The sequence below is a fragment of the Tamandua tetradactyla genome, chromosome 25 (genome assembly GCF_023851605.1).
Source record: "Tamandua tetradactyla isolate mTamTet1 chromosome 25, mTamTet1.pri, whole genome shotgun sequence".
Classification (NCBI taxonomy): Eukaryota; Metazoa; Chordata; class Mammalia; order Pilosa; family Myrmecophagidae; genus Tamandua; species Tamandua tetradactyla.
In genome coordinates this window covers 42,663,407-42,897,564 of record NC_135351.1, presented here as the reverse complement: position 1 = coordinate 42,897,564, position 234,158 = coordinate 42,663,407, and the positions used below count along the sequence as shown (strand labels likewise).

At 47.6% G+C, this 234,158-nt stretch overlaps 1 protein-coding gene and 1 long non-coding RNA gene across 6 annotated transcripts; both read right to left on the bottom strand.

The window, feature by feature from the left end:
- Positions 1-10,390: 10,390 nt before the first annotated feature.
- Positions 10,391-19,435, bottom strand: LOC143668807 (uncharacterized). Its single transcript, XR_013168558.1, has 3 exons — positions 19,386-19,435; positions 18,616-19,197; positions 10,391-18,521 (listed from the first exon to the last, which is right to left on the bottom strand). It is a non-coding gene; the product is annotated as an uncharacterized LOC143668807 (long non-coding RNA).
- Positions 19,436-19,801: 366 nt separating this feature from the next.
- AIG1 (androgen induced 1) lies at positions 19,802-221,974 on the bottom strand. Of its 5 annotated transcripts, XM_077143351.1 has the most exons (6): positions 221,733-221,954; positions 170,397-170,552; positions 130,313-130,414; positions 52,914-53,029; positions 22,918-23,081; positions 19,802-20,055 (listed from the first exon to the last, which is right to left on the bottom strand). In XM_077143351.1, exons 1-6 carry the CDS (start codon positions 221,871-221,873, stop codon positions 20,018-20,020), a joined length of 717 nt encoding a protein of 238 aa, XP_076999466.1. In that variant the 5' UTR covers positions 221,874-221,954; the 3' UTR covers positions 19,802-20,017. The 5 variants fall into 5 exon arrangements, with proteins under 5 accessions (XP_076999466.1, XP_076999465.1, XP_076999467.1 ...); XM_077143350.1 differs by lacking the exon at positions 52,914-53,029 and having other exon boundaries at positions 221,733-221,956; XM_077143352.1 differs by lacking the exons at positions 19,802-20,055; positions 22,918-23,081; positions 52,914-53,029 and adding exons at positions 114,127-114,429; positions 114,518-114,632 and having other exon boundaries at positions 221,733-221,958.
- Positions 221,975-234,158: the final 12,184 nt, after the last annotated feature.

Sequence of the window (234,158 nt, the reverse complement as noted above, 5' to 3'; positions counted from 1 at the left end):
GCGAGGGGCCGTCCTGTGCAGCCTGGACTTGTGCGCCCTCTGTCCATCCTGACGGTCGGGCGGGGCAGGGAGGACGAGTCCACCCCCGGCGCTGTCTCAGGAGGCCTGTGGCGGCTTCTCTTGAGCAAAGGAGGCGCGTGCCGAGTCCCAGGACGGGCTCCTGCTGGGCGAGAAGGAGCCTCCCCAGGTGGACAGCGACAGCAGGTCTCATGTGGCAGCGCTGGTGGCCGAGCGGCCGGAGCAGAGGGGGCAAAGGGAGGGCGCCCCGACAGCACCGGAGACAAGCCCCCCGGGAAGAGGACCACTCGTGGGTTGCCAGGGGCTTCACCAGATGGAGAGCAATCGTAAGGTTCTGATGAAAAGTTCAGGGAAGAATTCGCAATAACTGCATGTTACAAGCGAAGCAAGCAACAATCAAACGAGGCTGTTCTCAGCTCCAGAAAAAAAATGCAAGAAAGTACCTGGAATTAGAGGTCCCGCTGGCTCAGCAGGGCCAGATACTGCTTCTGTCTACATGCAGTAAAGACGGAATATCTACATTAGAAGACGTTAATAAAACTGAGTTAGGAAGATGGGATAGGAAAAGTGTCTGGGGCTGGGGGACGTGTAAAAGGCCCAATTCCTTATTTCCCAGAGTGGGAAGTCAGGAGGAAAAAAGTGGGAATATGGAGAAGTAAAAGGAAACTTGGAGGTGACTTGGGGAGAGGCAGTGGAAGTCACAGCAGTTAGTCACGGGGGCAGGCCCGGGGCGGGGAGGGTGGAGCCTGTGTACGCTGAACTTCAAACATAAAATGAGATGAAGGCATGTGCAGCAGAGATGGTCTAGAAAGAGCAAAGATCACCTCTGAGCAGTTTCACTGCCCCAATGCAGCCGTAAGGAACACTTGGGGATGATTGTCTCTTACGAATATTTTTGCTCCATGTTAAATGATGTATATATATTTTTACATACATATTAAAAGAGAGTTCTGCATTTTGACACTTAGAGGTGTTCTTTTGTGTGATTAAAGCCAATCCCTAATTTTTTTGCCTAGTATTCAGTTTTATAGACATTATAGAATTTAACCATTTTCCTACTGATGGGGATTTAATTTTAAAAACTTATTATCACATTTAACCACTATAATAATATTGTCAGTTCCTTCTCACCATATTCCTCTTTTTCCATAGAACCTTGGAGAGTTGGCATGACGTGGCGGTGCTTAGGCCCCCAGGGAGGCCAAGTCTGGGCACACAGCACAGGGCTTTGAGGATTCCAGGTGCCGAGCTCTTTGCTTAATACGATGCTGCCTTCACACACACACGCACACACAAGGCACATGCACACCGTGCATACATCCATGCACATGTACACACTCATACATAGGTATGCACACCTTGCACAAACCTGCAAAGGTGTGCACACACACATGTGCACATATTCACACATTGAGCTTCCCTGAAAATCACAGCCGCTTTTCTGTGACACTCTTGTCGTTCTCTCTGCTCTTCTTTTTAGCTCTTCGGATGATGCTCCCAAATTCTCCTTCTATTTCTTTCCTCTACTCTTTCCATGGAAATGCTTCGGAAGTTTTTCTCACAATAAACATCTGTTTTGGGAAACCCACAGATGCGCTTTTGACAGCCTGAGCTGTAACCATCTTAGGCTCTGCAGGCAGGAGTGTCTGGTAAAGGTCCCCAGATTTGTTGCAATCATTCAACATATGAATGGATAACCTCTTACTGGGGTTGAGAGAGCCGCAAGCCCCCTAGGGCAATGCAGTTGTAATATAAATTAAGATCTTATGCAATCAAAGGAAAAAAGAAAAATACAGCCACTGACCTGGGATGTTCATAATTCATAACCATCAGACTTTTAAACAGGTTTTCCATTACCATATTCTCAGTTCATTGTTTTTTGTCCCCCTCTCTCCTCCCCCCAAAAACAAAACCGGCCTGTTCCCCGGATCCTATGATGAATGTGGACGCAGCCCACTCTCTCTTTGGAGAAGCACGTGCCGTTGTTTAAGCAGCTGACAATAATTACAGACATCCTTAGCATTTAAGGAGTGTTTGCTTTTATGCTTAAAGCACATGTTCATGTTTCCAGTGTAAAAACAAATTCCAATGACGAGAAAAAGGAGAGAGAAATTTGAACCTCCAAAGTCTTCCTTCTCCAGTTCTGGCTGGTGTAGATGTGACAGGCAGATTCACCTTCCTGAAATTAGTATTTCATTCTGGAGAGAAAGGAAGTCGCTCAGCCTTAGGGCCTCTTTAGAAGGAAGAGCTCGGCTTGGCTGACGTGCGATGTGAGCTCTGTACACTTCAGCTCTGTACGCTTCCTAGGGCATCACCTGTGATCAACAGGTGTGCTCACATGCAGAGATCGGTTGTGGTGCTTCCATTTCCCAGGCTCACAGATTTAAAATATCTTGACAGTGACAATCAAGGTTGCAAGAAGCTGAGGGGATTTTTTTGGAGTTATTGTTTTTAGGTCCTGGAATCTACTTTCTTGAAAGTTTTCAAAAACATGATCAAGGCTCATCTTTCCACAGTGTTTCTGTCTGGAGCAGAGAAATAGAAGTAAATGGACTCTCAGAACTCCTTTAATGTACTAGAAGTTCTTCCAGAGAATGAAGCAATAAAAAGAAAAAAAAGGAAAAAAAAAAGAGACATGAAAGGTATCCAAATTGGAAAGGAAGAAGTAAAACAATCTCTATTTTCAGACAACATAAGGGTCACACTCAGATATTTGTACACCAAAGTTTATAGCAGCATTATTCCACTAGCCGTTATATATTAGCCAAAAGCTGGAAACAACCCAAGTGTCCATCAACAAATGAATGGATAAGCACAGCGGAGGCTATGCCTGCAGGGCCAGCTCCCCGCGCCTGTGCTCCTCAGAAGAGGGCCTCTCTTCGCCCCGTCGGCCCCCAGAGAGTGCTGAGGCTGCGGGGTTAATTCCAGGACCCAGGCAGGGGCAGAGCCGTCCTGTCCTAGGCGGCGCCCAGGCCCTCACGCAGCCCGGTTTGTGCTCCCTGCTCACTTTGATGTGTTTCCTGCAGAACAGAGTCCTTTAGTCTTCCTTAGCTCCAGGCAGGCAAACCTGGGCATTTGTCCCCAAAGCAGTGACACCGATACCTGATCCTTCCTGCCTGGCCTCGTCCCTGCACCCTGACAGTCGCCCCTTTCTCTAAATGCAGGGCCCAGGCTGGGGGACGGACAGAATCGAGGGAAGGCTGGGACATCTGGGGTCACCCAGGGTTTGGGGACCTCTGGAGATGTATCAGTTAGGGTTCTCTAGAGAAACAGAATCAACAGGAAATATTCGTAAATATAAAATTTATAAAAGTTCTCACATAACCGTGGAAACAGTACAAAATCCGCAGGGCAGGCTGCGAAGCCAGTGATTCCAATGGAGGGTCTGGACGAACTCCACAGGAGAGGCTCGCCAGCTGAAGCAGGAAGAGAGACTGTTTCTTCTGAATCCTCCTTAAAAGGCTTCCCGTGATTAGATTGAGCATCACTCATTAAAGAAGACACTCCCCTTGGCCAATTACAAATGGAATCAGCTGTGGATGCAGCTGACGTGACCATGATTTAATTCTATGAACTGTCCTCATCGCAACAGACAGGCTGGCACTTGCCCAACCAGACAAACAGGTACCAGCACTTGACCAAGTTGACACAGGAACCTGACCATGACAGGGGACAATCAATATGCTTAGTCTCCATGGGAGGTGGGAGTAAGCACTTTCCTTTCCCCGCCCTGCACAGTGGGAAGCACCCAGGACACTGTCCGTGTGTTTCTACGTGCCCCCCACTGTGCTCCAAATGGGGGGACCCAGGTCCCCGTCCCGGGGCCCGCTCGTGGTCCAGGCCCCTGGCTTCTCTGGGTTCCGGGGACCAAGTGTCTCAGCAGGAGGCGCAGCCACCGCTCCTGGTTTGGGGCGTGAAACCCGTCGGCTCAAGAAAGGGGTTGGGGAGCTGCGGCCGGAAATGGAGGTGGGGGGTGCTGAGAAAGGAGAGGGCCCCGCAGGCAAGGGCGAGCTGGCCTCCATCTGGGCCATTCCGAACAATTTCCCTATTGTCTTTTCAAACGCAGTATTGATACACACTGAAGAAACACGTCCCAGGCCATTTCCACGCCTTTACAATCAGGGCTTGAGAAGGCCCCACAGGCGCCATCCCAGGCTGGGGGCCAGAAAGGAGGGGCTTGGCTTTGCCCTGGGGCGGGGTTGGTCATTTCCCGGTCACCGCTTCAATCAGGAGGTGCTGCAGGGTAAAGCGATTCCGCTTCGGGAAGCGGGCAGCGCCCCGTGTCTCGGACAAATGCACTGCTGCTGTGGCAGTCACAGCCCCCGATCACGGCTGTGCTGCTCCTCCCAGGCCAGCCCTGCTGGAGGTCCCCCCCCCGCCAGCCCACAGAACCTGCCTCCCACCGAGCTCAGGGCAGCAACGTGCTCACAGGGGTCTTAGGTCACGGTTTGGCGAGCACAGGTTCACACAGAAGCCCAGGGTATGACCTGTCCTGCCCAGCAAGGGCTTTTTTCCCCACTAAATTTTTTTATTTACAAGTGGAGACCAAGTGAATACACCAGCAAAGTTTTTTAAAAAAAGAAGGTGGTTATGCCAGCTTGTTGGGCAAGAATTAGGGTGATGCAGTTTAGACCAAAAGACAAAAGTAGATTGAAAGTGAAAGGATGGCAAAAGATGCTGTATGCAAGCCGTAACCAAAGAAAGGAGTAGCTGTACTGTTATCAGACAAATAGACTTCAAGTGCAGAGACACCATAAGAGTCAAAGAAGGACACTATATATTAGTAAAAGAAGTAACAATCATAAATATCTATTTCCTGATCAAGGAGCTCCAAAGTACTTGAGACAGACATTGACAAACCTGAAGGGAGCCAAAGACGTTTCAGCTATAATAGTAGGAAACTTCGATACATGACTCTCCTCTATAGACAGAACAACCTGACAGAGGATCAACAAGGAAATAGAGAAGTTAAACAACTTGATAAATGAATTAGACCTAACAGACATATATCAGTCAATACACCCCCGAACACCAGAATATACATTTTTCTCTAGTGCTCATGGAACATTTTCCAGGATAGATCATATTTTGGGGCACAAAACAGGTCTTTGTAAATTTAGAAACACTGAAATTATTCAAAGCACCTCCTCTGATCACAATGGAATGAAGTTGGAAATCAATAACCAACAAAGAACAAGAGCATTCACAAATATATGGAGATTAAGTGACACTGTTAAACAAAGAGCAGGTCAAAGAAGAAATTGCTAGAGAAATTGGTAGCTATTTGGAGATGAATGAAGATGAGAATACAACATTTCAGAACTTATGGGATGCAGCAAAGGCTGTACTGAGAGGGAAATGTATTGCCCTAAATGCCTATATTAAAAAAGAAGAAAGAGCAAAAAATCACCTGGAGGAACTTGAGAAAGAACAACAAACTAACCCCAAGGCAAACAGAAGAGAAATGAAACGTATTTGGAAGTCATGAGTCTGTGTGGCATATGGTAAACCGGTGCCCTGGTTGGCAATAGTGCCAGCTGGGCCCCAATCCAGAGCCGATGGTCTCGAAACTAAAAGAATTTAGAGACGAGAGGGCCAGTAGGTATAAGTAGTAAAGTTGATTAAAAGAGAAGTTGATTAAAAGGAGAGAGTACACATTAGAGAGGTTAACGTGGGCGGCCCAAGGGAGGGACTCCCTGAGTGGAGTGAGCCAGCTTGTTTTATAGGAAACTTTTACCTGTGGCAGGTTTCCATCGGACCCTTTGACCTTAGGTGTCTTCTTTGTTCGAGGAAGAGACAGCTATTAGAACGCAGGGTTTGCTGTCACAAACCTAAAATCTGTCTTTGAACAAATGGTTAACAATCTTTATGACACCATTCTTCCTATCATTAGCTAAGAGTTTGCTTTGGGCCCAGAATCTTACAGGCTTTTATGGTTTGAGGCAGATTCAACGGTTTTGGGAGGTTTGGGGGCTTTAGGGAAATTTTTTGCCCTAAGAAGTTTGCAGCTCTGTATTAGTTCCTTTGGAGCTAGGTAAGAAACAAGGGGCTTGGAGTTGTCTGTTAACTCTTTTACAGCTGAATAGGGAACCAAGGACTCACAGCTGTCCTGTTCTATCCTGCTTAAGTAGCATTTAGGGCAGTGGGGGGAGCAGCGGAGTTTCTGTGTCCATGTCTTCCTACGTAAGCCCAGAACCGTCTCTTCAGCTTTTGGCATTCAAATGCATCACTCCAGCTGGCTTCCTATGTCCCATCCCCAGCAAACGTGGCTCCACTACCAGAGCCTGTCTGCACCAAAGCAGCACAGCCCTTGCCTCTGTGGTCCCCTGATGCCATTTATCGGACGCTCATTACATGATCACTCAAGATGCTGCATCATCCATCTGCCACCCGGAGAAATGGTTTCTGTTGGGACCCAGTGAAGGTTATTAAAACACGCAGAAACGTGGGAATGATACTGTGTTCTCTGGCCGTGTTAAATTTACTGTCTGTAATTTAAGGCATCAGTGTAAAATTCTCCAGGTAGAAATTGCTGCACTCCTAGAAGATGATTCTGTTCAGTGTTGACTGCACTTCTGCCTGCCCCGCACTGAGCAGGAAGGACAGGGAAGGCCCTCAGGCAGAGCAAGGAGAGCAAGTAATGACCATTTCTCACCTTGCAGTACTTAAGAGCATCCTGGGAGGGCACGTCCACACCAACCAGGGGCAAGAGGGAGCATCCATCACAAGCGCAGCTGGGGCTGCAGGCAGTGGTCTCTAAAGCCCCAGAAGTGCAGACGCGAGCAGCTCCAGTGGATCACTGACATGGAGCTCCTGGGAAGGGGTGGGTGCACGACCTGGGAGCTAGAGAGGGGAGGGCACAGGTGAAGGGTTCCCGCCACTGTGAACAAAAGATGCCTGCTTCCCTAAGGGCCCAGGGGCAGCGCCGCTGTTGGAACGTAGGTGGCTGAGCAGGTCCAAAGATGCAGCTCAAACCCCAGGGTTGACAATGACCTCTTGGGCATCCAAAATCCTGAACTTGTCCTGGATCTGACGCAAGTGAGCCTCACTCACACTCACCATGGCAGAGCCATCCCAGATGCTGAAACTTTCATGATTCCCCAGAGCGATCTTCTGCCAGTTGGAGGGTGCAATCTGCTTGCTTAATCTCCTTCCTGGATCTGGAAGCTGGCCATGGCATCCTGAGATGGCCCCAAAACAGGGCGATGAGCTCCTGGGAACATCTGGTTGACCTCACATGCCAGTGGAGGGTCAGAGAGGGAGGGTCAGGGACCAGAGAGGGAGGGTCAGGGACCCCAGAGCTCAAGGGGTCCCTGTCCAGCTCCGGGCACCCATCCAGATGGCACTGCTGGTATTAGGGGGGACTTTAAAAATCTTGAAGCAGGTGCCCCAAAGTACAGAGCTGCCTGAAGCGTAAGGACCCAGGGCAGATGCCTGGCTTACCTGGGTCTAAGGATGGGCCTAAATAACAGGGGGATGTTGGCCCCGTAGAGTGAGTTGGGAAGCAATCCCCCTCGTCTACCCCTGCAAGTGTTTGTGCAGGACTGGTTGTGTTTCTGCTTTAACACTTTGTAGAATTAACCAGTGACACCACCTGAGCTGGAATTTTTCTTTGTGGGAAGGTTTTAAATTAGGAATTAAATTTCTTCAGTTTATATAGAGCTATTCAGCTTTTTTATTTCCTCTTGAGACCATTTTGGTAATTTTTGTTTTCAAAGAATTTGTTCATTTAAATATTTGAAATTATTGATTCAAAGTTGTTCAAAGTGTTTTCTTATTATCCTTTTAATGTCTGTAGGATCTCTAGGGATGTGTCCTCTTTTATTTCACATATTGGTATTTGCCTTCTTTTTCCCCATGATCAATTTATCTAGAAATTAATTAATTTTATTGCTATTTTCAAAGGCCCAGCCTTGTGTTTCACTGATTTTTGCTATTGTTAGTCCGTGTTCTGTTTCATTGATTTCTACTCCTATCCTTGCTATTTCTTTCCTTCTTTGACTTTGGGCTAATCTTAATTTCTTTTTTCAGCTTCTTAATGTAGAATATTAGGGTATTGATTTTAGATCTTCTTTTCTAAAATAAACATCTTTATAGCTTTAGCTGTAATTTTCTTTCTAAGCATTGCTTTAGCTTCAGCAACCTAATTTTGATATATTGAAATTTCAATTTCAGGTAGTTCAATCTAGTTCTATTGTAGTTGAAAAATATATTTTGTATGAGTTCAATCCTTTTAAGTATTTTTGAAACTTGTGTTAAAGCTCAGTGTATGGTCTGTCTTGATGTAAGCCCCATGTACACTTAAAGAGAATGTGTAGACTGCAGCTGTTTCGGTGGAGCAGTCTACAAAAGTTAATCATGTCAGGTTGGTTGATGGCGTTACTCAAGTTTTCTATATACTTACTGATGTTTGTCTAATTGTTCTATCAATTATTGAGAGGGGAATGTTGAAATACTTGACTATAATTATGGATTTGTTTACTTTCCTTTCAAATCTATCAGTTTTTGCTGTGTACACTTTGAAGCTCTGTGATGAGGTGTATATACATTTAGGATTGCTTTATTTTCTTGATGAATTGATCCATTTATCATTATTCCATGTTCCTTTTCATTCAAAAATGATTGTTTTAATGTTCTTGCATGCTCATTCCATTTCATTGTCAAGTCTGGGTCTGTTTCTCTTGACCGCCTTTTCTCCTGATTTTGGGTCACGTTCTCCAGCTTCTTTGCATATCTAAGACTTTGATAAGATGCCTTGCATGTCCAATTTTCTGTCTTGAGTGCTAGAGATTTTTTGTCTTTCTTGGGAGTTTTGTGCTTTGTCCTGGGAGGCAGTTAAATTACTGAGGATAGGTTAGTGATTTTGTGGCTTGTTTTAAAGCTTTTTTGCGTGGGTCTGGAGTGGCTTGCCCTTGAGCACTCTAGCCCTGCTAGCAGAGCTGACTCTTCTGAGGTCTGCTGTGGACTCTCGAGCATCGCCGGGCCAGTGGAACGTGAAAGGTTCCTGCCTGAGGTGAGCTGGGGGGAGCGCTGAGCTCCTTAGTGGCTGTTCTTTTCCCAAACTTGCAGAGTTTCATCCTATTTATGTGCATGTCGATATTTAGGACTGGGGACCCTGTGTGGATTTCTGAAGCCCTTTACCTCCATCGCTCCCTCCTGCCCAGCAGTCTGCCACCTCCCCCGCCCCCCTGAGCCCCAGCCTGTCTGGGGTCTCTGTCTGGGGAGGGCTCAGGAGGGGGCCCCTGGGTAGAAAGCCCAGCCAGCTCGGACTCAAAGCCTCCTTCCTCTCCTCGGGGTACCAGCGTTGAGCCCACTGGCATAGTTCAACAATATGTCTGAAAACCGTTGCTTTTTCATATGTTTTATCCATTTTTTCTAGTTGTGTACTGTGGGAAGGTAATTCTGGACCCTGTTATTTCTTTGTGGCAGGAAGCAGAAATTCCCGCCACAATTTGCCTTCAACTTTGCCTTGATGCTCTGCTCTGGGTGTAAAACAAAGCTGCAGATTGCTGGACGCGCGTGCAAACGGCAAACTGTTTATCTCAGAATCCCTCCCGTCAGCACCGGGACCTCTAGTGCTTAGAGAACTTTCTCTACTGTAGTTTCAGTAGGAACTTGAAACCAACATTAACCTCCGGAAGAAAAGCTTAACCGGTGCCAATTTATGATCTCAGGTTGAGCCAGTTTAAATGGAAAACTTACTTCTTACGGGTACAATGTTAAAAATTGGGGATCTCTCCTTGGAAAACCATTTCTCATATAGAAATTCCAAAAATGAATGATAGGCATATGTGGAAGTGAATATAAAAAGGCAGTGATAGGGAGGTGTGGGCATCTGTGCTTCCCTGGAGCTGCCATCAGGTGTCTGTTTAGAATAAACCCTCTAAGTGCTCGCCCTTCTGAGCTCAGAGGGCTGCCTGCCTGGTCTGCACCCCCAGGAGTCTTCGCTAACAGGAGCGTCCCGTGGGACCACTGCTTAAACCCCACTGGTCTCTACTGCCTAAATGCTGGAGAACGGCCAGGATTTAGGCCTTTGACAATTCCCCCCCCCCTTCCCTTGGGATAGAGGCTGGGGGGCGGGGGGAGAGGGCAGGGAAATTTGCATTTGCTCTGTCCTCTTTTGGTGAAATCTGTGTTGCCCAAGACCTCCCTGGGGGTGGGGGTTGTGTGCCGAGTTGGTAGCGCGTTGGGTGCTGCAGTGGAGGGGTCCGGGAAAGAGCCCTGGGCACCCGCATCCCACCCTTGGCCCTCAGTGGCCCATGAGTGCAGCTGTGGGCGTGGCTGAGCCTCCAGAGCCCGGGACCTGGATGGAGCGCTGGTTGCCGTGGAGATGGGGCTGAGCCCTCGGGCGTCCCCTGCGCGGCTTCCTGATTGCTGACAGCCAGGCATCACTCAAGCCAGGGCAGCCTTTGATGCTGGCCAGTGGATGTGGGGCAGTGACGGGCACGGAGGGACCTCCATTGCCAGAGGAGCCAGGTTATCTACTTGTCCAGGCCCACAGGGAGAGGGGGAGAGGGGGCCGTGAATCAGGCTTCCCTATTCACTCTGGATGTCAAACATCCCAGGAATGGATTAAATATTAACCCGAATGGGATGAAGAAATGCCACGTCAGGCCCAGGCGGGGTGCAGGGTTCAGGGCTCTGCGCATTTTGTGCTGTTTGAAAATGAATAAATTTCATTCTTGCACATGTTTATGCTGAAGCTGCTTGGTCAACCTTGTGACATATGCTTGTGCAAGCATGTAGAACCTCATACAACAGGAAATGATAAGTTTTTATCTTGTGTCTGGCTTTATATGCTTGCAAAACTCCCTGGAGGGAATTGTACTGCACGGGCTGTTTTGACTGAGGCTTTGAAAATATATGTAGCTTCAAGAAAGCTTGGACGAAAGAGGCCTCCCTCTCTTCCTGGCAAATGCCCCGATAGCAAGCATAGCCATTTGTCATTGCTCCAAACCCTTAAAATTATACTCAAAATTAGGGTCATGTGTTTCAAAATTTTTCATTTCTCAGTTGATGAGCAGGCGTGAAAACACCCAAATATCTCTGAATAGCAAATGCTGTTTCCATGGGGACTTCTTCAGTGATCCTTTTTACTTCCATTTCCATAAATCAGATGAGTTTACAATGACTTTGCCTGGCTTCTCGGCATTGAATAATTGGTTTGGCTTAATGAGGTACAAAAGTGTTGGCCACTCAATTGTTAAAAAGTAATAAATATGAGCTTTTTTATATTACCATGTGATTATTTCTAAGTGAAGGCAGTTCAAGAGAGGTCCACATAAATATGTAAAAATGCTTAATGACACCATCTGTCTTACTTTCCTCTTGTGGCTGTAAAATATTACTGGAAGCTTAGTTGGTTAAATCACTAAGTTCAAGCCAAGCAATACAAATGTATCATCTCACAGTTCTGGAAATCAGAGTCCTAAAATCAAGGCCTTGTCAGGCTGCTTCCTCCTGGGGGCTGCAGGAGAGAATCTGTCTCCTGGTCTCTTCTAGCTTCTAGGGGCCGCCTGTGTTCCTTGGCTTGTAGCCTCTTCCTGGCACCATTCTGACCTCTGGTTCTATTGTCCCATCTCCTCTGACTCTGGCCCTCCTGCCTCCCTCCTCTAAGGACCGCTGCGATTGCATTGGGCCCACCAAAGTAACACAGGATGATCACCCATCTCTTAATCACATCTGCAAAGTCCCTTTTGTCTTGTGCCAACTTGGTCAGGTTGTGGTGTCCAGTTGTTGGGTCATCAAGCACTGGCCTGGTTGTTACTGTGAGGTTATCTTGTGGGTTGAAATCATCAGTCAGTTGATCGCATCTATGATTACATGTACAATCAACAAGGGAGACTGCCTTTGAAAGTGAGAAATGTCTTACCCAGCCTAAAAGGGAGAACTGAGTATTTCAGCAGTTAAAAGGGAGAATTCCCATCTCTATTTGAGCCAGCCTGCTTCTCCTGGGGAACAACCCAACAAAACCATCAGAGTTCCCAGCTTGCAACATGCCCTATGGAATTTGGACTTGCTAATTCTCATGGTCATTGAGCCAATTCCTCTAACACGTCTCATCATATTTACATAATACATCTAGCCTGTTGTTTCTGTTTCTCTGGTGAACCCTAATTAATACATCATGGAAGATGAGATGTTAACAGGTTTTGAGGGGTAGGATGTGGACATCTTTGGGGGTCATTGTCTCCTGTCCACCACATATTCAGTCTGAACTATGCACCCCAAAAGTTCATTCCAGTCCAGGCTTTCTGCACATGGCCCTCATTTCTTGGTGCCTCCGTGTTCCATCCTCAGTGAGACCACCAATTTCTGGGCCACCTTCTTGTTACTCAGTCTTCCTTTCTTCCTCAAGTCAGTCTAGACTCCAGGATCCAGCCCTCCAGTTATTCCCTTGCATATACGCTTGACTCTCCCTTGTTGGCCCTCCTCCTCTAAACCAATGTCGCAGTGTGTCTGACCTGCCTAGCATGCAGGGAGGACCATTGCCTCCTCCGTCCTCTGGGAGGAGCCCCCACAAGGGCCCTGGCTATCCCCTCCAACCTCTCCTGGGTCTCACTGTGGCCCTGAATGCCTTTTCTGTCTCCAGTCCCCACCAGTGGTTCCAGGGCTCTGTGCAAACTCCAACTCTGTCCTCTGGCTTCTTACTCTCTGCAGGTGATTTTTGAGGGGAAATTCACAGCTATCACAGCTGTCACAATGTCCCTGAGCCTTATCCTTTGTCCCACAAGGTCCTTGGACATGCATCCCTTTCTCCTTCTCCCCTGTGTTAGTGGGAGAGGTCTTCCCTCCAATTCTGGCAAGCCCAGAATTGTCACCCACCAGGTATGTCGGTGTCCCCTCTTTGCCTTGGTTCTGGAAAGCAAAGTTCACAATGGACATGGCTTTCTGTAGCTGCTGTCTCTGTGTCTTCACCATTCACTACCTCCTCAGTCCACTGGGGTCTAGATTCTGTCCCTACAAATCCAGGGAAGCAGCCGTAGATCCCTGTACTGAAAAATCCCAACTCATCATCCAGACCCACCTCAGCCAGGTCTTCTTCCAGGTTTTCTGTCTAAGGAGATGGTGGGTCATTGTTTGAACGCATTCTCAATGGTGTTCTCTCCACTACCACAGAGCATACCAGCCACTGGACCTGTAGATCCAATATCATCAACAAATATGCTTTATGCATTCTAGTGTACATGCTAATGTATATTTGTTGGCTTTTATTAAAGGAATTTATTAAGTTATAAGTTTACAATTCTAAGGCCATACAAATGTCCAAACTAAGGCATCCAGAGAAAGATGTCTTGACACAAGAAAGGCTGATCTGGTAAGGCATGTGACTGGTGTCTGTGGGTTTTTGGCTTCTAATTTCAACAGCTTCCTTGGGGGCATTTTCTTTCTGTATCTCCAAATGTCTCTGTGTTTGATCTGAGCTTTTTCCAAAATGGAAAGGACTCTTAAAGGACCCCAGTAAGTGGATTAAGACTCACCTTCAATGGGCAGAGACACATCTCTATGGAAACCTAATCAAAAGGTCCCGCCCACAGTTGGGTGGGTCACATCTCCATGGAAACAACTTAATAAAAAAGATACCACCCTACAATATTGAATCAGAATTAAAGAATATGGCTTTTTTGGACATGCTAATAGTTTATATAAATATATATATAAACATATATATATATATATATATACTTGTTCTCACATCTTCTCTATTATAGGAACAGCTGTTCCCCCAAACTTTCTTACCTTTCTTTTATAGCTTTTTGCTACATTTAATTATTTATGCCATCTGTTTGTGTGTGTATTTGTGGTTTAATAGGGGAGTCTAGCCTTTTCTCTTTATAAATAGTTATTTATTTGTAGTAGCACCACTTATTGAAAAATTTGTCATACCCTTATTGATTCAAAATGCTGTCTTTGTTATTTCCTAGGCCTTTTCCTGGTCTCGCTACCTAGTTCACTGCTTTTTCTAATATTTTGCTTTGATAATGTGTTTTAAAAGCAAAAAATATGCTTTAATTATTTGTCCTTTGCAAAATTTTCTCAGTTGTTTTTAATCTATTTGTTCCTCAGTTAAATTAAACACATACCTTTGGCAACTGTAGATTGGGATCATTTTAAACGTAAGTTCTATGGAGGAAGGACTTTCCACCATGATAGTTGAAACTCCATGAGCCAGGGAGTCAACATGGAGACTCCACTAGCTGTGTTCTCTATTGGATTCCCTTATGCTTTCAGGAATTTAGCATATAAACATAGGGTGGGGTCTTCATGAGATGACTTGGGACTGAATTGTTAAAATCACAATCTTTTTTTTTGTAAATTTTAAGTGTACTTTTGCCCATCTTCTTTTTGACCTTTCACAATGACTTCACATTGTGTGTGTGTTTTGCAATGTGCAGGATACTGTTACTTGGGTTTTCCTTTGTGATCTAATGTGAAAATCGGTTCCTTTTAATATGTGAATTAAGCCCATCTATATTTATTGATATAATATATATGTTTGACTGGAGTTCTTTCATATTTTTTAATATGTGTTGTGTTTCCTATATAATCACATTTATTAACTGAAATTTTCTCCTTTAGGTTGTAATTTTTAATACTTTAAGATGATATAAGTTTATACACACTTATTGACTATGAAATTATATACTTTTAATTTCTGTAAATGAATTAAGTCTTAGGAACAACCTAGAAATGTCTCTTCTTTTAGATGGGGGCTGGGCCTTTCGAAGTAGTCAACAGGAGCCATCAGGCTACTTAGGAAGAGGTTGTAGACAAGAAAAAAGAAAGAGAGAAAGAATGTATGGGCATGTGTGAGTGTGGGATTCTGCCTTGGGTGCATGAATGTGAACATGTGCATGTGTGTAAGAGAATGTATGTGTGTGTGTGTGTGTGAGAGAGAGAGGGATTTCTAGTGTTTCTCACATTACATTACAATGAAAAGTTAATAGTTTGTATAGTAAATGTTTTTTATTCCTTGTTGATCTATATTAATATGACAATTGACACCCATATTTTATATGAAGTTACATTTTCTAATTTAAAAACTTCCTATTGTCTACTTTAAGAATAATATGGGAGAGCATGATGGCAGAGTAGAGTGGTGTGGAATTTAGTTCATTCTCTAGAGCTGCTAGTAAATAGCCGGCAACTATCTGGAACAACTGTTTGGGGCGACTCACATGACCAGACACACATCGTACACCAGTCTGGAACGGGTGGAGTGGCTGAGATCGTAGAGCAGAACTGTAAGTTGCCCAAGCTGTGGAGGCTGGTGCCCCTCCCCCCCTGGTGCAGCAGTCTATCTTGGAGTCATTTTCCCATGGGAAGGAGAAGCAGTCTCTCGTAGGAGCAAGGGAAGGTAGTTCAACTAAGCTCTCACTGTGGTTTTAATTAACAAATTCAGACTGCTGAAATACAAGCTAAAATTGGAGCAAGCGCAAAAGGAAACTGGAGGTTTCTCCCCAGCAGACAGGAGGTTGGGCTGATGGAAAAAAAAGAGAGGTTTTTGGAGTTAGCTGAGCTCAGATTACTGGAAAAGAGATGAGCCAAAAGAAAAGAGGCACATAGAGCCAGGTACCAACTCCAGTTCTTGATTGGCAAACCCTGGGGCTGGGGTCCAGCTCTGAAATGGGACCATTTCTTGTTTTCTTTGTTTTCTCTTTTCTTTTTCTGTCTTTCTTTTTTTTTCTTCACTTTTTAGCTGCCCATTAAATAAAGCTAGAGGCATTTTCAGGTTTCAGCACTGTCCCAGGCAAGGGCAGAATTAAGGTACATCAGAGAGACAAAGTAACTAGTCAGATGAAGGAGATAATTCCCTAAAGGGTTCCTCTTCCCCCAAGACAAGGTGCTACTCTGGGCCCAGCTCAAGTTGTGGCACTCATTCAGAGAATTCAGGCCCAGGGGCTGGAAAACAGAAACAGCTTAGGTTCCCCTTCTGCCTTAGCCTCTATCTCAGCCACACTACTGGCAGGGACAGGGTCTGCTGAGAATTAAAGGCACCAATTATGCTGGTGGGGAGTCGTGGGCTGACAAGAACCACTCACTGGGTAGGATAAGAAAAGCACAGAGTCTAGTGCTCCACAGGAAAGTCAGACAACCTGCTAGCTCTCATGCTCAGGGAAACTTGATACAGATTACACCCTCCTCCTGAGACCTGGGCCTGCCTGGTCTGGGAAAATATGAATGGGGCCAATCCTATCCAGGAGGGCTAGAACCAGAAAAGCAGGAAATGAAAAATTCTGATCAGTTAAACAGAAGCTATGCTAGAGGTCTAAAATAATTTGAACTGAATGTCAAAGACCAGATAAAGTACAAAGCCAACCCACAAAATCCCTAGGAAAAAGAGAGAAAATAACCTCCAGAATAAACTAATCAAGGAAATCAGATGCCAAGACACTAGCAAAAAATCACAAGTCATACTAGGAAGAACAAGGATATGATCCAGTGAAAGGAACAAGCTAACACTTCAAATGAAACACAGGAGTTGGAACAACTAATTAAAGATGTTCAAACAAATCTTCTAAATCAAGTTAAAAACCAGGTCAAAAAGTTGAAGGGAGATATGGCAAAAGAGATTAATGATATTAAGAAGACATTGGATGACCATAAAGAACTCAAAAGCTTGAAAAAAATGGCAGGACTTATGGGACTGAAAGGCACAATAGAAGAGATGAAAAACATAATGGCGACCTGAAGCAGCAGATCTGAAGAAGCAGAAGGAAGGATTAGTGAATTAGAAGACAGCACATCTGAAATCCTACACACTAAAGACAGATAGGGAAAGAATGGAAAAATATGAGCAGGGTCTCAAAGAACTGAATGACAACGTGAAGTGCATGAATATATGTGTTATAGATGTCCCAGAAGGAGAAGAGAAGTGAAAAGGGGCAGAAAGAATAAAGGAGGAAATAATCACTGAAAATTCCAACTCTGAAAGACAAAATTACAGATCCAAGAAGCACAGCAAATCCCAAATAAAATATATCTTAACAGAGCTATACCAAGACATTAACAAATCAGATTCTCAAATATCGAAGTCAAAGAGGAAATTTTTAAAACAGCAAGAGAAAAGCAATCCACCACATACAAGGGAAGCTTCATAAGACTATGTGTAGATTTCTCAGCAGAAACCACTGAGATGAGGTGGTGGTGGTATGATATATTTCAGCATTAAGAACTACCTATTTAATAAGCCAAGCTCTCAGTCTTGGGACTTTCTCTCATGAAATTTCTTCCTGAACAGGAGAATCTAAGCCTACTTATAATCATGCTTAAGAGTCACCCTTTGACAATTTTTTTTGCTGCACAGATGTGACCTTTCTCTTTAAGCCAGCTCTGCAAATAAACTCTCTACCTGCCCCTATGAGCGCTATGAATCCCAGAGGTGTGAGTCTCCCTGGCAAAGTGGGACATAACTCCCAGGCATGTGCCTGGCCTTGGCACCATAGTTATGAAAAAGCCTTCCTGACCAAAAGGGGGCAAACAAATGAAGTAAAGTAAAGTTTCAGAGGCGAAAATATTTCAAATAAACACAAAAGGTCATTCTGGAGGTTATTCTTATGTATCATATAGATATCCCTTTTTAGTTTTTATTGTATTAAAATAGCTAGGAGGAAATAGTTGAAACTGTTGAACTGTAATCCAGTAGCCTTGATTCTTGGTGATGAGTGCATGACCACATAGCTTTTACGGCGTGACTGTGTGATTATGAAAACCTTGTGACTGTCACTCTGTTTATCAAATGTATGCGCAGATGAGTAAGAAAATAAAGACAATAAATAAATAAATCCTAGGTGGGGATAAGGGGCATGGGATGTTTTGGGTATTCTTTGTCTTTTACTTTTTTTTCTTTTTTTGGAGTAATGAAAATGTTCTAATGTTGAGTGTGGTGATGAATGCAGCACTACGTGATGATGCTGTGAACCACTGGTTGAATGTTTTAGCTGATTATATGGTATGTGAATATATCTCAATACAATCGCATTCAAAATAATTATGGTCTTAATAGAAATAATGGATTAGATAAAATAGACTTAAATAAGATAGATTTAATATATTAACTTAAATCTATTAAAGACTTAATAGCTTAGCTTTTAAAAAATTATTCCTTATGGACTTATCATAAAGAAACATAAGTTTTAAACCAGAAAACTATAGGAAAGAATCAGGTCCAGAAAACCCATCTCCAGCAGGTAACAGAAACCGAACAAGAGCCGAGAGACCAGTGTCATTGGGATTTGGAGATGCACCAGGCCGGGTCTGATTGGGGTTCTACTGGTCTTCACTGGAGTTCCAGTTGGCATCTGGGAGAGGTCTCGTGGGGCTGAGCCAGGAGAGGCACGTGCCTGCAGGGCTTGGCCAGCGGGATGTCCTTATGCCCAACGGTGCCTGCCAGAGGCCCTGGGGCCATCCCAGCCCCAGGATGTCAGGCTCGTCTCTTCCCCCTGCAGGGCCACCCGCACGACCACCCACACGGTCACCCGCATGGTCACTCACATGGCCACCTGCATGGTCACTCACATGGCCACCCGCATGGTCACTCACATGGTCACCCGCATGGTCACTCACATGGCCACTTGCATGGTCACTCACATGCACCTGCATGGTCACTCACATGGCCACCTGCATGGTCACTCACATGCACCTGCATGGTCACTCACATGGCCACCTGCATGGTCACTCACATGCACCTGCATGGTCACTCACATGGCCACCTGCATGGTCACTCACATGGTCACCCGCATGGTCACTCACATGCACCTGCATGGTCACTCACATGGCCACCTGCATGGTCACTCACATGGTCACCCGCATGGTCACTCACATGGCCACCCGCATGGTCACTCACATGGCCACTTGCATGGTCACTCACATGCACCTGCATGGTCACTCACATGGCCACCTGCATGGTCACTCACATGCACCTGCATGGTCACTCACATGGTCACCCGCATGGTCACTCACATGGTCACCTGCACGACCACCCACACGGTCACCCGCATGGTCACTCGCATGCACCTGCATGGTCACTCACATGGCCACCCGCATGGTCACTCACATGGCCACTTGCATGGTCACTCACATGCACCTGCATGGTCACTCACATGGCCACCTGCATGGTCACTCACATGCACCTGCATGGTCACTCACATGGCCACCTGCATGGTCACTCACATGCACCTGCATGGTCACTCACATGGTCACCCGCATGGTCACTCACATGGTCACCTGCATGGTCACTCACATGCACCTGCATGGTCACTCACATGGCCACCTGCATGGTCACTCACATGGCCACCCGCATGGTCACTCACATGGCCACCTGCATGGTCACTCACATGCACCTGCATGGTCACTCACATGGCCACCTGCATGGTCACTCACATGGTCACCTGCACGACCACCCACACGGTCACCCGCACGACCACCCACACGGTCACCCGCATGGTCACTCACATGCACCTGCATGGTCACTCACATGGTCACCCGCATGGTCACTCACATGGTCACCTGCACGACCACCCACACGGTCACCCGCATGGTCACTCGCATGCACCTGCATGGTCACTCACATGCACCTGCATGGCTGTGGCCCAGGCCTGTCCTTCCTCTGCCCCACGGTCAGCATGGTTCCGAACAAGAAACACACTTACATTTCATTCTTCCTTGATTAACTGGAGCTACAACTCCCTTGTAGAAATAAAAACCAAAGACTAAGTTTAGCTTGAAAATAAAGGAAAAAGAAAAAAGATGCTACTGCCAATAACGAAGCTGGAAAGAATGCTTTGGAACATAGGCAGGTGAGTTATTTGGACAGTTGTTCTGTGCTTTACATGTATATATTATCGTCAATATATATAAATGAAAGCATGTCCCTCTTCGGGCAGGGCATGGAGGTTAAAACCCCTGCCTCCTATAAGGCCTCCTCTGCGCCCTGCTGAGGCCAGGGGTCCTGCTCCTCCTTGGCGCCCCGCCCAGGTCTTCCCACTAGACGCAGTTCTCATTCCAGCTTCGGCTTCTCCTTCTCCTCTTGCATACCTGGAAACACAGGCAAAGCACTCCGTTTAAGCATCGGCAACGGAGCTGGGTGCCAAAGCTGCTTGACAGCCTGACCTCCCACTGCGCCCCGCGCCTGTTGCCCACGGCTGGGTGGGCTTGGCAGCAACGGGGGCCTCCGAGAGGTGGAGGCAGAGGGCAGGGGTATTCACAGAACCAGAGAGGGGAAAACCAGACAACTGAAAATGTTTGCAAGAAATGGAAGTTCATTTCCCTCCCCAAAGCAGAAGGAAGCAGTAGCAATGCCGGGTGAGAGACCCTCGGTGGCAGGTGGGGAGAGATGCTGAAAGACCCAAGATAGATCCAGGCGGGCCCACGGGCTGCGCTTGGATGTGGCCTGGGGGGGCGGGGGGGCTGAGAGCTGGTGGGCAGTAGGGCAGGGGGCCAGGCCCCCACCTTTCTCCCCACTCCTGCTGCCTCCCCAACCCTGAGCATTTGGGTGTTCTCACTTCCGGTCGTACAATGTTTAACGTGAACAAGACTGGTCAGCTCAGAGTCTCTGGAATTGGGATTCAGCGGGGATTTTTCCTAGCTGAAGAACAGAAATCTTTTATTGCATTCCAAGAAACTGAATAAAACCACTGAAGTCACGTCTTTTTAAAAGGGGCACATGCTTAACTGATTTCTGAGCCTGTTCTTAGGGCTCGTTTTCCTGTTTCACTCCACATGGCCCCTTCTAAGCCACTTCCCGAGTGTCTGGTCTCCGCACACGGGCACTGGAAATGACCAGCTGGTCGCCATGCAGGTGGGGCGGGCACTGGGGGCTCATAACCCTTCTGGGGCCCCTTAGTGAAGGGGAGCAGGCAGCACAGACGGAGCAGAGCCTCCTTTTCAGCTCTGGGACGCACCGCGACCTGACACCCACAGAGCCTGGACAAGTGCAGGACATGGGGCCGTTTAAGCCCATTACAGATACAAGGGGTGCTCAGTGCAGGGCTCCATCTTCTTGGGGGACACTCAGGACCTGAGACCATGCACGATGGACTCAGCCCTTCCTGACACACATGCACACACACGTATGCACACACGTGCACACACACACACACACAGAACTCTCCATCCGCAGTCTTGAGCCCTGCAGCCAGCAGAGCCAGCCTGTGCCGTGTCCAGGGAAGGGTCATAGCACCTTCGGAGGCCGACTGCGTCTCCCCAGTTCCTCGGGTCCAGGAGAGGACAGAGTGTGCAGTGCTGCCAGGTCTTAAGGTATTGGACAGGACGCTGGATACCTGGAGTTTTATATGAAACCTCCCAATTTTTGGATGTTGGGTCAAAGCCAGAAACCCATGTAGGCCTGTCTAACCGTTTCTCGGCTAGTGACATTTGGGAGAGGCCATCATTCTGTGACCCCTGGGGTAGATGAGGGGGATGCCTGCTTGGCACCAAACTTCTGCCTCTGGATTTAACCAATGGCTGGGTACAAATGAAATGAATGTCTATTCCTTTTATAATGTTGGTCAACCTCCACTCGGGTTACTTAAGAGAATGACTCAGACAAATTAAATTCCACAGATAGCCCACCATACCTTAGTTCACTATTCATGTTTAACTGTTCATTCAAGGCTGCTAAAAAAGCAGTCTCTATTGTTCCAGGTTGGGTTTTTCCCTCTCCTGGTTTTCAGGTCATCATCTACAGAAATGGCAGGAAAATAGCCAAATAGCTGTGGGAATTAAGCACACAGAGGGGACTCAGGCAGCCTAAGTTCTTCCTAAATTACACAGATTGGACATATTACCATGTATTCAGATACTCCGGCCTTTCTCCCCAGAAACTGAAAAAGGCTCACATTTCACACTCAAAATATTTCTGTGGTTAACTAAATACTTTAAAAGTTAACTAATAGTGGAAACTCACTGTTCTCACTGAACTGAGAGGAAAATCATTAAAAGATTGATTTCTGGTCCCCCAAGGTGTGATGCTTTTTCTAATGAGCATATATTCCAATCAAACCAGCAGCTGAAAAAACGCTCGCATTCCCCTGGGCCACTGCACATGGTGCGTACAACCCCAGCCGGTCGAGGCACAAAGCAGGCTGATCCCTTAAGCATGCAAAGAACGAGCTTTATTTGCCGCTGCAATGGAGCTCCCAGCTCGGTCGGGTCCTCCCGGAGTGGGGGGCAGCGTCCACTGACCGGTGAGGTCTGGGACATGGTGACCGTGGCAACAGAGATGCCCTGAGTCCTCGACCATCTTGCCTTTGCAGGCATTTTCATGTGGGACTCAAATCGCTACACAGCTGTGTGGTGGCTGTTCCACCTTCCAGAGCGAGAGCTTTAGTCTACACACACCCTGGACAGGTTTGCCCCGCTGGGGTAAGTAAGATTATGTGCCCTGCCAAGACGGGGGCTCTGCCATGAACAGAAACAAAAGAGAAATCAAATCAGAGGTTAAGCATATTTCTGAGCAAGGAAGCAGCGCGTTTGCTGCTGACCTGATGGACGCCTCTCTGCAGTGCGTGGCTCTCGCTGGGCGGTGGCCAGGCCGCCAGGTGACGGCTTAGCACGCCGCTCTCAGGGCCACTCCGATGAGACTCTTGGCCACCCTTGATCACTTACCTCTTTATTTCGCCGTTGCGAAGGCAGCCTCTTGTTCATCGTGAGCCCTGCCTGCTTTCCTTTCTGGTCATGCTGCATTTCTCCCTCTCCATCTCACAGCCATGCTTCTTTCCCCTCGGCTCACCGGGGCTGGCCGGCTCTGAGGGGCAGGGCCAGAGCAGGCCATGCGGGGACACCGGCAGCTCTGCGCGGAGCTCCTCGTGAGCCACCCCCGGCAGGGGAATGTGCCCCGTCTCCACGCCCGCCCCGAGGCCCGAATGCTCTTGGCTCGCGTCCCCTGGCCATACTCACTTCTCTGCGTGTCCCAGATGTAGTTGTTCAGAAGCTCCCCCAGCAGGTACAGGAAGTTCATCAACACGGTTGTCCACCCAAAGAAGAGGATCCTGGCCCCGGGGCCGATGTGCTCCAGGAAGGGGTACACCCACATCCCCGTCACGTGGTGCACCCAGCACACCCTGCAGGGAAGGGGGGAAGCGGTCAGCTGCTCGTCCCCCCCGACGCACGGGCGCGCGCTCCGGGCTCTGGTGGGCGGCCTCCCCCGCTGGTTCGGCGCCTCGACAGCAGCTCGGCGGTCGGCCAGCTCGCCCCACCTCACTTTGGCTTTTTACCGATGGGTCCAGAGAGCTCCCGAATGGCCTGGACTCAGATCTCCCTCAGGCCGGCACCCCAGGTCCCCAGGCAGCCTGAGACCGGACCCCTAAACCGCGGTCTTTATTCAGAATTTCCAGCTTTCCCACGACCGCTCTTTATTCGTCCCCGGAGCAGAGCCACATCCTCCCTGCATTGTATCCAGTGGCCCTGCGTCCCTGTCCCGGCTCCTCCAACCAGTGGGTCCCCAGCCTGTCCTTCATGATCCTTGCCAGTCCGGCTCGGGTATCTGGAACCGTGGTCCTTTTAGTGCCCCCTACAACCTCTCCTCAACCTCTTCTTTCCCTGGTGGGAAACGGAGCAGCAGGCAACAGCCCCAAACCAGGCCCAGTGCCCGGGAGAGCGCGGGAATGCTGCCCTCAGGGTGCCCACTGCACTGGCCGGTCTGCCGCCCTGGCTGAGGCCCCCCTTTCCCACTCCCACCTCTGGATCCTACACGGCTTTCTTTTTCTATGCTATATGCTTATATACTTAATTGCAAATATTCCATTTGTGTCCCAGGGACGTTTTGGTTCAATGGGAACAATAGCGTTGATCACCACTGTTCCCCCCGCAACAAAAAATGTTTAGTTAGAACACTTGCTCCATCTGCTTGGCCCTGACCTGACAGCTAACTGCTGTTTTCCAGAACATTCTTGGGTTCATTACTTTATCAAATATTGTCAACTTTGAAGACAAAATAAAATGCAACTTTTTGCACAGGGAATAGAAATTACTTTTCTTAATATTTACGTGTGTTCGGGTCTTTTTTCTTATCACCCGTGGCTTCACAGCTTGTGATAAATGGGATCTTGGGAGGGGGACAAAATATTATTTCTTAATACATAAAGCGTGGGTATAGCTATAGGTACAGAATACACAAACAGACATAAAGCATTCCTGCAGCATTAAAGCTTTGTGGGGGGGCGGCTAGGGGACAGAGCCTCTGCGGGCTCCGGGCAGGCAGGATGCAGCCACAACAGGAGAGTTGAGAAGCATCGCCTGCTGGGAAGAGGAACCCAAAGGCCCATCCAGGCCAACCCGAGTGCCCGTTCCAATTGGAAGATGTCCATCAAAAAACGCGGCCAAGCGCCTCAAGATTTACAAAAACTTCTGAAGTATTTATGAGCATCAGCAGAGATTAAACTGTCAGAACGAAGCTGTGGGTTTGCAACAGCACGTGCTGCGGGTCCATACATTGGTGTAGTTTTAGCCTCCTCATCTTGCCTAACTGGAGGTGGTGGCACCACGAGGGGTTTATCGAGCTCCGTCAGACGTGCAGTGCCCCTCAAATCGAAGCCCAGGGTAATGTGCGGTGCCCCCCAAATCGAAGCCCAGGGTAACGTGTGGTACCCCCCAAATCAAAGCCGAGGAAGCTGTCATTGGCTTTGCTATCAACTTGCACAATTAAAATCAGACTCACTACGGACGTGTCAGTTGCCGTCCACACGGAGTGCTCCTGGCAGGAGGAAGCCTTCTGCAGCCTTGGGGTGTCTGTGCTGGCGGCCACCCCTCCTCAGACACCACCTGCTGAGCCTCGGCTTGGGTGCGCCCATCCACAGGGCAGTGGAGATGCTGCGACAGGCCCGGCCCCACGCCTCTCCACCTGTCGTCGCCACTGGAGCCCCCAAACCTCGATTCCACACCCAGCTGCCCCTGGACGGCCCTTCGTACGTCGAAGGGGCATGTTCAGTCCTGCTCTCCCAGGGTGTCCTCTCACGCCGCCACCCCGTGGGAGCACACGTCTCCCACATCTTCCCTTTCTCCATTAAATGCTTTGAATTCATGCAACCCTCCGGGGACAGGCAGGTGGCAAACGGGTGGGGGTGGTGAGCTTTGATTCTTTTTGTCCTCCCAGCGCATGACCGTCCATTCCTCGATCTAGTAGCTCTGCCTTCCGAGCACACCCAGCCACCTCCTTCTCCCCATTATCCAGGCCCCAGCCACCAGCACAGCTCCACCGCATGCTGCTGAGCCCCCCCAGTGCCTCTGCACTTTGCCCTGCCCCCACCCTATGGTCTGCCACCCACAGGGCAGCCTGAGTGAAGGATGAAGGATGCTGGGTCCTGATGTGATGCTCTCGTCTGCTCTCCACTGGGGTAAAGCCAAAACGCGACATGGGGCTTCCAGCCGTGCAAAGTCCATGGCGCCCCTCACAGAACCACTTCTCCCGGCCCCTCCAGCCTCACCTCAGCCCCTTGCTTCTCACTTTCTCCCACCTGGCACCCATGCAGTTCCTGAGTGGACCCCTTTCTTTCTGCCCCACCCCTTGGGCTAATGAGAAGATCTAATTAAGCTCTAGCCATCCTTTATATCCTGGCTCAACTGTGATACCGTCACCACTGACTCTGGAAAGTTCTCCCTGATCCTCCAGCTCAGATTTTATAGGTGCTAATGAAACCATGGCTCTCTGATATTTAAGCCCTGTTTTATTAGTATCTGTGCTGGTTTGAAAGGCTGTAAGGACCCTAGAAAAGCCATGTTTTAATCAAAATTCCATTTTGTAATGGCAGAATAAACCCTATTCAATACTGTATGTTTAAATCTGTAATTAGATCATCTCCCTGGAGATGTATCCAAATCAAGAGTGGTTGTTGAGCTGGGTTAAGGGAGATATGTCTCCACCCATCTGGGTGGGTCTTGATTGGTTTACCGGAGTGCTATGAAAGAGGAAACATTTTGGAGAGTGAAGGAGATTCGGAGAGAGCAGAGAATGCTGCAGCACCACGAAGCAGAGAGTCCACCAGCCAGCGACCTTTGGAGATAAAGAAGAAAAACACCTCCCAGGGAGCTTCATGAAACAGGAAGCCAGGAGACAAAGTAGTAGATGACGCCATGTTCATCATGTGCCCTTCCAGATGAGAGAGGAACCCTGACTGTTTGACATGTGCCTTCTCACTTGAGAGAGAAGCCCTGATCTTCATTGGCCTTCTTGAACCAAGGTATCTTTCCCTGGATGCCTTTGATTGGACATTTCTATAGACTTGTTTTAATTGGAACATTTTCTCAGCCTTAGAATTGTAAACGAGCAACTTATTAAATTCCCCTCTTTAAAAGCCATTCTGTTTCTGGTATATTGCATTCTGGCAGCTAGCAAACTAGAACAGTATCTAACTTTGAATGGTATCTTTACTTGAAGGTATGTTTCTCTCGCTCTAGAGTATAAGTTCTGTGCAGAGGGACTGTGCCTGTTTTTATTTCTCATTTCATCTTTTGCACTTACCACAATGCCTGCCGCATAGTAAGAGAACAAATGAATGAATGAATGAAGCACTTAAGCTGTGATGGCAAGGATGAGTAGAAATTAGCTGAGCCAAGTTGGGAGGAAAGAACCTTCTAGCCCAAAGGAATAGCATGCTCAATGGCCTGAAGGCAAGGAATTGCTCTCCGGTGGTCGAGAAGAAAATTCTCATCGAGGTCAAGGGAAAGAAGGCACGAGGGTAGGAGGAAATGCAATTATGGGTGGTTTTCTAAGCCATAAGAAGAACTGTAGGCTTTACCCTAGCATGGACAATAGGACATGTGTGAACAAACCTGAGAAGATTGGATGGACCTGAAACCAACTGTATCAGAAATGGTGGTCATCTCTGCAATGTGGACATTAGGAAGAAAAAGCAGTGGCTGGAATTAAGAGAAATTTAGACCCACATCTGCCAAACTGCAGGTCACAAGCAGTGGTCAGCGCTGGAGACAGCTCATATCAGGTCACAGGAGCTGGTTGCTAAATTGGTTGGCAGCTTGAAATCAACCTCGGTGGGAATATTTACACTGGGGCCATTGGCAAAAGCCACACATCAGCACCACCCTCTCCCTGCCCCCTAGGAGAGCCGGTTGTTACACTTTACCAGCAGTGCACTGGTTACAAGCATTAAAAACAAAACAAAGCAAAACGGAATAGAGCAGAATAAAAAATAGAAAATATCAGAATTAATATGAAGGTAAAAGTCATTTTGTGAAACTTGTATTTCAGTTATGCGCATGTGTGACAGGCTGACGGGGCCATGAGTCGTTTCTGAGTTAGGAAATAGACCTAAGAGAATTGAGACGAGGTAAGGATGAATCACGATTCCTAGCTGGATAACCCTGCTTGGAGCATGCTGCCTGGGCGGAGACAGGGGTGCTGGAAGGGAGCTGGTTTGAGGCTGACGAGGGCATTTGGACAAGCTGGGTTTGTGGTGTCTGGGAGATTTCCACGTGGAGAAGTCCCGAAGACCATTTGCTCCCTAGTTTTGGACTGAAGAGAAAGGACTAATGTGGCAATACAGAGTTTGGGTTCATTGGCCAAAAAAAAAAGAAAGAAAAAATGGTGGGAAAATCGGGAGAGGCTGAGTTCACCCTGGAAGAGTCTAGGGCAGGAAGGAAGCCCTAAAAAGATCGAGGTTTAAGGGGTGGCCAGAGAGGGGTATTGATAAAAAGACCAAGAGGGGGGCTTGGTGACATGGCAGAAGGCTTCTGTCTTCCTGTGATGTCTTCAAGCCCAGGACAAGCCATTCAAGGAGAGAGACGACACCCGTTACCACCTTACCTTGAGCATTGAGAATAAGGAGAAAATGGGCGTTCCAGGTCCAAAGTGGGAGCAAGACACTTTTCTGATTCCAAGGGGAGTTGGTTTCATTCAAATCTACTTTGGATGTTGACTGGGTGTGAATGATAAATAGCAAGTGCAGGAAAACTGCCCTTAACCAGCTCGCTGGGCTTATGCTGTGTGGCCGAATTGCATCCTACCCCACAGGCCATGAGCTGCGGGGGACACAGAGCCCTGAGGGGCTGCAGGCAGCAAGGCAGCCCATCGCCCTCTTTTCTGGCTGTCACCCCTATTTATCTTGGATAGACAGCGTCCACCCTACCTCTCCTGGCACCGCGGTTCTTAAGATTATTTTACAGAGGATGTAAAAATTGCTTTACTGCTCCCACGGGGTTAGGGAGCTGGGGATCAGGCGGCGCTGGGGGGACACAGACTCACATGCACAAAGCGCCACTGCCAGGTCCCCTGCACACATGCTGACGGGCGCTGCGAACCTGCTGGACGTGAGCAGCCCCTGGGGCAAATTTTATATTCACCCCATTTGACAGGTGAAGCCATGGGGTGTGGGAGGTGAGGCAGGTGGGGACCTATGCAACCACCCCATGGCCCAGCCCTTGGCCTGCCCAGCAGGCTCCTTGGGTGCTCGGAGACTAGGATGGCAGGGCCGGGAGCAGGGTCTGAGCCAAAGGAGGCCTGGACACGGAGGGCTGAGCATGTGGATTTTTCTTACTGCAAATTGATTATAAAATAATTCATGTGCATGATAGAAAATATGTGACACACAGGAATGTTGCAAGATGCAAAATCCACCACTTTTGGGGACGTTTTAACACGAGAGTCTCTTATCAAAAACAGGGGCCAGGTTTTACAACTTCCCCGGAGGTGGGGTACGGCCGAGGGCTGAAGCACACCCAGCCCTGCTTGGCAGCGTGGTGGGGTGTCGTGGTGAGCACTGGATGCTGGCCCCGGGGTGGTGGGCCTTGGGGGCCCTGGGCAGCCCCCACCTGAGGCTTCTAGAGGATTCTTCAAAGGTAACTTAGTGCAGCATGTGGTTCTGTAGCCTGACCCGGCCCTTCCTTAGACTGAGGACTCCCCGTTCCCGGGCACTGGTGGCCTGAAGGCTGGTTCCTGCTGCAGTTTTGGGAAGCAGAATTTTCCTGGAGTTTCCTGGGATACCAGTATTCATACATTTATTCAGCAGGCATGTATCGAGCCGCTACTCTTCACTGGGGGGGGCGAGCAGGAGTGGGGGTGCTGAGCTGGGCCCTAGAGCAGGACTCCCTCCCACGGGGCTTCGGGTCCCATGGGAGACAGAAGGCCGTGGCATAGGGCCAGCCTGGCTGTGTGTGGCAGTGCCAGAGGACAAAGCGCTAACCCCCAGGCAAAGACCCAGCAGCGGCGCCAACCGGCCACAGAGTTGGAATCGTCTCGAGCTCAGCGATGGACGTGATTGCAGAAATCCAGTTTCCACACACTGACTTCGTACTCTTCATGACAGCCTTTTAAGGCATAATCATTATGTAACATTCATTAAAGTCTTTCCAGTTTACTCAATGGCGCTAACCCAAATTTACCGAACCCGGGTGGTTTGGAGACACGCGGGGCCTGCTTTGCGGGCCTGTGGCCTGGAGCCTTTCGCTGCCCGTGTCTGGAAACTGAACGCTCTTTGGACAAGGGGCCACATGCCTTCTCGGGGTAGTGGGCCCACGGGCGACGTAGCCCGTGCAGTCTGTACAGCTGTACCTCTGCTCTTAGGTCCACTTCCAGTCCATCGCCATGCTCGGCACACCACGTCGGTCTTATCCAACTTCTCTGTGCCTCAGTTTCCCCTTCAATAACACCACCTACATCTTAAAGAGGCAGGCGTTAGGTACCATGCCATGCCGTTCTTAGCACCAGCGATAGAAGTTCGAGAGAAAAACAGCAGAAAAACAAACGAAAACACTTCCCTGCTTATCCTCACGCAGACATACGCGACGTTGTCCGCACATCTCAGGATATTTAGTGCTACAAGGTCTCCCACCCATCCCAGGGTAAACAGGCAAAGTGTGTGCTTCCCTGCGTGAATTCTGTTATGTGCTAAGGAGGGCGTGTGCATTCCTCCTGACCCTAAATCACAGGACTGGACTGTCCCTAAAGGCAGGCCGAGACCCATGCCGAGGCGCTTCCTCTCCCGGGGACCCGGCACGTGCCTCAGCTGGCATCAACAATGTGCTTCCTTGCAGTCCCACTTTCCACCTAGCTTCCTGGTGATGTCCCTTTGGACAACATTCCATTTGAATTTCCTGTAATGAAATTCAGGACTGCTTTTGCTTAACTTTAATCATTTAGACCTTCTCACGCATGTGGGTGCCGAGTCCCCAGTGGCCACGCTGAGCCCGTAGGAGCGTGTGCACTCTGAAGGGGGAGCCCTGCGGTCAGCCAGGGACTGGTGGCAATGGCCCGAGAGGCACAGCTCAGATCCCACATCTGAAAATCATGATTTTCCATATTTTGCAGACATTATCTCCAATGTTTCCCCAGCATTTGTACGTGTGTGTGTTTCTTCCCCCACTAGATTCTTATTTTGGGACAAAAAACAAAGGCCTACTTATACCCTCCCCAATAACTTCTTCCTTGGACCTCCAATCTCCCTCTTATCGCCAACCTTCTTAAATAAATAGCCAACTTTCCAGATGTTTCTTGGGTACTGGCACAAAGTGACAACTCTCCGTGGGACCATTTCTGTATTACTTGTCGCATCTGCCCTCTGTGTGCTGCTTCAGCACTGCTAAGCATTTCTTCTCTTTTGCATTCCACGGATCTGTGCCAGGGCACGGTGTGTGCCATGCGTGGTTGTGGAGGTGCGTGAGGTGGACCAGGACCGGCCCTGGCGCAGGGCACCCGCTGGCAGAAGGCGGCATGAGACGGCACTGTGGCATCTGTCTCTCATGCGAGGGGAGTACGGAAGAGTCAAGGACTAACTTCTCCTCAAGCTGAGTTGTAATGTTGCTCTCAAAAATTTATTTTAATTTATATCCGAGATAAAACCTTCAAACCTGCCCCACCAATGGTAGCCCTGGGTGCCCACCCCATGCCCTGTCCTGGTCCCCAGACAAAGCAATGTTCAACCAAGCTGTTTCTTCTCGTTTTTACATCCTTATTTCTTAATATTATCTGTATGCTGCTGTTTCTTGATTTATCTGTTTTAGGTTGTACAACTTCCTACCAGGTAAGATACAAGTTCAACCTTCTCACAGCCCTTCCCTTCTTTCTTGCCTTCTTCTTATACACTCAGTATAGTTATATTGTACTTGAGGGGAGGCTAACTCAGTACTTCCATTATTATGACTATGTAAACTTTACCCATGCTGGATCAAGTAAATGCCTACTGTTTTGTTTTATTTCTCATGCAAGTTTTTAATTTTTCCTTTAAAGCATCTGCTCTGCCCATTATATACCTGTTGGAGATTGAATCGTGAGCCCTACAAAAGGCAAGTTCAGGTCCCAACAACTGGTCTTATGGCTGAGGACCCATTTGTGAATACGACCTTGATGATGTTATTATTAAAATTGCCCCAACTGAGTGAGCAGGCCTAATCCCATGTGCTGAAGTCCTTGTAATCTACGGAAATTGGATGCAGAAAGAGAAGCCACAGGGAGCAGCCAGAAGCTGGAGATGGGTGTAACCTGGAAGAGAAAGGAGAGGCCGCCATGTGCACTGCCAAGCAATGGAAGAGCTGGCCAGTCAGAAGACACTGACCAGGAGGAAGCGAGCCTTCCAGCCTCCAGAACTGCCTGCCAGTAAGTTCCTCCTGAGAAGCCAACAACGTGCATGTGTTAGCAACCAGGAAACTATGACAATACCTGCTGTTAGTTTATTCCCCATCTCTTCAGTGGCTCTCTCAAACACCTTTGGGTAATTTCCTCAAATGTTCAACCATGTACCACCGTTAGTCTCATCCCTCATTGTTCCAAAGCTCTCGTCATCCCAGCCTGCTGCCTTGGGGCGATGCTTTGCCATGCTTTCCTGCTGTGGCCCCTCTTTGGTGGAGGCCACACTTTCCTGGTGCATATTAATGGCCAAAACTCTCTTACCTGAACCACTCCTTCAGGCAGCTTCCTGGGAAAGGAACAAGGGAGGAACGCTTTCTTTTAATTTCTCACATATCTGAAAATGTCTCTACTGTACTCTCAATGGATAGTTTGGCAGAATATAAAACTCTGGATTGAAAACAATCGCCCCAGTGTTTGGAAGGTATTGTTTCACTCTCTTAGCACGCAAGTTCCTGCTTGGATGCTTAGTTTCGACACATGCTTTTGAATGTGCACTCTCTTATTTCTCTCTGAAAGTTTCTGGGTTCTTTTCTTTGTCTTTTTATAATTTCTTATGCTGGTCAACTGGTACCCTTTCAAGCTGGTCATTCCTGACACGCAGTATTGGATTTTCTAGATTGATTATATATATATATATATATACTAGATTGATTATATATATATATATAAATAATAAATATGTATTATATACATATAAATTTTTGTTCTTTATTTTCTGGGAGATGTCGTCAAACTTATTTTCAAATCTATTAAAATTTTATTTCTTTTATCAATTTTTAAATTTCTTTGCTTTTTCCTTTGTTGCAGCTTGAATTTTTAAAAAATAGAATTTGATTTTAGAAGGACTTCAGATTTATGGAAAGATTGAGATGGTGGTACAGAGTCCCCTTGCTTGCCATAGCCAGTCGCCCCTTCTAGTAGCATCTGACATTCTTGTGGTACATTTGTTATAACTAATGAACCAATATTGATACATTATTAATTAAAGCCCATCTTTTATTCAGAATCTCTTCATTTTCCCCTAATGCACTTTTTTTATCCCGGGATTCTGAACAGAATCCCACGTAACATTTAGTAATCATTTGTGTTTTGGCTCCTCCTGTTCATGTCAGTTTTTCAGACTTTCCTTGAGACGTTCTTGTCAGGTGCTTTTTAGGATGTCTCATGACTGGAATTTGTCTGATATTTTTCTGCATGGTAAGATGGGGTTATGGTTTTTGGGGAGGAAGATCACATTCTACCAAGGGCACATACATCAACCTGATTTATGACTGTTGACATTGACACTGACCTTGATCACTGGCAGAGGTCATGTGTCAGTTTTCTCTACTGTGAAATTACCCTTTTCTTCTTTTCATACTGTCTTCTTCAGAAGGAAGTCTCTAGGGGCAGCCAGAGTCGGGAATTATGCTCCTCTCCTTTGAATGCAAAGAATCTATGTAAATTATTTGGAATTCTTCTGCATGGGAGATGCATATCTTCTTCCCATTTACTAACTTATTCAATCATTTATTTTATATCAGCTTGGACCCAAAGATACGTATTCTATATTTTGTGGTTATAACCCAATACTACCTAATTTTGCTGCTCAAACTGTTCCAGTTTTTCTCACTGGGTGCTCTTTCCGTTGGTTGCCGTGTCCTTTTGACATTCCTCCATCAATGTGTGGTATGTATTTGCATTTTTTTTTAACATTTCCTTACTTTCTGGCAGTACACAATGTTCCAGGGTTCTCCTGCACGTTCTCTGCCTTAGTGCTTGAATCAGCCATTTCTGCAAGGATCCTTTTGTTAGAGGATGGTATTAGAAACCAAGATCTTGGCACAATGTGTGCTCATTACTGCTGGGGTGTCACGTCTTTTAGACCCTCTCAGCTGACAGAGAAAAGAAATATTTGTCTACATACTAACTCATGTTGATATATGCAAGTCTAGAATTATTTCATATGTAACCACCTGCATCTATATTAAGCTAACCATGGGTCCTTACTGATGTTTCCAACTCTAATCCATTATGACATGGGTCATTCCAGCCTTCTCCCTTTGCTTATTTGTAAGTTTCCACTCCAACAGTGAGAATGCTGGCCCCTGCCATCTGCCATATTTTTAATTAATTCTTCAATTCCCATGGATACGTATTACAGTATCAGAATTGTTAACATACACTTATCAACTAGCAGGCAGTGCTTATGTGCAGTGTCTTTTGCTTTTAGTCTTATAGACTCCACTCATTTCCAAGGTTACCTAGGTCAGCACCCCTCCCTGCCCCCAATGCATTAATGCTGTTCCATACATTTGTAATATAATTAACTTCTCTTGTCACCATCTGCATTCCCTCCTGGAATCTGCAACCTCCTAAATGATTTTTTTAAATTGTATATACTAAAGTATACTCTTTATGCTGTTCTATGTGTTTTGAAAAATGCTGCCATTATTTCCTTAGTTTCCCTCCCTTTATTATGATTTTAATCGTGGAAGCATATATACAACATAAGTCTTTCCATCCCAACCCTACCCCGGCATACCATTCAATGGGAATAAACACATTTACAATGTTGCAGTAGCCCCCACCATCCATTACTAGAATATTCCGTTCCCTCAAAACAGAAACCCTACACTCATTTTACATTAACTCCTCATTGCCCCGTCCTCCACCTCTGATAACCTGTACTTGACTTTCTGTCTCTGAGCTTGCATAATCTCTGATATACTTAAATTTGACACCCTAAATCTATAACAATCTCCTTTGATTTGATAGTAACTTAATTTCAACAGCATGCATCAACTATGTCCCTACACTCCTCGGCATCTCATCTTTATGTAGTTCTTGTAACAAATGACATGTTTATGCATTATGAGTCCCAAATCACTGATTTATTATTACATTTGCCTCTTAGATCCTGTCGGAAGTAAAGAGTGGCGTTGCAGACCCAAAATACAAGAGTGTCGGTGTATCTGTTTACCCCTGTCCTTCAGGTGGTGTTTTCCCACTTTTCCATCTGCTTCCTGACTATTAAAATGCGTTGAAATGATTCATGCGCTTGTGCATCTTTCTTGCTGTTTGTGTCCTTGCGGATTAGTGCTCTTCTAATGTCTCTGTAGTCATTTTAGTGGGGGTTAATTAGGAGGAGAGGGAGGGTGAAGGCAGTACACCGCGTTAACAGGAATGAGTTCTTGTATTCACTTGTTGCTAAGGTAGAAGATTCCTAACTGGTTTGTTGCCCCATCTCTCTCCTCTTTAAAATAGAAGGTTAATATTCCTGAGTGACAGCCCTGGAGGGGATATTCCCCTGTCCCAACATTCTAAGTGACTTCATTGTCTACAAATTTAGGTTCACATTTTTTGCCTTAAAGTTTGAAGCCTTCCCTGCTCCTCAACATTACCTCCCAGCACTCTGCCACCGGCACCCTGAGCGATGCCAACAGTCCATGGTCCGCGGGGCGCAGGGCCTCTGCGTGCCCTGCATTCCTTCAGGCCTCCTCTCTGCCACCTGTTTACAAAGCCCCTGCTGAAGGACCTGTACAATGAGGGCCCTGATTCCTCCATGAGCAAGACCCTGTTCTACATTGGGAACTTCAGGCCTCTTCACCCACAGCCCGCCACGCATGTTTCCCACGTGGCACTGTGGCTGCTCTTCTTGGGAGCAGGTGGGGCTGACTCAGCTTTGAGCTGCATTGGCTGGCACAGCTCACAATCATGAGCCCTGTGAGTGTGTGAGCACCCTAGGAACCCATGGGCAAAGGTGAGTCCATAAAAACCTCGTGGAGAATAAGAAGTAGAGTCAAGTTTGCCACCTCGACACTGGTGACTCCACTCAAAATCCAGGACAATTCTAACTTTTTATGCATTAAATGGAAGCAAAAGCCCAGTGGAGCCACTGCTATGTGGAAAAGCAGCTGCACTCAGCACACTCCCGAAACCGCCATGGGCCTTCTCCATCCATGAGGGTGGCCTACTGCTCTGCCAGTTTTGAGAGCAGAGCTGGCATCTAGCAGCCCAGTTCCCCCAATTCGTGCCCATCCGGTGCTGCCCCACCCCTTTGCAAACACCTACACTTTCTTCTTAATATATATTTAAATATGGCAAATCTTTGCATATCCCATGGGTGTTACATCTGATTAGGCTATTAAAAGTGAAAACTCAAACTACAAGGGAAAACCACACACATCCCTGTGGAAATTTCATGAATTAGAGTATCTAATACTAAAAATGGACCAGTTCATAGACATTTTCAGATTTGCTAGCCAAATGAAGGGGGAAAAAGTAAATCAAATCCATAGTTACCACTTTTATTCTTTCCTAAGGAAATGTTAGAAAAGATGTTTAGGCAGGCTGAAGAGAAAACTGACATTAAAGCTTAGCAAATCCTTCTCTTTCTCCGAGTGACTGAATCAGATGGGCTTCCCTGTGGAATGGCTATGAACGAAACCAATGTGCTGTGATGGGCTCAAATAATCAACTCACAGCCCAAAGGGAAGCGACACCGATCAGAATGCATTTATTTGGGGCAGCAAATACAAGGAGCAATCCAGGTGTTGACTAACCGAGAAAATGAGCGGATATACAAACCCAACAAACATCCAAAGCCATTTTCATTCCTCAGTTCTTTGTACCTTAAAAAGTTGTATTGTTTCAGCCACACTTTCCTTGCTTCTCTTATTAATGCACAATTACAAACCTGTCTTTGGTGAGCTTTAGCATTAATGAAACTGTTCTATTCATCGTTTGGTTTTATTTGTCCCCAGAGCAATACTATCTGGCAATTGAAGTTCATCGCTAGACGTAAGGTCATAACATCCAAGGGGCACTAGCCCCGCTGTGGGCAGGTGGGTAAAGGAAAACTTGAGGAGACTTAGTGTCCCACCCAGAGAGTGTGGGCAAAATCAATATTCTGTTTCTTTTCTTTAGGCGATGACAGGGCAAATATTCAGACCCTGACTATGTTGCAAATGAGAATAACAAAGGAGAACTGCTACCATGGAAACTCTCCAGATGGCCTTTGTGGAGGGCTCCTGGCCGCCCAGTGGAGCCTCACATTAGGCATGGAGTCTGTGTGAGGGCGCTGCCGATCACCTTTAATGAATGGTTCAACTCTGCAACCCTCGGCAGCGCCTTCTGGTCCAACCTCATTATCAGATCAGCACAGGGGAACTTGCCTAAGATGTACTTGGAATGCAAAGCAAGAGTCAATTGAAGTCCCTCTCCCAATCTGCCTTTTGTAAAAACAAGCTACAGAGTTAGTTTAAAAGATGCACATTCAGAAATAAATGATTAAAAGCAAACTAGGACATGGGATCCCAGGCAGATACATCTCAATAGATACCTCACTTAATCTGTGTGTGTGTCAGATATTTTTTCCTTTCTGTGGTGCCCGCTGCAAAGGAAAATTCATTCTAAGGCTTACAGAGTTCAACTTTTTAAAATGTGGCTCTAATTTATATGAGTGGATGTTTTAAAGAAGAACTTCTGTGGTCAAGTACAGGCAATATTCCTACTAATATATTGTTAAAAATCCCAAATTTCCATAATTTAATGATTTGGTGGAGGGTGTATAGCTAAGATTTTAATTGAGTTAACAAAAAAGAATTTCAAAGATCCTCTGGTAAAGTGTGTGTGGGATAAAACTAATCATTTTCTTTCATTTGAAAAGCACTTTCACCGTCTCAGATTTTGATTAAGGAGCTTTTTCTAGGGCTAGATTGTCTTTGAAATCCTGGCTGGAATCCTGTTCGTGATTTGCTTCACCTGAACGAATAGACTCCTGCCTTCCTCCAGCTTTGTTCTAGAATGAGGCTCTGACATGTGCGCCACCCTCGAGGCTGGGGCATGGGCAATGGTAGCTGCTTCCCCGCGAGTGAAACGTTGTTTAGGGAGATTTACCAGCCCTTCCTCCCGCTCATCCCTGGATGCTGTACAGGGGTTTACTAGGCTGAGGAGTTTCAAAATAGTTGCTTGGGCCATTTCCTGCCTGTCCTGGGGGTCCCTACTCTGCCATCTGCCAGCAATCCTCTCCCTCACTGACTCTTAAAGGTGTGGAAATTCACGTCGGGGACTGCAGTAGCTGTTGTGCGGCCAAGGCATGCACAGTGCTGCCGTCCAGTGTTCTTGGCATCTTTGACCCTCTCGGATCCATGTTTTGCAAATGTGCATCATTCATTCCCTCATTCATTCATTCCCAATTCCCCGAGTCCCGCTTATGTGCCAGGCACAGTGCCAGGCTTTGGGGACATGCTGCGGAAGGTCAGGACCTCCACAGCCTGGAGCCCCGAGGTGGGGCTGGGGTGATTTTCCAAAGGATGGTGGTCAGTGCCGTGAAGGGGTGGCTAGGGGAGATATGGGAGCAGGGAACGGACATCTAGCCCCGGCCTCGGCAGCTCAGAGGGCTTCCTGGAGGAGGTGACTCTGATCTGAGACCCAAAGACAGACGGGGGTGGGGGTGAGGCCAGAAGAAAAGGGTCCAGGTCAATGGCAGAACACTGGGCAGCCAGAGTTGGAGGGACAGGGTAGGTTCATGGGCTGAACTACAGGCAGCCGAGGAGAGCTGGGGTGTGGAGAGCTGGGGAGAGGCTGTGCTCACCTCTGGAGGGCTGTGTGTGCTCAGGTTACAGGACTCTGCAGCATCATTCATGGTCTCCACCTTCCACTAAGCCTGCTCTGTGCCCTGAAGCCCTTCCGCCCTGTTCACAACTATCCCTCTAACCCAGCACACTGAATATCCGCAAACTGCCATCTCTAACCAAAAGGCAGAAACAACCCAATGTCCGCCAACTGGAGATCAACAAAATGTGGCATATCAGTATGGTGGAAAACTATTCAGGCACAAAAAGAGTGAAACTCTGACATGCCACGATGAGCAGAAGCTTTGGAAACAAGATGCTAAGTGAAAAAAGCCAGACACAAAAGGCTACATATTGTGTGGCTCCATTCACGTGAGCTAGCCGTGGATGCAGGCAGGAAACGTTTGCCAGGGGCTGGGGGGCTACGAGGAAGTGGGGAGAGACTGCATAGCGGCGGGGGCAGGGGCCATAGAGGGCACCTGCGAGAGGCTGCGAAGGTGAGCAGGGTGAGCCTCGGCCCCTTGGCTGGGGCTCTCATAAGCAGAGGACATTTGTGCACGAAAGGTCAACTCTTGGGAAGAGGCAGAAAGGGCCGGATGGTCCTGTCATGGCGCAGAGGCTGAGGGACTGGCGGCCGTCAAAGTGTGGCTGGGACACTACGGGCTTCTTGGGGAGCCGGCCTCCGGTCCCTGATTTTGGACATCCAGCCTCCAGGGTGGAAATGCCAGGAAATGCCGGGTGTGGGAGCCCACCGGCCGGGGTGCCCACTGCAGCAGGCCTGGCAGCGAAGACAAAGAGAATGAGATGCTTTTTGGGGTAACAAAAGTGTTCTGGCAGTAGGTGGTGATAAGGACCATACAACTTTGTCAATGTGCTAAACCACGGAACTGCACACTCTGAAACGCGAATCTAATAGTGTGTGAAGAGATAGCCATGAAGTAAGTTTGTCAGTATCTTGATAATTGTTGAATCTGGGGGAGGGTTATGGGGGTTTATGATATGATTTCTTCCTAAAAGACAACAACAATCCCCCAAATTCCATCTCATCCACCCTCCTCCTTGATTCAGTTCATTTCACGAAGAGAACAGGAAACAAGAGGCAACAGCTGCCCAGGTCCCGTCACCAGACCTCAATGCTTACTTTCATCCTCCCCTCACGTACTCATTTCTACTTTTAACAAATGCTTCCTGCCAAATATTCTGCTGGGAGGTGGGGATGGAGCAACGAGAGACAGCCCTGCCTGGGGACTTCACCATCTGGAAATATTAGGGCCAGGCATTTAGGAGTAATTACAAGTGAGCTATAGGGAAGAAGAAATACAGATCTAAAGTAGCCTGGGCAGGCAGGGAAGTTTCCCTGCAGGAAATGATGCTTAAGGTCAAAATCCCAGGGGGTGGGAGTGAGCCAGTCGAGGAGCCTGGAGGGGAAGTAGAGTGACAGGTGAGGGCAGGACATGTGTGGGGGAAGAAAGGTCAAGTTGCATCAGAGCTGATGTGGCTAGAGGACCAAGGGCGGGTGGGACATGGACAGGAGACAAGGATATACATGTAGGCAGGGGACAGGTCACCTGGGACTTGGAGGTCACTCATGGATTGTAGCAATGACAATCTCTCCAGAAGCCCTCACTGCTTCTCTCCCAGCTCCTTTGCCTGCAGCAAAGGAGAATATTCAGAAGAAACAAGAAGGCATGGTTCTTTCCCTCAACAGCAGCACAGGCCTGAGCAAAGCTGCATCAGGTGGGCACGCTCATACTGTGCTATGCTGTGCTGCCCCCATTATTCAGTGCCCAGGCACCAGGGTGGCAGGGCAGGGATGGTACAGGAGAGTCCTATGGGTGACTGTCCTCGAGCATGTAGGGATTTGGCATCCTTCCTTCTGCAGGGAGATTCCTATTGCTCCAAGGAGCATCATGTTCTCCTCAGCAAAGGCTCCCTGAACCTCAAGGCCTCTTGCCAAGGCTCCTGCCTTTCCACCCGCCCTCCCCCCCCCCCCCACCAGCTGTGCACACTGCTCTACCAGCCACACAGCCTCCATTGCCTCTGGCCACTCACTGTTGGTTTCTCTGAGGATGGCCATTTACAGAGGCCATACCTGCCCCCATGCAATCCAGAGTCTGCACTCAGCTATATGCAATTTGGAAGACTACTCCTGAAGTTGTAAAAATAAAAGCAGTTATGGCTTCACCACCATGGCAGAGAAGGAATCTGTATGTGGTATCAAGAAGCAGTGGTGCTGCCCTGTCCTGGACATTGAGCAAAAGACCTTGCCTGCTGCTTGCCCTTCCCCTCCCCTGCCCTGCCGGAGGAGAGCACCGAGCTCCTGGTTGGCAGGTCACCTTGGCAGTGAGCGGGTTGTGGCTCCAGAAGCTCTTTCCAGCCATCCCTTAAAGGGCAGAACTGTTGGCATTCACAAGGACACTTCTAGTTCACCCAGAAGATGTGGTACTCATGTGGGAGGACCTATTTGCCAGTGCAGTGGGCTCTGCTGGTCTCATGGTACCAGCTGGAGCTGCTGGCTTCACAACCCAGATGGATGAAATAGCCCTGGACCAACCACAGGCAAAATTATGATGATCTCTTTCTGGGTGCAGATACTGTGCTTAGCTTCTCTCCTCACCTTCCAGCTATGTAGGTGAGGAAGCAGGGCTCTGATGAGTGGCCTGTCCACTGAAAACACTTTAAAAGGACTATGGTCAGACTCATTGACTTTCTGTTTGCATTTGTTTAGAAGTGTAATGAAACCCTGGCAATGGGATGCGTCTTCACTTAGACACATCTACCTGTAATATCTTTTTAAAACATGCTATTAAAAAATCACTACGGGATGTCGTTCTTTACTATACATTTTCTGAAATTCAATGCAAACTGTTAGTTTGCAAGCTGCTGGAATGCGATATAGAACTAAAACAGCTTTTAAAAAGGGGAATTTAATAAGTTACAACTTACAGTTCCCAGGAAGCGAAAGCATCCAGATTAAAGCACCAACAAAAGGTTACCATCATTCAAGAAAGGTCAATGGGTCAGGAAGCCCTCTGTCAGCTGGGAAATCACGTGTCTGGCATCTGCTGGTCCCTTACTCCTGGGCTCTGCCACTTCCAGCCTCTGTCCCTGTAGGGGTTCCTCACTTTGCTTCTCTGGGGCTGGCTTTTATCTCTTGGTTTCCCTTGGATCTCTCCAGGTTCTGGTTTGCCTAATCAAGTCCCATCTAGAATAGATGGTGTCACATCTCCATCTAATCAAAAAATCACACCCACAATTGGGCGTATCACATCTCTGTGGAGATAATCTAATTAAAAGTTTCTAAGCTACAGTATTGTATTTTTTTTTTGGGGGGGGGGAGGGTGCATGGTCCAGGAATTGAACCCGGGTCTCCTGCATGGAAGGCGGCCATTCTACCACTGAACCACCCATGCACCCTTGAACCTACAGCATTGAATTAGGATGAAAAGAAATGACTGCCTCCATAAAATTGGATGAAGATTAAAACATGGCTTTTCTGGGGGTACATAATGCTTTCAAATGGGCACATAAACCTTTGGTCTAAAGTTGAGCATGTGTGGTTGGCCACTTGATGTGACAAAGGGACACTCTGAGTTCCATGTTTTAGAGGGACGTGTCTTGGCCTGGTGCAAGACCTCTTTGGCTGATTGATAATTCCTTACAAGCTATTCACTCCTTCAGGGCCTGATCAGAGCTGAACAGAGTGCTGAGGACAATTCCTGGATCTCTCTAGAGGCTGGTGAGAACTTATGAATGAATTGTCACTTCTCCATTGCAGTCTTCCAGCAGGGCTAGAAAGCTAATCCAAGCCTCAAGTCTCCATTTTTTTTTTTGTAATCCAATGTTTTTCCAGCAAAATATCATGAGGCTAAATTACTCACCCTAGCTGCAAACAGTTTGTATTTGTACCTGTAAATTTATGCATTGTTCTAATTTACATAAGATTTTTGTACGTAATTTTCAGCTCTTACAGGTGGATGACTTACACATTTTGTTTTTCTCTTGTCAGGTGAGAATGCCAGTTGTGTAAGAAAAAATGAAAGTGCTATCAAACCCCTCACCACCAGAAAAACAAACTGTTGAAGAGTTTTAAGGAGGAGGCCTGACTTGATCATATCTGCATTTTAAAATAAACTCTCTGGCCAAGAAGAGGAGAAGGGATGGGAGGTGTGTAAGAAAGTGTGTTCAGGTTAGGGTGAGGAGGCTGATTCATTTGCACCTGTGTGAGCAGATAGGGGCTTCAAATAGTGTGGTGGCAGTGCCACAGAAGACCTCGAAGGAGCACGAGAAATCCAGGAGCTAACCTTGGGAAACAATGAGGATGGACAGATGTGATGGTAGGAGGGAGGGAGGGGTCAAGGATGACTTCTGTGCTTATGAACAGAGGGGCTGAGCAAATAATGGCTGAACCATTTACAGAGAAAAGAAGCAGATCTGGAAGAAGGCTGGGAGTGGGGAGAGAAGAGGATGTATTCACTTTGGACACGTTGGTTTGGAGCATTTGTGAGAGGAGATACATTAGGCAGGCAGGTGAATATGCAGGTGTGAAGCTCAAAGAGGCCATTTTGGAATGCGAACTTGGCAGGTACCAGCTTATGGTTGGAACTGACAGCTGTGGTAGTGGACAAGCTCACCCTGGGAAAAAGTGTTAATTAGAGAAAAAGGCAGCTCCGTGACAGACGCTTAACCAACACCAAGCATTAAGGAGTGTGCAGAGGTATGAGGCTCGCTGAGGAGCAGGTGGAGGAGCAGCCAGAGAGAACCCGGCATCATATAAAGTGGGCAAAAAGACAACCAATTGACTGACTGACCAACAAACCAACCAACCAACCAAATAATTAACCAATCAACTAATCAACGAACCAGTTAGTCAACCAATCAATCAACTAATCAATCAACTAAATAATCAGCTAATCAACAAACCAACAAATCAAATAAACACCAGTTCAAAGAAGGATGCTGTAGAGAGAGGAAATACAAGCAATCTTGGCAGGGAGGGTAGGGTGGGACTTAGACGCAGTGATTTGAAGAGCCAGGAAATGACAATGGCTCCAGACACACAGAAGTTGTTTTGTCTCCTTGACCATGGGTTTCTCTCCTTTGCCAAGTTAGCCCCTGGATTTCTCGTGCTCCTTCGAGGTCTTCTGTGGCACTGCCACCACACTATTTGAAGCCCCTATCCGCTCACACAGGTGCAAACGAATCCGCCTCCTCACGTTCCCTGAGCACTTTTCTTACACACCTCCCATCCCTTCTCCAGAATGCCCTTACCCTCTGGGTCTTTGTATGGCTAACTCGTAATCTTCGTCAAAGTGCCAGCTTATACATCCCGTCTCCCGGGAGACCTTTCATAACTTCACAAGTCTGGCTCAGGGAGCTTTCTCCTGGGCTCTCAGAGACCCCCGGACTTGTGTGATAATTGCTCTTTATTTCTCTGTATCCTTCAATGGGCTGTAAGCAAGTTGAGGTTGACACAAAGGCTTCACTCTTTTTTAGCTCCTGCACCTAGCATAATGCTAAGCACAAGGTAAGTACACAATAAATGCTTTCTTTTTTTGAGTGAATTAATGAACTTTTGTTCTGAGTCACATGGATTTAGATCCTTCTGAAAATGGGAGAACTAAAATCATATAATAATAACCAAGTTGGTTTCTCCTTTCACTTTGAAAATTATTTGTGAAATAAGTCTACATAAATGTAGAAAATCAAAGTTTGGTATGGTTATTTCACACCCAGTTTCTCTTGTCATTTCCATTGTATCTCGAAGGGGCATTTTTGAGTGCTTCTACTGACTTGGGGTATGAGCTCAGGGCTAGTGCAGAAAGCTCCTCATCGGAATTGTTTCCCTCATTTTCAGTATGTTTTTATTCTGCGCCCCCCTGGGGGAGCCTGGCACTGATAGAGGCTGCGGGAGACACAGACTTAGTGCCTGGAACTGCTTATTCCTGTCCCTCGCAGGCCGGGGAGCCGGAGATTGCGCTCTGGTCCTCCAAATCCTCGGGTGCTCCCCCACCCCCGACGTCTCCCAGGAGCTCACTCGGGAAAAGGCAGGCGCTGGAATTTTGCTAACAAGCGGCTCTTTCCTCTACCTGAGATGCTTTTATGGCCTGAACTGGGCCGTCTGCCATGCAGAATGTCACTCTGGAGAGTTCATCAGCTTTAGTTGGCAATTCAGATGAATCAGGCTGGTGGGGGAAGAAACAAAGCTGAAATCCAGAACCAGGGAAGGGGATGGCAGGGGGCTTGTAAACGCTCTGCATGGTCACTATTGAGTAAGCGTAAATTCTATACGTATTTACAGATAAATCATATATGTACATTATTTATATGTATATAATTTCAGTTTCTCTTTCCTTGCATTTAAAACTTGTACACTATCACAACTTCTCTTTTTAAACAATCTATTTTAAGGATATTTTCTCATTTTCACTGACATGATAATGTGTTTGGATTAATCCAGAGTCCTGTGGACAAGGAAGTGCTCTTATTTTTTTTACGCTCACGTCAGCTGCTCTTGCTCAGACTCTAGATAGCAAAGAAAGGGGAATTTAGCAAGAACAAAACACTCATATCACTACAACTGTGTTTTAAGCCCTTGACGAAATGAATGGAAGGTTGCAATAGTGTATTTCCGAGACTGAACCAAGCCAGGGGCCCCCCCAGGGAAAGTCACGGCACTGGCGAGGTCTGGAGGCGAGTAGATGAGGAGGTGGCGTGTGAGCAGGGCTGAGATGGGGGGACAGGAGGCAGGAAGGCCACAGCCTCAGAGCTGGCCAAGCTGACTGCTCCTGGCAGGCAGAGAGAAGGTCACTGTGGTCAGTGAGCACCGAGGAACGAGGTGGAGGTGCCGGTAGGGGCAGCAGGAGTCCAGCCAGGCGGCCCCTCACATGCACGGGACGTTGCATCTCTAGCAGCAGTGGGGGGTTAGCCTCCTCTGAGCAAGGGGGTGGCCTGATTTCAGGTGCTTTCAAATGGCCTCTTAGGGGCCCCAGGACAGACGGGCGGGGTGGGGTTGTCCTAAGCAGTTGGGGAGGGGGTGGCTCTTGGGTGGGCGCTGGTAGCCGAGCTGGTGAACGTGGGGTCTCGACGGGGATCCTGGAGGTGCAGGTGGGAAGGTCGGCTTGCTGGGGGGTGAGGGCGGGCTGGGCCGCCTGGCGGATTTCGGGCATGGCCACCTGGGCGGCCGGGCAGCAGGCTGGGGAGGGCACGTTCCAGGCTAGGTTGGCGCTGCTGAGTGACAGGGGCTGCAGGGGGCCCCGGCTGAGCGGGCAGGACCCGGGGCCCCCAGCACTGAGGGTTGGGGGGCGGGAGGAACAGCCCATGAGCCTGCACGGCCCCTCTGGAGACCCGGGGGGATGGAGGGAGGTGGCCATACCTGGAGGGCAGGGGCAGCGCTGGGACCGTGCTGCCGCCCAGGGGTCCACCAGGCCCCACTGCTGACCTCAGCTTCACGGGCACCGGAGGTGGCAGCGGCCCGGAGCGTCGCAGTGACCTGTCCAGGTCGGCACAGCTGTGACGGGAACCCGTTGGGACAGGCGGGGCGGGGGCTTCCCTTCTCAGGAGCGGAAGGAGGAGGCAGGGCCACCACGCTTTGGAAACACCTGGCTGTGGCAGGGACACAGGGGCAAGGGCGGTCCCAGGGGGTCAGTCCTGCCCAGGTGGGGATGGGGGGTGGGTGGGCGCTGGTTGGGAGATCCTGCAGAGGTCGGGGCCGTGCGGGGGGAGTGGGCAGGGGGCAGGGTGGGCTGCTGGCGGGGTTCGGGGGGTCAGGAACCCCTAGACTGACAGAGGCTGCGGCATGGCAGAAGGGCTGCTCGCTGGAGGAAACCCAAGGAGCCGCTGTTGCTTCCAGTCATCTCTTTGCCCTGTGCAGTAAGAGCCCCGGCGCTGGTGGGGAGCAGTGTGGGTAAACTGAGGCAGGGGCCGAAGGGGCTGGCAGAGCGGGCTGGGGGCCTGGAAATGTGGCTCTGCGGCACCGCGGGCTCCGGCAAGAAACTGGGGACTCAGAGACCAGTGGGAAGAGGGGGTCGATGTGGGGAAGGAGGGCCTGGGGGTCTTAACAACACAACACGATTTGGGGGAGGGGAAGGTTGTTAACCAGCTTAGGCGGAATTGAAGATGTCCGAGTGCCCCTGGGACACCTAGATCAGCTCTCGGGAAGGAGGGGACGAAACCTCAAGTCCCGGGACGCGAGATGGGTTACAGACACACACCCCTTACCCCACCCAAGTGGACACCCCCCGGTGCCCAGGGCAGGCTCTCGAGGCAGGTGGGAGGCCAGTAGGGTTCTCCTCCTCCGGAGACGAGAAAGCCCCTGCGCACTCTAGTGAGGTGCTCAGAGAATTACAGACTGGAATAATGGGAAAGAAATGACATTCTCAACTCTCAGGGGAAGAGCAGAGCTGGGAAAATAGCTTAGTAGATGAACTGCAAGGAAGTTTCAGCAATTCTTTAGTGTTCTCAAGAGGTTGCCAGGAGATGCAACCCTACGGTGCAGGAACAAGGCTAAGATAAAATAAAATAGAGAGGGAAGAGCTAGAGGGCGAGGGAGAGAGAGGAGAGGGGAGAGGAGAGGGAAGAGAGAAAGGAGGGAGCGAGAGAAGGGAGAGAGGAGAGAGAAAGACAGAGAGACAGGGAGGGTGTTGGGAGAGAGAAAATGGGCCTTTCTCTAAGAGTCTCGTGAGTCCCTCCGGACGTCTGTGGCAGGAGGAAGGAGGGGCTCGATCGGTTCCTGAGAACCCCACATGCTCATTTAATTCTCACGGCAGCTCAGTGAGGCAGGTACTACTTCTCATGGCAAAAGTGGTCAGCACGAGGCAAGAGGGGATGAGGCACTGGCCGAAAACTCCTAGGAAGAGAGGAGCTGACCTCAGAGGCCTGGCCCTCACCTCCCAGAGCACAGCAGGCTGGGGAGGGGAGAAGGCAGCCGAGAGGGGCTGGGCTTGGGGATCTGGGATCTGGGACTGAGCACCCTTCGTGTGGCAACACAATAAACGCTGTGTGCGGACTCTGGGTGAGTGCCCAGCAGCTCATCCCTACATCTCTCATTCTCACAGTAATGCTGCAGACTGATATTCCCATCTCCTTTATTTTTCCACACGGGAAACCCGAGGCTCAAGGACAGGAGTGACTTGCCCAAGTGTATTAGTTCTCTCTTGCTGCTGTAACAAATATCACAAATGTTGTAGTGAAAACCAACAGAATTTAGGTCTGATGGGGGTCTCACAGGGCTGACATCAAGGTGTGGGCAGCCTACTTCCTTTTGGGGCTGAGGGGAGAACCTGTTCTTCTTGCCCATTCCAGTTTCTGGAAGCACCCACACTCCTTGGTCCCTAAAAGTTACAGTTTAAGCAACAATTGGAAGTAAGCTGGTTTTGGTCCAACAGAGATAATCTATCAGAAATAGACAAGTAATGTAGAATCACCAATCTATAATTGCTACCCACTTTGTAAGACCCCCCCCCTTTAGCATAAGGAACTTAAATGTCACCCAATCATTGTAACCTCCCCTTTAGAAATCCCCCAATTGCTTTATAAGCCAGTGCAGCCTGCTAACCATCTTGACACGCTTTCTTCGATTTGAGATCTCACTGTTTCAATCAACCTGTTCTATTGATGACGAGTTACTATTGGTTCCTTTTGACCCCGCGATTGAACAACGACTGGAGGGGCTGAGTCTGGATTTCATCTTGATCAGGAAATGCTGCCGACTCTACCTTCAACGTGCACACGGAATCCTGCCACATCTCCAGGCCCTGCGGCCGAGCCCCTCCTCTCCCCGGGAGGATGCGGTAAGCTCCGCCTGTGCCCCTAACGACGCCCTCAGCCACTGAGGGATGCTTTTAATCCTGCCCATGGGGTGCCCATGGGGTGTGTCCGTCCTGCCGGTCACCCTGGCCACGCTGCGCCCCCAGGCCTGGAGAGCCGCTGGCCATGCGGGCTCACACTCCTTCCTGCTGGGAGGCCCGGGGGGGGGGGGCGTCGAGGAGGGGGCATCCCTCCACCTCCACGCCCACGGCCCGGCCGGCGGGGCCCCTTCTGCAGACGATTCGGGATGCCATCACAGAGGAAAGGCCGCCTTCTTCCTGGGTCGGAAATCCCACGGTGGACGCATGCGGGGTAGTGGGGTTTGGAATGTGGAATGTACTGGAAACCCTCAGGGCTCCGAGATACCAGGAAACTCCAAGTGTGCCCACTGCGGTGGCTCCGGTCCCCTGGCCGTCCTGGCTGTGAGCGCTCAGTACCTAGCAGGCGTGGCCGCGGGAACTCCAGAGGGTCTGAGTGGGCCCACGGGAGGGTGGCCAGAGGGAAGGCGCCCCCGGCCTGAGGAGGGGGCCCAGGGTGGGCTCCTCTCTGGGGTGGGCCGAGCCATGCACCCCTCGGAAGGCACGTCCGCCGTCCGGGCCTCGCTCCCGGGTGTCCCCCGGCGTGCACGGGCCTCCCCCGTCGTGCGGGGCGGAGGTGTGCGGACAGGCTCCCCTGGACCCCAGCTCCACAAGGCCGGCCTGAACGAGGCTGGGCCTCGCTCTCTAGTACCTGAGCCTTACAAAGAGGAGCCCGAGTTCAGAGCTCAGAGTTCAGAGCTCAGCAGGACCAGACACTTCTGACTCCGGGAGGGAGCCTGGCCTTGTGACACCTTGACCTTAGCCTTCCCGCCTCTGAATGTGAGTCGAAACTCCTGTTTGAGGTCATGCCTGTGTGCTCTGCAGCTAAGACGTTGTCCGCCAGCAGCAGGCCTGCAGGGACGCGGGGGCCTGGGCACGCGGCGGACAGAGGCCACCAGGAGGCTCGACTGGGCTCTGGCGCGCGGACAAGCAGGACGTCCCCTCTCGGAGCACCCCCAGCATCGCCATGCCCAGGACTCTCCAGGGAGAGAGACCCACAGGGTGTGTCCACAGCGAAGGCTGCAAGGCCAGGACTCCAGCGAAGACGACGAATTCCTCAGGAGACGCTGGCTGGTGTGGAACCCGGACCCTCCCTGCTGACATCACGAGTTCTCCCCTTGAGACCTCCCTCACGGCTGAAGGCAGGTCCTTTGTTGACGGCAGATGTCATCGGCCATGGACGCCGTCAACTGACTGATGACTTTAAACCACAAACTAGCCTCACAGCTACACTCAGGCCATGCTTGCTTGACCCACCAGCTGGACACCACGGCCCAGCCAAGCTGACCCATGAAACGAGCCGTCGTCTTCCAGCAACCCAAGTGCTCCATAGTTTTTCTTTCTTCCTTTCATTTTTTACGTAATTTTTTTATTGTAGTAAAATATATTTAACATAAAATTTAACCATTTTTATGCATACAATTCAGTGTCATTGCTCACACTCATAATGTTGAGGTAACATCAAAATTATTTCCCGAATGTTTCAATCCCTCACACAGAAACTATAATTCTCCCCGTTAAACAATAGCTGCCCGTTTCCTCTCCTCCTGGCTTCTGGTAACTTCTAATCTACTTTTTGTCTCTATGAATTTGCTTATTCTAGGTATTTCACATAAGTGAAGTCAGATAATACTTCTCTTTTGTGTCTGGTTTCTTTCACTCAGGATAATATTTTCAAGGCCCATCCACATTGTAGAATGGATTGACTTGATTCTTTTCTCGGGCTGGATGAGTCTCCATTGTATGGCGAGACCACATTCGGCTCCTCCATTCTGCTTCCGACGGACCCTTGGGTTGTTTCTACCTTTTGGCTATTGTGAATAATGCTGCTAAAAACTCGATAGTTCTCTTCTACTTAAACCAAACCAACAGAGGGTTATTTCTCACATTCTTCAGAGTGGTTTTGCTTTTTACAGTTCAGAGTGTGTGCGTTCCAGAGAGGAAGGAAGAGAAGGGACCCACAGCTTTGTGTCGACAGCTCTCAAGGGCTTGGTAAGAAAACCTGACATGCCATCCCTACAGTGGACGAGGAGCTTCTCAGACCTGGTGACAGCAAGTCTAGTAAGTGTCACCGAGCACCAGGCACCGCTCGGTGCTGCGCGTGCAGTGATGGTACTCACGCCGCCCCATGGGAGAAGGGCTAGCGGAGCCCCTGTCCTAGAACCAGGCAAGCTACAGCCAGAAAGATCAAGCAGAGGAGCCCAAAAGCAAACCCAGAGAGGGCTTACCCACCAGGTGTGGGTGCTTCTCATGTACCTTCTCACAACAAAGCAACTCGAAACCCAAACTGCAAACTCACAGTCTTTTCACCCACGGAATTTCGCTTCCACAGTGGCCGGAGCAGGGAGCAGCCACAGGGGCGGGTCGGCAGAGAGTTCTGGCAACACCCAGGGGTGCCGCCTGGTGGCCAAGCACAGAGGTTCCCTGAGCTTCATTTTCTGCTTTAAATGAGCGAGGCCACACCTAGTGCAGGGGTTGCTTTGGGAGCTGAGGCCTTTGTACCCCACAGCATGGTGTGTGGCTGCAGAGAACCCCAGGGAGCCATGGTGTACTGAGCCCTGGCAGTGCTCACTGACTCAGCACAAAGGGCCCCCCGTGCTGCAGCCAGCAGGAGACAGGACTGACCCCACATTTACTAGGGGAATGCCCACCAACGGGGTAACAGTGGATGGGGAAAGGATTCCAGAGCCCACCACAAAGGGCTGGGGATGCTTGTGTCCCAGACACACCAACAAAATGAGAGAGAAGTGCGGTGGGGAGTGGGGCGGGGAGGCCGGTTCCGGAGCTGTCATGGGGGTGAGAGCTCATGGGGCTCCAGGTTGCGAGAAGTCCAGGCACCCCTTGCTTTTTAACCCTTGCTAGCCCAACCTGGGAACAGATCTGGTGCATCGAGGAGGGATACACTGAGCCTGGAGAGCCACGCCAGAGACAAGACTGTGCAGAGTGAGCCCAGGCAGCACCCCTGGGCTGTCAATGCAGCTCAGTCACCCTCCGTGCTGAAAGGGAGACCTTTTCCCCTTATCGCCAGCAAGTGACAAGTGCCGTGCTCTCTACACTCTGGCATGCGATTCTGGCACATCCAGCGGCGACCCTGGGGTTCCACCTCCTGGATGTGGCCCAAGGGTTGAGGAGGGGTCTGGGTGGGATCCTAAGCCAAGATCTCCTCGGTGTCAATTGAAGTCCTGGGACATGATGTGGGGGCGTCGTGGAGCTCGTGGGCGGCACAGCTGGGACGCTGCATGCACTTTTGCAAATCTGTTTCTATGCCATTAAATTATCTGCATCTTGTAGCACCGCAGACCCTTCAGATGATTTAATGGCATAGAAACAGGTTTGCAAAAGTACATGCAGCATCCCTGGGGCAAAGACCTTCCCTTCCCATGGGGAAAAAATATGAGCAGAAAGCAACACGCCTTATCTGGGGGCTGCGGAAACGAGGAGCTGATTGCAATGGGCACTTCCAGCGAGGTTTTAAACATGGAGGCCTCCCTGGAAGAACTGTGCAGCTTTCCTTCCTGACTCTCCTGAGGGAGATCCATCATTTGAAAGCCACGTTCATAGGTATAAGGCACAGAAATTCAGTCTTAAAGACACACACGTGTATAGCCCTGTCATTTGTTTCTTTCCTCTCAGAAAAATTCAATGCTTATGGTTTCAGGTGGAAAAGAAGAATCTAGAAGTGATTAAGGAAACACCCTTAGCCCCTGTCCTTGTGGCCCATCCTCGGTGGGTGGACATGGCCGACTTCTGGGATGGACCTTGCCTCGTGCCTGTTCTTGGGTCCCCCCGGCCTGTGGGTCACCTTGGGGCTGGCACAGAGCATGCCTAGCTGGTGCCAATCCTCCTTCCACTCAGGCCCAGGGCGTGCGTGGCTGCCCGTGTGGGGCTGGGAAGGCTGGTCCTGACCTTGATTTTCATTTCTGGGCAGGCTGGGGCGAGATGCTCCACAGGGCTGGGCCTCCCCGGTGCTTGGGACAGGCCGGCCTGGGTGCAGTGCAGGGCACTGGGAAGGAGGTTATTGAGCCCGAGGCTTAAAGGAGGGGACGGACTCAGGACTCGGGACAAGAGCGCCCCAGAGGCAGACATGTGCTCAGATGGGCTCTTCTGCAGGGGTAATCCATCAAAGAGGGCTTGGAAGAATTAGGGAGATAAAGAAATTCTGAAGAATTAGGGAGATAAAGAAATTCTCTATGTTAAGAGTCTTCATTTTTGAAATGTCAAAACCTGGCAGGAACTGAAATTAAAGTGAAGCAAACTGGTCAGGCAAAAGCTTTTATCAGTTGAATTTGGCCTCTCCTACTTGTGACTTAACAGTGTCCCACCCATAGACTAAAGGCAGATTTTCTGTGGTTTATTTACTCCATTATTTTTTCAAAATAATAGTTCAATACTTTTTGTGCATAATACCTGATTCTGAAATAGATTTTGAGTGGATTTTGGGAAATGTGAATTTTCACTTGTTTCATGCAAAGTTTAAAGCATCCCCTGTGAGAGGACATTTCTTCTGTTTTCATTCTTATGTGCCACAAGTCCTTTTCCCATCAAGGAAAGCAACAACCAAAAACTCAGGCATAAAAGCCCTTAAGCAATAAAACTGGTGTCCAAGAAAAACATTTAGTTTGAAAAGGGGTTGAAAAATGCAGCCTTGGAAGAGGCACTGCTTACACGGGATTGTTCAACAAATTCCTGTTGTGTGAGGTTTGGCATCTACTTTCTAAAAATATAAGCATCTGGGGGAATGGGACAAAGCCCAGGTCTTGGACCCAGCGAGGCACACAGTGGGAATCTGCTAGCAATTACACTCAGCATGAGGTATGTGCCCCAATTTAGCAACGCAGAGTCTAACAGGGTACGAGAACCCAGCTGGCACGCCCTTACCATAATATATAGCCAACGGAGAAGGTGCATATGGCGGCAAGTCCACTGCTCCTGCTGGGATACTGATGGTGTGACGTCCTCATCTCGATTAATATAAAGGGCAAAACCGTTGTGTGCTGGAAGAGAACAGAGAGCAGGTGACTCAGAGTCATGCTGTCGCTCCTCAAATGTTTCTGCTCCAGCAGGAGAGTGAAGGGTGTCAGTTCCTAGGAAAAATGCCCCAGCAAAGAGAAGCATTTGGCTCGCCAAAGAAGCAAAATAGACATGAAAATGTGGAGCACATCCACTGCTCTACTGGCATTTTTCTTCCAGATCTTAATTTTTGAAATTTTATTTTATGTATAACCTTTATTGGATATTTTCCTTTATAGGAAAATACTGGAAAATAAGAAAGGAATATAGATAGACACTATTAGCATTTTGGCCTCTGGGCTTTTTTTTCTTCTCTGTTCATAGTATTTATACGATGGAGATCATTCTGTGCATAATAAAAAAAACATTTATGACATCACTGTAGTACGAGGACTTTCAATTTGCCATTTTTAGAAACCCTTCTACAGTGTCACAAAACCTGCCTACACCTCCAGTTAATGGATTTACTATAATTTATTTAACCAATTCCTGTTTTTGGACATTAATAGTAATGTTTCAAATTTTTCATGTTTTAAAAATGTCATGGCGAATATCTTTGTAGAAAGAAGTTTTTGTCTGAATGTTGAATGCCAAGTTATTTTCTTACAGCAAAGGCCACGGCGATTCTAAGGTACCTGACACAGAATGACAAAGGAGCTTCTAGAAAGGCTGTGCCAGTTTGCACCAGAAGCGTGCAGGCTTAGCTGCGCTGCTAGAAGGCAGAATCTGGAGAAGCTGGGCTGGGCACGCATTTGTATTTTTCTGACTCAGAGGCTACTCTAGGGACCAAGTTCAGAGAGCCAGGAGGGAGAGGAAGTTTTTTCTGTCTAGATGGTAAGAAGAAAGGAAAGTCAAGTTTTTTAACTCCTCAAAGATCTAAATAAGCTTGGTGTCGAAATTTGGTGGAAAGCAAAGACCCTTTTAGGTGCAGGTGGGACAGGTTACATATTTAACCTCTAAATGGAGCATTTCCCAAGAGAACAGAGATGGAGAAGGAAACGCAACAATTTCTGCCTCCTTAACAGCCATGGAAAAAGCTTTTCTTGCTCTTGTACTGTTTGCATATTCAAGAAAAAGGTAGGAAATGGAATGCCTTGATTTTCAAACACTAATAAATACTTTAGTAAAATGGAAACAGGTGGCAGGTAGTCATGGGCAGGTAAAGATAAGTTGGGGATATCATGAGGAACATCCTTGGAATGATTTATTGTTTATACTCATAGAAAAAATAGACAGACAGGATTTTGTAAGAAATATTAAGACAGTGGAAATCCTCTGTCTCAAATATTCCCCCCAAATAACTGTTCTGTTTGCCAATACATTAGTGACTACAACATGGCATTTCAAGAATGTCGGGCAGGTGATTCCACAGTTGGGTAGTTTTCTATTTCTTCATCCTCTGTTTCTCTATTATTATTCTAAAACAGTATGATTAGCTCTGAAGGGAACCACACAAAATGTCCAAGTGTGCTAATGCAGAGATGGTGTGCATTTTAATATCTAATCTCCTGGTTTTCCATTACAATCCAGTCACTTCAGCAGGCTAGAACTATTATTTTGGTTGAGCCTCAAAATAAACAAAAGGTCTTCACTGTTAAAAACCAGTTTTGCTCCCTGTGTTCTCTCATCTGGCCCGGAACCGCTATGAACACTCACGGACAATAAAAGCCGCTGGCAGGAAGGCAGCGCCCTCGGCCATGGGGACAGTTAAAGGCGGCTGGAAGTAGTCTCAGAACGCCGATCCTACTTCCACAGATGCCATTTCAGCCAGACGGGGGCCCACCAAGGATCAAGCTGACCCCCCAGGGGGCTCTGGAAGACTCCTGGGGCCCGGTTCAGTAGACAGGCTCTGCAGCAGCTCCCAGCAGCTCCCCAGCGGCTGCCCAACAGCTCCCAGTGGCTCCCCAGCAGCTCCCCAGCGGCTGCCCAGCAGCTCCCCAGCAGCTCCCCAGTGGCTTCCCAGCAGTTCCCCAGCAGTTCTCCAGCGGCTCCCCAGCAGCTCCCCAGGCGGCTTCCCAGCAGTTCCCCAGCAGTTCTCCAGTGGCTCCCCAGCGGCCCCCCAGCAGCTCCCCAGCGGCTCCCCAGCGGCTCCCCAGCGGCTCCCCAGCAGTTCCCCAGTGGCTCCCCAGCAGCTCCCCAGCAGTTCTCCAGCAGCTCCCCAGCAGCTGAGTGTCGGCTCTACTTATCTCTAAGTATAGTATGAGGTGGAACCTGGACTCCAGCCCCAGGGAGCCGCCCTTCATGGACTGTGCCCATTCTGCCCTGGAAAAGCTCCCAGATGTCGCCCCCCTGCCACCCCAAGCCCTCTGGGGCAGGCTGCCTCTCTGAGGGGCGGGGCTGCCTCCGGAAGATGGGGTCCCAGAAGGGAAGCCCAGGCCCTTCTTGGGCTGTGCACGTTGCAGTTCTGCAGGACTGGGCAGGTGGCTGGAGTGTGTGCTGCCTGCATGGGGATCTGCCCCCGAGCCTGGTACTGTGTGGGGAGATGTGCGCGGCGGCCCCACAGGCTGGACTGCTGCACGTGCCTTCACCTTTGTAGGGTATCTAAGTTCTCCAATGTCCCTGTGGCAATTTTGGATCATACATAAAAGGCTGAAGGATGGCTGCATGAGTGTGCGTGTGTGTGCATGTATTTGTGTGTGGGTGTGAGTGTGCACGTGTGTCAGCATGCACACGCATTCCTGTAGGCACTCAGGCTGCAGGGCAGGGCCAGAGATGCTCCCAGAAATTGTGGGATGCTGGAGGCAGGGCCTCCCTCTGACAGCCCCCCGAGTTTCCAGGGACATCACAGACAGGAGTATCTGGCACAGCTGCTCCAGGGTACAGAATGCTGTATGCTCCAGATTGTCACGTGAATATTTTGTTTACTTTTGTTTTTTTACCCTAAGTCACCCACAGAATAAAAAGGAATGAAGAATGAAATTTTTATTCTGAAACAAAGCAAAAGGGTATTTTCAAGTTGGAAAAGAAATAAAATCCATTCGTTAGCACAACGTGATCGAGAAAGAGCAGTGTGGCACTGGGGAGACCGGTCACTCACACGACAGTGACGGAACACTGGCCGGGCTCAGGCAGCCGTGTTGGGTGGGGTGAATGGGGTGCACGGGGCGCCTGGGACAGCTGCAAATTCAGTCAGTGGGGGCCTCTCTCCTCCCTGAGGGAGGCGGCAATGCTGCCCAGGCAGCTTGGGGGCAAAGCTGCTGCTGACTCTAGAAATCCTAAATTCGGAGCTCTGAAAACCCAACCAACGTGGTATCCTGCAACCAGACTTACGTTATTATTTAACTAACCATCCCACTCAAAATGTGCTGCCGCCCTCACTCTCTGCACGGTAGAGGTCTTAGTGCTGTGAACGACAGGTGATTTCTGGTCCTCACCACTCTAGTTTCTAGAACGTCCCCCTGGAGGGCCACCTCTCCTAAGGGCCGAGGTGCTGGCTCTTGTTTGGCGATGCCTGAACAATACAACAGAGGCCTCTGCAGAAGCGTGCCACCTTTTCGGTGCCTTTCTGGGGTGGGGGGTGGGCTTGGACACCTCGCTGGCCGTCAGGTCAGGCAGAGAGGCCCCAAGCCAGGGCCACCTCCTGTTCAGATGCAGCTTCCAACACTGCTGCAGGGCCCATGCGTCCAGAACCTTCCAGGCACTTGGGAAAGGCTCACATGGGAGGGGGCATGTGAGCTGGGTCTCTGGGGGCAGACCAGGGCTCGCTGAGCAGGAGAAAGAGCAAAGAAAGGGGCTCCTTCCCAAGGCCAGGGGGCAGAGATGCTGGTGACATCACAGCTAGGGGCACCGAGGGCACGGCTAGCTCTCCAGCTGTCCAGTGGGGAAGAATTAGTTGATACGGTGCCTGGGCAGCCGCGAAGCTGTGGAGGGCTTTGTCCGTGGGAAGGAGAGCTCGGGAAGGGCTTCAGGCCTGCAGAGCTGGAGGAACACATTTGGATATTCCTGCCAGACAGGGCAACCCAGATAAGGGTAGGAAGAGCTGGGGGCCAGAGGGCCCCGGGGCCGGGCGGCTCCCGCTCCTAACCCCTTCTCCTCTGTGTAGGGTGTCTGTCCTCTCCATGACCCTTCAGCTCTCCTACAACTTTCCCCTTTCTGTGCTAATTTTCCCCATTACTTTTAAAGGTGAAACAGAGGGAAAAGAAGGAAAGGCAGCCTTCAACTTTGGCAAGCACATACTTGGCAGGGGAGCATGTCCCGTGGCTTCTGTGGCCCATCTCTGCTTTGCTTCCCATTACCTGCCCAGGCGCACACAGGTGGAATGAGTGGTGAGAAGGGCTCCCATTTCCAGAGCCCCCCAGGTCTGCTGCTTTACACCTCACACCTCCCAGCAGGAGGTGGCTCGTCTCACTGTGGCTCTCTCAGTGAGGGAACCAACAGAGGGTCTCACTAAGGTCCTGCAGTGGCCAGAGTGACATCTGGCATCTGCCATGCCCTGACTGATAGACAAGCTGCTTCTCACTCATCCACTCACTCCTTCATTCATTCATGCACTCATTCAACAAATACACATTTTATTATTACTATGGGCTGATCATGGTTTGTGGTAATTAAAATATATCCCAGCACGGGACGGGCCACGGTGGCTCAGTGGCAGAGTTCTCGCCTGCCATGCTGGAGACCTGCGTTCGATTCCCGGTGCCTACCCGTGCCAGATATATATAAATATATCCCAGCATGGAGCAGATCAAGGTCCTCACCCCAAGGGATGGCTATCCGGGGAAGGCACTCCTAATGGGCTAGTACAGACACCGAGTCTCTCACTCTGGGAAGGAGCTAACTGATGAGGGCGGCGGGAGGCCTCTGTGAAATCTCACAGCAAAGCGGTTGCATTCTTCGTGTTGAATAACAAGATACACCAGCGGCGAGATCTCCCACTCCAGCCAAGCTGCCCGATGACTGGCGGCCACGCTGACTGCACCCCGGGAGCTGGGCTAAGCACTGTGCGTGGATTAAAGCCCATCCAAACCTTGCAGTGATCTCTCGGGTACACATCACAATTATCAACTCCATTTTACAGGAGAGACACAAAGGCAGAGAGAAGCGAAGGACAATGCTCAAGGTCACCCACCTGGAAGGAGGAGACTTAGGCTCCGGCCCCGCGGGGGGCTGAGCCCTGACGCCCTCGGGCCTGGGGGTGGCCAGTAGGGCAGCTGGTGTGGGAGGGACAACCCCGGTGGGATTCCAGGGTGGGGGCGAATGACCCGTGTCCAGGTTAGAACGATGCGCATTGGATGCGCCTTGGTGTTCCTGCTGCCCCAAGGTCCTCATGCAGGGGTGGCGGTCCCCGGGCACCGAGGAGAAGGAGCCTTCTCTGTCTGAGACTCTGCGCTCTGTTCTTTCCTTTCCATGCCCTGTGCACCGGCAAAGTCTTCTGAAAGAATTCCTGGGGGTGGAGTGGAGAGTGGGGCAGGGGGTGGGGGACCTGGGATTGCTGGAAGGAGAGGGAAACGGGACACTCAATCCAGGTTTGGACTTCAGTGAAATGGAAATATTTTCTTAAAGAGCCTGCAAAACTGACAAGTTTAGGGAGCAAGTAGAGAAAAAAAGATTCATTGGTGGAACATCCTGAAATTAAAAAAAAATTTGACAATCAAAAAAGCCCTAGGATTTTGAAGTCACTCACGTGCTTCTCAGAGATTACTCTGCACTCGACAAGAGGTTCCCACAGGTGTGTGGCCTCCTCCAGTTTCGGGGCCTCACCGGCTCCCATCAGCCACCCCCTTGGTTCCTTCCCCACCAAGTCCAGGGCCAAGACCCTGCCGGGCAGCCTGTCAGCTTCACCCCCTCACCATCTCGGACCCACAGTGGTCACTGCGGTCCTCCCGCCGGGTCTGGCCTCACCCCGCTGCGTCTGGGCCCCCACTCCCGTCGGGCTGCAGCCCCCCACAGTTTGGACCGTCCCTGCGGGAGCCGCTCACGGCAGCATCGTTTTCTGCTCTGCACGGACCCCTCACTCCCCCTGTGCAGCCAGGTGCCACGTGGGACGGCCCCAGCGCCTGGGCTGCCGGAAGAGCCGCCCTCCCGATTATCCGCGCTGCCGGGACCCCCACACTGCGCTGTGTCAAGGAAGTGTCAAACAAGCAGAGCGTGTTTGGGGGAAGGAAGGCACCCCCGACCCCAGCACGATCCGCTCTGCCCAGCACAGGAAGCTCTGTAGAGTCTGGCTGCCTGGGGACAGCACAGCATGACGTTCCCCTAAGTAAATGCTATTTTCCATCCGCTTTTATGATAAAGTAAACCCTGCCATTTAAGAGGACTAAACATATAAGCAACTAAAAAATGTATATTCCTCTTTAAAGAAGAAAAATGGTAATTTTCCATTAAAGAAAGTGAGGGGGCACTTTTGTCCCACGCCACATCCACATGGGACTAAGTCACGAAACTAAAGTCCATACAGGGCATTGCATGGGAAGTGAAAACACAGCACATTTCCATCGACTGTGACAATTTCACCACAATTCTCTATCATAGCGTCTCAGCAAATTTCGGTGACCCTAAGGGAGCCTTTTCCGAGTCTGCAAGTACAATGCTTCACATGGCTTTAATTTGCCTCGTTTATGATCAAATAAACGCCATTCTGATTGATTGGCAAGAGCTTGCTGGCAGCAATACAAGCAATTATGTTTGACATGGAGACATTATAAAATCTAAAGCCCAGACCTTTAAAGCCTAATTTGAAATGTCAAATTTGACTTATGAGAACCAGTGACAGCCCTGCCTCATGTGAAAAGCATTAGGCTAACGGGGAGCAGAGGCTGGGACCGAGTGTGCAGGGCCGAGGCTGAGCGTGCGGGGCACAGACCAAGCGTGCAGGGCCGAGGCTGAGCATGCACGGCACAGACCAAGCGTGCAGGGCCGAGGCTGAGTGTGCATGGCTGAGACTCAGTGTGCAGGGCTGAGACTGAGCATGCAGGGTACAGGCTGAGTGTGCAGGGCCAAAGCCAAGCGTTTGGGGTACAGGCCGAGCATGCAGGGCTGAGGCCAAGTGTGCAGGGCACAGGCTGAGCATGCAGGGCTGAGGCTGAGGGTGCAGGGCCGAGGCTGAGCGTGCAGGGCACAGACCAAGCGTGCAGGGCTGAGGCTGAGCATGCACGGCTGAGACTGAGCATGCAGGGTACAGGCTGAGTGTGTAGGGCCAAAGCCAAGGGTTTGGGGTACAGGCCAAGCGTGCAGGGCTGAGGCCAAGTGTGCACGGCACAGGCTGAGCATGCAGGGCTGAGGCTGAGGGTGCAGGGCCGAGGCTGAGGGTGGCTACCGACAGACTGTCACGGGTGTTCCAGCAGGGTGGTGAGGGTACCTCAGGGTTGGCTACACTGCAGGTGCCCGGGTGACAGAGCCTTGCCTCCTCCTGGATTCCTGTGCCCTGACCTGGCATCTGCAAACACTCGCATTCGACAGCCTCCTGATTCAGCCTGGTGCTTTCCAAGTGGATTTGGGTTAGCGTGGAGGCCTTTGGAGCATCTGAGTGTAATCGAAAGCAGAGAACCCTGGGGTCTCAGCCTGCAAACAGCATTGCACCAACAAGTGAATGTGAGTGTGTGCACACAGTCAGCCCACAAACACAAATGCACACCCATATACCCATGCACAAAAATCACACACACACCCATGCATACATGGCCATGCATATACACGCACCACCTGCCTGCGAACACGTGCGTACGCCTATGCCGACCTGTGTGCACACACCCATGCAAGCACACACACACACACAAATGCACACATGTAAACACACAAAATGCATGTAAAAACATGCCCATGTGCACACACATAAATACACACCCATGCACAAACACACACCCATACACATGCATGTGGACAAATGTAAACACACACCAATGTGCACAAATACAAATGTACATGCTGGCGGACACACAAGATACATGTAAGCACATACCCATACATGCACATAGATACACGCCCACACAGAAACACACACACTGGAGGCACAAGGCAGGCAAATCTGTCCCCACAAGTTGCAGGGACAGTGAAGGGAGAAAGAGGAAAGGAGCTCGCAGGTCAGAGCTTCCTCTCCCTTTCTTCTAATTTGGCTTTGCAGGCAGAAGGGGCCCACGTCCAGCACTAAGCCATGGGCCATGGGCCATGGGAGAGCCCAGCGTGGCATGGGTGGAGAGGTGGCCATGGCACACCACACCCCGATCCCCTCCAGCCCCTGCTTCGGACACTGCTCCCTGCCCAGTCCAGGTCCTGCATGGGCTGCCCTGAGGGCTGAGGTGGGGCAGGGCCGTGGGGACAGCACAGGCCCTGTTTGCCATGGGGAGGGGAGAGACCGGGACAGGCCCTCCGCCAGCTCCTGGCCCTGCCACGACCTCTGTGTGTGCGGGGAGGCCCCTGGCATTCACAGGGGCGCAGCTTGGAGGGGTGGCTCACAGGCTGGATGTGTGGACACCCTGCTGTCCCCGCGTGGATAGTGTGGTCAGCTCTGGGATGCAGGCCTCTGCAGGGCCAAGGCACCCCCTTAGCATGCGGGGAGCTTCGGCGCCTCTGCCCCCAGGAAGTGACACCGATTCAGGTCACAAGTAACAATGCAGCCTTACAAAGCCCGGTGCCCGTGGGCGCAGGGCTGGGCACACCAACCGCCCCCGCTAGGCTCTCCTTAGAGCCCCTGTTGTATTTTCACCTGCAGACTTCTTTCCTACTTGCCTTGATTTCCCTGACTGCTAAGATCAAGGCCGAGCCTTCCCCATTTTAATATCACCAAAGACACAACAGCCGGGCCAGCTCTGGGGCCGCACGAGGACACTGGCAGTGGGCATGGGGGTGGGGAGGGGCATGGCACTTGGCACTCGCCTCTGCAGGAAACTCGCCTCATGGGCCAAACCTGGCTGCTGGTCCTTCCCTGATCCCACCTTCGTGGACCCCATGTTGCAGGCATCTCAGCTGAGCAGAGACCCCCTCGTTAGGGGAGGCTGAGAACCTGAGGCTGACCCCCGCCTCCCTCCAGGGCCCGAGGCCAGCCTCGCTGGAAGCCACTGGGGAGGGGCCAGGGCGAAGGCAGGCCCACGGGGTGCCGTGAGAGCTTTCAGGCTTGAGGGAGGGGTGTTCAAAGTACAGAATGGGTGAGCTGCAGACAGCACGATCTGGAGGAAACAGGCAGTTCCCAGGACCGGGCTCCGGGTGCAGAGGGAGCTGAGAGTAAAGGACGCGCCGCTGCCCGGGGCAGGCCACGCAGGCAGATCCGAGGAAGTGTGAGCGCGTCAATAAGCATCTGACAAGTTTACGGATGTGGTCACCGACCAGCGAGGGGCTGCAGAATGGGGGTGCCCCGGGGGTTGGGGGAAGACCCCTAAGTCCTCCTGGGACCATGCGGGTGGGCCCGCCCCTGGGAAGCCCCTTGGCTGCCCCTGCTGGAGCACAGGTTTTGGGAATCCTTCAGCTCCTTCAGCGGGAGCTCTGAGGACTAAGAAGGGGTGACAGCCCCCCACTTGCGGACCCACGGCTCTTTCTTAGGGGACGACTCCTCCAGGCCGACACTGGTCCTCGGGCATCCTCGGGCACTTCCGGTCAGCCCAGTGCGGCGATGTCTGCTCAGTGTGTGCAGCAGCCATCCCCTACCGCCTTTTCTCACATGGCCCACATGGCACGACAGCTCAGCGGGCTTCAGGGCTCGGCATCAGGCTGGCGAGCTGCACAGAGGTGGACAGGGGTCTCGGTGAGTGCAGCGTGGGTGCCCAGCATGACTGCGTGGATGAGGCTACGGGCTGGGATGGTGCAGGAGCACTGGGTGCCGCGGCCGTGAGCCCCCCGGTTGTCCTTTGAGGGTCCCAGGGTTGGGGCGGGGGCAGGGGGCTCATCCCTCTAAAGACGCTCCTCCCAAGGAGGGACAATGGGTCCTGCGCCTGCAAACTTAAATTACATCCATGTTCAAGAGGAAAAGGGCTGTAGCTCATTCCTTGGGGGAATGGAAACAATTTATTTTGTTTGTTTCTAATGGAGAGGGCCCGCTCCAAAAGCTGCCTGTGAGGTCTGAGACTCTGGGTTGAGGGCCACAGGGCAGCCGGGGTGGGGGGTGGAGGGCCCCGACCTCCCCAGGTGCAGTGGCCGCCCTGTATCAAGGCTCAGCGGAGGCACAGCTCCTGGATTTGGTTCTGGAATGAAGATTTGGCCAAATATTATATAAAGAGAAATGCTTGCACAACTCTATTATTATAAAAAAAAAAGATGCTTGTTTTGTTTTAAAACGAACACTTTCCCCTGTAGCCCAGACCACAGCTCCAGTATTGCTTTGGGAGGGGGGCAGTGGGCTTTGTGTGTGCTGTTGTCTCTCCTTGATATTTGGAAAAGAAACCCCCAGGCTCCAGTTCGCCTCGCTTTGGCGCTGGAAGACACCAGGGCACAGGCCCTGCGAGGACACACGCGGTGGGGCTCAGAGAGCCCCTCACAGCTTCCAGTGTGGCCTGGGGACAGGATGCATGGGCGCAGCTGCTCACCGGCCGGCGTCCCGGGAAGCACATCTTAAAATATAATTTATTTCCAGAGGGTGGGCCTAGTCTCCTAAGGAGAGCAGCATGCTGTCCCAGCCTCAAGGGCTGCAGGAGTTGAAAAAATAAAAAGGAAAACGCGACCTCCCAGGTTCCCAAGCCTGCCGCAGGACTCCAGCCGTGGACTGCTTCTTTTTGTCCTCGGCAGAACGTGAAACATTTCGGGTCTTGGAAATCCCGCTGGGCTGCTCTTCGGAAACCACGCGGTGCCACCCGGGTTTTCGGCAGGGCACGTGCGCCCTGGCATGGGAAGACCAGCTGTGGTGACAGCCTGGGTCGGTGCCAGCTTCCGACTGGGGCGTCGCAAGGAAACGACACCAAATCTGGTGCTTTGTTTGGGTTCCAGCGGAGCTCTGCCGGGCGACATCTGTTCCCCCGCCTTGGCAGCCTTGGCCGCACTCCTGGGCTGCAGCTCTGGGCGCCACCTGGGGGGCTTCCCGCCAGCGCCGGGCACCAGGACCTGCCCGGGACCAGCTGCCAGTCAGCTCTGCGCAGCGGGGGACAAAGAGAGAACGTGGGGTCTGCAACTGCTTGCTGAGAGCGCCTCATAAAAATGATTTTAAAATGCAATTTGAGTGAACCAGCCCACAAGTTCCTGGATACCAGACAAAACTGAATTATGAAATTAACTTTGAGGGGAGGAAGAGGTGGCAGAGGAAATGAGGGAAGCTTGGAGGTGGTCGGGGCCGGGCACGAGGTAATGGAAGGGGAAGAGAGATGACAGAGTGAGGTCGCGTGGACACGCAGGCGCTTGGCCGAACGGGCAGTGACACACAAACGAAAAGCCATTTCCACACACTGAGTTAGCAAAGTCTTCTTTTAAAATAAGAATCCTTGATTGTGCAAGAGTGATGGGGAAAGAGCACGCCGGGAAAGCGGGAGAAAGAGCATGCGGGAAACTCTGGTTTGGACGCAAATGTGACCTATTCTGGGCAGCCCTAAGCCCTTTCCCGAGACTGGATTTCAACTTCTGGGAATCTGTATTAAAGAAATAAGAATCAGCTTATATAAAAACAACTGAACATGAGATAAAACACACCTTTTCTCTATTTTTCTATAACACCATCTACAAGAGCAAAATAATCTTGATGTACAATGAGGGAATAACTTTCAAGTAAGGATAGATCCTCAGTGGAATATTGTGTAGTTATTAAAATAATAAGAATATATTACCATATCTGAACATCAAAGAACATAATAGAAAACTTAGATCATGTTTCTCATTCATAAAACGGTCTGGAAAAAACACATAAAAATCACATCAAAATGTTTACTGTGAGTTCCCTTGCTTGACAGATCATAGGCGATCTTCTTTCTTCTTTACACGTTTTTACACATTTTGAATGTTCTTTAGTTTTCACATGTTACATTATGAAAAATAATACATTCATAAACATTTTTAAAAGAATGTATTAAAAAATGTGACAGGTAAACATTAAACTAAAGCATTTTCAAGGAAACAAATATGATGAAAGAAGGCAGGAATTTTAGTATAAACTAAGAAGAGACACAGGAGAAATGTCAAATGAGCAAGTTCCTGATACTGGAAATAAAATAGGGCCAAGAGAAAAAGAGGGAAGCCTAAGTAAGTGACAAGAAAGGAAGAAGCCTCAGGTACCAGGATGCGGAAAACAAAGAAAAAGGAAAAGCTATCAGATTCAAGTAGTGTCGCTGAACGCTGCACCACGTCTGCTCCGCGAGGGATCGTCTGAAAGCTCCGGCCACCCTCAGGGCAAGACCCTGCGCGCTTCCAGCCGCAAAGACACCGCACACGGCCCGAGGGAAGATGCTTCTCAAACTTCCCCACCTCCCGAAGGAACAGCCGCCGGGGCCAGCTGGTCCCTGCCCCGGGGTGAACTTCACTGTAAGGTCTGAGGAGGAACCTAGAGGGGATAAGCTTAGAATAGATGGTAATAACGCACACTGAAAACATCTGAGACAGCGGCAGCGATTAGACTGGGGAGGGGACATGAGGCCGCACGCCCGGCTGGGCCTCTGGGACGCTCGGGCAGACACCGTGATGTTCAAAGTCTAAGCTCAGGCACCCGCCAGGTTGCAAGCCTTTTAGAATGCTGAGCCTTCAATTTTTAGCTCTGCCTTGATGGATTCTGGCTGCCTCGATCCTTCGCTAATTCACGGACCAATCCCTCTTATCATTCTAGAAATCTTTAAGGATCTTTGTTTCTTAAAACCCATACATGATGAAGCAGAAGGCTTGTGCGATGCTTGGCAGCCGTTTCCTTCACCCAGAGACCACCGCCGCCCAGGCTTTCCATCGTTTCTCTACCTCTGTTCCCCTCTGGCCCTGCAGTTCTCGCTTCCCAGCTGCCCCCAAGCACAGGCAGGACCGTGAGCCTGTGTCCTTCCCCCACAGCAAATAAATCTTCCCTCCCCCACTTGTGGGTGGAGCCTTCAATCTTCTAGAGGAAAAGAAATACCTTGGAAATGATGTCAGCCTGCTTTAACAGCATGCAGTATTTAATATTCCCTCTGCCATTGTGTTATGTAAGTCCATTTGCCTTCCCCTGGTTCCATTTAGATATGCAAGTGGATTTAATACAAAGACAATTTTGCTCAGCATGTTAATGATTTGTTCTCTTGTGAATTCTTAGCCTGCCTCTGCTATTTATTTCACAGACACTCCACGGCGGGCTGGGGAATTGCTGAGTGCTTCTTAGCAGCGCCTCCAGTGTGCCCTCCACTCCATTTCTCGACGGCAGGATGTGCTAGATATTGCCCCATAACCCACACGTTTCCTGAAAAGATAACCACAGAGAGAAACTGCCCATAAACTAACCACTTGCTCTTCCCAGAGCCCAAGGATCATCTGCCGACATAAATTTAAGGCACCCAAAGCAGGAGGGAAATGAATCTTGGGAAGTTCCTTAAATCTTGGCAAGACTAGAATTGTTTGATTAGCTCGCTGCTCTCACTGGAGGTGACCTTGGGTGCTGGCAGGTCTGAGGACAGTTAGGGTAGTGATCTTGAGGCTGGCAGGTGTAGGACAGGTAGGAGAGTAATCCTGAGGCTGGCAGGTGTGAGGACAGGTAGGAGAGTGACCTTGAGGCTGGCAGGTGTAGGATAGGTAGGAGCGACCTTGGGGCTGGCGAGTGTGAGGACAGGTAGGAGAAGACTTTGGGTGATGGCAGGTGTAGGACAGGTAGGGGAGTGACCTGGGGCTGGCAGGTGTAGGACAGGTAGGAGAGTAATCCTGAGGCTGGCAGGTGTGAGGACAGGTAGGGGAGTGACCTGGGGCTGGCAGGTGTAGGACAGGTAGGGGAGTGACCCTGGGGCTGGCAGGTGTAGGACAGGTAGGGGAGTGACCCTGGGGCTGGCAGGTGTAGGACAGGTAGGGGAGTGACCCTGGGGCTGGCAGGTGTAGGACAGGTAGGGGAGTGACCCTGGGGCTGGCAGGTGTAGGACAGGTAGGGGAGTGACCCTGGGGCTGGCAGGTATAGGACAGGTAGGGGAGTAATCCTGAGGCTGGCAGGTGTGAGGACAGGTAGGGGAGTGACCTGGGGCTGGCAGGTGTGAGGACAGGTAGGGGAGTGACCTGGGGCTGGCAGGCGTAGGACAAGTAGGGAGTGACTTTGGGGTTGGCAGGTGTAGGACAGGTAGGGGAGCACAGGCTTTGGGAACTAAATCTCCATCTTCCGCAGAGACTGTTGTGTGCATGCAGTAATGTGGACTCAGGAAGGGGAAATCCCGGCTGGTGGGACTGACAGCAGGTGGGGCCAGGGGCTGTGACGTATATGTGCATGTCCCACGACCCCGAGCACAGCCCCAGATCCGGGGGCACTTGGGAACGAGGGTCTGTGTGGCTGGTTTAAGGCACAGATTCCAGAGCCTCATGTTGGCTGTGACACAAACTCTCTGCAAGGCCTGGACCAGGTTTCCTCAAGTGTCACAACTTTATTCCTTTGCTGAGCAGTTGAGAATGGAAATGTAAGCGTTAGCAAAGCAAAGCAAAGCAAAAAAACAAACCCAAACCAAGCCAAACCAACAAATGAAGAAAACCCCAAAAAGCAGGCCTGAAGCTCTTTGTAAAAATGTAAATGCTTAGCAACAATAGTTCAAGCACGTACACAGCTTTAGACGCCCCCTGAAAGCCCCGCAAGGTTCTCAAGTGTTCTATCTGTAGTGATCTAGGAAGGTTAATCAGTTTCCTTTTTTTTTTTTTAAGGTTTCCTGAATTCTTTGGGAACATCAGTGAATAAAGATGATTTTTATTTACAAAGTTTTGTTACTTGGAAATACTTGAAATCTCTCTAAGTCGATTTTAGTGCTTCAGATGCTATTGATGATGTCAGGAACAGATGGTGCCAGGAACGGATCTCTGAGGGCACGTGTGGGTGCAGTGGGTGCCCGGGGAACCTGCCAGCTCCCTTTGAAACGATGAACTGGTGTTACAGTTAGGACTCGGGGGCTTCAAAATGATGTTTCTGAAAATAGCCATTCCCCAGAAGTCAGAGGAAGCCTCAAATGAGCGTACTGCACAGCTCTTACTGCAGGTGTTCGGGCCAGATGGAGCCAGAGTTGAAAATGTTCCCCAAACCAGTGATATGACTTAGGGTCTCTGCTCCCCTCAATCATTGCCCTAAAGGGAGGGAAGGGAAGTAACATTGTCGAGCTCTTCCCCAGCCACTGCTGACATTTGAGAAAATGGGAATAAGACAGTTAGCAACCCAAAATGAAACTGAGAACAGAATCAACCCATGACTAGCCCATGGGTGAAGATTTTAAAGAAAAGGAAGGAAAGAAGGAAGGAAGGAGGGAGGGAAAGATTCCATGCTTCTCAGCTTGGGGCCGGCTTTGCCACCTCACGGCAGGTCTGGGGAAAATCCCCGCGGGTGTAACTTAGGCTGTTTTAAACTTCCCCAGGGATAATGTCTCTAGGATGACCTCCCTGCTAGGACAAATCTCCATCCAAGGAGAGGCCACTCCAGCTGCCCTCCCCACTGCATGCAAGTTCCTGAAAGGGGCCGTTTGATGAGAAAAAATTCCCCGAGTCTTGCTGCAAAGCAGCTTTCCTTCGCTTCAGCATTTCCCCACATCTCTGTAACCATCAAGCGCTGCTACTGTGGCTCACTATTATTTTCGTTTATTGCTGTGTCCTCTGCAGACCCAGGGAAGGCAGCAGTGCAGCGCCTGCTTCCAGAAGGCGTTTCCCCTACCCAGAGGGGACGCGGAGAGGCAGGTCGAAGCACTCCCGGTGGCGAGGAGGCAGGGGGGCGTCGCAAAGGGACAGGGCACCTCGGCGCGGTCTCGAGATTGGAACTCGGCTCTCCTGCCGGCCCACAGGCCTCCCTTTGCGCTGCGGCGAGCCGAGGGGCCCGGGGAGCAGCCCGGGAGGTCAGTGAAAACATGCAGGCCAGGCCGCAGCGGGGCGGGGTGGGGTGGCAAGGGGACGGGGGCATCACATTTTTGGCTTCATTTTAAGAATTTGAAAATCATTTGAAATGGTTCCTTGAGTCACACGTCCTGAGAGAGGCTGACGATTTTCAGCGCAGATGCTGCCCACCCCGTGGCACGTCTGCACGGCGCGTGCGGCACGACAGACGTGGACCTGACCGATGTCCGAGAGTGACCTACGTGCGTGGCATGAAGCAGCCCACAGCCTTCGCAGGTACGGGGCGCCACGCTCACCTGGGAGCTGAGGTGAAGCTCCATTAACGGGGGATTTGTCCAGTATCCGCCCTGAAATCTGAGACGTTTCCTCATAGAAACGGAATAAATATGTGGTGGTTCAAGCAGTTTGCTTAGCGTTGTTTGGCTCTGGAGACAATGGGCCTTGCCTGGGTGTGTGCCAGCACTGAAGTGCACGATTCTCCAAGAAAACCGTGCTCTGGCCTGGGCTCCCCGTGAGCAGGGCGGACCACGGCCCTCAGGACCTGTCAGAGCGCGAACCCACCTCGGGCCCGGACCTCAAGGTCCACTCAGGCTCCCAAACAGCCAGGCCGGGGGCAGGCGCCCCTGCCTTCTGCCGCCCCCTGCACGCTGAGCTGGGGCAGGAACCACCCCCCCGCCCCGCACTCCGGGCCTCACCACCCCCTCTACAAGGTGTCTGAAGGTGGGGGGCCTCTCTCCCCTGCTCCCCTCAGAACCAAAGAGCCTGACAAGCAATGCACCCTCAAAGGACAGCTTTTCTGGGCAACCCCTGCCAGCAGAGATCAGGTTTTAAAGGCACACGCTGTAGCGTGGTGGGCATCATTACAGGACACTGGGGACAGCCTCCCAAGGCTAGAGCTGCCCTCAGCCACCTGTGCGGCTGGCTCGTGCCTCAGCCTGCACAAGGGAACACCAGGGGACGGGCCAGGGGCTGGGGAAAGGCCGAGCGCTCTAGGCACAGCTGGCGGGGCTCAAATCCAGGCCCTCCGGCTCCCCGCGGCTGGACCTCGGCAGGGTCCGTGACACGCCCGCGTGCCCAGAGCAGGGCTGCAACCTGCGCTTGCTCGCCCGGTGTCCGCGGCAGGTGCAGGCACCTCGCCTGCCCTCCTGCTTCAGTGTCCTCACCCACAAATTGGAAATCGCTTCCACACTTCCAGCAGGAAGTTGCCAAAAGGACCACAGGCCTTTTTACATCCGGAGCTCTTAGTACAATACCTGGGACAGTGGAAGTTGCTGCTTCCTGAACTTCACACACAAATGTTCACAATTGTTTTTAAATCGAGCTGAAGTGGTGAGGGCTGCAATGGAATGATTCCCAGGACAGGGATGAGAGGTCCCTAACTTGCCAGGCGGCAGCCAGTGCAGCCCGGCTGGACCCCAGCCCCCAGCCTGAGCACGCGCCTCGCGCCTCAGCAGCCTCTGCTCCTGACTGGTGACGCCGCGGAGACCACCGAGGGCGAAGCTTCCCAGCCCCGCCATGGCTACCAGGATTAGAAGAGGATTGCAAGCCCCAAGCAAAGCGCTGAGGGAATGGAAACAGTATCAAGTCTTCAGCATTCTTCCCGGCCATGGAGAAACACTCTAACAACTTGTAGGAAGGGGCTGGATGAACAGCCTTCCTGCAGGGTGGATGGCAAAGAGCTCCCCCGGCCAGGTAGGTTATTTCTTTTTAAAGCAATTATCATTCGGTTTGGCTGTAGCTGTGGGAGGGGCAATATTTATTCTTGATTGGATTTTGTGCTGACACATTAAATGAACAGACATTCTCATTTCCAAATTAGAGTGTATCAAATTCCATCACAGTGTCAATAAAATGAAAGAGGCAGTACATTTAGTGCAGAGCCCCAGGGGGAAATCAAATCACCTTGAAACCTGCACACAAAACCTTCCTGGAAACTGCCTTCGGTTTTTATTTTTTATTACTTTTGTGTAAATAGATGCTATTTTGATGCAGTGTGCTGCTGCACATTCCAAAATGTCTAGGAAAAGAACTGACGACAACCCCTGCCCAGCCGACTATGCCAAACCTCGTATCTCTCCAGGACAACCAGCATCTCTTTGGCTTTCTCCTTTCCAGTCACACTGATGTCAACCTCCTGTCCTTTTCTTCAGTTTCTTAAGAATTTGACTTTATTTTTCATTCTTTCCAGAGAATGTTTTATACTTTTGACAATACCCTATTAGTAGCAATACTTCAAATTGGGCTTATTCCTCAAATTTCATGCAGCTTGTGTGCTAGGGGCCCACTTTTCTCCTAGGGTAATCTTCGGGGAGCCCACCCATGGTGGAGAGCATTCAGGCGCTCTCTCAACCCTGCATGGTCCTACCTCAATTTAACTGGCAGAGGATGGGAAAGGGCTGGCAGATTTAATTGCTTCCAAATACTTATTACAGACAGTTAATCCTTGGCTTCATTCCATTCATATAGATACTTAAAAAAAAAATCCAGACCCTGGCGTATGGCCACATTTACCAGTAAAATAGGTTTATTTATACTTTTCCATTTACCTTGGATGGTTACTGATGATGTCAGAATCTGCTTCGCCAACTGTGGTCTACAAAGGAAAGCGCTTATGATGACAGTGAGTAAGGAAGGCTGCCACGGCTCAACTTTGGATGAGTAAACCCAGAAGCCATTCACTGGCCTTTGAGTGGTAACACCCCATATGAAAAGAAAAGTGTTTAGTCGCAGGTCCTTCGTGACACTAATTCAGGGGTAATGACAGGCAGATTTGGCTGTTCTTCCAACCTGGGACTCAGGTTAACAGCTGAGCATGCTTCTTCATGGAGGATTTACTTCTTGGACAGCGAATGTGACAAGTGTTCCAGGTGGGGAGAAAGGGCTTTTTGGAAACACAGGTGTGTTTATAGAACACTTGTCCCTTGCCTACCTGGAGGCGAACTGATACATATTCTCAAAAGAAAATAGAGAAAGCATCACCAGATTATGTAAAGTATCACAGGAGCCCCCAAGCTGACATTCGGATCCTGGGGCTCCCCCCACTTCCGGGAAGCTTGGTCATGTCACGGGGTACCCTCCCAGTGCCCTGGTCTCGCCGTGGCCTTGGGCTTCAGCCCCGGGGATGGCGCTTCACCCAGAGCAGCTGTCCCAGGCACCGCGCTTTCAGCAGGCTCACCCCCAGGTGCATGCACACGCGCTGTGCTGCCCGTCCCCACGGCCACTGGGGAGCTCTTGCCATCACATCACAGCCCCAAGGGTTCCGCAGACCTCAACTGGGAATTGCTCTATAGGAAGAGCTTCCCAGCTGTTGGGGATGGACTCAGGGCCCCCACAGGAGATGCTTCAGGACCTATGAAGGTGTTATTACTTGAGGTGCCCAGACTGACAGAGGGTGGCCTTCAGCCCACATGTCATGGCTGCCGGTTGCAAAGAAAATGTCTAAACTATGTACCCCAAACCACATGTTCCTGATCTGCATTCCTGTGGGTGTGAACCCACTGAAAACAGCACCTCTGGAAGGTGTCATTTTTAGTTAGGGTTTAGCCCAACTAAATGAGGTTGGGTTCCAACCTGATGACTGGAGTCTGTTATAAACAGAAGACACTTAGACACAGTCAGAGGAAGACATGGGGTGGACCTGCAAGCCGACCCTACCCAGAAGTGAAAGGAGAAGACAACACCATGTGGGGAGAAAGCCAGGGAACTCCCAAAATTGTTGGCCAGTTTACTGACACTGGGAAGAAGCAGGTCTTCTAACCTCTGAAACTGGGAGCCCACAATTTCGTCTTGGTTAAGCCAAATACCAGTCGGTGGTATTTGTCAGTGAAGCCTGGAAACAAGACCCTGAGTTAACCTGGGTTGACTCAAGATTAGATCTTTGCAAGATGGGATTTCATGTGGTCAAAAGACTTGTGGCATTTGGAGGCCAAGATACTTTACCTGTATCTACGGGCTAGGGTTGTAAGCAAGAGTACAATGATGGGGAAGTACTTGACAATTCCAAGAATGCATGGGCTTCCCTGATGTACACATTACTACAGCGCTATTTTCACAATTTCACTTGGCATTCCAAGAATATACTCCTGATGACCCACCTTGGAACTATGGGCTTTTCTTATCTCCTTCCTGAATTGCTTTAGATAAACTGTGACTAAACAGTGACTATGCTAGGTGTAATTATGATTCTGCAGTCAATAAGTTGTCATCATCTATATATGCAACTGCAAATGTTCCCACATAAAGAACAGATTATTAACAGGGACTGAAAGTAGCTAGACTGAGGACTTTTCTGAAAGTATGAAAATGGGCATTTAAACCAGCCCTGGGAACAATGAAAACTCCATCTGGTCCAGTCTCAGGGCCCAGCTTTGCCTGCCAACAAACTTAGATCTAGGATAGAAATAATTTTGGCAGAATCCAGTAGCTCCAGTGGGCCAACTCTTGGGGGCTTCAGCTAGGCTGGGCCCCCTACCAACCTTTTTCCATCTGCAGACCACGTGTCACCTGCTTTATGTGCTATCCCTACTCCCAGCTGAGCTTGGAGCCTGGGGTGGGGGGGCATGTGGGGCTCATAAGATATTACCACCTGTACCAGGTGGAGGTGTTGGCACCTGGTTAACAGGTGGCCAGGTTTCTCTTCCCCACTATAAACAGCTTAGGAAGGGCTTCTGAGTTTAGGTTTATGTGTAGGTGTCTTAGGGCTGAGACTTCTCGGCTGTGTAGTGCCTCAGCCGCAACTGCAGACTTTGTGGTCGGGTGAAGACGGCCTAGAATTTGGGGTCGGACATCACTGCATGTGAATTCTGGGTCTGCAGGCTGTGAGCCTGGGAACCTTAGAACCTCTTGGAAACTTGATCTCTCCTGGTTCCTTGCTTTTGGTTTCACTTTCAGCACCTAATCTCAGAAGTTGGTAAGAAGATGGCAGGCAAATCTGGGGTTTGGGCCTGAAAGAAAAGTTGTCCAAAGTGTCTGGTTTGGGTGAGGGATGTAGGCTGCAGGAAAAAGGGCTCTGGGCATCTCTGAATGGCTCAGACCTGTTCACAAGGCCTGGGGGTTTTGCACAGGGATCTGGGCCAAAGGTCTGTGCTGACCAGGCTCCCTTCCAGCGCTGGGGCAGCAGGCCTGCAGGGCTAAGGGACTCCTGGAGCCTTGTTGAATGTCACTTTAGTGTTTACTTCGTGGCCAGCCCGGGATCACTTCAGGGCTGCCACTTATTTATTTTCTTTAAAGATCCCTTTTCTAACACCTTCTAAGAGTGGAGCCTTTCAAGTGTCAGCCAATATTTGTATAGGAAAAGTCGTAGAAATTGGAGTGACTTCCCCTAAGCTGCAGCCAGTAGGAATGGGTATCATTTCTGTCTGAAGAGTAAGCAGCTACTCATGACCATTCTCGAAAGAGGTCTGCTGGGAGCCCAAGGATGGCTCAGTGTGCTTGGTATGGGGCCATGACACGGGTGAGTCCAGGAATTGAGAAGAAGCATTTGGAAACTTTTTTACGGTTTAACTGTTGAGTCTAATATTACAAAACTGGGCCCTGAATGTTTGTTTTCCCATCCTTTTTCTGGTAATACACTTTTTATTATATTTTACCAAAGTTTTGGTTCATGATAGACTGGCAATTAAAAAAGAAAACACCCTCACCACTGATAATTAGAGGAGCATTTTTTTTCAAGCATTAAGAAAATTCTCCTGGCCGCTGGTCCAGAGTGGGGAGACAGTGATTGGGCAATGTGCCTGTGATTGTTTGATTTCATGATCCCAGAGAGAAAGGGGTGTCTGTGGTTTGTGTGTTTTATGAGAAATACCAGGTTTGTTGAAGAACAAACCAGCATGGGAATCTCAGCTGCTCTCTGGCCATGCTAAGGCCATTGGATTTGCCACTGACAGCATCCTCTGTGCCATCTGACATTTGTGGAACAGGGGGTTGTGGTGTCAGATCTCAATTTCAATCCTGATTCCAACTTGACTGAAGAGATGTGGGCCCCATTAACTTCTCCAAGCTAAAGTTTCTTCATCTGAAGAGCATGACAGTCATACTTCCTTCCTCAGCTTAGTTTGAAGGTTAAGTAGTTAACAGGGATTCAAACACAGGTGGGCTGGCTCTCAAGTCTACAATTCAACCCTTTCATTATACTACATTATACTGTCCTGGGGAGTTTGTTCTCTGCTCACTTTACTCTCTTTGCCCATTTTAGGAGAGCTTAAGTAGTGACTTGGTCCTACCAACCTTCATGGGTTACAGATACCTGTCTATTGGGAGATCTTGTGCCTCTAATTCCCCACCTACAGACATGTTTCACAACTTCAGGAGCCCACCTGATAGGCTTCAATTGACAGTGTGGCCAACACATACATCATCACCAGCAGGCTTCCACCTTCCCTTATTCCATTGCCCATCTGTTCAATACCCACGCTATGGGCATCAACAGGGTGCAGGCCTCATGCGAGGGTGTGTGACCAAGAAGCAAAGACCCACAGCTCAAAGTTAAGAAGTCTCTTGGGTAAGATGGACCCAAAACCATGGATGCAGAAGTGTGGGGATGGGGGAGAAACACGGTTCCATGGAAAGAGAGGCGGGGGACTGAGCACCTGGACTTTTCTCACATCCCTAAGGGGCTGCTGGCCCACTGTCCCCACTGGGGGAGGCCCCCAGCCCCTCAGCAAGCAGCCATACACAAGCATCTGCCACCTCCTTCTCACTGAAGCCACAGCCACAGTGCAGCCCACTAAGGAAAAGAGCATGGGCTCTCTGGGGAGTGAGTTCTTTGGGTCCTGAGGTCTTTGCATTAAGTTTATGCTGGAAAAGATTCTGAGATGCCCTTGGCCTAGATTTCCCTTCTTCTACCTCCCAACTCTGGATGTCTCTTTTCCTCTTTAAGGGCTGAGCAAGTATCATTTCCACTAAACACCCTTTCTGAACCCCACCCATGTCATTCTAAGCAGAACTGGCCAGGTCCTCCTCAATGTTCCAGCTGGGTTCTGTGAGCTCCTCTGCTAGAGCATTCATTGCACTGCAGTTACAGCTGCAAATGCACAGCCATCTGCCATCTCTGCTTGGGAGTGGGCTGTCTTTTTCACAGGGCCTAGGTCAGTGAACCCTGCAACTACAGACAGTTCGCAAGATCCATTGACAATTCGTTCCTACTCATACCAACGCATACCAAAACAAAAGGACATACGGGATTTACAAAAAAACAACACTATTTATCTTAACAGAGGAAAATCAGAACTGGAAGAAGAAGAAAACACAACATGGTCGGACTTCCACATTTCCAGAGTGAGTACATTTACTGCATGCGTGCAGAAAATTCTTTTTGATTATTGCGCTGAAAAAAAAATAGAACCGAAGGATATTGACTGGTTTATACAGTCAGAATGTGGAAAATATACCGAAGACCACATTCATTTATTAATATCATCAGAAATGATTAAGCCATCTCAAGGAAAATGGTTACTAAAACGGTTTGCAACACAATGGAGCTCATACCTATTACAAATGTTAGAGGTTACATTAAGTCCTGCTACACAAACGACAGTAAGGAATATTATGGAAACTAGCGATTGGGTATCTGTCTTAACATATAAAAATGAACAAACCAAAAAAACATATGTAAAGCCAGTTAACTATGGGCAAATAATTGCAACTTACTTTTTGCAAAAAGCACGGAAAAGCGCATCTAAATACGGATTTTATGGTTCGCTTGATTCTGCTTTTATAATTGATAAATTAACCGACCAGGAACGAAAACACGTTGCTGATGAAATACTAAACTCTTTAAAACCAACTGACCAAGTTGATGAAACACAGGCAAAAACCAAAAAACAAAAAACCTTTCAAAATGAAAGGGAACTGAGTATCAAAACAACGATAGATGGTTTAGTATCTGGAAGAATAACTTCTTCCGAACAATGGATGGTCACAGACCCAGATAGTTACATTCACATAATAGCTCAGCCAGCTGGAGAACAATATGCAAAAACAATTCAAGAAATAACAAGTCTAAAGTTAGCTAAAGACTTAAGCGCTTTTGAATTAATACATGAAAAGAAAACTCAAAAATTAACCTCTATCGAACAAACAAAAACATTTAAAATTTTTCAAGACAACAATTACAACCCATACAAATGTATACATGCTATGATGTGTACATTAAACAAACAAATGGGAAAACGAAATACGATTTTACTTCATGGACCAGCAAGCACAGGAAAATCTTTAATAGCACAAAGAATAGCTCAGTTGGTTGGTAATGTTGGCTGTTATAATCCAGCAAACACAAATTTCCCATTCAATGACTGTACAAACAAAAACCTTATATGGGTTGAAGAAGCAGGAAACTTTGGCCAACAAGTTAATCAATTCAAACAAATTATGAGTGGCCAAACAATAAGAATAGACCAGAAAGGTAAAGGAAGTAAAACAATTGAACCAACACCTGTAATTATGACAACAAATGAAGATATTACTTTAGTTAGAATTGGATGTGAAGAACGACCAGAGCATACTCAGCCAATAAAAGATAGATGTATAAACTTATTATTAAAAAAAGAACTACCTGGAGATTTTGGACTAATTGATAAACATGAAATATCTAATATATTTAGTTGGATGGTTGAACGAAACTTTCAACCAACGCTTGCAAGTTATGTGTCAGCATGGGGCAGTGTTCCAAAATGGGAGGAGAAATGGGGATGGCCACGCCTTGAAGACTATAAAAAGACTAACAGGCTATTCTATGAGACAAATGCCTTCAGAGAGGACACCGAATCGGACTCGGAGATCTTGGCTATCCTTGAAGAACTGGATAACGCAGCTAGCAAGGAGAGTCTTCCGACGCTCTCGCTTGGAGATGAATTGCAGCTGTATGATTGATGCCAAACTTGAAGAGGCCTAGAGACGGTAAGTGATTTCACTTACTTTTTACGGGTGGGAACTCAATATACAGAATACTAATTCCATTTTCTACTTAGGCTGGGTTCCGCCTGGATATAACTACCTTGGACCGGGCAACACAGACACATCGAAGGAACCAACAAACCCATCGGACGCTGCCGCAAAAAAACACGACAACACTACGAACAACTTCAACAACAAGGTATAAATCCTTATTTATACTTTAACGACGCTGATATAAACTTTATTAAAGACACTGAAAATGCAGAAAACTGGGGTGGCAAATTTGGACATTATGTTTTTAAAGCAAAATCACATTTAACACCTCATATGACTAAACCATCGCCAACTAAAAAACAACGTTTACTAACAAGCCACTTCCCTGGACTGAAACGACCTCAATTTTCCGGACGTGGAAAAGCACGAAAACAACCACCGAAACACATCTTTGTTAACCTCGCAAGGAAACGCCAGAAAACCGACCATCCTACAAGAGACTCAGTGGACACTAACCAAGTGAGTGATACAAACCAAACTAACTCTGTAACTATGGAAAGCGGGTCTGTTGAAAATGGGGGCGCTACTGGTGGTGGGGGTGGAGCGGGGGGTGTGGGTATTAGCACGGGCGACTTTAACAATACAACAGAATGGAAATATGAAAATGGAACTGTATATATAACATGTAACGCTAGCAGACATATTCATTTAAAAATGTCAGATACCGAGCTCTATACTCTGCAGCAATTAAAAACAACATTTAGCAATCCACGCACAGACCAAGAAGACAACACACATGCTCAGATAACTACGCCGTGGTTTCTGCTTAACGCAAATGCATGGGGGGTTTGGATGAATCCAGCTGATTTTCAGCATGTAACTAACATATGCTCAGAATTAGAAATACTAACACTAGATCAAGAAATTTTTAATGTAACCATTAAAACAGTATCCGAAACGGGAACCGAACCAAAAACAAAACAGTACAACAATGATTTGACAGCAACTATGCAAATAGCAGAAGACACAAACAACATCATGCCGTGGGCTTCAGATGGTGCCACAATGAACACTTTAGGCTTCATTCCATGGGAAACCAACCAACTAACACCATATTCTTACTACTTTGATTGGATCTCCACATTTACGCCAACACAATCCTCTACACCAGCAAAAACAACACTGAGGCTGAACTACATGGAAGGTCAGTTCATTACAATAGAAAACACCATTCCAATTGAAATGCTAAGAACGGGTGATTACTATCCATCCGGAACATACACATTTAGCTGCAAACCAACCAAACTGACCAGACGATGGCAAACAAACAGATCTATTGGTGCACCACCAGGCATACAAAAAGCAACAACAAAAGACCACGATTGCACTCTAACACAAAAAGCAGCGTGGCTCTGCGGTACAAAAAGTAACTACTCTGAGGCAACCAGACAAAGGCCGTTTAATGTTGGTATGGAATATCCAGAATGGACCTTTGTAACAGACATGCATGGACCATCTGTGCATAGCGGACCAACTGGAGCACAATTAAACTCGGTGCCTGGTTCATATAATAATAATCAGAGAGTCACATATGAATATTACCATGGATCAGGTAAACCAGGAGAACAGGAACATTACAATTTAGTGCATGACTATATGGAAAATCAATCTGTTGTTGGTACAGCTAGCTGGAGGCAGCCAGATCTATCAGACACTCCACCAACGAATCCACAAACAGGATGTAATCAGTGCAATACATACACTCCATGGGTTGCATTAGATGATCCAGGTCCACAATATCCATGGGGACCTATTTGGGACAAAAAACCAAACTCGGTACACACACCAGAAATATGATCTCTTGCACCATTTGTCTGTGAAAATAATGCACCAGGTCAAATATTCTGTAAACTTGCTCCAAACTTCACAGATGATTTTGATCCAACAAAAGCTACACACAGTCGAATCATCACATATGGAACATTCTGGTGGAGAGGTACCTTAAAATTTAAAGCGAAATTAAGATCACCAAACCAATGGAACATGGTAAATATGAAATCTATAACAAGTCAGGATACTGCCAAACTTTACATTCCTGACACTGTTGGTACAATGCAAATGCCATTTATAAACGGAAGACATGTCACAGCTGTGTTGTATTAATGTTAACTGCTGAAATAATACATAGTTAGTTGGTATATTGTATGAATGATATCTGTACTTATATATTAATGTAATGGACCAAAAAAATAATAAAATAATTAAAATGAAAACCTGTGTCTCTGATTATTGAAACCAACCTACTATGCTTATGCTTTTAATGGGGCGGGTGGGCGGGAATACTACTATTACTATTAAATAGAGTACTACTACTATTAAATAGAGTGATGCTCTATTTAAGTTCTGAGGGATACACAAGCTGGAGACACTGACAGTCAAAGCCCTGGATTATCGACATGAAGAGAGGGAAGCATACACCCAGTGGAGCTCTTGGCCTTGGGAGTCGGGCAGTGGGGCTGAGATTTAGATTTCACCAGGGCTGGCAGCAGGGTTAGGAGTAAGTGACTTACCCTGTCTGCCCCCATGGCCTGATTTGCAAAAGCAAAAATAGCAGCAATACCTCCTGCAGGAGAAGACAGGCTGCCCAGAGCCTGGCATGTAGCAAGAACTTGACGGCGTGAGCTGCTCAATGTCTGTCAGAACTGTCTGCGTCTTTGGTGGAAATCCAGTTCCTTCCTGCGACATAGGAAAGGGGTGTGACTCCAGCCCACAGTTTCCCGCAGGTTGATTGATGCAAACGTGGCTTGGGTGGGGGCAGGAGGCTTGGTTGGAGCAGCTCATGTTGGTTCCAGTTTGAAGAAGGGAAAAGGAAGCAGATGGCGCAGTGACGCTGAGGCCTGGAGCTGGCCGTGCTCGAGGCTGGATGAACACAGCCCTGTAGCTGCCAGCACCCATCAAGAGTTACCTTGCTCGAAAGAGGGCAGGAGCATGGATGGCGTGGAGCTCCTTAAAGTACAGGGAGCCTTAGCCCCTTTCTGGCAGCTTGGCCAGCACTGGGGCCTGGCCATCCAAGGGCGGGGGGCAAAATATGGTGCCAGGCACTGGGCACCCACAGCGGGGCCCCAGAGATGGAAAGTGTGAAAACGTCCGACTCCCAAGAAGGACACATTCCCAACAGAGGGCGTAAATCAGGCACGTGGGTCCCAGCAGGTGCCTGCACACATGCCGTACAGCCGAGTGGGCCCAGGTGGTCGAAGGGCGCCCACGGGGCAGCAGCCGTCCGTGTTACCCCTGGGTGTGGCGGAAACGTGGAGGCTTCCAGGACTAAACCAGCCAAGAAAGCCTTTCTGGGTGAAACCTTGCACTTCACTCTGGCCTCACAAGAAAGTCCAGTGGACCCGGGAGAAGTTCCTGGGAGGGGCAGTGTGGGGGCCAGGGAGACGCTGAGCAGAAGATGAGGTTATTTCACAGACTCCTTTCTCATGCACACACTCAGCTTCAAATCAGCCAAATCCCGCAGCTGTGTGCATTTCCCACACATTCCTCTGCCTTCAGGCTACAAAGCATGGCCACATGCAAAATGAAGTACAAAAGTGTCTACACAGATCCCAGATTCTTTTCTCCTTCCTCCAATGCAGAAACACATAATCCCGCCCCAGCCTGCGGGCCTGGAATAGATGAGAGGAGATGCTACCTTCTATTTTTAAAATACCTCACATGGACTAAGGATGGAATAAGGTCCTGGCAGCATGCAGTCTGAAGGAGAAACCTGTTAGAAAGCTTTCCATGCACCTCAAACAAACCTTGCCCCCTTCCATGGCAGGTAACTACCTCCTCGCCCTCTTCTGCCACAGAATCTCCTGTGCCCATTCACAGACCACTTGATCTCAGGTCATTTCTTCCAGTTTCCCACTCTGGTTTGGGTTCATGCATCACAGTCTATGCCCCTCTGGCCACATGAGACCACACTTTCAATTAAAGACCTGACACCCCTTGGCAATGCTACATTTTTACCAGAGCCCTGGGATCCGGGAGAACAGACAAAGTTATTCTTTGTGTTCCAGAAAACAGCTCATTGTAAGGACCCCTCTCCCCTGGGACATGCATGGATGAGGCCCACGGAGCTTCTGGAAGGCGTGGAAGGCTCCCCAGCACTGGGAAAAGGCCCATGGGGTGGGTGGTACCTGGAGGATTTCCTTTCTCCTCGGGGACACCTCGGTCCTGCCTCTCGGTGTTCACAACCCTGCTCCAGAATGACTTTTTCTTCTTATGAGCATGCATGTGCTGAAGAGACCATGTAAGGAAGTCTTCTGCTTGGAAAGACTAATTGTCCAGCCCTGGTCTCGTCTCCTCAAGGTGACCTTGTCTCCCACCCACCAAAGCTGGATGGAGGTGGGTGTTGGGGGTCTCGGTAGTTCCCAGAACATCACTGCCTGCCGTTCCAGCACCAGGGACGGATGCCAGGCAGGCAGCCCTTGCAGGCTTCCCAGCAGCAACTAATTTGAAGTAAGGGGGGCTTATTGTTAAAGAAAGAGAGAAAGGAAGATTTCCTAAGACTGCCTGCTGGGTAAACTGAGTCCTTGAGAAACAGTAGCAGCGCCTCCCAGCGGGCACGGGAAATCGAGGCGGTTCCCCAGCTCCTGGCCACGTTAGCCTCTGTCTTTAGCTTGCCAAACCTCAGTCCTTCCCTAATTCCCGGGGCTCTGATGGGCACAAAGTAAATTTACCCCCACGGTCAGGTAATCCCAGGGCTTGCTTTTCAGATTTAAGAAATTTTAGGTTTTCACTGTGGTTTGAAAATTCCAGGTCTGAGATTGGGCTTTGGGGCAGGGCAGAGCCAGCGCTGTGATGCACACCGGGGTGGGAGGTGGTTAGACAGTGGGATCTCCCAGGGCCTGGGGGGTGGGCGGGGGCGAGCCCGAGGGTGCCCGCTCCCCCGTGGGGCAGCGCCTTGCTCTGCCTGACTTGGCGGCCGCTTGTGCCCGTCCCAGTCCGGGGCTCCCAGAGGGGGCGAGGCCAGCAGGCGGTTCTCTCTGCGCACTCCTCCCGCTTCCTCCCGCGCCCCTGCAGGCATGCGTCAGCGTCAGCGTGCTGTGCTGTACCTGGGACCAGAAGCCAACAGGGCTGAAACGGGGCCTGGAGCAAAAGGAGGATGGGACCGCACAGGACCCTTGTGAGCAGAGGCAGTCCTGAGTTAAATGGGGCCCCAGAGCTTGCCCTCTGCCACGACGGTGCAGGGAGGTGAAAGGCTGGTAGCGGTGAGGGTGTGGTGGTGAGGTATGTCCCCTGCCTTTTCAGAGCAGACGCCTGGAATCTAGAGACCATGCCTGGAAGGTTTTGCTCCAAAGGAACTATCTGCCATTTGGGATTTAGGGACAGGAGCCTCTAGGCAGAGAAAGGTCCTAGGATGGAGTTCTCCCTTCGACGTGGGCCTGCATTTATCAGCGGACGTCGTGCGAGCCGGTGTGGCCGAGGGTAGCTCCCCTGGCCCTCGCCGCCCCCAAAGCCCACCTGAGGCGAAGGACGCCCGGGCCATGTCCTCTCGTACGTGATCCGTCTCCCCAGCCCCCTCCTCACCATTAACGTTCCGGGAAAGGTCCAGTAAGAGACACACTCCCCAAATACGAAAACTGAGAGCAGCCACCCACTTGCCGACAGCTTACGGGAAAGAGAGGCGGTGCGCTGAGAAGCCCTCGGCCCCCACCCAGCTCCCCACCCACGCACAATCCTTTGAAACCCCAGCTTGAGCCACATGAAATTTTTCAACGCGTCAAAGGCCCCTGAGCACCTTCATGGTGACATGCAGGCTGCCCTGACCGGGTCCGAGGCCTCACCGGCTGCTCCGGCTGCGTCCCCCACCTCCTGGTGACCGGCCACCTGCGGGCCCCCCATGGCACAGCTCACAGGGTCCTCTGCATTCCCGGTTCCTGCTCTGTCTCCATACAGCAGTCACTGGCCCCAGGTGGCTACTGACTCGAAATGTCGTGAGTCCAAAGTGACACATGCAGGAAATGAAAAACACACATGGGATTCCAAAGACTTAGGACCCAATGTGGAAAGGAAAGTATCTCATTAGTAACGTTAAAGTATTGATTACCTATTACAGTGACAATATTTAGGGTTTGCTCAGTTAAATATACCATTCAAATTCGTTTCTCCTGTTTGGGTTAATGAGGTTTGCATTTGAGGCTCGCATTGCATTGCTATGGGATGTGCTGAGCCATTGTCTGGGCAGCAGGGAGAGACCCCGTCCACTGTGTCCACCAGAAGAGCCCCTCCCCAGCCTGGAAGATCCAGCTCCAGTGTGCACACCTCCTGCGGGAAGCCCTCCTGGCTGAGTCGCTGCTCTTCACACTGTGTGGAGAGGCACCAGTGCAATGCCTTCCTCTCTCTCCGGATGGCGGAATGAGCACCCTGCAGCACGCAGTCCTGCTGCAGTTCCATCACTCCAGGAATGCTCCTTACTAAATGCCATTTCAAACCGGAACCTTCAGTGGATAATCCACTCCTTTATCCCTTAGTGCATTTTTAATGAGCGTGTGTTATGAACTGAGAGATATGAAGATAAAATATGATGATTCCAAATATTTGTATCACTTATAACAGTTTACAAAGGACCATGCTATCCAGTGTCTTCCTTTAAAAACACCTCTGCTGGGTGCTGGACTGTTATTCTGTTTCCTATTTTTTTAGTTGATGAAACGAAGGTCCACGGAACTGAAGTGACTTTCCCAGTCTGCAGCCACGCGATGTGACGGAGCCGAAGGTGGCAGACGTGGAAGCTCATCGCGCACTGATGGAGCAGCAAAACGGTGTGAGCGGCTGAAGCAAAGGTGAACGGGGCACCGGGAGAGAGTGCTGGGCCCACAGTCTCCCCTCTGGGGCCATTTCTCCCGTTTCCCCCGTTCCCTCACCGTCCTCAGGAGCTTCGTGGGCTCTGCCCTGTCCGACAGCAGCCTGCTCTGTGATTTGTGCAGCATTTTCAAAATGGATTTTATTGTTTTTCTTAACATCATGTTAAGCAATAATATTCATGGTTTGAGATACTTAGAATAGTATTCTTATTAATGCATAATATATTAATATACAATAATTAATATATGTCCTTATATGTTATCCTTTTAACACATACGTATTTTTCCTAGTGCACAGCGAGATAAATAAATGAGTAGCAAAGCCGTTTCTGAGCATGCCCTTAAACCACCTCACGTGCCAGCCCACGACGGGGAGCACGGGAGCAGGGATGGTTAAAAGATTTTCAGCAGGTGGTGACAGTCTCAGGTGGACATGTCACCTACTCTGCAGGGACAGGAGGGAAGGCAGGGGATGGGACGAGGCGGAAGTGGGCGGTCAGTCAGGGAGGGGTTTCCTGACCCCCAGGAGGCTCTCGGGTAGGGGCTGTGCAGCTCGTGCCAAGTCGGCAAGGTGCTTCCTCCATTGCAGACCAATCCAGCCCCCGCCGGGTCCAGGCCCGAGATGCACCCTCTTGGTGGGTGACACAGGAGGGCTGGGGCGCAGGCACGGGGCGCTGGTGCTTTTTGAAATGAGCAGGTGGCGTTCTCCACGCCCCGAGGCCAGCCTGCGCAAGACGCACCATGTGGAGGCCGGGAGCCTCGTGTCCACGTGGGAACTGTGGACGAGTGACCGCTGACATGTGCAGGTAGGTTTCCAAGCCTGGCGTGGAAATGGGCATCATATGACACAATAGCCTTTTCCACCTCCCAGCTGCACGCGTGTCTGTGGCAGCGCCGGCGGGGGGGGGGCGAAGAGAACTGGCCATGCTGTCTCCAGGTGCCTCTGCCTCGCTTGTGCTCACCTAGATTGGGGACTGGGGTGAGCTCCCCCTCCCCGGACCAGGCACAGGGGCTTGGTGCTCACCCCACACTCGCCCTATGCATGGCCCCTGTCTGCTCTGCAGGGGACTAGCCCTGGGGAGCCCCCTGAGTAGCCTACAGCTCACCCTGCCTGCTCACCGAGACCGCATCGGGGGCGAAAGCTTCGAGCAGGACAAGTCCAGCTCTAAACAGCTCTGGTGCAAAAAGACAAAACGGACTCTACTCGATTCTTTCTCCAGGGCCCAAAGGGGTCGCAGGAGGTAGTGAGGAAGAAGAAACGGCAAGGAAGCCTGAGCCAGGAGGCAGAGGTAAACAGTAAAACTCAGAATTCGGAGTTTTGCGGAGGGAGAGAAGCCCTGGGGTGGGGTGCACAGACCCACTGAGGATAACTGAGTCACGCCCCATAGACACATTGAGGTCAACCCCAGCCCTGTGGGTGGACGGGATCCTCCTATGCCCAGGCCCTCGGACGCGGGAGGGAAGCCAGAAGAGCAGCAGGAGGGCGAGCCGCAGTGGCGGGGAATGGGCGCAGGCAGGGAGGCCCAGCCCGCTGAGGAACGGGTGCCGCACGCTCCAGCTCCAGGGACCTGGGCAGGCTGCTAACCTCCAGAGCTGGGCGCTGGGGGCTTCCCGTGGCTGAGGCACCCAGCTCTGGGCTGGGTCGGAGTGGCCCCCGGCCAATGAAGATGCCCTCCGGCCCTGTCGGAGTTCTGGGGCCTTGGTCCGCTTTGAACAGAAGGTGCAGTGCAAAGAAGGGCCTTTCCTTGCTCAAAAGGGCTTGGGATCACTGAACAGGAGGAGAGCCAAAGCCAGAGAGGAGCGCAAAGCGGGTGGCAAAGGCAGCAGCGGGAAGGGGAGAGCGGGACACGGCACCTGTTCTCCCAGAGGCTCCGCTGCGCCCACGCCACGGGCTTGGATCCCGGCACCTGCAGATGCTTGCGGGCAAGGCCACCCCATCCCCTCTGGGGTCCGGTCCCTGACGCCGGCCGGGGGACCCTTTGGTTCTTGCATCCAAAGGACGTGGCTAAAGAAACCCTAAAATACCCTGCTAGGTTCTCCACATGGAAAAAACAAATTCCCCAAAGACCCTGCAGCTCTTTTGACCTAAAATGGAAGGACTCGACTTCTGTGTTTTGCAGTGATATTTTGGGCCTTAAAAGCTAGCTTGTATTCTGTTTTTTCTGCATCGTCAAGCCCACCCTCTCCTAGATGAGGGTTTAGAATTTTCTGGGTGCCCAGTGGAGGACCTTACAGACTACCTCTTGCCGCTGCCTCAGGCCGGCCAGACCGCCGCTGCTGTCCCTCTGAGCCCTGCTCCCCGAGGGATGGGGGGCGTTGGCACTCGCCCACGGGGACCCCTCATGGGCATGGTGCATGAGATGTATATACAATCTATTTTTATTTTTAAGGGGTCCTGTCTCTCTGGGCCCTTTGTACCTAGCCAGGTACCTAGGGAAGAGCAGGCAGCAAGTGGATGCTAGTGGACAGACAGACACTGACCGCTGGTCAGGGTCCCCTTTCTGGGGCTGCCTTCTTACCCCGAGAAGCCCAGGAGCCCTGTCCAAGGGTCTTCACCTCCTGGATGGAAACTCACAAAGCCAAGCCCAAGGTCAGCCTCCTTTCCTGAGGACTCAGGCTGCCTGTGCCATCCACAGCCCCGTGTGGGTGGGGGCTGCTGCCCTGTGACTCCATCCCTTGCCAGAGGTCACTGCAGCTAAGCAGTCTTCATAAAATGATGCTGACCTGAGTCCTATGCATTTCAAACTCAGTAAAAGTTAACTGTCAACCTTTTATTTCTAAAAACCCATATTGAGATTCACCGCAGTTAACAGGATTGGCCGAGCAATTATTTAATACAAAGAAAAAGAGCCCTTGGGTTGGAACGTGCAGGACGCCGGGATCTCTTCTGCCTAACGAGAGCTGGACAGCCCAGGAGCAGCTGCGCTGTGCAGTCAGCAAGACCCCGCGACAAGGCAGGGGGCAGAGCCTGCCCCGGCCAGGCAGGGTCGCAGGCAGCGCACCCATCACCAGCACACGGGGGCCTTCCAGCTGCAAAGGGGCTGCCTCCAAAAGGGGCTTTTGAGCAGAATAAAATAATAATAATTTTAAAACGACTTGACAAAACCTGCAATTTAAGCAACGGATTCCTGTTGTGATAGAACTCTTACAAAAATACCCACACATCTTACTGCCCCAAACAAATACACAAAAAGCAATAGTAGGGCCATTTTACCTCAAAGTATATATAAAAGTTTGACTCTAAAATTGGGGTAGGTTCAAGGAAAGAGCAGAAAGGATAAAGGAAAAAGTTATCAAACACACGGAGTTTGGGGAGAGGCAGTTAAGGAGACCAGTTTTTAGCATTTTCCAAAGTCTAAGCAGCAAACAGATGGCTTTTACTACACATATGCGTGAAATGTGCTGCTTTGACCAACTTTTTTTCCTCTTGGTGTCAAATATTCCATTCGTTTTAGACAAATCAGGCTGACAGCATCAACATGAAGATGCAAGGAAGGGGCAGGTAAAGACCCTTTATTCTCACTGACTATATTTTTACTATAAAAATGCAATTTTGCAACCCACCCTACTTTCCCCCACAACATAACACTTTAGCTCTTAAGAATAAAAATAAAGTACTGGTTTTATATACGTCACATAGTACCATACAAAAATGTATCGAGAGTCTCTATCGCTCTCAATTAAATGAACAGTGTTTCAAATTAAAACAAGTTACAGAAAGCCTCTTATTGTAAAAAGAAGATTGCAAGCTACAAAATCAAAGGACACACCAGCCATCAGTCACACTGATGTGAACACGTTCCCCTCATTGCCAGGTGGATTTTTATGTGCCTATATAAAAATGCTTTGTCCACAAACCTTCGCAAGTTTTTCATTATAAAGCAAATGAATAGATTTTCTGCAAGAAGTAATCCGCTGGGAGGCGCACCCACGGTGGGTGGGGTGCGGTGGGCGGGAGACGAAGGACCCAGTGGGGCAAGGACCTGGGGGGTCCCCCTGCCCAAGGGCCATGGAGGGTTTTGGTGATTTCCAAGTGATGCACGATGTTAATTTTCGTAGCCATCTCTTTTCACAAAGTACCATCCAAAGTAGTGTCATTTTCTTTCTTAAAATACACATTTATCATTGTAAATTTATACCTATCTTTTCAAGTAAGTGGCACTTCCTAGAGAGTTTGATTTCCAGAAGTTCTTAAAGGAGCCGAGATCAATGAGGTCCCCGGTCAGCTGTGTTATCTTGGGAACTTGGCTGCCTGGGGCGCGGCCACCCGCTGAGTCTGCGAGCCTTTCCTGGGGTCCTGGCCCCGCAGCGGGAGGCGGAGGGGTAGCCATGCATCCCCCCGCACCTGCGGCCCGCAACCAGGGCCCCGAGCCGAGCGGGGTGGGTCCGGGCGCGCACTGTATGCGGCCAGGAAGACTCGGGGGCACACAGCTTCCTTCCTGCTGGGCACGGGGAGAGGAGGAGGCCACAAGCGGGCACAGAGGGCGAGGTGGGCTTCCCGGGGCGCAGGGGAGACGTGGGGGGGGGGCGTCCAGTGGGCCAGGAGCTTGGCTTGGGCGGGGACAGAGGGTGCAGTTACGCCTGGAAAAAGAGATCGGCGCCCGAGGGGGATTATAGGGGCCGTGCGGGGGGTCCTGACTTCACCAAGGGGCGGTGGGGGCCTTAAAGGGTCTTGGGTGGTTGAGGAGGTGCCGCTTGCCCCGACAGTCGGGCCAGGACGCCCAGGAGGGGGAGGGGAGGCGGGGGCCACTCGGGACCACTTGGGACCACGGCTGCCGTGCAGGTCCGCGGGGAGGGGCGGGGCTGGGGTCTGCTGAGGACTTGCTCTGCTCCTCAAAGAACAAGCGGGTGGGGCGCACCTGCGAGCGGGGACCTCCTGGGGAGGATTAGCCACGGCCCCTTCCTGGCGCACAACCCTTGGGCTGGGGCAACCTCCCTCCCCCACCTTCATGTGTGTTACTCCTCGGCAGCTCTGAGCCAGCCCGACGCCCGGCAGCAGCTGGGGCTTGGGGACGCGCCGATGCCAGGGGCGGAGGGTGTGGCACGTGGCTGCGCCCCCCAGCTGGGCAGGCCCCTTTCCGGGGCCATCGCCGCGGCTGGAGGCCCTGGAGGCCCGCAAGACTCGTTGGCAGAGTCCGGGTGTCCGGCCCGCCGCGGAGCCACCGGGAGAAACGCGGGGAGGCGGCGGCGAGCATGACCCAGCTGCGCGCTCCACCCGTGGCGCTGCCTCCACCGAGTTGCGGGACGCCCCAGCGGCGGCGATGCGGGAACTTGGGGACCCTGCACCTGAACCTCCCGGAGCCTCCCAGGTCAGCAGTGCAGGAGTCCAATCCCCGGGGCCAGCTGACATGGCCAGGAAGGAGATGGCAGAGCAGAGAGCGGCTGCAGGTAACACAGGTGAGTGAAGGGTAGAGGGGCTGGGGTGGGGCGGCCTTGAGGCTTCTCAAGTCTCTCCAGAAATCAGGGGCAATTTTAGATGGAAGCAACAGTCACTGAAATGATATTCCATTAAAAATATACATTTTTTATTGACAAATCTTCACACACATACAATTCATACATGGTGTACAAGCAGTGGCTTACAACATCATCACATAGTTGTGAATTCATCACCATGATCATTTTTAGAACATTTGTGTCACTCCAGAGAAAGAAATAAAAAGAAAAAAATTCATATATCCCATACCCCTTCAATCTACCCAATTTTTTCACCTTTCCTATTATTTTATTTAGTCTATTTTTTTAAAACACAAGCTTTGACTAGAGTAATTGCCAATAATTTAAAATAAATCACAATTCATGTCTTAAAAAGTTACTCTGTCAAAAGTAAGGTGATTTAATTGAAGAGAAAATATCAATAGATTGTAGTCGTATTTTTGTCCACTTACTTCGCTATCCCAGGAGAGACTTTAAATGAGATGAGCGTTTTTAAAAAATGCAATTCATTTTTATCAAAATCGTTAGTGCCATACAAGTGTTTTTACTGTCTTAAAGGAGAGCCACACATAACTCAGGCACAGTGGTGCAGTGATCAAGTGTGTCCACTTAGGAGAGGAGGAAGGAGGGGGGAAAGGGTAAAGAGCATTTCAAAAAATAACACCTGCAATTTACATGAGACCCCCCCCCCCCGAGATTTATCCCTGAGAACTTAAGTTACCCATCTGGCTGCTTCCCACTTTGTATCCAAAGGCAGTAGCTCCTTGCAGCCCTGGTGGACCTCCCGCCAGCAGTTCTAGAACTTTCGCCAGCCTCAGGAGCAGGGGGCATGTGCTACAGTGCAGCCTGCTGGACCCTGCACAGGAGCTTCGGCCTCTCGGCCTGCCCAGGCACCCCACTCTGAGAACCGCTGTGCCCCCATGAGGGGCTGTGCTAGAAACAACTGGCTCCTGTCCTTTCCAGAATTCCCTGGAACACAAACACGCTCCCCACGGCCCTCGGGAAGATGATTTCCCGACCTGGCTTCTCTCTGAGGCCCAGCTCTTTGCCTCATTGTCTGTGTTCTGAATCCAACCGAGTCTAATATTTTGGAAAATGTTACCCTTTTCTGTACCGAGCAAAGTAAATATTTTGTCAGTTGTTAGGGATGAGCCACAGAGTGAGACGTGAGGCTGTGTGCAAATCCAACAGGGAGGCTTGGGGCGGCCGCAGAACCTTTTCCAGAGTGTGATTTGTCGTGCCCTCGGGAGCCCAGCACAGATCCAGCCCCTCTGGCTCTTGGGAAGAGGCTCAATGAACCTTTTCACAGCAGATTTTTTTCCGCACCAACTTTCATTATCCTTGGCAGAGAAGGGAGAAAGGAGAGACGAGATGCGTTTCTGCCCGCAGGTCCCCAGAGTGTTGCACTCATATAAAAGACGTGGTAACGGAAAACTTCAGAATTGGAAGAACCTTTAACATCCCCCATCTTGCCGTGTGACAGGTGAGAGACCCAGGCCCAGGAAAGTCCAGGTCACCTGCACAGGACCCGGCAGGGCTGGAGGGGGCAGGAAGGGGCTCCTACTTCTCCCACCTCAACCTGCCACCCCACGCTGTGTGGATCTTAACGAGCTGGTGAAGGGACCAAAGGAGAAGCCAGACCCCAGCAGGGCACTGGGTGCCCGGCTCTGCCTGCAGATCCTAATCCCGCTGGCTCCGGGAGGTCTGGGGGCTTTGCCTGCGGAGCCGGGGCTCAGGGGTCTTCTCTTCCCTGCCAGGTAGCTCCTAAGTGTGCAGCATCTCCAAGAGACACCTGGGTCTCCAACGGGGTGTGTGGCCGAGGAGGTCTGACTGCGGTCCTCAGTGAGCTGAAGCTGGCATTCCGTGGACAAGTTAGCTGGGGCGGGTGCAGGGGTGCCAGGGGCTCCCATCACTCCTGCATAGGGGAGCGAGCCAGGACCCCCTCGGGACCTGCCTGTGGAAGGCAGACTCAAAGCCCCTGCTGTCTCTTGCTCTGCTCCCATCGTAGAGTGTGCTGATGTGAACCCCAAAACAAAGGTGCCTCTGCACATCCACACCCCCAAACGGAGACTGTTCAGAATGGAGGGGAGCCCTGGTGGCGATGTGCTGGTGATTCTGGAGGGCTGGGGTGCGATGCTGGATGGCTCCGAGGGGGTGACAGTGTGGGGGAGATGGCTGCAAAGGCAGGAAACAGCCAAACGAGGTGTGGCGCCCCAATGGCCCACACCCCTTTCCTCTGTTAGAGGGCACAACCAGCGTGAGGAGTTCACAACAGCACCCGGCCCCCAGAACCTATATGCATGTGGAGTTACCGCATGGTCTCTACTCTCTTAGTGGAGCAGGTCCCTGGACCCTGTAAGAGTTAGGAGCTCCAGGGGTTCAGGCAACAGGGAGCTTCCCAGGAGCAGGTTGCCATCTGCCCAGAGAGCTTGGGCAGCGTGGGCTCACACCTCTCCAAGGACAGAGCTGAAGCCTGCGGCCACAGCGGGTCAGCACGGACGGCTTGCATTGGGCCTTGATTTCCAGGAGCTTGGGGGCTTACCAGATCTCATCACCCTCTACCACAGGCACGCTGGAGGTGGGCCAGTGCAGGGACTGCTCTCCTATGAGGACATATTGCAGACACAAAACCCATCGCTCAATGACAGGGCACCTAGCTGTGGGCTGAGAAGAGGAAGCCATATTCCCCAGGCTGAAACAGCACCAGCAACACCCAAGAAAACACCCACGAGGGGCAGGCTGCAAACCACCCCTTGGGGACATAACTTGAAGGATGTGTAGGGACCCCAGGCAGAGCCAGATGCAGCTCAGATGGTGCTGCCCACCTCTCCCCACCCCAGCAGCTGGAAAGCAGCCCTCCTGCTGCATCCAGGAATGAGAAATCAGCGGCAGCCAGTGGGAGATGCAAGAAGGAGGATTTTGACTGAGAAGAAAGGACTGTCGACAGCCTAGCGGTGTCCAGTCACGAGCGTGCTGCCAGCCGTCGCGTGCACACCAAGATGAGGGGGAGGCTGGGGACACACACAGGTGCACAGTTAGTGGCACTGCGGTTCCGTGGTCTTTGTAATCACCACTGGGTTATCACACCACGAGCTCGACACGGGCATTGCTTAGGGTGAAGACAGCTCTGCGAGGAGAGGCCCAGAGGCACCTTTAGGTCAGACTTGAGCTGGGGCCCGGGCTGAGCTTACGGGCTGCTCAGTGAGCCCCACGCCTCCACTGCTGCATCTGCAGGATGGACATGAGAATAACTTCCTCCCCTGCTCGCGCGCTCGCTCCCCGGATGCCCGGCAGGCTCTGTCCTGGGTGTTGCGGCTCAGGTGTTGGACGCATACTCGGTCTGCTCTGTGGGGGTGTGCGTGTCAGTGGACGCGGAGGGATTCAGAAAAGAAACAATAAGCCGTAATCAGAGCACTGCAAAGTCAGTGAACTAGAACGCCAGGATGTCTTGGGATGGTGGAAGAAGCCTCCTCTCAGGAGGTGGCATCCAGGTGGGAAACTCAGAGGGGAGGTGGGTGTCTTGGAGTCACACTGGCACAGGGAGTGGCCAGCCCTGAGCTGCGTGTTTGGGGGACACGCATGTGCTGTGACCGGAGAAGGACCGACAAGCTCAGGGAGGTCGGGGATGAGGGTTTGGGAGGCAGCCTCAGAAAATGCAGCATGTGAGTCACATTCATACTCAGCGAAGCCCTTGGCACTGTCAGCCTCATGGAGTGGGTGCTAGGAGTCTTCCCCTCTGCATTCTCCGACACCCCAAGATGCCTGGGCTGGCCACAAGGACGGCGGCTCCGCTGAACTACCCCCACCCAGCCTAATCCCAGCATGACACGCTTTGCCCACTGGGGCCACGGGACTTTAGAGCTGGAGAAAGCCTGGCCAGTCCCTTTCATCAACCATCCCATCAACATCGGGGGCATCTGGCCCCCAGCCCCCTCCATCCCCACCATCTTCAACTAGGGAAACACAGTGCCCAGCTCTTTTCTCTCTTACTTTTCATTTAGAAAATGAGTTGTATTGCTAAAAACACTCCAAAGTTTGAAAATCACCAGTCCAGTCCAGCGTGCTCAGACCTACAGGTAAGGAAGCCAGAGCTGCCAGGAAAAGTTAAGGGGCCTCCTCCAGGTCCGTCAGCTCATCCAGGGCTCCCCGGAGGTGGACCCATTTCATCCCCCGAGGTGCTCATACACCCGGCTTTTATATGCACTGGGAAGCCAAAAAATCCCTGTGACTTGCTTTACTTCAATATTCATTTTTTTGCAGCGTTCAGGAACTGAACTCACAATACCTCTGCGATAGGTCTGCACTTACAATCTGATTATAGATGCTGATCCCACGATAAAATACCTCCAAACGACTGGACACCATGACCCGGCCAAGCCGACGCATGATCAACCGGTGCAGTCTAGGGGCGAAGGCTGAGGGAACAGGACAAAGGCAGCAGTTTATGAAACGATTAACAAAGCTGCTCTTCCCTACCAGTGGGGAAACTAGAGCTGAAATTTGGTAAAAGAATCAACTGCAGAAACGGGTTAGAGAGTAGCGGAGGTTGAATGAGATACCAAAAAGGAAGGTTTGCACAATGCAGGGGTGACTGGAGTCCCTCAGGGTGCCCGTTTCTAAGGAGCATTACCTTAGCTACTGGGAGCTGCTGAGTTCTGGGGGAAAACAAACTCTCCCTTAAAACATGAAAAAGTGGACTTAGAAGAAGGCAGAAATCTGCAGAGATTAACCACTCAAGGGCTGGGCAGGGGACATGGGTCAGTAGAGGCCATTCTGTTGCTTACTGTGGCCACCCTCGTCAGTTATCCTGGTTAGAGCTTCCGGGCACTGCTGCAGCTTCTACCTCAGCACTTCTGCTTCACCTGGTACTTCTAAGGTATGGAGACTCTCGGCTTCTTTCCTTAGACCTCATGAAACAACCTCTCTAGCTTCAAACTTTTCTTCTGCAACTTCCTCACCTCTCTCAGCCTTCGTAGAACTGAAGAGAGTTAAGTCTTTGCTCTGGATTAGGTTTGGCTTAAGGGAATGGTGCGGCTGCTTAGTCCTTCTACCCAGACCGCTAAAACTTTCTCCATATCAGTGCTAAAGCTGTTTCACTCTCTGATCAGTCGTGTGTTCACTGGAGTAGTACTTTGAACTTCCTTCAGGAACTTTCCTTTGTATTCGCTAAACTTGGCTAACTGTAAGAAGCTAGCTTTTGGCTTGTCTTAGCTTTCAGAGCTCCTTTCTTACTAAGTTTAATCATCTAGCTTTTGACTTAAAGTGAGAGACCTATAACTTTCCTTCAGCTTGAGCATGTAGTGGCCACTGGGTGGCTAGTAATTGGCCCAATTTTGATTCTTTTGTGTCTGAGCAGAGAGGAAGGCTTCTTCAGGCTGTCTGATGCTGACATCTCACCTGGGGTCCTTGAATCCCTTCCTATCGTTTCTATCCTGCTATGGCAGTGGTGACCCCAAGCCTTGCCCTCGGTGAGCAGGTGACGCCAGGTAAGCACAGGTGTGTTTAACGAGCTGTCTCACCACTGGGTGCCAAGAGCTGTTAGAATCACATTCTGGATATGAAATAGGACTTCCTTTGCCTTCTGTGTCACATAGGGTAATAATCAATATCCAATTCCCACATCCCCCTCATTCTGGAGTCCTACTCCCTGGGATCAATTTCTGCATCATTCATAGTTCTTGATTACAAGCAATAACACTGACTCTCACCACCGTCCGCATAACAACCACAAAGGAATTACTGGAAGATGATCAGGGGCTTATAAAATGTAATAGCTCCTGGAGGATGGGGCTTGTAAAGTGCCAGGAACCCAAGAGCTTGAGAAGTTTGACCATGGACACCAGGCAAAGAGCTTATTAATCAGCTGGCTCAGTTTCCATGTTAGAAAGAAAGGAAAAATCAGTATATAGTATAAAAACTAACATCTTCATTAAATCTTTGCAGTATTGTGCACCGAGCCCAGCACTTGACTTCTGCTTAGGGTCTTACCACTGTAGCTGTGTAACTCGCACAAGTCATTTCACACCTCTGAGCCCTGACAGTGCCATCTGTGACGTGCAGCCACCAGAGTGCGTCTAAGCTGTGGCTCCTTCTATCTAGCTTTAACGTCCCTTGAGCATATCCCCTGCTTGAGCTGCCTGGGGCAGGCACCGGTCAGGAAGCACAGCCCAATAGGGAACTTTCCCCATGCAAACCCCACATAGCCACACCCCTCAGCGGGACTGGCACATGTGGGGAAATCAACTTGCTATCTGTTTCAGTTTGCTAAGGCTGCTGGAATGCAATATTCCAGAAATGACCAGTTTTTACAATGGGGATTTATTAAATTACAATTTTTACAGTTCTAAGGCCATAGCAGTGCCCAGCTCAAGGCCTCAGCAGAGAGATACCTTCCCTGAAGGCAGGCTGCCGGCATCTGGGATGCCTCTGTCCCATGGAGAGGCCCATGGCCGGCATCTGCTCGTCCGTCTCGCCTGGGTTTCGTGGCTGTCAGTTTTTGGCTTCAGTGGCTTCCTCTCAACTTCTCTGGGGCTTTTTCTGTGAGCTTCTCTGAAGTTTACTTCTTAGCTTCTGTCCTATAAGACTCCAGTAAGAGGATTAAGACCCACAGTGGGTCCCATCTCAATTGAAATAACCTGATTTAAAGGGCCCACCTGCAATAGGTCTGCACACGCAGGAATGGATTAAAAGATCAAGGCATTTTCCAGGGCACTTACAGCTTCAAACCACCACCCTACGCTTGGTCTCCGCCATCTTGCTCTGCTTTCGAGGACAAGCTGAACCAGAATGACCTAGAAACCCTTGGAGCATCAGGAACGCTCCCCGCTGAAAAGAATCTTCAAGGCCAGCTCTTGTCTCACATCTAACCATCAACTTGGCTTGTCCAATCTCCCTGAAATGAAGTACACTGAGTGGTGGCATGGTCTGCCGGAGGGCTCGGCGGTGCAGGTCAGACACGTGGCAGCGTGTTCTTCGTTCCACTCTCGTGTTATTCATTCCACCCTCACCAGTCTTGACTTCTGTCCTCCGCTCTCTTGGCCTGGGCACCCAACAACTGATCCACTTATGTTCTGCTGGAATCCTCCAAACAAAACACAGTGGAACTGAGGGAAACCGAGAGAAGCCCTGGATCCAATTCAGCTGGTCTGAATTATTAAAAGAGTTCGGAATCAGGGCTGTCAGGACTTTATATAATTGAAATCAGGCTAAGCTAAGGGAGAAACTGTTTTCCGAATGGAAAAAAAATTTTTAAAGTGAAAGAAGAGGCTCTCTTCCAAATCATAAGGTTTAGTTCACCAAACAAGACACTTGAGTTAGGGCTCGCAGTGGCTGCACACAGCAGAAAGGCTGAAAATAGCCAGGCCTGAGACCAGGGGTCAGCAAACTCAGCTGTGGGCCACGTCCAGCCTGTTACCTGTTTTTGTAATTAAAATTACATCCAAATGCAGTCATTCATTTGCTTATGGATTGTCTATGCTGCTTCTGTGCTATAATAGCAGAGCAGAGTAGTTGTGATGGAGACCCTGTCTCACAAAATCTAAAATATTTACTATCTCAGTCTTTACAGAAACAGTTTGCTGAACCCTGTCATAGGGTATAAATGTGTTCCTCTCTCATGGAAAGAAGTCCCAACTTTTCCACCCAGGGTTAAGTTCAGCAGAGACCTAACTCCTTCTATCTTCAGCCCCAACATTGCCTCATGGTCCACAACGGCTCCTGGGACTCCAGCCATCATATCTAAAATTCAGGCAAGAAAGAGGAAAAGTGGAAGGGCAAGTTCCCCTCCCTGGTAAGTCAGCTGTCCTCAGGCAGCCTTCCTGGAATTTCCACCACACATTTCCACTTATATTTTATTTGTCAGAACTTAGTCATTTGCCATAGCCTGCTGCAAGGGGGCTGGAGCCCCTTGGGTTTTTATCCCTGGTGGCCAGCTAAAAGTAAAGTCATTGATTCTGGAGAAAGGAGAGTGTTGACGCTGGGTTAGGCGAGGAGCCATGTTTGCGACAAAACATTATTTTCTGACATGATGAGTACCAGATCCCTGGGTAACCCAGACCTTTTTCTATCTTGGAGGAAAATTTTTAAGGGATGAAGGATTTGCATTCTGACACTATAAATACTACTTCTTTTGACTTCTGTTTAGTCATCTGGTACATTGCTAGATGGTTATGAAGTGATTGGTCAATTTATTCATTCAACCAAGACTCACCAAACTCCTCCAATGTTCCCAGTACATGGTGAGTGTGTGTGTGTGGGGTCCCTGCTCTCAGAGGGGCCCCAGTTGACCAGGAGGCAGACAGGTAGAAAGATGGTGGCCTCTCAGTGTGAGAAGCGTCCCAGGGAGCCGTGCCCTGGGTGCATGGAGAGCACATAGGAAGGCTGAGCTGGATGCAGCAGAGTCAGCCAGAAGGAGTGCGCAGGTGAGGAAGTGGGGGCGAGGACACTGCAAAGGCAGGAGCAGCAGAGGCGCGGAGGAGAAAGAGAGGGTGTGTGAGCATGCACACCTGTCTGAGCACAGGTGTACGAGGGGAGGGCAGAGGTGAGCTAAATAGGGAGGCCGCTCCTGCCCAGGCCACTGGGGGACTTGGCGTCGGCACTGGGGACCTCTAGGTGGTGGTGAGTGGACCGAGAACATGGTCTAGGGGAGGTGTGATGTCCGTGTTTCATAAAGACCACCTGGACCCGTTCATATGGCCTGGGGTGGGGCTGGCAGGTAGGAAGACGGATGAGAAAGAGTCCCTTTGTCACACTTCACATCTTCTTCAGTTACACTGAGCTAAAACAGCATCTTGCAGTTTTGCACAAGGAGAGCCATTCACCCAACAGTTAATGAGTAAGGAGGCTTGCTGGGCAAACTAATGTGTTACACTCTACAAAATGCTTCCTCTTCTACCATCTCATCTAATCCCTCATTGCTGTTCCCCACCCCATCTCACAGAGGAGGTAATGAAGCTCAGGAGAAATGGCCTGTCCAAAATGTCATAGCCAGTGAGTGACAAATGGGGCGTGCTCTAAGGTTTACTGGTTCCAGCACGGGGCTGTTCCCACTGCACGGTGAGAGCCACAAGCTCTCCAGAACAACCCGAGCCCCGAGCTGCAGCCCATGTAGCATGTCTGCAGGTTTTAGCAGCTACCATCTTGCAGAACTAGACACAGGAAAACGTGAAGGCACTTCCCTCTGCCTTTGATAGCTTGTCTCCTAGGGTATTTTATTAGGCTCTTGGAATTCTCTTAATAAGAAAAATCAAGCATATATTTTATTATTCTTTTGCTTCAGCACGGTGGCAATTATTCAGACACTCAGGAAAGATCTGTGTTTCTTTAGGATTCCAGCCTTCTTCTTGATTATAGTTTGTCTTCCATCATCCATGTGGGGAGCCATAAGAATTCTCAAAATAGACGCGTGTAAGATCTCGAATGGGCTAAACTAAAATAGTTTAATGTTTTCAGTTCTCTTGGACATCTGTCTTCTCTGAAAGACCTTTCCAGACACCTGGTCCTCTGTCTGCCACTCCACGTCTGAGTTAGAAGCTGCCCCTCAGTTATCCTATGCAACCCTCTGTCCACACCTGGAAAACCTGCCCAGTGATTCTTTCTGTCTCTAGGATCTGGCACAGGGATTGGCATTTAATAGCTTGAGATAACTGTTTGGAGATGAATAAAATGGAGGAACAATGTAACAAAACACACAAAGTTATATTTTAAATGAGAATGTGTCAGAATCCTTAGCCCATTAAAGCAGTTACCTTCATCTTTAATTTTACTGCAAAAAAAAAATCAAAATTATTAGGGATAACCTCAGGGCTATGAAATTCAGAGGGGATATTTAGGAGTCCTTTCTGATTTAAGACTTAAGGTCATAATGCTTTTTATTGCAGTGCAGGCTGGTCTATGGGTCCCTTTTCCCCTCTGTGCTCTCGCCTGGGAAGAATGGACTTGGCAGATCGTCTGTTTTTTTGGTGTAAAAGCAGCAAGTCATTCGATTTTCTTGTCGCTGTCTTAGTAGACCAGACATGATGCCCTGCTTGTGCATCTTTAATATTCACCTTGATTTCTGCCTCGGACCGCTCTCCCTGCTGGAACCTCGCAGCCTGAAAAGCTTTAGGTTTGGTTTGCACGGGAGCTAAACGCAAGGCCCTCCGTGAGTGCAGCACCCCCGCTCCACTCTGGGTTTCACTGTGGCCGCAGCACCGAGGCTGCAGCTGGGGCAGCCTCCGTGGGACCCCTGTGCCATCTGGGCACGTGCTCAGGATGGGCCTGGAGACCCTCGCTGCGAGCTGCCTCCGACCCTGCTCACAGCCACACCCTGGCCCGGGCCCCTAAATGAACTGGGACAGCTGCCCCCTTGACTGCACCTGTGCTTCCTTCTCTCCTCTCGCCCTTCTCCACGGGTCACTTGCCGTCCACGTTCCTCTACTCTGGCTGCAGCTGCCAGCGGGGTGCTATGATCTGAGCCAGGAGGGGTGGCGTGGGGCAGAGCCAGGTGGGGGGCCCAGGAAAGCTTCCTGCTGGAGCGTGCTCCTGTCCCAGGGCTTCCCCCACCCCGCACGCACTGTGCACGTCTGAGAAGGTGCCGAGCACAACGGGCTGGATGCATTTGCAAAGCACTTAGGTGGGATTTGAATGATTGGCAGGCCACCCACGGTGCTCAGTCCAGGCAATTCTGCTCTGCAGGGGACATTCGGCAAGCTCTGGGGACATTTTCGTTTGTCACACTGGTGGGAGGTTGTTCCAAGCGGGTGGGGGGCAAAGGTGCCATCGTGGGGACACCAGGCTGGGCACGGCCACACATGCAGGTGCCAGGCTCTGATTGAGGCCAGGGTGTCGGGAGTGACTCCAAGGGGTCTCAACTGAAACCATGCAGTGTGCAGCCTCAGCCTTACAATGCCCTCTTGGTGCAGCCATGCAGGCTCCCTGAGGGACATTCTTAGGTTTGGTGCGGAGTGACAGCTCGGAGAGCTGCCTGGAGGAGGTGGCCCCAGCCCCAGCTGGGCTACAGGCTGGTCTCTCCCTCACCCTCACAGGCCCCATCCCAGCGCAGAGCTTGTTCTCCCCTCCAAGGTCTGGGTGGGAGGTCATGGGGGGTGTTGGGGTGAAGAGAAGGGGCTCCAGCCTGGGCTTACACCCCAGCTCCAGCCCTAACCTGCCCTGAAACCTTAGACAAGTCACGTGAGGGGCACAAAGCCTCCCTCTCCTGTCTATAAAATAGGACTTATCAACCCTTCCCCATAGGCAGAACTAAATAAGTGAAAATGCACAAAGCACTGAATGAATATTTGTTGTTGAGTGAGGCAGCAGGAAGCTAACAAAGACAGGTTTGAAAGTCTGTCTGCCAACCACCAAATGAAGAAGAAAAGCACATAAATCAACTTGGCTTCTACCTCTGGGGAGCACAGACACTTGTGATGTACCATTCGGGGAAAGCTGCGTGCCCACATCTCCAGGCAGTGGGCACCGGAAGGCTGCACAGCGATTTCACTGCACAGTAAACATGAGCTCAGCCTCTCTGCTGTGTCCAATTTTCCCCCTATCTTTACTGCAGTAGGATAATTTCATTTTTATTGTCTTCTGATAGACACTGATTTATGGCACTAGGTGAATCAACGGAAAAGGGACTTGACAGCATTCCGTGACTGTGCAACGCGACCGCTCTCCAATGCAAAAGCCGCTTCTCCCCATGCCTTCACCTGCGTCCACATGCAGAAGGAAGGAGTGCTAACCTGCTTTGCAGCTGACTCTGAAACTCGGTTGGGCACTACCTGGGCTGTCCCCCGCCCCAGGTCCCTAGCCCCTGCTGCCTTTCACCAATACTTGGTTGTTTCCCGCATGCAAATCATGTGGGTCTTGAGTGATTCATACGTGAATGGCATGTTATTCACTGGAGCCCCGACAGGCACTTAGCAGCACCGGTGCCCTGTGTGCAGCTCCCGAACGGGGCACGGCAGTGAAGGGGACTGGCATGGCCCTGCCCTCCCAAGGAGTCATTCTCCAGGACAAAGGGAGCTGGCACAAAACGAAACAGACACATGACCTTAGGCAAAGGACATCAGCAGCAGGCAGGTATCACTTTCCTCTGACTTAAAATAAACCAGTGTACTATCTTAAATTTCATGGTTTGGGCCTGCAATGGGGCTCACCGGGCTAAACATAGGGTGTTGGCAGGACTGGCTCCTCTCTGGAGGCCCTAGAGAAGGACCTGTTTTCCTGCTTCTATAGGCTACCTGTGCCAGGTGGCTCGGGGCCAGCAGAGGAGGCCGGGGCTCTTCTCACACTGCACCACTCTGACCCTCTGCCTCCTCTTCCCCCTTTTAGGGACCTTTGTGATGACACTGTGTCCCTTGGGCTAACCCAGGATGAGCTCCTTATCAGCTGACAGACAAGCTTTCCCCTCCCCTGCCTTGCCTGTAACCTCCCACACTCCAAGCTTTGGGGATGAGGAGGTGGGCTTCAGAAGGGGAGGCACTCCTCTGCTCACCATGGTGACAGGGGCTATATTTTGCGTATCCTGGTCCACAGCGACAGCAGGGATGTGCATTAACCCAATGCTTGGTGAGCGGGCCACAGTTGAACACATTTGTTCCTTGTTTAAGGGTCACGGCAAGAGCCAGACTTTATTATTGGAGAAATGGTGAGGGGTGAGGTGGCTTCTGCCAAACCTGTGGGCTCAGCTATCTGTCCCCATGCAGGACACCAGGGGCCCTGCATGGTGGCATGAGAGGAGAGGCCCACTCTGCATTGCTGTAGCTTCTCCAGCCCCATCACTGGTGGGAGCCCCAGCGGCCTCTCTCCCTGACCCGGCTGTCTGTGGCAGCCTCTCCCTGCTTTTCCCACAGAGCTCTCCCACCTCAATTTCAGTCTGCTGCAGCAATTTTCCTGAATTATAAATGGAGATTTTTTTTCCCCAGTATCCTAAGAGATCATTTTGCAGATAAGGTATCTGATGTTTAGAATAGCTGGGGAAAATACCTAAAATGGCTTGGAGTGGCTTTTTAATGGGTAAAGTGAGAGATCAGAGAGTTGTATGGGGTTGCTTTTATGGAGTAGGAATATGGTGAGGTTAATTTTTAATTTCTGCAGCATTGTTCAAGTTTATGATGCTGCTATTTTGCTGTATGTAACTTAAACATAAAACCTTCCTCTCCATTAAATTACAGCCTCCATTTCTCCAAAACATCTCATAAGAATAAGCCTTGACTGTCTAAGGGGACCGATGACCACTGGCCCATCTGGCTCAGTTCTGTAACATGGCTGCCTGCAGGGCCACTGCCCCTCTCACATCTGTTTCCATCCGGTGGACGCTGCTCCCCACACAAGCGGAGGGGAGGCCGGGGCTTCTGTTCAGACCTCTGCATGAGGTCTGGGGCCAGGAGTCACTGCACTAGATCATTTAATAATGATTTTGCTTGCAATGCAGTAGAAAAAAAAATCTTATTTCCTAGCTAGCTTGTACCTGTGCAATGGAGCATGAACCAGGCCCACCAGAGAAGTTTGGACTCAGTGTCTTAGAGAAAATGGGGAATGCAGAGTGCCGAGCCGCATTTGAGCATTTGAGACGGCCAGCCCTACTCATGTGAAGACAAAAGCTCTGCTGTGCATTCCTTAGCGAGCTTTCCCCACATAACTGTCTGGTCTCATTTCATGTTGAGTCAGGTCTAATTAGCAATTACCCTGCACGCAGACATTTTCACTTCACCATAAAAACAGCCATGGAAATCTTAGACCTAAATGATACTAAGGCACATTTGAAATAGCATAAATCAAAGAGACGGCTCTACTGAAGTTCTGAGCGGGGAGCTTCTGGGGAAAATGAATATGTAAGATGATGTCAGGTTCATGCAGAGGAAAATGAGCCGTGGAAAACTGGGAGCTTAATTCTGTTTCTTCTTGAAATTTTCCTTAAGCCCACCCTAAGGACTAAATATCTGCACAAAGTCACTTATTTTACATTCTACTCCCATTTGAACAGGTAACAAAAACAAGACTTGGGAATTCGGGAGCAGCAGCCTCCATGTGTGGGGCTCAGAGAGTGTGTCTCAGTTTCTCACCCGCCGAGACCCAGACTCACCACAGTCCCGAGACAGGGGTCGAGCTCGGCACAGGGCATCCAAAGCACGTTGGATGGATGTGTGTGTAAATGTGTGTGAGTGCGTGTGTGTCTCTGTTGTTCTAATGGGTATAGGAAATCTAAGTTGAAACCTAGTTCCCCACAGCTGTGCTGTTCATTCAGATACCCGTTTTTGGTGAACATCGCTTCTATGGGGTCTCAGCTTGCTGCCATGGAAGCAAGGACACTAGCAGAAATAACAGCGGGGCAGCCAACCTTCAGGGAGTTTTTTTAATGGAGAGGAAAATTCTAAAACTAAAAATATACATTTTGTTATTTGCAACTATGGGAATACAAACCGCAGAGAAACATGAGGGGCTGGACAGCAGGGACCCGGGAGGGCCGCTCCTCGGTGGTTTTTGTGTAAAGGGCGGTCAAGGGATGGGGTCAAGGTCTTAGGTCCTTGCAACTGGGGTGAGACTTTATTTGGGACACCCCCTTCACACACACACACACACACACACACACAGAGACTCGTGCCCAACCTTAATCGGCAACTATCTTGACGGGCATTCATTTCACAGAGGCCACTGCAAAATGCCCAGACCTAAGAGTCTCCAAATCTTGGAGAAATAACCTTTTCTTTTTCTCATCCCTACATACCCACACCAGTTGCCGTTGAACTTTTGGAGGCGTATTGTCAAGATGAGTGGAGAAGCTCATTTCACTGACTGGCACTGCTAGCAGAGGCCGTGACATGGTTTTCTGCACGCTTGAACCTAAAGCTCTTACGATGCCAGCTGCAAATTATTTACTTGAAAATGCTGACTCATAAAACTTGGTTACAGAACATTTCTCTTGCCATTAAGGAGCTGTCTACTTTTTTGTTTGCTTGTTTGTTTTGTATCTTTTGCTTCCCAGACTAAATGGCTTACACTACAAGAGCAAACACTTGCCTGTGTTCTCTTATAAAACAGATACTGAATGAAAGCAGAAGAGACCAAAGCAGCCCGGAGCCTGGACCAGGTGGCCTGAGTCGCGCCCAGCCCTTGGCAGGCTGGCGGTCACACCTGTGTGGATAGAGTCACTCGCGCTGAACCAAGGACACTTTTATTCTGCTAAATTTTACATCAGTTAATTGATAGAGCAAACTGTTATTCAAGATATCTGTAATGGGGAGACTAGGATAGCTAAAGATTAAAAACTGCCTTGAAAAGGGAATGAAAATGTTGTTGCTTAAAACAGATCCCCAAGGGCTGCTGGGCAGCGTGGCGTTGGCGCCGTGGGTGGACGTCACCCACCAGCTGTTCAGACATGCAGCTCTGGGCCACCATGCCATCTGCCCCTGGGGTCACCTTCGCTGTGTTTGCACCTGGCAGCGCAGCTTGCAAAGGCTGGGATTTAAAAAGGGAAAGGGGAGTCTGGGCAGCACAGTCATGATGCTTGAGTTCTTTAGAAACACAGAGTCGGTAAATGAACAGACAGAGGTGACTCCCAGTGAGTTAGGGAAATGGATTACGGAACCATTACACTGCGTTTTCCTTGCCAAGTCCATCAAAAGTTGGACTCCTGCTCAAGCCCCTTAGCTGTCCATAAATCCCCCATCGTTGATGCTCTTTTTTTTTTTTTGTTCCCTAATCTGTATTTTATTAAAAATTTAGCTCAGGGAACTCTCTGCTGCTGGCTGAAAGAATGTATGCCCACCCTGGGGGTGGTAAGAGCACATTAATGCAGTATTAAATTAATCAGCAGCACCTAGGTACATAGTATTTTAAAAAGAAAACAACCAAAAAATCCACATGTGCTGTTTGGGCAAGTGAGATCTGGACTTGGCAACATATCACACTCCAAATCCAGCTCTCCTGAACCGAAGCCAATACTGCACTTTACAAAAACAGAAAACACTGACTGAGCAAAGGTATCCTACTTTTGCAGCCATCACGAACCGCTGGAATATACAATGTGAAAGGAATGAGACTGTGTCAAAGAGAAACTCTAATTAATGAGCAAGATAACAGAGATACTTCTCAAAAGGCTACAGAAATTCAACATGTGCCCAGGGGCCAGGCCCTGGGGGTGGGACAGCGGAACGGATGCCCTTGGGGGTCCCACTTCCTCTCCCAAGGGGCTGGGAGCATCCCCGGGCTCATCTGCGGAAAGCAGATTCCAGGCTCTGCTCCTGGGGTCTCCTGCACGACTGGTCTGCTCGTCCTGTCAAAGAGGCCATTTCCAAGGGGGCCAGGTCCCTGTCCACTGCCCAGGACAGCCCGGGTTTGTCCTGCAGCAGCAGCTCCACAAGGGGCACTGGGCATCTCACCAGGGGACTTGGACACAAGTTAGTGAGGACATTTTACCAGGACAGACAATTGGAAGCAAATGTGTGTGGGGGAGGGCACGATTTCCCTCCCCTTAGACCCCGCGGAGAACTTGCACCCTCTGAGATGACTCCCTCCATGTCCCCTCTCTTCGCCTCCCGCCCCTTTCCGTGCCCCTGGCTCTCGCTTTGCTTTTGTCTTGGCGCCAGCCGAGGCCTCCACCTTGCTCGGGCCCTCTCTCTACTTCTGCTCTCCCTTTGGACTCCCCACACTGATCAGGACCCTCGCATGCCGATCGCCCCTCTGGGAGGTTAAAGACCACCCAAATTCCTTGCTACCCCTCCCCGGGTTCCCCTTGAGCCCGGGCCTTTGACCTCTTGGCCAGCAGAGGGCAGTGGGTGAGACGTGCTGGCTTCTGAGCACCTGACAATGATGCCCAGTTTTCCTGCAAGACGTCCCTGGGAGCCATGGACTGCCACTGGATGTCCCAAAACCGCCAGGCTGGAGACCACCCAAAGGTGCCCCAGCCAAGGTCCCTGCTGAAAACAGCAAGGCGTGAGAGCCCGCCCACCCAATGCCACGCCAACATGGGGGCAGAGGCGGCAACTACAGAGCCTGGCCGGGCTTCCCGACCTACAAATCCAACCCGGAGCAGAAGTTGTGGGCAGTGTGTTATGCAGCGACAGATACCTGGCAGAGGGCTGTTTTACTTGTAGCTTTCTTTAACCAATTGCTTTCTTCCTGCTTACAAATCTGCTCAGTTCCTCCCAGTATTAAAATACAATTGCCCTTCTGTCCTGCCAAGCCGTCGCGTCCCCTCTGCCTTCCTCAGTGGCGACCATCTCTGGGGCTAGGCCATCAGTTCTCCCTCCCTTCCTTCCCCGCAGCACATGGCAATCTGGCGTTCATAGCCTCCATCCTAAAATGACCAGTTCCCAAGCTGGAAGGGGCCTTCGAGGCCCAAACACCCAGGCCTGGGTCATCTGTCCAACACGCTCAGCAGAACCTGTCCTTAGCGGGGCCACTGGGCCGCCTGGGACACCCGTTCTCTCCGTGCACCTGAGGCTGGGGACAGGCCTTCAGACTCTGCGGGGAATTCTGCCTCTTTCAAGCTCCCCTCCTGGCCCTGGCTCTCTGGCTTCTAATTGTACAGAAAAAGCCAAATCTCTGCCCTTTGTAGCACCTGCAGTAGTCCAGGTAAGAGACGAGTTGGTGGTGATGGCGAAGTGGCGGGACGAGGACACACCTTGGGTTTCTTGCAGTCTAAAGCAACTGGCCCGTCCCAAAGCTGGGGGCGTCTTGAGAGGGTGTGTGGCGCTCTGTCACTCCCCATCTGTCCTGCAGCTTACCTCCGCGAGCTGGAGGAACCGAGGAGAGAGGGGGCAGACCTCCGGGGTGTGAAGTGGCCAAGCAGAGCCTGGGGTCCGAGGTGGGCTCTCACGGGCTGCTGGGCTGAATGTGGGGCGCTGCTTTCTGGGCCTGTGGCCTCGAGCAGCTCCGGGCCCGCAGCCCGCCAGGGCATCTCAGCCACGCCGTGTTTCTCCCGCCTGCCTCCTCCTTTTCCTGGGGTCGTGTCTGCGGGCTAGTCCCTCCCCCGTCCCCTTCCGCCCCCACTGCCTTTGCCCTTGACCCCGGTTCCTTTGCACAGGCCTCAGTGCACAGAGCTCACTGCGAAGCTGCAGCTGAGCCCCCTTGGGCTCCGGGGCCTGCTGACCCCTCGGGGCAGGCTTGGGGATGGGTGGTGACGCTCTCCAGGCTGCTGGGCCTTCAGGCCGCTCATGGCTAAACCCCCCTGAGGCAGGGCATCCCGGGCTGCGGGAGTCACCCAGGCCCGCGGGGTTCACCCAGGCCCCACTCGGGGATTTCACCAGATTTCACAAGGGTTTTCCACCATCGCCACCCTGGGGGAGGGCCCGAGGCTCTGCTCCACGTCCCCTGCTCACGGGGCAAGGGGCCTGCCTGCTTTCCCCACTCACCCACCCCAGTGGACGGAAACCCTCAGGCGGGGCTCCCCATACGCAAAGCAGAACTTGAGGACATTTTTTTAAGTTAGTCTCTCAAACAAACAAAAAACAAAACAAAAAAATCCTGTCTTGCCATTCAAAAGCAAAAACTAACCAGAAAAACATAAATAACAAAACAAGCAAACCAACCCTAACCGTCCTTCAGGAGCTTCATGCCCATTTTAAAGGTCTGCAGCCAAGAACCTGCCTGTGTTCAGCAATTAGCCTCCCCCATGCCAAAGCCTCCGCCCAGAGGTAACGAGGGTTACCAAGGTGGAAAAAGCAACCGGTGAGAATTTACAAAGGAGACATTTACAAATGACAGCACAGGAACGAGGGAAAGCGATTCAGAGGGGTCCCCGTGCACCCTGGTGCAAGCGAGTGCCGGCTCTGCAGGGGTGGGCTGGCCAGGGAGCTCCGCAGCCTCCTGTGCCTCAGTTTCCAGCCCCCAGGCGGCGGGTGTCGAGCGGGCTGGGCGTGGGGACATGGGCCGCCAGCTGCTCTGGTTGTGCCCGCATGGGAGAAGGTGGCGGGGCCATCCTAGGGGTCAGGATCCTCCCGAGGCGGACCCAGAGGCCAGGGCTCCTTCCTCGGAGCGTGTGAGCCCCCCACTCATGGGGGGTAAAAGGTGAGTCTGCTCCGTCTACCTCTCCAGACCTGGTGAGGGGGAAGGAGAGGATGCCCAGTCCCTTGTCGCAGAGGTGCTGGACAGAGCAAAGGGCAGCCTGGTGGAGGGAAGGGCAGGGTCCAGGTGGGAGCCCCCAGGGCTCTCCCAGGTGATTTATGAGGTCCCCTCTACTTACAAGGCCAGGGTACCCCACTCCGAGGGCTTGGCTGTCCAGGGCTAAGCCACCTAATCCATTAAAAATACTGGTTCAGAGCCAATCACAAATGCAAATGCAAAGCTGTCCTGGAGCCAAAATCACACTGCTGCGGGATAAGCAAACCACCAGAAGGCTTTAGTTCTAAGGCCGAGACCCTGTGGGGTTGGCTGGGCCTAAGGGGAGCATTTCACAATGAAGCCGTGTTTGCTTGCTTCCCAGCCAGGTTGTCCAAGGGACCCTTTGCAAACTAAATGGCAACCTGGCTGGCTTGAGCAGAAAGAGAGCTGGGGGGCCCTTCACTGAAGGGCGGCAGGTTTGGGAGGGAGGTGGGGGCCAGACTTTGGGTTTGGGGCATGATAGGTACGAAATGCCTGCAGGTGGAGACGTTAACTGGGCCCAAAGCTCAGACGGATGAGATATGGGCACCCTGCTGGCCCATGCTGGGTGAAGCCCAGGACGGGTGGCGACCCCTCCAGGAGAGAGAGGAGACGAGCCCAGCCCGGGCCCGGGCCGCGGGTGCCAGCGCTCCCCGGGAGAACAGCTGGCGCAGAAACCAGACAAGGAGCAGCCGGAGAAGACCGAGGCCAAGGCGAGGCGTCCCCGAGGACGGGCTGGAGCCCACTCCAGGCGGGCTCAGAGATTCATATCTGGGGGGAGGGCAGCAGGACCCACGGGCCGGGCCCCCGGAAGCCCCGGCAGGCTCGGCTTCAGGAGGGTGTGGACGCGGGAGTGGGTCGGAGTGACGGGAGGGTACAGGCTCTGCAGACAGCCCTTTGGAGAAGCTCGGCCGGAGAGGAGGGCTCGGGGTGAGCGAACGGGGCAGGGGGGCTGTGAGCTCAGTGGGGTGGGGCGGAGAACCTCTCACACCAGTGTCAGCACAGGCATCGCCTTTTCCACAGGCTGCTGTGACATCACGCTGTATGAGACCAGCCTGTACAAAAATCTCTGCCTCCTGCCACAGCTTCCGTGGTCATCCGTGGGCAGCTGCCTGCTCACACCACTCCCAGCCAGGGGACCGGCAGCTCACCTTGGGTCTTCCCAGGAGCCACGATTTCTCCACTCAGGTTCCCTCTACTCCCTGCTTTGAATGGGATGGCCAGTCTCCCAGCTCCTCAGGCTCAAAACTCCATCCCGCTTCCTGCCCCAGCTGTGCAGCCCTGCACTGTCTTGTGAAACCCACCCCTGTACCTCAGGCTGCAGCCAGGGGAACCCTCTCCACCCCTGCACTGACTGTGCCACCCTCGTCAGCTGTCTTTCTCTGACCTGGTTGCACCCAACTGCCCATCACGATCATGATAACACATCCGCCTCTAACATGGCGTCCTGTGCTCACAGCCCTTCCAGCCTCCGGGGCTCGTGAATTAATAGACGATATCACATGCGTCTCCACTCCACGCTTGGCCCACCAACCCACCCCTTCAATCTCGCCACAGCTGGGCCCACATTCTTTGCAGGGGACCCGGCAATCACTGGAGTTTTCCCAATGGCCACATCACCGCGCTTGCAGCTTTAACAAGCTTGGGTGGAGAACATACATATTAACCAACCAACGAAACAGAAAAACCCACTATGGCTCTATCATGCTTTTAATCGAATTTCTAGTTTAATTTCCCCATCGCAATAGAGTGATGACGGTGGCCAACTCTTGTCAATCGCCAGGTGGGGAGTGATTTATGTGCCTTATCCGACTTCCCAGTGTCAGGTCCAGAGGTTGGGCTGTATGATTTCTATCTAAGAGGGAAAGAAAGCAAAACCACACACAAATGCATACAGACACCACTCACTTGCCCTGGAGTGTCACAGTGTGAATCTGAACTTGCTTTTGTCTGGCCCCAAAGTTGCAAGGACACAACTCTCTTGAGAAGTGGTACAGGGACATGGAGAGCTTTCCCACATTAGTGCTCCTTGGCTCCTGAAGTGCACAGCAGTCCCACTGCCCCCCAGGACCCTTGAGCGGGCTGATGCTGATGGCCTGTGTCCCCCAGGACCCCCGTGTGGGCTGGTGGTGATGGCCTGTGTCCCCCAGGATCCCTGTGTGGGCTGGCGGTGATGGCCTGTGTCCCCCAGTATCCCTGTGTGGGCTGGCGGTGATGGCCTGTGTCCCCCAGGACACTTGTGTGGGCTGGCGGTGATGGCCTGTGTCCCCCAGGATCCCCGTGTGGGCTGGCGGTGATGGCCTGTGTCCCCCAGGATCCCTGTGCAGGCTGGCGGTGATGGCCCGTGTCCCCCAGGACCCCTGTGTGGGCTGGCGGTGATGGCCTGTGTCCCCCAGGACACTTGTGTGGGCTGGCGGTGATGGCCTGTGTCCCCAGGATCCCCGTGCAGGCTGGCGGTGATGGCCCGTGTCCCCCAGGATCCCCGTGTGGGCTGGCGGTGATGGCCTGTGTCCCCCAGGACACTTGTGTGGGCTGGCGGTGATGGCCTGTGTCCCCAGGATCCCCGTGCAGGCTGGCAGTGATGGCCTGTGTCCCCCAGGATCCCCGTGCAGGCTGGTGGTGATGGCCTGTGTCCCCCAGGACCCCCGTGCGGGCTGGTAGTGATGGCCTGTGTCCCCCAGGATCCCTGTGCGGGCTGACAGTGATGGCCTGTGTCCCCCAGGATCCCTGTGTGGGCTGGCGGTGATGGCCTGTGTCCCCCAGGATCCCCATGCGGGCTGGCGGTGATGGCCTGTGTCCCCCAGGATCCCTGTACAGGCTGGCGGTGATGGCCTGTGCCCCCAGGATCCCTGTACAGGCTGGCGGTGATGGCCTGTGCCCCCAGGATCTCTGCAGGGGCCGGTGGTGACAGCTCATGCCCAGCAGGTACCTCTCTGGTGGCACTTTCCACACTGACCCTTGGCCAGACCCTGTTCCTGGCTGGTTCCCCACCCCAGCTCTTGCCAACCGCCTCCACCCGTGGGTGCTTCTGCCGCTGAGGCCCAGGGATCCTCACCGGGCCTTCCAGTCCTGCTCTCCACACAGCTGCTTCCCCTGCCCTCCATTCACTCAGAGACAGGCCCACCTACCGGGTCAGCCTACCGTGGCCAGCGCCTCATCTAAATCATGTCCTAAGCCCCACACGGCCAGACACAGCAGGCACCAACCAAAGCTTTGCTTAAATTGACTCTTCAGATGAAAACGAGGTTTTCCAGTTGTATGCATGCAGACTGGAATATTCTCTGGAAGCCCTGTTAAACAGGAGGACAGAAATGAGCCCATGCGCACAGCAAGCTGCACAGCCCATGACTGCTTCTGAGTCCCATCAGCATGCCCGTTGCAAGTGGCAAGGAGAAAGGGTGGCAGTGTGCTTGCGGCCCGGCGTCTCATGTCCCCTCCTGCAGAACGGAAGGGCTGGCTGGGCCAGGGGCAGCTCCTGAGCCTCTGCACTCAGCAGGCCGGGACACCAGGTCCTGGCCAGGGGGATGTGAGCAGAGCGAGATGCGCAGTTTCTCGGTCAGGTCTTGAGTGACAGGGGAGTGTCCATCCCTCCTGACCTGCTTCCGAAAGGCCGAAGTGCAGGCGGGGCCACCAGGGCCCAGGGGCCACCCGAGGAAAGAGCAGGGGCCCAAGGGGACCCACGAAGAATGACCCGGCGACCTCCAGGCCGAGGTCCTGGCATTCTGGAATCTGTCACAACAGCTGTTCTGGCAGCCTGCCGCTCTAGGAGGCAGGAGCAAACTATGTTCGCCCTGTAAGTTGACTAGAAAGAAGTACGCTTCCTGGCATCACGGATTGTAGAAAGCTGATTGCCGATGTCTGCCGCCTTGACCTGCTGGCTTCCCATCCCGGGGCGTGGCAGTCAGTTGGCCTTCCCAAGTGGACGGCGCGGAAGGCCGCGAGAAGCTTAGCCAGCTCTGGGCCTGAGCAAACTTTTGTTTGCTGTCCCCTCACTGTGCAGCATTATTTAAACTACACAACAGTCCTACAGACCTGCAAAGTGGGAACCACAGAGCTCCTCGGCAGATTAATTAGAGGACATACATGAGGTAAGAGCTGTTGGAGAGCCAAACACCGTCCCTGCCCATGGAAGGATCTGGAAAAGGTTAATTCCCGTCCCTTTGGTTACCTGTGCACATAAGTCACAAGGCCTGAAATATCCTAAACACCTGTGTTCGCATTGCCGCCCACCGGGCTGGGGCGGGGGGTGGGGGTGGGGGGCTGGGGCAGGCCAGAGCAAGGCGAGAGGGAGACTGGACGCCAGGAGGGGAAGGGACGGAGCTTAGCTAAGTCTGGTGGCGCTGGCCACAGAGCACACGACCCACGGTAGAGGGTGGCCTGGCTGCCCCACCTCTCCCGCTGGCCTGGGGGTGTGACACCCTTGGACAAACGTCCTCGAAAGGTCCAGGAACAGGGTCTCAGAAACCCTTCTGTGGCACAAGACTCCAAGTTAGTAGAGTTTTACGAAGAATCAGTAAAACAAAACTTCCCGAACCGCCCCATGCGATGTCTGTAAGTAACAATTATTTTTAAGGGTTCTAATGTCAGAAAACCTCAATTATCATAGGGGGGAAGGACAGCTTTTTGGTTCGGGAAACATTTGCACTTTTAAGGGATTCTTAAGAGTCATCGATTTCAAGTTGCCTTTTCCTAAACACTGGAAAGCACCTGTGGCCCTCACGGCCGGTGCCAGCTGGGGAGCTGTGCGGGGACTGCACCAAGGCTGCACCCTGCCACATTCCTCAATAATGATATTTCCAGAAATAAAAGGAATTGTGCATCAATAAAGTAATGGCACTCTGCAGGTAACCATGACGACTGCTGCACATTCAATAATATTCTGTACTCCAGAAGATTTTCTTTTTCTTTATTGCCAATAAAGCAATTTCGGGAAAGTACTGAGACACGCTGACTTCTGTATACATCTGTCTCCTTCTGGGTGCTGCCCCCCGCCCCCATCACCCCGAAAACTGCGCAAGCCCACAGCCCACCCCGCACGCCCCTCTCCACGCTTCTCCAGGGCGAGTCCCATTGCATCTGCTTCTGAAGTTCACATCCCTTTTTGAATTCCCACGGGAAGACTGCTCATCTCTCACCTCACGCCCACGGCAATGCCAGAAGGCTCTGTAGGTTGAACGCAGATTCCAGAAAGAGTTCAAGAAAGAAATACCGGCTGAATCATGCTGCTTTCCATCGGATCAAATCATGCTGTTTGCTGTTTTGGTTTTCTCATTCTTGTTGATTCTGGTCTACTGGCAAATGAGGAGTCACAGATGGAAGGACTACTCGACAGCTTCCCTCCCCCTTCCACAAGGTGCAAAAGAAGTAATTGCCTCTTACCTTTCCCACCTTCTGCTCGGATTTCTCCTCACCCCCCTGTAGTTCAGCACGAGACCCACATGGCCGGGACAGCTCTGGGCAACAGCCCATGAGAGGCAGCGTGGCCACGGGCACCCTGTGGGGAGGGAGTGGGGCTCAGGAGGGGCGAGAGGGGAGGGACAGTCGGCCGACCCCAGCGCTCGTACCTGGCTGCCCTTGCTTCTGCCTCGCCTCAACTGCAAAGGGCCTTGAGCCTGGGGCTTCCTAGCCTCTCGTGCTGCAGGGGGCCCCGTCCTTCCCAGGTGGACAGCTTCTCACCATTTTCCCCTTATCTACACACACCCCATGCCGTCCTGTGGGATGGGCTGCCAGGCCCTTGCCACGCTGACCCATCTCCTTCCTGGACCGAGCTCTCCTTCCGTCCTCCCTCCCGGGCTGTGCTCGCCCTCCCTCCGTCCTCCCTCCTTCCTGGGGCAGCCACGGGCTGGGGGCATGAAACGACGGAGGTTCTGGAGGCGGGAAGCCTGAGACCACACCATGGGCAAGGCTGTGTCCCCTCCGAGAGCTCGAGGGGCCCTCCGGGACTCTCCAGGCCGCTGGGGTTTGCGGCCCTCTTGCTGTCCTCTGTCCCCTGTCTTCTCTCCTGCATCTGGCTGTGCCCCACTCTCACAGGGGCACCACAGCCCTGGAGGGACCACCCACTCCAGTGTGGCCTCCTCTTAGCCCACCACGTCTGCCGAGACCCTGTGTCCACACGAGGTGCCATTCCCAGACCTGGACCTGTCACTGGGGGACACAATTCAACCACAATACCTCCAGAGGAGTAAACCTTCCGAAATGCCAGTCTTACCCCATTTCCCCTTGGGTCCCCAAAGCAGTTTCGGGGACAGTTTTGGGGCCTCCCAGCAAGCTCCCAGATGCCCCCTGAGGTGGCACTGCCCTGTCCTTTGTCAGCAGCCCGTCAGCCTGGGCCGGCTCTGCCCGAATCACCTCTTCCAAAACGCCCACAGCTTCTTGGCTTCCCAGAAGCAAACCTAACTCAGGCTGGCCGGGGCCCTGCGCCCTCCCCACCACACCTCACCTCGCCCCGGCCTGGGCTCCTCTCCAGCTGAGCCCCTTCTTTCGGGCCCCTATGCTCAGCAGGAACAGAAGCTGCGCTCCTCACCACGCGCTGCCCCGAACGCCGGCCCTGGGCGCCCCTCCCTCCTCGGAGCACCGGCCCTGGGCGCCCCTCCCTCCTCGGAGCACCGGCTCTGGGCGCCCCTCCCTCCTCGGAGCACCGGCCCTGGGCGCCCCTCCCTCCTCGGAGCACCGGCCCTGGGCGCCTCTCCCTCCTCGGAGCACCGGCTCTGGGCGCCCCTCCCTCCTCGGAGCTGTGCTTCACGCCTCGGAAGGAGCAAGTCTGCGCCCAGCGCAGGCCCAGGAGGCGAAGGGAAGATCCGCCAGTGCACGGCCTGGGGGGCCATCCGTGCCGCCCCCACCCCTTTGGGCCACCCCTCCTGGTGACCTCGTGCAGCGACCCCTCCAAGGCCATGGAGGAGGGGACCCTGCCCCCGCCTTCTCGGCTGAGTTTGAGTTTGCCCAATGCCAGGGGGCTGCTCGGGGGCTGGGACAGCGCTTTCCCTAGGGACACTGAGGTTCCCGCAGATCGGGGGTCCCCGGGAGTCAGGGCTAGGACAAAGGAAGGCCAAGAGCATTGGGTTTCCTTCTGCATCCCTGAGCCACACGCTTCGAAGTGATCCCCACAGATTGTGGGTTAAAGACCTAAGCACACCCCGGCCCTGCCCGGTGGGGACCCCACAGGGGCCATTTGTGACAGAGCAGGGGTCAGGGTGTGGAGTGGGGTGAGGGGGCAGGGGCACCTCCTTGGGGCATTGCTTCCACCTTCCCTCCCCACCCAGGTTACTGGCCATGCCCCGAGCGGTTACTTCCCTCATCAGCCCTTCCATCCCTTTCTTCCGTCTCTTGCTGAATTACCTGGAAGAAGTTGACTGCACGTGTGTCCTTTGACTTCACTTAATTCTCTGACCCTCAGTGTCTCCCCCGACACATGGGGCTCTCCATGGGGCTGTGACAGGTAGAAAGTATGACAGCCGGTGGCACACGGGGCGGGACAGGCACTGTTGGGATCACTGTCCTTTACTTAGGGGGGACAGACGGGGGAAACGCAAGGGGCCAACCTCTGCTGGGAGGAAGCAGCACCCTATGGGGAGAGGATGCCCTCGAGCCGGCCACCCTCATCACACCAGCTGCCCGCCGCCCCGCCATGAAGGGTCAGCCCTCCCTGCTCAGCCCTGCCCTGTCCTGGAGGACACCTGAGCGCACCAAGCAGCTCAGCTCAGGCAGCGCCATCGTCCCATCACTGCATTCTCGGAGGGGGTCCTGCTTGGACACCTATCTAAAGGGTCTTGGGGGAAATCACGGAGAATGTCTCCATGGGGGTCTGCAGAGCCGACAGCAGGCAGGGCAGACAGTGGGTGGGGGGCCCGAGAGGTGCCCAGGGCAGGGGGTGGCTGAACCTCAGCACCGGGGCCCTCACCTGGGGGCCGTGAGCCCAGCAGCACCCCAGCGAGACCTGGGGTCCACCAGACAGTGTGCCGGGCGGCTTTGGGGGGCCAGGCGGGAAGCAGGCAGGCGGCTGCAGCCCCCATCCGCACCCCAGAGGGCATCACCGCTCCCCGCCCCGGCACCCGACGCCCGCTACCCCGCTCCTCAGGGGCGTCTGCTGCCCCTCCGGCTGCCCCCCGCCCGCACCCCGAGCAGGTAAAGAGCCTTCGGCGATTCTGCGATTGATCAGATTGCATTTATGCTCTTTAGCTCAAGACGTTTTCAGCAGCAGAGTCTACTATTCATCATTGCAAATGCACACCATTTCAGCTTCCAAACAGAAGGCGGCAAGCGCATGAGCCAGCCTCGACAATTAATCACCATGTCTGAAACAATGTTTCTCTGGGAAATTATGTTTTCGTTGCCAAACAACTGGCTCATTAATGAACTACTGAAACCCGAAGCCATTTGTGCTTCCAGGGCTTTCTACAGCACTCCAATCAGAGGCTACAGAAGTTTTCCTTTATAATGCCATTAAGTCAGGAACAATGTAATCTGAAGTAAAATCTTCTGGTGCTTTCCTGTCTGCCTCCCTCCCTCCTGTCCTGCCTTCCTGCCTTCCTTTCTCCTTCCTTTCTTCCTCCTCTTCCCTCCCAACCCCTTCTTTCCCCTCCCCATGTTTCCCAAATGCAGTTTTTAAAAACTCCCCTGTATTCCAAATTGCATTGGCAGAAGGAGCTCCAAAAAAGCATTAAGCCTGTGCCTCACCTCATAATCCTGCTTATAGGATTTATGGGAAAGAAATGAGGTCCAAGAAAATAAAATAAAACTTAAAAAATCCTACCGACAAGTAAAAATCCTTCCTGTAGGAAATGAAGTTGCATAAAAGATTTATATTTTATTTCATAGAACTCAGAGGAAACCCATATCCCCCGTTAACTGCCATCTCTAATTAGTTACAGACCATTTAACCCCACAAATATTTCCAAGGATCAGTGATAATCGACACACGTATTATGCCCTTAATCTCCTAAAATATGTTAAGATTAATTCATTTTTCCTAGAGTCTTGGGCTGGTGCCAGCACTTCTTCCTGCGGAGACCGAGGTGGAGAAGTAGCTGCAGCCGGCCCACCAGGGCCAGCCCGGCCCTCTGCACTTGTCCCTTCTCCCGGCCACATCCTCCGCTCACCTTCCAGTAACTCCTTTCACGGAAACCAGAAGAAGCCTGGGGGGGCAATGAATTCAGGGTTCTCAGACCTGGCCGAGCCACGTGAGGGGCTTTGCTGAAATACAGGGGGTGAGAGGGTTCCAGCAGACGGGATTCACCAAAGCTCTCAGCAGGAAGCCGAGCCAAGCAGGGGGGCCCAGCCTTGGTCCACGTCCATGGGAAGGAGAGAGAAAAGCATCTTACAGGCCTCTGCGATGGAGCTGGGCTTTTAAGGAAAAGAGAGGTTTTCAAGGGGGGGCACGTTTCTTCGGACCACGCATGCTCTGGAGGGCGCAGGAAGGGTTTGAGAGCTGCTTTGCAACGACGAGCACGGAAGCCCAGAGGCCACGTCCCATCATGTCAGGGGAAGGCTCTGGGCTGTACCCCAGGCTCCCTGTGGAACCGAGTGGAGCTGGGCTGGGCTACAGAAGGAATGCTTTCCTAAGGAAACGTTAGAATTTATTCACACACATGTAAATAATCTCATGTGATCCTCAAATATAGGATGGTGAGACTCTGAATATAGTTTAAAAGTGAAGATATCGTCTGATTATAGTGAATGTTTCCCTCATATCTAACACGCTTATTGAAAAGAAATATGAGAAATATTAACAGGGGAAGACAGGGCGTTTGGGGCAGGCTGATGTGGGGCTGGTGGGACACAGGGGTGGGGTGAGCTGTGTCCCCCCAGAATTCATGTTCCGGGCCCAGCCGCTAGCCCTGGCAAGGGGGCTCTTTGGAAAGAGGGTCCTTGCAGGCGTCAGCAAGGGAAGAGGAGGCCAGACTGGGTCGGGTGGGCCCTCGTGCCACGTGACCGGGGTCCTTCCAAGGCAAGGGGATGTGGTGGCCACGAGAAGACGGGGGCAGAGGGCAGAGGGGTGTGGCTGCCAGGCAAGGTCACCGGGAATGGCCCCCCTACAGGTCTCAGAGGGACTGTGGCCCTGCCCACACCCCGATTTCAGACCTCCTGCCTCCAGCGCTGCCGGAGAAGATATTGCTGCTGCTTCAAGCCCCCAGGGTGGGCATCGGGTGTGGGAGCCAGGAAACCTCTTGGCCGGCCCTCCCCCACCCCCAGTCCTGTCTCCTGCTCCTGGGACTTGTGTGACCCCCAACGCTGATGGAGGACACCCCCTGATGCATTTTCCTTTCTTTTTCTCATCCTTGCTTTGCTGATGAGGTTGAGAAGTGTCTGAGGAAGTACATTAAAAATCAGTCCTATTAGAGAAATCAGGTTCTCCAGGGAAAAACACTCAAAGGTGAAAGAAAGAGTGCGGTGCTGCAATTCTGAAGCAAACCACGCTTCAGACAGATAGCTGAAGGAAACACGGTGAGCTCACGGAAGGTTTCTGTTTCCTACAATAGAATTTTTCAAGCAAACTTATCAAATGGAGGCAATTGGTAAACAAAGTGGTATAAAACACTTAGCAAAGTGTAGTGAAAAGCTACCGAGTTGATTTCAATTATAAGTCACTACATGCAAAGAGTGTTTTGTGAACTTTATTAGTTTTTACATAGTTATTATATAACTTGAATCATTTAGAAAACTACCATATTCTATGATTTTGACTTAATTTTTGGCTTGACGTCTACGAAACGACGAGTCTGGAAGACTTGAGTTTATAAAGAAAAAATGTCTTTATTTTAGTGATTTCAGTTTAAACTTAGAAAAATATTGAATTACTTATTGCAAAATTCCAGATGAAGTAAAATGAGACGTTCTGGGAAATTCCTGCTGACAAAACGTGGCTCTGATCTTAGAAGCACAGGTTTCCCGGGATTACTAAGTGAGATCACTAGAATTAAAAAAATGAGAATGTGGGAGTCTTTTATAGTCTCCTCAGAGAGCCTGGGAGTGGTTGAACCATCTTTCTTTTGAAGAAGCGCAGACTCTGATTTTGTATAAAAATCTAGGGGGGGGGGCAGCTTTCGAGAGGGAGGGGCCTGGTGTGCACAGCGGACGTCCCACGTGGCTGCCAGGCCAGGGGGTCTGAGCCTCACCTCAGCTGGTCCCCAGGTGGCCGGGCGAAGCTAGCTCAGACCACCCACCCACGCCGATCCACCCACTTCCAAGGAAAATCAAAGTGTGACCTCTTTATCCAGCTGACCTGCCCCGCAAGGGATGTGGATGCCAACACGCAGGGAAGGACGGAAAGCTCAGTGAGCAGCTGGGAACAACAGCGGGAGTGTAAGGCTGCGAGCCTGTGCTGAGGAGCGCCCCTGCCCTGAGACAAGCCCGGGGACCCATCCAGGAGGGAGAGAGTTTCCTTCCTGCCATCTCCCCGTCACCTACTACCTGCCCCAACACGCCGGGGGCAGCTCCCCTTCGCCATCGACAGCCAGCTCTCCACGTACAATTTCAGCCTTAGAGCATCTTCTCTTCCTTCAAAAAATGCTTGAGGGGAAGCCGCAGTGAGAAGCCAATTTTCTCCAAGACCAAATTTTTTCAACCTGCTCCAGCGCGCAGCTCGTAAAGAGAGGACATCAGCCCCTGGGTGTTAAAACACATGGTCACCCAACACCAATGGAGAGGCCGTGTGTTGGCCGCGTGGCCGATGCCCACCGAGGAACTGCTCGTAGTGCGACCCTTCTAGAAGGCCCATATTTCATCCAGAGCAAAAATCCGTTTCGTGGTCATGCGCAGGGACACGTCCTGTACAAGCAGCGGGCACAGGCTGGCGCCAGGGTGGCAGCAGCTCAGCCTGTTCGTCATCGCCGTGCTGAGCTCTGCCTGGAGTGTGGCCACCCCAAGGGCCAAGGCCCTGGACAAATGCACCAAGAGAACCTTCAAGTTGGAAATGCTATGTAAAAAAATGGTCGAGCGATCTTTCAATCGCCCTCTGAACTTGCAGTAGAAGTTGCTTTTCATATTTTTAGGTAAATATTGCCCATCTACCCAGTGCAGAAAACAGGTTAAAATGTGGCAAGTGAGTGTGCCCATATGTCTTCAATCGAGCCTCAAGCTGAGAGCCGAATGCCAGCCAGCACCTCGCACCAGGCATCTGTGTCAGAGCCACAAATGCGGGGGCGCGTTGTCACAGCTGCAAATTAAACACACAACTCAGACACTGTGGAATGCAGTGAAATATCTGATTAGCTCGTATTTGCCACGTGTGACTCCTGGCTGTCAAATTCAGAGTTTAAACAAAGCTCTTTCCAGAGGTGCAACGGAGGGGAAATTTCTCCTTATAAAAGTAAGGAAGATTTGAGTTCTCTGTCCAAGGATAAGCATCTCATGTTTTATACCAGATTTTAAGGAGTTCGGTTCAACTCATATGTGAGGAGCACCTATGAACTCAGGGATTCCAAAACGAAGGCGATTTCCACCGGGGCACACACTCAGCTGAGAAGCTGTAGGCCGAGTTCGATGATGACTCGTTACTTACGGTGAGCACCTCGGGGGGTGAGGGGACTGTGCCAGGCCAGGGCGCTGGCGGCACTTGGCCCTGGGCATTGGGGGCAGTTTGGAGGCCCCAGCAGGAGTCCCGTGGTCTGCTGCAAAGCAGCACCTGGCCTGAAAAGAGGAAGAAATGGGCCCAGAAAGGTCCACGGCCTCAGTCTCCCCAAAGGGCTGAGCAGTGTGAGGACAAATTTAGTGGTATGGCTCAGACTCAGATGCCCAGAAAATAAAAGCTGGTGGGGCACGTCTTAGTGGGGAGCAGGGCTGGACTGGCTGCTCCTTAGTGACCACCGCTCCTGAGCCTGGCACAGGAGTGGACAGGACAGGGACACGGAGAGTCTCAGTGCACAGTGGCCAGCTCCCGGCCTGGACATCCTGGGTGTGGGACAGGGATTCTGGGCCCCCAGGAAAGGTTCTTTCCCATCTGACCCACACAGGACCAGTGCACAGGCCCTCAGCAGCTCTGGCTATCTGGGGTCCAGCCCACTGCAGGTAAGGGCCCCCCCCAAGGTGAGTGTCCACCTGCCACCACCCGTTGTTGCCAACTCCAGCGCCACCTGCCTCCTCTCAGAGCCCTGGTCACAATGCCCCTTCTTGGCCCTGCAGAGATGGGTGAACACCCCCTGTCCCTCTGGCCTGGGCATGGGAATTGCTTCCAGGACCCCAGGGAGCCACCAATCGCCCCCAGTGTGGTGGCAGGGTGGCCGAAACCCGCTGCTTGGCCAAGCAGTACTTCGTTCCTGGCTTTCCCCAGTGTGGAGCCTCTGAGGTCGCATAAACACAACAGCACCGTCTCAGCCCCTGAGCCCCACCCAAGGGTGCGCCATCTTCTTAAATCCCAGTATACGATCCCCAAAGGTCCCCTGAGTCTCCCACTGGGGCTTCCCGGCAGCCCATCCTGCTTCACACAGAGCAGACCAGCATGAAGTTCGCCAGGGATGCAGTGGGAGGTCTGCATTTAGGGTGCAAACAGCAACCCCAAGAGCTGGAAGTCTCAGCTCCTGCAGCCCTGGTCAGGCAAGAAAGGTGTGGGTGTTTCAGCGCACAGTGGCGCCAACGGGAAGGAGGCCGGGGACCGGCCAGGCTGGACTTCCCAGGAAATGGCGAGGATGGACAGACGCGCTGCCATGTGGCCGGAAGGGACAGGTGCAGTGGTGAAGGGCCCACCTGCTGTGACTCAGTGACCTTTTCCGAGCATGCCCGGGGACCCGGCCAACTGGGGTCACGCCAGGCAATGAAAGCCGAAGGCCAAAGAAGCAGATGCGCCCTGTGGGGCTCAGGGCCCGCGGGGGGAAGGGGCCGGTGGAAAAACAGGAGCCGGGCAGGGCGGCAGGGGAAAGCAGAGGGGGGGAAGCAGCTGGGACGAGCAGACTGAGAAGGGGCCCCCAGGGCCTGGGAGCCCAAGGATCACGAGTGGGGAAGCACACATGTGAGCTGGGAGCCCCCCAGGTGAGGGGGCAGGCAGGGGTGGAAGGAGGGTGGGAAAGGCCCGGGCGCACCGGGGGGGCAGGTGTGCCAGCACCCGCCAGCTCCCATGGGCAGCTGGGAGGGGGGGGCATCACGAACTGCTGGTGACACAGGGCCCCCAGGGGGCTGACCCCGCAGGGCTGCTCCCTTGGGTTTGAATCAAGGCCCTGGTGTCCATCGTGGGGTGGGCCGCCTGCCGAGAGGGGCTGCCTGGGGTGGCCAGCACGTGGCCCAGCAGAGTAAGGAGAATGTGAGGGCCAGGAGGGGACCGCAGGGGCAGGCAGGGCAGGGCGGGCTGGCCAAGGGGAGGAGACCCCGTTCCTACAGAGCCCTCAGGCTCCTTGAAGCGCCCCATCCCTGCGGCTGTCACTGGGGAGGGAGCAGAGGCCGGTGGCTCTCAGGTGGGTGGTGGGGACTCGGCACCGCAGGCCGACCGTTGGCTTTCAGTGTCACTCCCCTCGTGGCTGAGGCCAGGGTCCGGTAGAGCCAGGACAGGAGAGGCAGCCTCCCCGATGTCACTTGCTGTGGCAGATATCACGACTGCCGAGGCTGGAGCTCCCGTTAGGGACAGCCCTGGAAGGGCCTCGGGGGCGGGACTCTGCCCAGGCACCAGGTCTGTGCATCTGTACGGGGGGGAGGGGCCAAGGCGGGCCAGCAGACCCCCCACCCCCACCCCCAGGACACATCGGAAGAGCGAAGGGCAAAAGGAGCAAAAACACATGGATCAAATTTACTTTGAAATATCTACAGATTTAAGGATAGGGGGCAAAGTGCCGGAATAAGCCACACTTGGGGTTTTTTGACCCCAAAATATCTGAATATAAGTTTAAGAGTTTTGGGTGAACTCCCACTACTGCTGGGTCTGCCCATCTTTTTCTTTTCTTTTCTTTTTTTTAACAGCTTTGTTGAGATATAATTCAGATGCCATGAAATGGACCCATTTAATGTGCACAGTCCAGTGGTTTAGTGTGTTCAAGGTCTGTGCAACCACCAGCAGAGTCGATTTTAGTATATTTCATTACCTCAGACAGAAGCCCCCTGCCCTTTAGCCGTCGCCCCTCTGCCCCCACCCCGCTAATCCAGGCTGTCTCCAAGGAACTCCCTATCCTGGGACTTGCGAAACACGAGTTTCCATTTGTACTGGGGTCTTTTGGGACCATCTCCTCTCACTTAGCACAAGGTTTCCAAATGCCCACCTTATAAGTGTAGCAAGAAAATAGCAGAGAGTAAGGCAAATAATATTAGCCTTGAATTCTACCCATGAGAAATTACTTCCTTGAAAGGGATTTGTGATGGCAGGAAATTGTTTCCAACACCATTGTCTGACTGTTGCTTGGAGAGAAAATAACTGATACGCAGAAAAAATAATCTATAGTCTCTAGAAGAGCTTTCCAATAAATCCGATCCAGGTTGTTATCAGCTTGATCGTGGGCTCTCGTCGTGTCCTCTGGACATCAGATCAGGCCTTGGGCGGCAGTGGCCCTGGAACACTGTGACATGTACCAGAGCCCCCCGGGGGTCGCACGCCAGGCAGCCAGCAGACTCTGAGGTGCCGGCGGAGAGCAGAGTGACAGTAAATGCACAGGGGGAAAGAGGCATACAGTTTGAGATGGCATTCTCTGTCAACTACTTCTCGTTTTTTAATTTACTTGACCATTGAAGGAAAAAAAGGAAGTGCAGGAGAGAAAGTGAACAAGACATGATATCTGTAGGGTCAATTCATGAATTCAACAACTATTTCTTGTCCAACATGTGGAGGCTTTGTTTTGGGTGCTTGGGGCCGATCGGTGCCTGAAATAGACAACGATCCCCACCCTTATGAAAGTTCTATCTAGGAGAGGGAGCAGCCCGCACACCGTAAACCCAGCAGGTGAGCACATCACATCACAGGCCTGGGGTGCCAAGCGCATGAGGGGGCACAGATGTGCTACGGAGGGGCAGTCCAGGCAGCCTCCCTGAGAAGAGAGACTGGGATAGACATGCAGAGGTGGAGAGGGAGTCAAGCAGATCCCTGGGGGAGAGCATTCCAGGAAGAGGAGGTGGCACAATCTACTCATCTTGATCTGATCAAATGTTAAGAGGATGCCCATAATGCGCCAAGAGCTATTCCAGGTGGTGCTGAAGGAAAAATGAATCCCTGAAACTCAAGGAGCAATTGAGAAGACATGGTATAAAAAAGCGGCTACTGTGGTTCTTCATCCAAGAGCACATTTCCCCACTATTCTCCTCTTTCCCACCTCCCTCTCTGCCGCAGCGAGGGCGCTTCTCTCCACCTACCCACTTCTCCCCTCCTGCAATCTTCCCACCAACCTCTCCCCAGGACCCCTTTTCTCTTCAGTTGTCTGTCCCTCCATCTTAGAAAATTATTCCCAGTTTCTCTCAAACATCAGCTTAAAAAATACATCTCTAATTTACAAGAATACTTCTGTTTGAAATAACAAATGACAAAATAAAATTGGCAACCGCTGATCAATATATTAAAATTTATGACTGATTTAAATTGACAAAATAATACAACATCTTGCCAAAATTTAGAGCTGCAAAATCTACTACAGGAGAGATGGACTGGGTAGAACTAATGAACACAAGTGAAAATTTTACAAAGGCAGGAACCACAGTCATGAAATTTGAAATGGAAAGAAAGCACTTGCCCAGGAGGATGCTCGCCTCAAAGTCAACTCATCCTTCTCTTCCTTCCCTTCAGGGTAACGTTTGTTTTCTTTGTGAGTTCATTTGGGAATCCTAGAAAGAGTTTCCCAAGATATTTCTAACCCATGCCCCAGTTTTTTACATTTATTTTTGAAGATTTTCCAAATATCTTGTACTTACTTGAGGATATACTGGGAAATTATGAGAAAGGTCAGTTATTTTCACATGAAATGTTCACCATGATCTTCTCTCAACCAACAGCTCATTTTATGAAAGTTCTAATATTGGGGTGGCACAGGCTCTGCAGATAATGAAATGCACAGCCTGTGTGCTCTGGAATTGGACACTTTCCATAAGCCCTGTTATCTACCAAGAGAATAATTGCAAATCTGAGTTCTTGCAAAACCAATGATCCCCCAAGTGGCATTTAACGCCTTCTCTTTTTGGAAAGACAGATGTACAAAAAGTTTAGCAATTACCAACTGCCAAAATAATATTGAACAGAATGAATAGTTGCTTAAATTAATGCTCTCTTGAGGAGAACAACTGAGACATCAAGCATAAACAGAGGTAGGGCTTGCTTTTTTGCCCTCCTCATAAATTATAAGGGGTATGAAGCCCTCCTGCTGTGACGCTAAGGGATCCGAGGACATGTCTACTGAAATATCTGTAGTGGCAGTAATGATATCTTAACCTTCTTCAGTGCTCTGCATTCTCACAGCACTTGATAAATATTAATTAGTTCTTTCAATAGGCAGAAGACTGCCTCATTGTTGGTTATTTTTGCTGCAGCACTGATGAGATTCTGCAATCTGCTATCTTTCTAGTTTACGTATTTATTTATTTACTTATTTATGGCTTTTAATGTATATTTACTCCATTGACAGTGCTTTAAAATTATAATCTGCCGAGCAGAAAGGCACAGGGTTCTATTTTTGTAACCAAGAAGGAGGGCAGAATAATAATTGTGCTTCTCTTTGTAGAAGTAAAAACAGCCCTTTCGGGACTCCTCTGTCAGCTCAGGAATTACTTTCCTGCTTCCCTTCCTCCATCTCAAATGCACTGTTTCCATCCTTTCAAACGGCCTGGTTTTCCTCATCCTGAAACCCCAGGTGCCTAGCCAGGTGCTCCACCTCTCTTGGGTGTCAGTAAATGCTTGCTCAATTGAAATGAAATGCAGCTCTGGTCATTTGCTGACATCAGCTCTGTTTTCCTTTTGTCCGATCACCCATGGACTGAGGATGGAAAGGGGGTGGAAGGATGGAAACATTCTTCCAAGCTCCAAGAGCAAATGCACAGACATTCTTTTCATCATCAACACCTAGTGAATGCCTCATGGTTGCTATGTGCTGTTGAATTGATGGGAAAGCAAAGGTAAATAACCCAGGGACCCCTGCAAAGATAGAATGATTTTTGATTTTGGATACTGTGCTGGTTTGAAGCTGTCATGTGCCCCAGAAAAGCCATGTTTTCTTTCTAGTCAATCTTGTGGGAGCAGACTTATTGTTTGGGTGGGATCTTTTTGATTAAGTTGTTTCCATGGAAATGTGACCCACCCAATTGTGAGTGGGACCTTTTGATTAAGTGGTACCCATGGAGATGTGTCTCTGCCCATTCAAGGTGGGTTTTAATCTGCTTACTTGAGTCCCTTTAAGAAAGAACCATCTTGGAAAAAGCTCAGAGCTGACGTAGACCGAGACATTTGGAGATGCAGAAAGAAAGTGCCTTTGGGGAGCTGGTTGAAACCAGAAGCCAGGATCGCAGCAGACATCAGCTACTTCCTTTCCCAGCTGACAGATGTATTCCAGACACCATCAGCATTTTTTGAGTCAAGGTATCTTTCTCTGGATGCCTTAGTTTGGACATTTTTATGGCCTTAGAACTATAAACTTGTAACTTAATAAATCCCCTTTATAAAAGCCAACCCAGCATATTGCATTCCGTCAGCATTAGCAAACTAAAACAGATATTGAAATGACTTCATTTAAATGTGCTATTGTATATTTGTTTTTTATTGCAATGAATTAAAACTCATTGTTTTGGCTATTTAATGGAGGCTGGAGATAATCTAGAGTTACACAACCCAGGCTCTGTTACACTTCTAACATCCTATTTGCACACTTTCTCTCCTCTTATTCAAAGAAATCGCAGGATTGGTTGCTGAGAGGAAAGAGGTGGACAAGAGAAAAGAGATGTGATGTTTTCCTTGAGTGATGCCACGTCTAATTTCTGGCCACTCTAGTGTCAACCTCAGTGATTTCAGCCCCTGTGAGTTTCCAAAGGCATCCTCACTGTTTTTGTGCTGGGCTGGTGGGTGCTGCCAATTCAAGATGGACTGGCAGGTGCCCACAAAGTGACACCACCCTGAATTTGTAAGCTGTGTTACAGTACTGAGGCTCGATCCCAGGCTCCCAGAGAAGATATGGAGGCTCTTCAAATAGGGGGTCTCAGGCTGTATGTAAGACAACACACTTCTGCTCTTGAAATTACAAAGACCTGAGCAGGTGATGGCAGACAGGGTGAAGCAGGCAGAAACATTTAACAGACACAAATTAAGCTGGCAAAGTATTCAGTACAATATATTCTAGGCTCCTACATTGTCAGATATAATTTCATAACACAAAATTGAAAAGCATATGATTGAAGGAGCAATACAACAAACACGTATATATTTTAAAAATTGCAACTATAACAGTATTTACTAATATAAGTATCCAAAAACTTTCCTTTTCTTGCCTTCATTTCCAAAAAAGCACTAAATATTATTGTTACAATTGAAATTTTCACAAAATCTGGGCCCTACCTACAGTGATAATCTAAAAAACAGTTAAAAGGAAAATGTACTTGTAATCAAAGTATACATAGTTTTTAAATGTTTTCATCAAAATGTAAGTGGGAGAGAAAAGTGTACATTTGAGGCCAAAGAGAACTGGGTTCAGATTCCAGTTTTCTGACCCTGGGTGAAGTGATTTGGGGCAAATTATATTACATTTCTGAGCTTCAGTTTCCTTTTCTCTAAATGGGATAATAATTTCTGTTTTATAGGGTCATTGTGAAAATTAAATGATACAACAACTGCAGAATGAATGGTGCACAGTAGGGTTCTCAAAACCTAGTAGCTACTGGCATTGACTGGCAAAGAATTTTGGAAATTGTACTGAATTCATTCACTAATTTAATACACAGGTATTGAACCTACTACATGCCAAGTAACTGGACAAAGCTCTGGAAGTTCAAAGGTTGTCTTTTTGTACTATTCTTGTGTGTGTGTGTGTGGGGAAGATAAGCATCATAGAGATTTGAAACAAGCGCTCAAAGCTCAAAGGATGGAAAAGCGAACTTCGGGGCTCCCCCGAAGGTGGGAGCGGGACTAACTCTTAAAGAGGCACAGAGGTGGGGCAGTGAAGAAGGGAAGGTCATCTGGGCAGAGGATTGCACATACATGGGTTGTGAGAGGGGTTTTTGCATTCAAATCAAATGAGAAGCTGGAGAGGGGCAGAGTGACCATGATGCGAAGCTGAACTGTCAAAACCCAACTTCTTTGCACAGTGCTACACCAGAGGGGCCATGCCAGTCGTTCACCAATGTGGTTCTAACTGGACTTAAAGAACATTTCGGTTCTCTGAGATGTGCCACTTGCCCTGAGCTGGCTTAAGAAACGAAAGATCACAGGCCCTCAGCACAGTAATATGTGTTAATGCACACTGCTTTTCTTAAAATATACCAAAATCAGGGGTAGAAGGGAGGCTGTTATTTTGGGATGCGTGATTTCTAGCTCTTTCTTCCCCTATAATTTCTGCGATGGGTTGCCCTTTTCACCAGGAGCACACTGTGGCATATTCTAAAAATTGCTGTAACCAAATGCAGGCTTCTTAGTTAAAAACAAAACAACGCTCACTTGCAAAACTGAAAAGGGACACACCACAAAATGTCCTCCCATCTTGTAAGGCAACGTGCAAACCAGCCGAGGTATGTGATTTGAAACTACTGAAGGTAAAGCTGTATCCAAAGCATCACAAAGAATCAGACTGAGAAGTACATAACCTGGCAGCCACAGGCACACGCCCTGCGGTGGGCGGGACCTGGCAAGGCGGACAGCTCCATGGCCAAAGACACCTCCAGGGAAAGTAGCCACCTTGATGCTCTTGGTGGGTGAGGACTCTCCAAGGACAATAACAGCTATTACCCCACTCCCCTTGGGTGGAGGTGGGGTCGGCTGTTTACAGCCAAATAGACGTAATCAATCCTTAGACGCAACCACGGGATAAGCCTCTGAACATAAGGAATAAAATCATCCCTGGAATGAGCTAGTGGTGTTTTCTAGTGGTTCATCTAGTACATAGCTTTACTGATGATGCAGTTTCATGGAAAAGAGTTGTTTTTTTTTAATTTATATACAGTTTCTTTCTTGAATTGTAATTTCTCGTACTATAATCTTTCGTTTCACAGCCACTTAGGTAGAGTCTATGGAAAGTAAAAATGAGAAACGATCTCTTCAATAGATCTAAAACAACCACAACAACGGTGTCATTGGTTTTGTCCACTCACCATTCCGTGATTCAGCCACCCTGGGATGAAATTGTCAAGCAACTTCGGGTAAATCATCTCTCTGTCGTAGGCGTAAATGGTCCAGAACACCACCACGACAAACTGGAGGGGAGAAGAAATCCTTTACTCCAAATTCACCAACCATCCACTGCTTACAAAACTGTTGTACAATCTATTGTTGAAAGAACCCAATTTGGAATGTCTGGTGAAAGACAAATCGGCAGCCAGCTAATGAGGACAGTTCTAGCTTGCTTTCGTTCATGGTGACAGCTGGGTCTCTCCTCTCCCCTTGCTGTCCCCAATGTGTCTCTCGCTGGGGCACAGGCACTCATCTCTGGGGGTTCCTGCTGCCCGTTTGATTTCTCTCAAGAAGGTTTAAAAATTCAGTGGTGTTTTTTCTGATCCCATTCCCCATTCTACAAAGTTAATGCACATCTAAGGAACTGCAGCGTGGGTCCCTTTTCCTTGAACCCATCATACGGTTTAAATTAATCTTCACGTTCTCAAGTTCCCATTTCATCATGAACAGCATTGAAACCACCGCTCTAAAATGTCCAAAAATCACATTTCCAACCAATGTATTAATTTACGCAGCCTAAGCAAGGGCTGTAGGTGCCCTGAGAAGCAGTGCACATGGAGAGTAAAGGAAGATTCTGAATTGTCTTGGACTAACTTTTAGTTCATATGGGTTCCAGAGATTTGTTTTGTCCTGTCAGCAACATAATCATCAGAAGAGAATAGAGAATGCAGTAGATTATCAAACTAATGATGAGAAAATAAATTCAGATAAAGAAATTAATGTCTTAAGGCTTTAACCGTCAGCATAGCATTTAAAAGAAAACAATATATGTTTTTGTGGATGTCAATAACTGTGGTATGAGAAAGGAAATTATCCCAGAGAGAGGAACTGAAGACTTGTAGGGCGATGCCTCAAAATAATAAATATTGCAGAGTGAATCTTAAGATCAGAAAAATTTCAGAAATGAAATATTTATTTCATTTTTAAAAGTATGTAATCCATGCTGTCACATTTTATTATTAAAAAAATATATTTTTAAGTCACTTTTTTATAAAACACTTGGTGGTTAGAGCTCAAAGCCAATAATCAGAAAGGTTCCAAAGTTCTCTTCCAACTCAATCATTATAACATGCTGGAAATCTTGGACAGAAACAAAAATTCACCCTTGAAGTCTAAGATGTTATGCAATCCATTGCTTCATAACACACACAACAGACAACAGTAGATTGTGCACCTTGCTTTAATATCAGATTGGTGTTTCTGGGTATTTGGGGTCAACTATTTTCACTATCAGTCGATAAATGCACCAGATGTAAAAAAAGAAAAAAAATCTATTATTAGATCAGAGTTACCTATCATCAGAATCTGAAAAAAAATATGCCTTCCAAGTACAATTGCTAGTTTTTAAATTATCTACAATTTGGATTATTCATTCCATTAGAGACTTCAAGTGTTCAGAAAATAAATGGTAAATGAAGTCAGTGGCAGCTGAATTTATAAGGTACATATTTCCTAGTTACTTTCAATCTTCATTACATTAACTTTCAACATTATCTCTTAAAAACAGTTTGGAATACATATTACATTGCTTTAACAAATAAAAAATCAAGGTTTGCTTCTCACTGATTTTATTAGCATCTGCTAGTATACAAGGCTTCACAAAATGGAACTGCAACTAAAAGCTCATTAATTTTCATACCACTAATTTGTATGATACTATAGATGGAATCTACAATGAGTTCAGTTTTGCCCTGATTTTCTTAAGAAAGGATTTGCTAAGGAAATTAAAACCTTCTGAGCTGTCATAAGCATAGGCATCAAAAGCACTCAAAAGCTATGTTATTTTTTGTCCTTGGATGACCTCCAGATGGGCTGTTCGGGTAGTTGGGTGGGAGTAAAGTCAAAGTTACCAGAGATTCAGTGGAGGGGCTGGGTCGGTAGAGGCGGTGAGGGGAGGGGCAGGGGGCTGCGGTGGGGCCTGTGAGGTGGGCTGAGGAAGGCTTCTGCGCTTGCAGGATTTCAGCAAAGAGGAGATCTTGGGAGTGGCCGGACGTCAGAGCAAATAGAGAAAGAAGCACAGAGTCCAGCTGGTAAACAAAACCCAGGAGAAGGACAGGGGTGCAGCACACACGTGGACAGAGCCTTCTTCCTGCCTATAAAACGGGGTGCTGAGCACAGCAAGTAGAAACGGCTGGGGTGTCGCTGTGGATAACATGTTGGAAATCAGTAAGAGAAAGCCCCGCAACAGTGAGGGAGGCTGGGTGTTCTTTTGTTTTTATTTTTGGTATAGTGAAAATGTTCTAAAATTGATTGTGGTGATGAATACACAACTATTTGATAATACTGTGAGCCGTTGATTGCATACTTTGGATGATTATCTGGTATAGGAATATCAATGTTATCAATAAAATTGCATAAAAATTGGAAGAGTGAGGGATGGCCCCCCTGAGGTCTGAGGGCAAGGCTCTATAGCGGATCTAACCAGAATATTCTCCTGGCTGCCTGGAGGTCTGTGCACAGCGTTAGAAACAGGGAGCCTGGGGCTTCTCCTTACACAAGATTGGGACCGAGGAAAGGTCAGGGGCTGAGACCCCCTGCATTTAGATAAGGACACCTGTAAGTGGGGACCAGCGATCCTGGGGAGTTCCCTGGGGTAGTTGTGTCTCGAGGCTCCTCCTAAAGCCCCAAGCCCTGATGGCTTTCAAAGCACAAACCTTTAGTATCTCACAGTTCTTGAGGCTAGAAGTCTGAAAATCAAGGTGTGGTGGCCTGAAGCTGTATTTAGCCCAGAAAAGGCCACATTCTTTTAATCCGTTCCTGACAGTGCAAACCTACTGTGGGTGGGAACTTCTGACCTGAGATGTGATCTGACAGGAACGAGACTCTTATGGAGTCCTTCATAAGAGGATAAAGGGAACTAAGAGGTAAAATTATGAAACTCAGAGACACACCCAAAGAAGCTAAGAGAGAGAGCAGCCAGAATCTGAAAGTAACAAAACCCGGGAGAGGAGGCCCAGCAGATGCCACCAGGTGCCTTCCCAGCGGACAGAGGAGCCCAAGCTCGCCAGCAGCCAGTTTTCAGAGTCCAGGTATCTTTGTGTTGGTGCTTTAATTAGGACACTTTTCATGGCCTCAAGTCTGTAAACTTGTAAGCTAATAAATCCCCAGTGTAACAGCCAACTCATTTCTGGTATACCGCATTTCGTCAGCTTTGACAAACCAAAACAGCAGCTGTCAGCAGGCTGTGCGCCACCCAACCCACTTTGCTGTGCTCCGTGCTCAGTCTGTAGGGAGGAGTCCTGTACCTGCCACCGATCCTTGGTGCTCCTTGGCTTGTAGAAGCCTCACCCCAGCCTCTGCCTCTGTCTTCCCTCTGTGCCTCTCCTCTGCTTATAAGGACTCCAATGCATTAGGAACCACCCTACTTCTGTTTGTCTTCATCTTCACTAATCGCATCTTCAAAGGCCTTATTTCTAAATAAGGTCACTCTCACAGAACTGGGGGCTCAGGACCAGAACATGTCTTTTGGGGTACACAGTCCAACCCCTGACATTGGGAAGAGTGACTGCCAATATATTCAATAAGATATCACACGTGAAGGTATTAGCGGAGAAGCTAACACAGCAGACACTCAGTTAAAGACAGCTCACTCCCTGTCCACTTCCTGCTATGTAGACTGGGCCATTCTGAGTGACACTCAGCAGTTTCCATGCCAAGCTCCTTCTCAGCCTGAATGCCATGCTTCACAGGCAAGTAAGAAACATTCGAATATTTGAATGTCTTTCAGTTATTTTTGGTGTTTTTTTTTTGCCTAATTGCTCTGGCTAGAACTTCCAGTACAAGGCTGAATAATAGTGGTGACAGTGGGCATCCTGGTCATTTTCCTAATCTTAGAGGAAAAGCTTTCACCTTGTGGTATGTTAGCTGTGGGTTTTTCATATATACCTTTTATCATGTTGAGGAAGTTTCCTTCTATTACTGGTTTTCTGACTGTTTACCAAGAAGGCAGCTGGATTTTGTGAAATACCTTTATATCATCCACAGAGATTATCATGTGTTTTTCTTTTTTCATTGTATTAATGTGGTATGTTACATTAATTGATTTTCTGATTTCTTACCAACCTCCTGATCATGGTTTATAATTATTTTAATGTGCTGTTGAATTCAGTTTCCTAGCATTTTGTTGAGAATTTTTTGCATCTATATTCATTAGGGATATTGGTCTGTAATTACCTTTTCTATTGGTAATTTTATTTGGCTTTGGTAATAGGATGATGCTGGCCTCATAGAATGAGTTAAAATACTCCTCGGAAATATTTTGGAAGACTTTGAGCAGGATTGATGTTAATTCTTCTCAGAATGTTTGGTAAAATTCACCAGTGAAGCCATCAGATCATGGGCCTTTCTTTGCTGGGAGGTTTTTGATTACTGATTCAATATCTTCACCAGACATTGTCTTGTAGCAATCTTTTATTTCTTCTTGAGTCAGTAAAGGTAGTTGGTGTGTTTCTAGGAAATTATCTATTTCATCTAGATTATCTAATATTTGCTTACAATTGTTCATTTGATCCTTTTCTTATTTAGTTATTATCTTTTTTTTTGCATGGGCAGGCACTGGAATCGAACCTGGGTCTCTGGCATGGTAGGCGAGAACTCTGCCTGCTGAGCCACCGTGGCCTGCCCTCATTGGATCCTTTTATAATTCTTTTTATTTCTGTGCACCCTGTAGTAATGTCCTCCCTCTCAATTCTGATTTTTAGTTATTTGCATCCTTTCTTTTTTTGTCTCTGTCAGTCTATAAAGACTTGTCAGTTTTATTGAACTGCTCTGAGGAACAACTTTGGGTTTATGGTTTCTCCTTTGCTACTTTTTCTCTACTTCATTTCTCTCTGCCCTAGTCTTTGTTATATTTCCCTCCTTTTGCTCACTTTGGGGTTATATGCTTTTCTTTTTCTAGATCCTTGAATTATGAGGTTAGGGCTCTGATTTGAGATCTTTCTTCTTTTTTAATGTAAGCATTTAGAACTATAAATTTCCCTCTCAGCATTGCCTTTGCTGCATTCTGTAAATTTTGGTATGTGTATTTTCATTTTCCTTTGCTTTCAAATATTTCCAATTTTTTCTTTGACAGATTTCTTCATTGACTGATTGTTAACATTAATATATTTGTGAATATTCCAGTTTCTCCTCTGTTATTGATTTTGAGCTTCATTTCATTGTTCTTGTCGAACATACACTGCATAATTTCAATTTTTTAAAAAGACACTGAGACTTCTTCTGTGCCCTAACATGGTTTTCCCAGAGAATAACCCACATGCACTAGAGAAGTATATGTATTCATTTGCTCTTGGTGAAATGTTCTAAACATGTCTGTTGGATCCAATAAGGAAATCTTCTATTTCCTTATTGATCTTCTGTCTGGATGTTCTATCCATTACTGAAAGCAGATTATTGAAATCTCCTACTACAAATATGCAACCATTATTTCTCCTTTCAAATTTGCCAATGTTTGCTTCATATATTTTAAGGTTCTGCTATTTGGTACATACATACATACATATATAATTATTTTTTGCTGAATTTACATAATGTCTTATGTGTCCCTTGTAACACTTCTATCTGATAGTAACACAGCTGCTTCAGCTCTGTTTTGTAACTATTTACAGGGAATATTTTTTCAATTTTCACTTTCAATCTACTGTGTCTCTGAGTTTAAGATGAGTCTTTTTTAAACACAAATAGTTGGATGCTTTGTTTTGTTTTTTATCAATTCTGCCAATCTCTGCCTTTTGACTGGGGAGTTTCATCCATTTACATCTAAAGTAACATTGATGAGAGAGGCGGGGCAAGAGGGTGGTGTAGGGAGGTGTGGGATTTAATCCATCCTCTAGGGCAGCTAGCAAATAGCCAGGAAGTGTTTTCAACAACTGTTGAAGACATAACAACCACATTTGTTTTGATATCAATGTAACTACAATAGCACAGAAAACCACTGTTCCTACACCCCTCAGTATCCTCGACCTTTTGGTGTACTTGTTACAAATTCTGTCTTTATGCATTGCATATCCAAATCCATGGATTTATTATGACTTTTTATGCATTTGCATTTTAGGACCTGTAAGAAGTAAAAATTGGAAGTGCATACCAAATATACAATAGTTTTTATATTTACCCATATGGTTACCTTTACTGTGTGCATTATTTCTCTATGCCACTTTGATCGATTGTCTAGCACACTTTCCTTCCAGGCTGAAGAACTCCCGTTAGCACTGCTTGTTGGCAGGTCTAATGGTGACAAACTCCTCAGCTTTTGTTTAACTGGAATGTTTAAATCTATCCCTCACGTTTTTTTTTTCCCTAGGGGCAGGCACCAGGAGTTGAACCCAGGTCTCTGGCATAGCAGATGAGAACTTTGCCTGCTGAGCCACCATGGCCCACCTTCTCCCTCATTTATGAAAGACTATCTTTCCAGATACACAATATTTGATTGGCAATTATTCTCTTTCAGCACCTGAATTATTTCATCTCACTGTCTTCTTGTCTTCAGGGTTAGTGTTTGAGGATCCCTTGTACATAGTACATTGCATTTCTCTTGCAACTTTAGAACTCTCCCCTTGTCCTTGGAATTTGACAATTTGACTCTGCATAGTTCTTCTCAAGTTTATACTGATTGGGGTTGTATGGGCTTCTTGAACATGTATATTAATGTCTTCCTTTAAATTTCGTGTGTGTTCTGCCATTATTTCTTTGAATACTTTTCCTGCCCTTTTCTCTCTTCTTCTGGGGCTCTCATGTGTGCATATTGGTGAACCTGATGTTCTCTTACAGGTGTCTTAGCTCTACTCACTTTTTCCTTTGTGGTCCTCTGTCACAATCATTTCAATGGCCTTATCTTCTGTTTCGCTGAGTCTTTCTTCTGCCGGTTCCAATATGCTGTTGAAACCTTTTAAGGAATTTTTTTTTTTATTTGAGCACTGGGTCTTTAACTCATATTTTTGTTTTGTTTTCTTTTTAATTCTCTTTTTTTTACTGAGATTCTCATATTGTTCATTCATCATTTTCCTGATATCATTTGGTTCTTATTCCATGCTTTCTTTTACTTCTTTGAACATATTAAGATTAATTTTTTAAAAGTCATTGTTTGTTAAGTTCAAAGTATGGCATTTTTCATTGATGATTTCTGAAATTTTATCTTGTTCCTTTGGACAGGCCATCACTTCCTGTTTATTGTTTGCTTTGTAATCTTTTGTTGCACATTCTGCATTTTACCATTTTAATGAGTTAGTTGAGGGATTTAGTCCCTAAACTGACTCTTTCTGAAATTTGTATTCAGCCAATGATATGACAGAGATTTCATTGAACACCAGGAGCTAACCGAAGTGAACAAAGCAATGCAGAAAACACCTTTCACATTCTCTGTAATTTTGCTGTGTTGGCTGGTGCTCTTTCAGTGTTTAGTTCTTTTATCAAAAAGATAAATCTGAGGCAGAAAAGAGAGGGCTCTCTCTCTTTTCTGAGTCTGTGTCTTGTACTAAACTTTCATTCATGGCATTAGAAGCCCCGCCTCCATCATTTTCAGGAAACCAATGCCCCTTCTACTCCCTAAAAATTAGACTCTCCCCCAACTCTAGGATGCTCTACTGTATTTCCTAATGTTGATAATCATTTGCTGCCAGCCACTTTGACTTCAATGTGTCTTATGCTGCTTGGGCTCTGAGAAAGCTTCTTCTTGCTGCAGGGCCCATCCTGGGAGGGCGAACTAGCCCTGAGTGCAGTTCAGGCTGCCCCCCGACAGACTGGCAGTGACATAGAGAGGCACGATGTGGGCAGGGGGGCGCACTGCCCCCACCCAGAACAGGGTCAGGGCCTAACAATGGGAATGCAACCTGCCTCACACCACGCCCAGGAGAGGCGGGAGAGGCCAGCCACGTCACTATGAACTTCTCCATCGTTTTTAATTTGTGTTTTTTTTATTTAGGATTCATCCAGCAAACTTTTAACTATTTTCTGGGCTCTTGAGGAAGGTCGTGGTTGTTCACAGATTCTTTGGGGAATGGAATCCTTGCTCTCTCTTGGTCTGCTGGAAGTATACAAATTGATTTTTGCACCTCGAATCAAACTTTCATTCCTTGACATCATGTGATCTCATTTTTATATATTGCTGGATTTGATTGGCCGATACTTTGTTAAGGTTTTTCCCATCTCTATTCCTGAGGCATATTGTTCTGTACCTTTCTTTACTCATAATGTCTTATCTAATTTGGTAAAAGGATAATGCTACTGTCAAAAAAATGGGTTGTGACGTGTTTCTCCTCCATTTTATGAAGACCTTGGGCATGATTGGGTATTTCTTTCTTACATATTTGATATAATTCTCCAGTGATGTCATGTGGACTTGCAATTTTTCTTGTGGAAAAATTAATTGCAAATTCAATTTCTTTAGTGGATATAGGGTTATTCAGGTTTTGTACTTTTTAGTCATTTTTGCCTCTTGTGGGATTTTTCCTCCTAATTTAAATCTTTGAATTTATAAATTCATTCTTAATATTCTATTATGGGAATTGGCAAATGCCACAAATCCCTGGAGGGCCAGTTGCTAAACATTTACTGGCCTGGTAATGTTGAAAGCTGTCGATACTCATGAGAAAGGGTCCCAAATGGCATCAGTACCACACAGCCTATGGTGGGGTGGGCATTTAATAGTGCGGATTTTGTCAATGCCCTGAGCCCAACCCTATGTTAAGGGAATTGTGTGGTCATTAAAAGTGAAGTGACTTCCAAGAAAGTAACAATCATCTTTCTATGTGCAACAGTAGAAAGTCAAGAAGCACAGCTCACTGAGCATCTGTCCTTCTAGATAATTCCCAGATACAAACACAGCACAGATGGAAGCATCTCGGCTTCTGGCCCTGATGTCCTCTTGACAGCATGGTCATCAGCAAACCCAAAATGAGTATGAACTGTACCAGCATGACATGGCCAGGACACAGAAACATATTCTCCAGGATGGGGCAAGTGACACTAACACAGACCACTGCTCTCAAGAAGCTGATTCCCTGACCAGCTCTCCCTCACCTTGCATCTTCCGGTTCTCAGCTGCCATGAACTAAGAGAGGGGGAGCATGTTTCAGCCGTCCCCCCCCCCCCCCACCAGCTCCCCAGATGAAACATGTGGGCTACAGTTGCTCACTGAGGCCCCATGGAATCCCCAGACACTGGAAATGAATGCCCAAAGAATGTCAGATTCATGGTTTCTCCCCTTTGTATTGAACTCATGTGGAGCCCGAGAGAAGCTACAATCACAGGCCCTGGTCCACTTCTAAAACCTTGCTTATTAGTGGGAAATTCTTGGGAACTTAGTAAAACCAATCAGATGCTTCAGGGGATTTTGCCATGAGAAACTCTCAAAAGAAGTGTCACTTATCTATGAATTGGTCTATAAAAGCCATTGAACTGGCACCTCCTTGTGACCAGTGACTCACCCCCCATGACCCGTGACTTACCCCACACCCCGCGCACCCGAACCCCCTCACCCACTCCCATTCCCCACGCTCCAGGTGCCCCCCACCTCACCAGCCCCCACTGCACGTGCCTGCCCCCCACCCCCACCCCAAGGGTCGCCCAACCCATCTCCTGTACCCCTTCCAAACACTACCACCCCTCCCTGTTCCCTCCAGGCTGTTACCAGTGCATAAAGGTTGCGGGCACTGACCTCCATTCCTAGGCTGCCCCTGCTCCCTGCCCCCTGCCCATCATGTCCACAGCCTCACCCCGCCCTCCCTGAGCTCAGCACATCCATTTACAGCATTCCAGGCCCACGCATGTGCACGCGTCCCCAGTCACGTCATCCTGCTCTGGGAACCACACGCTGCACCAGTCCTAGAACCCGCACATGCGCACAGCCCTCAGCCTCACTTCCAGCTCTGAGAAAGCGCCGACCTTCACGGTTGGTTCATATCTGCCCCCAATCCACGAAAGCATAACGCTGACCTGCTGCCACAGCTTTACGCATGCGCACAAAGGGCCCCATGACTTAGCCCAGTGCACACCAAGGATACACCTCCCAGACCAGTGCACCCGCACAGCTACATCCTCCCTGGCTGCTGGGTGCCCACGTTCACAAGCAGCAGAGTAATATCCCCAACCTGTGCCCATACCTGCCCTGAAACAAGTCACCATACTGCATGCTCCACCTAGTGTCCTGCTCACTGCTGTACAACCATCCTGCAAACACAGGCCTTAGACTACTGAAAGAAATCACTCTCAAAGTAAATCAATCAAGATATCTACATGCAACAAAGACAGCAGAAGATCACTGAGCATATCATAAGGCAGACAGATATAGCCCTGCCTAATGGCCATATTAAAACACCTGAGGAGACACAGTCATTGGAACAACTAATCAAAGATGTTCGTACAACTCTACTTAATAAAACAAGCAGGATAACAAATGACATAAAGGTGATTAAGAAGACAGTAGAAGAGCACAAAGAGGAATTTGAAAGAATAAATAGAAAAATAGTAGAAACCAGAGAGATTAAAGACTCTGTTGACCAAATAAAAAACATACTAGAGGCACACAACACCAGATTTGAAGAGACAGAAGAGAGAATAAGTGATATGGAGGACAGGATAATTGACTTCAAAGACTCAAAACAGCAAATGGCAAAATGATGGAAAAAATTGAATGGAAACTTAGGGAAATGATAGACAAAACAAAGCACACAATTATAAGAATCATTGCTGTCCCAGAAGGAGAAGATAGGAGTAAAGGACCAGGAAGAGTAGTTGATATAATGGGGGAAAACTTCCCAACCCTCATAAAGGACATAAATATACAGTCAAAGAAACCCAAAGAACACCAAATAGAATAAATTCAAATAGGCCTTCCTCACATACTAATCAGTCTGTCAAATGTTGAAGAGAAGCAGAAAATCCTGAAAGCAGAAAGAGAAAAAAAATCTACTACATACAAGGGAAATTAAACAAGACTGAGTTCAGACTACTCAACTAGCACCCTGGAGGCAAGAAGGCAGTGGTATGATATACTCAAGTTCCTGAAAGAGAAAGACTTCCAGCCAAGAATTCTGTACCCAACAAACTATCCTTCAAAACTGAGGGAGAGATTAAAGTTTTCACAGACAAAGAAGTCCTGAAAGAATTTGTCAATAAGAGATGGGCCCAGTAAGAAATACTAAAAGGAGTTCTGCCAGCTGAAAAAAGAAAAGATAGGTAAGGGAGGCTTGGAGGAGGGCAGAGATTTGAAGAGTACCACTAAGGGTAATTTAAAGAATACAAGGAGAAAGAGGGAAAAGAATATATAGATCTGACAAATAAAATTAAAAAAAGATAAGATGGTGAAATCAAGAAATGCCTTTTCAATAATAACTTTGAATGTTAATGGATTAACTTGCCAATTAAAAGATACAGATTGGCAGAATGGATTAAGAAACATAATCCAGCTATATGCTGCTTACTACAGACTCATCGTAGACACAAGGATAGAAATAGATTGAAAGTGAAAGGATGGAAAAAGATGCTCCATGCAAGTTGTAACCAAAAGAAAACAGGAGTAGCTATACTAATATTGGACAAAATAGACATTAAATGTAAAGACATCATAAGAGACAAAGAAGGGCACTATATTCTAATTAAAGGATCAATTCACCAAGAAGATATAACAGTCATAAATGTTTATGCTTCCAATCAAGGAGCTCCAAAGTACATGAGACAGACAGACATTGGCAAAACTGAAGGGAGTGATAGATGTTTCAACAATAATAGTAGGAGACATCAATACAGCACTCTTCTCGATAGATAGAACAACCAGACAGAAGATCAACAAGGAAATAGAGAAGTTAAATAACTTGATAAATGAATTAGACCTAACAAACATATATAGGTCATTGCACCCCAAAGCGCAAGGTTATACATTCTACTCTAGTGCTCATGGAACATTCTCCAGGGTAAATCATATGCTGGGATACGAAACAGGTCTTTATACATTTAAAAATATTGAAATTCTTCAAAGCACTTTCTCTGATCACAATGGGATGAAGGTGGATCTCAATAACCACCAAAGAATGAGAACATTCACAAATATATGGAGATTAAATAAACACACTCTTAAACAACCAGTTAAAGAAGAAATTGCTGGAGAAATCAGCAGCTATATGGAAGTGAATGAAAATGAGAATCCAACTTATCAGAATTTATGGGATGCATCAAAGGCTGTGCTGGGAGAGAAATTTATTGCCCTAAATGCCTATATTAAAAAACAAGAAAGAGCAAACACAAGGACTTAATAGCAAACCAGGAACTTGAGAAAGAACAGCAAACTAACCCCAAAACAAATAAGGAGAAGAGAAATAACAAAGATTAAAGCAGAGATAAATGAATGGGAGAACAAAAGAACAATAGAAAGAATCAATAAAACCAAAAGTTGGTTCTTTGAGAAAATCAATACAATTAATTGATAGTGATGGGTCGCTAGCAAGACTGACAAAGAAAAAAAAGAGAAAAGATGCAAATAAACAAAATCAGAAATGAGAAGGGGTGCATTACCATAGACCCTGAAAAAATAAAAGAAATCATAAGAGGATGCTATGAGCGACTATATGCCAACAAACTAAACAACTTAGATGAAATGGAAAAATTCCTGGAGACAAACAACAAGCTAACACTGACTCAGGAGGAATAGAAGATCTCAACAAACCAATTACAAGTAAAGAGATTCAATTAGTCATCAAAAGCCTTCCTACAAAGAAAAGCCCAGGGCCAGATGGCTTCACAGGGGAATTTTATCAAAAATTCCAGAAAGAACTAACACCAATCCTGCTCAAATTTTTCCAAAAAACTGAGGAAAAAGGAACTCTACCTAACTCATTTTATGACGCTAATATCATCTTAATACCAAAACCAGGTAAAGATGCTATAAGAAAGGAAAACTACAGGTCAATCTCCCTAATGAACATACATGCAAAAATTATCAATAAAATATTAGCAAATCAAATCCAACAATACATTAAAAGAATTATACACCATGACAAAGGGGGTTTATAGCAGGAATGCAAGGATGGTTCAACACAAGAAAATCAATTAGTGTAATACAGCACATTAACAAATCAAAAGCGAAAAATCACAAGATCATCTTGATTGATGCTGAAAAGGATTTGACAAAATTCAGCATCCTATTCTGATAAAAACACTACAAAAGATAGAAATCAAAGGTAACTGCCTCAATATGATAAAGGGAATATATGAAAAACCAATAGCCAGCATCATACTCATTGGAGAGAGACTGAAAACCTTCCCCCTAAGATCAGGCACAAGACAAGGATGCCCACTGTCACCACTATTATTCAACATTGTGCTAGAAGTGCTAGCTAGAGCAATCAGGCATGACAAAGAAATAAAAGGCATCTAAATTGGAAAGGAAGAAGTAAAACTCTCATTATTTGCAGATGATATGATACTATACTTGGAAGATCCTGAGAAATCTACAGCAAAGTTTCTTGAGCTAATAAACAAATTTAGCAAGATGGCAGGATATAAAATTAATGTGCAAAAACAGAAACATTTTTATACACAAGCAATGAGCTAGCTGAGGAGTCAGTTAAGGAAAAAATTCCATTCAAAATAGCAACTAAAAGAATCAAATATTTAGGAATGAACTTAACTAGGGATGTAAAGCACTTGTACACAGAAAACTACTTAAAACTGCTAACGGAACTCAAAGGTGATCTAAATAAATGGAAAGACATTCCCTGCTCATGGATAGGAAGGCTAAATATAGTTAAGATGTCAATTCTCCCCAAACTGATCTATAGATTCAACACAGTACCAATCAAAATTCCAACAACCTACTTTGAAAATTTGGAAAAGCTAACTAGCAGATTCACCTGGAAGGGAAAGAGACCCTGAATAGCTAAAAGCATACTGAAAAAGAAGAACAAAGTGGGGCTTCCTAACTTTATTAAAACCTATTATAAAGCCACAGTGGTCAAAACAGCACGGTACTGGCACAAGGACAGAAGCATTGACAATGGAATCAAATTGAGAGTGCAAAAATAGACCACCAAATCAATGGTCAGCTGATTTTTGACAAGGCCCCCAAATCTTCTGAGCCGGGATAAAATAGTTTTTTCAATAATTGGGAATGGAAGAACTGGCTATCAATAGCCAAGAGAATGAAAGAGGACCCCTATTTTACACCCTACACAAAAATTAATTCAAAGTGGATCAAACATCTAAATATAAAAACTAGCACCATTAAGCTTCTAGAAAAAAATGTAGGGAAACATCTTCAAGACCTAGTAATAGGAGGTAGCTTCCTAAACTTTACACCCAAACACAAGCAACAAAAGAAAAAAAACAGATAAATAGGAACTCCTCAAAATCAAATGTTTCTCCACTTCAAAAAACTTTGTCAAAAAGGTGAAAGAGGCAGCCAACTCAACGGGAGGAAATATTTGGAAATCACATATCAGACAAAGAGTTGATTTCCTGTATACACAAAGAAATCATAACAACTCAACAACAAAAGAACAAACAATCCAATTATAAAGTGGGCTAAAGATATGAAAAGGCATTTTTTCTGAAGAGCAAATACAGATGGCTCAAAAGCACATGAAGAGATGCTCATTCTCACTGGCTATAAGGGAAATGCAGATCAAGACTACAATGAGATACCACCTCACACCTATAAGAATGACTGCTATTAAACAATGAGGAAACTATAAATGTTGAGAGGATGTGGAGAAACTGGGACACTTATGCACTGCTGGTGGGAATGTATAATGGTGCATCACTATGGATGGCTGTTGGTGGTTCCTTAGGAAACTAAATATTGAGTTGCCCTATGACCCAGCAATAGCACTACTTGGTATATACCCAGAAGAGCTGAAAGCAATGGCACAAACAGACATTTGCACATCGATGTTCATAGCAGCATTATTCACAATCGCCAAAAGATAAAAACAAACTAAATGCTCATCAACAGATGAGTGGATCAACAAAATGTGGTATATACATGCGATGGAATAATATGCAGCAGTAAGATAAAATGACATCCTGAAGCACATGACAAGATGCATGAGCCTTGAGGACATAATGCTGAGTGAAATTAGCCAGACACAAAAGGACAGATACTGTATGATTCCATTTTTAAGACCAGCATAAAGGTATAATCAGAGGCTTATAATACAGAATACAGGGGACTTAGATATATATATAGAAGCTAGAGGTGGGTGAACCGTTAGCTAATGAGGTTGAGCTCCACTGTAAGGAAATAGATAGGAGTGAAGGTGATTCTCTAGTGGGTCTAGAAATAATATACCATATTGAAGATGAACAAGATTGAAAGGGGTTGTATAGTGGGACTACGTGTCCCACTGACTCACACTAGAAATATGAACGAGTTCTTGTAAGAATTACTTCAAAGATATGATTCTTGTATAAAGAGTGTCTAAGTTCAGGGTACAGGGGGAAAACTGCTATTGCACGCTATGAGTTACGTTCAAAAGGAAACCATCAGCACTACCACAGCAACTGCAGGGGTAAATAATGTGGTGAAGGACAAGATTTAAGAGGAGGTTTAGATTTCCTATTTGACCAGGGTGTGTTTATCGGTTTTCGGTCTCTTGGGAACAATGAAATTATTTAAAATTGAGAATGTTGATGGACTGTGGACTTTGGACCCTCTACATAATGCTCAATGAATGCAGGTGGCTGAAGGATGCACTGACGGAGACGTAGACTGGCGAACGATGGTGTATACTTATGAACAAAGGTTGTGCTGCTACAAAAAGGAACAAAGTTGTGAGGCATACAATGATGTGAATGAACATGTGGGACATTTGGTGAGACAAAATAAGCCAGAAACAAAAAAACAACGATGGTATGGTTACCTTTAGAAAATGCTTATAAGAAAACAGGGGCCTAGTTTGTAAGCTTTTAGAGCAGACACATTAAGTCTGGAGTGGTGATTATTATTTCTGGATTTTGAGAGGCTGTTTTATATATAACCTGATATTTAGAGATAAGAATGAAGCCAAACAGGTTCGGGTTAAAGTAATTCAGAACATAGGGGTAAGGAAGACAGTGTCTATATCATAGAACCACATATACTCTTTGAGACCAATGGAAGAAAGTTTTATTTGATCTGGAACTGAAATTTTCTGTATTGCATAATCTAATTCAACCTATCTGTTCTCATTTGAACAGCTGAACCACAGGGAACACAGAATGAAAAAGAGGTCCTTTAATCTTGTACAGATTATTGTAATGCCTGGAAACATTCTAGAGTAGATAATCAAAAAGTATTGGCAAAGTTCCCTGACGGGGAGTACGGACCTTCCCAGGAATGTGGGACAGAAATCCTAGAATGAGCTGGGACTCAGCATCAAGGGATTCAGAAAATCTTCTCGACCAAAAAGGGGAAAAGGGAAATGAAACAAAATAAAGTGTTAATGGCTGTGAGATTCTAATCAGTGGAGAGGTTATCCTGCACGCTATTCTTACGCATTATATAGATATCACCTATCTAGTTAAGGTGTGATGGAAGGGCTGGAGGGAACTGCCTGAAAATGTAGAGCTGTGTTCAGGTAACCATGTTTCTTGAAGATGATTGTACGATGATATGGCTTTTGCAATGTCACTGTGTGACTGTGAAAACCTTGTGTATAATGCCCCTTTTATCTACCTTATTGACAGACGAGTAAAACATATGGATTAAAAATAAATATTAAGGGAACAGATGTTAAAATAAATTTAGTAGATTGAAATGCTAGTGATCAATGAAAGGGAGGGGTAAGGGGTATGGCATATATGAATTTTTTTCTGTTTTCTTTTTATTTCTTTTTCTGAATTGATGCAACTGTTCTAAGAACTGATCATGATGATGAATATACAACTATGTGATGGTATTGTGAGTTACTGATTATATATCAAGAATGAAATGATCATATGGTAAGAATGTTTGTGTTTGTAGGTTGTTATGTTTAACAAAAAACAAAACAAAACAAAACAGAAAACAAAAAACAAAGGAAAAAGTAATCTGGGGCCAGAAGCTAGAGGGCTCTGAGATCCAGCTTAAGAGGTTTTAGAATAGATGAGATGAAAAATATTTCTCTTTTTTGTTATATATTGTCTGTCCATTTGACCTCTGAAAAAAAAAAAAAGGTCCCTGAGGGAGGCGAGAATGACTGTGGAAGTATTAACCTTACCATCAGGTAAGGGAATCCCCTGACACTGTGTCAAACTTTAGGAACACCCAAATGAATAGGCCATGCCCTTGATCAGGAGGCTCACTCTTGTGACGCTTATGTAGGTAGCATGGAAGCTTAGACTACCTGTAGGCATGCCTAGGAGTTCCTTCTGGAGGACCTCTGCTGTGGCTCAGATGTGGCCTCACTCTCTCTAAGCCCAACTCTGCAAGTGAAATCACTGCCCTCCCCCCTACATGGGATATGACATCCGGGGGTGAAAGTCTCCCTGGCTACATGGGAGAGCACTCCCAGGGATGAATCCAGACCTGGCACCGTGGGACATTGTTAAGAAATAAAATGTTCCCTGACGGGTATGTAAGGAGGGAAGCAAGGGGAATGGGAGAGTTCAAGCCGCTTCTGAAATTCTAGTCTGCTCCTGGCACCGTGGGATCAACTATTCCATCCTGACCAAAAGGGGGAAAAGAAGGGTAATTAATAAAGGATCAGAGGCAAAGAGAGCTCAAATAGAGTCGAGAGGCTACTCCGGAGGCTGCTCTTATGCAAGCCCCATGTAAACTTGCTACCTATCATAACCTGCCAACCCCCAACCAGGACCATTCCAGCCAATCCTAAAGAACACCTAGGGCAATATATAAGATTCCACAAGGGTTCCAGGCACTAGAGTAACTTGCTAGAATCCTACAACCTCCAGATTGGTTCCTGGTCCAGATAAGTCCTGAAACCTAGCCCAGCCTCTCCAGAACATCAGACAGTTCCATCTCCCTACCCCATATTAGTGACAGACCCTTCCAATAGCAAAAATTTAGAATTACCATAGCCCAAACAACCTCAGTGAGAGGCATGGAAAGATCAAAGGTTATGATGGAATTAAACATAGAAGATAGGACTTAACAAATGAATATGAATGCCGAATCATTAAATTGATATCTCTTTTAGTCTCCAGTGTTCTAAAGCAGCTAGAGGTAAAAATTTTAAATTGTGAAACTATAACCTATGACAAAATCAGAAATATGTTCTACAACTAATTGTGGTGCTGTGCTTGGAAATTTATAGCTTTTTTGTATATATGTTACTGTTCACAAAAAAAGAAGCAAAAAAAGTCAATTGTGATGACTTAAATACTTAAAAAAGTATTTAAGCCCTCTAGCCTCCTACATTCTGGAGCAGGTAGGAGGAAAATTATGAGAGGATCATATGGTAGCCCACAACAAACTCTGGGATATGTTCTGTAGTCACTTTTTGAAAAGTACTTTAAAAACTATTGTTTTTTATTTCTTTGCTTTGTATATATGTTATACTATACAATAAAAAAAGTTTTTAAAAAAGACATTGTGCATGATCTCAACCAGAGGAAACTTATTTCTGGAGGAAAAAAATCAAATTCAAAACATAAACTCCAAGCATATGGGAACACTGGAGACCAAACATCTGTCTGAAGCAAAATGGAAATTGAGGGAAGACACACCTGATACAGTGAGAAGATGCATAACCAGGAAACCTGAATTCCAGCTGCACTTCTGCCTCTAACTGTGTGAGTGGATGACACAACCTGCTGAACTTCAGTGTTCTTGTGTAAGATGAGGCTAGGATTTCGCCTAATATGCTCCCTGCTCTGGCTGCAGCATTGAGATGGTGCCTGGCACAGTCAGCCTTGAACATACATCATGGAAAGGGCAGGGAGAGAGGGAGGGAGAGGAGAGAGAAGGGAGGGAAGGTGGTGGAGAGACAGGGAAGAAAGGAAAGAGGGAGGAAAGGCAGAAGGGGAGGGAGGAGTAAGGTGGAGGGCAGAGAAAAGGGAGACTGGTTTGAGGAAGGGAGGGAAGCAGGGAGGGAAGGAAGGAGGGAGGGAGGGGGGAGGGAAGAAATAAATTATACATATTTAAATCCTTTAGCTTCAATGTGACAGGATCCCAAGAAGTTATTTTACCTTTTGAAACTAGCAGGTCCACTCTCAGACTTGACTAAATGCCGACAGCAAAAAAATTAAATTCTGTTACTTTGCTTCCAGATTTCCTTCCCAGGACTCACTCTCCCTAGGACTCTTTCCATGCTGGTGCAGAATTCACTGGAATAGTTTGAGATGCTCGCCATGTGACTTCTCATTCCACACCCAGGAGGGAGTGGCTGTGGCCTGCTGCCCTGGCCTCACCTTCCCACAGCCAGGCAGAGGCGGGCCGTGTCTGACGGCCTCAATGCGCCATGCTCCTCGCTCTGCTGCAGCTGGAATTCTTCTACTTGGGATTCTTCCCAGATTACCTTGAAACTGGAATCTCCTTTGAGGGAGTTGGAAAGCACATGTTGATAGTACGTCTTTTTCATAGCCTCCAAGCCACCATTTTTGGTACAATTTTTAATTAATCCATCTTAGTGATCTCTACTGACCTTAGAATGTGAGAATAATCCCAACTTTCCTTCCAGCTTCAGCTTGTCCATCCTCTCGCTTACTCCCCAAACTCCAACTGGCATTTTGGTTGTTCTCCAAAGCCATGACTCTCACACAAGAGCATTTTCTGTTGTGGTTGATGCTTCTGTTCCTTCTGGTCTGGCTTGAATAACACCTCTTCCAGGAAGACTTCCCTGACTACCCTATTTAAGATATATGCCTCAGCTCCATTATTTTCTTTCATAGACTCTGACAGGTAATGGGCTCATTTTTGTTGTTGTTCAATTGTTTACTGTCTGACTCTCTGTGAGAAAGACCAAGAGTTTGTCTTGTTCACTGCTGCTTCCCCGCCGTGGGGCATACAGGACTCATGGATAAAATGTGTGGAATGAACGAGTGAAAGCACAATGCTGCTTCCATAGGCGGCAGACACCCACCTCCCACAGGAACAAGGGCCCTACGTGCCTTCCATTTTCTTCCCTTTGGCCTAAATATCTCCTTTATGTGCCCACATTTTTAGGGCCTTCAGCCTGTGGGGAGAATATGCTCTCCCTTATGAAGTCAACCTTCCAGCCCGCCCCTTCTCAGCTTTCCCAGTAGCTAGTTCTTCCTTTACACAGTTGAAGAGTCATCCTAAAATAATCCTGTTCTGAACATATGGTTCAAGAAGGAAGATGAAAGCCTCATGCCACTGGAGTCAAGCAAGAGGAGAACTAGAAACAGAAAGAACATGGACACAAGAAAGAGGCATGCATGATGCAACAAGGCTCCTTGGCCAAGGCTGCTGGGGTCAGGAACAGGAATTGGGGGCAAACGCAGAGGCTGCCGGGGTCAGGAACAGGCACTGGGGGCAAATGCAGAGGCTGCTGGGGTCAGGAACATGCACTGGGACCAAGTGCAGAGGCTGCCGGTGTCAGAAACAGGCACCAGTGGCAAACACAGAGGCTGCTGGGGTCAGAAACAGGCACCAGGACCAAATAAAGAGACTGCTGGGGTCAGGACAGGCACTAAGACCAAGTGCAGAGGCTGCCTAGGGTTAAGAATAGGCAATAAGCTGGGAAGGCTCTGACCTCAGGAATAGGGTTCTGCTGCTGTCTGGTCACTGGAGAACAGAGGGTCTCTCTGGGTGGCCCTCCAATGGGCACATCTGATGACTTTCTTAGGAAGGAGCTCTGCAAAGCTCTGGTCTGATTGGCTTCATTGTCAGGGGTGGTGATGTAAGTGTGGAGGTGGGCTGCAAAGCAGCTCTGCAAGATGCCCGTGTGGGGTACAAAGGTGGGCAGTGAGGTGCCGGGGTGACAAGCTGAATGTCTGCTCAGCCTCGCCGATGACCAGCTTCTTGTCACCATGCCAATGGGCAGTGACCAAAAGGAGTCAGGGAGAATCTCTGGCTCAGAAAGACTAGGATGATCAGGGATGAGTAATCATAAGAAAGAAAAAGCACGGGACAAATTCACAGATCCCACAAAAAGAGAGACATAAAGAGGACTATGGCAAAAATAAATAAATAAATAAAAAGGCCAATGAACAACACAAACCAGAAAAATTATGCTACAAATTAGAACAATTTATGATCAACTCATTTTCCAATAAAGACATTAAAGAAAAGAAGTCAAAGCCAAAAAAATTTTAAAAACTGAGATTAAAAAAGAGAAGAGAGAGCCAGAGAAGAGGGTAAAGTGAGTGGACAGAAGTTCAGAAATAAATAAAACATAAAGAACATTCCATGTAAAACTGAGAGGCATGTTAGAAGCAGCTAAAGGGAAAACAGCCATGGTCAAAGGGTGCTGGGGTTTAGCTTTCTACAGAACTGTACACCAGACACAGTGGAAAAGCCTTTCTGCTGCAAAACACTAGGTGCCCACTGCAGTACAGCAAACACACATTCACAATGGTTGCTGAGCCTCTGAGCAAGGGAGGGAACCCAAGGGAGCCTCAGAAACCCAGAAACAAAAAGCACATGGGCTACGTGGGACATGACTCCCAGGGATGAGCCTGGCCCTGGCATTGTGGGACTGACAAGACCTTCTTGACCAAAAGAGGGGAAAGAAGTGAAACAAAATAAAGGTTCAGTGGCTATGAGATTTCAAACAGAATTGAGAGGTCATTCTGGAGGCTAATAATATGTAAGCTTCAGCCAGATATTTCTCACTGCCATGGTATGCCAGGCCCAGCCAGCAGTGTTCCTGTAAACCTTAAGGAAATAGGCTGATGCTCTATCTAAGACTCAAAGTTTTTCTTCGTAAGTTTATTTTTTTCAGAAACTTAAGATCTCTAGGGTTGTTCCTTTGCCAGGTACCAGTCTCTGTAAGAACATCAACCAGGTTCATTCCTCTACCCCAAAAGGCTGACATCGCTTTCCTGTATGAAGAAGTTACAATGGGCATTGCCCACGCATCCCTGAAGACTGAGGGAAAAATCAAATAAGAGGGAGGCACTTTAAGTGAGAAGTTAGGATTTAACAAACGATTATGATTACTGGCTCATTATATCGATATTTCTTTTTCGTTCCCACTGTATTGGAACAGCCAGGAGGGAACACCTGGAGTTGCTGAACTGTAATCCAGGAGCCTCAGTCTTTGACAATGACTGTATGACTATATAGTTTTCACCTTGTGACTGTGTGATTGTGAAAACCTTCTGACTGAGGCTGCCTTTATCCAGCGTACAGGGAGGAGAGTAATAAAATAAAGCATTGCATGAAAAAAAAGGAAAAAGGGAAGAGAGGAGCATCTGCCAACTCAGGGCCTGTCCTGCCCTGGATCCCAGTCCCGTGCCACGTGCAGGGCTCTGGGGTCCAGGTGAGAAGGCCTCGGGCCAGGCAGGCATAGGGGAGGTTTGCTCTTGGCCCCAGGACATCTATGCAAACCCCACTGAAACCCTCCAAGGGCTGCCAGAAGGAATCAAAGCCCCTTTGGGAGCCCAGGAACCTCCCAGCTTCCTCTAGGTGCTCCTGCCCCGAATGCTTGTCCCACCGCACGCTGCCCCCACCACGCCCTTCGTGCTTCCAAAATGGCAACTTGTATTCAACTAAAAAGACAGAACTTTTCAAAACCCAGGCTCTATGCAGAGCATTGTCACCATGTGCTCGCCCCGTCTTGTCGGAAGCAGTCCCTTCTCTCTCTGCCCACAGGGCCCTGCTCCCAACACATCTGCACGGCCTCTCCCCTGTCGGGAACGTGCTAGCCCCCTCGAGCCCCGCCTCTTTGCTCAGCCTTCCTAACCCTCACATCTCCGAGAGTTCCTTGTCCTTTCCTGCACTGCCCCCCCTCTCTCCTTCCTCGCACTTACAAGCCGGCAGCTGGGCAACCACTGCTGTCCCTTCCCAGCAGAATGCAAGCTCCGTGAAGCCCTGCCCACCTGCAATGTGTGCGGCCCTTCCTTGGGGCTTCACATTCTCAACATTTAGTTCTTTGCTTTGTTTTGAGAAATGTAAGAGTCACAAGAGGTTGAAAAGTGATAGAGTGAAGCCCCACGTACCTCTTACCCAGCGTTCCTTACGATGACGTCTTACAAACCAGGGGAAGTTTTCCAAATGGGAGACTGGACGAGGGCACAGACTAATGAAACCACAGGCTACGCTCAGATTTCACCAGAAACGGTGTCCCCTGTGCACACTTGTGCAGCCACAACGTGACCATGGCACAGCGCTCCGGCACCAGAGGGGCTCCCGAGGCTGCCCCTGCCCCAGCAGTCACGCTCTGCTCCCACCTCCCCCAGCCTCTGTACCCCCAGTTCATCAGCCTCAGTGCTGCGTGGAGCTGCTCACAGCCGTGTGGTCCCTGCTATGCCTGGGCCAGACACGTTGTGAACAAGACCTTATTTAAGAATCACAACAGTCTTGAGGTAGCTACTATCATTTTTCTGGTTTTATAGTTGAAAAAACTTGGCCTTAGAGAATTTTAATAACTTGCCCAGAGTCAAAAACTTAATAAAGGATCAAGCCAGCAGGTGAGCCCAGGGCCCCAGCTTTTAACCTCCGTAAATACTTTCTTGCAAAAAAGCAGGTCCTAGACACTTTGAAGTTAATTAGCAATTGAATGAATTAATGAGTAAATTAAATGCCAAAGACCGCTGCAGGGACTTTTCTACCTAGAAAAGCCTGCTGATAGCAGGAACGTGATGAATGTTTGGTGAGTCAACATGTTTAATCATTCTAGAAAAACCGAAAGGAAAGGAAACTGGTCCTGTACGGAGGAAAACTGGGTGCTTTTTTCCCACCAGGAGGAGCAGTGCGCCCAGTCCAGGGCCCTGCAGAAGAGGAGCCCCAGGGAGGGAGACCTGGAGAGGACGCGCCCGGGGGAGGAAACTGGATGGACCACTTCCTGTCATCTGCTGAGTTTCAAATAGCTACAGCAATGGGGTGAGGAAATGCCGGGGTGCCGCCGGCAGGGACCACGGTCAGGACGGAGGGGTCCCCGCGAGACCAGCGCCGCTCACAGCTGAGGGCGAGGATGGGCCATCCGGAAGGCTGGGCACGCGCAGGGCAGAGGAGGGCTCATCGGGCAGACGGGCTCTTCTCCCGGGTGCCAAGCCCTGGGGATAAGACAACAGAGGGCAAGCAACCCTTCCGGGAAAGGGACTTGGAGGGCAGCGGGCTTCCGTGACGGCTGTGTGGACACAGGAGATCTGGGCGCGGCCGAGGGTCCCTTTCCTCTGCACGAGGCATGCACAGAGGGACCTGAGGCCGGGCTCGGCCGCGGTGGGGTGAGCTCTCCCGGGGAAATAACCACACAGCCCAATAAAATAGTAGGCAGGTGAACACCCACTGGTTTCTTTTTTATCCTGTCAGCGTTTCTTTTTTGCAAACATAGAAAATACAGGCAGACACACACCACGTATACGTGTGTGCACAAGACTGTGTACAGGTTCACACATGTGTCTGAATACATGTTCCTGCACATATACGAATGTGTTCATATATATATGCCCCTTCTTAAAAATATACATAGTACCACAAAGCTCTGCTTTTGTGTTGTTTCACAACGCATCGAGGAAATACAAGGCACCTTTAATGTGAATCACCAGGTGATGAAAAGCAGTGACACTGCAGAGATCAGGAAGGAAGTAAGAGTGAGGACACGGGGCACTGAGCCAGCTTCCCTCCAGACCACACTGCCCGAGGATGCGGGGCACAGGGGACGGAGCCTGCCAGGGTGGAAATGAGCCTCTGCATGGAAGGGAAAGTGAGAAAACTTGCCTGTCATGACTTGTTCTCTGTACCAAGAGAAAAGGAAGAAAGAAAAGTTCCCTGGGAATCCACAAGCATGGGATAGCAGTCTGGTGTGTCCATGGCTGAGCTGTGCTTTCTGGGTGGTCCCAAACAACTTTGAGGGGAGCATTAAATTTAAAGTGTGTCTGGGTTGAGAGCTTGCTAGGTGGTTTAAAAAAAAAGATTTTACCTTTGCATTTACTTTTGAGGTTGAAGCTGTGTCCTCCAGCTTCAACCTCAAAGTGCTAATGTAGGTAAAGGTGCTGGAAAGGCGAACTCAGAAGGCCAAACATCACGAAGCACAAAGGAAGACAAGGCATCGTGAGTCAAATCAAACACAACAACAAAATAAAGCCAGAGGGAGAGAAAAATAACAGATAGCAGAATGAGATTAAATCGAAAGAGGTGACAGGTAATTTTTAGACAGAATAAGAAAAAATACTACTTGACATGTTTCAAGAAATAAATGACAAAGATTTTTAAAAATTTAACTGGATTTTTAAAAGACTAAATAGAGCTTTAGGAAATGTAAAATGCATTAACTAAAATTAAAAACACACTAGATGGGCCAAATAGCATAGTTAAAACAGCTGAAAAAGGAATTAGAGAAACAGAAGCACTAAAATAAATGTTTCAGATTACAGTGCAGAGAAAGAGAATGGGAAATAAAAAGAAGGTCAAGAGAAACAGAGGAAAAGACTGGGACAATATATCATATATCGTCTCTAGAAGGCCAGAATCAGACAAAGGAGAAGAAAATATTGAACAATGATTTAACTTTCCCAGAACTGTTTGAAAATTCCAAAATTGAGATTCAGGAGGTTAAATAAATCACATGCAGGATATGCTTTTAAAAATCCACAACTAAGTAAATCACTGTTAACTGAGTAATAATAACAAAAACAGTATTTTAAAAGCATCAAGGGGGAAAGGAAAACACACTGTTTCAGTTTGCTAAATTTGCTGGAATGCAATATACCAGAAATGGATTGGTTTTTATAAAGAAGATTTATCAAGTTACAAGCTAATTCTAAGGCCATGAAAATGTCCAAATTAAGGCACCAACATAAGGATTCCATCCCTCCAGAAAGGCCAATTGCGTCCAGAGTTCCTCTGTCACATGGGAAGGCACCTGGTAACATCTGCCATCTTCTCTCCAGGCTTCTGGCTTCAGATGGCTCTCTCAGGTTGTGTGGGTCCTTCTGGCTTCTGCTGGGGTATTTGCTGTCTGCATCTCCAAACATCTATCACTTGGCTTCATATCTCTGCTTTCTGTATTGGCTCTCCAAACATCTGTGCTTTCTCCAAAGTGTCTCCCTTTTAAAGAACTCCAGTAAGTGAATCTTAGTGAATCTAAGTGAATCCAGTAAGTGAATCTAAGTTAATCTCCATGGAAACAACCCAAACAGGAGATCCTATCCAAAATAAGTCTGGACCCACAACACTGGATTAAAGAGTGTGGCTTTTCTGGGGTGCATAACAGTTTCAAACTAGCATGTATGCTATGCACACGGAAATAGCAATTAGACTGAAAGCTGAGCCTCACAGCAACCGTGGAAGCTGGAAGGTACTGGAACAATATCTGCAGAGCACTGAGGGAAAATAACACCCGACCTGAAATTTAATGGCCAATAAATCGATCTTTCAAAAATTAGGGAGAAATAGGGTATTTTAAGATAAATAAAAATTGAGAGTGCTTGTCATCCATGGGACTCTCACAAAAGGAAATTATAAAGGATGAACTATGGGAAGAAAAATAAGTAATTCTCTCAGTGGTACATTCAGAGTTAGGGCCCAGGACCATCTGTCTCCAAAACTCAGTTCCTTTGGCTGGGTCTGGCTGCCCTGCCCGGGCGTGAGCACCCTATGGAGGTTCAACGTTAAATCCATTTAAAATTTATTTGTATTTCAAAATAAGTAAACCAAGCCTTCTTTCCTTCTCTGTCAAGTGGTTATACACACAAAATTAAACAGCTATCCATAAACCTCATGCAACACTATTTGATTGAATCCTACCCTCAACCAATTAGCATCAATACACATTTCTTATCCAAAAATATAAATATTTGGATGATTTGTCCATTATAAAATCACTGAACAATCGAACTCTAGTCTCTGTCTCTCTCTTTTTTAATAAAAGGGGGTTAGAGCCTAGTTGTTAGATACAATTACTTTAAAGTGATCATCTGCATAGCAGCTCTAAGTACACGGACAGACATCTAGCTGACCACAGCCTGCGTTTGAAGTTACCATCTGAAAGTGAAATTAGGAAAAATCTGAGTTAATAAACTAATTTAATTGTGTTGGAGGAAAGCCTGCATTTGGTGCTGTGGCTGTGGTCAGAACAGAACGCTGTGTAACCAGAGTGCCACGGGGAGAGGGGAGGAGGCAGCCTGAGCACGTAGCTGGCAGCCTGCGCAAGGGGGACGCATCAAGAGAAAGGAAGTGATGGTCATGGTAAGTGCACATATAAGAGCGAGAAGGTGGGCCCTGACCACCCAAGGGGGCCTTCTGGTCTACCTCGCAAGCCAATCCTTTGGTGCAAAAGGATGCATCAGATTAGATTGATACCTGTTAACATCACTTGATTCACTCCCCTTGTCCTGATTTCAAGTTCACCCAGAAATCATCAACTATCCACACTTTTCAAAGTTGTTTCTCTTGCAGAGATAGTTGGTACTGACTCCAGTCTGACAATTTTTTCTCACTATAAACCAGTTATTTCCTGAGTTAAGTTTAAGTGTATTACACCTGGTTAGCATGAGTCTATTTACTGAGAGACAGATTGACTCAGATGGATGGACATAGCACCTGGGTCCCTGGTCCTGAGCTACAGTAGCATTTGTGCCTGTCCCAGTGCATCAGCTGCCTCCAACTGCACAGCCCTCTGTGCTTGAGCTGATATGGAGATATGACAGGAAGAAAGCTAAGGCTCTTTGGTCTTTGCTGTGTTGATTTTAGAATATGCCTGAACAAACCAGGAAAATGCGTAGCAAGTTGTGTACATAGTTTAGAATGGGGAAAGGACATTTGGAGAGATTGGCATATTTGTTTCTCAGTATCATCTCAACTATACATCAGTGCTCCTTCTTTTTTCCCCTATGAACAATCTGCCCTTTAAATTCAGAGCTTGAGCATCTCTCAAGGGAGAATAAATGTTGTAATTTATTTCCCAAAGGTGACTATCTGTACACGTGCTTTCCCCCAAAACTTTCTGTGGTATTTTCTTGTTATAAAAGTAATAAAGGCTTATTATGGAAACCCGAGTGGGTTTTGTTTTTGTCTCTTAAATTTTCCTATGATGATCTATGCTGTATAAATAAAGTGGAGGGAGTCAGCAAGCAAACTGTTGGCTTTGAAAGGAAAATGGCTCCAAGTTGTATTGATACAGTCTAGTGTTGGCGAGCTCTCTGCCTAGGACCGCTGCAGGATTTTTATTTCTTGGCATTAGACCTAGCTGAATTTCTCGTCATCTACTTAGGTCCCCACTATAACCTTTGACCAGTTATAGATTTTTTTGTGTGGTTGAAGAACACTTCTCTTCAATCAAAAGCCAGGAGCTTAAACTCAGCTAATTACTTTGGGGGTCAGCAGCTCAGGGAGGTGCCAGGTGAAGGGAGCAGCATGTGTTCTCATGTTGCTCTGAGGAGAGAGCCAGAGACCTGTAAAAAATTCACTTCCTTGGGCTATGGTTTTCCTAGAGCTTTCTTTCTTTCTCCCACTGCACCACCCTTTCTACCTGAAATTCTTTGGGATGATTAAACTCACATGCCTAAGTGTTCAAGTTATGATGTCCACTTGTCTGGTCAAGCAAGCACTGGCCTGATTGCTGCCGTGGGGAGACTTCATGGATATGAGTCATCAGTGAGTCATTACGTCTACTCTCAACTAAGGAGATGGCCTTCAGCAATGAGGGAAGTCTCATCCTATCAGTTGAAGATCTTAAGAAGAGAACTGATCCTTTCAGCATTCAGAAGGGAGAATTTCTGTCTCTGCTTCAACAGGCTGGCTTTTCTTGGGGAATTCACTGAATAGAGTTTCCAGCTTCTTATGACTTGTCCTCTCTGTGGAATTAGGACTTGCCCATCCCCACAGCCAGGTGAGCCAATATCTATAAAAATTTCATAATATTTACAGGATATATGTACACACACATATCCTGTTGGTTCTGTTTTCCTGCGGAAGCCTGATGCATTGTCATTTCTCAGCCCCAGCTGAGGGGACGCGAAGTGTCAGGCCCCTTTCTGCAGATAGGACTGAAGCCGAGCAAGAACTGGCCACTGTGGCCAGAGGCACGAGCCAGCCACGCCCCAGCCGTCACAGGGCATCAGGCTGCAGGGACAGGTGACGGTCCCCTGCCAGACTCCTCGTGTTTCCTGTGAGACCCCTTTGAGAACCTTGAAGTCACGTGGTCACATGTAAGACACAATCTGCCAAGGGTCTGCTGAAACTGTCTCCCCATTGTCCCCGCTTTCCTGGCTTTTAAAGACTAAATGTGTGAGAAAGAAAGTTCCCCACACACCTCACAGTGTAACCGAGAGGACACGTCTTGAAATAAGGCAGGGTGTTTGCAGAGGTCTTCGCTGCCATCCCGAGGCCCCAAGCACGAGGCTGTCTGTCTGATTAGCTGAGTGGGCTTGTTCTATCCAGAACGCTTTGGAAAATAGGCGGGGTCTTGAGTGATCTAAAAAGGAAAGCAGATTGCACTGAAAACCTGCTCTCTATAAAGCAGAACAATGTGGCTTTCGGTAAAGTATTTCTGGTAGACAAAGTTCACTTGTCGGGAGAGAGCTGTCCAGGGGGAATGTGTTGGATTCCTTCCTGCCCAAATCTTTTTCAACCATGTAGCTGTGAATTCTGCCTTCTTGGAAGCTGAGAGATGGTCTGCTGATGACATTTAGATACACTTAGTGACATTTTTAAAAATTTGGCAAATTCCACTGATAAAACCTCATTTTCACAATTAAAAGGAAGCATATTGGTTAAATGTGTGGTAGCTTAAATCTGTATTCAATTATTGAAAGGAGAAGACAAGGCAAGAGAGATTTTCTTTTCTTGTCAAAACTTGCACTTGGCAAACTGGCCTGGAAAACTGCATAAAATCATAGGTTTGTAGTGTGAAATATGACATCAAAAGGAAACTACCAAAAGCACAAATAAACAGAAAGCCTTTTTAAAAATGCAGTGATTTTTTTATCCAGACTCTCCATGCTCCCCTTTTTATTCCAATAAATCCCAAACAAAACGTTTTGGTCAATGCAGGCTTTATGTATGTAGCTCAAAATGTGAATCAGGCGAATGGGGGAAAGCAAAGTTAGGCTTCATTTGTAAAAAGTTTAGAGCAGTTACTCAGAGCAAGGGCTCTGTTCGCCAGAGTGTGTGGGTCTGAGTCTTGACGTCACCATTGATGAGCTGCAGGCCCTCTGAGAAATGGGGACCCACCTGTCAAAGGCTGAGAAGGAAGCACCTTGGGAAGAGTGGGTGACAGAAATGCCACCCATGGAATAAGGAAAGGCCTTTGCAGGGTGGAACCCTCAGCAAGCTCTCGGGGGGTCAGCGTGGATGATTCTAAGTCTCGGGGTCTGGGGTTACTTGTAGGATTGGCTCACCTGGGGGAGGGAGGTGCTAGGAGGGGCTCGGGGGCAGCAGCCACCAAGGCCTTCAGGTACCTGCTGCCCTGGGCTCAGAGGTAACGCCCGAGCCCATGTGCTGGGGATTCAGGTAGCATTTCCAAATATTCACACAGCTTTACTGTACCAACCAAGCTGGGGGCTGGTTTCCTTTGTTGACTCTACTGGCTCTCTCTTCTCTGGAACAACAATCCCTGGGCTTGCCTTGCTCACAGGTCCTCTGGGTAGGCAGTGACCTCTGCTTCCTTCTGTTAGGTGATTTCGTGCCTGAATGAAGTTAGTTGTTCTTATCTTGTAGTTGATTTTTAAGACAAAAGGGGGCGGGGGGGGGGGGGGAGCAATTTACAGAGTCAATACAATTCCAGTAAAAATTCCAACAGCTTCCTTTGTTGAAATGGAAAAGCCATTCAACAAATTTATATGGAATGTAAAGGGGCACTGAACAGTGAAAATCTCCGGGCAAAAAAGAAAAGTCAGAGCACTCACAATTCCTGGTTTATAAGTTATTACAAAGCTACAGTAACAAAACAGTACGTTATTGGCACAAGGACAAACCTATAGGCCAATGAAATGAAAACGAGAGTTCAGAAATAAACCTTCCCATCTATGGCCAATTGGTTTTTGACCAAGGTGCCAAGTACACTCAATGGGGGAAGAATAGCAAGTCTCCTCAACATTTTATGTTGGGAAAACTGGATATCCATATATCAAAGAATGAAGGTGAACCCCACCTCTAACTGTATATAAAAGTTAACTCAAAATTTATCAAAGAACTAAACATAAGAACTAAAGCCACAAAATTCTTAGATAAAAACACACGGAAACATCTTCAGGATCTTGTGTTAGGCTATGGTTTCTCAAAATTTACTCCAAAAGCCCAGGTTATTAAAGAAAAAATAGATAAATGGGATTTTGTCAAAATTCATCAAAATGCCTGTGTCAGGAAAGTAAAAAAGACAACTGACAAAATGGAGAAAATATTTGGTAACCACTTGTCTCATAAGAGTTTAATGTCCAGAGTATATAAAGAAATCCTACAACTCAACAACAAAAAGACAAGCAATTAACAAGTGGGCAAAAGAATACACACTCCTCTAATGCAGATATGTAAATAGTCAATAAGCACATGAAAAGATGCTCAAAACAATTAGCCAATAGGGGAAGTAAATAAAAACTACTATGAAATACCACTTCACACTCTCAAGAATGGCTAGTGTTTTTGTAAAAATATATATATGCAAAATAAGTGTTGAACGGGATGTGGAGACAGAGGAAGACTCATTCTTTGTTTGTAGGAATGTAAACGGTGCGGCCACTTTGGAAACCATTTTGGCTGTTCTTCAGAAAGTAAAGTATGGAATAACTATATAAGCTGGTGTGGTGATCTGAAACTGTGTGTACCCTAGAAATGGATGTTCTTAAATCTAGTCCATCCCTGTAGGTGGGAAGCTACTGTAAGTAGGACCTTGGACGAGGTTATTTCAGTTAAGGTGTTGCCCACTTCAATGAGAATGGACCTAATCCTATTGCTGGAGTCCTTCATAAGAGGAGTAAAAATCAGATAGAGAGAGAGAGAAAACCACAGGAAGCCTGACGCTGGGCATCACTGGAACCTGGAAGAGACAGGAGAGACCAAGAGATGCCACCATGCGCCCTACTGCAGGAGGGGTTGCCGCAGGCAGTCCTGAGGTGCCAGCCTTTGGGAAGAAAGCATCTCCTTGCTGACGCATGGAATTAAGGTTTCTTTTAGCACCAAAACCGTGAGCAAATAAATTCCCATTGTTTAACCACTTTATGGTATTGCTTGAGCAGCCTATAAAATCAAATACCCGGCCACCTCTCATCTAGGGAAACACCCAAATAATTGAAACACGGCTAGAACAGACATCTATCTGTGCACAGATGTTCATAGCAGCATTATTCACAATTGTCAAAAGAGGGAAGCAACCCAAGTGGCTGGCAGGGGAATGGAGAAATAGACCACTCAATGGAATAGTATTCAGCCATTAAAAAGGACTGAAGTTCTGATGCGTGCGACAACACAGATGAATCTGAAGGGTGTCATGTTGAGTGAAATACGCCATACACTAAAGGAAAAATATGGATAATCTTAGGGGTATGAGATAATTAGAATATCCAAATTCATGGACTCGGGCACTAGAATAAGGTCACCAAGGGGCCAGGGTAGGGAAAGGAATGGGGAATAAATGCTTCATTGGCATAGAATTTCAGTTGGGGCGATGGTGAAGTGTCAGTGATGGATGGGGTAGAATTGGCTAAAATGGGAAATTTTAGGTTGTACATTATGTTCTTAGAATACAATTTTTTAAAAGCTATAGAAATGTGCAACACAAAGGGTGAACCCTAATGTAAAGTATAGACTATATTTAATGATCTATTTATAATGACATTGCTTCATCAATTGTAGCAAAGTTACCACGCGACTGCAAAACGTGAATAATAGGGAAACATGTGTACGAGGGGGATACATAGGAGTTTCCTGTAAAGCTACAACTTCTATAATGAAAAAAGATGAGAACAAAACTGAATGGTGTTTCCTCTTTCCTTTTTTAATTCGACGACTAATACCGCCCCTTGTACTGGTGTCCAAACAAGGACAAGAAGAGACCTGGGGCAGGGATGATGAATCTATTTGATGCGCTGCGTTATCGATGCTACTGAACCTCAATTTTGCCTTGAGCTCCTGTTTCAAACTTGGGTTCTGCATATGCATATGGGTATGATAATGCAATGAGCATGTTGAGCGGGAACGTGCTGCTTGTGAAAACCCTGATTGCATCTCCCACTTCTCCTTAAAGCAGCCCCTTGTGCAGAGAACAACTGCAGTTTTCCACAAATTCCAGTCTGCACACCCGTCCCTCTGCAGTTCAACTTGAATGATGCAAGGAGTCACGGCTCGCCCGGGGCCCAGCACAACTGAGCCCGCGGTGGTCAGGTAGGTGTGGGGTGCGTTCGCCCGGGAGCTGGCTGCTGGAATCTAACGCTGCCCCCTATCCCCGCTGCAGGCAGGCTGGGGCCCAACCTGGGGACCCAGTGGGCATCAGGGTCTCGGGAGCAAGCCTGCAGGTGCCTGCCCGAGCTTTGTTAAAATGTGGCCTTCTTATCAGAGTTGAGTCTCAAAGCTATCGTAGTAGCCACTTCTGACATTATAATCATGTCCTTGTAAAGATTTATAAAAATTTGGCATGTATCAACATATTCCAGAACCTTTAAAACTTGATTTTGCTTGTGACAGGTACTGTGATATCAGCTTCTTCAGCAAACATGGAAAATGGAATTTGAAATTGCCAGTAAAACTTACAGTAAAGTATCTACCAATTATTTTCAAAAAGTGATTCCCAAAAGTCTTAGTTTGTTGATATGCTAGACAATTCTAACCTGTCCTTAGGAAAAAATTTTGCCAAACATATAAATTTCAACTGTCATGCCCGTATAATTAAACAACATGATTTTTTCATCACTTATTTTAAAGTAAAAGATTGGCTTCGAATGGAAAACAGCTATATTAATTTTTAACATTAGGAAGCCAGATAATGTAGCATATAAAGGAAGGGAATTTGATTCTACTTGAAATTATAAATAGAAGCAAAATGCCTTCTCTTCTGTTTTGATAGTAAAAATTTACTATTTATAAAATTTTAAAGCACATTTTCTACTTTATTCTAAAAATTCTGGATTTGATTTAAAAACACATTTATATATATGATCCTCTATTTATTGAATTCTTACATAGGGTATGCAAAATCGAACTCTCTTCTGTTTTCTTTAAGGCTTAGTTGATGTTTTAAGTTTCCCTCACTGTTGATGTTGAGGGTCACCTGTCTGCTAGGTCATATCTTATGATAAAAACCAGTTTGATTTGGGTTAAGTCCATTGCACACTTGCCCTCTGTGCTGGGTGGGGCCGGGGGTGGGTGGGGAGGTTGTGCTGTGGGTTGAGCCACTGGAGAGGGAAAGTCCTTGGTCAGGTTCCCCAGGTGCAGGGAAGGCGAGGCTCCCTTTCCATCCCCGGGAGGAAGGCTCGAGGGCTTCAGTGACCACAGGTGGGGAGGTGGCCTCACAGTTATTTTATAAAAGCCTTTTCAAAAGGGGAAGGGCGTGATACAATTGAATGCATGATCTGATGGGGAGCCATCATCTCACGAATTCTGCTCTTCTCTGTGAGAAACAAAGGGTTTCTTCCAAGGCCACTTTTGTGATTTGTCCGTTCATGGTAATTCTGTAATTGGTTTCCTCAATGCTTTGAAGGCAGATTTCTTACATGCAAAAAAAAAATGACCTCACCATGCCAGTTTGAATCTGTGGTGGACCCCAGAAAAGCCACATCTTTTAATTCTCATTCAATATTGCTGGCTGGGAGCTTTTTGATTTTTCCGTGGAGATGTGACCCCCTAAAAGGTGGTAACTTTTTATTAGATGATTTCCATGGAAGTTTGTCTCCACCCTTTGAAGGTGGGTTTGCTTACTGGAATCCTTTAGAAGAGGAAACATTTTGGAGAGAGTCCCTTTTTTAGAGCCACGAGAAAGCCACAGAGAAACACAACAGATCACTGCAGAACCATGAAGCACAGAGTCCACCAGCCAGCGACTTTTGGAGATAAAGAAGGTAGACGCCTCCTGGGGAGCCTCATGAAGCAAGAGGCCTGGAGTGGAAGCCAGCAGATGCTGCCATGTTCACCATGTGCCCTTCTAGTCGAAAGAGAAATGCTGAATGTCATTTGCCTTCTTGAACCAAGGTATCTTTCCCTGGATGCCTTAGACTGGACATTTCTGTAGGCTTGTAATTGGGACATTTTCTCAGCCTTAGAACTGTAAACCAGCAACTTATTAAATTCCCCTTTTTAAAAGCCTTTCTGTTTCTGGTATATTGCATTCTGGCAACTAGAACACCTACTTTAACAGAAGTTTGCTCTCAGTGCCCACATGTAACTGTACTAGGGCAAAAACCACGTTTGTACCGGGAACATTCCCGAGAAATGGCAGAGGTTCCAGGCATGTCAACTGCTATTTGAGGGCATCCAGGAGGTGGGTGAACTTTCCACCTTGTCCTTCAAGGGCCTCACTCTCAGAGAGGGAACCGCCATCACCCAGGGCATGCCAAGTGTATCAGTGCATCTGGGATGCAGAGGGAGGGAGGGACGGGGACGGGACTCATTTTAGTGGACAGGGGCTCCTGGAAGACTTCCCAGGTGATGATAGTCGTGCTTGGTTTTGAGCAAGTAACAAAATACCCCTAAGAGATCCACCTCGCATGCACCTGCGCCCCCCATTCACTGCCCTTCAGAGAAGCCTTCCCTACACAACCTGTGTGCAGATTGGTCTCCCACTGCTCTTCTCCCCTGGCTTGTTTTCTCCAATGCAGTCCTGCTCCCTGGCGCATTATTTGTTTATGCCTGTGTAGTTGTGTCTCCTGGGACTTGCGCGTGCTCCCCAAAGCCAGGGAGGAGGCGTGCCTTGTTTACTGCTATATCCCAAGCTTCCGGAAGAGCGTTTAACTGATTCAAAGTTTTGCTGACCCAACAGATATTCACTCAATCATCACTAAAGCCATGAAGATTTGTAACGTCTCACCCAACGGGAAGCGCGCAAGCAGGTGGTTCCAGGGCACAATGACTCGGCAGTCCTTCATTGGTGATCTCGGCATTTTCTCCACTCTTCTGTCTTCAGTGATGAACTTTACCTTTGGACTTGGCACCAGAAGTCCAGGAGGGCTGACAAAATGCCAAGTGCCCCATCCTTCACGTTCAAAGAGGAGGAGGCTCTTGAGGGGGTGCTCCCAGGAATCCACAGCACTGGGTTCCCCATCTCTTGTTGGTCAGGACTGTCCATGGCCAGAGCCCACTGAGCGGGAGGCGGGGGAAGCAAGCTGAGGCAGGGGGGTGAGCCTTCCAGCATGGCTCAGAGGCAGTCAGGCTTCCTGCACAGGTGACTCGGTAGCTTAGGATGAATTTCTAAAGCCCCTTGCAAAAGTTGTCAGTGGTGGCTCTTGCTTTAGATCACCTGCACAAAAATGTGACCACTGGGTTCAATGAATAAAACCCCCCAGGACCATCCCCCAGAAGTCCAGAGAAGAATCATTGCACAGAGACCCCCTCTGTGCAACAAAGGAGTCCTTCCCATACTCATGCGTAAGTAAATCGATGTTCTCATAGAAGCAATCAGTGCTTCCAGACCACATCCTGTTGCAGGATTATTTGTAGCACTTCCCTGCCAGGGTGACAGGGCTCACAAATCAGCTGGACATGGGAAGAAGAGCCTCCCAAGGGCTACTGGGCAGCAAGGCTCTGGGCTGCCTGGTGCTTTCCGGCCGTTAGCACTGCTAAGCGGGGCAGGCTTTTCACGTCTGCGAATCATCCCGTCGGAACGACGCCTGCCATGCTCTCCCAAGCAGTTCTGCCTGGTTTCTACAAGGTCGTGCTCAGAGGAAACTGTGCTCCAGGTATCTTCTTTTGGGATGCTTCATCCTCCTTCTGCATCCTTGGGATAGAGGGCCGGGAAGCAGAGGCAGTGGGTCCATGGGTCACAAACTGCAATTTGTACTTCATGCCCAACTCTCAGTAGACCTCGTTAGGGGAGCACACTTTAGTATAGAAAGCACAAATCCTTTCTTTCCTGCTGCCCCAGCTTCAGCCGAGGCTGGAGGGGGCTGTGGGCTGTGGGGGCATCGGTAGATGCTGGGGCCAGAGGTCTCTTTGGGGAGAGTCTGAGCAGAGGGGATGAATCAAGCTGCTGCTCTTTGCCCTCTTTTTACACCCACTGCCTTGTGTCCTGTGCCATGAAGCAAAAATAGCGTCGCTTTTCAGGGCCCCTCCCAACTGACAGCAGGAGGCGGGAGGCCGAGGAAGCCGAGTGGAAATCCACAGGGGCGGCTCTCCAGGGGTGCAGAGTCAGGCAGCAGAGCAGTGGGAGGCCTCTGGGACCCAGGTTGGAGGTAAATTCCCTGCACCTCCCGCAGGAGGCTGCCTGAGACCCGCTCCTAGCAGGGGAGGGCCCCGGAGCCTTTACCATGTAGGATTCTGACCATGCCAACTTAGATGGTAAAAGGTGTTTAATTGTAAGTGCCATAAGCCATTGTTCACATGCACAGTACACACCCTCAAAGGACAGACTCCTGCAGCCAGAACTGCATGCCCATCGGGGCTGGGCACGGGTCCTGTCCCCTCCGACGATGAGCTTTTGGGAGCTGGCACCTTCCCACCAGGCCAGGAGCTGCAGGAGGAGAAAGCAGCAGCTCCTTCCTCGCTCCCGGAAGGGTAGCTGTTTAAGTAGGGAGGACAGCCTGATGCCAGGGATGAAACCACAGAGGAATTCCAGACCCTCCCGCGCAGGTGAGGGGCCCAGGAGGTGGCACAGAGTGGGGAGGGGAAGTGAGGAGGGATTGGAGAGGAGAGCTGGGAAATGACCTTAGGGAATGAAACAGAAAATCACAAAATTTTATCTCTTAATGAAAAAAATATTTTTGGTAAAAATGCTTATCAAGAGCCAAGTTTAGATCTTCTGTAAATATGGCTTTGCAATAAAATGATCAGGTTCTGGAAAGAATCTTGTCCCCTCAAAAGGCAGGTTCAAGTCCCTAGTCCCAGGTCTGGTGAGTGTGACTCCATTGGTAAATAGGACCTTTGCAGACGTGATTCATTCAGGTGAGGCCAAGCTGAATGCAAATGGGTCTTAATCCAGTGTGCTCAGTCCCTCTGGGTAAGGGAAACTGGACAGGGAAAGAGAAGCCACGGGGAGAAGCTGGAAGCTGAACCCAGAGGAGAAAGAAGACGCTGCCATGTGCACTGGAAAGAAGTAGAAAAGAAAGGAAGGAAGGAAGAAGGTAGGACTTCAGAGAATTCAAGAAACAAGAAAAGCTAGTTGTTTTAAAAAGAAAAGACTCCCAGATTATGAAAAATGGAAATACTGAACATACAAACACCGATGAGCAAGAACAAATGAAGTTAAAGAAATCTCTGAGTCGCTGTTAATTCTTTCAACCTGTCACCTAATTTAGACTTCTGCTCACCCTCTGGCTTCCCAGGTGGCCAGCCCTCAGGTCAGCTCTGGAAGGGGGAGTCCCTGCGTCCTCAGCCCAGCAGGAAACAGTGCATGGGAGGTGCTGAATGCCGGGATACGGATTCTGGCTTAAAAAGGGGGGAGGTGGGGAGCAGGCAAATTAAATATATTTTTATATTCAAAACACAGATACAACAGAAATAATGGAAACCAGAAGGAAATATTGGATGCGACAAAGCAAATGGGAACAAAGAAGCTGCGACTCATCTCGCCAACCATCAGGATGTTAGGGACAGATCTGGATGTTAGGAAAATGCCTCAAATATGAAGCGGGTACAGAAAGCTACAAAATTTCCTCAAAAGCAATGTGAATTGTCTAAAGGTCACACACAAGGGGCCTTTGAGCATGACAAGTTCACGGAGTATGCTGGGAATTCCCCCTGGGGCAGCATGGAAGAGGAGGGGCGGCAGCTAAAAGCAAACAGTTGTAGTGAATTCCCTTACAGCCTGGCCCCGAGCCCCAGGACTTCCAGAGGCAGGGGCTCTCCTCTTATGTTCTTCTCCTGTGGGAATTCCAAGGGAGTAAGAGCAAAAAGAAACAGAAAGCATACAGACTGTGGTTTTCTAGATAATTCTTTTATGCAGCAAAAACACGTCTCTATAGTTGATGCTAATGGAAATGTCCCCTCGGATGGCTCTCCTGATGGAATGTACTAGAACATTATAAGGCAAGTCCAAGGCGGGAAAGAAAAACTGGTTTGCAAAGTATTTAACGCTGTTGTGCTAAGGAATGGGATTTTAGAGATTTGCTAGATGGCGCTGATTGAAGCAGCTGTTTTGGTTTCCAGAAAGCAAGGATGAAGGAGAGGGGAGCACGATGATGTTACACTTCCCCAGCCTTTATGTTGTTCTTGAGAACTCAGGGCTGTTGCGTCTGAAAATGTGCACCACATAGGAAAGCACCACATAGGAAAGCATCTCCCTGCCATCTGGGAGCAGCCTGCAGTCTGCCAGCTCAGGCCTGGCCACCTAGGAGAGGCCTCGGGAGGACTTAAAGAGACGCTTTCTGGCTCTGCCCACACTGACCTTGGACTTGGCTGCTGGGGAAGCCCCGGTCACCTGGGCCTCTGTTTTGCCCCCAAGCCCACCGGCAGCTGGAAGGCTTGAGTATGAATTAGGCGACACCTCCACCCGCCCTGGCAGTCTGAGATAGCGACGGCGTTCTCATTTTTCACCTGGCTGTGCATGGTTGAAACCTGTACCATCAAGACGCACACAGCGCAGGGTGAAGGGACTCATGGAGGAAGTGGAGCCACGGCAGGAATCAAACTGAAAATGGTGGAGATCCCTGGCGCCAGAACAGACCCAAGCACAGAGCAGCATTGACTCAGTTCATGCCATGAGCTGACAGTTCTGGGGGCATGAAGAGGAACGAGCTGACGCTGGTCTCCTTTTGCAACCTCAAAAATGCTGGAACAGTCCAAGACGCAAGGGCCACATGCTTCCAGCCTGGGCTGGGCACGCACCGTCCCGGAGCAGCCCCCCGTCCCCCACCCTGGGGCCTTGTGGGTGGCCCCGGTCCCGCACCCATACTCACAATCCCCACGGGGAATGCCAAGACAGCCAGCACCCAGTCCCGGAGGGAGATGAGCTTCTTTAGCTGCCGCTCCTGCTCCCTGCTGCCGCTGCCCCTGGTCAGCAGGCTGGACAGGTCAGTGAGGACGCAGATTCCAAAAAAGACGGCCTGGATGACCTGCAGGGAAACAGTGGCAGCGTCAGCACGAGATCAAGCCGTGGGCAGCCACGCGACCCACAGGAAGAGAGGGTCCAGGGCATGTAAAGAGCTGGCCCCACAAAGAGAAAGGAGCAAGCTCTCCAGACCTTCATGCCACATGCGAGAACATTTATCCTAAAGCACTGCTCCATTTTCTGTTCTCCCCAGGACGAAGACAAAACATGCACACATACATCTCAACTGCCCGACAAAAAACAATAGAAATGATCAAATGGTGTATCTGTTGGTTTAAAACATCACATCAAAGTCTGTGGTCTGGGTATGTTGACTGGAGGAGTTTTTAAAAGAAAAGGACCATGGTACGCAGAAAAATAAATAAGACCGTTTAGGACGCATGTGAAGAAATCTCTGCGGTTTAGGTCACACTTAGAGCTAGAAATTTTTACACCAAAGGGACTGGTTCTACTTGATGCTTTCTAAGCCTCCAGCCCTTGGGACACAGAGAAATTAACCGAATACAGTGATCACGTCTCTGATATGAAGCAATCACCATTGGTTAAACTTGGACTAAGTGGTCTCCTTCCCAGGTTTTCAGTTTTTATGAAGTAAAATCTTTCCACAGTAATGTAGACTTAGAGCTCCCCATCATTCTCCCCCCAGGCAAAGCCACCAGCGTACACCGCTGAACGATTACCAGTGGAACTGCTGCATCTGTTCTGCTTGGAGAATGCTGGCACACCAAGCCCAGTGACTTGGAAATTCCTGAAGTGGCGATAAAACACTGAGGATGAAGAGCTGGGAGGAGAGGCCAGCAGTTCATTTTAACAGCTTAGCAAGTGATCATTCTAATTATGGAAACGGTAGAAGGTGTAACTCCTGGGCTCAGTCACACCCACTCAGCCAGGAAGTTTGACTTGGGGGAAGGTTACTGCCTTCTAGTAGAAATAATTATTAACGATCTAATTGTAAAAGATACAGTTTAACTCTTTAGAAAGTGTAACAAATGCTGTCTCTGCAAAGGCTCCCACAGGTGTGGAAGGAGTTCCCCCCACCACCGCTCCTGAATGGCCCCCTGGGGCACAGACCAAGGGAGGGTCCTCCGAGCTGAATAGCCAATAAGAAAAAGAAGCCAGAAAAGAAGACTACATGTGGATGCAATTAAAATAAATTTTGAAAAATAAATTAAAGGCTGATTTACATAAAGTAAAACATGAAAAAGTACATGGGAATTAATAACACTGTATTCAGACCCTTCAACAGGGGAAGATGAGATGGAAGCAAGGACGCGAAGGCTTCAACTGCTTTGATAATATTCTATTTCTAAGGTTGATTGCTCTGTATACAGAAGTTTATCAGGTTTTCTCTATACATTTCACTAATCTGAAATAATTTAAGAAACAAAAAGTGAAAAAAGACTGATTTTAGTACTTCTGGAATGTGGTTGGCTAACGTCTTTCAATTCCTTTTCTTTCAATTCAGTCTGCCCAAATTTAAAGAATGTCAATAATTAGCAGAGTTTTATAAGCCCAGAAAAGCCAAGTGATCATAACATATGTAAAATTCCTGCAGGGCTTTGGCTGGTAGGCATAGAGAGTAGAGCCTTGACTAGGCAATGATGGAGGAAAACTATCTGGAGACCATTGATTTATTAGATGCTGTGCTGGTCTGAAAGATTATGTGTCCTAGAAAAGGCATGTTTTAATCTTAACCCATCATGTGGAGGCAGTCTTTTCTTTTAATCCCTAGTCATCACTTTAGGTTGGAGACTTAATTAGATTATCTCCAAGGGGATGACTCAACCCCATTGTGGGTATTAATTAGAGGAAAATGTGACTCCACCCATTCCAGGTGGGTCTTGATTACTTTACTGGAATCCTTTAAAAGAGGAAGCATTTTTAGAACAACAAGAGAGCCATGAGAATTACAGAGTCCACCAGCCAGTGACCTTTGGAGATGAAGTAAGAAAATGCCTCCTGGGTAGCTTCATGAGACAAGAAGCTCAGAGAGAAAGCTAGCAGATGTTGCCATGTTTGCCATATACCCTCCCAGTTGAGAGAAAACCCCTGAACTTCATCGGCCTTTCTTGAGTGAAGGTAACCTCTTTTCTGGTGCCTTAATTTGGACATTTTTATAGACTTGCTTTAATTTGGACATTCTCACAGCCTTAGAACTATAAATTTGCAACTTAATGAATTCCTCCTTTTAAAAGCCATTCTGTTTCTGGTATGTCACATTCCAGTAGCTAACAAACTAGAATGGATGCCATCTGGGGTATGGAGATGCGGCAGTGGATAAGTCCAAGAGAAAAGAAATCTAGTTTCTCCTATGACAATACCTTCTAGAGAGACCACTGTCCACTTAAAAATTCCATGATAAATTAACTGGTACCAGACTTGCATTCCCAATATAAACAACTAGAAATTTGCAGTAAAGATATGAGCCAAGTTTTTCAGATATTGGGCTTTACCCTCTGCAACAGGCCAGAGAAAATCCTCCAAATTCGAAGGGCACAGCAGGTGAGGTCAGCCCACCTTGGAGAATCCTCCTTTGTCATAAAAAAGGGCATAAGCTTAGGAATTACATCTAATCTCATTCATAGGTCTCCCCACATCCAACAGGATGGAATTAAAAAAGGATGAGGAAACTAAACAAGTTGCCCTACAACCCAGCGCTCCCACCCCTCAGTATATACCCAGGAAAGCTGAAAGCAGTGTCACAAATAGACTTTTGCACACTGATGTTTATAGCGACATTATTCATGATGCCCAATGGATGGAGGTGGCACAAAGGTACTTTCACTGAGAAGCAGAAGGACAAACTGTGATATATATGTATGATGGAATATTTGCAGCTACAGAAAGCAATGAAGTCATGAGACATGCAACGAGGTGAATGAACCATGAGGACATTACGTTGAACAAAATAAGCCAGGAACAACAGGACAAATATTATATGTCTCTTTTAGAAAATACAAGAAAAATCATGGCCTAGAGTGTAAGCTCTTGCAGCAATCACATTTATTCCTGAGCTTTAAGTGTTATTTCTAAATTCTGAATTCCAAGCTACATGTGCATAACTTGGTATTTTCCTGGAACTTTGGGTACCTGTGTGACACGTAAGACTCAGAGCTGGAGTTCTGTAGGTCTGAAAGTCAGCACTCCTACATATAGAAATGTGAAAGGAGCCAAAAAAGAGATCAGGCTTCAATTAGAGATAAGAATATAATATACAAAATGGTATATTACTATTTGACAGCAGACTGTTATAAGTTAAGGATGCATATAGAGCAGCCAGTAAATGAGACGTATATAGTGATGTTTAGCTAATACCCATATTTGTTAGTTGTCTATTGCTGAATAAGAAATTACCACAAAATTTGTAGGTTCACATATAAATTTAGTGTCTCACAGTAAAGCCCAGGTGATTTCTGTGTTCATGGCATCTGTGCTAGCCAGGGTTCTCTAAGGAACTAGAACTGACAGGAGATACCGGTAAGTATTAAGAGATCTTTATAAGAATTGTATCACCTGACAGTGGGGATGCCTAAGTCCAAATTCTGTAGGGCAGGTTGCAAGCAGGGACTCCAAGGAAGGTCCTCAGTGAATTCCCCAGGAGAAGCTGGCTGGATGACGTCGAGATGGAATTCTCCCTTCTACTGCTGACATCATCGCTTCTCCTTTTAAGGCCTTCAACTGAATGGAAGAGACTTCTTCATTGTTGAAGGCAATTTCCTCACTTGATTATAGATTTAATCAACCATCGTTGCAAGCAGTGTACTGATGATTTAAGTCCATGAAAGTTCCTCAAACAGTAACAGTCAGGCCAGTGCGTGCTTAACCAAACAACTGGACACCACCACCTGGCCAATCTGACACATTAACCTAACCATCACATTATCACAACAGGGATGAGCTGGGACCCAGCATCAAGGGATTGAGAAAGCCTTCTTGACCAAAAGGGGGAAGAGAGAAATGAGACAAAATAAAGTTTCAGTGGCTAAGAGATCTCAAACAGAGTCAAGAGGTTATTCTAGAGATTATTCTTATACATTATATAGCTATCCCTTTTTAGTTTATGGTATAGTGGAGTGGCTGGAGGGAAGTACCTGTAACTGTTGAGCTGTGTTCCAGTGGCCTTGATTCTTGAAGACATTTCTATAACTATACAGCTTTTACAATGTGACCATGTGATTGTGAAAACTTTGCATTTGATGCTCCTTTTATCCAGGGTATGGACAGATGAGTAAAAAAATGAGGATAAAAAATTAATAACCGGAGGATAAGGGGTAAAATCTAAAATTGGGTATATTGAAATACTAGTGGTCAATGAGATGGAGGGGTAAGGTGTATGGAATGTATGAGTTTTTCTTTTTTCATTTTTCTTTTTATTTCTTTTCCTGGAGTGATGCAAATGTTCTAAAAATGATTGTGGTGATTACTACACAACTTGTGGTGATATTGTGAGTCATTGATTGTATACTACAGATGGACTGCGTGTGTAGGTTTCTCTATAAAAATATTAAAAACAGAGAACAAAAAAACCAAAGAAACAAAACCAGAGAAACAAAAAAATTTTGGCTAAGCTGGACTCTTTTCTGGAAGATCAAGAAAGAATCCACTTCCAAGCTCCTCTGGGATGTCGGTAGAGTTGTTACTTGCAAGAGTAAGACTGAGGTTCATGCTTCCTTGTTTGGTCAGGGTCACGCTCCGTGAATTGCCTCTGCACTCCAAAGATGGCCCCCTCCACCTTCAAAGCCAGCAACAATGTGTAACGTCCTTCTTGTGGCTCCCAATCTCTCTAACTTTCCTGTTTGCTTCCTCTTCTACCATTAACCTTTAAGGTAGAGGAAGATCTTTACATGCAAGGGCTTGTTCTAGCCTGCCAAAGCTGCCAGAATGCAATACACCAGAGATGGATTGGCTTTCAATAAAAGAGGGTTTATTTAGTTAAAAACTTATAGTTCTTCAGAGGAAGGGCAGCTAACTTTCATCTGAGGTTTTCTCTCACACAGGAGGGTACCAGGCAATGTCTGCTGGGCCTCCTCTCCTGGCTTCTGGGTTCCAACAGCTTTCCCCAGGGTGATTCCTTTCTGCACCTCCAAGCATCTGGGCTGAGTTGGGAATGCTGAGATGAGGTGTGCTCAGCTGCTTTGTCTATGCTGTGCTGTGCTCTCTTCTAACTTTTCTCTTTTAAACCTCCAGGTAATTAAACTAAACATCACTCACTGTGGAAGGTGCTCCCTTTAGCTGACTGCACATGTAGTCTGCCATAGATGAATTTCACTTACTAATAAATCAAATCCACAGTAACTGAATTAGGCACCATCACCTGGCCAAGTTGACACCTGAACCTAACTACCAAAAGGCTGATGTGATAATACCAGGCCACCTGGGTAATCTCCTTTTCTTAATGTCAACTGTGCACATAACATAACATGCACAAGGACAGGAGTGATACTTCATCATATTCTTAGTTACCCAGGTTTAGGGTGAGGCATCTTTGAGGCACTATTTTAGAAATCCTGTCTGTCCCTGCTAATAAAACAATAGTGAAAATAAAATGGAATACTGACAACATTAGATTAATTCAAAAGAATTAGAAGTGAAAAAGGACAAAAACACATCAGACAAAGAGAAAGCAACTAGCAAGACATTAGATTTAAACCTAAGTATGGCTATAAAGACATTAGATGTAAATGGTATCAACTGTATAATTAAAAGACTGAGATAGTCAGAATGGACTACAGAAAAGAAAAAATTCTCTTTAACCACAAAGATGTGGATAAGGTAGAAGTAAATGGATATAAAAATTTATCATAATAAACCTGGAGTTGCTATATTAATATAAAAAGCAAGTTTCAAGACGAGAAATATTTCCAAGAATAAAGAGGGACATTCATAATGATAAAAGGGTCATTTCATTAAGATGGCCTAGTATCTAAATGTATATGCACCTAATGTCAGAGTTTCAAAATACAATAAGCAAAAAAAGAAATTATCATGGAGTTATATCACTCAAAAAATTAATCAATGAGAATAAATGACTCATTGATTCATGGGAAACAGTTTCATGAAGAAGTAAAAGGAAAGGAAGAACCACAACCCACAGTATAACCAAAAACCCTAAATAATACCCTAGGCTCTAAGATTCTATAAAAATTTTTTCTGAGTAAGTTTATTTTTTCAGAAACTTAATGCTTCCAGATTTTTTCTAATCCAGATAAGCCCTGAAACCCAGAGGTACCAGACTCTCCAAGAATATCAACCCGGTTAATTTCTCTACCCCATAAAGTCAACACCCCTTTCCAGCATGAGGAAGTTAAAATGGTCATTGCCCAGATATCCCAGAAGATTGAGAGAATGATCAAAGGAGAAGGAGGAAGTATAACTGAGAAATTAGGATTCAACAAATTTTTAGTTTCTCATGTGTTCGAATAGCTAGCAGGAGATATCTGAAGTTGTTGAACTATAATTGAGTAACCTTGATCTTTGATGACGATGGTACAACTATATAACTTTTATCATGTGATCATGTGTTCGTAAAAACCTTGTGACTGACACTCCCTTTATCCAGTGCATGGGTAGACGAGTAATAAAATAAAGACAAAAATAATGGGGGGTGGGATAAGAGGTATGGGATGTTTGTTTTTTTTTCATTTTTATTTCTTTTTTTTTTGAGTAATGAAATTGTTCTAAAATTGACTGTGGTGACGAATGTACAACTATATGATGACACTGAGCCACTGATTGTGTACTTTGGATGTATGATACGGTGTGTGAATATACTTCAATCAAATGGCATTTCATAAAAGGAAAGGAAGAGGTAGGATCTTAAAATGAAAATGAAATGGGAGAAATAGGATCTCATATCCAGGAGAGGAGAAACACAAAAGAATTTCTGCACATATAAATGTAATAGTTTTGCCAAATTTATATGATTATTGGTATGCACAGATGAAGTAATCTAATTTTCAACAATAGAGTTTTCTTATCCAAGGGTGTCATCTAGCATAGTCCCTGCACAGTTGCCTGGGGACTACCCTCTCACTGTTTGGAGCCCTCTCCATGAGCTGCCCCCTGCTTGGGACCTTAGGATGTCCCCACCTCACATGAACTGCTGAGGGAGACTTCCCAAAGTGTGTCTATGAAGGCGAGGGGAGGGAGGTATGACAGTACAACTCTCTCCTCATTTCCAAACACAGGGAAACAGAGAGGATTTTTTTTTTTATTTTGTAGCTAATAGTGTCTAATATTCAAAAACAATCTCTAAAAATTATGAAACTGTCCACCATTTTTTTTTGAGAGGAGCACAGGTTTATTTTTTGTTGTTGCTGTTGTTATTTTCTAATTTACAAAGCAATTTGTTAGTACTACTAAACCATGTTAGATTTCTGCCACTATTAGTCGAATTTGATTTGAGCCAATAGTTAAATCACATTAGAGATATCTTGTGTTTTTCTAGTGCCTATGTGAATCATGCTATCTATTGCAACTTAACGTTCATTAAATTAGCTGTTAAAATGTGAAAGTTATATGGCAATTCCATGGATCTTAAGCAGGATTACTTTGAAATGTTACTCATCCCCAGCTGCTTCACAGAGCTGGCATTTCTAGCCTCTCAACTCAGCATGACACACACATACCATCTGGCTTTGAGTTCTTAGCAGGTTGGTTGGTTGCTCTTATTATTTTGCATCACATGCAGAAATGAAGTGGTCAAATGTACCGTACCTCTCTAAGAAATGTAAATGAGCATTGATTGAAATGAAAAATATTACCAAGATATTTTAGAGTCACCCCAATGCTTGCTCCTCTAGAATGTTCTCTACTGATGCCATTGACATTAATAACTGAATGTTATTCCATTGGCATCTTCTCTCTATCCCTTTAAGTCTGCCCTTCAGGAAATCACAGCTTATTTACTCATTATTTTGGGTCTAGTATTCAGTTCCACAGGAATGGAAATGTACCCAAATTCCATTCATATCTTTATCTCTGAATAAATTCATTTAATTTCATTTTCCTTTGCTTTATGGAACGTGCTAAACAAAAATTCTATTTATATTATAGGGAAAATTCATTAAAATTTCACCATTAATTCCCGAATACATATGATACAGTTTCTCCAGAATAGGTCTAATTTCCTATTAGATCATTGCCATATCCTCAATTAAATTTATTACACCAAACCCATGGTCTACATATCAGGCAATGTCATTGATTTAATTAGTTGCTAATTTTTACATTTCAGCCAAACTGGCTGTCTTTCCTCAGGCAAGATCCAAGAATGCATTAGAGTAAGAAAATCAGCACATCAAGTATGGAATGGAGCAGTTATTTATATGAAATTGAAAGGTCACAGTGCAGCTGCCTTTATTAATTCAACCCTTTGGAGCTTGGTTTTCAGTAACTGGTATGAATGGTGGGTCACGTTTTTATTATGTTGTATTTTCACAAGATTAATTGTGAAGAGCAACATACCATTTGTCTTGAAGATTGTGCTTATTTTAAAGCTAACTTTAAATCCTGTGGAAAGAAGGAAAAAAGAAGATATAACTCTGAGGGGTAGGAGTGGAAATTGGAATTCTATGGAATATGGAATGAAGGAAAACTGGAGCGAACAGATGGGAAAAGGCAGTGAGATCCTTAAGTGTCACTGGAAGTTGTGGGGGTGCCCTCCATCTGGGCATAGCAGCATCCACGAAAGGGTACATGGTAAAATAAACAGATACCAAAAAATCACCTGGACTCATCTCTAATTAGAGAAGATGGCCTACGCGCACTCTTTAACAAAGGTTTATGTGTGTGCGCAGTCGGCTTTCCTTATGAGGGGCAGTTATGTCTATAGTCACTGCGGATGCTGAAACAGCCAACGGGGAGCCGCGGCTCTCGGGGAAATGCAGCTTTAGGATCCTGCGAAGCCCTAGTCACACGCCCACCAACTAGTCCATACATCAGCGTGTTTTGTGAGTGCGTCTGTTTAGAGGCGTCTCAGGTAACAGATCTGTCGACACTGGACTCTCCACCAAGGGCCTGCTCGCCCGACACACGCGTCCTCCCTAGGGCACATCGCAGCCTCCCGTGCTTCAGAACACTAGACGGCACTTCAGCACTATGCTTGGGGGCCATTTAAACAGCAACGCTGCCAACAAAAAGTGCAGAAATGTGGGGAAGACAGCGCTAAATATACCATGAAAAGAACACTGTGCACACCATGAGAGCTGCAACAAGAGGCAGAGAGCTGGGACTTGTACGGGTGGCGACTCCAATTTTCCCTGCCGTTCCCCTGTCCACAAATGGCCATAAAAGTGCTTCAAGTATGGATTTTGGGGCTAGAAATATGTGACTTGGCAAATACAGAACCATGACTAATAGGGAGCTCCTGGATGGTGTACACCCATGTGTGTGCACACACACATCATTTCTCCTGTGCACAAAGGTGAGCAACCCACATGGAGAAATCATGTGGGTTCCAGGTTTTCTCATGCCTCACTTGATGTCACATGTCAGGGGCCCCGTAGACACAAAAAGTTACTCGGATTTCAGCTCATAAAACTTTCAGTGCAGTTCTGGCTGGAACAAGGTCAAGCGCGAGTGCCAAGTTATTTCAGCACCAGGAGACAGTGACTCCAGATTTGAAATCAGACAAGTGAATTCTGCAAGGATTCCTTCTGCATTTTCCCGATGCCTTTCCTGCAGGAGACATCTGAGCATGCCACAGCAATCCCCTCACCATGGGGGTGTGCCATCAGTGACATGTCAGTGAGTGTGAAAGAGCCCCGGCTCACTCTGCCTCCCCCTTCCCCAAGGCTCACTCTGCCTCCCCTTTACCCTGAGGCTCACTCTGCCTTCTCCCACCTGCCCCCTCTGGGCCTATTCCGTCAGGTGCACCATGTGGGAACTAGCCTCCATGCCACGTGGAGGGGTGAGCCTAGACAAGCCAATAGGTCCCTCTTCCTCTGATGGCTGGAACTGTTTTTCTAAACCTGTCATTTAAGTGCTGTGCTCTACACATGTTTTTCCAAGGCGCCTCCACTATAAACATTTCTGCAGGGGTAGGCTAATGCACCCTCAGGCTGATGGGTTTCAGAGCATGCCAAAGAATGCAGGCCCCTGGGTGTGGATGTTGGCTTGCGCTGGTCCAGCTAATGACTGTGCAAGTCACCACTGGCAAGCAAACCATTCAGACAGAAAGAAAAACAAGCTTTCCAGTCAGAAACAGCCACTTAGACAGCGGCTTTGAAAAGGAAGGTTTGCCCACCAAATTCATATATCACATGATCACGTTTAATCCGCAATCTCAAGAAGGCGTTGGGACAGGGCTCATGATGAGACAGGTCAAGCAGGTCACACTCCGTGGACAGGCTGAGAGGAGTGCAGAGGGGACCTCCCAAAGCTCCACTCTAATCCCCAATTAACGGTAGCAAATCCCATGGGGGTCTCTGTTCTGATGGCGCTTTCCCAGCTACGTGGGTGGGGGTGGGCTTTAACTGATACCAAGAGCTGGGAAAATTTTATAGGATGAAAAAAGTTTTTTAAACTACTTGAGATTAGCATGAATCCTTTTTGAATGCTGAATGAAGCACAGCATTGATTTAACAAATATTTTAACAACTATTTATCAGTGGCTACGTGCAAAGCATTTAGTACAGCACGAAGGCGGAGAGACAGATGAAAAAGTCACCATGCCCTGGCTGCAGCGCCAGCCGCGTGGACACGCCCGACCCACAACGCTGCTGCCTCCACACTGGCCAGAGACGTGGCATCAGATCTTAGCACGACAATGGGGCGGGCAAATATTAAAGTCACATCTTTAACAACACACATCTCTTCTGAAATGCATCGAAATTGCTTAGTGTTATAAAATGTACTTTATCCCACTACGTTTCTGCTCATGGTAACAATTTACCTCACTTAAAAAAAAATAAAGAGCTAGATAAATCGAAAACCTTAATAAAAGAGGACATTGACCTGAGTTAGGATAAGATCACATTTTAGCACAATCTGTATATAATCAATTAAACGATGTGTAGTAAAAACATACACATGCAGGGGAAACTGTCACTGAAGCACACTAGAAAGGTGGGGCTCCTGTCCTTGGTGACTTTAGTTTAATTATCTGTGGCCATATGGATTTTGGTCTGTTCAACAGCGAGTCTACCTGAGGCATGTCTGCCCCACGGGAAAGAAATGCCTGCCAGGAAATGGATGGTTGGCCCAGTTATGCAGGCAGGTCCCATGTCTAAACCCTGACTGATGCCTGCAGAAAAGGAGCTTCTAGACTAAACCTTCCGGATGGTCTTTGAGAAGCCACACTCCTTATCAGACAATATCTGCTTTTATTAACCCAAACTGGCCATGGTTCTGCTGTACTAAACTTTTTAATACATAATTTCAGAGTTTACTGGTATGGAGCCTATTCTAGTTTGCTAGCTGCCGGAACGCAACACACCAGAGATGGACTGGCTTTCAATAAAAGGGGATTTATTTAGTTAACAAATAGTTCTTCAGAGGAAAGGCAGCCAACTTTCAACTGAGGTTCTTTCTTACGTGGGAAAGCACAGGGCGATCTCTGCTGGCCTTCTCTCCAGGCCTCTGGGTTCCAACAACTTTCCCCGGGGTGATTCCTTTCTGCATCTCCAAAGGCCTGGGCTGAGCTGCTTGGGCTGTGCTACCTTGAGCTCTCACATTGAAGCACCAGCCAATTAAATCAAACACCATTCACTGCAGCAGGCACGCCTCCTAGCCGACTGCAGATGTAATCAGCAACAGATGAGGTTCACATGCCATTGGCTCATGTCCACAGCAACAGAACTAGGTGCCTTCATCTGGCCAAGTTGACAACTGAATCTAACTACCACAGAGCCTTAAATGAAGTAAGGGGGACCACACCTCCCATGCCTACTGCCTGCTAGCTCATCAATGACTCCACAACACCCACCTGTAGACAAAGTATGCTCACAGAGGCCCTGAAAGCTGAGGAAGGAGGGAGACAGGGCCGGGAGAGTGCTACCACCCTCCACCTTAAATGACAATGTTGATCTCAGGCAAAATTAAAGATTCCTAAGACATTTCATAATTTCAATGATGACATACAACAGTCTGCCAAAACCAAGCATCTCAGTCCCAGCTCTCCAGAGAAGCAGAACCAACAGGGCATGTGTAAAATAAAGATTCATTACAAGGAATGCGATTGTCAGGGCCTGCGGGGCCGAACTCCACAGACAGGGTCAAGGGCTGGAAACTCCAATAAAGGTGAGCTAACTCTTGAGTCCAAATTCCTCAGGGGAAGCCGGCAAGCTGGGAATCCTGGGCAGAGTTGGTGTTGAAATCTCAAGGCAGAAATTCTTCTGGCCTCTGGGATCTTGGTTCCTGCTAAAAGACCCACATTATGGAGGAAAATCTCCAATATTTAAGGTCAACTGACTGTAGGTGCCAATACCACCTATGAAATACTCTCCCAGCAACATCCAGGCTAGTGTCGGGCCGGACAGTGGATGCCACAGCCCAGCCAAGTTGGCCCCTGAAATCAGCTGCCATGGCGAGTGTGGGAGACGACGCCAGTGGGTGAGTGTCTGTTGGTCAAGATGAGAATGCAGCCACCTAGGAGGGGTCTTGCCTATGCCTTCCGGTACCTCCTGGTGAGGCTGCGACTGGGAATGGGGATGGGGTTGGAGGTGTGTCCTTCAGGCCTTCTGACGAGCATGGAAATATGTGTATGTGTATATACGTGCATATATTCACATATATATATATATACATGAAGATGATGAAAAAGGAAGGAAAGAAATAAGGGAGAGGGAAAGGATGAGAGAGAGAAAGGAAAAGGAAAGGAAGGGGAGCAGAGAGGAGGAAGGCAAGGCAGGGAAGGGAGAAGTAGGAAGGAAGGAGGGAAGGACGGCAGGCAGGAAGGAAAGTAGGAAAGAATGTTCCTTTTATTACACAGGAAACTAAGAAATACATCCAATTCTCAGTTACCTGTATCATATACTCATTACTTTCATGACAAAGCTATCACCTTATGTTTCTATTAAGAAGCTTTTCTTGTGGATTGAAAGTAATTTAATGGGTATGATTACTGAGTTATAACAAAGTGTAATCTATGCATTCTTGTCCTGTGAAGATGTGACATTTGGAGACTGGAACTTTATGTTGGGTCTCAGAATGGACCTCATGGTGTATTTTTAAGCAGGGGAACTTTAATAGAAAGAACTATTTTGCTAGACAGGAGGGCATCTGAGAACATGAAGAGAGCAGTACAGGGCGCCCCAGTGGGCTTGGGGGGGCGGGCCGAGGGGGCGGGTGTATGAGGGCCAGCTTCCCTCCAAAGAAAGCCGCGGGGGTGGCATCCACGGGAGGGTGGAGGATGTTCTCTGGGTGCCGTGGACCAGGAGGCAGCCCTCCCCGGGCAGGTGAGCTGCAGGGGCAGAGGGTGGCTGCTGATGGGTGGGCAGGTGCCATGACCTTATGGTCAGGCAGGTGCCGTGCCCTGATGGGCGGGCTGGAGGAGGGGCGCCGAGAGCCTGGGCCCCTGCAGGGCGGGCAGCGCTACTGCCGGATGTGGGGCTGCAGTGGGACCTGCCAGGGCCACCTCCCCCTGCGGTGGGCACTCGGTACCCCTGTCCAGGAAGCCCGTGAGGGTGGCCCTCACTAGGCCTGGAGAAACTCGAAAGGTCCAGTCCGGATCCAGTCCGGATGGGCTGGCAGGAGAACCAGAGTTCAGAGGAAATACACACTATCTCATTCAATCCCCCAGGACTTCATGGATTCTTAGTAGCGCTGTTCACAATAGGCTGAAACTGCTCTTCTGAAATGCAGAGGGAGTTGCGAAGAACGTTTGCTTTTCAGCTGTTCGGACTGGCAGTCTGTGTTCTACCTCTTGCCCTCCAGCCATTTAATTATTTCTGATCATCAGAAATAGATCAGAAAGCTGATGGAGACATGCTCTTAATACTTAAAATATGGTAGAGGGTGGGCAATGGTGGCTCAGTGGCAGAATTCTTGCCTGCCATGCTGAAGACCCGGGTTTGATTCCCAGAACCTTCCCATGAGAGAAAAAAAAAAAAGGTAGAAAATCCACAATGCTCTGATTTGCTACTGGGTTTTGATACTTGTGTGAGAGAGGGCTGAAGCAAAGCGCCAGAGGTAGATTTTATAAGTGCATTGAAAATAAACAGCTCTCTATCACCTCTCCTATTCCTATCAGAATTGCTTGGTCTTGGCAATGCTGGAAACATCCCCAGTGTGTGCTTACTCGGGGATGGACAGAGGTCTTCGAGGAACAACACCCAGCTACGAACCGGACCATGGGAGGGGACAGGTACCAGCACGGAGGAAACACACAAGCAAAACCCAAGCAGCCAAAGCCAGCTGCAGGAGGCTGAGCAGGGCGGGTGATACCCACAGGAAGTTTAAGAGAAGTGGGGAAGCCGAGGAGGATCCAGGAGCACAGGGGGAGGCAGGATGGTGAGGCAGTGGGCATCAGCCGAGGTCGCTTTTGCTCGTGGTTCTTACCCTCGTCTCAAGTGTTACGGGGTCACCCTGGTGTCACCGAGCTGGCCCACTCCCTGTACCCCTCACCTGGCCACAAATCCTTCCCCTCCTCTTCATCGCCCTGCTGAAGTCCATCGGGCCACTGCCTGCAATCCCAAAGGCTCTGGTCCCCCTCCTGCCCTGGCAGGTCCTGCCTGGCCCAGGACCCAGGTGCCCAGGGTGGGGAGCTGGGGGGAGGGGCTCTGCATTTGCTGCCCCCTCATCCCTCCTCTCCCTGGCCCCCCCTGCCAGCCCTGGCAGCTCTGCAGCCTGACCTGCCACCCTGCCCAAGGCCGCGGCATGCCTCCAGTGCCCCTGGCCCCCTCCTTGCCTTTTCTCCTTGGCCACAGCAGGTCTGACACCCTCAGCCCCGGTGCTGGAATCTGAGCTCCATTATGAGGGTAGTGGGTTGTATATTTTATTAACTGCTGAATTCCTGGCATTCAATAAATATCTGCCAAAGGAATGAATGAATGGATAACTGACTCATCATATTTTTTTGCTGCCTCACTCAAAGTCATCGCGCAGGTGTGCCATGAAGCGTGAATGCACCCCGAGGCTCCGGGAGGACTCGGGGAGCGCCGCTCACACCCACGGCCTCAGGGCCAGCCTGGCTAGCCCCACTCATCCTCCCCACCCCAGATCCCACCAGGGAGGTGGAGGGAGACCTCAACACGCAGTCGGAGGAAAAGCATTTCGCTCCGACAAGGTGGCCCCCGCTCAGCCCAGGTGGTGCATGCGTTGAGGACAAGGGTGGCACTGTCTTCACTCCTGACACCCCGTGCCTGGTTCAGCAGTGGACAAGCAGGCACTGGACACGCATGGAACGCCGAGGAAAGCCGTGCAACGCAGCCCCCGCCAGGACCACCCTAAAGGCTGGGGGGCAGTGGGAAGGAGTCCTCCCATCACGACCCCTCCTTGCTGGCAGACAGGAGGGTCATGAGAGGCAGTGCTACCTTTTTGCAAGCCTACAGAGACAAGGAATCGAGGAGGGCTGGAGGTCCGCCTTTCGGCAAAATGATGCATGGTCAATAGCCCTGTGTCAGCCACCCAGCCTGTGCACAGGACCTGGCCTGGGGCTTTTCCACACGTCCTGTCACCTGCCTCAGATGCCGCAGGACACAGGTGTTCTGCCATCACCTTACACTCCAGGCAAGGCAGGAAGGGAGCTGTCCCTAGGCTTGCTTCATTTCATCCCGCGGAAGGTTCTTTTAAACACAAAAAATAATCGGCACCGTGACATCTTGGCTTACCTTCCCTGGTGGAAATAAACGCAGTCTTGCTCTGAAGCATGCAGCCTTCTATTTCCACACCCTTTGCGTTAACTGAATTCTTATTAAACGTCATAGTAGAAATGGGTGTTTTCAGCATCAGCCTGCCCAGCCTTGGCCTTCCTCGCCTGCTCCTTATTCAGTGCAGGGTTAGGGCCTCTCTGTCTTCTGTGGCATCTTCTGGAAGCCCAGCTCACTCTGACCTCCGCCTCAAGTGTCCCAGCTTTTGGTTGTGCTTTCACAGTCTCGGCTCATCAGCAAATGACTTCCGCGGACACACTGTTTTTTTTTCACAAACGTCCTAGTTTTGTCCTCTTTGCGGCCATAACTCCAGACCTTTTAGACCTCTAGGACCCTTGAGCCATCTGCCTTTTATGATGGAGCCAGGTCGGGGTACCTTCCAACATCCACATCTAGACAGCAGACTAGTATAATAGTGTCATTTTGTGCATATGGATTAGGACCACAGAGAAAGGTTTAAGCTGTGCTGGCCCCTCTCCCTTCCTTCCCTCGTACCTCACCCCGTCACACGTCAGCGTGCTCAAATCCACCTGAGTCTTCAGACAGGGGTCAAGGGTCAGCTGTTCTCAGAGCCCAGCAAGTCACACTCCCTCTGCAGCTTCACATCTGCAGCTTCTTTCTCTATGGCACTTGGTACTTTCTACTTCTAGTTACAGGGATTTAAATATATCCCATCTTCTCCACCTCAGTATTATATTGTGGAAGGCAGGATTTGCTTGCCCATCACACTTGGCACACAATAGGAGCACAAAATTATTTTTAAGTGAATAAACCTTCTTTCAAAATGGTGACATTCAATGAACACAAAACAATAAAAAAGTTATTCATGGGCTTACATAGTCATGGAATTCTGTTTTCTATTCTAGTATGACAACTGGCAGTTGATAGTTTCCAACTTCAAAAAAGTATAGTTCCTAGTACAACTTGGCTGTTTTATACATTTATATTCTTTCCTGGGTCGCTTTCATTTTTTGTAAATCTAACTCTCTAATTCATTTTTTTTTTAAGTTTGCCAGAAGAGTTTCATTTAGGCATTCTTTTTTAAAAGACTGGTTTGAAAAAATCAAGACTTTTTAAGTAGATTTTATCATTTTTCACCCAAAGTATAACAGTTAACTCTAAAACAGGTTTAAGAAGAAAGCACTTAGCCAGGATATTTTAAACAAGTCAATACAGTACCTGCAAGCTGACAGCCTTTGAAAATTTTCTTAGTTTAACTGATGGTTTTTAGGTATACACCCTCACACCTCAAATATTTTGTTCCAATTAGAATTCACTATGCCCAATTGTTAATCAAGGAAACTAAGGCTGGCTCTGAACCAGCTCAGATTCCTGTCCTCTCCCTGAACCACACCCACGACTGAGAAAGTTCTTTCCAATATATTTTAAAATAGGATCAAAGGAGATTTTCCACTCATATTTCTAAGAACTTGTTGAAAACTTGTGACTAAAACAGAGAGTGAAGGCAGTAAGCTCATTGTATAAGATTCTTGCAGTATTTTCCCTTAGGAATTATCAAGCATGGTTTTAAACCCGTCTGCTGCGTTCCATAAGAAAAAAAAAAAGGATTTCATCCTTTAGCCCTCTAAGATTTTGAAAATAAGTAAGATTCTGATGGCTCAGTTTAAAGATATAATTTACTAATAACTTACTGCTATTCAGGACCATAGAATGTTGAAATAATTACCAATGTGTTTGGGTTACTTGTGGGGGTTCAGGTTTGTTTTCAATCAGATCAGATTAAGGAAATGATTATGGCATTTCCCTATCCTTAAAAAACCCCAAAAACCCAGAGTCAAAGGGTCGTACTAGTGTCTCTCATCGTGTGGGAGGCATGCCTACTTAATCAGCTTTGGAGGAAAATGTATATAAAATATCAATCACAGTTGTGGCTACCCACAGCCTGGACTGGCTTCCAAAGGGGACCATAGATGTGATGTGGAGGCAGAGAGGACAGGCCTGCTCTCCTGCTCCTGTGCTCCCACACCCACCTACCCACATGCTGACCATTCTAAACTGACACCATGCTTTCTCAACAAGACTAGTTAGTACACATGCTTTCTCGACAAGACTGGTTAGCACACATGCTCATGCTTCCCAAACACTCTTACCCTAACCTGGCAGGCTTAACAAATTCTAGTCCACCTAGAAAGTCATGGTTCATCCTTTGAGACCCAACTCAACTTTCTCCTTGACACAATGCAGCCGAAGTGGCCACAGCAGGTGGACACTGGGAAGATGGTGGGGTAGGGAGCTTCAGGAACCAGTCCTGCCACCAGAACACAAACTAACAGGAGCTGCCTGAATCAACTACATTGAAACTCTGGAGTCTAGAGGGACACACTGCAGCATCTGGAAAGAGCAGGAAGAAGAGGCTGGTACCCTGCTGTCAATACCGGTGAATTTCACTCTCCACGCAGTGGCTACTGCTGCCCATCGCCCAGCCTTGTGGCCGGCAGAAATGGAGTCCTCAGCTCCACCCCTGGCACAGCTTTCTGGTGCCAGAGTGGGTCCTAAATAGCTGATTCCCCAAGATCCAGGCGTGTGGTCTGATCTTCAGTCCCTGCTTTTGGTCAGCTTGTTCAGATCCCTGGAGACAGGGCTCTGAGGGCCTTTAGCAAAAGTGGGAGAGAAGACTTAAAGCCATGTCCTTCCTTAAAAGTATGAACAACAGTTTAAGGGCTCCATTTATGAGGCAAGAGCTGAACTAGCAAAATTTGGCGTCAAAGAACCAGAGGAGGAATCATGGTGCCCTTGCCCCCCTAAGCCCCGCCTCGGTGCTGCTGAGCCTGGCTGATGCTCTCAGTATGGGTCTGTGGGTCGGCTGGAAAAGGCTGACTGAGGTCATTCATCTCTAGCTCTCACCCCCCACCCCACCCCCAACACCGCGTTTGCCCTCCAGGCCAAAGCAGCTTGGACAGCAAGAGCAGTGTACGGGGTGACTGAGTTGGTCATCCTGGGGAAAAGACTCGCTTTCTGAGTCCTGCAGTGGAGCGCACAGGAGAGGGAGAGAGCCTGGTGCAGACGGAGTAGAGTGCACATTCATAAGGCCACTAGCAAGTACAAGACCGGGACAAGACACAGGTTCAGAAAATACAGGGAGGATCCTGGGCTTTGAATTTCCCTTGGGCTGACCTCCTGGATGGGAGGGTGGAACTCTAAAGGAGAGGGCAGGCTGATAAAGGAAATTTACAAAGACGGTGAAAGGTGTTTTCTGAATTGCTTTGTTTGGTTTTGCTAGTGACTGGCACTCAAGAAAATCTGTCATATCACTAGCTGGATACAAACTCAAGACACAGACAGCTCAAAGTATAAATCCTAGAGTTAATGTTTTAAAATATTAAAATGTATAATGTGCAACAAAAGGTTGCAAGACAAACAAAGAAACAGGAAATGATCCACACAAAGGAAGAGGATAACAATTCAGAAAACATCAATGAAGAAAACAAGACTGTGGACAGGGAGACGAAGGAAAATAAGGTAAAGAACTAAAGGAAATGAATCAGGCTGAGGAGCAGTATGGAAAAAAAATTATAAAAAGTATAGTCTAAGTGGCCTTTGGGACACCAACAAATATACCAATGTATGTATTATGGGAGTTCCAGAAGTAGAAGAAGGAGAGAAATGAGACGGATTATTCAAAGAAAGAATTATAGAAAACTTCCCAAACTGAACAATAGACATGATCATGTACATCCAAGAAAGCTCCAGTGTGCTGGTTTGAAACTGTTAGGTACCCCAGAAAAGCTGTGTACTTTTAATCCTAAATCCAAGTCTTGTGGGGGTAGAGCTATTGTTTAGGGTGGAACCTTTTGATTAGGTTGTTTCCAAAGATATGACACACTTAAATATGGGTGTGCCCCTTTGATTAGATTATGCCCACAAAGGTGTGGTCCCACTTATTCAAGGTGGATCTTGATTAGTTTACTGGAGTCCTTTAAAAGGGGAAACATTTTGGAGAAAGCTTAGATGCAGACATATGGAGATGTTTGGGAAAGACATTTTCAGAGACATTTGAAGATGCAGAGAAAAACACCTGAAGGAGCCACAGGATGTGCTAGAGCCATTCGAAAGCAGAAACCAGGAGAGAGGAAACTTCTGGCCTGGGAGATGCTAAGCTGAGACATGAAACCCAGAGTGTTGCCCCAGAACAGCTAAGTGAGTGCCCCCAGATGCTTAGAGAGGAAGCCGCTGGAATCAGAACCTAGAAGCAACGGGACCGAGAACAAGAACAAGCAGACACCAGCCACACGCCTTCCCACGTGACAAACAAAATTTGGTCTTTCTTTGGAGTCAAGGTACCTTTCTCTGGATGCCTTACTTTGGACATTTTTAAGGCCTTAGAACTGTAAACTTCTAATTTAATAAATCCCCTTTATAAAAGCCATTCTATTTCTGGTATATTGCATTCTGGCAGCATTAGCAAACTAAAACACCCAATGAACACCAAAGAGGGTTAACTTGAAGAAAATTACATCCAGACACATAGTGGTTAAACTGTCAAGTACAAAGGAATGAGTCCGGTGGCTCCTCAGAAAGTTAAACATAGAAGTACCATATGACCCAACAATCCCACTTCTAGGTATATACCCCAAAGAATGGAATGCAGGGGCTCAAGCAGATATTTACACATTGATGTTCATAGCAGCATTATTTACAATTGCCAAAAGATAGAAACAACTCAAAAGTCCATCAACCAATGAATGGATAGACAGAATGTGGTATATACAGACAATGGAACATTGTTCAACATTAGAAGGGATGAAGTTCTGGTTCATGTGACAATGTGGTTGAATCCTGAAGACCTCATATTAAGTGAAATACATCAGACAACAAGGATAAATATTGTATGATCTCTCTGGTTTGAAACTAGAATATAGGTTACCAGGGCCAGGCTGGGGCTAGAGAATGGAGAATTAATGCTTAAATTGTACTGAGTTGCTATGTGGGGTGATGGAACATTTTGGAAATGGATGGTGGTGATGGTAGCACAACACTGTGAGTGAAATTAATGGTGCTGAGTTACATATTTGAATGTAGTTAAAAGGGGGAAAATTTATATTAGATAAATGTTACTGGAATAAAATTGTTTTAAAAATCCATAGGCCAGGGTGGTGTGATGGTGGCTCAGTGGCAGAATTATCGCCTTCCATGGCAGGGACCCTGTTTCAGTTCCCGGAGCCTGCCCATGCAAAATAAATAAATAAATAAAATAATCCATAAGCCTGCAGAACACAAACGTGAATCCTAAACTAAACCGTGGACTAAGTTGATAGTACAATTCTAAAATATTCTTTTAACAATTGTCACAAAGGTACCACACTAATGCAAGGTATTAATAATAAGGTGATATATGGAAACTCTATTTTCTATAAGCCTATAACTTCTCTAATAAAAAATAAAAATGATATTATAAGGAAATCACAAGGAAAGAATAATTCTCTATGTTCTTTCCATGTACAAGTTAAATGACTTGCCCATGTACATGATATAGCAAAAAAAAAAGTGATTTTATCTTTCTTGGTACCAAGATTTGGGTATATTTCTCTATTCTTGCAACTGTGTCATGCATTTAAGTGCCTGTTTCTTCCTGTCCTACCAGGCTGAGCTTCTTGAGAAGGAGGATAAGGTCCCATTCATCTGAGATTCACAGGTACAGTTTACCTGCTTGAGTCCTCAATCATCCTTAGCAAAATGCTTCATACTCTCTGAACATCAGTTTCTTCCTCTGTAAATGGTCATAAAGATATTACTGCACAGATTTACTATGAAGAGTCAATGAGATCTTGCCCATGGAAACACCTGGAACATAGGCTCACACTCAAGACTAATGTGATTCTGAATCATTCCATTTACCACTATAACTAACAGAAAAGGAGCATCTAGCAAAATGCTCCTCAAGCAGTGATTACCAAACGAATAAATACAAGGACAGAACATATGTACACCAGCGGTTGAGTTTCAAGAACTTTGAGGATGTGATGAATTTGTCCCTTCTCCCCATATGCACATGTACTCAATTTTGCATGCAATTTCAGGGTCACTCTAAACCCCCTGAAGTTCATTCATGGATCTTGGGGTTTTGGGCCACTGGTTACTGGTTAGGAGCTCCTACTGCAGACAACAAATGGTATATTATCTTGGTCCCGATGGATTAGTCTGTGACCGTCTCTGACTACTTCAGCATCAGTCCATCTAAACTCCATTGCTCTGGTTTCTGCCTACCAGGCTTGGGGAATAACTCCCGACTGCTAGAAGTCCTCTTCCCAAACGTGGATGGGAGGGAGACATCACGGAGCCATCCTGCCTGGCGAGATTGTTTGCTGGGATTCCACACACTATATCTGGAAAAGAACTAGATGGAGCTTTCCCAGGTTTTATGTTCTTATTTACAATAGAGGCAAACATTTTCAGACAAGTCAGGGTGGACTAAACCCTGATCTCAATCAAGGTTAGGATTGTCCAAGAGCTTCTGGACACTGAAAATAAGATTCTGATTATTTCAGGCCTCAATTAGGTACCCTAAAAATAAGGCCAAGTGCTTTCATCCCTCCCACCAAACCACCTGATGTCTGTTCACACATTCAGGTGTGATGCACTGATATTCAGCTCCACCCAGTCTCAGCAACTGGAGAGCTGAGTGAACATTCTCCGGAGGTCGACTGGTACACCTGGCTGTGGGGTTACCAGGGAGTTTCCTGCAGATGATCTTTATTCTGAAGATTATTTCTCTCTGCATCATCTCTCCAGGGATCCCTGTGTAAATGTAAATGGAACTCTCTCACATACAAACTGGGGGATTCTGCTTCCATGTTTAAAAATACTTGCGACACTGTGCTCAGCAGATTACTCAGTAACTAACTGTTGGTGTTTCTGTTTCACCATCTGTATTGTGAGATCCCATGGGTGGGGATGACATTACATTCATCCTTGCACCCCAGAGCCCAATGCAGTACCCATTTACAGTTCCACCGATGAAGGCACAGTACAAACCTGCAAGACCTGCCCCCTGCCTTCCAGAACTTCAGACCAATACAAACACACTCTCAGAACGCAATGTTACATAATCCAGAGCAGGTCAGGGGGTGAGAATGGTGTCCTCTGGAGTTTCATATCTGAGATGAGTCTTGGAGAAGGAGTAGGAGATGACTCACAAAAGGAGGGTGCTCTAGTTTCCAAGGCTGCTTACAGCAATACCATGAAATATGTTGGCTTAAACAATGGGAATTTAGTGCTTATGGTTGAGTCAGGGAAAATGTCCAAATCACCTTGAGGTGTCATCAAGGCAATGCTTTCTTCCTGAAGACTGGCTGCCAATGATCCTTGACTCTTCTATTACATGGAAAGGCACATGGCAGCATCTGCTGGCCTCCCCTTTCTCTTCCAGATTTTATTGCTGTCAGCTTCCTGCTTGCATGGCTTTCCCCCTCTTTCTCTGTATTTATTCCACTTATTCACATATAAAGGGTTCCAATAAGAGGATTAGACCCATCCTGAATGAGTCAGCCACCCCTTAACTGAAGTAGCCTCATCAAAAGGCCCTACTTACAGTGGGTTGACATCCACAGGTGATTAGATGTAAGAATGTGCTTTTCTGGTTTGAAGGTTTTCAGCTTCAAACCTTCACTGAGGGTGATGTTCATGAGACCATGGGAGGGTAGAAGCACAGTGAGGTGATGGGAAGGTGCAGTGGGCTAAGAACTGTGATTCCTCTGGATCAAAACCATGTTGGATGGAAAGGGCTGAGGCCAAGAGATGCAGAGGGGCTCCGCCAGGATTCCACTTTTAAAGGCATGTTAAGCACTTTGGCCTTTAGCCTGATGACCAAAATAGAACCACTGAACAGATTTAAACAGAGGAGAAGCACATTTGGAACAATCACCCCCAGAGCAGATCATGGTAGATGACAGGACTGAAGCAGAGAGTCCAGTTAGAAGGCTGTTTAAGTAAGCTAGGTGTAAGATTATGTAGGACTGGACAAAGGCAATGGATATGGAGAGGACAACTTGATCTGGAAGTATTAAGGAGCAGGACTAGCCAAGATGTTGTCATTGGATATGGGGGATAAAAAGAAAGACAAGGAAAAAAAACAATTCCAGTTTTGGAACTAGTGGAAAGGGTGCTTGTGCTAGTTTGAAATTGCTATGTACCCCAGAAAAGCCATGTTCCTTTTTTTTTTTTTTTTTGCATGGGCAGGCACTGGGAACCAAACCCAGGTGTCTAGCATGGCAGGCACTGGGAACCAAACCTGCTGAGCCACCATGTCCCAAAGTCATGTTCTTCTGATCCAATCTTGTGGGGACAGACTTATTGTGGGTGGGGCATTTTGATTAGGTTATTTCCATGGAGATGTGACCTCACCCACGTAAGGTGGATCTTAATTTGTTTACTAGAGTTCTTAAAAGAGCTCACAGAGAGAGCACTTAGAGCTGACACAGAAGGTAGAGAAACCAAGAGATACAGATGTTTGGATATGCTAAGCTAATAGATGAAACTCAGAGTTTGCCCCAGAGAAGCTAAGTGAAGACCCAAAGATGTAGAGAGAAAGCCACTGGAATCAGAAGCTGAAGGCAATGAACCAGGAGCAAGGACCAGTAGTAGCCAGCTATGTGCCTTCCCAGCTGATAGAGGGTTTCAGATGTCAGCGGCCTTTCCTCAAAGTCAAGATATTTTTCTCTTGATGTCTTAATTTGGACATTTTCATGGCCTTAGAACTGTAAATTTGTAACCTAATAAATCTCCTTTGTAAAAACGAATCCATTTCTGCTATATTGTAATTCAGCAGCTTTAGCAAACTGAAACAGTGCTATTCAGCCAGAACATGACATGCAGACCATGTCACAAAGGAAGTTAACTTTGAAATGATTAAGTTTGATGTGTCTTTAGGGCCTTTAAACAAAGAGATTCAGTCGGTAATTGGACATAGCATGTTTGTGGGGTAGGATATTCCAAGAACAGTGTTCAAAAACATCAGAACAATGATTCTCAGTGAAGCTATGAAAGTGAATGAGAGCTGACAGTGAGAAAAGGAATGAGTCTGAAGCAGCCCATGAGTAGTATCAACATTCATGGATAGAGGAGTGCCTGAAAAACAGCCTGAGAAAGGCTGTCAGAGAGGTGGGGGAAAGGCCAGGGGAGGGTCATAAATGTAAAGGAAATCAAGAAAGAACAGTTTCAAAGACACAGAATATTTCAAGAACCTCAAAGGTGGCAGAGAAGTTAGAGAAGTGAACATTTTTTCACTGGGTCTGGCAATCAGGTGGTCTTTTGTGTCTTGGTAAGAGCAGGTTCAATGGAACTTAGGAGCCAGGAGCCATTGGGAGAAAAGAGTTGGAGATGAGACACTAAAGGCCCTGAAGTGAACAGGATTCTTGTCCACAGCATGATCGGGAAAATGAAACACAAAGGGGTTGTTAGGAGGAATTCCAAGAAACTTCAATTCTTAAAGAGTATGCTTTCCCTGACTCATTCTCATTAACATTTGATGATTTTTATTTACTGGAAAGGACATTTGATGGTAAATCTAAATTTATCCTTCACTCAGTCACCTTGATGACATTTTTATTTTTTTGCATGGGCAGGCACTGGGAAAGAAACCCAGGTCTCCAGCATGGCAGGTTAGAACTCTGCCTGCTGAGCCACTGTGGACCACCCTTGATGTCATTTTAATCATTGATTTTTACACTTTTACTCTCTGGTGATTGTTCGTCAATGTTAAGTCAAAGATTCAGGAAGATAGGTCCTGGATAAGATGTTCCATTGTTTTGCATCAATGAATGTGCTTCAGAAACTTGAACTGTGCATTGGTTTCTTCATACGACTATGCCATTGCCCACGGCACTGAGTAACTCTGTTTCTCAATATACTCTGCCTCTGCCCACACACATCTGTTGCCTTTAAGGATACTCCAAAGATCCCATCTGGAGAAGACATGCTGCATCTCACCTCCCTCAAACCAAAGACAACAAGAAAGCACCTCCTCCTCAAGGTGCAAAGGCGCTTCCTGTCTTCAGTTTCAAAATAGTTTTCCTGTAATTTTTTGTTAAAGGGCAGGAGTCTAAAGGGAGATTTTGCTTCTATCTAGTCTAGAAGCAGCTCTCTACTAAAATGAGGACACATAACTAGGAATAAATCGAATGGAAGATATGTAAGCACTCCACACAGAAAACCACAAAACTGTAGTGTTGTCAGGTGAAGAAGAGCTAAGGAAATGGAGAAATAGATTATGTTCTTGGAAGGTTCAATACTGCAAAATGTAAGTTCTTCCTTAATTGATTATACATTTAATGCCATCCCAATTAGACACCCAAATTTATTTTCTGCAAAATTTGCAAGGTGTCTCTAAAATGAAAAAGAAATGCAAAAGGCACGAATAGCAAAGACACTATTGAAGAAGGATGAAGCTGGAGGACCTAACTGACCAGATATCAAGATTTCATTTAGAGTAACAGTAACTGAAAGTATGGTATTAGCACAAGGATAAATAAATAGACAAAAGGAGGTGAAGAGAATCCAGAAACAGACCCAGATGCGAACAGCCATGTGATTTATTATAACACCGACACTGCCATTTACTGGGAAAAGAATAGACATCCATATATGAGAAAAATCATCCTGACCCCTACCTCACACCATACACAAAACTCACTATCTGATCAGTCACAAGTGAGAATGGTAAAATAACAAAGCTTCTAGAAGATAACACAGGAGAGTATCTATATGACTTTGGATCAGATAAAAGACTTCTTAAAAGATCACAAAAAGCACTTGCCATGAAGGAAAAGATTAATAAATTGGGCTTCAATTCAATTAAAAATTTCAATTCATCAAAAGACACCATGAAGAATGAAAAGACAAGCCATCAAGGAGGAGAATTCAAATGGCCAATATGCAAATTAAAATATGTTCAACAATATTAAAATTGCAAAATAAAATCACAATATAAATTAAACTCACAATGAAATATTGCACAAAATCCACCAGAATAACTAAGATTTAAAATATTAAATAAAAGAAATGGCCAAGAAACCTTGACACTACGAAGCATTTGGTGTCTTATGGGGATGTAAATTGTTACAGTCACTTTGGAAATCCATTTGGTAGCATCTACTAAGCTGAACATATATGTACTCATGGCTCAGCGATTCTACTAGGTAAAAACATGCACAAGAAAACATACAAAGGCCTGTCCATAGACACATTATTCTTAACAGCTAAAAGCTGAAAACAATCCCAAATGCACCAGCAATAAAACAGAAAACAAAATAAAAAATTCACAAAATGGAATCTTCTGTCATAATGAACAATTACTGCTACCTGCATGAACCCCACAAACTCAACAGCAAGCAGAAGAGCTGGAGGACACCTCCACTGCGGTGGAGCTCACCAATGGGCAGCTCAAGTCTGCAGCGATAGATGCCATCCGAGCAGAGGCCCACTTCAAGAGGTAACCACATGGGGGAGGGAAGATTCTGGGGGCTGTTAATGTCTGACACCCTAGTCTGGTGGGGGACGTGTCCCACTACAGATGTGAACACAGAACTTGTGAGAAAGTGTGTTGCACTCTTTATGTAAGATTTGGGCACTTCTCGGTGTGTATGCCATGCTTTGATAAAAAGGAATGAATGAATGAATGAATGAAGAAGTAAAGAGGATGAGGCAATACAGAGCCAATTACATGGAACCATATATTCCACACAGATCCACCTACAGCCCAGGATTCCAACAGGCACTGTTATCGTTCAATAAACTGCAATACCAACACAGATAATACATTGACTCTACCTGGAACTAGCAAAGGTAAGCGTGAGCACCCTTGTGCAGAGTTAGCACTGCCATGGCATCCTCAGAGCCGAGTCCAGATGCCCTTCCAGCTGGAGTCCTAAAGTGAGAATTCTTTGAGCTGCAAACACCTGCTGTTTTTGATTTCTAGAAACAGAGGTGAGATCAGGCAAAGGAAAAGGAAGTCATTCTATTTTGCTTGTGCACAATCCCCCAGCCATGGAGTCCCTGGTGTGGTGCACAGATGGCTTTTCCTTCCGAGTCTTTGTACTTGGATTTAGGTTTCTCCAAATACTGAGAAGCTGAATACATTCTTCTTAAATGCTCTATGGCAAGTAAGAAATCTTAGAGGAAAGTTTCATCTGCAGTTTTTCCTAAATAGACTAGAGTGTTGCAGCCTGATTTTGCTGTCTCTTTACAGTGCGCCGATGCAGGCAATGAACGCAAGCAGAGAATGCCCTGCACGGCCACCTGACCATATGGCAAATGGGCTTCCTGATGCTGGAAATACTTCCTACTTAGCTGTAAATTGAGAGATGTAATCTGTTGGGCAAAAAAGCTTTTGTGCAGCCATTCAGCAAGTCTAAGGGTTTAAGCAAAACATACAAGTCAGGCTTTAAACAACAGTAATTCAAGCAAATGAGTTTTCAGAGGGAAGTTTTCTGTGCAACCATATGCTCCATCATATATTTAAGTGGACCAAGGATTTAATGAAAGTGTTTGTTCTTTGTGCTCTCCTTTAGAAGAAGCACAATCAAACACAAAGGCTAGAGGAACTGAAACACGTAGTAGAAAAATGGCATTATGAATGTTTCCAAACTATCATGGTGTAAGAACAGCTTAGTTGATCTTCAGGGTTTTAGCACACATTCTACCTGGGGCATCTGGACAATTCTTACGGAAGGCGGCACTTCTACCTCCAACACCGAGTTCTCTAACTTCCAGGGGCCGGGGACAAGGGGTGTTCCTTCTATGTCATCTTATCCCCTTCAGAGCCTCCAGGAAAGCTCCTTCCCTTCGACTTTTCAATCCCTGGGTACCAGGATGGGAACCTAAGCAATTGTGCTAGAGATCCAGGCAGCTTATTTCATGGCCTGCATTTAGAAGTACTATAGTTAAAAACCATCTCAGTTCACTTATCACCATGATTTTTGCATGTTAGTGTCCAGGATCCAGATGACAGAGCCTGAGTCTGCAGTGGTTTCTGGATCAGCTCTCACCCTGCTCTGTATCAGCTTGCCAGGCTGCTATGACAACTGGTGCATGATGGGTTGGTTTAAACAGCAGGTATTAATTGGCTTATGGTTTAGAGCTAGGAGAAGTCCAAATTGAAGGCTGGCTTTCCCCCAGCGGTGCTCTGGGGCTGGCTGTGGCCATCCCAGCTTCCTGGCGCCCCTCTGCCTCCTGCCACCCACAAGGTCCTCACGTCCCCTTGGCTCCTGTGGGGTCTGCTGACCGGCAGCTCCCTCCTGCTCCCGACTTCCCTTTCCTTTCTAAAGCCTCCAGTAAGGCGGGCTAAGACCTGCCAGGACTCAGCTGGGCCACACCGTAACTAAGGCTAGCATCTTCTTAAGGTCCCTTTTGTAATGGCTTCACACCACAGGGACCAGGATTAAGATACAGAGCATGTTGAGCTGGGGATGCGATTTAACCTACCACACGCCGTCTAAGATACTTCACGCTTCTGTTTTTTATTTACCCAAGTCGTAACTATACAATGAGTAGGCATTTGTGTATTAAAATTAATCCTTCATTCATTTGTTCATCAATAAAAATGATTGCCTTTGCACCCAAGAAAATCTTAGCCAAATGTTTGACACTGTCTATGCAAATTTATTGTAAATGAAGGCTTTCCTAGAACAGTGATACAAAAATTTTCATTTACCTGTAGATAATATGAAAATGCCGATTCATCTTTAAAATGTGGAAATAGCTGATCTGCAGAAATCAACATCTCTACCTGTTTATTCAATGAATGCTTAGGGCCCGGAAGTTTGGCCTGTCACTGTTCCTTGTGATCAGGGTTCAGAGGCCATGGGGACACCGTCCCCTACCCCCAGGAATGCCGTGTGAGATAGAAGACACAGACAGAAACAGGTACAGAGAGGATGGGCTCTGCACCTCCTGGCACACTCCCTGCAGATAAGCTGCCTTTCCCCAGTGGCCTCCACTCATGCCACCTGGTGTCCCCGGCCGGCCCACCCTCTCCTTCCTGCTGCCTGGGTGGGTGTTGGCTGCGTGCTGAGTTAGAAGCCCAAGGAAGGTGTGAGTGGGCACCCACTGCAGGACGACCACGGCACTCCTGCCGGAGCAGAATCCCAAAGCCGAGCCCGACACCCAAATCCTGACTGCTGGAGGCTCTCCCAACACGCAGGGGAGAAGGCTGCCATGCACCCCTACCCAAAGTGACCCACTGCACGGGACTGCCAACTCAAGGGCGGGGCACACGTTCCTGGAGCCGTGGGAGGCACATTAAAACTGTGCAACCATGCTTTTTTCTCTGTAAAACCTACAACTCATTGTGTTTAGAGTCGGCTTGAGAAAGGCACTCCGGCTCACCTGCTCCCAGGCAAGCATTTCAGATGTAAGGACGTCAGCGATATTAAAATCACAATGCACAGCAGACTTCTGCATCTCCTGACCTGCTGGTCTCTGGGGTCCGTGGTCCATGTCCCAGCCCCTTCCGGACCCTCAGCTGCCCCCGCTGAAGCCCTCCTCACTCCGGCCGTGCTGGGTACCTAAGGGTTCTCGCTTTGACCGTCAGCCTGCTCAGTTCAGCTGGTCTGCCTGACCAGGATGCCCCTTAGACCCCACATGTTAGCCCAGCTCGGCCCTTCTCAGGCTCTGCCATGTCTTTGTGGCCATCCTTATTTGACAAGGAAGCATGGTGATGAGTGCAAGGGGTGGCAGGGAGCCCTCCCTGGCTGAGCTGAATTGCTAACGCCGTTTCCTGCCAGGCCAAGCCAGCCCACCCCTGGGGTTTAATTCTGGAGCGCCCAGTGATAGAGCTACAACACCCTCTAGGATCCTTTAGCATCTGTGACTACTCTGGTCCAGGCCCAAGAACTGAGCACCCAGATCGAGGAGCTCAGGCTTGGCAAAGGCCTTTGGTCACCCGAAGACACCCCCACTCAGGCCGTCAGAGCTGCACCATGCCCACGGCTGCACCATGCCCACTGAACCTTCAGCTCAGACAGCATCTTGGGGCTGGGCCTTGGCTGAATTCCCACTGATGTGAGGTCAGAGGAAGCTCCAGAGAGGAGCCAGAATCCCACATGTGCCACTGCAGAGGGACAGGGGTGGGGGCATGAGGCAAGACCTGTCCCAGCAGGGCCGGGCAAACGTGACCTCCCAGCACTTCTATTTCTTATTTTAGCCCCATGCCTGTTGCATGGATTAACTAGCTGTAAATCCCTTAAACAACAAAATTCCCGAGGGCCGGTCTTCCAGCTGTAACGTGGGACGCAAGACCAAGGAAGGCCCAGCTCCGGCACTGCCTCCAGGGGTGCAGGGATGGACGCAGCCCCCATCCCATGACGGGGCCCCCAGCACCTGCACAGGCCGCCCCTCCCCACCCCCACCCGGCTTATCACCTGGCTTCGCAAACACCTATGCGGTTGATGAACCTCTCAACAGGGACCTCTCTGCAGCGTCCCTGCCGCCACCACCAGCAGCAGCCAGAGCCACTGGGGGCTCCTGGCTCGTAGGGTGGAAAAGGGGCAGCAAACCCCAATGGGGGTCCTTTACTCTGTTACCCATACAAATCCCACCTGTGACGGCCCCTTCCAGACCCAGGTAACTCTAAAGTGAACACCTTTCGCTAGAGCTCATCAGAACGAGGGCCCTTCAGTAGCTCATTTTAGACAATGTCCGTTTATCGCATTCATCCTGCCAACACTGAACAACGTGCAATGGCCTAAAACCAGATTCTAAAGGCACCCCTGATCATCCTCAAGGCAGCGGCCAATCGGTGCCACCCAGGAATCTGACCGCCCCTAGCGATGAAGCGTGTGGCACCCCTAAGACCCCGTCCTTTCTCCTGCCGCTCTGCGTAGGTTTATACACGTCTTCGTATGAGCATCACCTGGCAAAGCATCTGACACATAGTAGGGACTCAGAAAATGTTTGTGTAAATGAGCCAATAAATAAAACATGGTTATTTTTTCATTGCCTTCACTGCCAACTTTAAATGAGTAAATTAATTTAAATGAATAACTTTGCAGGGAATGCAGACTCTAGCCATGGCTGTCCTCTAGTGTCCACTTCCTAAGACGCAGGTCTGGGCTCGCACTTGTGCTCAGCATGTGCGCACAGCTGCAGGACGCCGGGACGATATAAACACAGATCAAAGTGACAATCCAATCACAGAGTGTGGTTTCTTTGCTGTGGTTTGGTTTTGGTTTTTGACGAAAAACAAATGACCATATTGACATGCCCACATCTGTCTCTGCTTATAATGAACTTTTGGATTTCGTTAAAGCAGATGTCTGCTGAGTATAACAAAAAGTAAAGGTGGGTGGTAATGACAAAATAAAATGCAATGTCGAGGATGCCTTTGGGGGCCAGGGTGAGGAATGTTAAAATGGACGCAGTGATGACCGGTTACCATGGTCACCCGCTGGATCTGCTGGAGCACCTGAAATAATGACATTTCCATTTAACGTCTCCTGGATGTTGTACGTCATTCTCACTGAAAACGTTTGCTGGACGTGAATTCAGGAGCCACGGCAGGTGGCTACCATGACAGACAGGCCTGGTACCCCACTTGCAATCTTCTCCCTGATTTTGGGGGTCCCCGCCCCTCATGCCATCCTCCAGCGGTCTCCCACCCCTCCCGCTCTCTCCCTGCTCTGAAATGCCCCCCATAGAAGGAATTCATGCTCTTAAACATGGTCCGGTCCATTCCCCCTTACCCTTCTCCCTCCAATGAATAATTCCCCAGAAATTAGGCTGACTTGTTGGGGAAACACCACGATCACCGATTGGAGTGATTCATGCAATATTGTGAGCACTTGTGGACTACTTGGAATTTAACTGCTGGAATGTTCTCCCAAGATTCTTTTGCACAATGGGTCCAGGGGTCTACCAGAGACCTCTCTCTGGGCAGTCTCATTCCCACATTTTATCGCCTTATTTTCCCAAAACAGAAACTTGAAGAATGGATGCAAGCAACCTGAGATCTCACTTTAACAACCTTGCTTTTGCCTGTATTTAAAGCAGTTTAACATCAGTATAAATAGTCATAAGAAAAACTGTAACTCCTCAGCATAAATTTTATCACAGTAGACTTAAATTATTTGAGGAAATGAACTTTACGGAGGACCACATTATTCTATTCCTACATTGGCTCTTTATAGAACTTTTAGGGGTAATGCTATATGTATATCGCTTGCCTTTCAAAACATAGTGAGGGCTTTTATTTTATAGATTAAAGTTCTGGTCAAATGTGCGTTCCTTCTTTTTCTGCTTTCTTTATAAGAATGATTGACATCATTGTCTATCCAAATAACATTGAGAAAAAATACTGAGCTCTAACGAATACACACACACACACACACACACACACACACACACACACACACACACATATATAATTTTTGGGGGGGGCAATGCCTGATCTGGGAATCGAACCCGGGTCTCCCACATGGAAGGTGAGCATTCTACCACTGAACCACTCAAGCACCCTAACAAATATTTTTAATGAAAACGAAATGCCAAGCATCTTTACAACCAAAGTCAACTCCTGGGTTCCACAAGCCACATGGATTTCTAAGACCAAAGCGAAGGCCTCTGCATGGAAATCCTGTGGCTCAGAGGATCCATTCAGCAGTAAGAATGGAGTAGAAACACTGACTTGGAAGAATACAAGGTACAAGCAAAACTAACAAAACAGCAAAACTAAGCCAATGTGGTCAGCGGTGGCCCATGGCCCATGGGTTATATCCATGTGTGATGAAAGGTTCATGACGCTGATGAAAGCTAGAGAAAGGGTAAATACATTTCTAAAATCAGCATGACACCACTGGGAAAAAAAAACAACAACTGTCATTGAATGGATTTTCTTAAAATGCTGGCCACAGCACGGCTCTGACACACATTTGGGTTTGGCATTGGGTCTCCCAGACAACAGAGCAGGTGAATTCCCACAAATCGACGCTTCTGAGAAATCACTCTGCCAATTAGGCAAGAACATTTACACACTGCTCTTCCAATTCCTAATTGGCTCATCAGTTGCAAGTCCAAATTGCACAACACTGAAGACAATAAGGAACAGGATGTAAACAGTGGCACAGCAGGTAACTGTGCTTGTCAAGGGTGCCTTGCTTAAACAGACGGATTCTGGCTGGGTAGAGAGAGCCTTCATAATCTGTTTCTCCTGAGATGCTGCTTTAATTTCCCCATCATTCCAGATCCCACAGCCAACTTCATGGCCCACCCTTTAGAGAGCCTCCCTGTTGATACTGCTTTTTATGAAGGCCATAAACCAGCAAAACTAACCAGTACAATACATCATTTAGGATAGATACTATTAAGACAAAAAAAGGAAAGGGAATAGACACAAAATTCAAGATGGCAACCACGTCCAGATGGGCGGCAGGAAACTGGGATGGAAAAGGAACACAGCATGTGAAGCCAGCCCAGTGGCAAGGTTTATCTCATAACTATTTTTAATAACTCATACACATATCATGTTTAGTATATTATGTTTTTCATTTATTCCATGATTGAAATCCCTCTCTGGCTTAGCATAGGGCACTCAGTGGAACAAAGCGTAAAGTATGCCTGGATTAAGCATAAAGTATACCTACATTTACTCTGTAAATCAGAAGCCGCTTTAAAAGCTCTTTGATCTTTGCAACCTTTCTGGCTAAAAATCATATGGAGTTTTCTGCAGTGGTAGCAGCAAATACAACGAGCTAACGAGGAGGTTTTGGCTAACTGATGTTGTGGTAGCTTGAATTATGTATTCCAATTTAGACATGTCCTTAATCTTAACCCACACTTCTCTGGGTGTGAACCCAGGGAAAGCTGAAGCCATTGAAGATGTCCTTTTCAGTTAAGTGTTGCCCACTGGAGGAGGGTGGGCCTGAATCCACATTACTGGGGTCCTTTGTAAACAGAGACATTCAGATGCAGAGAGACCCACAGGGAGGAGTCAAAAGCTGGAAGTCAACAGAGCCTGGAAGAGAAAGGAGAGGCCACCACCAGGTGATGTGAGGCAAGGACACAGGCCAAGGAACTCCAGGGACCTCTGGCAGCAGCCCCAGGATGCTACAGACTTTGGGGAGAAGGCGTTGACCTGCTGCTGCCTGCAATCTGGATTTCTTCTAGCCATGAATCTGGGAGCCAGTTATTCCCACTGATTAAGCCAACCCCTTGCGTGGCACTTGCCACAGCAGCCTGGCAAACTGAGACAGATATTTATCATGTTCGTCAAAAACAAATGTGTTCATCTCGGGTGAAATCAAAGATAATATTCGTTACTGCCCTGAATGCTAGATTAAAACTGCTTCCTTTTATGTTTGTTTCTTTTACCCAAATTCTTCACTGAAGTTTCTTCAAGTCCTGAAGCTGGTTTAAAGATTCTTGTTTGTATCATGTGCTTTCTCCACCATGAAGATTGTTTTCTTGTCTCCGGCAATTTCTCAAACAAAGGTATTTTAGTTCATTATTTTATCATGTAATGAATACAGTATCAGTCCAGCTGGATTGAAAACTTCAAGAGCTGGGTGGATTTGTTGGTCCAATTCAAATGGATGAGCTGCTCTTTGGGAAAGATGCACAGAAGATACAAGTAAATGTTCAGCTGACCCAGAGGAAATGTGACCCCTGGAGTTGTTCCACATGGCAATCCTGGGTGATGGTGGCCTTCCCTGAGATGGAAAACACAGGGGTAGAAGCAGGTTTGTAAGGTGAAATCAACAATTGTTTTGAAAGGCAAATTAATCTCAGCAGAGACATAGAGCAGATGGTTGGATCTAGGAATGCAGCTCAGGCGTGGCTGGGACTCAAGATAAAAACTTGAGAGACCAGTATTTTGAAAACTCTATTTAACACCGTGTGCTGGGTGAAATCCCCACAGGTGTGAATGCAAACTGGTCAGGGAAGAGGGCCCTGGACTGATCTCTGGGTCACTCCTCATTTAGAGGTTAAGAAGAGGAAACCATCAAGGAAGACCAAGCAGGAACATCCAGAGAGGTAGGAGGGAAGCCAGGAGAGTACAGCTCCTTCAAGCCAAGGATTAAGAAGTGTTTCAAGAAAGAGAAAGTGACCACTTGGGTCAAACGTTGCTTAGAGCGTAAGTTGAATGAGGACACCCCATGATGTCTGTGGCTGTGGAGGTGACTGATAGCAGAGGGCTTCAGGTACAAGCAGGACCAACGGCCTGCTCTGCGGTGGCCTCTCCTCAGGCTCAGCCGCGCGGAGGGGACAGGGGGTGGGTGAGGGGTAGAAGAGGGGTTACAGATTTCCCAGGTGAACAAGACGGAAGGTGAAACGTGGTAGGGGAGATGAGGCCACGCAAGGGCGTCCATGCCATGCTGGGTCATGGGCTCGAAGATGCTCGGGGGATGAGGAGGAAACGAAGCTGGGAGTGAAGGCACTGGGGAAAGGCACTAGGGTCTAAAATTTCTGCATTAAGGAAATATTTCTGAAAAATGCTCCCACAGCAAAATAATCGAACAAGCCCCATGTCAGCAAAAAAACAAGACAGGTTACCACTCACAGACATTCTACCAGCAAAATAACATCACTTTTTCTTAATAGTTTAGATAGTTTGGTACAGGCTGCTCTCTTTCTATATGTACTTAAGGCCACTAATGGCTATCTAAAATATATATATGTATGTTTTATATATATATATCAAATTAGGTCACATCATAATGGCTTTTTGTGAAAAACAGAAGTTGGTTCTGATATGTTTATTACAGGCAATCTCTGAATTTAAATTGTGTTAATATATGGAAAAACTAGATGTTTTAGAAGGAAAAAATATTTAAATTATAATGCTAAAGTGTCCTTCAGTAAAAATGTAAAATGGGAATAAAGCAATTGCAATTGTTCTTAGGTATCTGTGCTCCACTCTTAATGTCTTGTAACTCCTAACTGATAGGGAACCCATCTGGATTGAAAGATGTTCCTTTTCTGGAAACTATATTTTGAAGTCATTAAGAAAACCGTCTACCAAATTTATCATATCGAATGCACTGAACCTCCATCTCCGCGGTGTGGGACTGCAGACACACATGCAATCACTCCCAAGGTGTAAAACCATTTATAGTGACAATAACACAAGGTTCTTTTCTTCTTCTTTTTTCAATGTTCCCTGATATTTGAAATCCCAATTTAAGAGCGAGGAGGGAGCAGTCCGAATGGGTGAGCTTTTTAAAATGACTTAGAGAGGCCTAAATGAGACTGGAATTTACCATTGAAACTGTCCAATGATAAAAGCATGCCAGAACCTCAGAAGACACCAGTTACTCAGTTTGGACACATTAATTTATACCATTTGTATAAACTGCAAGGAGAACAGGAAAAATTCACATGGCTTCAATTAGCGCTTTCAGATGCTACTTACAAATAACCCTTATGAACTCATTTAAGGAGTATGTCTGGTGGGAGTGTCACTAATTCTGTGTAACTGAAATCAGGAAAACAACACTAAAAATATCTAAAAATACTAATTAAAACCGCACTAACTAGATTTCTGTCCAACAGTCTTCATTAGTGGCATTTTAGCATTTAATCATATCACTGTGCCTTGTAACCTGAAAGAGCCTAAGGTATTCTAAATAATTGAAACTAAATAGAGGATTTTGTTATTTTTGTTCCTTAGTAGGTAACTTGCTAGAGCATTCTTTATGTTTTAGTTTGTTTTTCATACATGGATACTTATATTTAATAGTTACTTTAAATCACAGACTTTTCCAGGATGAGTATAGATATGGGTCCTTTCTCATTTCTGTTGCCTGGAAGATAATGAACCTGTTTAATCCACATACTTTTTAGGGTGCATGGTCCAAGAGTCGAACCCGGGTCTCCCGCATGGAAGGCGAGCATTCCACCACAGAGCCACCCATGCACCCAGTGAATCATTTTTGAAACAACAATTTTGTAATTTTTTTATCAAGAATTTAAGATTGGGGTTGGGTGAAGATTGTGGCTGAGGGTAAGTAGCAGGACTGCAGGTGGCGTGAGGCTTACCTGTAAGTAAGGGAAGCGTGAGCACCGGGTTTGGTTTGGTTAGGATGTTTCAGGTTAAGAGGTGGACTGGGTATGCAGGCTGGAAAATGTGGAAAAAGGAAACGTCTTGAAGAGTGCAAGCTGTGAGTGAGGTATGTAGTGGGTATGTGCATTTTCCGTTAATTTCAACCATAGACATGAGGGAAGGGGTTAGAGGTCCTGAAAATGCCAGTAAGATAACTGTGGCTCTTGTGTCAACTACAGAAGAGACCGGCTTACCCGCCACGAGGAGGCTTACCCCGGGCTCGGTCGTGGAGACAGGAAGAGTCAGGGCTGAAGCGTCTGGGCCCGCCAGTCTTCCGTGGCTGGGCCGGGGGTCTGAGACCTTAAATCCCGTGGGAGGGCCGCTTGCCAAGGATGGCTGCCTACTCCCTTGGTGAGAGGCTGAAGGACGGTCAGCTTTCCAGTGTCCTGTCTTGTGGGAAAGAGGGCAAGGCCTCGGGATGGCTTGGGATTACAGCAGGTTTTGCCCAGTGTCCTTCTGGCCACAGCAAAAACAGGGGCCCGGGGGTGGCCGGGTTAGTGGTTTTATTTCACCTTGTTGGGCCTGAGCAGATTCTACCCTATCCTTGCAGGGTACTGACCAGCAGTAAGAGCATTTTCTCACTCCTGAACTGATTTTTTAGTTTTCCTTCCCTCCTGTCTATTGTGGCAAACCCGGAAAGCAACCTGGATAAGTTCATCCTGTGGGGCTTGGGGTCCTTGCTCCAGCTTTTGAAGTTTGTTTGTTTTTTTTTTTTTTTGCATGGGCAGGCACCAGGACTCGAACACGGGTCCCTGAAATGGCAGGCGAGAATTCTCCACTGAGCCACGGTGGTTTGTTTTTTTTTTGTTTTTCAGCTTTTCAGCTTTTTTATGAATGTCTGGAGCTGATTGTGTAATGAAGCATGTGTGTGTGTGTGTGTGTGTGTGTGTGTGTGTGTGTGTATGTAGGAAAAGGTGCCCTTCACGTGAGGCTGAATCTAGAGCAGTGTATTTGAGAATCGAATCTGTTAGGTGGCTCATAAAAGCTATGGCATTTTCATCCGATCCTTGGGAGAGTTCCAAAAGTTTGTCATAACTGACTGCCTTAAATCCTCTTCCTCTTTGTTCCTTCCCATAGACCAGTGAGGAAGTGGTGCAACTCAAGTAAGTCAGGAGAGTGGGTTGGTGATTTCAATCAGGGGGACCGCAGTGGAGCCCTGTGAGCACGAGGGTCAGAGGGAAAAAGTCGATCTGCATAAGCAGAAGCTGCTGCCCAAAGGCGGTTGTTTTTCTGAGGGCTAGACGGAGTAAGGATTGGGAACATGTCTTGGTACGTGAGGTAAGAGGTTTGAGTTAGACATTTAAATTCACGTCCTGCTACTTCCCTAAGAGGAAGAATACCTGCAGAGGGGGGGCAGATGAGGGTGAGGAAGTGGGGAGTTCTCCAGCAAGGGGGTGAGGAGGGCGACCGGGTGGGAGAGGGGAGGGGGGGGAGGGGGGAGGAGCGGAGGGTTGGGGGAGGGGAAAGTGACGGAGGTGGGGTGGAGCCTTGAAGGGGTCATAGGGAGGGGGTGGTCGGCTGGGTGGAAGGCGTCGGTGGGAGGTGGAGAAGAAGGGACAGAGTCGGGAGGTTTGGGCTTTCCAAACAGGGAGAAGGATTCAGAGGTTTTGGCTTTTCATTGAGGACCAGGATTTGGAGCGGAGTTAGAGAAGAACAGAGCGAGGGCTCAGCACGCATTGTCCAGAAAACTTGGGCATAGAGACCTCATCCCACTTTGCAGATCACTGCAGGAAATTATTAAGGTCAGTAAGAATTTTAAGATTAAAAGATTGTTTTCAGGCCAACAATTTTGGTTGTCCAGAAGGTACTGGGGCCAAGGCACCATAGAGAAAAACAAGTTTCTTTGGTTTGATGGCCCCTTGCAAATCTAGGCTTTTTTAGGTGGCATAACAGACACCCCAAGGGTGTGTCTTAGGGGGACTAGACTGTGCTGCCCCCAGGCTAGGGAAGGGAGAGAGTGAGGAAGCAGGAAAGAACAGGAGCACTCGGTGGGGACACGCTTTGGGGTCACAGTTCAAGGGCATAGACGATGTCTCTGAAAAACAGAGGCAGGTGTCCCCACATCTGCATGACACAGAGAGAGAGAGAGAGAGAGAGAGAGAGAGAGAGCCTCTTCGGATGGAGCCTGGGCGTCCATGGAATTCACCAGAACTGGGACCAGGCACGAGGCAACAGACACGGGACGCTCCGACTCAGCACCCACATCTGTGAGAGGAGAGCCTTGACCGCACTGTCCCGGATGGTTGGGTGTTTCCAAAACATCCAACAAAACTCTGCAGAGAGTGGGGCCTCGGGACCCAAAACAGGACCTCTGTGCAATGTACCCTGAGCCCGGACCGCCATGGGCCCTGCTGAGATGTCCCGCAAAAGCGTTCCAGCCAACCTCATCCCTCAGCCCCTCCTCAGAGCAGCAAGGGACCAGTGCTGGGCGCCTGGCACCGTGAAGTGGAAGCAGGGATGCTCAAGCTATAGTAGAGAGTGAAGACACAGCCGGTTTCGGCACCAAATGTTAGAACAAATTGGGGTGGTTAAGTCCAACACTCATAACCACGCAGAGAGTTGAGGGTGAAAGGGGCTTATTATAAAGGGGGGAGGGGGAAGAGGAGGGGAGGGGGAGGGGAAAGAGAAGGGGAGGGGGAAGGGGAGGGGGAGGGGGAAGAGAAGGGGGAGGAACAGAGGGGAGGGGGAAGAGGAGGGGGAGGGGGAGGGGACAATAAAGGGGGAGACAAGGAAGAGGAGGGGGAAAGGGGAAGAGGAAATGGGGAGGGGAAGAGGAAATGGGGAGGGGAAAGGGGAAAAGGTACACTTTCTTCAACAGCCTGAAGAAAATGTCCACCTGCATCATGTGTTTCTCCTTTTATACTCTGAAGTTCGCCGTCCCTTATTGGTCCTGAATTCTGTGTTTGGCAACTCGTCTGATTGCCTTTGGCTGGTACTTTTGCTTCCTTCTTTTTGTGCCTGCCTTGACCTGTTTGCTCCTTATTGGTGGAGTCATACCATCCCTTAATGTGGTTTCTTGCCCCGGGCAGCACTTGTAAGAGGCATCACAAGTTGTGATAAGGAGGAGGAAGGGCGAGGGAAAGGGTCATGAGTCAGTGGACCATGAATTCCGGCCATTCCTGCAGGGGGAGAGGGGGTTGGGGCCCGAGCTCTGTCCCCTGCAACCTGTCACATCTCTGACTTTAGAGCAGGAGCTATTGGGGGGCAGATGGTGGAGAGAAGGCTAGGGACATTGGTTACATATTTCAAATCAATTTAGCAGCCTTGGCTTGAATGGAACTGTTCTCTCAGATTCTGGAAACCAGTTGGCTGAAAGTTCTAGTTTTTTTACATTATTGTGAACCTTTATCCTTTCTATTTTTATGATAGGTAGATATTTCAATCTCCCCCCTGCCAGGTTATAGGTGAAGAACATAAGGCACTGAGCAGCTCAGTGTCCAATGAAGTCCAGTCAGAGGCTTCACACGCGAGAGGTCCTCTCCAGAGCCCATATGCTTCATCACTGAACCTTCTCTCTTTGTGAAACTAGGACTAGCTAAGCAATTAGTTTATTCATAGTCTCATCCCTGGTCACTTGCCCATATGTAGCAATTAGAATATAAACAGTGAACATGCATCAAGCACTTAGTAGGTGCCAAACATTGTTATATAGTTAATATAAAGTATCTCATGTAATTCTCACAACAACACTGTGTGACAGGTACTGTTACTATTCCCATTTAACACATGAAACAAGATAACAGACATCAGAAAAGATAACAAGATTGCCCGGGTCACCCAGCTGGTTACGGGAAAGCTGAGGCTCAAATTCAGCCTGACTCCTGCACCCTCACGTCTCAGAGAACACAGCGTCGGTTTGTCCATAATATGTGGCACCACCCTCCAATAAGTCCACTCCACAGTTCGCTAAAAATTCATATTTTATTAAGAATTATCATTTTACATGTTCAACTATAAATAAATACCTTGTAAACAGAAGTGTGCCTTCCTCAAATAAGGTTGGTTGCAAGGTAGCCAGCGACTTCTAAGTGCATTTGTGGTAGAGGATTTTATTTAAGAACTTTCTCACCCAAATTGCACAACTGAGTGCACCATCTCTTTTCCCTGCTGGGACCTGAGCCAATGCAGAAGTGTCTCTTCCAGCGTAGAACTTGCCTTAGTATTTCACAAGCGGATATTTCCCCATTCTCTGTACATTCATGATGTTCAGATAAATTGTTAAAAGTGGCAAGGATGTGCAAGTAGAATTACAAAGAAAAGGGCACTTTCCTCAGACTCCTGAAATTGACTTTTCAAATTGTACCTAGTAAATCACTCATGATTAAGCTAAAATACAGTTTTAGTGCATGACAAATGGAATGCACAATGAGACGTCCTGAGGACAGGAAGGGGGGGCCCAGTGTGCTGGGGACAGAGAGGGGCTTCGTTTCTTTCCTCTCCCCTTCCTTTTCTCCCCCGAGTCTTCCAGGGATTAGCCCCAGCTATTGAGCTGTACTGACAGCAGCACAGGATTCAAAACCTCCTCGAGACCCCCTCTCTAGCCAGAGGAACCGGAAAAAGGAAGCCTGTTTCATGATGAGTGAGGGAAACGTGTGATTTTTTTCCCCTGTTCTTTTTTTGACCCACTGGGAGGACACTCCAGCTGTGTGGAACTGCATGACAAATGGGAGGCCAAAATTCTGAGAGAACGACATAAACTCTGGCTGGAGGAAATAGGAGAAGCAGTTTTGGAGAGCTGGAGAGTATGGGAGACATCTTGGAGAAATGAGGGTGGAAAAAGAGGAACCCCTAATTCTCCATGTGAACCAACTGGGGATGGTCACAGTGGGTCTGGAGGAGCTCCGCAGAGTCTTCAAAACCTGAATTCCCATATAAACCATCGCTCAAGTCCCAGACGAAACCCTGGGAGCTGCAAGCTGCGGTCAGACCCAAAGGCACAGCACAGTCTTTGGAAAATATCATCTGATATCAGAACCACCATGGGACAGAGCAAGAGATCTGACTACAACCAGTAGACTGCCTGCTAAACAAACATAGACATATAAAAATCAACATTGTTCAAAGGACTTGATAGGAGCCAGAGTCTCCCAACATCATATTCAAAATGTTCAGAGTAAAATCCAACTTTACTTGTATACAAAAAGACAGGAAAATTTGGCCTTTATTCAAGGGGGGAAAATTAAAAAAACAACAAATACCAATTCCAGGATGGCCTAGATGTTGGAATTATCAGGCAAAGATTTAACAGCAGGTGTTACAACCATCCTAATAAGGTAAAGGTGAACACTGTTGCAATTAACAAAAAAATAGAATTTTTAGTAGAAAAATATAAACTATAAAAAGGGGTCATATAGAAATTTTAGAGTTGAAACTCAATATTGAACTTAAAAAAATTTACTGGATGGGCTTATTCTACTTTGCTAGCTGCCAGAATGCAACACATCAGAGAAGGATTGGCTCTCAATAAAAGGGGATTTATTTAGTTACCGTATAGTTCTTCAGAGGAAAGGCAGCTAACTTTCAACTGAGGTCCTTTCTTACGTGGGAAGGCACAGGGCAATCTCTGCTGGCCTTCTCTCCAGGCCTCTGGGTCCAACAATTTTCCCCAGAGTGACGTCTTTCTGCATCTCCAAAGGCCTGGGCTGAGCTGCAAGTGCTGAGATGAGGTATGCTGAGCTGCTTGGGCTGTGCTACATTGCGATCTCTCATTTAAGCACCAGCCAATTAACTCAAACGTCATTCATTGCAGCAGACATGCCTCCTAGCCAACTGCAGATGTAATCAGGAACAGATGAGGTTCAAGGACCATTGGCTCATGTCCACAGCAACAGAACTGGGTGCCTTCACCTGGCCAAGTTGACATTGAACCTAACTACCACAGGGTTCAATAACAAAATGCAAGTGACAAAGGAAAGAATTAGTGAATTTGAAGATAGATTAAAAGAAATCACACAATCTGAGGCAAACAGAGAAAAAAAAGACCGATAATAAAACATGAACAAGTCCTCAGTAATCTGTGGAACAAGAATCCAATGGTCTGACATTCATATCAATTGAGTCCAAGAAGAAGAGAAGAAAGAGACAGACTGCGCAGAAAGAATATTTGAAGTAAAGCCTTAAAACTTCTCAAATCGGATGAAGGACATAAGGTTGGAGAAGATCAATAAACTTAGGGAACATAGGAAAATTATGGGCAGACACAATATGATTAGATGGTTGAAAACCAGATAAAGAAAAAACCCTACAGGCAGCCGGAGAAAAGTAGCACAATGTATTCATGAGAGCGATGTCTTGAATGATTGCAGATTTCTCACCAGAAATCATGGAGGCAAGGTTACAGCGGCACGTAATCTTTACAGTGATGAAAGAAGAGAGCAGTCAGTCAGAATTTGGTATCCAATAAAAATATCCTTCATGAATGAAAGCCAAAGAAAAACAATTCATTCAAAGAAAAACTAAGAGAACTTGCTTCCAGGAGACCTGTTCTAAAAGGAAAAAAGCAAAATTCAGGTCAAAGGGAGATGACTCCAGAGGGAAACATGATGTAAACATCTCTGGTTGCTTTTTTTTTTTTTAATTGTAAACCCCAAGTAAATATCTAAGATATATATAAAGAAAAGGAAATAAGAAGGTAACAAAAACTGACAAAAAAGTCAAACCCAAAAAGAAGGCAACTATGGAGGAATTGTGTAATAAAAATGACACACAGAAAACAAATTTCAAACTTGCAGAATTCATCCCTTCCTTATGGGTAACTGCACTAAATGCATATGGATTAATCTCTTCCCTTAAAAAGCAGAGATTGGCAGAAATGAATAAAATACATGATCCATCTATGTGTCATTTAGAAGAGACTCACTTTAGACCCAAAGGTACAAAGTAGATGAAAGTAAAAGGATGGAAAAATATGTTCTATGCAAATAATAACCAAAAAGAGCCACTGGACCTTTAATAATATCAGAAAAATAGACTTTAGGTCAGGATTTTATTAGAGACAAAGAAGGATATTATACACTGCTAAAAATGTCAATCCACCAAGAAGTTATAATAATTACAAAAGCATACATAACTAACAATAGTCACCAAAATACATAAATCAAAAACTGACAGAACTGAAAAGAAAAACAGTTCTACAATAACACTTGGAAACTTCCAACTTTCCAGAGCTGGAAACCCCACTTTCAACAATGAACAGAACAACTAGACAGAGGATCAATAAGGAAAAAGAAAAATTGGAAAACTCTATAAACCAGTTAGATTTAATATACATAAAGTAAACATTCCATCCAACAACAGCAGAATGCATATTATTCTCAAGGGCACATGGAATGTTTCCCTGAACAAACCATATGTTAGGACATAAAACATGTCTCATTAAATTTAAGAATAATAAAATCATAAAAAGCATCTTCTCTGACCACAATGGAATGAAACCAGATGCTAAGAAAAAAAAGAAAGCTGGAAAAATCAGAAATATGTGGGAATTAAACCACATACCCTTAAACAACCATGAGTAAATGAATAAGTCACATAGAAAATTTAAAAATACTCAGAGTAAAGGAAAACAAAATCACAACATATGAAAACTTATGGGATGCACTAAAATCCGTACTTAGAGGTAAATTTACACATGTAAACACTTAGGTAAAAAAGAAGAAAGATCTCAAATCAATAACAACTTCATAGCTTGAGGAACTTGAGAAAGAAGAGCAAACTAAATGCAAAAGGTAGCAGAAGGGAGGAAAAATAAAGATTAGAATGCAAACAAATGAAATGGACACTAGAAAGCCAACAGAGAAAAATCAACAAAACCCAAAGTTGGCTATTTGAAATGACTAACGAAATTGAAAAATCTTTAGCTAGCTTGAACTACTGCTGTAAGCTAGAACATGGACAACCCTTGGAAACATGGTAACAGCCTCAAAACTGCATATTACATGATCCATTTATATTTTTAAAAAATGTCCAGAATAGATAAATCCATAGAGAGAAGGCAGATTAGTGATGCTAGAGAATGGGAAGGGGGTGGTGGGGATGGGAATCAAGAGTGATGACCTAATGGGTGTCATGGTCAGCTTCATGTATCAACTTGGACAAGTGGTGGTACCTGTTTGTCTGGTTGGGCAAGTGCTGGCTTGTCTGTTGTATGAGGACATTTCATAGAATTAAATCATGATCACGTCAGCTGCATCCACAGCTGATTCCATTTGTAATCAACCAAGGGGAGTGTCTTCTGCAATGAGCGATGCTCAATCTAATCACTGGAAGCCTTTTAAGGAGGATTCAGAAGAGACAGGCTCTCTTCCTGCTTCAGCAGGCGAACCTCTCCTGTGGAGTTGGCAAAACTAAGTACCATAGTTATATAAAGACACAGAATCTCTTCTCCAGATTTTTCCTGTTTAAAATTAAGCCATGAAGTAGACTCAAGCATGCATTTTATTAGGAGCACCTAAATAAGTATAGGGCAAAATCAGCTTCATAATTTAAGTACTTACGCAGTTTATTCTGTCTCTTTAAATTCTTTTTAAGTGGTAAGGTTGTTAGCAAGTCTAAAAGCAAAATATGTAACCCCTATACATACTTGCTCACTCCTGATCTTCAAGTCCCCCAAAAGTTTCCACTTCTGAGCTCTTACTTATTCTGTCCCTTCCATGGTTTCATGGTTTACTTAAATGCTTTAGAAATATAGAATTAGAGAGAAAAAAAAGTACTGAGATTTTTGTGGTAAATTGAATTATGGTTCCCAATTTAGACACGTTCTTAATCTTAACTCACATTCTTATGGTGTGAACCCTTTGCAAATAAGACCTCTTGGAGTTGTCATTTTTAGTTAAGGCAAGGCCCAATCAAATGAGGTGGAGCCTTAATCTGATTACTGGAGGTCTTATAAAGAGAGGAAAATGGAAGATGGAAAAGGAGAGGATACAGGCAGGTGACAGGAGAGCCAAGGAATCCCGAGGGTCGCCCCCAGCCAACATCACAGTCTTGGGGAGAAAGCAAGCACGGCCCAGTTCTTAGACTTCTGGCCCCTGAACCCAAGTGCCAACAAATGCTGCTGTTTCAACCAGCCCTAGGGATGTCTGTGATACCAGCTCAGGTAAGCTAAGACAGTTCTATGACCTTAACCTCTACAAAAATACCTTCTCCCCATCAAAAGACAAGACCATACCTCTCTGTCATAAAATCATGGTATAAGAATTGTTTATATATCCTTCGAAAAACCAATCGAGGGCAGTATACCATCTACCCAATGTCCTCTGTATGAGCATCTGAGTGATAAATAACCTTGAAAAGTCAGCACCTGGAAAACAATTGTATCTTTCCTGATAAATCCTTAGCTTCCTCTATGCCAGCACAAGGAACAATGTAATCAAACTCTTTATCCTTTCCAGCCCTGTCTCCCTGAAGGGCAGTGAAATTCGTTACTCTGTTGCAATAACTAATTCTTCCCTCGTAGGTGATACATATTTTTCTTTGTATTTTATTTTGAAGTTGTTGTTTTTATAACAAATTTTTAAGTATGATCCAACGGGTGTACAAGGGACGCTTTGCAGGTTCTGGAGTCAGCAGAGGTTGCTAGCGAGACATTGCCCCACGCACAATCCTGTGATAAACCACGACCGGCCCAGCATGGCCCAGAGCAGCGTCCCTCAAACTGGGCCGTGCACCGCGCCCCCGAGGCGCTGTTAGAACACAGATGTGGATTCGGAAGGTCTGAGGCCCCTGACTGCCCCAGCTCCCAGGCAGTGTCCGCCCGGCTGGCCCCCACTGGCTCTGAGGAGCCCAGAGCGTGAGGCTCTGCCACGGCCAGAAGGCGGCGGGCCAGGCAGGTGACCAGTCCCAGGACTCAGCATGGCGAGGCCACACAAGAGAGCAGGCGGCACAGCCAGGCCTCTTTGCCCATCCTAAAAACGCAAAAGCACTTAAATCTAATATCAATTTTAATTTAGTTTTTAATAACAGGTGCCTGGTTCATGTATTACAAAGAAGTTGATTCTGACACATTGATTAACCTTTCTACCATACAGATCTGAATAAAGTTCTGGTTGATACCAAAAAATCCATGTTTCTTTGAATATTTTGGGAGAAAATGGGCAAGAAAAGAATACTCGTTAAAAATTCGGACAGGGAAAGTTTCCATTTATTCAGACATTAACTAAATATCAATCATACTCCAACTGTGCATTTAGGGCCTCTAATACATTTGAAAGAAAAAAATGTATTTCTTTCAAATGATATATGCTGTTTCATTCTGATGCTTCATCTTTGTTATCTGTGGGGATAAGTATTAGATAGCCCAGGGAATTATCCTTTAGTTAGCAAAGGAATGTGCATCATTGATGTAAATTCGTCAGCCATCAGACTGGTTAGAGAAATATTTGAATATCAGTTAGCTTAAGTTTTCTTTCTTTCCAACTTATTTCCAATTAAGTCTTCCCTCCTTTTGCCTACCCTGTGTAAAATAACAGTTGCCCTTCATGAAACATGTCATAGTAAAGAAAAGACCTGATTTTCCAGTGTGGTTCAGTTTTTATAGATGCTTGTCCTACCCACTGTTAAATGTATGGATCTCTTCTCCACAACATTTCAGGATAAAGTAGGAAAAAAGAAGCCTGTAGCTTGGGTGAAGCTACAATTAACCAGCTAACTAACACACCTAAAGGCCTATTTGGATGAAAGCATTTATTTCACATAAATACAGCAGCTGACTTTTTTTTCTTTTTTAGGCAGAGGCTTTCAGGAGAAGGGTGCTAGTTTTCCAAGGCTACTCTAACAAACGACCCCAATGCGGGGCGAAAACCACGCGGTTATCTCGCAGGGCCGTAGCTCCGAAGTTCAGGACGCCTTCCCGGGCTAACTCCGCGGTCTCGGTGGCGGTGGGTCCCCCTGGCCGCCTCGGGGAGGGCCACTCCGCCCTTTCCAGCTCCCTGGGGCCCCCGGCAGCCTGTCCTCCCCCGCCAGCCTGTCCTCCCCCACCGAGGCCAGCGGCCGCTGTGCGTCCTGGCCCCGACTCCCTCCTCCACTTCAGAGGACCACTGTGACGCCTTTGGGCCCATGGGATAATCCAACGTCATCTTCTTCTTTCAAGGTCATCTGATGGGCGACCCTCTTCCCTTCGCCCCATCCCAGTGCCTCTCCGCAGGTTCCTGGGAGTAGGACCCGTGCACCTCAGGGTCCCGCTGGGCCACCCTAAGGCAGCGCTGCACCTCCACTTGGGAACTGCGCTCTCCGGGCACGCTTTCCAACACAGGGAAACGAGGCTCTTGGGGAAGGAGCAGCGTGAGGCTACTGCGACTCTGCTTCTCCCAGGACCACTCAGACTCACAGGGGTATGACCATGCTGGAGTGGCCGTGCCAGGAAGCCCTGCTCGCCTGCACCCGCGGCCCGGGAGTCGCCAGCCCGCCCGCTCAGCCGAGGGCCGGGGATGCGGGGCGCAGCGCGGTGCGGCGGGGACCCAGGATGCCGCCGTCCACGCGACCACCAGACGGCCAAGACTCCGGGAAGCAATGTCCTCTTTCCAAACGTTCTCAGGCTCTCTGACGTTCATTAAAATCGCCCAGGGCACTAGGTGATGAAGTTTATTGGGTTTTTGTTTGTTTGTTTTTTAAGGAAAAAAACACAAAAGGTTAAATGGACACATGATAGGAGCATAATCTTTTCAGAACAATACTGAGGATTGGGAGGCTGGATGTTTTTACAGCTGAAGCTCCAAGGGCCCTAAATCTCTAATAACAAAAACACTAACACTGCAGGAGTGCTTTAGCGGATATTTTAGACCTACTTCCTCCAAGGAGACTCTCAGTTAAAGAGAAGAAGCTCTTAAAGGTAATTATTTTATTTCAATACAAGCTATGGAGAGGAAAAGGTTTGAATGATGGGTTGAAGGCCTGACAAACTGAAATTAAATATGAAACAAGGTAGAATTTTCCAGTTAGAATATACAGCCTGAATTCTAGACTAGAAAAAGAGTCAATCAATGGAAGATGTCGGCTCTAAACCTCACTGGCAAAGCCAGTCTCCACTGACATGCCAATCAACCAATAAGACTTTTCGTCCAAACAAGTCTTTTCAATCAGATCTCTTCATCTGGGACAGCCATACATATTCCCGTTGCTAAAAGTTGCCACAGACACAGGTAGCACAGGTAGCACACAGCCTCAGGAGGCAAGGGAGCTGCCCCCATCTGGCATGTCCAGAGGCAGATGGGCTCCAGGAAAGTTGCAAGTTGAGGATCTGAAACTAGACACCCTTGAAATGCTCCACGCCCTGGGAGTCTCCTTTCCCCTGGGAGCAAGACCGCAGTTTGGAGATTGCTGGGAAAGGGAATTAAACTCCTCTTTGAAAACATTACAGGTGATGCAAAGATAAGCTGCTCTTTCTTAAAAAAAGGGCTCTGCATTTCTTCCCAGGCTTTGGGCATATCTTAAAGCAAGCACAGAGTTCTCTTCATCAGAATGGAGAACCAGCAATTAGAGCTTATTATGCAGTTTATGCGGAGGCCCTTGGTATAATCTTGGAGGGACAGTCCTGATGTCCCAGGAATTGCTTCTCCTTTTCCTTTAGCTGACTCTTTCACTTAAGCCAGCGCCTAGGCTTCCCCACCTTAGGACGTGTGATCCCAACTGAAGCCCTCACTGGGCCTCATGCCATCTTCTGATTCTCTGTGAGGGGCCTTTCTAGAGTCAGAAGTCCATAAGCTTTAAAAAGAAACCACACCAAAAACTGCAACTGCATTAACTATAAGGCTGTGCCAGGTGAGGTGCCATTCTGCAAAGGTTTGCAAACTTTTGCCTGCAAATTCTGGGAGGAACTGGAAACACACTCTGGAAGTCTCCCCCCACTAAAGTTTGTGTGGGAAAGGGAGATGCAGATTACCGCCAAGGGGCCAAATAGGAGGGCAAGAAAACTTCAGTAGATGAGTCCTCTTCCTTCCGAGGATTTCCATCCTTCCCAGTGGAGCTCCGGGTCCCCAGGCAGCCCCGTGTCCCACAGCTGCTGCTGCTTTATCCCACGGGGTGCTCGGCAAAGCACCTTGGGGGCTGGGCCCGGGGGCCGGGCCGGGTGCAGGCCCTCCGCGATCCCGGTCGCCGAGAGCTGCAGCCAGTGGAGAATCTTCCAGCATCACCTCCGGGCAGCAGCTGTGGCCCCCTCCAAATGACCCACCTGGCTGCGCCCACCTGCGCTCGCCCCCCCCCCCCCCACCAGGTCCCGCAGAGCGGCGGCTGCAGGGCAGCGGGGCCTTGGGCGCACCCCCTCGGCGACCGGCGGGACCGGAGGCGCGCGGCGGCGTCCACGAGCCCGGGGACAGGGGTGCGGGGGCCTTACCAGGTCAATGAACGTCAGGAACTTCCAGCTGCCGCCGTAGGTCTGATGCGAGGGCATCTCGATGGCCTTGTAGTTGCACAGCACCGAGCAGTAGGACAGCAGGATGGCCGCGCGCAGCACCTGGCACGGCACGAGCGCCATGATTCCCGGGGCCGGGCGGCTCTGCGCGAGGGGACCAAAGGGCGGGCAAGGGGGCGGGGGCGCCACTAGGGACACTGGATACGCGCGTCCGCAGCGGCGACCGGCGCGGCGGTGGGCGGGCTCGTGCGGCGTGGCGTCATCCCGGCGTCGGCCGGGTCCCTCCGCTCCTGCGCCCGCGGGTCCCGGGAGAGCCGTCTGCGCGCCCCCGGCCGGCCTCTGAGTCCCCAGAGGTCCCGGAGATAGGGCGCCCGGGGCGAGGCGGCTCGGGGCCATGGGGTCCCGTGTTCAGGGGACGGAGGGGAGCGCGGACCCGAGAGTGAGGGGCCGCAGGGGCGGAAGGGCAGCGGGTGCGGGACGCCAGGGCGGGGGACGAGGGGCGGCGGACTGGGGGTGGAGGGTGGGGTCGAGGACCGGGGACTAGGGAGTCCCAGAGCCGGGGTCGAGGGGGCGCGGGGCGCGAGGGGCCGTGGGCCGGGGTTGAAGAGGGCGCGAGCAACCTGCGCTTCACCGGGAGACCCCCGTGTCCCCAAACGTCCCAGCGCGGAATTGGGGCTTGGGGTCCCTGGGGTGACTGCTGGCGACACCACGGTGCGACCCCGCGCCCAGGTCTCCACGGGCGCCCGCCTTGGTCTGCCCACCGGGCTGTGAACGTGGCTGAGCACAGGCGGTGAGGGGCCCGCACAGGCCGTGCTCTCGGGACAGGACAGCCGCGCCCCGCCCCGCGGCGCACAAACCACCGCTTGGTGCGCTACAAGCACAGGACGAGAACTTGGCGCTGGAGGCTGACAAACAGCAATTTACAAGGGAAGGAATGTCTGCCCTGTCCGCTCGAGGACGCTCACACGAACTTCAGAACTTCTGTGTGAGACGCCACGGCGTGTGTACTTACTGCTCATCTTTTAGGAGTTAAAATAATGTTGCGCTTTCTTTTTTTTTTCTTACACTACCATATCAGGGCGCCAAGGAAGGAAACTATAGCCTGGATTCCCTCTGCTTTTCTGTGTGTGTGTGTGTTTGTGTGTGAGACAGAGCGGGTTTTCTAATCGTGATCGAATTTCAGCCAACCAGATGCAGGGGCAGATTCTGAAAAGACGGCAGAGGGATTTCCTGTGGGGCCCTTTAAAGCAGGTGTCCTCTCCAAATAGTCTCTGCGTCAGAGGATGTGGGCGGGACGCCCACGAAGCAGGATGCCAGGGGGCAGCGAAAGCAGCGACTCACAGGGGCTGTCCTGGAGCCTTTCAACCGAGCAGGAAACAGAATTAAATAAACCCATCAGATTTTTTTAATTGGCATTATAATTATGCTAATCATACCTGACATCACGAAAATTAAGATAATGCTAAGAAATTTTGCGGGCATAAAACCACTCATTATTCAAGAGTGGTACTCACCTCGTCATATGAAAAGATGGGTCTGTATATTTTTTTGTTGTGTCCATACTACATATTCATAAGAACGAAAAATAAAACTAAACAAAAAAAGTAGATCTGCTAAAGGAAGATCTGTCTTACTAAGACCTTAGTAAAATTTTTTGAGTTCAGTGTGATATTCTACAAGTTTGACACAGCCTTCCTGCCTTGCATTTTAGAATGTCATCAGTAGGATGCTCTGTCTCCCTCATTACAAAACGTAATTATCTCATCAGGCCATTAAGTTTTAATTTAATTATTTTTTGTTATTGTTCCTTGGGTTTTTGGTGTCACTTCTGAGAATCCATTGCTAACTCTAGGGCGGTGAAGGTTTACTCCTAGGTTTTGCAAGAGTTTTATGGCTTTTGCTGCTTTATTTAGGCAGAACATTGAATCATGTTCCCCAGCGTTTTACATTCTTCATCTCCATCCCCATTCCTGTGGGTGAACCCACTATAAATAGGATCTCTTGAAAATGTTATTTTCAGTTAAGGTGTGATGCAACAAAATGAGGGTGGGTCTTAATCTGGATTACTCACTGTTTTATGAGGAGAAGGCCACAGAGGGAAGCTGGCGGTCAGTGGAAACGGAGCAGGAGAGGGGCAGGGCCATTGCCGCATGATGTGATTTGTGTATCACTGTTCTAGGAAAGCCTCCATTCACAGTCAGATTTGTGCGGACAGTGTTAAACATTTGGCTAAGATTTTCTTGGGTACAAAAGCAATTATTTTTATTGATGAACAAATGAATGAAGGATTAATTTTAATGCACAAATGCCTACTCGTTGTATAGTTACAACTTGGGTAAATAAAGAACAGAAACAGGAAATATCTTAGACGGCGTGTGGTAGTTTAAATCGCATCCCCAGCTCAACATGCTCTGAATCTTAATCCTCGTCCCTGTGGTGTGAAGCTATTGCAAAAGGGACCTTGAGAAGATGCTAGTTTTAGTTACGGTGTGGCCCAGCTGGGTCCGGGCAGGTCTTAGCCCACCTTACTGGAGGCTTTAGAAAGGAAAGGGAAGTCGGGAGCAGGAGGGAGCTGCCGGTCAGCAGACCCCACAGGAGCCAAGGGGACGTGAGGACCTCGCCGGTGGCAGGGGGCAGAGGGGTGCCGGGAAGCCAGGATGGCCACAGCCAGCCCCAGAGCACCATCGGGAGAAAGCCAGCCTTCGTTTTGGACTTCTCCTAGCTCTAAACCAAGAGCCAGTTAGTTCCTGTGTTTAGGAAAACTGAGGTATTTGTGATAGAAGCTCTGGCAAATGAAAGCAGTCATTTTGAATTAATTTTCAGGTGTGGTGTGAGATGAGGGCTTATTTCATTCTTTGGAACTATTTGTTGAAGGTCCATTTCTTTTTAAATAAGTAACTAAAGCACTGTGCCAATTTGAAACTGTCGCATACCCCAGGAAAGCCATGCCCTTTAATCCTCATTTAATATTGCTGGGTGGGATCCTTTTTATTGTTTCCATGGAGATGTGACCCACCCAACTGTGGGTAACTTTTAATTAGGTGGTTTCCACGGAGGTGTGTCTCCACCTGTTCAAGGTGGGGTGGCTTACTGGAGCCCTTTAAGAGGGAACCATTTTGGAAAAAGCTTTAGAGCCACGAGAGCCCCCACAGCCAGAGACCTTTGGAGATGAAGAAGGAAAACACCCCTGGGGAAGCCTTATGAAATGAGGAGAGAAAACTAGCAGATGTCGCCATGTGCGTTCCCAGCTGGCAGAGGTGTTCTGGACCCACCGGTCTTTCTTGAATCAAGGTATCATTCCCTGGATGCCTTCATATGGACATTTTCATGACCTTAGATCTGTAAGCTTGCAGCTTAATACATTTCATTTTTAACAGACATTCCATTTCTGATATATTGCATTCCAGCAGCTTTAACAAACTAAAACATGGAATGGGTAGTGGAGGAAGGTAGTGATAAATATGAACTATGGCCATGTAGACAGTTACAGAAATGAGGACTGTGATGGTGTGAATATTTTTTCCTTGCCTTGTAATGATTATCTGTGTATTTGTACACACAGCAAATATCTTTGTTTTCCTATCTCTTTTATCCCCTTTACCATATGACATAAGTTACATTGTTCATGTTATAGTATTTAAGTTGTAGGACATCAGTTTTAAGAGTGAATATTACCCAAGACTTGTACCCTATTCTGGAGAGATTCAATGCATTTTCATTGGTACATAGGACAGTTGAGTATTGCTAGACGAGAAAAAAATGTGTCTGTTATTGTTTTCTGTTTAGAGATTAAGTATGCTTAATAGCTATACACAAGTTATATAGCTGCCAAGTTGACAAGGGGTGGACTATGATGGTCAGGTTCACGTGCCAATTTGTCCACGTGATGGTGTCCAGTTGGATGGCCAAGGAAGCACTGGCCTGTGTCTTTATACTTAAAGTAGGTTTCTTGTAGACAATATATAGTTGGGTGTAGCTTTCTTTATCCACTCTGCCAGTCTGTGTCTTTTAATTGGCATGTTTACATCATTCGGATTTAAAGTGATTATTGACATGGTTGGGTGACTAACGTGTGACTGTTTGCTCTTTGTTGCCTTTTTTCTTTGTTTCCTTTTTTTGTCTCCCTCTTTTCTCTGCCTTCTCTGTTTCATCATTGTCATTGTTACTGTTTTATTAGAGAAGTTGTGGATTTATAGAACAATCATGCATTGAGTACCTGGTTTCAATAAGCACCCTATTAACATCACCTTGCATTGGTGTGGAATATTTGTTACCATTGATGAAAGCACATTTTTATAATTATGCTATTAATTATAGTCCAAGTTTTAATAAGTTAATAAGTTTCCCTGTTTGTGTTGTGCAGTTCTGGTAACATACATACTAGAATATTTTATTCCAGTAATATATGTAATTTTTTTCTAGTAATGTAAATGCTGGAATAATTTCCCCCCTTTAATCACATTCAAATATACAATTCTGTGCTGTTAATTGCATTCACAAGGTTGTTCTACCCTCACTCTATCCATTCCCAAACTTTCCCATTGTCCCACATAGTCCCTTTTGTTCCTTTGCCCTGGACCAGTGACATTCTGTTCTCATTTGTAGCTGAGGGTAACGTGTGTGATACATCATCCCCCTTGATGTCTTAGACGATGAATCAAAAAATTTTGAACACTTTATTTGATTCCATTTTACTCATCTCTGCACACCAATTTTACCATTAAAAACTGTTTTATAGTGGTTGCCCTGGAGATGTTTACAACCAATCTTAGTTCATTTTCAAATAGCATTGTACTACTTCATGGGTAGTAGAGATAATTTACAACAAAGTATTGCAAATTAGTCTTTCTGCCCTTATAATGTTGCTGTCATTCTTTACACTTTTCCCTTCTGTGGTAAGATTATAATAAAGGTTTCTAAAAGAAGGCATCCACCAGCCATTTTCCTGGCAGAACATAAGATTCCAAGGAATACTAACTTCTGGGAGAGAATAAAGCAAAGCTTACAGACTTCTGAAGAAAATAACTGTGATCCTAGAATTCTGAGCCCAAGTAAATGATAATTCATACATAAGGGAAAAATAAGGAAATTGTGGAATATGAAAAATTTGAGAAAGTGCATCATTTTTGCACACTTTCGGAAAGAAATGCCTGAAGAAATTATGCAAGTGAAATAAAAAACTGCCCAAATAAGGAAATCAAATAAAGGAAAAGACAATATATAAGGACATGCACTGAAAAATGAATCCAGTTAAGCTTGCAATTAAGGTGAAAAAAATTGTCAGTAATTCCATCATAAGGTTGAAAGCAATTATTAAAAGTTTCATAAAATTAAAAAAATTTTTCAGATGGTAATTTAAATTCCTAAGCAAGGGGAGAAGGAAAATGTGTGTGGATTCAAGCTCTTTTGTTTGCTACAGGAAGAGAAATTTATGAATACTGCTTAATTCTTTATGTATATGGAGAAATATAATTTTGAATATTTTATTATCAATAAAAATAGTCACTAATAAAATAAAACTGTTAAAAATAATCATTATAAGAATAAAGTTAAGATACTTGACTGCTAAGCTACTGGAGGGAGAAATGGAAGTATAGCTTGATTAATCCACCATAATTTAGGGCAAAAACAGACAGAGATAAGGTAGTCTAATCAACAGAAAATAGTCAGCAAGAAGACAGCCGTAACACTGGTATCGCAGACACAAAGATCAAAATGGGTCAAAAAAGTTCACCTGTGTTCAGTTTACAGGAGACACACTTAAACAAACTGACCAAGAAATGTTAAAATGAAACATTATCCATCAAAACAGTGAAGAAGTTCTAGGGCAAGTACGAATCTTTGCAATCTGAACATCGAATTAAAATGCATAAACAGAAATTATCAGAAAAACTGTATTTTCCTATGGCTGCCGTAGCAAATTATCACACACTTAGTTGCTCAGAACAGCCCCCGTTTACTACCCTACGGTTCCAAAGGCTAGAGGTCTACTTGGGTTGAAACCAGGTGTGGGCAGGGTGGTGTCCTTTCTAGGGGCTCTCAGGGGCCCCCTCGCCTGGCCTTTGCCAGCTTCCAGCGGCGCCTGCACCCACTGGCCCACGGCCTCCGCCTGCATCCTCAGAACCAGCACCCGCAGTTGTGGTTCTTCTCTCGCAGGGTCTGACTCTTCTCCAGCCTCCCTCTTCAACTTCAAGGACGCTTGGACTTGTTGCCCCCTCAGACCATGCCGGGAAGACTGTCTACTTTAAGGACAGCTCACCGGCGGCCCTCCTTCCTCTTGGCAATGTAAGCTAACAGGGTAACAGGTCCAAGGGCTGGGGGGGGGGGGGGGGGCCGCTTGGGGACCGAGAAGGGGGCGACACTATTTTCAAAATCTGTGTATTTCTTCTCTTATTTTGTATTTGATATTTTCTTGGTGCTGCAATCTTTGATTTATCCTGTTTTCTTTTATAGCCATTTGAGTTGAACATTTACCTCATTTGTTTCCAAGAGTTCATATTTTTTTTTAAATAAATTTATCTTTATCTTTAGCTGTATCCTACATGCCTACATATCCTACATGCCTCGTGTAGGTCCATTTCTAGTTTCAAATAACATGGTTTCTGTCATGGTTTTTCTTAACTGTTGAGATTCATTTTGTGGCATCTCAATTTTGGTAGCTATTCAATGTAAGACTGAGAAGAATATATCTATTTTCATTTTAGGAACAAGATTCTTTCCAAATATATTAGATCATGCTTATGAATTATGTTTTCAAATATTCCAAAAAAACTTCTTTTAAATATGAGTATCTGTGTTTTCAAATGTTTTTAGGGTTGACATTTATTCAACTATTTATACATATTGTCACATATTTGGACTCATTTTTCCATCTGATTTTGTTTCTTAATAGTCCCTCTCTTTATTTCTTCTACTGTTTTGGAAATTATATAATTTATTTCTATTCTTTTTGAGTGTTTACTTTTGAATTTTAACACACACATCTTCATTATGTTTTTCTACTGAGGTTTAAAATGAAGCAGTATTTTTATTTTGCCTTTGAACAGCTCAAAGATGTTGGCATTCTAACTTCTCCTGGCTTACCTTTCTCCCATGTTTCATGACATTACACGTAATTTAGTTCCATCTTGCTATTAACATAAAGATAGTTCTACAATTATTTGATGAGTGATTTAGATGTGCTGATGCATTTTGCTGGCTCTTCTTAACCCTATCTCCTTCATGTTTCTGCCTTTGGTACTTCTGGCACTTTTTGCTGAATTACATCTTTCAATAGTTTTTTTAGATGAATACCTTTGAAAATAACTCTTTGTTTTTCAATGTCTGGAGAGATCTATTTTACAACAAATCCTGAATAATAGTTATATTGGATTAAATTGTAAATTGGAGATCATCTTCCTTTAGTATTTTAAGGACATTTTACCATGATTTTCTAGAATAATGGATGTCAGCGAGATTTCTGTGATCAGTCTATTCGTTATTATCGCAATCCATACTTTCTTTCAAGCAATCTATACAATCTATACTTTCTTATAAGCAATCTATACTTTCTCTTTGGTAATTTTCAGGTTTTTTCTTTATTCTTGATGTTATCCATGATATTATATACCTATTTGTGGGTAATATATTTATCCTGCTTATGCATTTTCAGTATTTATTCAGTTCTGGAAAATTTTCAGGTATTATTTATATATCTTTTGAACATTTCCTCTCCCTCATTTTCCTTATTCTCTTTTTTTTGGAGATTCTATGTTAAAACTCTTCAATTAGTCTTCCTCATCCCCTAAATCCTCTTATTTATCAACTCTTTAACCCTCCATGCTGACTTCAGAAGTCTAAACTTTCAACTACTAGTTTATTTTCTGCTATGTTTAGTCTACTATTTAACCCCTATATTGAGTTTTTTTTTCTATTTCAACAAGCATATTTTTTCACTCTAAGATATCAATTAGGTTCTTTCATATATCCATTCATTCTTGATTCACCATCATTGCTTTCCTTTTCTGATCAAATACTTTCTTAATTCCTTTGAACAGTTTACCCACATTAATTTGAAAGTCTTTTCCAATAACTCCAATTCTACCTCCTCAGGACTGATGTCTCTACTTGTTGGGTCTGTGGTTTGTCTTCCATGATAATCAGCTTTCTGGTGGTGTTACATTCCTTGGGGCCTATCATTGAGCAGAGTTGTATTGTTTTTGCCCAGCTCTATTGTATTCATTGGTTCAGAAGGATTTTTATTTTGTTTCATGGCTCTGAGTGTCTGAACCTACATGAATGCATTTCAACCTTAACTAGGATACAGTAGACTGATTTTGTTCTCAAACTCCAGCTGAAGAACGGGAATCTGCAAGTACCTTTTCACAGAAGGCAGTGGATTTCCTTTCTTCAGGCATGCAGTCCAGTGCCAGGGGGCTCAATTCTCATCCAGCAGGAGCTTGAAATATCCATCCCCTGAGGGTTCATGAGGTCTTCGATGAGAAGGCCCCAGAAGAGGCTTGGATCCCGAGAAAAGATAACTCCTATGGAAGATGAGCTCACGCGCTTAGAACTTCAGTGCATTCCTAGTCACAAACGAAAACATGCAAATGAAGAGAGATGAGGTTGGAAGGACATAGGACAAATCAGGCCACTGGAGAGATTGGCTTTATCTATGTTATAGGAATCCTTGCAGATAAGGGTATTCACATGCTACTTGTTTAAAAATTTACATATATGAAAATGAATATGATCAACAGAAAATATGTTTTAACTGAAGGCAATAAATGTGGGCATAATATCAAAAGAGTCAACTTTTAAAAAATCACCTGGACATGAAAATATAAGTCCAGTATGGATGGGAAAAAATGATTAATATAATACAATCTTATGAGATGTAGCCAAATCATATCCTGAGGAAGAGTAAAATGAATCAAAAGAAATCAAGAAGGATTCTGAAAGCAATAATTAAAAAAGTAGAAACTCCTAAATTACAGTTAATGATGAAAAACGGAGCCGCTTTCAAGAAACTATAAAAACAAAACAAAAAACACACCTAATCCTGGTAAATCTAGCCAAAGGAAAACTCAAAGAACACAAATACAATATAGGAAATACAAAAATACATAACCTAAAGAAATTACGATTTTTAAATAAAATTTTGTATAATTTCCTGCAAATTAAAATGTTAAACAGATCAAGTAGGTCTTTTTATAGGAAAATACAAATAACTGACTTTGTTTGACTCAATGAAATACAGGGAAAATTAATAGATCAATAACCAGAGAAAGAGCTGAAAATGTTATCAGAACTCCTATGAAATGTTTCTGAGTCTCACTGGTTTTCTCAGAACAGTTCATCTGATGAACTGTCAAACTCTATAAAATTTAACTGCAGAAAGCCCTTAAAAGCATAACTTTTATGCAATAAATCTGATTAATATCTCACTAAACTATGGGCCAATCTCTCATAAAAATAAATGAAATGATCTACAATGAAATGTAAAATATATTGATGTAATCTTAATGGATGCTGAAAGGGCATTTTGTAAATTTCAACATTATTTCTGATTAAAAGTTCTAGTGAACTAAGAAAGAAACAAACGTTCTTAATTTGATCAGGAGTATTCCTCAGAAGTCAGTCAAATATACTCCTTAATAATGAAATGCAATAGCAATCAAATTGTAGTCATAAGTTAGAGAAAACTTACTTCTAACACCATTGTCATTTAACAATATTCTGGGAATTTTGGCCCACGAAAGATTATAAGAAGAAGAAATGAAGTACACATGTTAGGAAAAAATCTGTGTTCATTCACCAAAACTTAAATAACTGCTTTTGTAGCAAAACCAAGAAAATTATTTGATATATTAATAGCAACAGAAAGTGAGTGCGGGAAAAGTCAGATACAAGATTGATATACCAATAATCAAGAACAAGTTAAAAAATATAATGGGATAAAAAACTCATCAAAAACATTAATAGACAACTTAAAAATAAATCTAGCAAGAAAAACCGAAGACCTTTAATAAAGTACAAAACAGCAGATTTACATAAACAAATAAACATAACCCTATTGGTGAAACACTGTAAAGCAATTTTTTCCATAATAACTTATAATAAATTTATCACAAATACAACAAAAAACTAAGTGTAGTGTTTTCAGAACCTTGATAAATTATTTTAAAAGTCATTTGGAAAAGAATATATTGATTAGAACAGCCAAGAAAAATATAGAAAAGATTAATAAAGACTCATGAGCTGTCATTTATTAAAACATATTATAAAACTATGGCAATTAAAACATCCTATTGCTAACAGAGACACAAACCTATTGCTTAATGAGCTATTTTTAGGAAAAAAGTACATCTTTATTTCAATGGGATTCACTATCTGACGAAAATGACATTTCATAATAGTGAAGTAAAGATACATTGTTCAATAAATGGGCTGTGACGTTTGGCTCTTGGGAAAAAATGAATTTATATTCCCATATTCAAAACTATAACCTAAAATATCCCCAGGGTGCTTAAAGTTTTGACTTTAACAAAAAAATCATAATTGTAGTGTTTTGGTTTGCTAATACTGCTGGAATGCAATATACCAGAAATGGGTTGGCTTTTACAAAAGGGATTTGTGGTTTCCAGTTACAATTCTAAGGCCATGGAAATATCCAAATTAAATCACCCACAAGAGGACACCTTCTCGGAGGAAAGGCTGATGGCATCCAGGTTTCCTGTGTCCTATGGGACAGCACATGGTGATGTCTGCTGTCCTGCTCTCCTGGCTTCTTGTTTCACGTGGCTTTCTCAGTTCCTGTGGGAGCTCCTTGCTTTTCCCTGGAGCGTTTTTTTTCTTATTTCTCTGCATTCTCTTGGCCCTGCCTTGTCGTGTGCTCTCTTAAAGTACTCCAGCAAGTCGATTTAAGACCCACCTTGAACTGGGTGGGTCACGTCTCCACGGACATAACCTAATGAAAAGGTCCCGCTCAACAACAGGTCTGCCTGCACAGGACTGGATTAAAAGAACTTGGCTTTTCCTGGGGTACATAGATTCAAACCAGCATATGTAGCAAGAGAGAATAATTTTTATGTGGAAACATGCTCCAAAAAATGCCATGATGCACAGAAACCACAAAGAAAAGACAAGCAGATCTGACTGTATAAACACAGTAAAAAAGCAGACGACAAGGTAGGGATGGAGTGACAGGACAGCTACATTTTAAATTCTCTCTTACAAGTCTGTGAAATAAAGGCAATCACTATAGAAAACAAACAAGAAGTCTAAACATAGAATCCACAAAAGAAACAAATGAGCACTAGTCATATTAAAATTAGAAACTCAGCCTCATTTATAATTAAAGACAAGCAAATTTCACTCAGACTGGAAAAGACTAAAAGGATTAAAACTTTACAATATTACATGTGAAAATAGGGAAACAAAAGAATTTTCATAATTCTCAGTGGAAGTATAAATTGGTAGAATATTTATATTCTAGAATATTTGGTCTTGTTCATTTCTCTGCTAGGAATTCATCCTGCAGAAATACCACACCAAATAATCATAGATATCCGTATAATGAAGTTACTTTTGGCAAAAATTTAAAAGATATCCAACACCTATTGTTTAGTGACAGGTTTAATAAATCGTGGATACCCCCGTAAAATCAGTTGGAATACCCTGAAAATGAGTGGGATGACTGTGTACCGACCTAGGAAATGCTCAGTCCGTATTAGTACTTAAAAAGCAAGTGCAGTTCTCTCTCCCTCTCTCTCTCTCACACACACGCACATACACACACACAGACAATGGTGCATTTTTGGTAAATGACATTACCATTTGTATTACCAGTCAAAAAGCTGGAAAGTTAGATGGCAAATGCGATCAGTGGTTTTCTCTGAGGAGTGGTGTAAGGATGGATGGAGTGGAGACTTTTGCTATTTTACTTCTGTTTAAGCTATTTTCAAAGATGTAATTATAGATTATTTGTAATTAGAGAAAATACAACAAAGAACAAATGAAACTGATGAAAAGTATGGTTCAGACGGGAACTCACAACCGACTTGCCCCTAACTCTGAGAGAAGGAGAGTCTGAGCAGAGCTGCACAGGCTGCTCTCCCAGTGCTGGGGTGGGGCGGAAGCTCCAGAGTGTGCCTAGCTGTCTCCACTGGTTTCCCTGGGACGATTTGCCTTCCTGGTTGATGGAGACAAAGGGCCTTGCCAGGGACTGGCCTGCCAGGGTGTGGCGCCAGAGAGTCGCCAAGCTCTAAACCAAACGGAGGAGTTGCAATGGGGTAGGGTCCCACCATCAGCCAAATGGGGAACCCGCACCTGCCAGCACAGCTGCCCCCTGACCATTCTTTCCAACGCCTGCACATCCTCTCCCATTGCTCCATGGACCCCCCTGACGGCCAGGTGAGTGACAGCAGT

Excerpts from the sequence above, each read along its gene's own strand:
- AIG1 (XM_077143350.1), bottom strand. The coding sequence starts at position 221,873 with ATGGCGCTCGTGCCGTGCCAGGTGCTGCGCGCGGCCATCCTGCTGTCC. Across the intron at positions 23,082-130,312 it reads GGTGGCTGAATCACGGAATG|GGTGTGCTGGGTGCACCACG; the intron begins GTGAGTGGACAA and ends CCTTCCCTGCAG. Across the intron at positions 20,056-22,917 it reads CATCTGGGACACGCAGAGAA|GTATGCAAGAGGAGAAGGAG; the intron begins GTGAGTATGGCC and ends CTGTGTTTCCAG.